Source organism: Bos grunniens, chromosome 9 (assembly GCF_055505025.1).
Source record: "Bos grunniens cultivar Pamir isolate PY7600 chromosome 9, Bosgru_T2T1.0, whole genome shotgun sequence".
Taxonomy (NCBI): domain Eukaryota; kingdom Metazoa; phylum Chordata; class Mammalia; order Artiodactyla; family Bovidae; genus Bos; species Bos grunniens.
Window position 1 is genome coordinate 39,098,199 of NC_141173.1, and position 228,333 is coordinate 39,326,531.

At 40.2% G+C, this 228,333-nt stretch overlaps 4 protein-coding genes across 46 annotated transcripts; 2 read left to right on the plus strand and 2 right to left on the minus strand.

Annotated features, from left to right (window-relative positions):
- Window positions 1-2,202: 2,202 nt before the first annotated feature.
- On the plus strand, window positions 2,203-150,474 carry LAMA4 (laminin subunit alpha 4). Of its 6 annotated transcripts, none has more exons than XM_086317224.1 (39): window positions 2,203-2,527; window positions 2,825-3,171; window positions 44,359-44,460; window positions 54,119-54,243; window positions 58,773-58,853; window positions 69,891-70,105; window positions 72,051-72,146; window positions 74,333-74,484; window positions 76,293-76,403; window positions 83,349-83,460; window positions 86,315-86,482; window positions 89,051-89,244; window positions 94,108-94,224; window positions 97,716-97,864; window positions 101,684-101,825; window positions 102,521-102,617; window positions 110,571-110,687; window positions 112,253-112,432; window positions 114,184-114,323; window positions 116,531-116,707; window positions 117,401-117,546; window positions 117,991-118,153; window positions 119,031-119,164; window positions 119,630-119,801; window positions 122,736-122,867; window positions 123,941-124,083; window positions 126,097-126,235; window positions 126,689-126,826; window positions 128,973-129,106; window positions 130,146-130,310; window positions 133,154-133,307; window positions 136,696-136,883; window positions 139,361-139,550; window positions 140,408-140,563; window positions 142,151-142,310; window positions 144,017-144,147; window positions 145,174-145,267; window positions 145,740-145,859; window positions 150,037-150,474. In XM_086317224.1, exons 2-39 carry the CDS (start codon window positions 2,977-2,979, stop codon window positions 150,180-150,182), a joined length of 5,475 nt encoding a protein of 1,824 aa, XP_086173350.1. In that variant the 5' UTR covers window positions 2,203-2,527; window positions 2,825-2,976; the 3' UTR covers window positions 150,183-150,474. The 6 variants fall into 6 exon arrangements, with proteins under 6 accessions (XP_086173350.1, XP_086173353.1, XP_086173348.1 ...); XM_086317227.1 differs by having other exon boundaries at window positions 72,051-72,125; XM_086317226.1 differs by lacking the exon at window positions 2,203-2,527 and adding an exon at window positions 2,539-2,724 and having other exon boundaries at window positions 72,051-72,125.
- A 4,930-nt stretch (window positions 150,475-155,404) lies between these two features.
- Window positions 155,405-164,652, minus strand: FAM229B (family with sequence similarity 229 member B). Of its 13 annotated transcripts, none has more exons than XM_086317249.1 (5): window positions 164,564-164,652; window positions 164,316-164,384; window positions 159,314-159,413; window positions 157,007-157,145; window positions 155,405-155,627 (listed from the first exon to the last, which is right to left on the minus strand). In XM_086317249.1, exons 4-5 carry the CDS (start codon window positions 157,129-157,131, stop codon window positions 155,510-155,512), a joined length of 243 nt encoding a protein of 80 aa, XP_086173375.1. In that variant the 5' UTR covers window positions 157,132-157,145; window positions 159,314-159,413; window positions 164,316-164,384; window positions 164,564-164,652; the 3' UTR covers window positions 155,405-155,509. The 13 variants fall into 13 exon arrangements, with proteins under 13 accessions (XP_086173375.1, XP_086173368.1, XP_086173374.1 ...); XM_086317242.1 differs by having other exon boundaries at window positions 159,257-159,413; XM_086317248.1 differs by having other exon boundaries at window positions 159,314-159,416.
- TUBE1 (tubulin epsilon 1) lies at window positions 164,605-185,815 on the plus strand. Of its 21 annotated transcripts, none has more exons than XR_015132812.1 (12): window positions 164,605-164,881; window positions 164,977-165,050; window positions 166,123-166,175; window positions 169,303-169,360; window positions 174,157-174,272; window positions 175,366-175,487; window positions 178,599-178,786; window positions 178,999-179,174; window positions 179,954-180,094; window positions 183,634-183,855; window positions 184,489-184,663; window positions 185,034-185,815. XR_015132812.1 is itself a non-coding variant. In XM_086317228.1 (12 exons), exons 1-12 carry the CDS (start codon window positions 164,605-164,607, stop codon window positions 185,190-185,192), a joined length of 1,680 nt encoding a protein of 559 aa, XP_086173354.1. In that variant the 3' UTR covers window positions 185,193-185,815. The 21 variants fall into 21 exon arrangements, 6 of the variants coding, with proteins under 6 accessions (XP_086173354.1, XP_086173356.1, XP_086173355.1 ...); XR_015132813.1 differs by having other exon boundaries at window positions 184,508-184,663; XR_015132811.1 differs by having other exon boundaries at window positions 183,715-183,855; window positions 184,508-184,663.
- On the minus strand, window positions 185,449-202,641 carry CCN6 (cellular communication network factor 6). Of its 6 annotated transcripts, none has more exons than XR_015132829.1 (6): window positions 202,458-202,641; window positions 196,018-196,315; window positions 191,619-191,861; window positions 189,153-189,214; window positions 187,998-188,191; window positions 185,449-186,886 (listed from the first exon to the last, which is right to left on the minus strand). XR_015132829.1 is itself a non-coding variant. In XM_086317234.1 (5 exons), the coding sequence occupies exons 1-5, from the start codon at window positions 202,503-202,505 to the stop codon at window positions 186,605-186,607; spliced, it is 1,065 nt and encodes a 354-aa protein (XP_086173360.1). In that variant the 5' UTR covers window positions 202,506-202,641; the 3' UTR covers window positions 185,449-186,604. The 6 variants fall into 6 exon arrangements, 3 of the variants coding, with proteins under 3 accessions (XP_086173360.1, XP_086173361.1, XP_086173362.1); XR_015132830.1 differs by having other exon boundaries at window positions 196,041-196,315; window positions 202,458-202,554; XM_086317234.1 differs by lacking the exon at window positions 189,153-189,214.
- Window positions 202,642-228,333: the final 25,692 nt, after the last annotated feature.

The following is a 228,333-nucleotide window of genomic DNA, read 5'->3' on the forward strand; positions in this document are numbered from 1 at the left end:
CATATATATGGAATTTAGAAAGATGGTAACAATAACCCGGTGTACGAGACAGCAAAAGAGACACTGATGTATAGAACAGTCTTATGGACTCTGTGGGAGAGGGAGAGAGTGGGAAGATTTGGGAGAATGGCAATGAAACATGTAAAATATCATGTAGGAAACGAGTTGCCAGTCCAGGTTCGATGCACGATGCTGGATGCTTGGGGCTGGTGCACTGGGACGGCCCAGAGGGTTGGTATGGGGAGGGAGGAGGGAGGAGGGTTCGGGATGGGGAACACATGTATACCTGTGGCGGATTCATTTTGATATTTGGCAAAACTAATACAATTATGTAAAGTTTAAAAATAAAATAAAATTAGAAAAAAAAAAAAGAAAAAATATGATATTCACCACAAAAAAAAAAAAAATAATAGTAGTATCTGTAGAAAGAAGATGAGGAGGAAGAGTTAGAAGTACACATTTAACAAAAAATTAAAAGCTCGTATGTCTTGAATAAGTGTATTTCTACCCCCACTGCTCAGGGCTCTCAGAGAATCTGAACACTACCTGGCAAGCAGGAAAAAGAGACTCTGAATGAAACAAAAAGTGTGCAGTTAATTGACATTAAACGAAGGACAGGACATAATCCTTCAGGAAACAAATGTGAACAGCTTCTGTGTACTGATGAGGTCTATGTCTGAAGTCAGAATATTATATGTACATAAATAATAGTAACAATAATAAAAATTACTATATTGAAAGTTTTTTTTTTTTTAACTGAGAGTGGGCCAGGATATTTGAACATCAAGCTTTTCCCCTTTAGAGTCTGGTCATCTTGTCTCCCAAAATAAGTTTCTTGAAGAACCAACCAAACCAAATATATATGCTTAAGTTCTTTTACTTAATTTAGCAAGTTAACCAGCTTATGTGGAAGAAGATGATCGTAAATTAGCTTAATGGTTCATTACAATACTATTTTTATATCTTAAAATGAGAACATTACAGATACTTTGGGATATAGGAAAGCTTTTTGCTTCTTCCAGCTTTGGTACTTTTGCACTATACCATTTTGTTCTTGAAAAATCAATGACTTTAGCATCAGATTTACCTGTTCTAGTAGTACTTTTACCACATACCTATTACCAAATGTATATAACAATACTTACCTCATTATAGTCAAAATGGAAATAAATTACATAATGCAAACTTTTGACACCTAGAAGGTACTCCAAAAAAACGGACATGTCATCTCTTCTGTCTCTGAATTTGTGGCCTTTATTTCGCAAGTTTCAGTGTGGTATAAATGTGAAAGATAGTTTTGGAATCAGTGAGAACTGAGTCCAGCTTTCTACCAGCTGTGTGATGGGCAAATGTCCTAGTCTTTCAGAACCTCCCTTTTTAATTCTATAAAAAAGAAATAATAGTCCTATTTTGCAAAAATGCTGTGAGGCTTACAAATAACACATGCAAAGTATCTGGCATATGATAGGTGCAAAATAAATGGCTGCTTTGTATATCCTTAGATAAAATGATTTTTGTCCTATAAATAGAGCTAACAGGTTTATTGAAATGTTTTATTGCACGACAATTGTGAGTGATTTCAAACACCTCAGAACTTAAGTGTCTTAGATAAAATGATTTTTGTCCTATAAATAGAGCTAACAGGTTTATTGAAATGTTTTATTGCATGACAATTGTGAGTGATTTCAAACACCTCAGAACTTAAGTGTCATTGTATGAGTGTCTCATCTAATCTTTTAAAGACATGTTTGGGTCTCATGGAAATGTTTAAAGCTCCTTATAAAGCCCATGAATGCAAAGGTATCTTAGCTGTAGGGGCCACCGACCCATCCACATGGGTACCCCAACATAACTGTAGCTCAACTTCACCCCAAAGTCTTGGAAAGGTTACATGACAGACAGATGTAGTAGGCATGAGATTACAGGCCAAGAGGAAGAGGTCGGGCTATAGGCAGTATATTTGACAGGCTCATACACTGCAAGCCTTGTTTCGGGCCCCTTACAAAGCACCGCTTTAGGAGGAAAACAAGATGTTCTTTGTAAATAAAAGTTCATGCATTTGAGTAATGAAGTCATTTTCCAGCGCTGGAGTGAAAGATATTCTTTTCCCAAGCCCTCTGGGTGAGGACTATTGGGAGGAAGAGGGTGGCCAGCCAGTCTCCAGGGAAGATATGAGCACAAAGACCGCAGCAGCCTATCCCTAGAAAAGGAGAAAGCTGCCCAAGGAAGTGGGTGCCCTCTTCCCTGCCATCTGGGAGCATCCACCTCTGGCTCCAGCCCGAATCCCTTTCCCACCCACTTTCCTGCAAACCAGCGGGGCCACATAAAAGATCTGCATAAATATAGATAAGACATCCGGCACCTTAGCTAAATAAATAAGAGAAGTGAGGAAGCAATTACAAAAGCTGAATATTCATCTGGGGCACTTGGAGGGGCTCCAAACTGAGAGGGGAGGGGAGGACGCCAGGAAAGGCCCAGCCAGAGTGCCTGAAAGACCAGCTTGGAGGGGGAGGTCCTGGAAGAGAAGGTAAAAAGGGAGTGGTAAGAATGGGTGTGGGAAGGAAGCCAGGGCAGCGCAACCCTTAGTCCCCACCCGACCGCCGGGGACAGGAGGTGGCCTCCGCTCCCGGGCTCGTCCCAAACCCATCCGCCGCTCCATGCTGAGCTTTAGCTTCATCCATCTGTACATTCTTTAGCCAGTGTCTCTGGGGAGAGAGAGAGAAAGCGAGAGAGGGAAACAGAGGGGAGAGAGAAAGAAGAGAGAGGGAGGCAGGGAGGGAGGCCGGCTCTAGCTTACTCTCTCACTCTCCCTTTTTCTACTAAGTTGCTCCCGGGGCTGCCCTGAGTTCCCACATCTGGATACCGCAGACGCAGAGAAGGTACCATAAGCGAGGCACCACCGCATCACAGCGGGGACTGGCAAGGACTAAGAGTGGCCGAGCCCCTGGACGAGCCCTGTCGGATGTCAGCGGAGAGATGGCTTTGAGCTCAGCCTGGTGCGCAGTCCTGCCCCTGTGGCTCCTCTGCGGCGCCGCCTGCTCCCGCGCCGCGTCTGGGGACGGCAGCGCCTTCCCTTTTGACATCGAAGGGAGCTCAGCGTTCGGCCGACTAGACCCGCCTGAGACCAGCGAGCCCCGCGTGGCTCCCGGAAGCCTGCCGCCTGCTCCCAAGGTACAGTGCCCCTGCCGTTGTCACCCGACTGGGGCACCTGCGCCCCGTGCTGCGTGTGCCACACTCGTTGTTCCCCTCCCCCGCCTTCCCTTTTCCACCCGCCTTGAGAGTTTCACCTGGACGAGGTCAGTTCAGAAACTTGAAATAAAGAGTTTTACTTTGGATTTGGACTTTGTGAGTTGAGAGCGGAGACTTTGGAACACGTCCTTGTTCGAGCTGGCAAAAGGGCATGTGTCCTGAATACTCTGAGTCAGTAGGCTAGACTCTCACCTAGGGCCACAGTGGCACTTCTGTGACTTTCTGCCGTTTGTATGTTCCAGTAGAGGCATTTTTGTCAAATCACACCTCATAATGTGCGTGCCCTGCCACTGGCTTCCTGCTCCTCCTCTCCGTGATATTAGGACAGTAGGAACAGCAGTGCGCAGCCAATCTTTCGGTCACAAATTAATCAGAAGGTCCTCAGCAACAGGGGAGGGTGAGGGGTGGGTGAGGGCACCAAAGAAGCTGTTAGGAAACTGCAGAGCAAATACCTTAAATAGACAGGGGCCATTATATTCCAGAAACAAGAGGTCATGATGAAAGTCAAGCCCCAAACCAAATGTAAAAATGATGAATATATGCTATTGATGATAGTCAAAGAGCTGTTGTTTGAATTCCTTGCAATAGCATTTACATTGAAAACATAACCAAAGTGTAGAAATTGGGTAAAGGAAGATGGATCCAGAGTAAGTGATTTAAAAGCTCCTTTAGCCAAGACAGACAATAGCATGTCCAGTGCGTGGGGGATGCTAAGTAGGAGGAAAATGAAGTCACCTAAGTTCATGGGAAAAGAAAGAGCAGTTGACCTAAGAAGACACACATACACACACCCTATAGCTATGGTTACAGCAACTGTAGAACCAAAGCTATTATGTGGATTGATGCCATTTCTAACAGCACTGAAGTCTGGATTATTGCTACTAGTCCTACTAATTGTTAGTATAACTGTAGCTTTATTAATTACTACTGATAAGATATGCTGCGTGAAGATGGTCCTTCTCCAGGAGTGAGCTCTACCCATGCCCTAAAATGAGGGGAGGATGGGTAGGGCCAGAGCATACTAACCCCTATTGTGATGTGAAATGTAATCCCCATGAGAAAGAGAGGCATGCCTTCTAGTCAACTTTGTACTCAGATTCGGAGAGAAGCCAGATCGGGAGACACTCCACACAGTGGGAAGGCTTCACTTCTCTACAGGCTTGGAATCAACCCCTCAGGAAGCATTATCTCCACCTGTTGCTTTGAGTGTGGAAAGTTCCAGGATGAAATGCTTGACTTAAGAGTAGGAATGCCAGACAGAATACAGGACACCCAATTAAATTTGAATTTCAGAAAAACAACAAATAGATTTTTAGTTATATCTCAAATATTTCATGAGATGTATTTATGCTAAAAAGATTTTTCATTGTTGATCTGAAATTCAGTTTATCTGGGCATTCTGTATTTTTACCTGCTAATTCTAAAAAGACAGGCGCACATAACTTTTTGTAATTCTCCTCTCACAAAAAGTAAGAAAATCATTATTTTATTCTTAGGGAAACTTAAATTTATTGCTGAAACCCCAAACAATTTCTTATGCCCTCACATACCCAGTGAAATAATATGAAGTCAGCACATCAGAGTTTTAGATTGCAGGCTTTGCAGTCTGATGATCCCAAGCTCAAATTTTAGCTTCTGTGCTCCTTACCTTGAGCAAACTACAGATGCCCAACTTGCAGATAAAGAAACTGAGGCTTAGAGAAGTTACTGATGTCTACATTATACTTCATATACTAACTGTGATGAAATTAGATAAAATACATAGAGGGCTTAACACAGTGACTGACTGGAAATGCTTTATACATCCCAAGTGTTGTCTTTATTATTATTATGAGCAATACATGGATTATTGGACTGAAAGAGACCCTTATTTGGGAATATTTCTCAGAAGTTTATTTTTATGCTGCTATTTTACTTAATATTGCTTGTCTGTACCTTTTCAATCAAAAAGAATGTCCTGTAGTGAGTTAAATTTGTAACACTGTCAGAGACTAATAGGTTCAGAATGCCCATTGAGGTTTTTGGTTTAGGGAAACAGAAAGAAGCTATTAGTCATTCAAAGTATATGATGTAGAAAGGGTGGGACTGGGGTAATTATGTTCCCACTGCATAGTTTCACATAATGCCTCCAGTCAGCCTGTGGTCCCACAGCGATCCCAGTGCCCCACCAGTCGGGTTTCCCATGCTCTTTATAGCCAGGAAGGAGACCTGAAATCAAATACATTCTGGAGATTTAATAACATGGTACAGCCACTCTGATGAATTGGTTCAGGAGGCTGTATTTTCATCTATAGAAAGAGAACATGGGTTCATACAGAACATTATTCGTGGGAGGTTCAAGAAGTGGATGGAAGGATAGTCTAAAAATATTCATTTTATTTGAATTGGATATATACATGTGTGTATATATGTGTGTATATAAATGGTTATTCCTCAATTTGCCTTCAAAGGGAAGGAAGAAAAATATTAACGCAAGCATGGAGCAGTGGAAGGTGCTAGGCTGGTGGTCTTTCTAAGGTTCCCCCATGCTCCTCCATAGCAGGACTGACATCCTCTCCACCCCTGAGCCCTCCACCCTCAGCACAGAGGTAGGCACACTGGTGCACAGTGTGAGTTGGAGAACATACGCACTGAATGTACATTGAGGAAAAGGATGGGATGTGCTGGCTGACCAAGAAGGAAGGCCCCTCCCTACCTTCTAAAATAAGCACAAGCTTCCCTCAGGATGCAGAGAATGTGAAAAGAGGAGCACCCATGGGTAACTCTGTGCTAGTTGGCAGGATTTCCTCACTATCTAGGTGAGGAAAACACTAGCTTTGTTTTTTTATATAAGCAGATAATTTACTGAGTCCATTATTCCTGAGTATATGGTGACAACAATGATTTTCAGTAGGTAGGGGTGGGGAAAGGGGAAACTAGGTAGTGTCATAAAGTAGATTTAGTATCCTAATATTCCACATTTAAGAAAACAAAGTCTTAATTTTATTATACAAGTGAATAATAGGCACAATTGAAACTAGGCACAAATCTTCGTGGCCAATATGGAGACGCAGAAGAACAGGCGGGGATGCAGGGACAGAGAGAGTAACATCCCCAGAGGAGGGTATCCAAGTGTCCTTGGAAAGAGTGACATTCTTGTCTATCAGAAAGAAGCAGGAGTTAAACAAGGTCACAAACTCTAGGTTAGAGGTTGATTAAAAGAAACCATTAGTTGGGCATATTTCTCAGGACTTTATGGTGCTGTTTTACTTAATATCACCATTTGTCTATATTCTTTGTGGCTGGAAAGAAGCCACCCAGAGACTCAGAAGGAGAATGGGGACTCTGCTGGAGGGGCAAAGTGTGAAGTGGTGGAGTGCCACAGCACTGTTACTGCCTTTGGTAGGTTATTGAGAAAATAAGGGAAATAACTGACAATATTGAGCAAACTTCTCTGACAGGGGAAAACAGGAGTTTATCTCCTAATAAACCTAGTTTATCTCCTGGGTTTTGCTGCTGCTGCTGTTAGCTTCCCTCCAAGAAAATTGTGCCCCATGAACTGCATGTACAAGTATACCCTGCATAAGACAAACCTGCTTGCTAAAGACAAGCACTATGAAGGAGACTCATTCTGATGTACTTTTCTTCTAGACTCCCTTCATGGTCTATTTGTGATCCTGTACTCCAACACATAGTTAGGTGCCTGGCCACTAAAGGACTGCAGTATGTTTATTAAAAGACAGCTTAGATCTCTTTCACTATCTGCTTTCCTTTTCCTTATCTTGCTCCCAGACTTTGAAAGAGGCTCTGTAGAATTCACACTAAGACTTCCAGTCACTGGCCTGGGCCATCATTCTGTACGTTCTTCAACAGTGTGGTTGGTAATTTGACACCCTCACATCCACCCTGACACACAGTGTGTGTGTGCTTATGTGTGTGTGTGCTCTGTCGGTCTGACTCTGTCTGACTCTCTGTGACCCCATGGACTGTAGCCCACCAGGCTCCTCTGTCCGTGGAATTTCCCAGGCAAGAATATTGGAATGGGTTGCTGTTTCCTACTCCAGAGGATCTTCCCATCCCAGGGATCAAACCTGCGTCTCTTGCATCTCCTGCATTTGGCAGGCAGATTCACTATCACTGTGCCACCTGGGAAGCCTATTTCATTCAATATCCTCCAAAGAGGAGGTTTTGAGTTCTGCCATGTAAACAGCAATAAAGCAAGGGCCAGGAGGAACACAAAAAAAAGCAGTCACATTCCAACCCTCAAGGAGTAAGCAATCTAGGATAGAAAGATATATATATAGCCACTATATAAAGCAGAATGAATTCATGTTCTGTAAGAATGACTATCACTAATGCCATGGGGGTAATATAGAAAAAGTACTACTCCTGGGGTAGGAGAGCAGAGCACAGCCACTCATCAAACACTGAAGAAGGCTCATAGGAAACATTGTTTTAGAAGAACTGGCATATAGTAACAACAACAACAACAATAATAATGGTAATACCGTGGCCTATAGATGACATTCATTGAGTATTTACCATGTGTTGGACACTGGCCTAAGCACTTGCCATGAGTTACTTCCTTTAACCCTCATAACAGTTCAATAGACTGGCATAGTCATCATCTCATTTTACAAACATGGAAACTGAGGCACAGAGCATTTGCCCAGGCATCCTACCTGGTAAGTGGCACAGCTAGGAAGGAGTTTATGAAAGTAATTCAACTTGCAAGAGTATCTGGGAAAGTGTGGCTAGGTAAATAGAACTATATGTGGAAATAATTTTTGTCAAAGTTTGGGAATAAAATGAAGGTATATAAAATACCATTCAAAGACCATTTATGCAGGGCTTCCCTGGTGGCTCTCAGATGGTAAAGAATCTGCTTGCAATACAGGAGACCTGGGTTCAATCCCTGGGTGGGAAAGATCCCCTGGAGAAGGAAATGGCAACCCACTCCAGTATTCTTGCCTGGAGAATTCCATGGACAGAGGAGTCTGGCGGGATACAGTCCATGGGGTCGCAAAGAGTCGGACATGACTGAGCAACTGACACCTGACCTGCTAGATGAATAGCACAAATTACATGGCCTATATTACAGAATTTATTATAAGATTGCTGAAAAACAGAGAATTCCATTTGCTGTGATCCTAAAGTTCTCAGATGTAACCAGAAGAAAAAATTTTAATTGTGGTAAAATATACACAAAATTTACTATTTTAACCATTTGTAAATGACATCAGGTACATTCACCATTCATCATCATCCATTGCCATCCATCATCATCACCACCATCCATCTCAAAGCTTTTTCATCTTCCCAACTGAAACTCAATACTGTATACATTAAACAATAATTCCCATTAGCCTTTTCCCCAGGCCCTGGCAGCCACCATTCTACTCTAGGTATCTCATATAAGTGGAATCTACTTGTCTTTTCTTATCTGCCTTACTGCACTCACTATAACGTGTTCAGGCTTCATCCATTTTGTAGCATGTGTCCAAATTTCATTCCTTTTTAAGGCTGAATGATATTCTATTCTATGTGTATATCGCATTTTGTTTATCCATTTACCTGTTGGTGGACATTGAGTTGTTTCTACCTTTTGGCTGCTATGAAAAGTTTTGCTATGAACATTGGTCTACAATTATCCATTTGAGTTTCTTCTTTCAGTTCTTTTGGGTATATACCTAGAAACAGAATTGCTGATCCTATGGGACAGAGAAAGTTTTGAAGCTCAGATTTTTATAGAGGCCAAGCAAAAAACAACTGGGCAGTGAAAGGAACATGTCCTATGAGTGATGGGGCCCAAGAAACAGCAGAGGAAGCGTGCCTCTCCTGGGGGCACCCACCTCTGTGTTTAACGAGAAGATAGAATCTGGATTCTTCAGTGAAATTGCTGACTCAATTTTTTTAATGCCCTGAGGGAAGCACAGCTGATGGTCCAGTTCAGCCTGAAGACTGTTTATTTGCAGTCCTCTGCTTTACATTTGAAATTCACCTTTCATCAAAGGCGTAATGTGCGCATCTGGCCGGACAGATGTGGTAGGAATCTAGCTCCCCTGCTTTCTAGCTGTTTGACTTTTAGGCAGATTAGCTCAGAGGCTTGGTTTGTTTGGTTTAAAATGAGTACAAATGTATTTGCCTTATTTGTGAAATTTAAGTGAAATTATGTATAGAAGCTGCCTAATGCAACGTTTGCCCTCATTCTCTCTTCTCTCCTTCCCTCCTCACCCTCTTCCTTCCACTATCTGTTTTTATCTACCTGCAAATTTATGTTTGTAGTATTTGCTTATTTTCATCTAAATTTTTATTTATTCTGTAAATTTGATTACTCTCAACTTTGGCTTACAAATTTGTTGATTATTCAACATTGGAGAAGGAAACTAGCTTAATTATTATAATCATTGTATCCCTAATGGTTCTTTAAACATAACCTTTCCCCAGGAATCTGAGTAGTTAAGAAAAATGAATGAGTTTTTCAAAATCTCGAAAAAGTTAAACAAAAAGAAAAAACGCAATAAATTTGATATGACAAGGACTATAACTTTTTTCCCCCATTAATAATTAAATTCTCAAATCTGACTTGTTATAATTTCCTTAAACATATAATGCCACAATACTCCTCTCCTTTAGGAATGGAGTTTTTCCTTGCTCAAAGTAACCAAATAATGATGGCCAGACATAATTCTGAGACATTTGATTGATCAGAAACCATTAAAATCAGATCATCAGCACATGCTCTGAGTTCCAAAACTTAGCATTTCCAAACAATCACGTGTTTTCTAAAGCAGGTAATCTGCTACTTGACTGAGATATAGTCATCACATAGAAGAATATTTAAGTATCTACTCCAGCATTTGCCAAAGAGCAGCATTCTTTTTTCAGCTGTTTTTTCTTTTTGCTCCTCGTGTGGTACAGTTAAATTCTGGGAAATGGTTTACTAAAGGGAAGTTTAACCACAGATGTTTGTAATTCCAACTTAAGTTTCCCATCAAAGTCTTAATGAAATTCAGCTGCCAGCAGTGCAGCTCTGAATCTGAGTCTTTTTATCCTGAGAAACTTGGGGAAAACAGCATTCCGAAGATGAATGGTAGTGGGAAAATGTCCATATTAAAGCCCAAATCCTGTACGTAAAGGAAAAAAAAATACACAAAGAAATAAATTCTTAAAAAAAAAAAAGAGAGGAGTGGTCATATTGAGTAACATGCAATATGGCCCTCTTTTCACTTCCAGGAATTTCTTAGTTTGTGTGTTGTGTTTTCTTGGAAGCTAGAGATTCTAGTGTTTACCTAAATGGAGTCAAGTATCAACGTTTATGACTCCATGGGAACCAATGAGTTGGAGAAATCCCATAACACTAAAAGCTGCATTAGCCCAAGTCTCTTGGAGACTAGAGCAGTGATCCGTGCTGCATTCTACAGCTAACAGGACTCTCGAGCACAGTGCAGACTCTGTATATTAATATTTATTTTGAAATTATGCCCTCCATTACAGGGAGTGGCATGGTTGCTTTAAAGGAGATCGGGACGTCTAGAGATCAAAGACGTCCTCACTTAAATTCACCGTGGGCGTGACTGCTACGTGCTATGCTGTTGTCTATTTACAAAGTGAACTACCGCATGGCACCCTGCACTGAGCAGCTCTAAAAAGCTAAATGTGGGACCAAAGGATGCATTTTATAGACACCAGCAGAAGGCAAGACAACTGTCTAGCAAAGCTTTGAATTATGGGATGCCAGGGCTGTAGAACCATTTAGAATCACAAGAGCCAGAGCAAAATCAGGGTTTAAAATCATGGCTGGCTTCTTCTTCCATAGCAGAATTATTCTATAGTGCCTTTCAAGATTCACAGTCCCAGTGTGTATGCTACCCTTTGATAAACAGGGCTATAATCTGACAAGCTAAGTGTGCCCTAAGTGTAACCTCTCTTCCTGTTGGTATGCTATTAGTCTGGGAACAGCAGAGCGGTTCTGTCATCTGTGATTCTGTCAATCCTCAGGTCACAGGTGAGGTGCTAAGTGCCTGTTATTTGGAGGCTGAACTGAGTCTGAAAGCCTGGAGACCGGCCAGTGTTTCTTTGTGGTGCATGAATGATTGCCTCATTCTGTATTGTTCCCTTGGAATTATTGTCTGTTGTGATTAATGCCAGCAGACACCTTGAAATGCGACTTAAACCAGAGACAAGCCCTGAAGCCTCTACTGCAGCACAGAGTTCAGCATAGAGGAGACCTGTTTGAATGCCAGCCAGTGGGTGGTTATCACTGGATGTGTAACTCTATTGGACCTTGCAGTGGGAACTGTAAAATCAAAGGGATCACAGGATATTAGATCCGGAAGGGGAGTTTAGGGATTCAAACCCTCTCATTTTATAGGTAAGGAAGTTGAGTCTTAGAGGGGTTGAGGTGCTTCACTCAAGGACACAAAGCTCACAAGCAGCAGTGCCAGGAATCATGTCTTCTGACTTCCAGCCTTATTTTCTTTCAAATTGTTTCAAGGGACTTAATCATCTTTAGCTTTAGAACTGGGAATCATTAAGTGTTTTACATATGTGTGCTGTGCTTAGTTGCTCAGTCATGTCTGACTCTTTGCAACTCCATGGACTATAGCCCACCAAGTTCCTCTATGGGGATTTTCCAGTCAAGAATACTGGAGTGGGTTGCCATGCCCTCCTCCAAGGGATTTTCTCGACCCAGGGATCGAACCCAGGTCTCCCACTTTGCAGGTGGATTCTTTACCATTGAGCCCTGGTGGTAAAGAATCTGCCTGCCAATGCAGGAGACACAGGTTTGATCCCTGGGTCAGGAAGCCCCTGGAGAAGGAAATGGCGATCCCATATTCTTGTCTGGGAAATCCCATGAATAGAGGAGCCTGGAGGGCTATAGTCCATGGGGTCCCCAAAGAGTCAGATATGATTTAGTGACTAAACATCAACAGTAATATATATATGACTGCAGCCTTGAAATTAAAAGACCCTTACTCCTTGGAAGGAAAGTTATGACCAACCTAGATAGCATATTCAAAAGCAGAGACATTACTTTGCCAACAAAAGTCCGTCTAGTCAAGGCTATGATTTTTCCTGTGGTTATGTATGGACATGAGAGTTGGACTGTGAAGAAGGCTGAGTGCCGAAGAATTGATGCTTTTGAACTGTGGTGTTGGAGAAGACTCTTGAGAGTCCCTTGGACTGCAAGGAGATCCAACCAGTCCATTGTGAAGGAGATCAGCCCTGGGATTTCTTTGGAAGGAATGATGCTAAAGCTGAAACTCCAGTACTTGGGCCACCTCATGCAAAGAGTTGACTCATTGGAAAAGACCATGATGCTGGGAGGGATTGGGGGCAGGACAAGAAGGGGACGACAGAGGATGAGATGGCTGAATGGCATCACTGACTCGATGGACGTGAGTCTGAGTGAATTCTGGGAGTTGGTGATGGACAGGGAGGCCTGGCGTGCTGCGATTCATGGGGTCGCAAAGAGTCGGACACGACTGAGCGACTGAACTGAACTGAACTGATACATAGATAGATAGATAGATAGATATAGATATCTTTAAGAAAAAAAAAAAAAACTTATTACTTCTAATATACTATCCCTAGAGGAGGAAATGGCAACCCACTCCAGTATTTTTGCCTGAAGAATCCCATGGACAGAAGAGCCTAGCGGGCTATAGTCCATAGGGTTGCAAAGAATCAGTCATGACTAAGCAGGCATGCATGCAATATACTATCACTTCACTCTTTACTGTTTCTAGTTAACCTTAAGTTGAATTATCAATAGGAAAGTCTCCCAGAATTGAGTAGAGTGGGAAAAAGCACTGAACTGTGAGTCTGGAACTAACTATTCTGGTTCTTGGCCATGCCACTGACAATCATATCACCCTTATCAGTTAAAGGAACCTGAACAAGTCCCTTCACCTCCCAGGGTGACTCGAAAAGAATAAAACAACAAAATTAACAAAGTCAAGGTTAATGCAACCAACAAAGTTCTATAATTGTCTAATAAATAGATCAAATTATAAACTGTTAAAAAGAAGCCAACTTAAGGAACAGAATCACTCAGAGTCCAGCTTCTGTCCTAGTTAGAACCCAAAGATGTAGAGGGAAACATGGGGTCCTGATCTGGTGAAGAGGGTGGATGGGAATGGTTTAACAGAGTCCTTGTTCCTGCTTCCTCAGAACCCCAGGGGCAGGACTGAGGATGGAATGCAGAACAGAGCACTGGCCCAGCCATGGACATGAGCCTTTCCAAGGTGACTCACTCAGGAGGTTCCCAGGCAGTATCCAGGACAGAGACCTAAGTGTACCCAATGAACATTTACAGTCTCCCACATCAGGGTTCCTGGATACTGCTGTCTGCCCCTCCAGACACTTCAGGGTGACTCTAAGCATTAAGCTCCACATGGAAAAACAGGAAGTATGACAATAGACAAGATGAGGGACATGGGGACTCATGTCCATGTGTCTTCTAACACTTAAGTGACCTGTGACCGAGGGTCCAGAGAGGAGACTGTCTTTTCACTCTGCAAAAGGAAGGAAGAGCCAGTGAGAGATTACTGACTCATCATAAACATCAACTGAAATCACTGTATTATAATAGACACAGTATCGCTGCTCCCAACTGAGCCTTTATGATAAGGTAAAGAGGAAGCCTAATTTGATAGCCTTTTCCAGCCTGGCAGAAATCAGAACTCAACATTTGAAAGCAAATATTTTTTGAAAGGACCTTTCTGGAAATCAGAATCGTCAGTGTATCAGAATTGCCCAGGAGCGTGAATGACTATGGGGAGGAGGAGTTGACGTCATGGAGACACCAAGCATGGCCCAAGGGCAGCAGCGCCAGCAGCACATGGGCTGGTGTTGGGCATGCAGACTCCCAGGTCCCACTCAAGAATCAGAATCTGCATTTTCTACCAGATGCCCAGGTTGTTCACAGGCACATTAAAGGATGAGAACCACTAGCCTCAAAAGTGCAGCTGGGCTTAGACTTTAATGGACTTCAGGAAATTGAGAATCCAGAAAAGGAAGTGTTTTTGACGTAATTACAAAGAGGCCTAAAATATAAAACTAAATCATGGCTGCAAGAGGCTAGTGAGAGAGCTTACAGGTTCACCCCAGTACTAGTGCCTGACCTGGAAAGGTACACTTCAGAATAAAATTCAAACTTCAAAGAAAACCGCTGCTTCGAACATCACTTCCTGAAAGCCTGGCGAGCACATAGTAGGTGTTCCAGATGGGGATGTCAAGAAAGACATGAAATGAGAGGGAAGGTTTCTACTCTCTCCTACACTACTCTCCTCCCAGCACATGCAGCCTAGGAACAGGACCACTGGAGACTCTGTGTCCTTCAGAGGAAGGGAGTGGAGATGGGGAGAATTTACTCATGGAGTCTTCTTGAAAACAGGGTATTTCCAGACTCAAAATAGTGGGATTATAATGTTTCTTTTGCTAATAAGGGAGGCTTTCTATAGGGAGGATGATGTGACTTTGGGGAGGGAGGAGTATGGTCTCTGATATAAACTAGAAAGATACTGACAAGAGATTTGGAAGAGCTAGTTCCCCAAAATGAAAATTGCCAAGGCTAGTCCTCAAGCTAGTGCTTTTCTAGACGGGGCTGAGACTTGCAGGAAAGTGCTCCTGAGACAGAGCCTCTGTCTCTTCCTGCATCAGTGGAGTAGTCCCCACCCTCCTGGATGATTCCAGGTCTCTCTGATGCAGCCTCAGCCCTGAGAGGGCCCCTTGTTATTTTATAACAACCTTACAGGACAGCTGTCATTCTTTTAATGCCTAAGCACCTGCTTAGCACTTGCTGTGTCCTAGGCATTGTTTGAGACACTCTATTATTAGTTTTGCTCGTAACATAATGAGGAAGGTACTACTATTAGCACTATTAGTCTATAGATGAGGAAACTGAGTCATATAGAAGTTGAATAAAAAATTGAGTTACTCATTCAAGGTCACAACGCAGGGAATCTGACTCCAAGCTTTTAATCTGTCTTGTAAATATCCTCTAACATCTGTTTCTAAATCTCAGAGTGTCTTACAGTTGCTCAGCTAACAAGGGTCCCCGGTATCATCCAGGAATGCCAGAGTGGTCTTAGTAGCTGATGAGTTTATTTAAAGAACACTGAATTAGTGGTATGTTTATACTTTGACTTGTTTTTCAAGTTCCAGAGTAAACTCACTCTATCATCTCAGTAACAATGGGAGGTTCTTCTTTGGGCAGAAAAGCCTTAAAGATTGACATAATATCTGAATGTGTATGTATTTATTTATCTCCACCTAAGCTAAACATTAGTCGCTTCAGTGGCATCCTGAGTTTACATTAGGAACCTATAACTTGAAAGACCTTGATAGAAAGCTAAAGAAAGAACTTGAACTGTAGTAAAGGCAGAGACTCAGGGGAAGTGATTAGACAAAGTATGTCCACTATAAGAAAACTGAGTGAAGGCTTAGAAACTGTTTATCTTTCAATTTTTTTTCTCTATAAATGACAGTATGGAAAGAAAGGGAGCTTAGAAACTGCAGGTTTCAAGTCAGACCTAAAAGACATATAGGCTGTTAACTTCTTTCCTAGGAATTTTCAAGCACTATATATTAATAAAATAACATGTCTGAAATAAGTGAGTTACTCACTCAGCTCAAAGTGGCTAAGAGCTGAGAGGAACCAGGCAAGGCATCAGTGATTCCATCTGGAACAAACCCAGGTAGCCTCTGCCCTCCTGAACTAGGACAGCTCTGCTAGCAGTCACTTGTGGGGTCTGTTGTTAACCTTGGAGAAAGGAAGGTGTTAGAGCAGTGCTTCCCCAGATCGTCAGGCCCAAGAATCTCTACTGCTTCTCCTGTTCCTCTAGTCTCTGGTTTGGAACTGTTTTGCTTACTGTAGTAGTTTGCTTGGGCTGCCATGATGTTATAGCACAGACTGGGAGATTTAAACGATAGAAATTTATTTTCTCACCTTTCTGGAGCCTAGCAGTCTGGAATCAAGTTGTCAGGATTGGTTTCTGGTGAGAGGTCTCTTCCTGACTTGTAAATGACCATCCTCTCTTTGAGTCCTCACATGGCCTTTATTCTGTGCACATGTAGAGAGAGAGAAAGAGAGAGAGTGAGATCATCCTCTTTCATAAAAACATCAGTTCTATCAGATTAAGGACTTACCCTTATGATCTCACTAAACCTTTATTACCTCTTTATATGCACTACATCCAAATACACTGATATCATGCACAGAACTTTAACATATGAATTGGATGGGGGTAGGGCAGGGAGCGGTACACATAATTGAGTCAATAACACCTACCAAGGGAAGTATGTTATGCAGTATCTCAGTTTTTAATGAGGCAAAGTAATTTATAACAGCAAAAGAGAGCTTCTGATAAAATAATGTGTTATCACTCTGTATTAACTTCAGCCAAAAGCAAAACAAACACAAAAATTTAGCATTTCAGTTCAGTTGTATGTTTCTATGAGCATGTCACAATTAATTTTATTAGATATTTTGAAATATGAATAAAAGTATATTCAGTCTTATATTGCCACTTTGTATTCCTTAGGTGTCCAGAGACACTTGATTGATCAGCATCAATGTTTTTGTTTTCTTATTTCCAAAGGGTACCTACTACCTCAGCAACTTGCTTTGTATGCTACAAGGATGCATAGAACACAGTCAAAGAGATAAAATAAGTAACTAATAGTGTACGACAACTAAATTGGTATGTTATCAAAACTCTTATTTAGGAGGGTTTAGAAGGAATATTCACTTCTAGTGGGAAGTTCATAGGTGACTTCATGGAATAGGTGACATTTAAGTTGAATCTTTAAGACTGAGGAAAATTCAAGCTGAGGGGATCAGATAAATAAAGATCAAAGACACAAGGTTCTTCTGAAAAGGGAGATAGTCCAAATTGGTGGGACTGGACAACAATGAGTCACTGAAAACTTCAAAGCATAAAGAAGCTCAATGAGAATTCATCAACACTGATCTGGAAAGGGGCTATTGGACGGATAAGGCAGTAGGCAACAGGGAGCCTGGAACCAGAGTAACATGTATTGGTAATTGTCCAGGAGAAAGTAAGAAGGGTCTGGATTTAGATGGTGGCCATGGTCTACAACAGAGAAAACAGATGCTGATGTCATTGCAGAGATTTTATTAGATCACTTGCCATGTTTTGGAGAGCAAGGATGACAGAGGAGTCAGAGGTGCTACTGTAGAATTGTACTATATTATTGCAATACAATTGTAGAACTGTAAATACGTCATAGGGAAAAATCTCTTTAGAGACCTTTTAACACAAGACCTACTAAATCAGTAGCTTTCAAACTGAGGCTTCATGAAAATGCCCTGCCTCAGGTACAACTTAGGGTGTGGGAGTGTGAGCAGCAAGAAGCAGGGACTCTGCTTCCTTTAACCAGTGTATCTTTTTAATCAGTTTCATAGGTGAATTCTATTTGAGATTTCCCTCATGTAGAAAGAGAAAAAGGGAATTCTTTGCTCTACAGTGTTTGAGAATCATGATACTGGGCGCTTCCAAGCTGATATTCTAAATCATGACGGATCTCCAAAATGTTGCCCAAAGTCTCATTCAAATTAGTGCTTCCTAGGCATTGTCTCTGTGTTACACACACCTCCCTCAGAGTCACTGTGAACTGCTGATTGCAGAGCTTCCGGTGCTCCAAGCACCTCTGCTGCAGCCCCAAACACAAGCTAGAAATCTCTAAACAATTGGTGCTCTCCTGAGAGATATTTTTATGCTTCCTGTTCCTGTCAGAAGATATTTCTGGCCCTTTCCTAGGAAATTAGGAAATTCCACTTTTGTCTCAGTTATTACCTGGGAATGCTGAGCAAAACAGCAAATGAGTTTTGTAAAGTTTTGGAGAGTGGTATTGGGCAGAGCAGATGATGGTATCTTTCAGCCCTCATAGGAACAGTCAGATGTTTGCATGGTTCTTACTTTTCTAAACCAATTATTTCATCATTATTAACATCATCTTAACTTAAAATCTAACCACCCTTTATCACCTGCACTCTGACCTAAAAAGATAACTCTTGGTCTTACTTTCCCCTCCCTCAACACAGGATTACAACCATCTGTAGTCCTTCATCTCCAAAGGCCAAAATGCTTCCACTATGAATGCTATGTCTACTAAAAGGGAGAAAATAAATACTTTAAACTTTATCTTTTTTTATTTGAATAAAAAAGTGACACCTTAAGCTTTTCACAGTGTCATTAAAGCAAGCTGCCAGATATTTTATTTTGCCTTATGACATATGTTCAGAATACTGAGACAGAACTGATCTTCTGATAAATTAGGAAAGCTCCCTATATATCTCAACCCAAGTTTAAAGAGCACAACTTTCAAAAAGCTGCTGATATTGGACAAATGTTATTTATAAATGAAAAATAATGGAATTTCCAATGACTAACTTAATCAAAAAACAATGTTAATACTTAAAAGCTTCCATGATTTACAAGATATATTCATATATATTTCCACCTTTATTCCTTGCAAACCAGGCAGGCTAGCTGTTATCAGTCTAATTTATATAAATATGTTAGTGTTAGGCTTCCCTGGTGGCTCAGACAAAAAAGAATCTGCCTGCAATGCCAGAGACTGGGGTTCCATCCCTCGGTCAGGAGGATCTGAAGAAGGGAAGGGCTACCCACTCCAGTATTCTTGCCTGGGAAATCCCATGGACAGAAGCTACAGTCCATGGGTTACAAAGAGTTGGACATGACTGAGCTACTAACATGTTCACTTTCCAAAATGTGGACATGTTAAATAATTTGCTCAAAGTTTCATAGCATGGAACAAATATGAAACAGCAGGAAGGTTTACAGAATTCTAGATCATTAGGATGGGAAAAGCCTAAAAAGCATCATGCCACAAATACCATTGAAAGAGGAGGAAATTGGAGCCTGAAGCTAAGTCACTTCCTCAAGGTCCCACAGCAGGTTTCCAGAACTAGAACCACCTCAAGTTTCCTGACTTTTAGAGCAATCCTTTTGTCCTACTGAATCACAGCATGGGCACCATGCTGCTGCTGCTGCTGCTGCTAAGTCGCTCAGTCGTGTCCGATTCTAGCGACCCCATGGACTGCAGCCTACCAGGCTCCTCCGTCCATGGGATTTTCTAGGCAAAAGTACTGGGGTGGGGTGCCACCATAACCAAGGCAAATAATAGGGGTGAGAAACATCTGGTGATCTGTGTGTTGGGATATTAAACAAGTTGGATCAGACAAGAGTGTATCCATGTTCACTTTCTTGTTGTGACATATCACCATTGATGCCTTATTCCTAAATAATTTAACTACTAAGATATCAGAAATTCTCTTGGCTTTTGATCAGTATATTTATCCAAATTTTTAATTTAATTTATAACCACACTACTCGTAGCTTCTTTCCTTTCAATAATTTTTGCTTAGGCCCCATATGGCTACTGATCTCTTCAATTATGCTTTCAGCACCTATACTTAAAAAGAAAGCTTTCAAGTGCAGTAAGATTTCAGAATTTCCAGCTAGAGTTTTTCTGATGGTCATATAAAAATAAACAACACATCCTGGATCTCAAAAGGAGGAAAGAAAAAAGATCTACTTCAAAAATGAACAATCACCCTTTTGTTTTAAAACAATTGAAGAACTAAGTTTAAAAATTCCCAGACCACATTATGTCTGCCTTTCCTGCTGCACACAGTCATCATTCAGGTTTCCACATGACTTTAAGAAATTTCCCTCTCATCATGCAAAACAATTACAAGTTGAGGAATTAATGCAGAAAATTAAATGTGGTCTCTTCTGGCAGTTGTACCCCACTGTGACTGTCCCAAACCGCTCTGTAACAGTTCTGAGTTTCAGCATCTCCATTTTTATCTGTGGAGCTTTTTCACTGCTGATCTCAAAGCCAAGTCACCCTACTCTTCTAACAGAAAGTTTCTCAAAGACAATCTACCAATTCCCAACAGAACTATAGTTAGTAAAATCCAGGGACTGCCCCTGAAATCCAGCCTGCTAGGCTCCTCTGTCCATGGGATTTCCCAGGCAAGAATACTGGAGTCGGTATTTCCTTCTCCAGTGGATTTTCCCGACACAGGGATTAAACCTTCATCTCCTGCACTGGCAGGCGGATTCTTTACCACTGAACCACCAGAGACGTACCCCCCACCTCCACACACAAAATCCAGGGATTGCCCCAGAAATAGCACTGCTTAGATGTGCCCCGAGTCTAATAGGGAATGAGAAATAAGAAAGACTTCAGGGGGTTAGGGCAGCCCCCACGTAGTCAGCAAAATAAAAAGGTCTCTGGGAGGCAGAACAGCTCTAACCTGCTGCGCACTCAACGGTTCACTTTCCAAACAGTGGGCACCATCATCCCTTGTTATCCTCCCGATCTTTGTTGTGGGGAAGATCCTCAGTATGGTGAAAGTAATACTGTATCTAGGAAAATATAAATATATTTGTAAGATCAAGTAATTATCTTTATGGGGGAATGATAATACTCTTTGTAAGGTGCTTAAAATCTCTGGGCTTTATTAAAGGGCTGGGCTCTTCCTACTCTCAAAGACTATCTGTGATTATTTTGGCAGGTGAAGTACATTTTTCCTGTGACCTGTGTTTTTGGACCTGCAATATATCAAAATGTTCAGTGGAAATAAGCCTTTTGTTGTTTTCTTTTTGCAGAACATCTTTTTGTCTGCTCTCCCATTCAGTTGTTTTGAAAGCTAACAAGTGTTGTACCCTTGTTTAGATTTTAAGACATTGTATCTTCATCTCTGATTATCTAAACTGTTTTGATTTTCCTTTGATTACAGTCTCTCTTTTTTAAATCTGCTAACATAAATTCATCTAGAAAATGTGCTCTCTCCTCAAAGTCATGAGTCAGCATGGATTTCCTTGGAACTTAGCTCACATCATCTAAGAAATTTACAAACTTTTTAAAAGGAGAAAAAACTGAAATAGCAGTCAAAGCTTTAAATGAGGATAGAGTTTTGCTCTGTTTCAACTGTTCAGTGACTGGGCTATTGACAGTAGAGTAAAAAAACCCAAGTGCACAAGGTTCTTGCTTTAATTATTAATAGATTCTCAATCAATTAAATCAATCTTATAGCTACTGAGAGGGCCATACAACCAGGTATTTCTATTATCATGCTTTGGCTCATCTCACTTTTGCTTAAAATGCATTAGATAGCAGAATGAAAGAGGATAATATGAAAATATTCTCTTCTTATAGTTGAATGGCATTATCCCTATGCACAAATTTTGACTTGGAAATTATTGTCAGTTCCAAACTCCTAACTCCTAGCTACATAACAGTTCTTCATGGGATCCCGGTGACGACAAGGAATTAATGAGGCTTCTAGGCATACCTAACACTTAGTTCGGGGTTTAGGGCATGCCTCCCGTGTTATCTATGAAAACAGAAGGTGGTGTAGACAGAAAGTGGTATCTCCGTGTGGGTATACTGTAAGCCAGAAGGTTGCTGAAGATGTCACATGAGTTTAATTGCTAATATTAAACTAATCCTTCCAAAGAAAATCCCAGAAAGTAAAAAAAAAAAAGTCATTCCATCTGGTGGCTTTTATTGAAGGTTACTGGGGGCTGGGAGGAAGGGAGCAGGGAGGATGCCTACTTGAAGCAATAAAACAATGAGAGGAATATGAGTACCAGCCTCTCTGCCTTATGGGAAGTGATTAAAAACCGTCTTGTGTTTTCCAGCCTTTTGGCTTCAGTGTTCTCTTTCAAGAAAATGCTGCACAGATGCTGCCTCCTCTGAAGGATCATTCTTGATCCACTACCCACCTCCAGGTTAAAAGTAAATTTCCCTTCCTCTTCACGCTCTCAGCATTTCTCTGTACTTCTCCTATATTATGACTCTTAGCACTTTCTACTGTATATTATAGTAAGTTACATATATACCTTAAATGCCCCAACTAACCTCCTGCAGGCCAGAAGTATCCATAATTCATCTTCTGGTTCCCCAAATTGCCTGGCCAAGTGCCTTCAGGATAATAGCTGCTCCAGAAAATAGTTCATGCTTTCCTTATTTGTGGAATACCTGCTTTGTGCCACACACTAAACTGGGCCCTGGGTAAACAGTGCTACATCAAAGAGAGACGCAGAGCGAGTAAATGACCATACCAAACACTGAAGCCAAAACGGTGCTGAGTTTTCTATTTGTGGCACATGTGCTTTCTGACATAATCCTGTCATATACTTCTGATGAACAAATCAGCATTCAGTGAACCATGGTGTCCTAGGCTGTTCATTCCAGGAGCTCTGTGCCACGGGCAAGAATGCCTTTTAAGCTAAAAGCTTTGTCTTTCCCACTGTATATGGAAAAATTGACTATGCACTTTCATGGAGAAGGTCTAGCTAAGAAATGTTTATATTGGAACAAGCCCCATCTCTAAATCTGGGCTTGTTGTTGAATGGTATTTTGTTTCCTTGGATCAGGGAAGGGGTCTGGAAACATCTGTAACTAAACGATCGCTTTAAAATCAGTACAATTTTCCCCGCCTTATATGACAGATAACAAAATTACTTTAAATCAAATACTCTCAGCCTTCCTCATCCATTTCCTTTCATAAATGTGTATTATTTTGCTGTCATTAAAACAGCAGTGCAGAGAACAGATCTACGGCACTTGAGGAATTGTCATCTCTACAGTCATTTTCTTTTCACTTTGTGTACTTTACCATCACTTTTATAAACATGCTTTAACAGAATAACTATCTGGATCAAAACAGTAATTTGGGAACAAAATTTAAAAGCTACAAACAGATGATACCAGATTGTAAAGTGATTCTGAAACTACCCTTCAGAATTTTTACTAAAAATAAAATGTGCAGGTTATTTATGGTATTTATCAATGTAAAATGGAATGAAATAAAGATTTAAACTAAATAGTATTTTACCAAAATCATAAAATAAAATTTTAGAGGAGGGAAGTTAAGGAGAAAAACTGTGGGAAATAATCCCAAATAAGATGAAAAGAATGGAAATTCTATACCAACTTTGAATATCATTCATGTTCTAAAAATAATAGAACTTATGAACAGTTCATGATATTGTAGTTAACATTTTGTGAGTATAGATTTACAACTTGTTGGAAAAGTTTTTCTCTTGTTTTGTTTTTTAATTAGCTCCCCAAATTGAGGAGCTAAATGTTCAGGATGGTAACTCATTTGCCTTGCCTTCTGTAAGCAGTTAGTATTTGATATATTTGTTTATTTATGAGCTGTTTGAAAACAGCCCTGTCATCAGAGTCTCTGATAGACCACCACTCTGAAATACTTCATTTGTGGCCTAAAAGATTCCATCTCCTGAGCCTTCTAAGTGCTTGACACGTAGAGATGTAAAATGTTAGCTTAATGAATTCTACTGCTCCCATTCTGCAAATAAGAACCCTTGGGGTTAGATCACATTGTCATTTGCCTCATAAAATTTGTCTTGTAAAATACAACAAAGGCAGCACGTAGGTTCAACTTACAATCCTAAGCTTTGAGCCACTCACAAACCCTCTGTGTGGGATCTAACCTCCTTCAGTGTTGAAGGACGAAGGTGTTGGTTTCATGGCCCAGTCAAAATGGGAGTGATGGTATTTTATTAGTACAATTTACAGGTCATAGTTTTCCTGCTAGGTGGGGCCAGATGTGTGTCAAGCTGTCATACATTCTGCCTAACGAGACATCTGCTTCTGACTCATAAGGGGAAACACCTGCATATGTTACATGAAGGGGGCATCCTTTCCCAAGGCCCATTGTCAGATCCCTCAAATGAAGCAAGGGAGGTGTCAGGCATGCAGCTGGATGTCACATAACCAGCTTCTAACAAGAGTTGACTTCTTTAGTGAGTAATTACATTATTTGCTTCACAGTCTATTTCTATCTGCGCGGAATAGAAACTGTTAAAAATTGAAACACACCAGCTATAAATTATTATATTTCAATTACAAATAATTGCCATATGCCACATCTAGTAATGCAGAGGGCTGAGGGACAGTGTTTCCTATCTGAACTGAGCCACACACTCACCGCAAACCTGAGCGAGGTTTACAGTGTTCTCCTCCCTCACCTGCCCAACTGCTCCATCCCGTCTCACCCCACTCCCTCACCTGCACTCCTGGGGACCAGTATTCAGACCCTTTGATGATTGATAGCACTCAGTTCTGAAATTTAGGAGATGGTACTAATGGAATAACTTTAATGAGATTCTTCATAAATCTAATAACCATGAGCAAAGTTGATTCTTATCCCAGATATGCCTGGGAAAGGCAGAGATAGACCATGTGGGCCAGTTTGCAGCCGCAGATGAGGTATGAGCTTCAGCACAACCTTCGCTTTTTTTTTTTTCCCTTTGGCCATATCATGTGGCATGTGGGATCTTAGTTCTCCAACCAGTGACCTGGGCACTGGAAGGCACTGGACTGCCAGGAAGTCCCACAACCACTGGACTGCCAGGGAAGTCCCACAACCCTGCACAATTCTTAACATCACTTTCCTCATCATCATCAAAAAGAAGTGTGGTTTAGTGGAAGGCACACTAAAGGTGGCATTAACTTGCTCTATGTAACTGACTTTAGAGAAGTCCCTTATTTTTCTAGGTTGCAATTTTCCCAACTTTAAATGAGAGGTTAGATGAGGGAACCACTAACATCCTTGGCAGCTCTGGAATCCTGTGATTCTGTAATGCCAAGATACATTCACTACATATTCATTAAGCACCTGCTATGCAAGGCACTGAGGATACACTGAGAAAAATCCAGATTCTGTTCTCAGGGAGTTAAGTCTTCTGAGGAAGAAAGCCAGTGAACCAGGTGTCACTGCTGAGCTATGTCCCATAAAGACAGACTTAGAGCTTAATGAAGAGCTATCAGTTAAAACAGACAACGCTGGCACAGACACATCCAAAAGGAAGGCAGAAAACTAATAGCTATTGAACCCCTTCCATTGGACTTTAAATGCACAATATTAGTCGATCCTCACAACCACTCTGGGAGATAAAATGGTGATCATTTCCTTTTTTTTTTTTTTCCAGAAAAAAAAAAAAAAACAAAACCCTGAGACTTCATGTTAAATAAGCCAGGCAAGGTTAGTAAAACTGGAATTGGAATCAGATCTCATGCTTTCCACTGCTCCAGTTTGTCTCCAGGGGATTTAACTACAGTGAATTATGGCTTCTCTAAGGAACAGATTGTAGTACACCACATCGATACACATAGGAGATAAAACGGTGAGGTCTAGAATCTGGGGGTATCCTCAATGCAAACATATTTGGAGGAGAGATTCATTCAACAAATATTTACTGAGCTGAATCACTGCCAGATGCATGGTTGACAAATGGGGACTTGAACATGGATATACATGTGTGCACTTCTTAAAATGCCAAAGAGTAGATTTTCAACATATTCTGACAACTTGGGGTGCAAATTCTAAAGAAAAATTACCTACAGATATATGTTACAGGGGGAGTGGAGGATCTATTAGCTGTTGGAAGAATAAGGAGAAAAAAGAGAGAGAGAGAGCACATTTGAAAAGAAAATTGCCCTACCTACGAAATGCTCTGAATTTAACAACTAACTGACTGCAATTCATTGAGAAATCTATCAAAATTGATACTTGAAAGGGATCCTTCCTTTGAATACAATCTCTTATCTATGTGGATTCCTTGAAAATATGCTTTATAAACTGAACAGGGGAAATCTGTCACTTCTCCCAGATTGTTATAAATTATCAAAGAAGGGTCCAAATATGTGAAGTACAATCCATCTTTAGATGGTGCAGTTTCAGTCTCCAGATGGATAGAAGTCAATTCGCTACTTCTTTTCAGTCTATAACTGGCTATTCCAAAAATATGCTTTGTTAGAGACACTCATATCCATATACTTTTCTGACTGTGGTCCCTAATAGAACCACTTAAAAATCTGTTGTCACCCCAAATTAATATTTAGGATGATTACCACTTAAAAAAGACCTTTGCACTTCAACAAAGAATAGTTATTTTCCAAGAATGGATGAAATGTACATGAAATGTAAAACTGGGTTCAGGATGTTGGAGGAGATCACAGGTGTGGTTATGGTTTTGCCTGCTTTCAGAGGTAAGTCCCAACTAGAATAAATAGGCACCCTTAAAGTCCTCCATATTGCACAGGTAGCCTAGGACACATAGCTTTACTGACAGAATAAATTAATAAGTGTAAATCAAATTGTCATTTAAACATTTTAGAAGAATCTAAAAGTTGATGTATGTTTTAACTTAGACAGACATACAGACATGTGAAAGGCTTCCACATAAGATGAGGTAGTTATTAGCTGTATGGTAGAAAACAAAGGAAGAACAAATTAAGTAAGGAATGTTCTTCTGCTTATTTTTTTAACTGTGTGTGATAATGGTACATAAGATGAATAACAAGGAAGTTAATATACAGAGGCAGCTGAATCTATTGTCATGACCACATTAGTCACTTCCTAGAGATGATATTTTAGAGACCTCACCAGGTCTAGACATGGAAATCCAATAGCCAGCCAATCTAAGTGGGACGTTTCATTTTTCTTCCTTCCTTTTGTTCTTTCTCTTCCTTTCTTTCTTTTTCATGAGCATTTGTATCCCCTACATGTATCTTAAGAAATAAAATATTGCCCATATATCTTCAATCTCACTCCTCTCCTTTACTCTTAAATTGCCTGATTTGGTAGGTTTCAATTTATTTCTTTTTTTTTTTTCCAATTTATTTCTTATACTTTTCTTTATATGCATGCATCCCTACACATTACATAACATAAAATTATTTTTCATGTTTTAAAATACAATATAAATATTATACTGTTTCTATTCTATGACTTGCCTTTTTCTTTAATATTTTTTAAAGACTCATTCATGACTGGAGGTTTTAATTTCTCAGATTTGTCAAATTGCTCTTCAAAGTTTTTAAATGACTTTTCCCTCTCTTCGTTCTTTCTTTACAAGTTCAAGTCCACTTTTTCAACTAACATATTTTCAGCATCTACTGGCTATTTGTTAATTACTCTAATATTAATAGATAATAAGGATACAAAGCTGAATAAGACACTATCCCTGTTCTCAAGGAGCTCATGGTGATTTCAGGGGGGCGGGGGTGGAGCATAAATTAAAACTTGCAATTGGGACTGCACTGGCAGTTCAGTGGTTAAGACTTTGTTGTCTTCCAATGCAGGGGGTACAGGTTTGACCCCTGGTCAGGGAGCTAAGATTCCACGTGCCTCATGGCCAAAAAACAGAAGCAATGTTGTAACAAATTCAATAAAGACTTTAAAAAAATTTGTAATAGCATGTTCCATGTGCTCTAATGAGGTGTGTACAGAGTGCCATGTGAACACAGAGGAGGAGCAACTGAGTCTGAAACTGAGGAAAGGATTCATAGGTGATAGAGATAAAAAAGGCACCCCAAGACCCTGTAACACAGTACATGCAAAGTCAAGGTGGTCAAGAGAATAGTATGCCGTGGGGTGGAAGAAATAAATAGTTAAATTAGAGCAGAGGGAGCTGAGGTTGAACGTGAAGAGATCATTAGAAATTGTATTGTGAAATAGAAGCCTTGTATGTCATGCTAAGGAATTTTACTTACTCATGTATGCAATGAATAAAGAGCCACTGGGGAGGTCTGAGGTGGAAAAGTAGTATGGTGAAGTTATTAAAAATTACCTCTGGTAGTAAAGAATGGACCAGAAGGCAGAAAAACTGATGATCAAGAGAAGAGTGAAGGTAATTATGATAATCCACGAGAGAAATGCCAAGATTCTGAGCTAAACATTGGTATTAGGAACAAGGAGGAAGAGTTATTTTGCTAAATATTTCAAAGGAAGAGTGCAAACTCTATGAAATAATAGTATGCAAAGGGTGACAGGAGGTGGGATTAGTCTTACCCAAGTGGAGGCAATAAGGGGCGCATTGTGTACAGAGAATTTTAAAACAGTAATAAAACTTACTAAACCACAATCTGCTTTTTATTAGCACTGTGTGCCAGCAATTCTAAATAATGTCCATGACAAAATTCTCTTCCCTAAAAAATCTTCTGTTGTCTAAGTTCTAACCAGTCACTGTGGTAACTGTTAAGTTTTAACAATATAACAGATACGTAAGTTTCAAATTAGCAGATTCCAGTTAACTTAACCTTGATAAACATTGTATCCTACACAGAAATTAATTTGGAGAACATCCAGTCCTACTGTCCAAACAGATAGAGATATTCATTTAAAGAGTAAATTTATAACAATTCAGAATTGTGTAAAGTAGTTTCTAACTTGAGACTCTAAACTCTGTGATACTTCATTTACCTCCATTTAAACCATATATTTGAAATAAACAAAGATAGCATAGTGCTTGTAAAAAAGAAATAAAATGTGAGTACTTAAACTTTGTCATTCTATATGCAAACCATTCCCTGATTCTTGTAGAGTTCACTCTTTTGGAAACATTTCCAAATAGTACATTAATGCAAAATACATTCATGTGATTTAAAAGCATTAATTCATTACTTTTTCCTTTTATGTTCCATAATCTTTATCATTAACCGAGATATAAGAAGAAAAATAGATTAGGGAGAAAATATAATAAGGTCACCGTGGGATACATTTAAGTCCATGTGCTTACAGACCTGGAAAAGGACTTGTCTAACAAGCACTTAGAAACAAAAGCATGGCATAGAAGAGTGAGATCGGTGTTATGTAGCGAGTTTTGGGGAGAGGTTGACCTCACCAAACAAAAGTATGTAGATAGAAAACAAGGATACAAAGGTTATCTTGGGGAACACCAACCAAGTAGGAGCAGCAGAGGAAGAGGAACAACCTACCTTCTTTCCCCTCAAATGCTCCCTGACCCCAAATACTGAAAAAGACAGGCAGGAGCAAAACCCAAAGAGGGAGCTTTCCTGCAGAGAGAGGAGAGAATTTCAAGGCAAGGGGGTGGGGAGAGGCGGAAATCTCAAAAATATTAAGTGCTGGATAAGAACAAGTAACATTGGAAAAGCAAAGCCACAAAGACATCACCTGACAGCTCTGTCAGGGCAGTTTCAGCAGCACAATGGAGACAGAGGCTGAGATCGGCATAGAAGGAAGCAGAGCCAGTGTGACTGAGTTCTCACTCACCAAGCTTGGCTGGGCAAGAATGGAGGAAAATGAAGAAGGGGCAGAGCTGAGGGAAGGTGTTCTTACAATTTGAACCTGAGGGAAGAAGTCAGGGCTCATCCAATACAGGACCTGGCACCTAACTGTACTCTGCTTCTCCTCATCCCTACGGGTGCAAAGAGACGGGTGGCACGTTAGAGAGGGAGGCTAGGTGTTGGAAAAGAGCCTGCTGGCCACAGATGTGCGAGCCCCAGAGCATGGATAGGGGGTGAGTCTTTCCTAAGAGGAACACGACGTCCTCTGAGGTGGGCAGAGGACATTAGGACGAATCACGATAAAGATGAGTTTTGAGAAAGAGAAGAGAGGTAGTATGAGATTTTGCACCCAATGACCTCCATCTTCTCATTAAAAGAGGAATGGTTATCTCCTGAGATTAAAAGGATAGAGTAGAGATTTGGCATGCATTTCTCCTTTCCTACTAATTCACCACAGTATTTCTTCTGTGATGCATAAACCCATGAGGAAGAGCATAAAGAATGACAGGTACTGTCAGTCACATTCTGCTTTGCATCCTGAGTGGTCCAGTGTGAAGGCAGCAATGAACTATACCGGGTACCTCAAGACAGAAACAGGTACATCTACTAGCAATGGAAATTGATGAAATACCTCAAACAGAGGGCTCATCAGAGGAAGCACTGCTGCCTTCCCAGGGCACACTAAACAGGAGCCATTGTCAGTCTATAGACAATTAAACTTCTCAATTTCTTGTAAAAAGTAATGGTAATTTAGACAGACATTTGCAATCCTGTGGGTAATGATCAAATTGGAATATCTATGGGGTCGCACAGAGTCGGACACGACTGAAGTGACTTAGCAGCAGCAGCATAAAGAGCACTTAGCTCAGTGCCTGGAGTCTGTCAACAAACATTAGCTGTTATATTATTCACAAAAAGCAGTTGAAGAGGACAGAGATGTCTTCATCTTACAACACTGATTCCCACTAAGTGGTTAAGGAGTCATATCAAAATCCCCTAAACCTTGTAACTCTGAAGTTATTTCTCTCTCCCTGCTCTTAAGGCTAGCCCTTGTGGTTCGCATCTCTTCCTTTCTTGGAAATGTGTCCATGGCATTTGCCCCAGTAAATTAAATAAAACTGAGTCAGTTTTCAGATATTAAAAAAAAAAAATTTGGCAGAGGCTATGTTGTGTAACCATAACTTGGAAGGCAAGGAGTGAAACGCACAAGCCAGCAACATGAGGCAATGTGAGGAGGGAGGACCTGGAGCAGAAAGGCAGATGCTAGCAGATTTCTTTTCTTTCTTTCTTTTTTTTTTTTTTTTAAGAAAAATCAAAGGGAAAAAAGGCATTGCTAAAGCCCCATTATAAGTGGTAATCACTACTATAAATGAGCAACTTAAAAAGTGTTTTAAGTAACTTTTCAAGGAGGAAATTAAAGAAATTTTCATCAGCATTAATGAACATAATCATGCTCCAATCCAACTCTTCAAAAGAAAATTTTTTAGGGCTCTGGGGCTCTAAACTTTTCTTGTTGATCCTCTTGGTTTTACAACTAAGGAGAGCTATTTATTAGCACGCACAGTAAGTATTTCATCACAGCCTGAGTCTGGTGTTATCTACAAGTCCAAATAAGCATTTGATCAAGTACGGGGTTTGAGAACAGTTATTTGAGATCTTTGAGTGGAGTACTGGTTTCCACGCCCAAGAGAATACCAAGAAGACCTACAAAGTGTGCTGAGGAATAGCCACAGAAATACAAAGTAAATGCCACGATAAATCTCTCCGCTCTACAAAATTAAACGAGCTGACTTAACTGTGGACAAGATAGTGGTGTTGTGTTCCTCAGAATTCCTCAAGACCTAAATCAGTGTCTCTAGTTCATTTGATTATTAAATTGAGGACTGGAGAGCTTTATAAGCTTGCCAAGGAATGGCAGATAGAGCTCCTAAGCAATAAGCACAAAGGTAGTTCTAAGAGCCAACTAGGAGAAACCAGCACCATGGTTTGTGTTCAGCTGATACCCTAGCTTTATGATGCCAATCCTAAGAAGAAATATCTTGGAATTGGATAAACCCCTGAGGAATGTTGAAACCACTTTCCTAATCAAGCTATGGTGAAATCACTGTCAAAATTTAAAAATTAACTTTGCCTATTGAAATGTAGGGAATTTCAATTACGCAAACAAGAGCTTAAAGAGACCCAAGGGAGGATACATGGGTAATTCTCTCCATATTCAAGTAGAGTCAATCAAAAAGGCAATTTCTTGCTAACTGTAACCCATTGCATAATGCATTTAACTTATTTTGGCACTTCCATTACAGTTTTGTATATGAACAATCAGAACATGTTAAGTCCTATCAAAAAAAAAAAAAAATAGGCAAAGTTATCAATAGCTTAATTAAGGACTGCTTTCCATGACAGATATTTTATCTTTTGTTTTTATAGATATAGAAAAAATAGCCTGTGAGATGCCTGCATGCATGCATGCTAAGTCACTTCAGTCGTGTCTGACTCTTTGTGATCCTATGGACAATATGCAGCCTGCCAGACTCCCCTATCCATGGAGATTCTCCAGGCAAGAATACTGGAGTGGGTTGCCATGCCCTCCTCGAGGGGATCTTCCCAACCCAGGGATCAAACCCATATCTCTTATGTCTCCTGCATTGGCAAGTAGGTTCTTTACCACTAGTGCCACCTGGGAAACTCGTGAGATGCCTACCCATGTAATAAATTATTATGTTCTTAGAAGTCACTCTTCCCCAGCAAAGGCTAAATTGATTGATTTTTATTTTTTAATATTTATTTTTATCTATGTATCTGGTTGTACTGGGTCTCAGTGGCAGCACGTGGGATCTTCGATCTTCGTTGCACATGGGGGATCTTTTAATTGCAGCATATGAGATATTTATTTAAGGCACGCAGGATCTCTTTTAGTTGCAGCACGTGGGATCTAGTTCCCTGACCAGGGATCGAACCCAGGCCCCTTGCACTGACAGCCCGGAGCCTTAGCCACTGGACCACCAAGGAAGTCCCTAAATTGACATTTTTAAATAGATTAAACTACTGGTTGCTATTAGGTCCCTAGATACTATCTGATTTTAATTCTGCTCAAGTTTTAAACAGATGGACGTCAGCATTGTGTAAGATCCAGAGACCCTTGAGTAAAGGCATAAAGCTTTAGATCCTAAATTAGCATAACATTCTATCTTAAGGTGACTAAATTTTAAGGTGACTCACACATTAAAAATGAAAAAAATAGGTCAAATCCTATTAAAATAGGCACAGGGCTGTGGAGTATACTCTCAGTAATGGAATTTTATTATCATTAATTCATTATTTGTTGGAACTGGAGATGAGAGTCTGTTTCTCTCTGGGACATCAAGAACCTACTCAGAGATCTCAAGATATGTCTCACTCTCTCAGATGACAACTTCAGGCTCCTCCTAAGTCTGGTCAATTTTGCCATTGTTAGTTTTTTAATGGGTGATTGGAGACCTCAGATTCCTAAAGAATGCTATTAGACCATTTAAGCTTTTTAGTCAACTGGGCTTTTCAATAGTAATTTTGAAAGTCCTCAGTTCAGTTCAGTCCCTCAGTCATGTCTGACTCTGTGACCCTAAGAACCTCAGCACGCCAGGCTTCCCTGTCCATCACCAACCCCTGGAGCTTGCTCAAACTCTTGTCCGTCAAGTCAGTGATGCTATCTGATGGTCCTAGAGATTCAGTATCTATATGAAAGCAGTGGCTTGTAGCCAATTCCAATTAATTGGCTCCTCTGTGATAATATTTGGAAAACACAGTGAGATTTTTGTGAGTTTTTAACTTGAAACAGTATTACTTTGCTTGGTACTCACTTTATTTGATAACTCCAAGAGATTTTTAGGGATTTGTCACAACCAAAGGATGCAGACTGAACTGTACTTTAAAAGACTACAATTTAAGAACTTTTAAGAAAATTCAAAACATATGATGACAGTATTGTTGGTTTAAGTCTAGTGTTTTCAAGGGGATTTTTTTCAATGAGGACAAAAATGATCAGCTGTTTTTCAATTTGTTAATGTGGTGTATTACATTGATTGATTTGCAGATATTGAAGAATCTTTGCATCCCTGGGATAAAGCCCACTTGGTCATGGTGTATGATCTTTTTAATGTGTTGTTGGATTCTGATTGCTAGAATTTTGTTAAGGATTTTTGCATCTATGTTCATCAGTGATAGTGGCCTGTAGTTTTGTTTTTTTGTGGGATCTTTGTCAGATTTTGGTATTAGGGTGATGGTGGCCTCATAGAATGAGTTTGGAAGTTTACCTTCCTCTGCAATTTTCTGGAAGAGTTTGAGCAGGATAGGTGTTAGCTCTTCTCTAAATTTTTGGTAGAATTCAGCTGTGAAGCCGTCTGGACCTGGGCTTTTGTTTGCTGGAAGATTTTTGATTACAGTTTCAATTTCCGTGCTTGTGATGGGTCTGTTAAGATTTTCTATTTCTTCCTGGTCCAGTTTTGGAAAGTTGTACTTTTCTAAGAATTTATCCATTTCTTCCACGTTGTCCATTTTATTGGCATATAATTGTCGATAGTAGTCTCTTATGATCCTTTGTATTTCTGTGTTGTCTGTTGTGATCTCTCCATTTTCATTTCTAATTTTATTGATTTGATTTTTTTCCCTTTGTTTCTTGATGAGTTTGGCTAATGGTTTGTCAATTTTATTTATCCTTTCAAAGAACCAGCTTTTGGCTTTGTTGATTTTTGCTATGGTCTCTTTTGTTTCTTTTGCATTTATTTCTGCCCTAATTTTTAAGATTTCTTTCCTTCTACTAACCCTGGGGTTCTTCATTTCTTCCTTTTCTAGTTGATTTAGGTGTAGGGTTAGGTTATTTATTTGACTTTTTTCTTGTTTCTTGAGGTATGCCTGTATTGCTATGAACTTTCCCCTTAGGACTGCTTTTAAAGTGTCCCACAGGTTTTGGGTTGTTGTGTTTTCATTTTCATTAGTTTCTATGCAAATTTTGATTTCTTTTTTGATTTCTTCTGTGATTTGTTGGTTATTCAGCAGCGTGTTGTTCAGCCTCCATATGTTGGAATTTTTAATAGTTTTTCCCCTGTAATTGAGATCTAATCTTACTGCATTGTGGTCAGAAAAGATGCTTGGAATGATTTCTATTTTTTTGAATTTACCAAGGCTAGATTTATGGCCCAGGATGTGATCTGTCCTGGAGAAGGTTCCATGTGTGCTTGAGAAAAAGGTGAAATTCATTGTTTTGGGATGAACTGTCCTATAGATATCAATTAGGTCTAACTGGTCTATTGTATCGTTTAACGTTTGTGTTTCCTTGTTAATTTTCTGTTTAGTTGATCTATCCATAGGTGTGAGTGGGGTATTAAAGTCTCCCACTATTCTCCAGAAAGCAGGAATAGAAGGAACATACCTCAACATAATAAAAGCTATATATGACAAACCCACAGCAAACATTATCCTCAATGGTGAAAAATTGAAAGCATTTCCTCTAAAGTCAGGAACAAGACAAGGGTGCCCACTTTCACCATTACTATTCAACATAGTTTTGGAAGTTTTGGCCACAGCAATCAGAGCAGATAAAGAAATAAAAGGAATCCAAATTGGAAAAGAAGAAGTAAAACTCTCACTATTTGCAGATGACATGATCCTCTACATAGAAAACCCTAAAGACTCCACCAGAAAATTACTAGAACTAATCAATGATTATAGTAAAGTTGCAGGATATAAAATCAACACACAGAAATCCCTTGCATTCCTATACACTAATAATGAGAAAACTGAAAGAGAAATTAAGGAAACAATTCCATTCACCACTGCAACAGAAAGAATAAAATACTTAGGAATATATCTACCTAAAGAAACTAAAGACCTATATATAGAAAACTATAAAACACTGGTGAAAGAAATCAAAGAGGACGCTAATAGATGGAGAAATATACCATGTTCGTGGATTGGAAGAATCAATAGAGTGAAAATGAGTATACTACCCAAAGCAATTTATAGATTCAATGCAATCCCTATCAAGCTACCAACGGTATTCTTCACAGAGCTAGAACAAATAATTTCACAATTTGTATGGAAATACAAAAAACCTCGAATAGCCAAAGCTATCTTGAGAAAGAAGAATGGAACTGGAGGAATCAACCTACCTGACTTCAGGATCTATTACAAAGCCACAGTTATCAAGACAGTATGGTACTGGCACAAAGACAGAAATATTGATCAATGGAACAAAATAGAAAGCCCAGAGATAAATCCACGCACATATGGACACCTTATCTTTGACAAAGGAAGCAAGACTATACAATGGATTAAAGACAATTTCTTTAACAAGTGGTGCTGGGAAAACTGGTCAACCACTTGTAAAAGAATGAAACTAGAACACTTTCTAACACCATACACAAAAATAAACTCAAAATGGATTAAAGATCTCAATGTAAGACCAGAAACTATAAAACTCCTAGAGGAGAACATAGGCAAAACACTCTCCGACCTACATCACAGCAGGATCCTCTATGACCCACCTCCCAGAATATTGGAAATAAAGGCAAAAATAAACAAATGGGACCTAATTAAACTTAAAAGCTTCTGCACAACAAAGGAAACTATTAGCAAGGTGAAAAGGCAGCCTTCAGAATGGGAGAAAATAATAGCAAATGAAGCAACTGACAAACAACTAATCTCAAAAATATACAAGCAACTCCTACAGCTCAACTCCAGAAAAATAAATGACCCAATCAAAAAATGGGCCAAAGAACTAAATAGACATTTCTCCAAAGAAGACATACAGATGGCTAACAAACACATGAAAAGATGCTCAACATCACTCATTATCAGAGAAATGCAAATCAAAACCACTATGAGGTACCATTTCACGCCAGTCAGAATGGCTGCGATCCAAAAGTCTACAAGCAATAAATGCTGGAGAGGGTGTGGAGAAAAGGGAACTCTCTTACACTGTTGGTGGGAATGCAAACTAGTACAGCCACTATGGAGAACAGTGTGGAGATTCCTTAAAAAACTGGAAATAGAACTGCCTTACAATCCAGCAATCCCACTGCTAGGCATACACACTGAGGAAACCAGAAGGGAAAGAGACACGTGTACCCCAATGTTCATCGCAGCACTGTTTATAATAGCCAGGACATGGAAGCAACCTAGATGCCCATCAGCAGATGAATAGATAAGAAAGCTGTGGTACATATACACAATGGAGTATTACTCAGCCATTAAAAAGAATATATTTGAATCAGTTCTAATGAGATGGATGAAACTGGAACCTATTATACAGAGTGAAGTAAGCCAGAAAGAAAAACACCAATACAGTATACTAACGCATATATATGGAATTTAGAAAGATGGTAACAATAACCCTGTGTACAAGACAGCAAAAGAGACACTGGTGTATAGATCAGTCTTATGGACTCTGTGGGAGAGGGAGAAGGTGGGGAGATTTGGGAGAATGGCATTGAAACATGTATAATATCATGAATGAAACGAGTCACCAGTCCAGGTTCGATGCACGATACTGGATGCTTGGGGCTGGTGCACTGGGACGACCCAGAGAGAGGGTATGGGGAGGGAGGAGGGAGGAGGGTTCAGGATGGGGAACACAGGTATACCTGTGGTGGATTCATTTTGATATTTGGCAAAACTAATACAATATTGTAAAGTTTAAAAATAAAATAAAATTAAAAAAAAATAAAGTACATTTGCAAGATTACTAAAGGATATCATTTACCAATATCAGTATTAAAATATTTATATACACATTAAAATGGCACTTTGACATACGTTTTTACTTTTTATCAGACACTGAGTTTACTATATAATGTAAAGGAAGAGAAAGTTTGTAACTTAGACCAATATTTGTCCAAGTTATCTTATAATCTATATGAATATTAAATTACTTGTCAAAAAAAATGATCAGCTGTATAAATGTTTGATCAGCTGTATAAATGTTATCCTCTTTGTTAAGAAACAATCTTAATTATAACTATATATAGTGAAATAATTAACATTGTAATTATGTGATGAACCTCTGGATATCTGCAGGGATATCAACATATATATACTGTCATTTTGAGTTCTTTTAAATATAAGTGGCACATGGATATACCACACTAATTTCCTCCTAAGGATCATCTAGTTCTAATTTCTATAAATATAAAATTAGTCAAGTACACATACATTGACTTTTACTCCAAGTCAGACATCACACTAATCATAACAAAGTAAGCAAATGGCAATTTTAACTCTTATTCTTCAAAGGCAGAAGTAAACGTTATTGATCAATCCAATCTCAGTGTCAGAGCAGGAGGCAAGCTGTGTATTAAGAGTGGCTTAACAGTGGAGAGCTGTAAAAGGTCTACAAGTGATTTAGTGGAAAGTAATTGGTCAAAACAACAATGTGGCTGAAGTAACTTGTTTAGAAAGTAAATATTCTCATTCAGTGGCTTTTATATATTAATAATTGGCTATATTTTTAAGCATGTACCTATTTTTTTTTAATTTTCTGGGCCTTAAATGAGAGAGTTTACATTTTTATTCATTTTAGCCTGCTTTGAATTTGCTGTTTATAATAGTAAAACATTGGAAATAACCTGAATGCCCAACAAAAAGGGTTTGATTAGCATATATTAATGGTACACCAGATGGTTAACAGCTCAAATTGATAGTCAGACAATGGATCTAATTTCTGGGTCCACCATTTCTTATCTGTGTTTTTTGATCTGGGTAACAATTACTGTAAGCCACACAGACCTGATCAGCAAAATGCAGGTAACAGAAGCTACCTCACAGGGCTATGGTGGGGTAAAAACAAAAGACCTATGCAACATGACCAAAGCAGTGACTTAAGCATGGCAGACATTTATGCTCAAGTAATTTAAAATGTGAATTAAATACATTTTAAAAATTTACTTATTTACGAGGGGCATCATGGTATAGTAGAGAAACAAGATTCGGGTCAGTCTGAACCTCTTACAAATCTCTGTGATACTGGATACATTGCTAATCTTCTCTCACTCTCAGTTTGTTCACTGCTAAAATCCAAGTGCTGTGCTCCGCTGTGCTGTGCTTAGTCGTTCGGTTGTGTCAGACTCTTTGCAACCCCATGGATTGTAGCCCACCGTACTCTTGCCTGGAAAATCCCATGGACGGAGAAGCCTGGTGGGCTGCAGTCCATGGGGTCGCAAAGAGTAGGACATGACTGAGTGACTTCACTTTCACTTTTCACTTTCATGCACTGGAGAAGGAAATGGCAACCCACTCCAGTGTTCTTGCCTGGAGAATCCCAGGGACGGAGGAGTCTGGTGGGCTGCCGTCTATGGGGTCCCACAGAGTCGGACACGACTGACGTGACTTAGCAGCAGCAGCAGCAGTAGGCTCCTCTGTCCATGGGGAGTGGGTTGCCATGCTTTCCTGCAGGGGATCTTCCCAACCCAGGAACTGAACCAGGGTCTCCTGCATTGCAGGCGGATTCTTCACTAGCTGAGCTACCTGGGAAGCCCAAAATGCAGATATTTACGTCTAATTCACAGAGTTGCTGTGAAAAGTAAATACTATAACATGGATAAAGTACTTATCACAATACTTGGTACATAGACTTTCAGTAAATAGTAATTATATTATGATTATCATCATTATTACAATCATCATCCTTGTTATTATCATCAATTTTTTAAAGGTTGTGGCACCATGCCAGAAGGTACATATCCCCCAAGTGCTCTCTAAATCACCCATCCACGTGTTATACAGTTGTCTGCTGTAGGTCAGTCTTAGAAAGGTAAGAGGATTCAGGGTGGCATTGAAAAATTGATTGTAAGACTTCTTCTCTTGCTTACACACACATGTATATACACAAACACATCTTTGTTTAGTAAATTCTGGAGAATACTTTCAAGGAAAGCAGACAGGAATATTTTCTTTGTGAGAAGACTATTTGGCTCAGTTCAGTTCAGTTCAGTTCAGTTGCTCAGTCGTGTCCGACTCTTTGCAACCCCATGAACCGCAGCATGCCAGGCCTCCCTGTCCATCACCAACTCCCAGAGTCCACTCAAACCCATGTCCATTGAGTCGTTGATGCCATCCAACCATCTCATCCTCTGTCATCCCCTTCTCCTCCTGCCCTCAATCTTTCCCAGCATCAGGGTCTTTTCAAATGAGTCAGCTCTTTGCATCAGGTGGCCAAAGTTTTGGAGTTTCAGCTTCAACATCAGTCCTACCAATGAGCACCCAGGACTGATCTCCTTTAGGATGGACTGGTTGGATCTCCTTGCAGTCCAAGAAACTCTCAACAGTCTTCACAGGCCTCTAAACATCACAGGTCTTGGATTACTTAAAAGCTTGTTAAGCAGGAACAAAACTAAAAAAATAGCCACATTTTCATTCTTAAAGATATCACAAAGGTCAATTTTATCAGTTTCTATAGAATTTCAAGAAGAGATTTAGTAAATATTAACAGAACTTTCTGGGGGGAAAATGATGAAATATTTTTACATGAAAGAATCAGCCTTAAACACTCTTCCTAAGGATACTCAAGCTTCTCTCGAACCACTTAACAATCTACCATTCCAAGAAATCCTCCAAAGTTCTACAATACAAGGTCTAAGGCATCAAGTGTATGGGGTCTAGTAATGGCATCAGAAGCTCCCCGTATCCAGGATTTTTATTATCTGATAGTGGTACCTTCGCGTGAATTTTAAAATGATGCCTCCCTTCTGGATAGGTGAGTTAGAAAATACAATCCTTCCAGGTGTACAAAACCCAGCAACAAAGGAGCTGGCCAGGCTTCCAACTTTTGGTGTCCTCTCAGCAGGGGGCCAAATGACGGTTCCACACAGCCTTGTCCCTGCCTCCCTTGTCTTCCATCTCTCACAGTATGAGACCTGAGCCAAGACATCTTTCACATAAGGTCAGAGCCTTTGCCTAGTGAGTCAGTAAGTGGATAATGACAGAGTGAAGTCACCTCCTAAACTTAGCATAAAGTAAAGATTTCATCTAGTACACAGTCTATGTAGTGGGTGCCTGGACTGTGATGAGAAAGACTGCAGACCCAATGCAGCCCCAATAGAGAGCAGTGAGTGGGTTAGCACAATTAACCACTGGTTTCCAAGAGCATGTATGCCTCAGACGTCCTATCCTAGTCCAAACCATTCAAATCACAAGCGTTCATTGAGCAACGACCGTGTACAAATCACTGTGAGTGCCTCTTTGAAATAATCTTTTCAAACTTGGTCTCACAAAGAAATTTCATGGGGTCTTTTAAAAATACATATCCCTCAAATTTTTTCAGTAAACCTAAAATTATTCTAAAATACAAAATCCTCCCCTTTTTTGTTGCTTTTTGGGTTTTTTCTTATGTTGTGATAATTTTAGTTTTTAAAAAAATGAGTTTCTTAATTTAGCTAGGGCCTCAGGGATATAAGAGATTAGTCACTGTCATATTTAAAATGATGCATTCATTCAGGGCAAATCTTAATTTTCTTTGTCTACTTCAGAAGAAAGAGCTGCAAGAATGCCTAAAAGACTTGAGCTAGTATAAATTTAAAACACCCTTACAGAAATTTGATTCCTTGGGCCAGAGGAAGGTCTTTACTATAGTTGATGGTACAAGTGGAGCTTTTCATGTACTGCTTCCAGGCATCATGTACTGCTTTTCATGTACTGCTTCCAGACTCTCTGCCACCAGCAGTGTGTTTTTCTGTTTCAAATACACCTCCGGTCTCTGCCCCACTCCTTGGAAGGCATAGAAACAGAGGCCAGAATGGTGGTTACAGGGGCTGGGATGGGAGACAGGCAAACTGAGAGAGGCTGGTCAGAGTATAACTTCCAGTTAAAAAGCTAAACAATTCTGGTTATCTAATGTACAGTTAGTAATACTGTATTATACATTTTAGAGTTGCTAAGACAGCAAATCTTACATGTTTTCACCACAAAGAAGAAATGGTAATTATGTGACAAGATGGAGCTGTTAGCTAATGCTATGGTGGTAATCATTTTGCAATCCATACTATCAAATCAGCATGTTGTATATCTTAAACTTATACAATGTTAGATGTCAGTTATATCTCAGTAAGGCTAGAGGAAAGAGTTAAACAATTTTTTTTTTTTTTTGCCTCGCTGCCTTTCTTTTTTTTTTTTTAATTTTATTTTATTTTTAAACTTTATAATATTGTATTAGTTTTGCCAAATATCGAAATGAATCCGCCACAGGTATACCTGTGTTCCCCATCCTGAACCCTCCTCCCTCCTCTCTCCCCATACCCTCCCTCTGGGTCGTCCCAGTGCACCAGCCCCAAGCATCCAGTATCGTGCATCGAACCTGGACTGGCGACTCGTTTCATACATGATATTATACATGTTTCAATGCCATTCTCCCAAATCTCCCCACCCTCTCCCTCTCCAACAGAGTCCATAAGACTGATCTATACACCAGTGCCTCTTTTGCTGTCTCGTACACAGGGTTATTGTTACCGTCTTTCTAAATTTCATATATATGCGTTAGTATACTGTATTGGTGTTTTTCTTTCTGGCTTACTTCACTCTGTATGATAGGTTCCAGTTTCATCCATCTCATTAGAACTGATTCAAATATATTCTTTTTAATGGCTGAGTAATACTCCATTGTGTATATGTACCACAGCTTTCTTATCTATTCATCTGCTGATGGGCATCTAGGTTGCTTCCATGTCCTGGCTATTATAAACAGTGCTGCGATGAACATTGGGGTGCACGTGTCTCTTTCCCTTCTGGTTTCCTCAGTGTGTATGCCCAGCAGTGGGATTGCTGGATCATAAGGCAGTTCTATTTCCAGTTTTTTAAGGAATCTCCACACTGTTCTCCATAGTGGCTGTACTTGTTTGCATTCCCACCAACAGTGTAAGAGAGTTCCCTTCCATGACCAAGTGGGCTTTATCCCAGGGATGCAAGGATTCTTCAATATCCGCAAATCAATCAATGTAATACACCACATTAACAAATTGAAAAACAAAAACCATATGATTATCTCAATAGATGCAGAGAAAGCCTTTGACAAAATTCAACATCCATTTATGATAAGAACTCTCCAGAAAGCAGGAATAGAAGGAACATACCTCAACATAATAAAAGCTATATATGACAAACCCACAGCAAACATTATCCTCAATGGTGAAAATTTGAAAGCATTTCCTCTAAAGTCAGGAACAAGACAAGGGTGCCCACTTTCACCACTACTATTCAACATAGTTTTGGAAGTTTTGGCCACAGCAATCAGAGCAGAAAAAGAAATAAAAGGAATCCAAATTGGAAAAGAAGAAGTAAAACTCTCACTATTTGCAGATGACATGATCCTCTACATAGAAAACAATTTTTAAAATACAATATTTATTTTATTAAAAAATATAGATTCTTTTGCTTCACCATCAGACCTACTGAATCAGAAACTCCCCAAATCAAATGTCCTTAACTTGGGCAGTTAGAAAACTCAGAAACCACTGGTTTGGAGGCTCCTGAGATAACTAATACTTAGCCCTTCACTACTGTTATCCATTCCCCTTTTAATTAAAAATTTCACCATATGTGAAATTAGGTGGTCTGACTTTAAAGCTTCTGGTTATCTAATAACCTTTTCCTCTCTTTTGTTCCCTAGTGGAAACTGAAAAAAGGCTTACCATCAACTATAAAGTCTCCATTATAAATTGGTCCCCTCTCAGCCTTTTCACTTAGAAAAACAGAATTTCTTTACCTTTTCTTTATTAAAAAAATGTCATTGTGCTCTATTAAACTTCTTTCAAACGGAATATATTAAATTTTAGTTTTAGGACTACAGTGTTTTTATACTGTGAATGGTATCTAGTGAGTCTCTAGAGAGAAACAAGCAAGAGGAAATGGCTTTGTGTAACAGTCAGGGACCTCAGCCAGATACAATGAAAAGTTTCCTGGTCAAAGGACAGTATAAGCTACACTGAGTCAATGGGGGGTGTGATGGGAACCCTCTTATTTTGTAAGTTTGTGGAAACAACCCAGATTCTTATCTGTCTGGAATTCTTTAGATGTAAATCTGTCTGATAGGCAAGGACTGAACTTCCAGACCTGTGACGGCATGGCATTTCTGTCTTGCAGTGCTGAAACATTCCAAAGAAATGCAAAACACATATCTGTGAGCCAGGAACCATGGCATAAAGGATGAACAATCTCACAGTTTCTCAACCTGACTCCTAGTGACATTTGGGGAGGGCCATTCAGCAAATGCAAGGTAGGCTACCATCACAACCCACAGCATCTCCGGGCTTAATTATCTCACCACCAGAGGGAAGGAAAACAATGTATATCTCACAGTCACGCGGATAAACAAAATACAGGGATGGCACCTACACACAACCCACGACATGTGTAAAGATTCATTAACTTCCTGACCCCTCCGTTCAAAACTTTAGGATCTGAAAAGAGGATTTTTTTAAGGGTACAACTTTATGAGGCACATCTTTTAGGTCGTTCTGCCACAGCCAATAATTTCTGAACCCGTTAGGTCTTTATTCACAGGGACCACGATGTAGTTCTTCACCCTAACGTGGTTTTGTTTTGTCTTGTTTTGGAATGAAAGAAAACATTAGAAAATTTCTCCTTCATTGTTACCTAAAATCTTCTCATTCTTCCTAACAATGTTCGACGGTGTTAAAGGTGTTCCTGTTATCCTCAGAAAGTGACAGGAGTTCGCGCAGTGCAGACGAGGTCACGGTGCGGGCAAGCAGCTGCTCATCGCGAGAATCGGGCACCATTTGTTCTCGCGGTGTCCAGACTGCGTCAGGAGCCCTCCCCCGCAGCCCCCCAAAATCGCAAAGAGTGGGAAAAAAGGAAAGATATATGACAAAGACAATTGAATGGTAGCATAAATAGTTCATTTCAGTATGTGTGCTGTAAAGAAATATGTAGATCGTTTACTAATCATCTCTTACTCCTCCCAGAAAATGTTGCCCAAAATTGACCTTTTCAATCACGAAGATGCTTTTGTTGTGTCTGTTTCAGAAATGTGACGCTGGATTCTTCTTTGCCTACTCGGAAGAATGTCTGCCCTGTGACTGTAATGGTAATTCCAACGAGTGCTTGGACGGCTCAGGACTCTGTGTGGTAGGTCAGGGGCATATGTCACTTTTCATATATTTCACTGAGCCTTTGCATCTCTGGTGGAGATGAAATATTCTTCCTGGACATTTGAGCTACGGAGGAGCAAACTGCTCATCATGCTTTCTCTTTACCCTTCAGCTTTTCCTGTAAAACACCTCATATAAACTGCTTATGATTGTAAGTGGCCACCAAGGTGTATCTGTGAATGTGCCCCTGGCCCTGGTGGTAACTGCCCCACCACTTTCGGCAGCTGATTTCCAGCTATCAGCCACTGGGGATGGACCTGAAAAATAATACACAGAGGAGGAAACCATCCATCCAAATTCCTCTGTAATAGTATAGTTTGCCATATGTTTGGCTTCACTCCACATAAACCCGGAGAATAAAACAGTTGTTTCATAGCCTATTTTATAACTTAAGATAGTCAGGTCTATAGATCAAAATTTCATTAAAAAAAAAAAAATTGAACCAAATAGCTAATAAAAATGAAAACTTTGGCATTGTGGTCTTTGTAACTCTGTAATCAAGCCCCCCTCCAGAGACTTTTTCCCCCTTAACTGAAATGAATTTTCTAGTAGACAGTGAAACATGATAGAGATTTATGAAGGAGACTGAGAAACCTTTTAGCAAAAGTGCTTGCTATGTATTTCCCATTTTCACGGAATGGATTGAAAACCTAGTGAAAATGGGGATTGAAATATTTACCAGAAGTGACTTCAGTAGAAGTCGTAGGAGGCATTTTTAAAGACTTACACTCTAAGATCATGTTTTCCTTCATGAGCTATATACTACATAGCAGAAGTGGATTCTTCTAGTTCCCAGGAGGCAAAAGAAGCTTTTCAAAATGCAAGAATATTTTTGCATAAACTGGAAACTGCAAGAATACTTAAATACACCTATCTACCTCAAAATTAGCATAATTGATGGCATTAGGCAGATGGTTTTGATTATAAGTGATCTTCATGGTGTGTACATGAAGGTGTTGTTTTACCCGCACATTCCATTAAGATGCAAATTAGAACATTTCCATTTATTTTAAAACTAACAATTCACATTTTTCTAGGGACAGAAGTAAGTGGCAAACACTAAAGGTTGCTAATGCATTGTAGTGTTTGTTTAGTCCTGCTGTTTCTATTTTCCCCTTCCCCCATCTTCTTAAATAACCATTACCTCCAGGATGTCCTCTGTAGCAGTGTAGGCACATGCAGCTGCCAAATCGACCCCTTTCTAATGCTTCCATCTCCGGTTTCCTGTTATTTTAATCCCAGTGACATTTGAAAAGAGAATCCCATGAATGCACTTGAACTAATAATGTACATCTCTGATAATTTGACCAATTAAGGGCTCTTCCTTATCTGGTTTATTTAAGTGTAAGACAATGGGGACTGGCCAGCCCATCAGCTGCTTTTAGGCAGTCAGTAAGATGGAAGACTGAAATAAAGGGGGAAAAAATCTCCTGTTATGCCTGTGGAGAGCTATGATAAAACTACTCTTCCTTACAATGACCTTGTCAAGAAAGGAGCTATCATGGTTTTATCTTCGACCTGGACTTGAACTTCCAAAGGGGGCGGTCATCATGTGATTCCTTCATCGTTCCTGGGGCATACAAGGTTCTGATAAACGTTTGGGGATGGACTTGGGTATAAACGTTTATAAACACACTCAGGTCAGTTGCCAATCCTCCTGAAATTACTTTGTTCCAAGATGGAACATAAAAAAAAAAGCCATCTTACTTATCCTAAAACTGGTCCCTCCACCTCACTCTACCTAGAGGGAAGTGTCTTTTCCCCGATTAATATATGCTCAAAGGAAAAAAAAAAAACACACAGGTATATACTATACATGGAATTCAGAGTGAAAAATCACCCACAATCTTATCTCCAAGAACTAAACGTGTCTATATTCCTGTAAATTTAATTTAGGTAAGTAAGACTAGATGATGGGCTTCCCAGGTGACTGAGATTGTAAAGAACCTGCCCGCAATGCAGGAGACCGGGTTCAATCCCTGGGTCAGGAAGATCCCCTGGAGAAGGAAGTGGCGACCCACTCTAGTATTCTTGCCTGGAGAATTTCATGAACAGGAGCCTGGCAGGCTGCAGACCGTGGGGTTGCAAAGAGCTGGACACGACTGAGTGACTAACACTAAATGTAAGTGAGGAAGCAGAAGAGGCTTGCCAATATAAAAAGAATATGTTGTTACCTAGTTGGCAAATACATTGTCTGTGGTGGCACATTGGAATCAAACTCATATTTTTCTGTTTCCTTTGTCATCCTTGTTCCAGTTTGCTGGTCAAGCAGGGCCAGCTTCTCAGCTCCTGCCCCGTTGGAGCTGTAACCCCAGCTCATTCTCAGCTCCACCTAACACCTGGCAGCTCACTCTGGGCACCAGAGTTTCAGTCAGTTCTTACAGTTTGCCTGACCCACCTTTCATAAGCAACCAAAAATAAACGGCTTTTTTTGTTTCATTTTATTTTGAAGGCTTATAATGCCTGTCTTGTCTTCCCCTATTTGTTTTTAATTCTCCCTCCATTCCCATGTTCAGTTTCAATTTAACCTTGTATTTTACAAACTGATTTTAAGAGACTAAGCCATTTGACAATAAAATACAGAGAGTAGACAAAGTTATGCTACCGTTTAGACATACCAAAAAACTTAAGAGATTTCTTTACAAAAGGATTGGCAATTCTTCAAATGCAGAAAGGTGGCCAAATGAAAAGTGGCTTAACTAACGAAATCCAATATGTATTGATGGTCTTTCAAAGGGCACCCTGCATCTTATCAGAATTTTGGTGCATTGGGGTTTCAGCAGAATCAGCTAGGCAGAGCCCCAGAGGCCAGGCAGCTCCAGTGGGCATGGCAAATTCTCTAGGAAAGCACCTGAGAGAGGCATGAGAAAGGAATTAAGGTGTAGAAATAAAGCAGACAGATGGCTAGTGATGGGAATGCCTGGTCACTGATAACCCATACTTTATCCCAGTTCTAGAGGCTAGGTACAGAGAACCAGGAAGAGGTCATGACTAAGGCCAGTTACCACCTAAAGAACCGGTGCTTCATCATTAGCAGAAAGCATGGAGCCCACTGACCAGAACTAGGGTGGAGAAAATCTGACTTGAAATTCACTACTTGCATGGGGTTCCTTAGATTCTTTTGACTAGAATTGATCTGTTGATTTCATTTATCCACTTAACAAATAAGCATTTTTTGAGTACCACTTATCTGCCTGATACTATTCTAGGATCTGGGTTAAGTGGCCTCCACTGTGTGGACTGAAGGGCTGTAGGGCAGAACACTAGTTGAAAATGCCTGTGGATGTGACCAATGTAATGAAATTCAAAGTAAGAGGACCATGGGAGCTTCAGAAATATATGCAGAAACCCCCACTTGCTCAGTAACAATTAAAAAAAAAAAGATAAGGAAATTTCAAGGTCTGTGCCAGAATTTCAGGGGAAAAAAAAAAGCTAAATTTGAATGAAAATAGATTTGAAACCACTCAACCACAAAAACATAATTGAAACCTAGAGAGAAAACCATCAAGCTGTTAAGTGTTCATATCTGGCTGGTGGAAATGTGAATGGATTTTTATTTTCTTCTTTTCCCTTTATAGTATACCTGCCCAAGTGTTCTACAACTGTCTGTAATAATTTTATAATGAAAAAGATTGATGTTCAGATTAACTTCTACCTCACCCTAAGCACAATGGAGAAAGGGAAGTAATTCAACATATTTAAGGCTAATGAATTTTTTATTACTCCCAAAGCCTAATTAAAACCTAATTCAGGAAAGCAAAAATTTTACATCTCTAATTTCTGTAGCATCTTTCAAACTCTCCTTTATGTGTGTAAAGCCAAAATCAACCAATCTAAGTCCCTTTAAGACTATACATTTGTAATCGGTAAACCAACACCCTCATTAGGTATCAAAGAGAAAGAAGAAACTGAGTAATAGGGAACTTTTTTTTTTACCCGACTCCAGTACTCTTGCCTGGAAAGTCCCATGGACGGAGGAGCCTGGTAGGCTGCAGTCCATGGGGTCTCGAAGAGTCGGACACGACTGAGCGACTTCGCTTTCACTTTTCACTTTCATGCATTGGAGAAGGAAATGGCAACCCACTCCAGTGTTCTTGCCTGGAGAATCCCAGGGACGGGGAAGCCTGGTGGGCTGCTGTCTATGGGGTCACACAGAGTTGGACACGACTGAAGCGACTTGGACTTAGCATAAAATCAGTATCTAAATCGAGAGCATAATTCTTACATTAAAATCTTGACAATTTTCCAATCTGTTGCAAGCTTGGAAAAGCCCACATTTTGCAAATAGTGATTTATTTCCTTGCTAGCTAAAGTTTTGAAATAAAGTCATAAAATTACATGTGCAAAGGATTCTAAGGATGGCTAGCTCAGTGGAGTCCCCTGGTGCTTTGTGCCTCTAGCATAATAATATGATGAGAACCAAGACAGGTAATAAGTTCTCTATATGTTGTTTTTCCTTCTTCCAACCCTGAACATGCCTCTCTTTTCGTATTCCCCACCTCAGTTAATGACAGCACCATTCTGCCAATCCTCCATACTTAGATGTCCTTTGTGCTTCATCAACTTCCTTTTTCTCTTCACCGACGTTTAGCTGAACACCAAATCCTACTAGTTCAACCTAGGAGAGAGCCTCCTCTGTTCTGTACCCTCCTACTGTGTTAATTCATGCCTGCAGCATCCCTCCCTGACGACCAGTACACCTTCCCAACTACTCATGATGCCCTGCTCCAGACTCTCCTTCCGTAATCTGTCTTCCTCACTAGCAATGGAGATATTTTTTATAAACAACTTAATCAAGGCATCCCCCTTTTCTAAAATCCTTCAAGGATTTCTATTCCAGCCTCAGTGAGCTTCTCACTGCCATCTCCCTGGACATATTTTGAGAACCACAAGTCTAGACAGACTACAGTGACTCATGAAGCATCTGACCAGCCACTAACCTGATCCTTTTAGGCTTTCTTTTCACCTTATATTGGTGCTGTGGCCCAGGTGTCTAGAGACTCCATTTCTCACATGAAGGAGACACAGCTGGTGCCCAGATGTCATTCCTGACACCTAATCTGCGATTGATTTCCAGACATAGCTTTCTTAACCATTGGCCAAAGATTCAGAATGCTTTTTTCATTTTTAAGTGAGGTCAGTTTCATTAAAAAATTAAATTTTTAAAAATTTTCCCAACAACAATATACTATTTATTATTGTAATTTTTTAATGATGCTAAAGCTGAAACTCCAGTACTTTGGCCACCTCATGCAAAGAGTTGACTCATTGGAAAAGACTCTGATGCTGGGAGGGATCGGGGGCAGGAGGAGAAGGGGACGACAGAGAATGAGATGGCTGGATGGCATCACTGACTCGATGGACATGAGTCTGAGTGAACTCCAGGAGTTGGTGATGGACAGGGAGGCCTGGCGTGCTGCGATTCATGGGGTCGCAAAGAGTCAGACACAACTGAGCGACTGAACTGAACTGATTGCCATTTTTTTCCTTTCTGGTTTTTCTTTTTTTTTTTTCCTCCTTTCTGGTTTGTAAATGGCAGAACAATGAAGGTAAAGGATATTTGCAGTCTCGGAGTAAAAGATTTAAGAAACATTGTATACTGTCTCGGCTAGATGTTTGTTTTACAGACAGAGAATAGAGACCTAGAAAAGTCAACTGAGTTGTTCAAGTTCAGTCATCTAGAACCGGAAGAGCTAGGGAATTCTCCCTGCTGCCGGCCCTGTCCCTGCCAATATCACAGAATGTACTTCATTTACCTTTTAGGAAATTTCATAGTTAGCTCTTCAAAAGAAGGCAGATGTCTAAAGTCAGTGTTTGCACTCTGAGCACTCAGAGGTCATAGTGATTTGGAGGCTTTTCCCTTGAGGGTAGTTGCTCCCTGTGGCTGCCATGGCAGAAATAGGGCCCTGACAAGGAAGCCAAAGCGCCCATGGAGTCGCAAAGAATGGTCTGACATCTTACAACAGTCCTGTTTTCTTCTGCACAGATGGCTTTCATCTGTCCAACAAGGACTCGGACTAGTTTGAGCCCACTCTAGAGTAGCCCTGCCAGATTGCTTATGGCTTGTGCTGCATGCTAGGTCACTTCAGTCATGCCCAGTTCTTTGTGATCCCGTGGACTACAGCCTGCCAGGCTCCTCTGTCCTTGAGATTGTCCCAGCAAGAATACTGGAATGTGTTGCCATGGCCCCCTCCAGAGGGATCTTCCCGACCCAGGGATCGAACCCACGTCTCTTACATTTCCTGCATTGGCAGGCAGGTTCTTTACCACTAGTGCCACCTAGGAAGCCCTGCTTATGACTTAAATTCTGGGTAGTTGGACAGGGCTCATTGGTTTTCCCTGGGATAAGAGACTGCCACCAATTTTGAGCTGGCTCTGGGTGTGGGTTAATTTCCTTTACTTGCTCCAGATACTAATTCACCCTTTCCCAGTTTGGCCTTCCTCTTTCTTTTCAACAAATATTTGCTGAAGATTCACTCAGCATGTGATGCAGTGTTAAGAACAGTGAGGAAAATGTGTTAACATCTTGTTGTCTGCACATCACACTCTATTTTTTCAGTTTCTCATCTGTCAGGTGTCCTGAACTAGCCTCTTAATCCTATTCTGTTAACATAATTCTAATCTGCCGGGGTCCAGCCCCCGTGGATCCAGGGAATTCAAAGCGGGGACGGCGTCGGCGAGGATCAGGAAACAACTGCTTAATTAAACGTTAATTAAGGACATAAAGAGTAATAGAATAAGGATAGCTCAGCAAGAAAATTCAGTGAAGAAAAGAGGCTGAAATAAGGATAGCTCAGTGAGGAAATTCAGTGGAGAAAAGAGGCTGAATAATTCAGCCAGAAGGTGAGAGAAAGAACTACATGGGGAGACCAAGTTTCGGTGAACAAGGCGCGCACTTTATTTTCCAAAGTAGTTTTTATACCTTAAATTATGCATAGAGGATAATGGGGGAAGGGGTAGAGTCATGCAGTAAGCCAGGCTTTCTTGCTGCAGACTTATCATATGCAAAAGTTTAGGTGATTTGCATCATCTTCTGGCCCGGAGGCCTGTTAACATTTTAAGACCCTTTCTTCAGAAAACTTATTTTTCTCTAAAGGTGATAAGTCAAGTGCTACCCTCCAAAAGCATTAGATAAAGTTGCATTCCTACAGAGCAAAGGTGTGGTGGGCTATAACAAGAAAAAGAATTACCTCAAGGGTCCCAGGCTACAAACATTAAAGCTACTATTTACACCAATTATATTAATCAATACACTGCCAGGGACACAGCAGGTAAGGGATATGGAGACTTAGCAGCAAACATTGGCCCAACAAGTGAAAAACCCTTCACCAATACAATTTCTAATCAATCTTTTAACTGCTCAAAGGAATCTGTATTTAGACAGTTTAGAACATCTCATGCCTCTCACAGTTGGGAGGCTCTGAGCAATCATTATGTGGCCTGAAAAACCTATTCAGGCAGGCTAGAGGATTTCCAAAGGAGTTTGCAGATTGAAACACTGTCACACCCAGGAATTATTAACTGGAGCTGTAAGCTAACTCTTGTTTCAGAGAGAGGTAGTGGGGGACAGCCCCCCATAAAGTCAGAGGTGTAGGTGAAAGCACAAAGCAGAAAGTAGGCAGACTCTGGTTTTGGGGGTAGATGCTCGAGAATTTCCAGGGAGACTCCTGAGGCTTGATCCCACCTTTGCGTATGCCAAGCCTCCTTCATGACCTTTGCCATGGGCGGAGCTCACTCCCCAAACTAATCAACAGTCAAAGGTGGCTAATGGCCATGTCTAATGGCTGATCAATTGGCTAAAGACCATTCAACCATGATAGCTGTGGCCCACTGTCTAGTGTGTGGCGCTTGAAGTCCAAACTGTTAGCGAAACAGTATGACTCTTTCCAGTGCAGTCATTTTATGACTCTTTTGGGAAAGGAACCTTTTCTCCAACACACTGGAGAAGCAGTATAATACGGGAATTTCCAGCCTAACTTCTAGAGCCAGATTGCCTGAGCTGAAATCTCACTTTTGAGACACACCTACCATCTGTGTAACACTGGGCAATTTGCTTAACCTCCTTGTATCTCTATTCATTTTGTAAAGTGTGAAAAAAAATAGAATTATTTTTAGAATTATTATTAAATTATTATTATGAAATTATTCATATTATTATTATGAAATTATTATTATGAAAACTAAATTAGTTAATTCACATAAAATGTTTAGAGCAGGACTTCACTATTATTTTATTTTGAACCTCAACATAGAATGTAGAGACAAAATAAAGAGCTCAAAGTTAAGTTCTCAGTCCCTCCATCTTGCCTTCCCCAAGATTCCTCCACAGAGCCCTGTTTGAAAAAAGTTAACTGTTAAAGTTCTGGTGCATAGGTGTTACCAGGGGAATTGCTCAAACAGTAGGGTGTCTCTTCAGTGGTGTTCTAATTCTAGTAATACAGTTTTTCACTGAAAAGCCTATTCAAACTTTATACACTCTGGTGAATATAAAGATGAAAACATCATCATGCTACTGGCGTTGCCCTGTGTGATCTAGTCTAGTCCAGTTGGAGAAAATACCAGTAGACCTGCATCACTGCCTCTTACAGAGGACTAGTGAGAAATTAATCCACCAGTTCAACAAACAGCTGCTGAGTACCGCTCCATTGAAGCTGATGGCAGTGCAACGCTGAGAGACATGTAGGGGAAGCACTGCTGAGGCTGGGTGTCCCTGCCTGCTCAGTTGCGTCCAACTCTTTGCAGCCCTATGCACTGTAGCCCTTCAGGCTCCTTTGCCCATGGGATTTCCCAGGCAAGAATACTGGAGCAGGTTGCTGTTTCTTACTCCAGGGGATCGTTCCGACCCAGTAATTGAACCCGCGTCTCCTGTGTCTCTTGTATTGGCGGTGGGTTCTTTACCACTTTGCCACCCGAGGCTCGGAGCTGATGATAATGTGTGTAGAGAAGGAGGGAAGGATCAAGGAGGGGTCATCAGGAAGGAATCCTGAAGCTCTCAAAGGCCTGGTGCAGATCTTGAATGATAAACAGGCATTCTAGGCAGAAGAATCAACTGTTGTGAGCTTTTCCTCCAATTATCCCCACCATAAATGGAAGAATCACACAATAAACCAGCTTACTATTTCTCATATATCATTACGCAGATACCAGCCCATTAGCTGAATATTCTTTATCTACCTTCTAGTCCATTTATACTTTACTTGAACACATTTTATTCTTCTGAGCTCATAAATTCTTAAAATGTTCCCCCAGTGTTTATCAGGAGGGGATTTTTTTTTTCATTTCATATTTATCCCTAGTCAGTAAACTGATGCTTCTAGGATATTCAGGGCTTGATCATTCTGATCATCATTCTGAATTGAAATGAATGGCTAATAATCTGCTCTTCACACCAACTCTGAAGAGCGCCCCCAGGCTGCCAGCGCACGCGCAGAAGTGTTCCCCATGGTTCACACACTTTGTAGCATCCACTGGGCCCAGCATAGCTCCTCTGTGCTGACCGGTAAGTATCATTATACACCATCTGTTCTGTCAGGCCCGATATCCCTTTTGCTTGAAATACTGCTTGATTCCCACATTTGCTGTGTATAAAATTTCTTGTGTGCCCTTGTCAATTTTCTTATCTTTTTGTCTCATAGCACTGCCAGCGGAACACAACAGGCGAGCACTGTGAGAAATGTCTAGATGGTTATATTGGAGATGCCATCAGGGGGCCCCCCCGGTTCTGCCAGCCATGCCCCTGCCCCCTGCCTCATGTTGCCAAGTAAGTCTTAAAGGAAATAGCCTTTTCTACTGCTTATCCCCTTTGTTTTTCTTTTCTTTCTTCTCCCTATATAGAGTTCTAGGGTTTTTGTACAATCAAAATTGAGTATCTCCTGTTGTCATGAGATTGGAAAAAGTACAGGAAAGTTTTCTAGCCCGAATCCACTTTCAGGAAAACTTAAACACTTGCAGTATAGGTGATGACTCTGTGCCCTAAATACTGGGGGTGGGTTGCAGGACACATCACAGACACAGTGAAGTTTCCCAAGCTTTATAAGCAAGGCTAGTCTCATTTTTTCTCTGCTATCCCTTAACCTAGAGAGATTGCAAATGGTGATACCAACACAATTATAATTCAGTGTTTTCAGCAGTAGTAGTTTCTTCCAACTCACAGAGCAGACCTTTTCTACATGTGGCAGCTAAGTGGATTTTCAGTTAGAAATAGAGCATAGATAAACAGAATGCTTTAGACCAGTCAGCACATAGAAGATTTCTGAGAAGATGAATTTTCACTTCTGGCTGTGTTTCCTGAATGAGAAGTTAAAGACAATATGCATACATCTTAGTGGAAATAATGGAATTCTTTTCAGGCACATATATGTATAAATCCAGTAGTCAAGTCAGGACTGGCTATTTTATTGGCTTAAAAATGTAGAATGTAATGTAGAATTAAAATGATGTAATGGTATTTAGTTTTCCAACATTTTGCATACTCTGTATCAGGTGCTCTTCTGATTATTTGGATGTAATATTTCCTTGATAGTTGTTGTAAAGATTAAATAATGCATATAAAGTAACTAGAAAAAGTCCTGAATGCCTTACATACACACACACTCTCTCTGTCTCTCTCTGTCTCACACACACACACACACACACACACACACACTCTCTCTCTCTCTGTCTCTTGTTTTCTTTTTTATTATGGCTTAAGACAGGATATTGAAGATAGTTCCCTGTGCTATTTAATAGGATCTTGGTGTTTATCCACCCTGTATATAATAGTTCGCATCAGCTAACCCCAGACTCCCAACCCGTCCCTCTCCCACCCCTCTCCAGCCACCTGACGACCGCCAGTCTGTCCCTATGTCTGTGAATCAGTTTCTGTCCCATAGCTAAGTTCATTTGTGTCATTTGTTCCATTCCACACATAAGTAATATCATCCCACACACTTTCTTATAAAGAGAAAAGAGATGACAGCCAAGTTTCCCCCTGTTTTCCCCTTTATTGAACACCAGTGTCACCTAACATTTCACCTCATAGCTTGTGATTTGTTCAGAGCCTCTGATGAGTCTGGCAGGCAGTGAAGAAGTCAAAAGCTTTACAGTCCCATCTTTCTTTAGAAACCATTAAACTGCCTTAGCCCTTGCTTTGTAACTTTTCCTGTTCAGTGGTATTAATAACATATACAGAATGGATGGTTCTGAGAGTGGGAGTGGAAAACTCAAACACTGTTCTGTTATTTTTATTCAAGCATGTCCTGATTTATGAGCTCCCTTTGCTTCATCAAGATATATTATTTAATTGTTCATTAATATTCTGCTCTCAAGCATGAGTCTTAACCATATCTGATGGTGTGTTCAATGTGCCGTTCCCTTACCGTGGTGTAGTTATTTTGTTTAATATATTTACCTCCAACTTTCTAATAAGTTTCACTCAGTCTCCTACATGAACAAAGTTGTTATATAGCATCATCTGCTCAAAGCAGGTTTATAAGATTAGAGCTGCAGTTTCTTTAGAAATTAACAGATGAATTAGAAAGGTAATCCCAAATTCTTCATTGTGTTGTCTGACTTTTGTACTTTTTTGCACCATACATACAACAGTTACTTATCTAAATTATGTGACATTAATGCTTTGAGATATGAGGCTTCTGGAACCTCATTGGCTGAGAAGTCTTATCTACGTAAAATCAATATTAATCAGGCACTTATTTTGTGCCAATCACGTACTGGTTGTTGGTCACAGTTGTGAATAGAATGGTCAAAAACTCCTGCCTTCCTTAAAATAGATCAGATTACAACAGTATTTTGACGCTTCTAAAGCATATGACCTCTTTATCTATGAGACAGATTATCCAGTGTCTTAGTTCCTCAAGAAGCTCTTTTGAAGATTGTTAATGCTTTTAAATAAAATAAGCAGAAACTTGCCAGTCGGGTAATGAGCTTCATGTCTTAAAAGAGAAAACAGAGGTAGTTCCATAGGCACCAAGAAATACCATTTCCACCCATGTTCTTTCTCTGCTTGTGTGTGTAGATCTGAGTTCAAAAGAGCAATTGAGGGACTTAGGGAATGGATTGTACAGTTAGGTACATATTCACAGATATTCATAGATACAAAAGCTGAAGTTTCTAGAGGACAGATTCGAGATGAAAAAACCTGTTGAAAATTAACACAAAAGCAAAAATATACAAGCTGTAAGTAAAGAACATATGTGAGAGTATGGAGGAATGGGGAAGGGTAGGAGAGATCTGCTTTCTCTGTAGTGGCAACAGTTCTATTTCCTGAATCCCTTCGGGGAGAAAACTGGCTCCAAAAAGCTGGGAGTAGTCTGCAGTCATAGAATAGGACAAATTGGCCTGGATCCTATAAAGTGCTAGTCTTTGATCTGGCCTTATTATTGACTGAGTTAACTAATCTCAAATACTAATCAAATATCGTATAAAATCAGACTCCCCACTGCCTCTTTCAGCTTTTCTTAAAATTCATATTGCTGCTTTCTATAAAAATTAAAGTGCCAGGACTTTTATTTGAGCTTTCAGAAAGGCACCATGTGTGGAATCTCAGTTCTGTTGGAAAGATACACTAGTTGAGCCTACAGACCCAGGATTTGGATCCCCAGTTACAAGAGCCACATCTGAAAGCAAGAAAGTGATGCTTGAGGGAGTTTTGCAAACAAACAGTGCTGAGTCTGTTTTCCTTTAAGTTCCCTGAGGGTTTTTCAAAAGCACGACTCCCTTCCACTTGGAAAGAACACCATGGTTGTTAGTGTGGCCTGAGAAAGGCGCAGTGATTTCATTTCCCTAGCGCCAAACAGACTTTAGCCTAAGCAAAATGTAAACAGTTAATGCTGATGAAAAACCAAAAAAGGAGCTCTCGATGGCCCTACTGCCCCTGCGTCTCCCTCCACCAAGACCAGTGGTCACATAGCTGTTCCCAGGGTGCATTTACACAGAGCTCAGTTATTTATTTGGGGTTTGGCCAAACATCCTCCATGTCTACTAATTGCTCCAAGTAAGGAAAATGTCATCTGTTCGTAACAGTAGGACGTTAGCTCAAAGAAGATAACTCCAGGCAGATATTTCATTCCTTCAGGCCATGGGTGGGCCACTGGGTGGAACATCTTCAAAGAAATATGCATGTTCTGGACGCTTAACTGATGGTGTTTCTTTAAAGAGGCTGAGGAATAAGAACAAGAAAAATAAAGGATAAATGCCAAAGAAATGTAATTCATTGGAGTGTTTTTAACCAAACTGCTAGAGAAAATAAATTGTGTGTACTGCCTTTTACTGAGAAGCACATGTTGTTTTCTGATTGATTTTATAAATGTATTCACACAAAGCAAACATATCCATTTGCTTTCCTCCGAAGACCATTAGGTCTTTGCTGATACATGCAGAAATGTGAGAACAGCAGGTCACGCTCCATGGATTGTACACTACCTAAGCCAAAACTAATTTAAAAGTCTTTAAAATTTTGTATACCATCCTCATAGGGATAGATTCCTGTCAACGTAGAATTTTCAAAATGTATAGAGTAATACTCCATTTCCCTGCCTTGATAATTCAAATATTTATTCTGCTGAAACAATGTTTGTTTGTTTTCTGTTCTGTGTCCTCTACTTTTTATTATCAAAAAAAGAAGAAGAATCAAGAGAGAGGGTTTCATGGACTAGAATCCTTTTACTGTGGGTCCTATTTTTCACTTGAGTACTTGCTTTGTGACTTTGGTCAGTTGAGCCAGTCCCTGCACCCTTTATTCCCAACCTTAAGGTACACATGAAAGAAATTAAAGTTCTGTGGAGATTATAAAGCATAGTTTAGAACTGGCTCATGACGTTGAAGAGTGAAAGAGAGCTAATGCAGGAAAAAAGAGGAAAACTTTTAACGTCACAGAAAGTGACGGAAAAAAGAGAAAGTTATCATATGAATCTAAAATCACAGGTAAAATTTGCTTATTTTATATCCAGCTTTGGAATATGTGGTTTAGACTTGCATTAAATACACACACACACACACACAGATATACGTGATGTTCTACAAATTCCCACTGTTTCAAGTCAAAATAATGAAGTGCCTCTATGGAAAAATAAATGAGGTAGACAGAAATGGTGTCACCAGTGCTGTGTCACTTTCTGTCTGAGCCTGATACTCGAAGCTTTCCTAAAAGGAGGGAGATTTAATTTAAATGAAGCAAGTGATCACACCCATTTGACCTTGAGGGGGACCAACGTAGAGATGATCTAATCAGAATTAAGACAGCCTCTTCAGTGATGTATGGAATTGACTTCTAATATTCTCTTTCAATTCTAGTTTTGCAGAGTCCTGCTATAGGAAAAACGGAGCTGTTCGGTGTATTTGTAAAGAAAACTATGCTGGGCCTAATTGTGAAAGGTAGGCTCCTGAATACCCCTATGCTCTGTGATGGTAAAAGGAAACTTCCTGTTTCCTACATTCCTCAGTTCTGCCGTGCTCTCATTCAATAGGTCTTAAGAAGCAATGACGGATAGCATTTCAGAACCCTTTAGGGGAACTTTCCCAAACCCCATGCCGTAGATACAACTAGAAGAATGCTCCCTAGGGACTTCCCTGGTGGTCCAGTGGATACGAATCTGCCTGCCAACGCAGGGGACCACGGGTTCAGTCCCTGGATGGGGAAGATCCCACGTGCCCCAGAGCAACTAAATCCGTGTGCCACAACTACTGAAACCTGTGCTGTCTAGAGCCTGTGCTCCACAACAGAAGCCACTGCAGTGAGACGCCTGTGCACCACAGCTAGAGAGTAGCCCGAGCAGCAGCAAAGACTCGGTGGAGTCAAAAGTAAGTTAATTAGTTTAAAAAAAAAAAAGAATGCTCCCTAGGCGTCCATGGCTACATCGCAGGATAAATGGGTAAGGAAAGAGGAAAATGCATGTCTGTATTTTGAAGAGATGGTTTTGGCAACGGTCCTTTCTCTCTCTCTCTCACTGAGAACTAGTAGTACAGTAATTAATGTCCAAAAGAGAGGGAGAAAGAGAGAAAGACTTCTTCAGGCATTCCTTTATTAACTGGTCAGTTAACAGTGATACATTGAAAAAGGCACAAACCTATTATTTAACCTATTTTTTATACCATTTCCTCTCCTGAAAAGTAATTCCATGAATTTGGATTTTCTGAATGCCTTTTTTGGTATTTATACCTAACACTTTTTTAAGTTGCTTTGGGCTTTGCTCAAACAGGAAAGGACTTGGCAAACTAGAGTGCACGGCTTCCCACCAAATGATTTCTGGCAAGATATTTCCCATCCTCCCTCAGCTGCTCACAGGTTTCTAATTTAAAAGGGTTTTCACTAAAAGAGTCTCACAGAGAGGTCTTCTTATTTTTAACACAAATGCCATTAACGTCGGCCTTCCCATGTGTTTAGGCAGCAAAATGAGGCGTGGTGTCCTCAGGACAAGGAAGGAAGGGCCAGAAAGGACCGGTCAGATGTCTAGTTCCATATCCCCACGGCCGTGGGGCGCTCACTTCACACAGCACACTGCCTACTGCCCTGGGTGGGGCTCACAGACTCAGCCTAGGGTTCAAAAGGTAAACCTTAATTACTGTTTCACATCCAAAGAAAACACCCTCCATGTCTCAAAGTGTAGCTCTGGAACTCTTTTGAAAAAGCCAGTGTCTATGGAACGTAGAAAATCTCTATTTTGAGTAGATTGTTATTGTAATTGTTAAATATGCAAAATATGGGTAATTCTTTTGCTAAAGAGTTGTGGGATTTTTCCCCCTTTTTACTGTAAGGGAAGAGGAACATGAAAGCTAAGAGACCATGTGAATGTCATCCTTTAGGGGAACCGCTAGAGATGATCAGACGACCTTCGGCTGATGACTATTGGTGACTTGCTTATTCTGTATTTCTTTATGTGGGGGCCCAGGAACGTGAACCATCCAATTTACTCATTATCTGGCTCCTCAGGGATGTGAGAGGTTGTTCATCAGCCAGGGATGGAGTTTCTCATCAGTGTCTGAGGTTAAACTCAGTTTAGTCTGATAAGGATTGAGCAATATTCCTGGCTAATGGGTGCTGGATGGCTCCTAAGAGGGGAATTAATAGTCTTAGAGTCCTGCTGACCGAACACACATTCCCCCAGAAGTGAAGTAATCTGGTCCCCAAGGGCTCAGTTCTACAGAATCACACAGGGGTGTGGATAGGGTTCTGTCGGCGACAGTGGGGGGCCTGGCACAAGACAGCAAGTACCCTCAGACGTGGAGCTGTGGGTAATAAATCCCCCGGCACACGTTGGAGGCTCCTGGAACCTGGCATTAATCAGCACGGCTCAGTGAGATCTGCTGCTTAGCTAGACCTGGATTGATAGGATGGAGGGGAGAGCACTAGTTTGGGAGGTGGAAGTAAAGTGCTGAGATGTAGTGTCAGCCTGGCTGAGTCCATCTCTCAGCTTTGGATTCCTTTGTGATCCCTTTGTGATTCTCCTGGTAAGTTATTTGATCTCTATGTGGCAATTTCCACATCTCTAGAAAGGAAAAAAATGAAAAATACCCACCTCATAAGACTGGTGTGAGGAATACTGTGAAGTTCTTAGTATGGGACTTAATCTATGGGACTTAATAAATGCTCGATAATAATTACTAGTGACAGTGTGAGTCATTGTGCCTGTTGTCCTGTTTCCACCACTGGCATAATGTGTGCTTGGGACCAGTTGGCTTGTTTCCCTAAATCTCAGTTTCCTTAACTAGAAACGGTGCCTTTACTATGATTGTCTCTTATGTCCTCCCTCAGCCTCATAACTACCCCTAGAGGTGCTCATATTTTATCATTTTGCAGGTGAACCAGGATTTGGAAAGTTTGGGCTAAACATTTGTATTCTTCTCCCATTCTGCCTTTCCCAAATGTCTTCCTAAGAGTCTCCTATTTTAAACGTTGATGATTAATGAGCTAGATGAACTTCTGATATGGAGGAGAAAAATGGTTAATCTGTTGACTAGATGCTCTTTGACAGGAGGCTACATCTAAAGGGGTGCTGGAAGTAAGCGTCTCTTCCAAGACCTTTCATCTGCTTTAGGGGAGGATCAGTTAGAGCAAATTTCTTCATATTTCCTGTCCATCCTTCCTTACACCCTGCTCTTTTAAAGAGAATGTACTGAGGTCTTTTACATTAAAAATTGACCTGATAATCCAGGGAACTCTTCCTCAAAATAGAAATGACCACGGAAACAGATTGTGGTGGAGTGGAGGTAAGATATGGTCTCTTGTCCTCAATGAAGTCAAAGCTAGGGGAGAAGACAAACCTCAAAAGCATTGATTGCCAGACAGAGAAAAGGAAACGCCAAAGAGAAGGCTAGCAGAGGCTCTTCACAACTGTAGTGGAAGGAAAGATTTCCTTCCCATGGAGGGGCTGGGTCATCTCACAGGAGGTGGCCTCAGCTGCTTGTGATTTCTTTGACTCTGGAACTGAGGGGAGGGGGGTCTCTGTTTTGAGTTTAATCATCAGATTGTTAAGTTTTTCCAGTTAAACGTCATCTAATATGTTTTCAGTTAATTTGTAAACTCAAATCCGCCCACAAGATCTTTTCAAAATATGTAGCTGGTTTGTATGGCTATCTCGTTCGTCCAAACAAGAATGCACTGGGTGTTTCTGCACTTAGAGATCTTTTAATCAAAGGTGGTTTTCAAGTCTGACTTTGTGTATGTATCTCCTGGAAACCTTTGGATTCCTGGGCCCTGCCTAAACCCCCCCGTGCCCCACTGAAAAGAGACCTCTCAGGTGAGGCTGGGGACCCATATTTTGACTCCCCGTTGGGTTCTCACAGCAGTCGTCTCACTGGCTTGTGAACTACTGCTCTGTTTCAACCTTTGATACCACACCCACAAACTATAAAATAGTGCTTCCCAAACTGGGACCCAAGAGCCACAGGTGTCCTCAGAAATATTTGTGGAGGTTCATGGGTTCTCAGCGAGTTTTTTCTTAATTTTGTGTTTTATTTCAGTGATAATCCTGAGGGGAAAAAAGTTCACTGAAACATGTTCTATACATTCTGTAGTACCATGTTATAATAGAGGAGGATCTATCTGCCTCAGAGCTCATGGCTGATGGTGTGTCAGTGAGACATTACAGACAGCTGGAGGTCCAAAGACATGACATTGAGGCAAACTGAGTCATCATACAGCAGAAGATAATAAGAAGAGGTGCCAAGAATACCAAAAGAAGTATACAGAAAAATCTTAATGACCCAGATAACCATGATGGAGTGATCAGTCACCTAGAGCCAGACATCCTGGAATGCAAAGTCAAATGGGCTTTACAAAACATCACTACGAACAAAGCTAGTGGAAGTAATGGAATTCCAATTGAGCTATTTCAAGTCCTAAAAAAAGATGCTCTTAAAGTGCTGCACTCAGTATGCCAGCAAATTTGGAAAACTTAGCAGTGGCCACAGGACTGGAAAAGATCAGTTTTCATTGCAGTCCCAAAAGAAAGGCATGCCAAAGAATGCTCAAACTACCGCACAATTGCACTTATCTCACACGCTAGCAAAGTAATGCTTAAAATTCTCCAAACCAGGCTTCAACAGTATGTGAACCATGAACTTCCACGTGTTCAAGCTGGATTTAGAAAAGGCAGAGGAACCAGAAATCAAATTGCCAACATCCATTGGATCATAGAAAAAGCAAAAGAGTTCCAGAAAACATCTACTTCTTTATTGACTATGCCAAAACCTTTGACTGTGTGGATCACAACAAATTGTGGAAAATTCTTCAAGAGATGGGAATACCAGACCACCTTACCTGCCCCCTGAGAACTCTGTATGCAGGTCAAGAAGCAACAGTTAGAACTGGACATAGGACAGTAGACTGGTTCCAAATCAGGAAAGGAATACATCAAGGCTATATATATTGTCACCATGTTTATTTAACTTATATGCAGACTACATCAGGCAAAATGCCAGGCTGGATGAAGTACAAGCTGGAATCAGATTGCTGGGAGAAATATCAATAACCTCAGATACACAGATGACATGACCCTGATGGCAGAAAGCAAAGAACTAAAGAGCGTCTTGATGAAAGTAGAAGAGGAGAGTGAAAAAGTTGGCTTAAAACTCAACATTCAGAAAACTAAGATCATGGCATCCAGTCCCATCACTTCATGGCAAATAGATGGGGAGACAATGAAAACAGTGACAGACTTTATTTTGGGGGGCTCCAAAACCACTGCAGATGGTGACTGCTGCCATTTAATTAAAAGACGCTTGCTCCTTGGAAGAAAAGGTATGACCAGCCTGCTGCTGCTGCTGTCACTTCAGTCATGTCCGACTCTGTGCGACCCCATAGACGGCAGCCCACCAGGCTCCCCTGTCCCCGGGATTCTCCAGGCAAGAACACTGGAGTGGGTTGCCATTTCCTTGTCCAATGCATGAAAGTGAAAAGTGAAAGTGAAGTCGCTCAGCCGTGTCTGACTCTTAGCGACCCCATGGACTGCAGCCTACTAGGCTCCTCCGTCCATGGGATTTTCCAGGCAAGAGTACTGGAGTGGGGTGCCAGACAGTGTATTAAAAAGCAGAGACATTACTTTGCCAAAAGAGTTCCATATAGTCAAAACTATGGTTTTTCCAGTAGTCATGTATGGATGTGAGAGTTGGACCATAAAGAAGGCTGAGCGCCAAAGAATTGATGCTTTTGAACTGTGGTGTTGGAGAAGACCCTTGAGAGTCCCTTGGACTGCAGGGAGATCAAACCAGTCAATCCTAAAGGAAATCAGTCCTGAATATTCATTGGAAGGACTGATGCTGAAGCTGAAACTCAAATACTTTGGCCACCTGATGCGAAGAACTGACTTATTGGAAAAGACCCTGATGCTGGGAAAGATTGAAGGCGGGAGGAGAAGGGGACGACAGAGAATGAGATAGTTGGATGGCATCACCGACTCGATGGACATGAGTTTGAGCAAGCTTCAGGAGTTGGTGATGGACAGGGAAGCCTGGAAAACTGCAGTCCATGGGGTCACAAAGAGTTGGACACGACTGGGCAACTGAGCTGAACTGAACTGAGTCCTCACACAGCACAGGGCAGATCATGCATGCTGCAGTCCAACAGTCCTCTACCATCTCACATTGCAAATGGTCATTCAGTTGCAACAACATCATCTGTTGCCTGAATTATGCTGCTAATTTTAATTTGATTCATTTTATAGTTTTGTTGTGTTTTATTTGGAAAATTTATTCTGGTTTTTCAAGATATATAAGAGTCATAGACATAAAGAGTTACACTTAGTTTTCTTTTTGAAGTATTTAAGGATGGTTTAAGCAAACACTGGAAGAGATAGTCTGTATAAATGTTTTCCTTTTCACAAGGATGCATACAACATACATGTTTGTGCAACACTGGTCTAAAATAGGAAAGACATGAGCCTCTTTAGTACTGTGCAAAATAGCTCAAACATGCTGGTCTTCCCAGTAAGGTCCGAGTTATTTAGCCTACTCTGGGCCCTGCCTATCTCTTCCCAAAGCCCTTTCTCACCTGATAATTTAAACTCCCCATACTGGACCTGCTGCTCTTAACACCAGCTATAGAGCTGGTGCAACCACATATTGTTGCATTTAGATGATGATCATGGTGATAATGGTAAAAATAATCAGTAATATTTACTAGTGCTTATTGTATGCCAGGTACTGTTGTCAGCACTTTCTTTGCAGGCAATGATACATTTAAACCTCAAAGAAAAATCCTATGAGATACCATTTTCATCCTTATTTACAGAAAAAGAAAGTGAGACACAGAGAGGTTAAGCCATTTGTTCAAAGTCAAACAATTTTTAAAAATCTCTTTGAACTGTGAGCTTCTCAACAGTAGTATCTTATTTATGTCTCTCTTCATTCTTCCCCCATTACAGTATCTAGAATATTGTAGGCACTGAGTTACATTTGTTTCAGTAATGCTTCTTTAAAACTTTTTTTTACTAAAAATCCCAGAACTTTTATTATTCCTTTAAAAAGACTCCATGCAGTGACAAGAGTCAGACATTTCTTGCACCATTTGATACCCTACTTCTCATCCCATGCCTGGAAAATCAAAGACCCAGAATTGAATAGAGGTTGCAGATGTAAGTTATCTTCTGATGCAAATAATTATAAAATGAACAGTCATATGGACAGGAGTTTTGAATCTCATTCTCCTTCAGAGTGACCTTCCCTCTGCTCCTAAGTAGTACATTTTATTTAAAGATGGAGGGGCCTGAGACTCAGATCCTTGAAGAGAGTTAATCTAAGGTCACACAATTGACCCTCATTGTTCAATGAAGAGTTTTCAGTTACTCAACATATATGATATCCATGTCTAAGTAGTCCATATTGTCTCTTGTGGCAGCTTTAACGGTGTACCCTCATCCATTCAGCTCTTTGGGGGATTGAGAGACATGCTGAAACCATATGAGGATTTATTAGGTGGCTCTTATTGCTTAAGGATCAGGAAAGAAAAATGGGGCAAATTAAAGTAAATTTAAGGGAATCTGAAAATCTAACAGGAAAGACTAAACATAATATCATCAGAGACCATAATGATGACGGTGACAATGATTTTGATAATGACCTTGAACTTAGAAAAAAATAATGAAAAGGACGAGGAAGCTAACATTTATTGAGGATTATATTATGATTCAGGCTTCCGAGATGGCGCAGTGGTGAAGAGTCTGCCTGCCAGGGCAGGAGACTCAGGTTCAATCCGTGGGTTGGGAAGATCCCCTAGGGTAGGAAATGTATTCTTGCTGGGAATATCCCAGGGACAGAGGAGCCTGGAGGGCTACAACCCATGGGCTCGCAAAGAGTCAGACGCGCCTGAACACACACCATATTATGATTTGGTGAATTAGTCTGATTCTTTATGCAGGCATCATGTTTTTCATGATGTTCTGACATAAGCTGTCAGACCTGTTATCTGTACAAAATTCTTCTCATAAGCCCTACTCTTGGCTGCTCCATTTCTCGATTCTTGCCCTGTGACCTGGAATGGGTTACTTATATTTCCCTAGCTTTAGTTCCCAGTCTTTCGTAGGGAAGTGGAGAGCATTTATCTGGTACCTACTGTGTAACAGATACTTTTTTTCTTTGTTTAATTTAACCCAAATGACTATAGAGCCATGTCCTCCTCAGAAAAGCTTCTGTGCCACCTGGTCTGGGAATTTTGGCACCTTTGATAAAGGCATTCAATGAGGGCTAGAATGTAGCCCTGGGAAGAGAAGCAAAGGAGAAAGAGCAGAGCACAGGGAAAACACTACAAAAACTCCCCAAATAATAGTTTTTCATCAAAAAAAATTTTTTTGACCAAAATGTTTTTTCCAAAAAGCATATCTTTTTTCCCCCCATCTTGCCAAATGATATGATCACTGACTGAAATGACAAAGTTCATATGTCACTGTTTTTTCATTTGCATTGTATATTTATCAGCTCTATTTTCTCTGAGTGAATTAAGTCATTAGTATAACTAGAAATGAAATTACAGAAGCAAATAAAAGTGCATCAGTCCTGGGTACCTGGACTCCAGTGCTGACTCTGAATCCAATTCCTGGTCCTTCTGTATCCTTTGTAATTTACTCTTAGAGGGCAGGAATTAGGCATATTAACAGATAGCATTTAATTACTCACCTGTTATATCATTAATGGGTTAATTAGTTGACTCATTAATGCCATACTTGTGGAGTGAAAAGAGTATAAACTTGGGAGTCCCACTCGATGCTTGAGCCATGTAGTGGTGAACCAGTCATCCAGCTTCTTCATCATCTGGTTTCCTCATCTATAAACTTGGAGTCAGAAGGGGCTTAGTACAAAACCTTTATGTTCTCATGCTATAACATCTGTAGGGTAGAAGTTGGGACTGTGACTTCAGAGTTGCCTCTGAGACTGCCACCAAAAGATGTTCTTGAAATTCAAAGTAACTCAAAGTAGGTCTCTACTGTGGTTGAGATTCTGACTTAGAGAAGAGAGAGTTTGGTTTTTCTCTTGTAGAAAACCAGGAGACTGCCTATGGAGATCAAAAACAGTGGAATCAAACAGAGAAAAGAAAGTAACTGGCATCTGGCTTCTGTGAGCTTGGACAAATCCGTTCACTCCCAGACCTCAGGCTCCCAAGTTGCACACTGAGGTGGCAGATCCACATCCCATTTTAGTGAGCCTAAGAATCCTAATATTCTGTTTGGTGGACTGCAGCCCAGGATAGTAATTCAATCCAGCCGTGAGTTCCACAGAGGAATGATGTATGCTGACTTGGGGACGAGAGGGCCTGTAAACTAGAGGTACAGAGACATGAGTATGAATAACAAAATGTATCAAGCATTTCCTCTTTGTGGGTTGTGTGGCACTTAACATTCATTCTTATCTTCTTCATGGTCCTCAGTATCTAGAGTTTGTATAATTATGCCTAATTCCTTTCCTGTTCTTTCAGTGCATAGGCTGTGTGTTTTTCCTCTTCTGTCTCTCCATGCCTTACACTAAATAGACATGAATTGTCCTTCTGTTGGTTGAATTCACTCATTCATGTAAAGCAGCAGCAGTGTGATCCAGGGTGGAGTGAAGAAAAGAACATCAGGGTCAGAGGGTCTGGGTCATATGCTGTCACTTCCTGGCTGTGCGAGACTGGGAAATCAAACTAGCCTCTCAACCTCAGGATGCCAGGCCTGGGTGCCCTCCCTCCTGGGTGTCTGTGGTAACTAAATAAACTTAACTAGTTGAAGCCATGAGATGCAATGCAAGTGACTGAACATACACCATCATTACGATTACATCAAAAAACCGAGACAGGAATAAAGCCTGGGAAAACATACACAAAATGTTGAACAGTGATTTTGTTAAGGTCTTGGGATTACAGGTGTGATTTTTTTTTTTTAATTTCTCTGTTTTTCAAATGTTCTGAATCATAATTCTTTTGCTTTAAATGGAGGCCTTTAAAAATGTGGTGTCTTATTATTACTGGCTGGGTCTTATTGGTTTCCTTGGAAAGTCTTGCTTTCCACTCCCAAGGCCAAGGTTCCACCCGAGGCCCTCCCCACCCAACCCCGGTCTCCGATTCCAGCCCGCAGTCCATCCTGAACTCTGATGCCAACACTGGCTTCACTCACCATTACTTTTATCACACATGAAAACCTTCACTGGCTCTCTTCCTTTTTCTCTCTCTTCAAAACTAACTCCTCTGCCCAACCTTCAGTCCCATGATGGTGCAACTGCACGTTCTTTCCAGCCACTCCCAAAGCTGCTTCAGCCCACCTTAGCCAGTCTTCAACACCAATTTAGGGTCCACAGCAAAACAGGGACAACAGCCAGCCAGAAAATGTGTATGTTGGCTCAAACCGTATTCTTACAAAGTTTGAAGCAACCTTTAAAAACCGAGATTTCACATACAAATCCAAACTTCAACATTTCCTTTAAAAACAGTAAGATTTACAGGACAGATCATTCCCTCACAGGTATCCTTTGGAAACAGTTGATAGGAGCTGAGAAGCACCTGCCCCCTCAGATGAGGCCTGTGGTCCCATCACGCTCAGCAGGGCTTCTGCTGGCCTACAGGTTACCTTTTGGAAACAGTAAAGAAAGGCATTTTTCCTCTGGGCAGAGGCAGCCCCACCCAGAGTGTGCAACTTGGCAAAGCCAGCAAAGGCTGGGAAAGTATCAGTCTCTGCTCTCCAACTGGGCTGGATTCTCTTCATTAAGGGCCAGCTGGCATGACCATAGGCATCAGCTCTGCCCCCACAACAAACGCAGCTAGGTATCTGGCCTCTGTAGGCTTATACATCTAAAACCTACAAAGTAATGGCCATCTGGCTCCAACTCCACTTATCTGTGGGACTCCCTCAGCTCTGCCCTCTGCTTCATCTCCACACTGTCTTCTTTCAGTCACAGGGTGGCTGCCAGAGCCGGTCGTGCTGCCTGCCTCTTTATTCACCTGCGGATGGAGAGAATGCCTTCACAAAGCCCTCAAACAAGAGCCCGAGCTCCACTCCAACTGAATCAGTCTTGTGCCAAACCATTTTGACTGGGACAGTGCCAGGCACTGATTGGCTCAGGTTTAGTTTATCAGAACAATCACTCTGGCAAGGTGGAATATATACCAGTGATTCTCAGTAAAGGTATTATTAAAATTTTGTCCAGAACAATTCTTAGCTGTGCCCTAGTGGCAAATCTCATGGCCACTTTTAGCATATCTAGTACCACCATCCTATGGCAGCAGTGCATCCCAGTCATTGGGGTGTGACCACAAATGCCCACAAACTGGTTATAGCCAGACACTCCTGCGCCTGAAGGTCTTGCTGAACTGAACAGGCTGGAACACAATGGAGAGGGGGGATTAATTCTGGGAGAACAGTCCAGAAATTCATTATACTTTCTTCTAAGTAGGAAAGAAGACAAAAAGGAAGAAAACTGTGGATGCTCAATTTTTAACGTGTGATTCCCCTTCAGATGTGCTCCTGGTTACTATGGAAACCCCTTGCTGATCGGAAGCACTTGTAAGAAATGTGACTGCAGTGGGAATTCAGATCCTAATCTGATCTTTGAAGATTGTGATGAGGTCACTGGCCAGTGTAGGAATTGCTTACGCAACACCACTGGATTCAAGTGTGAACGGTGCGCGCCTGGGTACTATGGAGATGCGAGGAGAGCCAAGAACTGTGCAGGTACAGTGCTGTGCACACGACTGCAGCCACCCAACGGGCGCACGCGTGACAGGAGCAGGCTCTCTGTCAGTGCCAGGTTCAGGTGGATTTCTCTTGGGGACATACTGCAGTTACCCCCTTGACACTTTCCCAGGGTAGTATGGAGTCTCAGGGTGTGCATCCCATATTCATAGGGGTAGATATTTTTGTCACGAGTAGTGTAACTTAGCTCATGGGTAGAATGAACCATGAGACACTTAACACCAGTGACCTTTTGTCTTACCATCTTCATGTCCTTCCAGTTTTGACCAAAGAAGTAAATCAGACTTCTGCAGATAACCTATCATTGACCAGAGGACTGAATGAAAGCTTGTGTGGTTCACATCAATTTTCTTATTCTGCAAACTATGTCTTTCTTTTTAGTTATATTTGGTAAAAGTTAGCATTTCAGTGAAATAGGTTAGCAAATCCAGGAGTAGTTTCATCCCCCTATTTCTTCAAATTATCAGAGAAAATATTTCAGGGATAGTATCTTCCTGGATAGACTTCAGTTAGACTGAAAAGTACCAATTTTATTTGGGATTTCTCCAATCCATTTACCTCAGAGAGTGAAGCTCTTCAGAAGTAAAGTTAAATTGCCTTCCTGCAGGATTAAAGGAAGGCTGAGACTGAGTATTCCTTCCTTCCGCCTTTGAGATGAAGAAGACTGAGGAAGAGGTATTGTGCTCTTGTGGCTTGCTTCAGTTAGAGATACTCTCACTGAAACAGGTTTCCACTTAAAGAGATTTTTAAGAAGTGAAGAGTTTGAAATTGAGAAGAAAACAAATATGATCTGCAGAAGTCACAGAAAAGTAACCATGCCTCCAGGAAAGCTGTGTGCACAGAAACATAGCCCCGAGAATAACAGAGGGAGGAGAGGAGCACTGTCCAGTCAGACTAGAGAGAAGTGGGCATAGAAAGAGGGTTGGCAAAGCCAAAGACTTAAACATTGGCATCCTGATTCTCAAAATATTGACTAAACTCATGTTTAAATGGCATGGATGCAGATCACTCTTAGAAAAGAAGCTAATGTTGGAAGCAATAATGCATGACCTTGCTGAATTGTTTCATAAATCTGAATTTTGTGGAACATTTTAACAGCCAAAATGTAATAAATGTATGTTATCCTTGAAGCCAATATTTTATGATTATTCTGTAAAGACAGTTAAGAGGTGGGAGGAAATTCACAATTCTATTCCAGCTTACTGCTAGCCTACATAACTGAAGAAATCCTTTATAAATATTAAAAATTAATCTCCACCCCAAAAAGCATTCTTGAAAATCATCAATAGATTAATAATGGGCTCTCAAGTCTTCTAAATTCATGTAAATATGGTCCTAATTCTTTTCACAATATTGTTCCCAGCTGTCCCACTGGTAGCTATCATTGGGAGGTTTGGAGTCAGTCTTGCCAAGGGTCAAGCCCTGTAGGAGCCAAGAATCGCTCTTGGGTCCCCTCACTCGCTCCTAGTGGGCGGCTCCTCCCTCACACCTGGCAGTAATCAAACCTAGACTTGAATTAAACTAGAGAATCTGACTGCGATAAAAGGATGACTTGGATTCCAGCTGAATAATGGACTCTGTGATCATTTTGTACCTTGTGAAACTGACCTGGATCTCTTTGGACTGAAGCAGTTGCAGAGTCATGTCAGAATCTCGAAAAGTTGGGAAAGGAACCCTAAAACATTGAGATTTATCTACTTTTGGCCCAGGGTCATCTTTGAAAGTCTCACCAAGCTGGGGCTTAATTGGGTAAGAGGAGTAATCCCTAAATCATGTATTCCTCATGATCTTAAGAAAGAATATAAATTAATCCCCACTGAAGAATTATATACTGATAGCAAGTATTTCTGCAAACCACAAAACATTGTGATACTTTAGGCATTAAGAAAATGAATCCCTAATCTCTTGTTTTTGTTTCCCACAGCGTGCAATTGTGGGGGAGGCCCATGTGACAGCATAACCGGAGAGTGCTTGGAAGAAGGTTTTGAGTCCCCTACAGGCACGGACTGCCCAACCATAAGTAAAAATAACAGTACATGATTGACTAACCCCACTTTCTCTAATATGCTGCAGGTGTAGGATTAAGAAGATCTATGCAATCCCACCCTCTCTAGAAACTGAGTCCCACGGTTGGCTTTAACCCTGTCTGTGCCTCAACCAAATGGACCCTAAGCAAAAGACATTCAGTCCACTTGATTCCAATTGGCAAATAGCAGGTTGCATTTAAACAGCTCTATTTTAGAAAAATTATTTTTTTCAAGTCTTTAAGTTCAACATCTTACTTAGTAGGTAAAGTTGGAAATACGGTTCCCAATGACTGAGTTCATTTTAGGTCCTTTTTCTATATTATATCTTCAGATCCTCAGATAATGTAATCCATAGACAATGCTTTACAACATTTGGTAAACTCATATACCAAGAGATTTAACTTTTCCCCAGATCACTCCAAATCTGAAGTGGCACCAGTAATATAATATTCAGTCCTTATGAAAAGGAGCTGCCTTCTCTCTTTCCTGTCTTTCCTGTCATTCAAATCATGAAAGTGAAAGTGAATGTTGCTCAGTTGTGTCCAACTCTTTGGGATCCCATGGATTATACTGTCCATGGAATTCTCCAGACCAGAATACTGGAGTGGGTAGTCTTTCCCTTCTCCAGGGGATCTTCCCAGCCCAGGGATTGAACCCAGGTCTCCCACATTGCAGGTGGATTCTTTACCACCTGAGCCACAAGGGAAGCCAAGAATACTGGAGAGGGTAGCCTATCCCTTCTCCAGTGGATCTTCGCAACCCAGGAATCGAACCAGGGTCTCCTGCATTGCAGGTGGATTCTTTACCAACTGAGCTATCAGGGAAGCCCACTTCAAATCATGAGTAGTCCTAATGGTCCAAGAACCTGCTGAAGCATTTCAAAACAAATGCCCAGAGCCAGTCTTAATGACTTCTCAAGCATCCTTTAAGCCAGTAGCCTAGAAAAGTCCATGATTGATTTTTAGAAGGATTTAAGGAAAGTTTTGCCTTAGAAAGCCTTCTATCAAGAAAGTAACTAATATTTGGCTTTAAGTAGAGTGTTTTAAAGACTACTTTAATATTAGATATCTCTTCCCCCAAACAAAATCATCTTGGCCTCTCAGTCCCTCTGGGCACAAGAGATTAATATCATGATGAATCCCATATTAGAAGGTGACATAGGATGGAAGGCACAGGCTGGGCAAAGTTTGCATACTGACAGCATAGGTGATCCTCTATGCACAGTCACTTTAAAGACATCAAGGTGCCTGCTTGGCCTCTCTGTGTCTCCTCCACCAGCCTGATGTTCTGGCTGGGGAGTCATTACTTAGAGAGAGCATATGAGGAAGACCTCATTAAACTTCAAGTAACAAATTAACATATTAACAACCATTAACCCTTTAGTCTCCATTTATCAGTTCTCTAGACGAGAGTATGTCTGGTGGAAAGAGGTTGGAAACAGAAAAATTTCAAAGGGTGTCCTTAGTGAGTGTGTCCTAGGAGGGCATTGGTTTGTGGGGGTGATGACAGTGGTCAGAGGAACTCGAACGTGAAATGCAGGAAGCAGTGAGAAACCGCCACCCTCCTCACCACATGTGCAGGGTCGTCAGCTGTCAGAGAGTAATATTAGCAAACAGTGAGGTCCTGCCGACCTATTCAGACAGGAGGTCAGGCCACGGAGAGGCACCGGGCCATCCGTGCAGTGAGGAGAAAGCACTGGAACCTGAACAGTCAGTAAGGAAAGCTGCTGGGAAAGGAGGAATGGCAGGCGAGTTCCATCTTCACTGGCCGGCACCAAGCGGAAACCCACAGCCTGACGTGGAGGGCGTCCTCCCAGACGGCTTTCCCCTGACCAGAGAAAAGTGGGGAGAAGGTTCTTTTCAGCCACCCGCCGTCTCTCAGATGCCTTGCCCTTTGTGCTTCCTTTCCTCCTCAGCTCAGCCATTAGCGTTCATGGTAACCTGCTTTTCAGTTGCATGTTTGTTTTTTGTGTTCTAAGCAGGGATAGTGCCCAACATACACTTTGGTCATCTGAGGCTCTCTGAGTATAAGGACTAGTTCCGTGGTCCAGAATATCTCCTCAGGAAACAAAAATACGAACAGTATTAACCAAGCAAGGGCATATAATGACCAACTTAGAGCAGAATGCTTCCCAGCTGACCTTTGATTTTGAGGAAATGACATGCCATTGTACCACCAGGCTGCGATAAATGCATCTGGGATCTGACTGATGACCTTCGGTTAGCAGCGCTCTCAATTGAAGAAAGCAAATCCGGCCTGCTGAGTGTGTCATCTGGTGCCGCAGCTCATAGGCACGTGAACGAAATCAACTCCACCATCTACCTCCTCAAAGTATGCAGGAATGGTTTACTTTCTGTGTATTTTCACTCTGGTTTCACAGGGTCACTCCTAGTACCTCCTACCCTTTTGTTATCTGAGCCCAGTAGTTATATTACAGATTGCTAGACCTCGGAAATTATGAAAAGTTGATTAGAGTCATGCGCTCCATCCTAAACCAGGAGCTGTCATCTATGAAAAAGGTTAACGGAAAATGAAATGACTGAAAAACTAGTATCTATGTACAAAGCTATTGATAGAGGAGAAACACTTATTTTCTTAAGCTGTACATTGGTTACTTAAGTCAACATAGCAAACATACTATTACCTTAACTTCAGTTTGCTATGTTTTCATGGGTTTCTCTGAAAACTCATACACTCTTGTTCTCCATTTTTCCTTTCTTTCCTCCCTCTTTCTTCTGCCCTTACCATTCCATCTCACTGACAAACATTTTTTCTCATTTTTCCATACTCACACACACACTCAAATACACAAGCATGCTCACGTGCACTGTTTCTCTTCCTTGGTCTAGTGGTTAAATCTGATAAGCAAGTTAAAGGCAGACAGTAGTCAAAAACTGTAACAGTGCTTTTAAGAGATGTTTTTTCCCTCTCTAAATAATAGGCTTCTATCACAACCAACAGATACTTTTTAAAACAATGATAATCAGCTGAAAGGTTAATAGAACTAATTCCAGCATACTTTTTTATTTTGTTAGTCAAATTAGCGTAGTGGTTAAGAGCATAAATTTTGACACCAGAATGCCTAGATTCAACTCCCAGCTCTGACACTTACTAGCTTTGTGACCTTGAGTAAATTATTTAACCTCTTTAGTTTTCATTCCCCTCATCTGAAATTGAGGATAATTATTACACCTATCTCATGGGTTGTTGAGAGAATACAGTGAGTTGTTATATAGAGAGCAGTCAGAATAGTATCTAACATAGAAAGTGCTCAATTCTCTGCTTTTAGGAGGTACAAATAATATCCACAGCAATTGCCCAAATCGGCAAAGTGTAGAACAAAACAAAAATCACAAAGTTTTAAAGCTGGATGAAGTCTTAGTAAGCACTCTATTCCCAGTTTAGGAATTGTTTTTTGTCCAAACTCATCTATTTGGACACATGAAGGCAGTATTCTCAGAGGAGTCACCCAGACTCAGTCCTCTTGATACTGCTTGAATCCTCTTTCCCCAAAAGGACAGCTTCAAGGTAGAAATAGTTATTATATCAGATATAATAATATTGTAGCTGATAGGAAGTCAGTGCCCAGATTGAAGGACTTACTCCAAAGTAATTGAAGGAAAGCTACACCTGGTGCAAACTCCTCAAAAATGGAAATGAAAAGGGCAAATTGTCTGAAATAAAAATAATTGTTCTCCTTACACTAGAAAGAGGAAACTGAATTTCTAGAACTCCATTTTCATTGATCAAGGTGGGTTATCATTTCCTCAAAGACCTGCCAGAATTGAAATTTTAAAGCTCAGACACGCAAAGCCACCGCCCGATTATATTGAGCCTTTTTGCAAATTTGCAAAAGGTACCCTTTCCCCAGAACCAGCACAGCCCACACCAGATTCTCCAGCCTACTGAGGGGAGCTCACAGAATTTCTGTCCCCAGAGCTCTCAGTCCCCTCATGCAGACCTCAAATTTCATACCAGCTTGCAGTAGCCTGTGGACCCCGCTATTTTGAGAATAAAGGCTGACTCTCTACTGTAGTCCTCTTACACTGAAAGGGTTTTCTGTGTATTTTTATAAACCTGGTGTGCACATCTACTGACTATGGAAAAATACGTATTTGGTTTTTTTTTTTAATCCACAGACAAAATTGTCAGAAAGAGAAAACCAGTATGTCCTAAGAAAGATACAAATCAACAATGCTGAAAACACAATGAAAAGCCTTCAGTCTGACATGGAGGAATTAGCTGAAAGGGTATGTATTTGGTTTCTGAGACTAACTTCAGTGAGGGATTTAGCTAGTGTAAGACTGGCTAGTCACAAATGATTGAGGCTTAACACAGCCCAGAAAAATGCAGGGACCCAGGTGCCTTAAGATACATCAAGGCAAAACCTGAGGATAAAGTTAATATGTTTGGTCTCTACTGTATCTTCCCATTTTGATTGGTTTCCTTGAAAAACCATGTTTATGGGGAACTTTCGTTGTGTTTGCTGCTGGTAAATATCGTTGATATGTATTTCACTTGGATATTCGTTCAAATGTTTGCCTTAACATTTTATGGCTAAGAGCAATAGAGCATCTAGAAGTAAACTTTATTATATAGCATATAAACTTTAAATGCTTGCTACAGGATGCATTAAATAATGAAAGAGGAGAAATTGTGTTGAGAAAGCAATTTTGCAGTTTGGCAGGGGAAAAAGAACACTTTGGACCCTCATTTTTTACCATATACTATTAATAAAATGAACTTCGAACAGATTAAAGACTTTAGTTTAAATCTAAAATTTTCAAGAAAATAGAACTAGATAATTATTAAATCTTGAAAGGAAATAAAAATGCAATTAAATACAGTATGAAGAATTATAGTAAAAAGAAGAATAGATTTGACAAGGTAAAATTGCAAATACTCAGTAAAACAACTAAATAAATGAAAAAAAGTCAGTGAGACTAAGAAAAATGTTGAGGGAAATGTGGCTTCTAAAAGCTCTCACAGATTAACAAAAACATTAAAATATGAGCAAAGTCGTTCCCCAAGGGTCTAATGGAAAAATTTCCATCTAATAAAAAAATAGAAAATGCAACTAAGCTCCAAGGCACCATGTTTAATATACTAAAATCTTTAACACATTTTTTCCCCTGATTATGTTCCACCAGTTCTGCCCAGAGTACCCTGGAATTTCTGCTTTCAGATACTAATATTTGACATAAACTGTTGTTCTTTTCAGAAACAATTCTCATTTTCTGCAAAAATAGTGGTTAAAATGATTCTGATAATCTCTTTTGACCTTGGACCTCTTAAACTAAGAGATTATGCTTCTAAAAATATGAATTACTTTAATTGAATCCTTGGAAGATTCAACTGCTTTTAAATGCATATAAAAATTGAGTCCCCCTTTCTCCATGCAACCATCAACATTTGAGGAGCAGTGAGATCTCTTAAAGTTCAAAGGAAAATACCATGATCTTTGTGAAAACTCATTGTCATTTCATTTCTATGTCATGGCTGGAACTTGCTGGAAGTGTCTCAAATTCTTGAGGAAATGTTTTCACCAAGATTAGTTCCTCCCATAGCTTAGACACAGAGTTACTGATTGTTTTCTTATACAGTTTTCCTATTTCCAATATTAATTAAATTCAGGTTTTCATGGGGAGGAAATAATGTAAGCTTCAAAGGAATATCACAGTAGAAAAGGCTCCTGAGCAACAAGAACAGACCACCAAAGCAGGAAGTTGATGATGAAGCTACTAGAACATTCACCCAGTTGTTTCCATTGATTCTTACTGAAAATAACATCCTTCTTGTTGTGACATCAACAGTCCTGATGGTACAAGAACCTGCTGAAACATTTTGAAACAAACACCCAGAGCTAGTCTTAATGACTTCTCAAGCATCCTTCAAGCCGTTGGTCTAGAAAAGTTCATAATTGATTCCTAGAAGGATGTAATAAAAGCTTTGTCTTAGAAAGCCTTCTATCAAGAAAAGTTCACAATATTTAGCTTTAACTAGAATGAAGAATTTCACTGTAGATTCCCACAGTGTGATAAAAATCACAGTAATGTTGCCTCTTAAAATTGAAAATGTGGTTGATCCTTGAACAACATGGGTTTGAACTTCGAGGGTTCACTTACACATAGGTGTTTTTTGATACTATGGTGCAATGGTATTACATGATCCACAGTTGGTTGAGTCCAAGGGTATAGAACCTCAGATATGGAGGGCCAACTGTGAAGTTATACGTGGATTTTCAATTGTATCAGTGCCCCAAACCCCTGCATTGTTCAAGGGACAACTGTATCCTCTGTATGCAAAGTATCTGTTACATGAATCTAATGTAACCCAAATCTCACAGTTTACATTAACTTAAAGTTACTGGGTTTTTGCCCCAACTTCCATATCTAAGTCCTCTAGCCCTCTTTTGATAAATCCTACTGCCTCTTCCCACCCCGTACTTAGGGAAATTTACCTGCCTCCTGAGAAACCTATATGCAGGTCAAGAAGCAACAGTTAAAACTGGACATGGAACAATAGATTGGTTCCAAATTGGGAAAGGAATACATCAAGGCTGTATATTGTCACCCTGCTTATTTAACTTATATAAAGAGTACATCATGCAAAATGCCAGGCTGGATGAAGCACAAGATGGAATCAAGATTGCCAGGAGAAATATCAATAACCTCCGATATGCAGATGACACCACCCTTATGGCAGAAAGCAAAGAGAAACTAAAGAGTCTTTTGATGAAGGTGAAAGAGGAGAGTGAAAAAGCTGACTTAAAACTCAACATTAAAAAAATGAAGATCATGGCATACAGTCCCATCACTTCATGGCAAATAGATGTGGAAACAGTGAGAGACTTTATTTTCTTGGGCTCCAAAATCACTGCAGATGGTGACTACAGCCATGAAATTAAAAGACTCTTGCTCCTTGGAAGAAAAGCTATGACAAACCTAGACAGCATATTAAAAAACAGAGACATTACTTTGCCAACAGAGGACCATATAGTCAAAGCTATGATTTTTCCAGTAGTCATATATGGATGTGAGATTTGGACCATAAAGAAGGCTGAGCACTGAAGAATTGATGCTTTTGAACTATAGTGTTGGAGAAGACTCTTGAGAGCCCCTTGGACTGCAAGGAGAGCAAACCAGGCAATCCTAAAGGAAATCAGTCCTGAATATTCATTGGAAGGACTGATGCTGAAGCTGAAGTGCCAGTCCTTTGGCCACCAGATACGAAAAACTGAGTCATTAGAAAAGACCCTGATGCTGGGAAAGATTCAAGGTGGGAGAAGAAACAGACAACAGAGGATGAGATAGTTGGATGGCATCATCGACTTGATGGACATGAGTTTGAGCAAGCTTTAGGAGATGGTGAAGGACAGGGAAGCCTGGCATGGTGCAATCCATGGGGTTGTAAAGAGTCAGACATGACTGAGTGACAACAACAGCAACTTCTGGGAAGCCCCTAAAGGATGCCCATGCATTTGTGTTCCCAAAGAGCTGCTGCTCAAAAAAGTCTCGATTTTGCCACTGCTGATCATGTCTGTAATGAAATACCAAAGCCTCTGTCAAGATTCCACTCTCCTGTGTTCCCAAAGGCAGCATGCTCAGAACCAGAGTGGACTAGGCTACAAGCAGAAGTGAAGATAGTGACCCTCTCCCAGTCTCAGTGCTGCCCTTTGCCATCTGGATCTAGAGCCCAGTCTCCCAAGAGCTGGGTCAGGAGGATGCCACACTGTTCCCTACACTTCTCCATCTCCTCCATCTCATCCGTACTCCTTCAGCTACAGCAGCATGTATGAAGACCTTTAGGATTGGAAGGAAAGTAGGTCACTTCCATACATCAAAAGCCTCATCTCCAATCCTGATAAAAAGACAGGACAAAAAGTCAAAATATATTTCAATTACAGTTGACCAGAAGACTGTACCCACTCCAGTGCTCTTGCCTGGAGAATCTCAAGGATGGAGGAGCCTGATGGGCTTCCATCTATGGGGTTGCACAGAGTCGGACATGACTTAAGTGACTTAGCAGCAGCAGAAGACTGTAGAACTTCAGCCTTGGCATTGCAGAAGATTAATTTAAAAAGCAAGGAACAGCAGACAATGCTGAAGAGGTTCTCAGAGGCCAAATCGTGAAGAACCTTGCCCACCATACTCATCCTATGGACTTTGGAAGATATTGGAGCATTTACCTACAACAATGAGCTGATTAGGTGCGAAGTTTCAGAAACATTGCTCCGCAGTGGGGATGATAAATTGGTGAGTTTAAGACTGAAGACAGGGACACCAGTTAGTAGACTGTCACAGTAATCCAAACAAGAGCAGTCCGTTGCTACCTTATGTTCATTGGAAAGGAAATTGCAGTGAACTGGGATAAACTGAAACTAGTGGTGGGCAACAAGAAGAGAGGCCAGAAGGACGAGTGAAATAAAAGTGATTCAGTGACCAGTTGAATATGAAGAGTTGCAAAGATGTAAGCTATTAGACTTGGAAAGATAAATGGCCAAGACTGATAATTCAGAATGGATTCTCTGGACCTCGTCAGGTGAAGTACCTGTGGATGCCACAGATTTGAGTCTGTAGCTCAAGAGAAGAGATCAAGGCTGGAAAAGTATTTCAATGTTTAGGAGATAGTTAAACCCACACAAGTAGACATCACCATACAGATAGTGAAATGGCACACCAGTATTCCTACTGCCGTTTTGTCCGGCACTGCCTCTGTTTATGCTTATCTTAGAGTTATTATTAGAAGATCCCCTTTCACTCTCAAAAGAGTCCAGACCATGCTAGATAATGATTAGCATCCTCACTCAATAGAATAGTATTCTAGGTACACTATACTTTATGCCCTGTATAGTACATGAAATTCTTGCCACCTTTATGTCAAATGTGTGTCAGAATTCACTGCTGAGGTGAGTAAGTGATTAATCCATTTGTAATGCTAAACATCAACCAGCTTACAGTTGTGAGCTAATTTTTTATAGTTTTCCTTAGGGCAGGATGCACCTGTTTTACCATGTGCCCATATCATTATTTTCCTTCCATAATCAAAGTTAAAGAAAGCCGTAGAACTTTCAAATAAGGCATCACTGTATATTATATCAGTAATTTTGCAGTTTAAAGTAGCAGATGTTCCTTTTTGCTGCTGTCTTTTTTTAAATATATGTATCTAAGCGCCCTCTGGTGTTGGTCAAAAGAGCTTGTCTTTGAGTTATCTTCTACCTGTCTCATTACTTCGGTGAATTCAGTTTCCATATCAAGAAATAAATGAACACAGTAATAACAATAAACCTTTTCCCTTGAAGGATGAAGCCAAAGTCAAAAATATGCATGTTGTATTTTGTAAATATAACTGAATTTAAACTGGACCAAAAATCAACTTTAAACATTTTTTAATGTTTTATAGGTCTGTGTCCCTATTTTTTAAAAGTAGGGAGGGATGACATCAAGAATAAGATTCATTTTATTTTCTACATCATCTAATTTTAAAGTGACCACAAAGCTTGTGTTTCCAGAAAGCATTAGAACAGGGCAAGAGGGAGATTGAAATTGTGGGAAAAGAACATGTGACTCAGATTGCTGTGTCCATTCAGAGAGCATGCATTTCAGCGACGGAGCTGCAGTATTGCTGCACAGGGAGCTTTGTTTGGAGGGATTTTGGATACAGTGCCAATGAAAAGCTCCTGGGGCATGTGTTTGCTGGGATACCATCTCCGCATTCTCCTCCTTAAAGGGCCAGTGGCTTGGGTTATGCTGTGTGATGGTTGTTCAGTCACTCAGTCGCGTCCAACTCTTTGTGACCCCAATGCCTGTAGTGCTGGGCTCCTCTGTCCCTGGGATTTTGCAGACGAGACTACTGGAGTGGGTTGCATAAAAACATTCCAGGTAAAAGCATGGCCTAATCCTCCCACTGCAACAAGAGATAAAAGGAGAGAGATTTGAAACAGCCACTCTCCTGTTCTGGGGGCCTACCAGCCAGCACTCTGTGTAGCAGGTCACCTGGCAATCCAGGCAGGTACAGCTTCTTTGTCACAGAGCTGAACCAGAAAGACACTGGGCAAGGCAAGTGGGCGCTTGATCAAATGCCAGACTGAGGAAGTGTCCCACCTCTTAAATATAACCCATGAATCCATCTTTCTGATGCCAGAGTATGTACCCAGCTCCATGCTGTGCATCCAGGCCAGTGTCTTGGCCTTGAACCATTTTTTTAAGACATGCTTCCCTTGTGGCTCAGACAGTAAAGAATCTGGCTGCAATGCATGAGACCTAGGTTCAATCGCTGGGTCAGGAAGATCCCTTGGAGAAGGAAATGGCCTTCCATTCCAGTATTCTTGCCTAGAGAATTCCAGTATACTTGCCTAGAGAATTCCATGGACAGAAATGCCTGGCGGGCTATAGTCCGTGGGATCGCAAAGAGTTGGACACAACCAAGTGACTACACTTTCACTGTACTTTCTCTTCTGTCTTTATACACACAGAGATAAATATGCATGTACACATGCACACCCACACATCCTTTCTTCAGGAGCCACATTTGAGTTGGGGGTTCATCTTGACAGATCCTACATGTGAGTTCTGAAACAGAGTTGAAAGAATGAAATCAGCTTCTCAGAGAAGAACTTCATTCACTCCGAGCCAAAACTGCTTGAGTAATTATTTGTACACAAGTGCCTTCAGTGTTGATGGGAATTTGGAAGGCAGCACTGAAAATAGCCTTTAGCCTAGTGAGCATAATCCTTTCAATCTCTGTGGTAATTTAGTTGCAGCAGTGGCTGGACCACCCAGAAGCCACTGGATGCATGGAACATTTTGAGATCGGCCTGCTTTCTCAACATGTTTCCCTTTGAACCCTTAAGCATTTCAGTCAGCACAATGTCAAACTGATCAGCAGACATGGATAATTCCCTAGTCTGGCATCTTGAGACACAGTAAAAATTCAAAGGGTAGATTACTTACGAAAGATGGGTGGTTTGGATTGAACTGTGACTGATGGCTTAGGAATAGAAATAGCATCTGTAATTCTAAAGCTAGTCATCACATCCATCTTCATGCATGAGTCCATTTTATATGTTACGGAACTTTCGCATGTCAGGGAAATTTATGTTTACAGAATACATTATGCTCACCCACCCCCACATGCATATACACAGCCTTTCCTTCTCGTAAAATTAATCTGTTGTTTATACGGATTATTTATAGGAAAGCCAAGCTTCAAGAAAGGTCCAGTTGGCTCAGAAGGAAAGCATGGATACCATTAACCACGCAACTCAGCTTGCAGAGCAAGCCCACAATATGAGGGATAAAATCCAAGGTAAATATACTCTCTAGTGGTTCAGCTCCATGTCAAGCAATCACTCATGTTATTAACAGCAATAAAAGTAATGGCTACCGTTAGTGTTTATTGTGTGCCAGGACCTGTGGTTAGAGTGTTACCGTTTCAAACTCATGTAAGATCTTCTTTCACATTTGTTTGTCTGGGACTTCTGAGTACTCATCTCCACTAACTGTCTATTTTCAATAATAAATGTGGAGAGTAGAGGAAATTTCTTGACAGTCCAGTGGTTAGGACTCAGGCAGCGCAGCCAAAAGGAAAAAAAAAAAAACAAGAATGTATGTAAAAAATCATTCCCTTTCCACGCGTTTCACAGAAGTGAAATGCCGGTATACCTTTCCAGTAGAGGAAATTACATTCTGTGTTGTCTCTAAAATGCAAGAGTTGAGTAGGAGTCACATTTTTCTCAGTTATTTGCAGTGAAAACCCTGCCTTTAGAATGACAGCAAACTGTCCACTAATCCAAGTTATCCTGCGCTGTCTCTCTCATGCTGTCCTAAGAACCAGGCAGGTGCATGCTCTGGTCTCCAGTCCAGAAGAAACGCCAAGAGTGGGTGTGGAAGAGTTCTTTGCCTTAAAGCATAAAACTGGCAGATTTACCTTTCTTCTTGAGGGTTTACTTACCTGTATTCCAGCTTCTCATAAACGCAGGCTGCATTTTGAAGACTATCTTAATAGCATGCTGAAAGCAAGCCTTCAGTTTACCAACAGAAAACAGGCGATTGCTTTGGTTCTAAGATAAAGAAAATTTACTTGGGTTACAGTCTGCTAAGATACAGTATTTGTGTGTTTCCATAGTTTTTATTATCCTATATATTAAGAGCTGGATGACAACTACAAGTACATCTCAAGGGCACAATGACAGTAAAGGGACCCACAATGGAAGATTCATATCTTTATACTGAGGTAGAGGGAGCATATTCCAGGACAAGGGATGTATTGAGCCAAGATTAATCATTCGCTGTATTTCCTTCGGTGCCCATAATACATAATAAAAACAAATGGTATGCATTTCAAACATCCCCTGCTCCCATCCTTACTATTTCATGCTTTTGCATCTACCAATAAAATGTTCTTTCCATATAATATTTTATAGTTAAAATTGATTTATTCAAAAAGTAAGATTAAACCTAGATTAGCTGATCTCATCTAATTAAGAAATAAATGTCCCTCTCGGCAGCAGAAAAAGCTAGCATCTTAGATCTTAGCCATTCAGGGGGAAAAAAAAAAAAAACAGTTCACCTTTGCTGTCTAACTCAAATTGTGATTCTAGGGTATTTCATTTGGAAGGAATCTAAGCCTTCTTATTTGACCCTTATTTGACCCTAGGACATAGAATAAGAAGGAAAAAATACAAAAGAAATGTAAATAGAAAACAGTAATTTCCATCAGTTTCTACCTTTCGAAAGTAATGTATGAACAGCCTTCAAAGACCAAAAGCATAAATGTTATTCTCTGTATTTCCTTTTTCTAATCTAGAGCAGACATGGCTAAAATAAAATAAGCCAGATTGTAAATATAATATCTGCATCAAAATGCCAAGAAATTCAGCATTGCCAATGCTAGATCTAAGGAAAATATATATGTTTAGTTTAGTTCAAGGGTTAATATTTTAGACTTTACTTGAGAAATGAGTATTTAATTCCTTCTTGAGTTTTGTTTAAGTATATTTTAGTTTCTAAAGCTTTTATCAGTAATATTTACAGCACTGAAAACCTCTTCCCCTATTTATCTCCCTTGCTTCAGAATTCAGGGATGCTGCACACCAGGAGTGTGTCATTCCTTATTCCCAGCCATCTCTAAAGTAACTACTGGTGACCTTCAAGCTATTATCCATATGAAATACAAGCCCTTATCCTGGTATGATTTATGTGAGACCAGTGTTGTTTACCCATCTTGTCTGGCCAACCACATAGATCATAGTAAACCACAGACAGACAATTTCATTTATGCCAGGAAGATAAAATGCTTCCTCCTGGAGCTACCATAGGACAAGGTGGCAATTACATAGCTTTCATCTGATCATATATAGTAGGAAGAGGGAACCAGAGGCCTGCTCAGCTCTGCCAGTATTCAGACAACCCATCTATTGCCTCTGAGTCTCAGCCGTCCCTCTGGTTCTGAAATGGATACTACTTATGGATGTAGGCTGAGAATGACCCAGAGTCAGAATTGAACAGTCTTGCCAGGCAGTCATACCACAGAAGGCAAACAGCAGTTGCAAAAAAAAAATATGTATATATTAATGATCAAAAGCTCACATCCTGCTGTAAGAAACCTGTGTGTTATATCTAGTCTGTACAACAATCTGAAAGACTAACTGAACAGCCATCAGTGTACACTCATTTTGGCTTAGAGCTTAGGTAACATCCTTGGTTAAATTACAATTAATATCTCCAATGCTTCCTATGTGTGACAGGTGATACATCAGAACATTTTCTCCAAATTATATATTTTATTATATAAAAGACTGATCAAAGACCCTAGATTTGTGTTTCTTAAATATTAACATTTTTTACTCATACGAAAATCAGACTCAACTGAAATCAGAGCAAACTTGGTATTAATTCCATTCCTGTTCTGAAGTTGCCAAATGAAAAGCAAAGAGTGACTTCCTTTGGTTTAACCTCTCCCTGGAATATATGATGAACTCCAGGGCCGACACCAGTATTCACAGCATGACCACCACCACGCTGTCTTTGCATCAGGTCTCTGTCTCCGTTTTAGGATCAGCCCTGCCCATTGCCCTCTTGTTCGTGTTTTCAGTGACGTCACTGTCAGACTCCCCAGCACTTCCCCCTCCTGCCTTCTCTCACTGTGCCCTTCCTTTCAGAGATCAGCAGCAAGATGCTGTATTATGGGGAAGAGCAGGAACTTAGCTCTGAGGAAATCTCCGAGAAGCTGGTGTTGGCACAGAAGATGCTTGAGGAGATCCGACGCCGTCAGCCGTTCCTCACCCAACGGGAACTTGTGGACGAGGAGGCAGACGAAGCCCATGAATGTAGGTATATTTAGCTTCTAGAGGCCAGCACATATCTGCTTCCTTTGTGGGTCCAGGAGAGGACACCCAGTCACAGGGCAGCGTTTGGTCAAAGCAACCAATTCCCGATATTCAGAGTCACTGAGCATTTAAAGTGGCCTCAGGGAGTTCTTCAGGACAACTTGACTCTATATATATAGACCAGGAATTTTAAATCCAGACCCAACCTTCAGCTTTTGATAAACTGCTGAGATTCCACAAGGAATCTACAAGATTTTACTCCTGAGGAGAAAAAAATAGGAATGTAGCAGCTGGTGAAAAAACAGGGGAAGGAAAGCTAAGGGAAGCAATTCCCAAAACTTCAATAAGAGAAGTCTCATTGAGAAGGCAGTAAAGATGTAACAAAACAAAGCCCAGCAACATTGATGTTCTGATGTCCGTGAGTGACTTTTAATGACTTTGAAACCTCACTGGAAATTTAACATTTCCTTTAATGATTAATGTAAATAACAAACCACAGTAGTATTAGTGAATCTATGACTTGGTCATTATATCAGTTATCAATTACTGTCTCACAATCTACCCCAGACATTAAAACAGTAAGCATTTATTTGTTCATGATTTCATAGGTTGGCAGTTTGGGTTGGACTCAACCTAGACAGATCATCTCTGCTCCATGTGGTGAAGTTCACTCACATGTCTGGACTCCTAGCTGGGATGGCTGGGCATCTCCCTCCACGTGGGGTTTTATTCTCTGGGAAGCTCACTGAGCTTGTTCATATGGCAGAAGCCTTCCAGGAGGGCAAGAATGGAAAGTACAAGGTCTCTCAAGGCCTGGCCTTGGAACTCAGCAATGTCATATTCATTCCATTGGTCAAAGTGAAAGTGAAAGTTGATCGATCATGTCCAACTCTTTGCAAGTCCATGGACTATACAGTCCATGGAATTCTTCACACCAGAATACTGGAGTGGGTAGCCTATCCCTTCTCCAGGGGATCTTCCCAACCTGGGGATCAAACCCAGATCTCCCACATTGCAGGCGAATTCTTTACCAACTGAGCCACAAGGGAAACCCAAGAATACTGGAGTGGGTAGCCTATCCCTTCTCCAAGGGATCTTCCCAACCCAGGAATCAAACCGGGCTCTCCTGCTTTGCAGATGGATTCTTTACCAACTGAGGTATGAGGGAAGCCCTCTGTTGGTCAAAACCAGCCCAGATTCAAGGGTGAGGAAAAAGACTTGACTCTTGATAGAAGAGTTATAAAAAATTGTGTCCATTTTAATCTACACAGTCAACAAAAAGAGGCTACAGGTTTGTGTATCATATTTCAGTTGTCACTGTTATTTCACAATGCTAAATTCATCAATAATTCAAGAATTTTAGTAGTTACTGGTTTCACCCCTAAATCTTATTCGTTAACACACTGATAAGGAAGCACATGTATTATTATATTACCAATTTTTATACATCTTTTTAGTGCTACATATTTTATCTTGTACATTTAAAAACATATAAGAAGGGATCTGAATGAAGGCTTTGCCAGGTTGTAAAGGGGCCCATGATACAGAAAGGGTTAAGAACACCTACATTAGATCATTTTCCTACAATTGTCACTGTCAACTTCTGTTAAAACTTGTTGTGAATATTTTAATAGAGGAGTAATTTTGGCATAAAGGTATATTGTGATAGCAGACTTACAAGGTCTTAGAAACAGTAAGAAATAAGGCAGAATCTCAGGCCCGTTTCTGAGTGCAGATTAGGCCAGCAGTCAGGAAGGCTGGAACTCTCATATCACAGCCAGATGCTTTGCCTGTTTGGGGATTTAACAAGACGACTATGGGGAAGTGGAACCAAATACATCTCCCACTTAGCAGCCTTCCACCGAGTAAAGGCATTTTTTCAGCCACTTTCTCTACTCAACCGTGAACTTGTATCTTCTGTTCATGATGATGAAAGTAAATACAAAACCTCAATAAGACAGACTGATAGTCCCTGGAGAAAAAATAGAATCAAGGTACAGAAGCAATGCATGTAACTTTGATTAGAGAATTAAGACATAGGCAAAGTTTAAGAATATTTCATTGCCATTTAATCTTTCAGAATAATGATTCTGGAATAATGATTCCAGAATAATGATTAAGTTTGACCTAAATAAAGGAGCTAACTAAAAATAGCTGCCTGGAGAGAATACAGAAGATGAATGGTTGTACATTTGCCAATAATAGACAAAATAATTGGAGATATCTCTAATAGTAAAACTGTAGTATATCCAAGTTTCGTTTGTATGGTAAAGCTATTAATAATCTGTGTAATAATAAACCTAGTTGAATGACATCATTTCCACATAAAGCACCATCTTGACAGGAAAACTAATCAACTCCCTTTTTAGCTGATGGTGGTCTAGGATGGTCCAAATCCTACAAAATAGTATTTAAAATTTCAAATAATGGGGCCATTTTTGTGACCAACAGCTTTAATCACTATTGCTAAAGACGTCACCTGCCAAATTTGCATCTTTGCTTCTGTGGGCTGGGATGGGAAGAGAAGGGAGGAGCCCAGACTGAGTTTCTGTGTGCCTTTCTCCCCAGTGCTGAGCCAGGCTGAGAGCTGGCAGAGGCAGTACAATGACACTCGCTCTCTGTTTCCTGTGGTCCTGGAGCAGCTGGACGACTATAACGCCAAGCTGTCAGACCTCCAGGAATCACTCGACCAGGCCCTTAACCATGTCAGGGATGCTGAAGACATGAACAGAGCCACAGCAGCCAGGCAGCGGGACCATGAGGTACGGTGGACACTAAATGTAAATGCATTTGGGGCATATATTAATACAACACGACGTTATCCTAAGAAGAGACAGTTGGTAAACAGTTTTTAAAATATTGGTACATTTAAATCTTTATTTTTAAAATTATCTGCACATTTTTTGCCACTGTCATTTGCTGATATAAGTGTGCACAACTAAAATCAAGTTGAAACTGTTGCAGTTGTTTAGCTTGTGCGTTAAGAAGAATGCAGTTGTTCTTCGTGCTTCTGTCCGCCTGTGTTGGATGTATTTCTCTTGTTTGCAACTGAGAAAACAAGGCATAATTCCTGTGTATAACTTCTTTTATACCGAGAGTACTAAAAATCTCAAAGCAACCCAGAACCGTGTTTCCTGTAAGGATATGTGTGATTTTGGAAGGGCCTGATTAGCAAATCTCACAGCCTGACTGATCAGCAGCTGCAGAGGTAGGGAGTCTAATTCAAGCTAAGGTCTTACAAAGAGGTGAAAAAATTTCCCAGGCTTGGCCAGAGCTTGCCAAAGCGGTCACCTTACGGGGCCAGGATTTGTGCATGCCCACACCTCCAGATTTAGAACTGGTGGTGCTCACACTTCTACCCTGAGCAATACATGCACTCACACCATCACTGTGAATGGTCATTTTCTGATAGGAAGACATGTGCCTCTAAAAGCAGTGTCAGAAATAGGAAGCAGCTATGAGGAAGCTCATTACTTCAATTATGTTATCAGCAAACCCAACTTAAATTAGGTTCTCCAAACTGATTTTCAGTCATCGCTACCTTTCAGTAAGTCATCATCAAATTTCCTAAATAAAAGTGAATTGTACTTATTATTGCCATTTTGCACCACTGAAGCAATCTCTTAGCCAATATGTTTTAGTATAATAATGGTCAGGATAGCATTTTTGTTTAAAAACAAAAACATGATTATCTGGCACAACAAAATTATGAGTGTAACACAAAATAAATTCTTTAAGCAGAATTTAAGAAAGTTACTGGGACTCATCCTTATCCTTGAATTTTTCCCACCTTCACGTCTCGTCAACCACAGGATCTGGCCCATTTTACCTTTGGAGTATTTTTAACTATCTTCCATCTTTTCCCTTCCCCTACGACTTCTCCAGTGTGGGCCTTTGTTATTTCTCAACTAAAATAGCCTCCTCCACTCCCCTCCATTCTTGGTTCTGTATTGTGATCATCTGCTAGTGGATGTCTCCCCCATTCACCATAAGTGTTTTACTATCACATTTCACTGTAAGAACTACAGTATGGCTTAAAAAAAAATAACACCAAAATTGCAATCCTTATACAAAACCAAAAATAACCACAAAGTTTGATCATTTTGTTGTGTGCAAATAATAGCCACACAACTAGTGATTACATTATTTATTTTGTCTTCCTACTCCCAATGTGAAAGGATAACAGAATAATAAAAATCTGTATCAGATGAATATGAGATTCTGTCTATTTAGGGACTCTGATAACCAAAGTTCCACCTTCCTAAGACTTTCTCTGTCTCTTTTTTAAGTATGAGGAGACTTTTATTTTTTGCATATGTGAAGTGGATACTGAAGCATGCTGAAAAATGCTAATTATGTCATTTTTCACTAATTATTAGTTTCTAAATTTTCTTCTGTTCAAATTGTCCATCTCTCTGTGAGAATACCTTTGTTTCAAAGCTAATTTTATTCATTTCTGTCTAATTCTATGTCTGGCGAGTGACAGAAACCCTTTAACTTGAAGCACATCATTTCCAGCTACTACCCATGAGCTCACCAGGCAGTGCTGTTTGCACATGGTTTTGAAGCTTGGTTGTTACTTCAGGGTGTTAGCTGTGTTCCCACAAGGCAGCTCAGATAGACGAGCTTCCAGAAGGGATCATATCTCAGATTCTGTAACAGGAAAACTGCTCTGAGAGATCTAGATAATACCAATCTTTTTCACCCTTCTTCCTTACATACTTTAAAATATTGCTTTTGTGCAGAGCTATATAACTACCTGTCCTTGTGAAGACAAGAATGGTTAACCCCAGATAGTCATACTGAATTAAGCTTGATGGATTTTGAAGGGATATTGATTTTTTTTTAAGTTCTTACTTTAAGAGGATGTTCAAATGAGATGCTTTTCTGTCGCTAGACCTATGTCTTCCCCTGTAGCAAGGTATGTGGAGAAAATGGGTTTCATTCTTCTTTTCCACTAAATTAGAAAAGAGAGTCCAGGGAGTGAGACAGGACATTAAAATGAACTTTAAAAGTTTTAAAATATGTCATTCAAGTGTAGGCTTTTGTAATGAATTCTGTGATATCATACCATAACAAAAATTTCAATTCCAATTTAAATTACCATTTCTAAAGTAACTTCAGCTCACTTTTTACTCAGATTACAAAATGAGGCTTTTACTTTTTCCCCTCCTAAAGTTTCACTCTGTGTTCCTTTCAATCTCTGAAGTGCCACAGTGTCTCTTCAGAATCACAGCACCCCTGACTGTAAAACTCCAGAGTGGCAAGTGTAAATGAAAGTGTTCATCAGAAAACATATCCACACTTGGAACAGCCCAATGGAAAAATGGAAATTTCTCCAAAGAAGAAATACAGAAGGCCAAGAGGCACATGAAAAAGATACTCTACACCACTAATTAGTAGAGAAATGCAAATAAAAACTGCGATAAGCTGTCAGTTCACAATAGTCAGAATGGACATTATTTAAAAGTTTACAAATAACAAATGCTGGAGAAGGTGTGGAGAAAAGGGAACCCTCCCACAGTGTTGGTGGAAATAAAAAGTAGTGCAGCCACTATGGAAAGCAATATGAAGATGCCTTAAAAAACTAGCAGTAGAACTACTATATGACTCAGCAATCCCACTCCTTGGCATATACCTGGAGAAAATCACAATTCAAAAAGATGCGTGCACCCCAGTATTTGTAGCAACACTATTCACAATAGGGAAAATATGGAAAAAAACAAAATGTCATTGACAGATGAATGGATGAAGAAGATGTGGAATATACATACAGTGGATTACTGTGTGTGTGCTCAGTAGTGTCTGACTCTGTGACACCATGGACTGTAGCCTACCAGGCTCCTCCATCCATGGAATTTTCCAGGCAAAATTACTGGAGTGGGTTGCTGTTTCTTTCTGCAATAGAATACTATTCAGCCATAAAACGGAGAAGGCAATGGCACCCCACTCCAGTACTCTTGCCTGGAAAATCCCATGGATGGAGGAGCCTGGTAGGCTGCAGTCCATGGGGTCGCTAAGAGTCGGATATGACTGAGCGAATTCACTTTCACTTTTCACTTTCATGCATTGGACAAGGAAATGGCAACCCACTCCAGTGTTCTTGCCTGGAAAATCCCGAGGACGGGGGAGCCTGGTAGGCTGCAGTCCATGGGGTTGTGAAGAGTTGGACATGACTGAAGTGACTTAGCAGTAGCAGTAGCAGCCATAAAAAAAGAACCAAATAATGCCATTTGCAGCAACATGAATGCAACTAGAAATTATCACACCAAGTGAAGTAAGTCAGAAAGAGAAAGACAAATCCCATCTGATATCACTTATATGTGGAATCGAAATATGGCCCAAATGAACCTATCTCCAAAACAGCAACAAACGTGTAGACAGGGAGAAGAGACTTCTGGTTGCCAAGGAGGGGTGTGGCAAGGGAGAGGGATGAACTGAGAGTTTGGGGTTGGTAGATACAAACTATTATGTTTAGAATGGATAGACAACAAGTTCTAATGTATAGCATGGGGAACTATATTCAATATCCTATGATAAAACATAATGGAAAAAGAACATTAAAAAGCAATGCATATGTGTGTGTAACTGAGTCACTTTGCTGTACAGCAGAGGTAGCACAGCATTGTAAATCAACTATACTTCAATTTTAAAAATTTTGAAAAGGAAAAAAAGGAAGAAAGAGCTCCCCTCGTAGCTCAGTGGTAAAGAATCTGTCAATGCAAGAGATACGGGTTCTATCCCTGGTCCAGGAAGATCCCACATGCTGCAGAGCAGCTAAGCCTGTGTGCTACAGCTACTGAGCCTGTGCTCTAGAGCCCAAGAGCTGCAACTACTGAGCCCATGTGCCACAACCACTGAAGCCCGTGTGCTCCACAAGAGAAGACCCCTCAATGAGAAGCCTGTGCGCCACACTAGAGAGTTGACCCCACTTGCTGCAACTAGAGAAAAGCCCGCGCAGCAATGAAGACCTAGCACCACCAAAAATAAATAAATAAAATTTTTAAATATTTTTTTAAAAAGAGGGACAAACTATATCCACACTTGGGCAATTTACCTCTTCAAAACACCTGAACATCTAACATAAAGAGTAGAAAGAAGCGAGATCAGAATTTTATGCTTTGATATTAGGGTCACTTTAAATTTCTGAAAGGACTTTAAGATTCTTTTGTATATATTTTATTCCTGTCCAGATGAGGTATTTGTGCCTGGCCCAAAGTTAGCACATGATAAATGCTTTCTGGAATTAGGTCACTTTTCAGTGACTGCAAATACAGAGCCTGTGTTCAGTCCCGTAACCTTGGCCCCACTTCACATTTATGGAGAAAGAAGCAGGGGCCCTCTTTGGAGTGTCAGTTCTCTTTGATGTGGTGGCACTGTAAGTAATAATCATAACTAAGTTCTTCAAGGCTCCTGAGGAGCTTACTTTCATTGTCTCCATTTTATAAATGAGAAAGCTGAGCCTGGGCTGGGTGGAATTCCCCAGCGTGGCACAGCGACTCATTGGTGGGTCTGAGATAGGATCTGTCTGAGTGCAGTGACAGCAGGCTGACAGCACTCTCCCTAATGCCTTCCTTATCTAAAGTGACCGTCTATTTCTCTCTCCCTTGCTTTTCCTCCTGCAGAAACAGCATGAGAGAGTAAGGGAACAGACGGAAGGGGTGAACGCGTCTCTGAGGACGTCTTCCAACTCACTGATGATGCCACGACTGACCCTGTCAGAACTTGATAGCATAATAAAGGTAAGGACACATGTGACTTTTTCAGGTTAATATTCATAGTAGGTTAGAACGTTAGCTCAGTGTCACAGAGGAGCAATCGACTCCATTCTATCAAGTTAGGTGGCATTGTTAAACTAAGATCAGGTGACTGCATTTTTCAGTTTCTTTCATTGTTCAGTTGCCACTAGCCACATATGGCTACTTAAATTTTAAATTACTCAAAACAAAATAAAATTTAGGACTTCCCTGGTGGTCCAGTGATTAAGAATCCGCCTGCTAATGCAGAGGACAGAGGTTCAATCCCTAATCCAGGAAGATTCCACGTGCCGCAGAGCAACTTAGCCCAAGCGCCACGATTGCTCTGAGCCTTCATGCCGCAACTACTGCTGTAAGCCTGCTCACCCTAGAGCCTGTGCTCTGCAACCGAAGAAGCCACCCCCGGGAGAAGTGCCCGCCTTGCAACCAGAGAAATCCCTCTTGCAGCAAGGAAGCCAAAAGTAAATACTTTTTAAAAATTCCTGTCACGTTAGCCACGTTTCATGTGCTCAGTAGCCCCACATGTGGTTGGTGGCTGCCATTTTGGGCAGCACAGCCAGTCACAGAAAGTTCTGTTGAAAGTGCAAATGTAGATGCATCCTACCCACTCTTTATGCATAAGTTGTATGTTTAATAAAGCTGGGATTCAAAATCAATGAAAGCCACATTTTTTTAAAGTAGAAATTTTACAATAAATGCAGTGAACCAAACTATCACTGAAGTACTCTCGGCTTATTTTTATTATCTTTAAAAGGATATTATCTTAAAGTCATCTGATCCATCCTATTCTTTGACAGTTTTAGCTTCCTTTCTGTCCCTACTCCCATCTAGTTCCCCAGTGACATCAAAACCCACATGAATGAGTCTACCAGCTCTCAGACCTCCGGTTCCTTCAACTTCTCCTGTCTGACAAGCTCTTCCTCCCCCATCCACCTCTGTAATCCCTCATATGACCAGACCCAGGTCTTATCATCAATAAGAGTACCTCTTCCAAATCCCAGTATCAAGCACCTCTCTCCCTAAGCTTGGAGAAGGAAATGGCAACCCATTCCACTATTCTTGCCTGGAAAATTCCATAGACAGGGGAGCCTGGCAGACTGCAGTTCATTGGGGTTGCAAAGAGTCAGACACAACTGAGCACCCTAAGCACCATCTGTTATCGCCCTTACTGTAGAGTGTACACCCCAGAAACTCTCTAGCGACTCCAAAACCTCCTCCATCTCACTCGTGCTACTCCTTTCATAGTCTTCCTTCCTTCAGTTCAGTCGCTCAATTGTGTCCGTCTCTTTGTGACCCTGTGAACTTCAGCACGAGCAGCTCAAATTATCAGTATAATCATTCTTTGCAAACACCTTTTACTTCCATACATACTTCTTTCTCTATTATACTCACCTGAGAATTCTAATCTCATAAACCAGTAAACCCAAGTACCCTCAGCATTGTGGCCACTCCAGAGAAGCCAGTATGACTGGTGGGAAACCTACCTCCAGTCTATCAGTCTGGCTGGTGAACTTGCTTCATGCTTCATTAAAAATGGGAACAATGAGAAGAGAACTCCCTTCATTTTCGCTCCCCAAATCTACCAGTCTGCTTGCATGTGTATCCTACTTCTCCCTTCCTTTCTGTTCTAATTAGTGAAGAGTCCCTTTTCCTGTCAGAGTTCAGCCCCCCAACCTGTGTTCTAAGTCCCACACTTCCACTGCTCAACAGTAGGGTTGCTGGGTTTCAGTCCATCAACTTGTGGCCTCTCTTTTCTGTTTTGCCCAGTTCTTACTCTACTGAATCACTACTGCCAACATAGAAACGTAGAAACATCTAGTATCTGATATCTTTTAAAATTAAAAAAAACTTTCACATCCTCTCTGATCCCTGCATCATTACTCTGCTTCACAACGAAACATCTCAAGAGTTCTATATAGTTGCCATTTCCACCTTCCAGCCCCCCACTGTCTACTGTACTCAACCCATTTGGAGAAATTACTGGTTGTTGTCAGTGTGGGAGTCTCTGAGGAGAACTATCAGTAAATGCTACCCACCTTCAGGACCTAAGTTCTAAAAAAGTTGAAAAATAGTAAATATGAAGATCAAGAATATCCCCTTTATTTCAGCTAATTGAGGTGTGGCTTTTTAAAAGATCTCTTAGCCAAGTGGGGTGGCTGATACTCAGTACCAGCATTAGCAGGTCTGCCCACTGAAATTGCCAACACCACAAGGTTCATGGTGGTGCCCCGGGCAGCTTGCACTGTATGGAGGAGCACAGGAAAACTCAGCTTTTTGCTGGCAGCTTGCTCCCTGGAGGCAGCAGTCTGGAGTTGAGCAGAGTCTATATAGTTATACCCCCAAATTTACCAATTAAGTAAACCACTTCTCCTCTCAGAGCAAAATAAGGAAAAGGTGCAAAGGTCACTAACTGAGCTCCCTTCATAGAGATGTAACATCACATCAGGAGCTCGAAAAAAGTGCTCCTCACTAACAGCTGGCTTATGTCTTCTAGATAAAAAAGAAAATTAAGTGACCTGCTGAGAATCAGATAGAGGTGAGGGCAGGAATTCATATTGGCTTTGGAACAGTGACAGTGTTTAGAATCACTGTGTTCAATGACCAGGAGAGCAAATTTCTTTTCAGCGTTGAGGGCCCAGCCAAGGCTGGAAGTAATAGGTTTATAGCAGCATCCCATGTGTGAACTTTAGCCAAAATCATAGGTCCACAGTTGAACTGAAAATTAAGAGAGGTCACATGTCAAGGTGAGTGTCAGTCAGAGTAGTCAGCACAGGAAGTGCAGGTGAGAGGTCAAATAAGATGAGAACTGAATGATAACCATGAGACTTAGTAGCTCAGAAATCATTAAGTAAATTTCTGTGTTGGTGGAGCAGTGGGGTAAAAACCAGACTGGAATAAGTCAAAAGTGTGAATTTTAAACTGATGAAATAGAGATAGCATGTATAAACACTTTATTTGCAGAGGGGTTCTATTTTGCTATGAAAGGATTAAAATTAGGGAGAAGTGAGGACAGTGGGGCGTTTCTATTTAGTTTTCTTTTTAGACGAGAGATGGCAGAGCATGTCTGAATCAGTAGAGGAGTTGAAGATGCAAATAGGTAAATATCTATGTATATAGTCTTTTAGACTTCCTGGTGGCTAAGCTGTAAAGAATCCACCTGCAGTGCACACGACGCAGGTTTGATCCTTGGGTGAGGAAGATACCCTGAAGGAGGGCATGGCAACCCACTCCAGTATTCTTGCCTGGAGACTCCCATGCACAGAGGAGCCTCGTGGACTACAGTCCATAGGGTCACAAAGAGTTGGACACAATTAAATCGACTAAACATGCACACATAGCCTTTTAGACTCTTCTGGATCTGGCCTGAAGCTTACTGAACTTCACAGCAAGGAGGAATAGAGATTATCTTTGGTGCTCCCTAGGAAAAATATTTTAAGTCCCTCTAAATTCAATTTTTTTTTCAATATTTTCTTTAGAATGCATCAGGGATTTATGCCGAAATAGATGGAGCCAAAAATGAACTTCAAAGAAAACTATCCAACCTGAGCAACCTCAGTCATGATTTAGTTCAGGAAGCTGTTGACCATGCACGGAACCTTCAGCAAGAGGCTGATGAGTTGAGCAGGTAACACCCTGGTTGTAAGAATGCAGATATCTCCAGACTGAGTAACTTATTTTTGTTCACTTTCACATGACAGGGTTGCTGGGATACAGTGTTAATAGTTTGTTTTTAGGGTTGGGTTTGTGTGTTTGTTTGTCTGTTTGTTGGTTGGCCAGTTTGAGAACCAGTTGTTTTTTCTGAAATTGCTCTGGGGAGACAGTTTTTCAGTTTTAAAAAATCTGTCAGATTAGAGATCTGTGTTGTAGCAGGGTAGCTCTGTTCCACAAGTAATAGGATAACCTAACACGTTTTAGTTAGGGATATAACTGCTCCACAAAATATTATCAGGTAAATCAGATCCCTCTGCAAGGTCTAATTCTGCCGTCATTTCAGAGACAGCATGAGCTTTTCATACCCAGATGTCTTAAGTAAAGCTGGTAGGAAGTCAATAATATAAGGGACTTGTGTCAAATCCTCTAGCTTTTCCACAGTGCCTAGCCGGAACTATTTTATTTCAACACCTGTTAAGAGAGCATTGGTTGATGGTTTTCCTCAAAGTATCTAGAAGAGAGTCATAAGCACTCATTTAATGTTAATTTAAATGTACTAAAAGATTGGAGTTTAATTCATGATCCTGAAAAAAATAGGTAAATAACGAGATCATTGAAAAGAAAGATTGCAAATCTGGCAATTAGAAACAAGGATTGGTAAAGGTCATGAATTAAATAAGAACCAGTGTTCACTTCTGTTCAAAACTAAATCAGCTTTTTTTCTGATTGCCAAAATTTTCAAATATCCTTCCAAGTCTCCCAAGAAGAGAGGGCAGGTTTGGAGTGGGGATGGATAGATCATGGGTAAAATCTTGGTGTGTGAGATGGTGTTGTATACAGCTCAGTGTCATGTTCCCAGGAAATGGGTTTTTTATCAAGCCAGTCAAATAGAACTTGGAGAAAATGCTATCTTTGGTAATAACTGTATTGGTAGGTTATTGTTTTTGAAATTAATTTTATGGCTGTCTTCGTCGTTCTTTTGTCATTTAGTAACTACAGCTGTTTGGGAGTTCCCCGGTGGCTCAAATGGTAAAGAATCTGCCAGCAATGCAGGAGACCTGGATTCAATCCCTGGGTTGGGAAGAACCCCTGAAGAAGGGACAGGCAACCCAGTCCAGTATTCTTGCCTGGGAAAGTCCATGGACAGAGAAGCCTGGCAGGCCATAGTTCATGGGGTTACAAAGAGTCAGACACCACTGAGCCACTAACATCTCATTGAATGGGATACCAACACAAACCTCTAAATGTCACCCAGCAGCAAACAGAGTTCTAGCTAGAACTTCTAAGGAAGTAACCCCAAGCTGTACATGAAACATAATCAGAAATATCAATCACCTTAAGTCTCCTTTTTATGTTTAGCATATTTCTACATATATTCAGGAAAACATCCAAATTGATAGATGTCTTCCCTTCAAAATGTGAATATTCTTCGACATCTATCTGGTATGCCCAGTAGATTTGCATATTTTGTCTCAAATAGAAATACATACAATTCATCAAGAAGCTTCCATTTCAAAAGAACATTTTTTATTTTGTATATCAATATAGTACCCTTTTGTACCTAGTAATGAAAACAAAGAAAGGCTTTTTGTTTCAAATTCTTAGGTATATCTGCTCACCAACTCTAGCCAGCACAATTTTTAAGTATTTAAAATATTGGTAACATTTTATACCTTTTATCCATTTCTTTTAAAACCTTCTCAGATTTTACTCTCTTTTCCATTTCTGAACAGGGAGTTATAGGGAGATATAAGTAGCAAACATTTGGATCAGAATTACCTTTGCAGAGCAGGGCTGCATTATAATTTTCATGGGCTGTAAAAAAAAAATTTAATTATATGTCATAACTACCTTGATATAAAAGCTAATGTAAGAATTACTGTTATCCTCACTTTTCTTCTTCTGATTAAAAAAAAAAAATTAACGTGAAAGCATCTTTGTGGGCCCTTAGTGTGCCTAATAGATATCAGCCCTATTGTAGAGGAGCCAGAGTGATGGTGAACTTGGACAAAAGAGAATAGAGTTGCCAAGGAAATACAGAGGAAGTCTCTCTGAGCCTAAGCCAGTGCGCAGAGACTGAAACTGCATGAAGGAGGCTGAGAAACGATTAGCTGAGCTCAGTAGGTCCAGGTGGTGTGAAGAGAGGAGCCAGTGTAGGATCTGTAGTGTCGTGTAGATCCCATCACAGTGACTCTTCTGAGAAGTTACTGATGAATAAAGTGATACTAGTCATCAGTATCCAGAGTTGGGGGGGAAAGGATGGAACTGGTGGGTTTAACACTGAATAAACTTAAGACAGAGGGTTTAGGATGGGCTGCGGAAGTGAGGGTGGAGTTCATAGTATAGAGGAAGAAGAAGAGTTTGTCAGTAATATGAATTACTATGTGGATACCCATACAGTTTGAAATTTCCATTTAGGAAATAGTTTAAGTGTAATAATAAGCCCTGAGATTCGCTAGATGCCAGGCACGGTACCAAGCACTAAACATATTTTATCCCTGTTGGACCTCACTTCAATCCTTTGAGGCGCATATTGTTATCAGCCTCTGCATGAGGGTGTCTAGTTCATGATGTGCTGTGCTGTGCTTAGTCGCTCAGTCCTGTCCTACTCTTATGACCCCATGGACTGTAGCCCTCCAGGCTCCTCTGTCCATGAGGATTCTCCAGGCAAGAATACTGCAGTGGGTTGCCAAGTCCTCCTCCAGGAGATCTTCCCAACCCAAGAATTGAGCCCAGGTCTCCCTCTTTGCAGGTAAATTCTTTACCATCTGAGCCACCAGGGAAGCCCAGGAATACTGGAGTGGGTAGCCTATCCCTTCTCCAAGGGAACTTCCTGACCCAGGAATTGAACCAGGGTCTCCTGCATTGTAGGCAGATTCTTTACCAGCTGAAGCCCCCCAGTGCATGATGGGTACCAGTAAATATTAGCGGAACCTTACAGGAGTCAGAGGAGACAAAGGCAGAGAAAGTGGTGTAAGGATCAGGGTGATTGTGAGGTGGGGCTGTGCACTTAAGGGGAGCAGCTAGGCCTCAGGAATGAGACAGACCTTAACCATGTTTGCCTTGGGCAAGTTGTGCACCCTTCCTCAGAGCCTCAGCAACTTTTATGGGAAAGGAATAACAATGTCAACTTCACAGGTGTGGGAAGATGTAGAGATATAGTACATGGAATGGGGCTGACCCAGTATCTGCATGTGATGCTCAATACTTATTATAACCCTTCTTCAAGAAATATGTGATCTGTTATATAAAAGAAAGAGATAAGATTGAATAAATAGAGTGAAACCAGCTAATATTTATTAATAACACCATGCTGAGGTTATGCACCCTCTCTGAGAGCCTTACTTTCTTTGACAGGGAGGGAATAACAGTGCTGATTCGGGTAAGCAGCAGGTGGGGATGAATGTAGGTTCATTCCTCTGCCTGACGCCACCACATAAACAAGCTCTTGCTTGAAGAGGTGCAGATGCTGTTTTAAAATCAGCATTTCCTTTCCCTGAGGCTGCTGCCAGGCAGGCAGTTGCCAAGGAGCCAAAACAAGGTGAAGTCTTGAAAGAACTAAAAGCAGAGGAATGGGAAGACGATGTGCCCCTAGGAAAGGCCAGGAGGTGGGAGGGGGGCAGTGGAGGGATGAGGAGGGGGCGTGTGGGTGAGCACTGCCCAGCCAGGTAACTTTAAAAAAGCAAAAAGGAAGTGCCTGTAGTCCTGGAAGTATTCTAATCAGACTCTAAAAATGGCCCTATTTCCCAAGGAGGTAAAAAGAGGCAATAATGCCAGGTTTGTTCATTAACAGGAATTTGCACAGTTCAGATATGAATGGACTGGTACAGAAGGCTTTGGATGCTTCAAATGTCTATGAGAATATTGCCAATTACGTTAGTGAAGCCAATGAAACAGCAGAACAGGCTTTGAACATCACTGATCGAATTTATGATGTGAGTATTCCCTTATTTTAACATTCATTTTTATATCAATATGTTGCCTTTTCCTGGCTTATGACTTTGTTTCCTAATGTCATCTCTTGAGCTTCCAATGTCATTCAGATGGCAGAAAGAGCAGCAGAACTGAGAAAAGACCATTTTATTTATGTTATGAATGCTTCAGTAGTACAGGTTCTTCGAGATGTGTCATACTCCAGTCAGTGAATGCCAGTTCCTTTAACATAAGCTTTTTTAAACCTAAGTCCCTGAATAGAAAATATCGAAGACTAGTTCCTGCTGATACAGAAGATTGTTGTTGTTCAGTTGCTCAGTCGTGTCCGACTCTGTGACGCTGTGGACTGCAGCACGGCACTAGAGAAGATACTTTATGCATATATTCAGATTTCCTCAACTCAAAAACATTGTTTATTTAACAGCTTCTTCGTGACAAGCACTTTCTTCGGTGGGGCCTTGGCCAGGCACTGTTCTGAGTTCACTGAATTTTCTTCAAAAACCATTTATCTTGTAAATATCAAAGATATTATTTTTTCATGTTTACATTTGACCTTAATTTCGAACTATGAAAATGAAGCTGTATGAGTTTTGTTTGCTGTTTAGCAGATAAAGTGTAAACCATTTAAATCCTAGAATGATGAAAACTTGATTTCTTTTGCTGTCATTCCTACTTTCTCTCTCCGATTCCTTTGTAGGCTGTGAGTGGGATTGATACACAGATCATTTACCATAAAGATGAGAGCGAGAACCTCCTCAATCAAGCCAGAGAGCTGCAAGCAAGGGCAGATTCTAGTAAATATCTTCACTTTCCTGTCTGCCTTCTGATTTGTAGCTGCTTCCCTCCTTCCACACAGTGTTTCTGCGTGTAAACAGAGGTTACAAAATTCTAGAAATAGAAGAAATTCTGTTTCATTTGAATATTGCCTTAATAGTTCCTGCTCATAGTCAAGGTATTAAAAAAGCAGCTGTTAGATATTTTAAAATAAATTGTGGTTTTAAAAAATTTCCATGTAGTAAAATTACATGGAAACATATAGTGGATATTTTTGCTAATCAAAAAGATTAATTAGTAGAAACTTGCTATAAATACCAATTTTCAGGGAGTTATTACCATAAAATACGCTTCACCCTAAAATTATATCACACATAATGTAACCTTTCTTGAAGAATTCAGAAGCCCTTTAAAACTTTACCATGAAGGTCTTCTCTGGTGGTCCAGTGGCTAAGATTCTGACCCCAGTGCTGGGGGAAGGGAGGCGGGTTTGATCCCTGGTCTGGGAACTAGATCCCACATGCCACAACTAAAAGATCCTGAATGCTGCAACAAAGACCTGGTGCTGCCAAATAAGGAAATGAAAATAAATATTCAAAGTTTACCATGAAGAGATGGGTCAGCACTGAGTCAGGAGGACAGGGTACCGCAGAGCCCTCTGGTTTTTTTGCACTTTTTTGTAGTTTGTATTCTACCCAGTTGCTGCATTGAGGACAACCCTAATGACCACATGGAAAGAAGCACTTCCAAAGGCTGAGGCCTGCATCTGCTAAATCAAACAGGTTGAACATTGGGAGAGGGAAGGAAAAACAAAAGTGAAATGATTCTGGTTAGCTTTGAATCTTGTTGCTGCTGCTGCTACTGCTAAGTCGCTTCAGTTGTGTCAGACTCTGCACGACCCCATAGACAGAAACCCACGAGGCTCCCCCGTCCCTGGGATTCTCCAGGCAAGAACACCGGAGTGGGTTGCCATTTCCTTCTCCAGTGCATGAAAGTGAAAAGTGAAAGTGAAGTCTCTCAGTCGTGTCCAACTCTTAGCAGCCCCATGGACTGCAGCCTACCAGGCTCCTCCATCCATGGGATTTTCCAGGCAAGAGTACTGGAGTGGGTTGCCATTGCCTTCTAGAGTTACAGTATTACAATCATTGATCATATATCAAGCTATGCATTTGATCAACTGCTTCAAGTCTAGTCATCATTTCCGTTGAAAGCTCAGTCATATACTTGGTAATACAAGAAATAATAATCTTGTGAAACAAGCAAAATACAAATGGTATAGTTAATAACATTAGTGGAATTAAAAGTAAATATTTTAGCCATGAGCCTCCCACACCAGTTTTTTTTAAAGATTGTCAAGACTAGGGAATGGGTCACTTAGAGCAGAAATCTTGAATCTTGTTATTTACTCTTAAAAACAAACTGAAAATTTTTACTAAAACTTACTTATCTCTGGGGCAATGAGCTCATTCCCAAGGATATTCGAGCATTGACTAATGAGGTCAGAAATCCATTATCTAGCTAACTTCTGCCACCTAAAAACAAAGACCAAGTTTGAAACTGAAGATTTCATGTGATTTCATCAAAGTAATTAATCCCAAGTCTAAATGTTCATTTTCTCTTTTTTTTTCCAAAGAAAATAAATGCACTTGTTTTTATATGCAGACTCTTTAACTATTTAATTACATAAAACAACTATTTTCTGGGTGAACAAAGGCATTAAAAATGCTGTTTCTTCATTCTAATTAATTTATTATACAAGTCTAGTCTTACACATGCTCTTTAGAAAAGAATTAGAATATTAACAGTAAAGAATTAGAATATCAATAGTAAAATATTTTTGGATAAATGTCATATCTGTGTATTGCTTTTGTAGTGAAGACCAGAATATATGGGTCTTTGTGATGTAGTGACAAAGTATTTTAGTCTCCTTAATAATTTGCAACGTATTTTCTCAGTCTTGTCATTATTGAGTTGTTGAACCTTGTGAAGGCAGTTTTTCTACTCTAATAATGCTATCTCTTCAAAGTTGCATATTTTATGTGCAGATTAGTCTCTCTGGTTTGGTCTCTGAATATTTTGCAGATCTGGTTGCCTATTTCATGATCTTGTTTGGTTAAATCCCTTCATATGTTTATTTGCAAAAGAGACACCTATGGGGACTTAGGACTGTGTGGCTCAGAACTTGCTTTGCTTTAGAAAATATGAGTGTTTGTAATATAAATTCACATTTTCAGATTGAATCATATTCATCTCTTGAGTTATACTGTAATTTCAGATTACTATTATTCATTTCCAAATGAGTTCCAATGATCAGTAATCTTTATTCACCAGGTTTCCTTTTCTTCATTATCTATGTCAAATAGTTAGCAATCTGTAATAAACTCAGGAAGCTACTATTTTAAAAAATCTTCTACTGAATTCATTTGTAAAATGGAAAATGTTTATGTAAGACAGTAAGTTCCAAATAGGACAGACATTTTATGAAGCATTTCTTCTTTTAAACATCCAGCCCCAAATAGATTTTCTTTCTTCTATTTTTATCAGACTCCAAATATAGTTAAATATATTTAGCCTCAATGTATCAACCAGTGTTTTTTGCAGTAACAGACCCAAAAGAAAGAGTGAATAGACTGCTGTATCACAATATGAAAAAGTTGAAACTAAACAGAGAGAAGGCACAAAGCAATTACAAAAGATGTTTAAGACCCTCCTTGAATTCTGGGGAGTTATTGACACTAACCAGAGGAAACAAGAAAGAAGCGCTTGTACTTTAGTTATGTTGTATTTGGTACAAAGTACATTGACAGAATCAACTAAGCACCACCTATATACACCCGTTATACACATGTATGGGAAAAAATAACTGTACAATAAAACCAAGCACACCAATACTGTATAATTGAAAAGAGACAGTATACCATGGGAGAGTATATATCTGTAAGCCCATTAGAGAGAAGGAAAAGAAGAATGGGAAGTGAAAAAATTACTTATCTGTCAAGAAACATACATTTCTTGATGCTTTGAAAGTAAACAAAGCATGAACCGATTCTTGGGAAGTTGATCCTTCAGTTTAGGTGACGAGATTTTACATCGTGACTTGTTTAGATTTGTGCCAAGAGAGCCCCAATTAAGGTCTATGCTACAAGAACATTTTCAAGAACAATTTTTCAAGAAAAGACTTATAATCAAAACAGGTACTAGAATGAATGGAAAATCTGATGTATGTAATCTGGAGAACTGTATGTATGTGCATATGTATAATAAATCTAATCAGCAATTAAGCCCTCCCATAAGAAAATCTCAAGGCTCAAATGGCTCCACTAGTGAATTCTCCAAAACACTTGAAGAAATAACTCCATTAGTATATAAATTCTTCCAGAAAATAGAAAAATTGGAAATCCTCTGTTTTTCCATGAAGTCAACAAAATTTAGACATCAAATCCTAAGGACATTATAAACAAGGAAAAATATATGCCAAATTCTCTCAGGAACAAAGATGTGAAAATCCTATCAAAAAATTGGCCAATCAAATCTAGCATACATAAAATTGGTAATACATGATCAAGTTAGGTTTATTGCAGAATTTCAATATTTTAACATTTAAAACATTAGTAGCAATTCACCACATTTACCAGACATAGGAGACCACTCATATGCTTATCTCACTACTTTCAGGAAGATCATTTAACAAAATTCAGTACCCACTCATGTTTTAAAAAAACTCATAGCAAACTAGGAATAGAAGGAAACTTCCATAATCTAACAAGGAAGAATAAAATAATATTCAGCAACTATATATTCATACGGAAATATTGAAAGCTTCCCCATTAGGATTGGAAATAAGACAAGGACGACCCACATTATCAATTCATTGTGTAAGTACCTAGTTTAATTCTGGGTAAAACAATTAGAAATTAACTTTTAAAATAACACTGTTTGCCATAACAAAATACCTAGGAATAAATCTGATGAAAGATGCTAAGATCTTTACACATCAAACTATGGTACACTACTGAAGAAATTAAAAGATGAAATAAATAAATAGAGATCAAAAGGAGAATTTAGATCTAAGGAAGAATAAATAAAAACTGTATTATATTTATATATATTTAATATATATAAATACATATACATTTTTATATAATAAAAACTTCCATTAAATGAAAGTTTTTATTATATTAAAAACTCTATAAACTGTATTATTTATATATGTTTTTGTTCAGTTGCTCAGTTATGTCTGACTCTTTGCAACCCCATGGACTGCAGCAGGCCATGTTTCCCTGTTGTTCATCATCTCCCAGAGTTTGCTCAAACTCATGTCCTTTGAGTCGGTAAGGACATACAACCATTTTGTCCTCTGTCGTCTCCTTCTCCTTCTGCCTTCAATCTTTCCCAGCATCAGGGTTTTTTCCAATGAGTCAGCTCTTCGAAACAGGTGCCCAGAGTATTGGCGCTTCAGCTTCAGCATCTGTCCTTCTAATGAATATTCAGGGTTGATTTCCCTTAGACTAACACAAGCTGGAATCAAGATTGCCAAGAGAAATATCAATAACCTCAGATATGCAGATGACACCACCCTTATGGCAGAAAGTGAAGAGGAACTAAAAAGCCTCTTGATGAAAGTGAAAGTGGAGAGTGAAAAAGTTGGTTTAAAGCTCAACATTCAGAAAACAAAGATCATGGCATCCGGTCCCACCACTTCATGGGAAATAGATGGGGAAACAGTGGAAACAGTGTCAGACTTTATTTTTCTGGGCTCCAAAATCACTGCAGATGGTGACTGCAGCCATGAAATTAAAAGACGCTTACTCCTTGGAAGGAAAGTTATGACCAACCTAGATAGCATATTCAAAAGCAGAGACATTACTTCACCAACAAAGGTTCGTCTAGTCAAGGCTATAGTTTTTCCTGTGGTCATGTATGGATGTGAGAGTTGGACTGTGAAGAAGGCTGAGCGCCGAAGAATTGATGCTTTTGAACTGTGGTGTTGGAGAAGACTCTTGAGAGTCCCTTGGACTGCAAGGGGATCCAACCAGTCCATTCTGAAGGAGATCAGCCCTGGGATTTCTTTGGAAGGAATGATGCTTAAGCTGAAAGTCCAGTACTTTGGCCACCTCATGCAAAGAGTTGACTCATTGGAAAAGACTCTGATGCTGGGAGGGATTGGGGGCAGGAGGAGAAGGGGATGACAGAGGATGAGATGGCTGGATGGCATCACTGACTCGATGGACGTGAGTCTGAGTGAACTCCGGGAGTTGGTGATGGACAGGGAGGCCTGGCGTGCTGCGATTCATGGGGTTGTAAAGAGTCAGACATGACTAAGCGACTGAACTGATCTGATCTCATCTGAGTGGTTTGAGCTCCTTGCAATCCAAGGGACTCTCAAGAGTCTTCTCCAATATCACAGTTCGAAAGCATCAATTCTTCAGCACTCAGCCTTCTTTATGGTCCAACTCTGACATCCATAATGACTACCGCAACAATCATAGTTTTGACTATACGGACCTTTGTCAGCAAACTGTCTCTCTTTTTTAATACGTTGTCTAGGTTTGTCATAGCTTTTCTTCCGAGGAGCAAACATCTTTTAATTTGATGGCTGCAGTCACCATCCACAGTGATTTTGAAGCCCAAGAAAATAGTCTGTCACTGTTTCCACTGTTTCCCCATCTATTTGCCATGAAGCGATGGGAGTGGATGCCATGATCTTAGTTTTTTGACTGTTGAGTTTTAAGCCAGCTTTTTCACTCTCCTCTTTTGCCTTCATCAAGTGGCTCTCTAGTTTCTCTTGGCTTTCTGCCATAAGGATGGTGTCATCTGCACATCTGAGGTTATTAATATTTCTTCCAGCAATCTTGATTCCAGCTTGTACTTCATTCAGCCCAACGTTTCTCATGAGGTACTCTGCATATAAGTTAAATAAGCAGGATGACAGTATACAGCCTGACGTACTCCTATTCCAATTTTGAACCAGTCCATTGTTCCTTGTCTGGTTCTAACTGTTGCTTCTTGGCCTGCATACAGGTTAGGTGGCAGGTAAGGTGGTCTGGTATTCCCATCTCTTGAAGAATTTTCCACAGTTTGTTGTGATCCACATAGTCAGAGGCTTTAGCATAGTCAATGAAGCAGAAGTAGATGTTTTTCTGGAACTCTCTTGCTTTCTCTGTGATCCAGTGGATGTTGGCAATTTGATCTCTGGTTCCTCTGTCTTTTCTAAATCCGGCTTGTACATATAGAAGTTCTTGGTTCATGTACTGTTGAAGCCTAGCTTGAAGGATTTTGAGCATTACCTTGCTAGCATGTGAAAGGAGTGCAATTGTTTATTTATGAGTGTAATGTATTTTATATATATATATATATGTAGTTTTTATATAATAACTTACATTAAGTGTGGGCTTCCCTAGTGGCTCAGACGGTAAAGTGTCTGTCTGCAATGCAGGAGACCTGGGTTCGATCCCTGGGTTGGGAAGATCCCCTGGAGAAGGAAATGGCAGCCCACTCCAGTATTCTTGCCTGGAAAATTCCATGGACCGTGGAGCCTGGTAGGTTACGGTCCATGGGGTCGCAAAGAGTCAGACACGACTGAGCGACTTCACTTTTACTTTACATTAAGTGGAAGATTTGAATTTGTAAAAATAAGAGTTACTGCCAGAATATATCTGTAGATTCAATATAATTGCAATTAAAGTACCAGAACTGTATATACACATATGGGATGTTTCTAGAATTTCTTTGGAAATGAGCGTGGATAGGGTAGGCAAGAATAGCCAGCACAGTCTTAAAGAACAAAAAAACAGTTGGAAGATTTAAACTACTCAAGACTTTTAACTGTACAGAAATTAAGACAGTGATACAAAAGATATAAAAAATTATAATATTCTGTCAGATCAGCCCTGGGATTTCTTTGGAAGGAATGATGCTAAAGCTGAAACTCCAGTACTTTGGCCACCTCATGCAAAGAGTTGACTCATTGGAAAAGACTCTGATGCTGGGAGAGATTGGGGGCAGGAGGAGAAGGGGACGACAGAGGATGAGATGGCTGGATGGCATCACTGACTCGATGGATGTGAGTCTGAGTGAACTCCGGGAGTTGGTGATGGACAGGGAGGCCTGGCGTGCTGCGATTCATGGGGTCGCAAAGAGTCAGACACGACTGAGCAACTGATCTGATCTGATTATTTCTTTTGAATAAAGCTTAAAAATAGACACAGCTAAGGAACAGAGGTAGGACTACGTTCGGGTAAGCATGGAGGTCCCAGGAAACCTTAAAGGGCTAACCATGCTCTTTTTGTTGCCCTGGGTATTGGTTATATTTGGCGTTCAGTTTGGGAAAATTCATCAAGCCATGTGTACCGTTTTCTAGATGCATGTTGTGTATCAATTAAAATTTTATTAAAACAAGTAAGAAAAAAGAACTATTCTTATCTAACCAGTCTGCTCTTAATCAGTTGTGCATCTAGGTGTTATTAGTCATAGCAGTACTATATTTTTCAATCAAAAAATTAGCCATTATCTCTATACCTTTATGAGTTACTTTATGACATCCTATATCACTCCCAAGCAGTGTTACAGGTTTTCTGCAGTCCTTTACCTCTTAACTGAAGTACCACTTCCCAGAATTGGCGTTCTATGTTTATATCATATTCAGAATATTGCAGATGACTGCATTGTACAAGGGGCCTCCCTGATAGCTCAGTTGGTAAAGAATCCCCCTGCAATGCAGGAGACCCTAGTTCGATTCCTGGGCCAGGAAGATCTGCTGGAGAAGGGTTAGGCAACCCACTCCAGTATCCTAGCCTGGAGAATTCCATGGACTATATAGTGCATGGAGTCACAAAGAGTCGGACATGACAACGACTTTCACTTCACTTCATTTCCATGGTACAAACCAGAATTTTTTTCGCTGAAACAGAGATTTCACCACCCCACCCCCCAGTCTTTGCCCTGCTTGTACTCTTTTGGCTTCTCCTCCACAGGCAGTGATGAGGCAGTGGTGGATACCAGCAGGCGCGTGGGAGGAGCCCTAGCAAGGAAGAGTGCTCTCAGAGACAGATTAAATGATGCCATGAAAAGACTGCAGGCCGCAGAGAGAGGTGAGGGTCCCAACCAAAACGTAAGCTCTTCTGTTTGTTCACTAATATTAAGGGAAACCTCTGAGGAAAGAGTAAGTGATTCCCTGCTTATTAATCTTTTTATAAATAGTATTGCTTTCTGATGACAAAAGAAACTTCGTTTATCTCTCTCTCTCTCACACACACACACACAAGTCCTGAAAGATAATAAAAGCTGTAGCTACATCACCTAGGGATGACAGTTAAATTTAAAAGCATTTTCCTCCAGTCTTGTGTGTGTGTGGGTGTGTGTGGGTGTGTGTGTGTGTGAATGAGATCAGGATGTTTATACTGTTGGGTAACCTACTTGTGAACATTCTTTTTCATTAACAAATAAGCCCCAATTTGGTTATTGGGTTTCTCTGACCCCAGCAATAAACAGCTGCTCTCTGTTACATGGCATGTCTTTCTTATAATGCAAGCAGAGAGACCACCTAGCCAGAGAGGGAAACAAGAGCACTCATGTTGCCTAATCTGAAACTACGGGGGTATCTCAGAAAGATGTGATGGGAAGCAGATGTGCCTTTCCCGGCATAGTGAAAGTCAGCACATTACTGCTGGATGTGGGGTTTCACTACACAGAGCAAATCCGGCAGCAGTACCACCGGACACCAAAGCCCTGGCCAGATGGGTCCATCTCATCAGCGTCATCAGATCTACTACATGCTAAGCCCTGGGCTGCATTTTACAAACATCATCTCATGTGGGAAAGTATTGCTTTTAGGCTGATGTGAACCCCAAGGCTTGTCAAGTCTGGGGAGCTTGCTCTGAAAGGTACAGCAACACAAAGACGATGACCCAGGATTCAAAGCCACAACCGTCACGAGTTCAGAGCGTGAGAGGTTGAGTTAAATGTTTCTCTGGTTAAAAAAAAAAAAAAAGAAGAAGCTAAACCTCACCTGAGAGATTTTTAATTGTTTTTATTTACAGAAATAATGCATGCCCATTGTAGAAAATATGGATAACAAAAGAGAAAAAACAAGGGAAATCTGTTAATAATTCCATTATCTAGGAAACAAACATTTTGTTGTAAACTTGTTTTTATTTTAAATATATAACTTAAAAATTGCACTATAGATCTCTTTTGAAACTTACTTTTCTTATTCAAAAATACCTTTCCTTACCAATTTATGTCTGTACTAGAGCATCATTTTTATGGCAGAAGGAAAGTGATATTTACAGTGGATTTCAGGCAAACATTTTATGAGTTAGTATCTCATACACATTTTGTATAGTTTTCTCACCAGGTCTCTAACTTGAACTAATATTACTCTTTAAAAAAAAATTGCCTCTAATTTGGAAATGTTTTAAATGAACTACATTATTTTATTGAGACTTTAGAGTCTTTCGATCTCATTTGTCAATACTGTTTACAGTATTCTTATGCACCTAACTTACACCATGATTAACATGCATATAAAGGTCTCAGTTTGACTGAAAAGCCTGAATTTGAGGTCTGTTTCATCCCAGTGATTAAATGAGTATTCATGATCCCATCAAAGGCCCTACTTCTTTGCAAAATAAATGTCCTTGTGCTCTGTGTGAAGGTGATGCTCAGCAGCGCCTGGGTCAGTCCCAGCTGATCACCGCGGAAGCTAATAAGACCACAATGGAAGTCCAGGAGGCAACCGCCCCGATGGCTAGCAACCTAACCAACTGGTCACAGAATCTTCAAAGTTTTGACTCTTCTGCTTACAACACTGCCGTGGACTCTGCCAGAGATGCAGGTATCACCTAGCAACTTCACAACTTGCATCCAGTTGAGGGACTGGTCATTAAACCCTGCATATCTTTCGTTAAGAAGCAGTTTTTTTTTCATTTGAGTTTTAGATTAGAATGTTGTAGAAGTTAACTTGTGTGCTTAGTCGCTCAGTCACATCTGACTCTTTGCGACCCCATGGACTATGGCCCACCAGGCTCCTCTGTCCAGGCAAGAATACTGGAGTGGGTTGCCATACAAAACAAGTAAATAAAAAGGCATATTGTAATATGAGAGTTCATAAAGACTCTAAAGTGGCTCCATTTCTCTGAGAGAATTGAGGGGAGAGAAACCCTGTTTTGTACACATTTTCATAACCAACATTTAATGCAATGCTTTAAATGTACTCTACTGCCTTTAATGTTAAAGACTGTTATACTATATAATAATAGTCATTTTATAGTATGGCTCTTGTGGTTAGTGATCCAAATAACATACACTTACCTCTGTATTAATAAACACACTAAACTGATAGTAGCTAATTATTTACCTAATTTCTTTCCTTTTGTTGGAGAAGCAGTTTGTTTCCTAAGTACAGAAAAGAGATGTTTCCTAGGTCCTCACTGAAATAGTCTCCTGAAGCATGAAAATGAAAGTAGCTCAGTTGTGTCTGACTCTTTACAACCCCATGGACTGTACAGTCCATGGAATTCTCCAGGCCAGAATTCTGGAGTGGGTAACCTTTCCCTTCTCCAGGGGATCTTCCCAACTCAGAGATCACACCCAGGTCTCCCACATTACAGGTGGATTCTTTACCAGCTGAGGCTCCAAGGAAGCCCTGTTCTCCTGAATCTGAGTTTAATTTGGCTCCAGGAAGAGGCTTGCTTTTGCTCAGCTGCTCATGCTCAGTGACCATGCCCTGCCCTTAGCTAGGAGTTTGCCCAAAGGTATTTGTTTCCAGTGGTTCTCAAACACGAGTGTGCATCAGAACCACCTGGACCCCATCCCCATATTGCTGGTCTGGGGACCAAACATTGAGAACCACTGCTTCAGTCCATGAAACTTTTAAGAAAGCTATGCTATTCTCTGTTTTGGATTTTTTTTTTTCCATCAAATTGTATCCTCATGATTTGTGCTCTTTTCTCTGTGTAAATTATATATCCCCTTCTCCCGCCTCCCCCCCACACGAAAAGAAAATAACCTTAAAAATCAGTATGGTCTGCTCATACTACCACCTTTGTCTAGGATCATAGATCATGACTCCCCAGCCCCCAACCTTGGCACCACTGCCACTTTTCCGGGCATGCTCCCTTATTTCTTCCATCCAGCTCTGCTGCTGCTGGGACCACTGCAGTGGCATTGTGATGTGTGAACAGGCATCTTAGGAAAAAACCTTCCCACCCACCCCACCTTGCCCAACATTTCTTTTGACCTGTTATATCAGTTAGAAATGTAAGCAGAGCTTGTGCTCTTTAGTGAAACATCTGTGTACTTGTCATGGGTCCCACCCTTTAGAAATGTACATTGTATATCAGCTTGCTCTGCATATAATTTATAGATCAATATGTATTGTAAACATTGCAGGATAGAAACTGATTATGCTTTGGACTTAACTATTAATTTTTTAGAATTAAATATAGTTTCATTATTTTCTTATAAAATTAGTTTCTAATAGTTCTACCAGAAATAACCATGCATTTGTTATCTCTTCACCTGATTGCTGAAATAGACTTAACTACTGAGATATCTACTCAAATGATTCATTTTTATTAACCACAGTTGGAAACCTGACAGAGGTTGTCCCTCAGCTCCTGGATCAGCTTCGTACGGTAGAACAGAAGCGGCCTGCAAGCAATGTTTCCGCCAGCATCCAAAGGATCCGAGAGCTCATTGCTCAGACCAGAAGTGTTGCCAGCAAGGTAACCAGTGAAAAGAGTCATTATCAGTCACTCGGTGATAAGGACAGCGTGAGGCTGAGCTTAGATCCTTGGGCAGCTTCCAGAGCTGGGAACTTTCTACTGTATTATCCAGCTTGATAGTTCTCAGCTCCATCTGTTCATTAGACTCAGCGAGGAGATTTGAAAACCAAACCAATTCCTGGTCCCAACCATAAAGCAATAATCGGGCTCTCTAGATGAGGGCTCAAAACCTGTGTGTTTTTTTGTGTGTTTTTTTTTTTTTTTTTTTTTTTTGAAGCTCCTCAGTGATTCTTAATGGGTAGCCAAGATTCAGAGGTATACATTTAGCCTAGTCAACATAGCTCATAGAGCAAAAGGAACCAAAGAAGGCCAACCCCAATTAAAGACTCAATTTTACTATTGCTATTCATTATCCTAACAGCTATATTTATGTAATTACTAAATGCAATATTCTTGCCCATCTGCCTTTTCAAAGAATTCTCTGGCACAGCACAGATGATACGAAACTTTTACTGACCTCTCCACAGGTGTAACACATAGCAGCTAAACTGAACAATTTCAACAAAGCTCCCATTCTGACACGCTACACAGAAGCAATACAACACCGTAACTAGTGCCAGCAGTGATAGGAAATATCCTAACACAACAATCAACATTTTCACTGTGGCACAACAGGGCTTGTTCTTGGCCCCTTTCTAATTTGTTTTTTATTCATTTATAGACCACCATGATTTTTTTAACAACCAAATTGTATGGTTTTATTTTCTCAATTGCGAGTCAACCTGAACAGACTATTGGCCCTAATTATGGACAGAATTAAGAACTGGAAATCAACTGTTTTGTAATGAAGGAAATTATTACTGCTAAATATACCCAACTTTTAAATAATATATGGTAATTAGCCCTACGCCACAAATCACCTTTTAGATACCTTGGAGAACATTTCAAAAAAGATTTATTGTCAGTAAATGGCATTTCCAAAGCTAGGTTTCTGTGAATGCCTTCTGGTACTTTTATTTCTATGGAGTAGAATTTAGGAGCCTTAATCACCTAAAACCATTTTCTGAAGAAAGTCCTGGCAATGCCTTGGGGAACCCACACAGCTCCCCAAAGGGAGATGCTTTCTAATACAGATAGATATCTTTTCAAACTCTCAATTTTTACAGACTTTAACCCCATATACTACTTGATTATTTACTAAGATGTATTGTATTCTTCTCAACTGGCCACATAGGACAGCTGCACTTTAGGCACTTGGAAATATAATTGTGAACTCACTGGCCATCAATATTAACTAAATTAATATTAGTCAATTGATGTAATATATCTAATTATTCATAAATATTTGCATAATTGCATGAATATACACAGTCCTTACACTTCTGAATATTCTGAAAATCACCTTGAATCAGACCAGGTCGGCATGTCATATTGGGCCTCTTAGAAATGCATTTTCTGAATTGTGCTTCATTGTGATGCCTTTCTAAGGATTATTATAAGGAATGTCTTAATGAAGTCATCATTACAGTTATTATGATAGAGCCAGACACTGGAAAACACTTTATAGTTACCTTGTTTCATCCTCTTAACAAATCTTTTGTCCTCATTTAACGATGAGGAAACTGCAGGTTTAAGTGATTTGCTCATGGTTCCACAGCTAGTAAGTGGTAGAGCCAGATTTCAAGACCTCATATAAGACTTAGAAGCTGAGTCTAGACCCCTCCCAACTGTCTAAACATGGTCTAGGATACTGCTCACAGCCTCACCAGCGCTCCTCTTTTGAAGACCCTAGGGAGAAGGTCCTAGCTGTATTAGAACCCAAGATTAGTTATTATTCTCCTGATCAGTTAGTTGTTAAATTTATGGGCCTTGTGAATTGTATAACAAAGTATCCTTTCAAGCTGTTTAGTTCACTTTAACCAAATAGGTAGTTCATTGTGGAATTCATATTTACCCTCATTCTTAGACCTACTTTGTTGCCTTTTTGTTTTGCCTTTTTCTTTCACCTAGCTTTAAATTTAAGCTGTATTATCTTCTTTATATCCTTTCTCCAACAAGATAAGGACATAAGTAAACAAAGGCTTGGAGGTCATGAGTAAAGCTCAGAGACCGCCTAAGAAATGAGGGAAGCCCACTGAGAACCATGGGAAAGCACTATGCCCATTTCTGTACTGCTGCGCTTTAATGAAATAATTTTCTAACTTCAGATCCAAGTCTCCATGATGTTTGATGGCCAGTCAGCAGTCGAGGTGCACCCCAGAGCCAGCATGGATGACTTAAAGACCTTTACATCTCTGAGCCTGTACATGAAGCCTCCTCCTGTGAAGCAGTCAGAACTGGCTGTGACTGCAGATCAGTTCATCCTGTACCTCGGAAGCAAAAACGTAAGAGCAAGTGGTTTTACAAGATGGAATTACATTAAAAGGAAAGATAAGTGCTTTTCTCTTGCCTCAAAAAAAAAAAACTACCTGTGCAAACAAACAAAATTCCCATTCTAGCACCTCAGAAGGTGTAGATCAGAAGGCCAAGACTAAAGTAGCAATTCCTTCTTTGTGTGGGACAGGTAATTCTTCCTCTGTGGGGGATATTTCTGTGGTTTCCTCATATCACCCTCACACTGCAAACTCAGGAGTCTGAATGCTGCATTTCAAAGACATCCAGAGTACAGAGACTTACTATATTTAATGCTGAACCCTGCTTGAAGGTATACAGCAGTCGGTATTGGCAGGCGGCATTATATTTCCAGATTAATGAAACAAGGTTAGCACCTTCCGGGCAGCCATCAAATGTCCACAAGCCCAGAGTTGCTTGCCTTCCTGTCCAGGGTATACTTAGACAGGCACAGAGGGGTGTGGTGGGGGTGGGTAGCGGGCAGGGGCTTCACACTGATGCAGCCATAGGGAGGCTGGAAAGAAGGAGGCGCTGCCCAGTCTAACAGGCACTCTGGTAATAATTCAAGCCAGATATGCCTTATAGACAGCCAAACATTTAGATTGCTAATTGTCCTTTAAAGAAATGAGAACAAAAATGATATTCATTCATATAAATTTTATTTACAAGACTTCTTAACATTTCAGGCCAAAAAAGAGTACATGGGTCTTGCAATCAAAAATGACAACCTGGTGTACGTTTATAATTTGGGAACTAAGGATGTAGAGATTCCCTTGGACTCGAAGCCTGTCAGTACCTGGCCTGCTTACTTCAGCATTGTCAAGATTGAAAGGTAAAGTGAATCCATGATGCAGGGCTGATCTGCACATTTCGTAAGAAATCTGTTGAATGCACTCACGCACACACAGATACATACACACAGTCTTTCTGTGGATGTTGTTCCTCTTTCTTCCATTATTTATGTATTTCTTCACAAGTACCTTGGTAGAAAACAAAAAATTAGAAAAAATAGTCATCACTTCTAAATAGAAATCTGATTATTGTTTTTTTTTTAATCTGGCCAATCTACAAATCCAGTTCCAAGGTGGACTGTGGTTTTTCCCCTTCCCATTGATTGTTGACATTATGTAAATGCTTACAAAAATGACAAAATCAAGTCACCAAGCCTGTGATGAAGGGATTTTCACATTTTGACATTTAAAAAAAAAAAAAAAAAAACATGTATTTTATACAAATTATCTGGATACTAAGGAGTGAAAATTCTTTATCTGAACAGGGTAGGAAAACATGGAAAGGTGTTTTTAACAGTCCCAAGTCTAAGTAGCACTGCAGAGGAAAAGTTTATTAAAAAGGGAGAATTTGCTGGAGATGACTCCTTGTTGGATCTGGATCCCGAAGATACTGTGTTTTATGTTGGGGGCGTGCCATCAAACTTCAAGGTGAGCTATCCAGCCATATTTTTACTTAATTGCAAATCTACAATGATTGTTTTTAGAAGTCCATAACACCTACAGTGACTCGGGGTTGATTGGAAACCTTGATACATTAAAAACAGAGTTTAGGTCAGTGGGTGGTAGAATTCTGAATCAGGGTCTGTAAATATGCTGTGTAAATCTGATCTCTGCTACATATATTTTCATAGTGTCAAATACTTTCATGCTATAGCTAAAACTTGAATATCAAATGTGTTTCATCCTGATACCTGCATTTATAATTAATATTACCCGACCTACTGCAAGAATGCCTGTACCTCGTAGGTTTATAGCTAGTCTTCAGGTGTACAGATGACAGTTTCAAAAACTCAGTTATTTCAGCTGATACACAAGCAGGAAATGAAATACCTGGGATGTGGGAGGGGGTAGGATCTAGGGAGACAGATGAGACCTGATGAAGGGCAGATTCAGGGAGGGCCCAAGAAGATAAGGAGTTGATCTACAATTTCAGGTGCAGAACTATTACTCACTAGTTAGAGGCACAATATTGAACTTTTCTGAGAATTACTTTCTCTCTATCTGAGGACAGGAATACCTACCTCATGGAGCTAGTGTGAGGATGGACTTTGGTCATGAATCCATTGTCAGGCGAGTGACTGGTACATAGTATATGCTCAGTAAACCCACACCCTCTCTGCTAAGATAGGAACAACTGAACAATCATTCTATATCTGAATGGTTTAGCATAGAATAGACACAAACTCAGGTCTAGAATGATATTTCTGTCAATGGGAAGGTCCCCTTGACCTTTGTCTCCCAGCCTGATCTGTGTGGACTGGATGAAATGTAGTCATGGGAGAATTCACTTCACTTTGTTTCACAGCTCCCTGCTAGCTTAAACCTGCCTGGCTTTGTTGGCTGCCTGGAATTGGCCACTTTGAATAATGATGTGATCAGCTTGTACAACTTTAAGCACATCTATAATATGGATCCCTCCAAATCAGTGCCCTGTGCCAGGTAAGAGCATGCTAAGAGCACTGAAAATTTGATGGCTATGCAAGAGCTGCAAATAGGACAAGTGTGGGTCAATACTCAGGTTTTCAGTCTTTTCTTGGGGAAAACGAATTTTGAAACTGCTTAATAGTCATGCATGTAAACAACTTTTCAGTTCTTCTCTATCATAACGAGCATGCACAATTATTAAAAAGTTAAACTCCTAAATTGCAGCTTTGGTTTTGGATAACAGAAACTAGGGTCTCACTAGAACCTTCTGTTATCTTAGCACACAGGGTGCTAAGAAAAAAAATCCATCACAGACAGTTTTTTTTAAATGCTTCTTTATGTCTCACATGCAGACATCAGGACTTCATTTAAATGCTGTAAGACCCATGGGAAATGTCATGAGAATGGGTTGAAAAGAACCTCATTTGAAAACATAACAGATACTGTCATGTTTATATGATCCTCGCATTTTTATTTCAGAGACAAACTGGCCTTTACGCAGAGTCGGGCTGCCAGCTATTTCTTCGATGGCTCTAGTTATGCCATAGTGAGGGATATCACAAGGAGAGGGAAGTTTGGTCAGGTGACTCGCTTTGACATCGAAGTTAGAACACCAGCTGACAATGGCCTCGTGCTCCTCATGGTCAACGGAGTGAGTAGAAAGTCCTACATCTTCTCCCTTACTGCCTTTACTTTCCACCATTTGTGTTTCTAGGAACCTTCCCAAGTTGAGTGTGTCATGCAATAAAGCTGAAGGTTTAGTTTATAGAGCAAAATTGGTTTTCTTTTCCTGCAGGGACATGATGTCAGCAGTAAGTAAAAGCAGCCATGAAATGGCATTTCCCTGCACTATATTTTTAGATGTATATTAAATATAATACATTCAATAAACTAAGAGAACTTTGATGAAAATCAGCACCAAGATCTAAATGAGCATCAGTTCAGTCACTCAGTGGTGTCCAACTCTTTGTATATGTCTACAGAAATTTAGCACTTACTTTTTAAATCATATGCCCTAATCAGTTAAAAAAGAGTTTGAATGCTTAACATATGTGTGTGTATATATATATATGCATTTCTTTATTAATGATATACACATACTATATATGAATATAATATTCAAAACTAGGAGAAATATAATTTATATAAATATAAAATGTTGAAATAAACGCAAATGTAAAATGGTGGTAGTGGTTTAGCCACTAAGTCGTGTCCAATTCTTGTGACCCCATGGATAGTAGCCCTCCAGGCTCCTCTGTTCATGAGATTCTCCAGGCAAGAATACAAAGAAGTTTAAAAAATTATTTTTATTTTGCTAGTGACACAAAAATTATTAATGGTAGTGTTAGTGAGAACAATGTAATTAAATATGTTAAAGTATTTTTAAAGTCACATTAAATTCTTTGTGATACTAAAGTCTTATCATGAGTCTAGTTTATTCTAGTACTAGGTTTTATTGGCTATCATAACTAGACAAGAAAACTCATATAAAAAAAATGTAGGAAGTATATCATTGGCTATGCTTAGTAAATCATGATATCATTATTATTTCATTCACTGATTGGCAGAAGTTGTCTTTGAAAATGGCTGGCACATTTTCATCTTCCCTGATGTCAGTTCTTAGAAGCTAATCAGATAGTATATCATTTTGTAAACTTCAACAGAAGAATTCAAGACCATTAAAAATCTTCATTTGAAAAACTTTTAAACTTTAAAAAAAAAAAAAAACTTTTTTTTTTCCAGAAAAGTTGTAGTAGAGTAGATATGAGAGTTTTTATGGTAGTACATAAAAACATGAAAAATTACATTGCTTTCATCAGCAAATTTACTTAACAGTAGAAAATTTTTCAGATTTTTTTTTTAAAAACCATCTCTCCAGAGTACAACTTTCTTCCCCACCAAAATAGTTTCTCCTTCATTGTTATAATGTCCCTACCTTGAAGCAACAGATCAAGTATATTTTTTAAGTAGCTAGGGGGGTTCATACTACTAAAAGACATTTGTCATCACAAGTAAAAGTCAATAAGTTTAGAATAATTCATTTTATAAAGCAAATGTGTAATGCTCTCAAAATTTGACCACATTTTTAGTAATTTATAGGAATTAACCTGAAAATATCTATGTGTCTCAGAATATTTTCACATCACAATATTTCAGTAGAAAATCATTATAAATATTCTATTATTAAGTGGCCTTATTCATAAATCCATGTAACCAGGTACCCATAACTGCAGTAATTGTAATAGGCTGCTGCTGCTGCGTCACTATAGTCGTGTCCAACTCTGTGTGACCCCAGAGACGGCAGCCCACCAGGCTCCTCTGTCCCTGGGATTCTCCAGGCAAGAACACCAGAGTGGGTCGCCATTTCCTTCTCCAATGCATGAAAGTGAAAAGTGAAAGTGAAGTCGCTCAGTCGTGTCCAACTCTTAGCAACCCCATGGACTGCAGCCTACCAGGCTCCGCCATCCATGGGATTTTCCAGGCAAGAGCACTGGAGTGGGGTGCCACTGCCTTCTCCGTGTAATAGGCTAAACACAAAGAAATCAGTGCAGAGTGGGCCGTGGCCCACCTTCAAGTGTGGAACTTCGTTCTCAAAGTGTGAATCTGAATCCTTTGAAAACCCACTCAAAGGAAAAAATGAAGGCCCACAGTAAATCTATGTATTAAATATTAAAAGTTGGCTTCTCTATTTTAGAGTTTTAAAATGAGTATAAATAGAAGTTGAAATGTTTTCTTTCTATCCCCCAGTGGATTGTGTACCACATTCTTAGGAGTATATAAACTCTGTCCAAGAGATCACTTTCAGTGAAATTGGGACTTTACCATCACCACCTCAATGAACATAAACGTGAACAGACTCCAGGAGATAGTTAGGGTTGGGGAGTCGGACACGACTTAGCAACTGAACAACAACCATAATACTTTATTCTTCGTATCCACTGAATTCTTGTGTCTATGAACTATCTTCTAAAACAAGCAAGCCTGACCAGTAAATTACTTGAGTGTTATAGAATTACTTTGGTTGTTGAATATCATGTGATCTAAGTGCATAATAATTCCATGTTTATTTATGTAAATCCAGTGTTACAGAAGTGGGCCTTCTTTTCCTTTTACCTGTATTTACTGATACTTTTCCAAGATTCTTTTCAGTATACCTTGGAATTATTTTTCAGTGGTATCAATTTTGCCCTTAAAAATGAAATGTAGTCACATCTGTTGGCCTGTTACAACTTTCAAACATTGCCTTAAAATAGGGCTGTTGAATACATATGGCCTATAGTACTCTGTTTTCAAGATTGTTAAAAATCAATAAGGTAAATTTAAATTTTCATTAATTCACAAGTAAAAACAGTAGAAGATAATTGTTTTAAATTGTGTGTGAATATTAAAACTTTGGTATATTAGATGTAACTGCTGATCTGAATGTAGTTGTGATTTTTATTTCATAGTAAGAATTTAATGAGACTTCTGTAGTCTTCAGACAGTTTCAATAATAGAGAGTGTACTGTTATTTCTCAAATTCAGCTAAACCTGCTCTTTCATAATAGCAGACTCTCATGTCTACAGCTTTTTTTCTTCTCCACAGAGTATGTTTTTCAGCTTGGAAATGCGCAGTGGTTACCTACATGTGTTCTATGACTTTGGATTTAGCAACGGCCCTGTGCATCTTGAAGACACATTAAAGAAAGCTCAAATTAATGATGCAAAATACCATGAGGTACTGATCATTGCAGTTTGAATGTGTTGTTTTATTTGTATTTGGATCTATTGATCTAATCGCATGGTCAAATGAGATAGGTGAGAAAGTAATTAAAATGAACACTTTCACATATAAAAACCAATGAAAGGCCCTCATATACTCAACTCCAGGATAACATTTGCTTCAAAAGAGTGGACATTTTTATCATATTGGAGTTTCCAGTAAAAGAGTCAGTGAAGATACATTTTAATTGCTTCATTGATCAAAAGACTCCTTTGTTGAAAATGAGAATGTAGATATAAAGCCATTTTGTTTTTGCTTTTTCCTTGAGTCCCATTAAATATCAAAAGAGTAGATATAAGTGAAGAATTTCCTTTTTAAACCTTTTCCCTGAAACTTAGAAAATAGTAACACAGGTTTTCTTATAAATGAGAACCCACAGAGAATGCTCATCTGTCGTGATATAGATGTGCAGTATACTGATATTTCATCTGTTTTTACTAACAACTACTTTAAATCTATACTTTAATAAAATATGTAGAAGTAACAGTATTGTCTAAGTTGAACTAAAATGCAGAGTAGAGGCTATATTTCTCTTTTCAGTTCAAAGTCCATAGCCTTCATGAGGGTGGTTTACAACAGAAGAATATTTTAACTATTTCTCTGACTAGAATTTTCCCACATTCATTAAAGCTTATCATGTCACAAAAAAATGACATCTGGCAACAGAAGTCACCTGTTTACACTTTTTTCCTGAATCCCCTCAAAGGAGCAAAATATTAATTAAAAAGTTGATCTCATAACAGAATTTTTCTTGGGCTAGCTGTGAATCCATATGGAATCCTTCTCCAGCAAATGGGAACTTCTGGTAATATGACTAAGAGTTTTCATGTCTGTGAGGAAGGAAGGAAGAGCTATTGCCCATTTTGTAAACAAATAAGCATAAGATCATGGAAGCCCAGCTGTTACAACATAATTAAATAATTATGAATAATAATTAAATTATTATTAAATAATTAAAATACATAGCAGTCTTCAAAAATCTGATTGTTAAGCAATGATCAGGACTTATTATGTATTATTTCTCCCAGATCTCAATCATTTACCACAATGATAAGAAAATGATTTTGGTAGTTGACAGACGACATGTCAAGAGCATGGATAATGAAAAGATGAAGATACCTTTTACAGACATATACATAGGAGGAGCTCCCCCAGAAATCTTACAATCAAGGTAAGCTTTTTTGTCCTTGTTAAGCTGTTTGTTCCTAACGCACTGGGCTGAGGACTCCACATCCAGAAGTGTAGTAAGTGTTTGAGCCTTCCCATCTACTACTTCTGTGCACATGTGCAAGGGCACACACACAGTCATATACCTGTGTGCCCTGTGCAGCCAGTCCTTGTGACCCCCTTAAATTAGCATCGGGTAAATGTGATCTACAAAAGGCTTTATGTATTACTCTTAGAACATGGTCTAATGCAGTATTTCTCATCCACAAGAAGAAAGGTGGAGCATATGTGAAAGCAAAGAAGCATTGTGTCCATTTACTTTTGTTTTAGTATTAATTTAGAGTTATTTGAACTCTCAAATAGTATCTGAGAGTAAACCAAAATTTTAAGCCTGTTCCAGAAGTTGTGAATATGTTGTTGTTGTTTAGTTAATGAGTTGTGTCCGACTCTTTTGTGACTCCGTGGTTTGTAGCCTGCCAGGCTTTTCTGTCTATCAGATTTCCCAGGCAAGAATATTGGAGTGAGTTGCCATTTCCTCCAAAAGGGGATCTTCTCTACCCAGAAATCAAACTTACATCTCCTGCATTTGCAGGCAGATTCTTTACTGCTGAGCCACCAGGGAAGTATATGTGCATGTTAAGTCTCTTCAGTCGTATCAACTCTTTGCAACCCTATGGACAGTAGCTCACCAGGTTCCTCTGTCCATGGGATTCTCCACGCATGAATACTGGAGTGAGCTGTCCTGCCCTCCTCAAGGGAATCTTCCCAATCCAGGGATCGAACCTATGTCTCCTGCCTTGGCAGGCAGGTTCTTTACCACTAGCGCTGCCTGGGAAACCCAAATTAAGTGTAATGAAATATTATTCTGATATATTAAAAAATTCAACTGTCTCTTATTACACTCAATTCATAGCATGAGAGATCCTAAACTGAGAGAAGCATTAAGATATTCTGATATTCCAGTCCAGTCACTCTCAACCCTGGTTCTCATTAGAATGACCTAGAGAATGTTTATAAACATCACTACCCACAGTCATTCTCCAGAAATTCTAATTTTTCTGGGATAAGACCCTAACTTTAAGCTTCCTTTCCAAACTAAATATCCTCATTCCTTCAGCCATGGCACTTGGGATCTTTAACCATTGTGGTCGCTACATGTGCAACTTAATCTATCAATTAGCATGTCATCCAGACATGATCTTGTGAGAGCAGAATACAGTGGGACTGTTACCCCTTAGTTTGGTCAGTGTTCATCTAAAATACATTGAAGTCATTGCAACTTACTGAGAATTAACTTCGTATTCATTCAGTATCCAATACTATGTTCTCGGGCACTTCCTATCTATTAGGCATAGTGATGGGTACTGTTTTGAGCAAAATGCCATCTTTGATCTTAAAGGTAAAGGATTTCTCACTTTCCTATTGCCCCAAAGTCCCAACGTTCATTGAAAACTTCTCTAGCCTTGGTTGAGTAGTGTGTTGCAAGTAAGACAAGTAATTGAGGTCATGACTCAAGTAGGATTAGTGGACAACTGAAGACCTGGGTTCAAATCCTAACTTTCTACTTGTGACATAGGGAAAAAAAAGACTTAATATTTCATTTTATAGGTAAAACATGTGAAACTGCCAAGAGTTCACAGTTTTTGATCTATACATATGTCAATTCATTATGGTTGAACCTATTAATCATCTGTAAAAGAGAAAGAATAGCATCACCATCTAGCTCTCTGAATTGTTATAAAGATAAAATGAGCTGATGTAAGTTAAAGGATCTTGAAAACTATAAAGAAGTAAACAAATTGTCTCCATGCAGAATAAAGCTGTTCTGTATGCAAAGATTAGAAATTACTGTGTACTTATGAAAGAAAGCACGAAAATGTGAATAATTACAAAGGTATTAAAAATAACTATAGATAAAATCAAATTTTACATCCTGCATATGTTGGGTGACATCATCATCACCTCTATCACCATCATCATCACAGCTGTATCAGTAAAGACTGATTTTCTTTTCCAGGACCTTAAGAGCACATCTTCCCCTAGATATCAACTTCAGAGGATGCATGAAGGGCTTCCAGTTCCAAAAGAAAGATTTCAATTTATTAGAACAGACAGAAACCCTGGGAGTTGGCTATGGATGCCCAGAAGACTCTCTTGTAAGTACACAATTGAAAAGTTTTTAATAAATAGACAAGAACCTTACCTTTCTTAAAAGCTGACAAAACTCTTTTCTCTGTGATCCTGTGTACACCTTGGGTTCCTTTCTGCCATCAGCAGACAGAAGGATCATTAAGCTAAAAAGGCTTATGGGAATCCTCTGGACTTGTCCAGTTGCTTCACCCTTCAGTGGCTGGAATGCCAAAGCCCAGAGAGGCTACGTGAGCATCTTCACTCACTCATAGTAGAGGAAGTAGGCAAGCTGAAACCCCATCTGTTAGCAGCATACAGAAGGAAGGCTAACAGGCCTGAATTCTAGCATAAACCAGAAATTAAAACATAACTATTAATATAGGAGCTAGCAGATAAGGCCTTTGGTATGTAGGAAATGGACATTTTAGGCATTTGATAATTATCACAAACTCTATATTCGTACTTTCTTTGGCACACAGATATCTCGCAGAGCATATTTCAATGGACAGAGTTACATTGCTTCAAGTCAGAAAATATCTTTTTTTGATGGCTTTGAAGGAGGTTTTAATTTCCGAACATTACAGCCAAATGGATTACTGTTCTATTATGCATCAGGGGTAAGTATTTGTTTTTTGTGGTGGAAACTTCTTTGTGGTAATTGTTTTGTCTATTAAAAATACTTCTAAGCACATTAAAAGTAATTTACAATTCAGATTAATTTTGACTCCTATACACACATGGAATGTCTCATTTCAAACAGTTTGTAAAATATTATAAATATATCATATGTGAGTTTTTAACCTGGGCTTCATAAACCTCCCTAAGGAGTTCATGAAGAGAATTCAGTGGGTCTGTGAACTAGGTGAGAAAAAATTAAATCTTTATTTTCTCTAACTAAAATTTAGCATTTTCTTGAATTGTGAAAGTCAGCAACAAACCACAGTAATATTAGCAGTATCTATGATTTTGTCTTTAGTAGAAATTAAAGGTATTTTTCATTCCATGTTATAGTTGTCATATATATCTCAAAATACCATTTTTGTTTATTGCTACTTGTTTTTTTTTTCACTTTCACTTTTTTTTAAAATTTTATTTCATTTTTTAACTTTACAATATTGTATTGGTTTTGCCATATATCGAAATGAATCCACCACAGGTATACATGTGTTCCCCATCCTGAACCCTCCTCCCTCCTACCTCCCCATACCATATTAGATCTGCTACTAGATTTTATTATTTAGTGCCTTAATGTAGAAGTACATATATATCACATATTTATCATTTTGGTATTTTGAAACTGTATTTCAATATAATTGGTTTCCTTTGTATTCCTACATATTTTATTGAGTGATTTTAAAATATTTTATGAAGGAGCCCATATGTGTTACCAAACTATTGAAAGAGTCATAGCACAAAATATGTTAAGAACCTCAGTGTATATATACAGTATGTGTGACTCAATTTATGAAATAGTTTTTAATTTGCTGTAGAACTTTAGCTACAGTCCATGGGTAGCAGTCCTTGGGATCACAAAGAGTTGGACACAACTGAGCAACTGAACTGAACTGAACAAAGATATACTATGTCAAGAATAAAATAACTTTTATAAAAGTTTGGTGACCTTAAAGTATTTATGTTGAGAGCTAACTGTAGAGATTGAGGCCCATATCGGGGAAGAAAAGGAAGATTATCATTTTGCCAATATTTTAAGGAATATTGCCAAACAATAAAGAAATTCAGAAAAATAGATGTTAACTTCTGCTATTTTTTAATTTTTCTGCCTCTGTAGATGGAAAGTGAAACATTTTTTTTTCTTTTTTTTTTCTGTTCTTTTTTTTTTTTTTTTTTTGGAGGCTAATTACTTTACAATATTGTGGTGGTTTTTGCCGTTCATTCACATGAATCAGCCATGGGTGTAATGTGTTCCCCATCCTGAACCCCCCACCCACCTCCCTCCCCATCCCATCCCTCAGGGTCATCCCAGTGCACCAGCCCTAAGCACCCTGTCTCATGCATCGAACCTGGACTGGTGATCTATTTCACATATGATAATACACATGTTTCAATGCTATTCTCTCAAATCATTCCACCCTCGCCTTCTCCCACAGAGTCCAAAAGTCTGTTCTTTACATCTGTCTCTCTTTTGCTGTCTCGCACATGGGGTCATTATTACCATCTTTCTAAATTCCATATATATGCATTAATATACTGTATTGGTGTTTTTCTTTCTGATTTACTTTGTATAATAGGCTCCAGGTTCATCCACATCATTGGAACTGATTCAAATGCATTCTTTTTAATAGCTGAGTAATATTCCATTGTGTATATGTACCACAGCTGGAAAATGAAACATTTTTAAAAGCCACAATAGCAAAATAACTCTTGCCTAGTCGTCTCACTACATCCCCAAGGAAGTTAAAATACTGGTTTTTCAAAAGTGAGGCTGATGACAGAAGAGAATTGCTTGAGTAAAGAAAGTAACTGACGCTGGGATAACAGCTACTTAGCATGACAAAATCACCTGAAATTTTCAGTTTAAACACAAGAAATTCTTCTTTCCATTGAAATGTGTCTAATTTTATAAGCAGCATACCAGTCCAGGCAATAGAGTATTTCCTTGTTGCTGTTCATAGAAATTATTTTTCAAGCAAACCTCTCACATGTGTGTGTTCCTTTAAGCAGTTCTATAAGTAAATGCTGAAAACATGTCCACCTTTTGGATCTCTGGCTTCCATTGTTAAAAAACCTGTGCTTGCGTTTCAGTCAGACATGTTCTCCATCTCACTGAATAATGGCACCGTAATCATGGATGTAAAGGGAATCAAGGTGCAGTCGGCAGATAAGCAGTACAATGATGGGCTGTCCCACTTCATCATCACCTCCGTCTCCCCAGCAAGGTATAGCTCCTCACTTTATACTCTTTCCACCAGGTGGCTCTACCTGTAGGACATGAATGCGTCCAAGGACCACTACTAACAGTAGACTATCTCTTATTACCTTTCTAGTGTTTAAAAAAAATGGTAGAGGAACAACTTACTTTTTTTTTAATTGCTGTTAATTTTTAAAACATGCCAAATAAGTCACTATAAAATTAATTAACAGGTATGTAAAAATTTTCCCAGTGAAACCATAAGCTATAATATCCTTGAAGGAAGTACCTGTACATACCACTTAAACTAAATGGAGTGCAGTGTTTTGTACATAGAAAAAGTTAGCAAACAACAGGTTTCATTAGGTTTTAATTAAACAATTGAGAAAGTTACATTTATGGTCACATTTTAAAAAGTCTTTGGAGAAGGAAATGGCAACCCACTTGCCTGGAGAATTCCATGGACAGAGGAGCCTGGTGGCTACAGTCTGTGGGGTCACAAAGAGTCAGACACAACTGAGTGACTAACACTTTAACTTCACTTTAAAAAGTCTTAACTTTATCTTTAAAGTATGTAATACTGTATTTCTCTTTCATAAAAGGAAAATTCTTTCTGCAAAAGCAATATATTTTCTGTTGCCACTATTCTGTGTCCATTCCTGGGGAGCCTTCCCATTAAAAGAAAATGTTAATAGTTCTTTTCAAGACGTCATTTCCAATCACTGTCAATGTGCTTTAGAATGAAAATAGCTTCCCACAAATGTGATTAAATGATCACCATGATTTATGTTCTGATTTTTCCACACCAAAAAAAAAAAGTTACTGATGACTAGTCATTTGAACCTGCTTCTGTGGATTTAAATTCCGGTCATGATTTGGAGAGTCTTTTCTGCATATAGAAATATTCATCCGTTTTATTCTGAGCCTCACAAAGAGTCTGGCAACTTGTTATCTTATCATTAACCAAATGTTTCATTTCTCAATTCCATGAGAAAACATACAACCTAGAATGGAACTCAAGTAATACGTTAGCTGTGTAGTGCTTAAAAAAGCTTTTTCCCTTACAGGTATGAATTGATAGTAGATAAAAGCAGACTTGGGAGTAAGAACCCTACCAAAGGGAAAGTGGAGCAGACCCAAGCAGATGAAAAGAAGTTCTACTTCGGCGGCTCACCCATCACTCCCCAGTATGCTAATTTCACCGGATGTATAAGTAATGCCTACTTTACCAGGTACAGTATTTTTAGTATTCATAAATCTGCATGATCAGTAAAGACGTTCAAGTTGATAATTAAAATATTTACCTTACTAAAACTAAGAACTATGAAATATTGGGGGCACAGGAGGGTAGTAATTAAATGCTTGCATGTGCTTGAAAAACTGACACACTTGGGTTTGTGTGTAAGTTTTTTGCCTTTTAATTTTTGTATGGCATCGGCTAAGTAAGCCTTTGTTTCTTCAGCTGCAAAATGCAGATAATAATAGGGCCTGCTTGGTAAACTTGTTACGAGGATTAATTGAAATAATGTGCATAAAGCACGTGGCATACAGCAGACTGTGAATGTTAAATGTGGTTACTTCTGTACTTACTGTCAGTGGTACAATACAGAGCAACATACTCAAATCATCCTCAGAGGTTTAAGAAAGTTTTTTATATTAATTTAATGCATGATTATTTTTTCATTAATTTTCTCTTGTTGAAATTTGGTTGATGTACAATATTATGTTAGTTTCAGGTATACTACATAGTGATTTGACATCTGATTGTTGTTCAGTCTCTAAGTCAGGTCTGACTGTTTTCAACCCCATGGACTGCAGCACACCAGGCTCCTCTGTCCTCTGTTATCTCCTTGAGTTTGCTCATACTCACGTCCTTTGAGTTGGTGATGCCATCCAACCATCTCATCCTCTGCCACCACCTTCTCCTTTTGCCTTCAATCTTTCCCAGTATCAGGGTCTTTTCTAATGAGTCGGCTCTTCACATCAGGTGGCCAAAGTATTGGAGCTTCAGCTGCAGCATCAGTCCTTCCAATGAATATTCAAGGTTGATTTCCTTTAGGATCTACTGGTTTGATCTCCTTGCAATCAAAGGGACTCTCAAGAGTCTTCTCCAGCTCCACAATTCAAAAGCATCAATTCTTCCGTGCTCAGCCTTCTTTATGTGTTCAACTCTCACATCCATACATGACTACTGAAAAAACCATAGCTTTGACTAGACAGACCTTTGTCAGCAAAATGATGTCTCTGCTTTTTCAGATGTTGTCTAGGTTTGTCATAGCTTTTCTTCCAAAGAGAAAGCGTCTTTTAATTTCATGGCTGCCATCACTGTCCACAGTGATTTTGGAGCCCAAGAAAATAAAATCTGTCACTGCTTCCACTTTTTCCCCATCTATTTGCCATAAAGTGATGGGACTGGATGCCATGATCTTAGTTTTCTGACTGTTAAGTTTTAAGCCAGCTTTTTCGCTCTTCTCTTTTGCCCTCATCAAGAAGTTCTCTAGTTACTTTTTACTTTCTGCCATTAGAGTGGTATCATCTGCATATCTGAAGTTGTTTCTATTTCTCCCAGCAATCTTGATTCCAGTTTGTGATTCATCTAGCCTGGCATTCATTTCTTATGATATACTCTGCATATAAGTTAAATAAGCAGGGTGACATTATACAGCCTTGACGTACTCCTTCCCCAATTTGGAACCAGTCCATTGTTCCATATCCAGTTATAACTGTTGCTTCTTGACCTGCATACAGATTTCTCAGGAGACAGTTGCGTATATGAAGTACTCACCAAGATGAGTCTACTAACCATCTTTCTCCATACTGTTATTATAATGTTATCGACAATATTCCTTATGTTGTTTATTAGATGCTCATGGCTTATTTATAAGTGGAGGTTTTTACCTCTTAATCCTTTTCACCAATTTTGGACTCACACCTCCCCTTCTGCATCCACCCATTTGCTCTCTGTATCTGTGACCCTGTTCTGTTGTTTGTTTTTTAGATTCCACTTTTAAGTGAAATCATATAGTAGTCTCTCTCCATCTGACTTATTTCATTTAACCTCTAGATCCATCCATGTCACAAATGGCAAGATTTCATTTTTCGTGGCTAAATAATATTTCATATACATATACATAGCCCATCTTTATCCATTCATCTTCATCTATCAGTCAGCACGTAAGTTGCTTCCATATTGTGGCTGTTGTAAATAATGCTGCAGTGAAACCAGGGGTGCATGTATCTTTTCAAATTAGTCTTTTTGTTTTCTTCTGGTAAATACCCAGCAATGGAATTGCTGGATCATATGGTAGTCCTATTTTTAATGTTTTGAGAAGCCTATTTTCCATAGTGGCTGCACTAAGTTACATTCCTACCAACAAAACGTGAGGGTTCCCTTTTCTCTGCATCCTCACTAACACTTAATTGTATCTTGTCTTTTTTATGATAGGCATCATGACAGGTGAGTGGTATCTCTTCGTGGTTTTGATTTACATTTTCCTGATGATTAGTGATGTTAAGCATCTTTTCATGTGTCTATTTTCTGTCTTTATGTCTTCTTTGGAGAAATGTCTGTTTAGGTCCTATGCCCCCTTTTTCAATCAAGTTGTTTGGTTTTTATGTTGAATTGTATGAGTTCTTTGTGTATTTTTTATATTAACCCCTTATCAGATATATTATTTGCAAATATCTTCTCCAATTCGGTAGACCGCCATGTTGTTTTATCCTTAACAAAGATGATGAGAACCCCCTGAGTTCAAAAATATGCAAGGGAGGAATTTAATACAGATTAAGTAACACAGATGAGGTCCTCATCATCCAGGACATGGTGAGGGAAGACATGTTCATCTGTCAGAGTGTGCTGGTGCCAGGCACAGAGTTATTGGTTAATTGGTTAAATGATCAATTAAAGGGTTCTAATTAAGATAGTGGTTGGTGGATAAAGACCCATCACATACACACACACACACACACACACACACACATACATTAATTGCTAAAGTTCTTTGACTTCCATAGTTTCATCATATAATTCTGAACAACATTCTTAAGATTTTTCTTTCCTCTGTTACAAACACAGGTTGGATAGAGATGTAGAGGTCGAAGATTTCCAGCGGTATTCTGAAAAGGTCCACACTTCTCTTTATGAGTGTCCCATTGAGTCTTCACCATTGTTTCTCCTTCACAAAAAAGGAAGAAATTCCTCAAAGCCTAAAACAAATCAGAATAAAAAGGTAAAAGATAATGCTGCGCCAACTTCTAGATTGCCCTTTTACTCCACACATACAATTCTAGTCACTGGTGCTTTATTGAATTTACTCATTTGCAACTGTGTTTGTATGAAAGATATGATTTCTGTAGTATCTGATATTACAGTTTACCAGATTTGTTGTATCAGTTCTTATTCCCAAAGAAACAGTTTGAGTAAGCTTTTGCTCTTACTTCCAACTGCTTTTCATTACAGTGGTTAAAATTGCTCTGTATTTTATATAAAAATATATACTATATACTGTGATCATTCTCTAGTATCATTTGTTGTTGCATAACAGCCTCTAGTTTCTGTCACAGTCCTAGAAATCATTGGTTTCTGATCTTACCTTGTTTTCCCTCCTTCCTTGGCCTTCCTTTTAACCACTCACATCCACAGTTGATCTGTGGCATCAACTAGAGTGACTTTGCATTCAAAATCTTGAGTCTTAAATTGCGGTCACTGATGACTGTTCTCTCATTCGTTTTACACCTAGCATGTACATTATTTGCCTTCATTACAAATGAAGGTCCAATTCCTTCTCATTCTTTCAGTCTGACCCTCCCTACTCCTTCCTGGCAATGTAAACAATGCAGTCAAGTGCCAGTGCTGCCATCCTGGTCCAAGCCATTGTCGTCTCTCATCTGAATCTCTGTAATAGCCTCCCAACAGGCCTCCCTGTTTTACCTTGCTCCCCAGTAGTATATTCTCAGCACAACAACCAGATCCTTTTAAACATGCCTTATCATGTTACTTCTGTGTTCAAAATGATCCTCCCACTGCACTCAGATTAAACGCTGAAGTTCCTACAGTGTCATAGAGACCCTTGTTCTCACTTGCTCGTCTCCTCCTAGTGATCTACCAGCTGTTTCTAGAACAAGCCAGGTACACTCCTGCCTTAAGATCCTCCCTTGAGCTTTCCTCTTACCTAGACCGTGCTTCCCCCAAATATCTGCATTGACAGCTTCTCAAGGATTGCCCAACTCTCATCTGATCCGTGAGGCCAGCCTTAACCCCTATTTTATTTTATTTGTTTTTTTAATTGAAGTATAGTTATACAATGTTACATAAGTTACAGGTATACAGTATATAGTGATTCACGATTTTTAAAGGTTGTACTCCGTTTGTAGTTAATACAAAATATTGGCCGTACTCCGCATGCTGTACAATATATCCTTGTAGCTTATTTTATACCTAATAGTTTGTACCTCTTATTCTCCACCCTTGTCCTGCCCCTGCCCACTTTCCTCTCCCCGCTGCTGACCACTAGTTTGTTCTCTCTCTGAGTCTGCTGCTTTTTGTTATATTCACTAGTTTGTTGTCTTTTTTAGATTCCACATATAAATGATATCCCACAGTATTTGTCTTTCTCTGACGTATTCACCTAACATTATGCTCTACAAGTCCATCTATGTTGCTGCAAACGGCAAAATTCTGTTCTTTTTATGACTGAGTAGGTCCACTGTGTGTATGTGTATATGGGTGTATCTTCTTTATTCATCTTTTGATGGTCTTTTAGGTTGTTTCCATATCTTGGCAATTGTAAACAATGCTGCTGTGAACATTGGGTATATGTATCTCTTCAAATTAGAGTTTTGGGGTTAGTTTTGGATATATACCCAGGAGTGGAATTGCTGGGTCATATGGTAGTTCTGTTATATTTTTAGTTTTTTGAGATACCATCATACTGTTTTCCACAGTGGCTGCACCAGTCTGCATTCCCACCAACAGTGTAAGAGGATACCTTTCCCACATCCTCACCAGTTTGTATTCTTTTTGATGATAGCCATTCTGACAAGTGAGAGGTGATAGCTCACTGTGGGTTTGATTTACATTTCCTTGATTTCTTGGATTTGCCCAGAACACAGACTTTTTTGGAGGTCTTATCTTTTTCCCATATGAGATTAAGAGTTTTGGGCTTCCCTTGTGGTCTAGTGGTTAAGAATCCACCTGCTAATACAGGGGATGTGCGTTCAATCCCTGGTCTAGGAAAATTCTACATGCCCTCCACTTGCCACAATTAGAGAAAGCCTGTGCACAGCAACGAAGACCCAGCACAACCTATATATATATATATAGTCGATCTGTTCCAGTCTGTATTACAATATTGTTTTATGGAAATTCCACACTGCTTTGTTTGACTAGTAGAAATCCTCCTCTACTTCCAGGACTATGGTGGATTTATTTTTATGTGTATAGTTCTTCTGACATTTTGATGGGAATTAGGGAGGGGGAAAGCTATGTGCATTCATTCAGCAATCCTGAACCAGAAATTGTCCTCTCCCCTCTGATCCTGTGTCTCAACCTGACTCTTGCTGTGTTCTCGAGCTCCCTAGCTCCAAACATTTCCTCTCTCTTCTTACTTTGTTGCAAGATTTCTTCCCAAGTGGATCAGATTAGGCCACTCCCTGCTTTTCAAACCTGTGGTGCTTCTCATCACCTAAAAAACAAAACCCCATCCTTTACCAAGTCATCTAAGGTCCTTTCTATCCAGCTACAACCTGTCTTCCAATTTGTTGTTTAAAAGCCAAATCAATTTTCAGTCCTTAAAAAACAGGAACCATGTCTCACTCACCTTTCTGTTCCCCACCACACACTGCCCACTGAAGGCACACAGAAACATTGATTTTTTTTTTCTTCTTCTTCACTCCTACCTATTAGGTACTCAATAAACATTTGCTTGAATAAATGAGTAAATGACTGAATGCTCAGATTTACTTGCATTTACTTTTGCTTCAGAAATTGACTAAATAACCATTAAATATTAGTCTTTAGTTTCAGAACTGTAAATTTTAAAATCAATAGTGCAATTCTAAGAGCACAAAATAATTTTTAAAAATTGTTCTATATCCTGTCACATAAGTTTGCTACATATCTTATCACCCAAAACATTTAAAAAATATTTTGAAGATGTTACTAAGTATTTAACTTTGTATGCAGGTTATATAAATAATAATATGTGTATTCAAGTGGTATTGTTGCATATGATATGAGGATTTTATTTATCAAGTCTCTCAGTGGTCTTTATTGCCAATGTTTTCATTTTCCACCATTGATTAAAATGTACATTTAATTTAAATCACAGAGCACTCGTCTCTATAGCTTCACTATACAAATTGTTTTCTGACTGTAAATGGGAATTTTGGGTTTGTTAACATACTCTGTTGTTGTTTGTTACTGCTGCAGCTGCTGCTGGCATTTGCTTAAGGCAGTAGAGGAATGGAGAGGTCTAATACTTTACAAGTAGAATATGTACAAAGAATATACACTTTAATTATTTAATCATCATTGTTAATGATAAAAAATTAAAAGTGAATTTTTGCTACTAGTATGTCAGTTTTATCCCTTAAATGAGTCATTTCCTACTCTTACAGGGAGAGAAAAGTAAAGATGCTCCTTCGTGGGATCCTGTTGGCCTGAAATTCCTAGAGAGAAATATTCCAAGAGACTCACACTGCCAGCTTTCCAACAGCCCTAGAGCGATAGAGCATGCCTATCAGTATGGAGGGACAGCCAACAGTCGTCAAGAGTTTGAACACCTAAAAAGAGATTTTGGTGAAAAGTAAAGTAACACACTATCTGTTTAGAAACTTGATGCCATGGCTGGGCTTCATCCTTACTTGCCATATGTTATTTTTCCTATAATTTTTTTGTGCTACTTTAATCTTATTCTTTTTTTCATCAAAACAATTACTAAATAGTACATAATTCATACTGTCCAATAAATAACATTCTCTGTGACTTTCTTCCCAAAAGTAAGAGGCATATGATAGCATTGTCCTAGGAGTTTGCTGTACTTAATGAAAAAGAAAATACAATCAAAGAAAGGAAGATGGGGGAAATTTTAAATGACTCATCATGTAACCTTACTGTCACCTTCCCTTTCCGACACAAATTGCTTTCAGACTGTAAGTGGGAATACGTCTGAAGACACTAAAAATACAAATGCACTGTGTCTCTGTTGACCCTCAAGCTATCTCTAAAGTTCATCACTTCTTCCTGGTGTTTCACAACTCTCCAAGTTATTTAGGATTATTTAAGATTTCTTTTAAAGTATTAGCACCCAGATATTCATATATACAGAGAAGGCAATGGCACCCCACTCCAGTACTCTTGCCTGGAAAATCCCATAGGCAGAGGAGCCTGGTAGGCTGCAGTCCATGGGGTCACTAAGAGTCGGACATGACTGAGCAGCTTCACTTTCACTTTTCACTTTCATGCATTGGAGAAGGAAATGGCAACCCACTCCAGTGTTCTTCCCTGGAGAATCCCAGGGACGGGGGAGCCTGGTGGGCTGCCGTCTCTGGGGTCACACAGAGTCTGACACGACTGAAGCGACTTAGCAGCAGCAGCACTCTCATATAGCTCTTTCAAACATTCATACCGTCAGTGGATTCAATAAGAAACTCCTAATTTCCTATTTGCCTAATAGGCAGAATCAGTATTTTGTATTCTTCAGGAAAAACACAGAGTTAATCAAACTGGAAATTAGCTTAATAAATGTACCTTATCTATGGCCTAAAGCTGAATTTCTAGAAATTTTATTTGATTTCTACACATTTTGGTAGCTGTTTTTAGCATGTGATATCCATTGATTAATTTTTATGGGGAGAAAACTGAATCTGTATTTTAGATAGTACATAAGTCATATTGTTTCTATGCAAATTTTTATATGCATATTAATTGCTCTCTATTATTTTGTCTACATGAAGCTTCCTTAGCATAAAGATTTTTACTAAATTAAGTGCAATCAGTTTTTCAAAGCAAGACATGATATTATCCTTTACTGAAACACTTTTTAAAAAAAATTTTTAATTGGAGGATAATTGCTTTACAATGTTGTGTCAGTTTCTGCCATACAATGTGAATCAGCCATAATTATGCATATATCCTCTCCTTCTTGAACCTCCCTCCCACCCCCCACCCCATCGCAACCCTCTAGGCATCTCTGGTTTGAGCTCCCTGTGTTACGTGGCAGCTTCCCACTAACTGTCTATTTTACATATGGTAATGTATACGTTTCCATGGTACTCTCTCAGGTGGTCCTGCCCTCTCCTTCCCTCACTGTGTCCACAAGTCTGTCCTCTGGTCTGCGTCTCTATTCCTGCCCTGCAGATAGGTTCATCAGTACCATTTTTCTAGATTCCATATGTATGTGTTATTTTATGAAACTTGTTTTTCTCTGATTTACTTCATTCTGTAGTAACAGGCTCGAGGTTCGTCCACCTCACTAGAACTGATTCAAACTCTTTTCATGACTGAGGACTACTCCATCGTACATATGTCCACAGCTTCTTTATTCATCTGTCATTGGACAGCTAGGTTGCTTCCATGTCCTGGCTATTGTAAATAGTGCTGCGATAAACATTGGGGTACTGGTGTCTTTTTCAGTTATGATTTTCTCAGGGCATATGCCCAGCAGTGAAATTGCTGGGTCTTATGGTAGTTTGGGGCTTCTGAGGTGGTGCTAGTGATAAAGAACCCACCTGCCAGTGCAGGAGATGTAAGAGATGTGGGTTTGATCCCTCGGTCAGGAAGATCCCCTGGAGGAGGACACGGCAATGCACTCCAGTAATCTTGCCTGGAGAATCCCATGAACAGAGGAGCCTCGTGGGGTATAGTCCATAGGGTCGCAAAGAGTCAGACACAACTGAAACAACTTAGCACGCGTGCATATGGTAGTTTTATTCCCAGTTTTTTAAGAAATCACCACACTGTTCTCCATAGTGGCTGTATCAATTTACATTCCCACCAACAGTCCAGAGGGTTCCCTTTTCTCCACATTTTCTCCAGCATTTATTGAAACAACACTTTCTTAAATGTGGGATTTATCCTTGTTGTATGAGGAAATGGAGGATTTACATTTTTGAATTAGCAGTGCTTACCCGATATTCACAATAATAATAAGATGTAATTAGAAGTAATGTTTCTTGGGATTAGATCAGATGGCTTTATTCTTCCTTACGCTGTATTGTCTTGGGAAGTTAGAGATCACAGTCTTCTTTGACAAGTGGTAAGCTTTTCCTTCTCATTTACCAGATCCCAGTTTTCCATTCGTCTGAAAACACGTTCCTCCCATGGGATGATTTTCTATGTCTCAGATCAAGAAGAGAATAACTTCATGACTCTGTTCCTAGCCCATGGCCGCTTGGTTTTCATGTTTAATGTTGGCCACAAGAAACTGAAGATTAGAAGCCAGGAGAAATACAATGATGGACTGTGGCATGATGTAAGTTGAAGGCAGAGAATATTATTATCAGCAAACGTCCACCATTCTGATACCCCACTAGTGGTTTCTCTAGAAACATCCATTTACAAATTTTATTGCTATATGTTCAGAGTTCAGTTTCAGAAACTTTCGTTAATTTATTACAAAAATCTTGAAGCTTATTATTTTAAAAGAAATATAATCTGAGTATAATTTTTTTGACAGATCAGCTATTTTTAGTGCAGTTATTTTAAACAAAAGATCAGTGGTCAGCATAAGCTGAAGTTTGGTTTCTATAAGGATTTTTCACTTGACTGGGTTTTATTCCACTGCCTATAATATTCTAAATTTTCTATGATTGCTGAGTGTCTCATAGACTAAGCTATGGAAGGTACAAAATAGAGTAAATCTGTTAGGAAGAAAGGATACAACAGGTAGAATAAGCTAAATATCAAAGCAATTCAGTGTGTGTATAGTGGGAAAAATAAGCAATGTCAGCTGTATTACTGGGAAGAAAGGATATAACAGGTAGAACAACCTAAATATCAAAGCAATTCTCTGTGTGTGTATAGTGGGAAAGTAAGCAATGTCAGCTGCATTACAATTAATTATAATTAAATTTAGAAGTGAGAGCATGTAGGCTGCCAGCTGGGACAGAGAACTCTGCTAAACATAAGCTGTATTCAGAGATTAAGCCTGTAACTTTAAATCAGGCTTCAAAAGAAGAGACAAACTCCTGACCTTTGGTGAAAGGACCACTGTTTAAAGAATTTCCGCAGCACTGCAAATGATAGCACAGTTGGGAGGAGAAGCAGCACAGCCTTTCCACTAATCTTTGGATGTACTAAAGATACGCTGTTGTCCTTCTCTCCATCAAGGTGATATTTATTCGGGAAAAGAGCAGCGGCCGAATGATAATTGATGGGCTTCGAGTCTTAGAAGAAAGTCTTCCCCCTACAGGAGCTGACTGGAAAATCAGGGGTCCTATTTATTTGGGAGGTGTGGCTCCTGGAAGGGCTGTGAAAAATGTCCAGGTAAGCCAGGTGTGATCAGGTAGAGCCATCCACCTTTAGAGTTGAAAGATTGTTTAATGTAGCCCTCGCTTCACGATTAGAAAACTGGCAAAAGTAAAACTGTACTTTGGCTGGAGACGGGATACATAAGTGGGTATTGTTTTATGGTTGTCTGTCCACCCTGTGACATCACAAAGCCTGGAGTAACCTTTTGATTCTAAGGTAGAGGTGAGATGAAAAATGTTTCAGAGGTATAAACTGTCATGAAAAGTTATGTCTCAAGGGCATGCTTATTTGTTCAGCAAGTACTCATGCTTTTAGTCTTAAAGAACACCCAAAAGAGAATTCCCTGGTGCTCCAATGGTTAGGACTCAGTGCTTTCACCGCCCAGGCCTGGGTTCAATCCCTGGTCAGGGAACTAAGATCCTGCAGGCTGCATGGCACAGCCCCCCCCAAAAAAAATTACCCAAAAAAGAAAGCAAGTCATTATATTATGTATTATTGGGTTAAAAAGAAAAACTTTCAGGCCATTATGTAAACTATGATCTCATCTTCATTTCTTACACACACACACACATACACACAATTTGTAATTGTACAAGGAAATGTGGCTACCCCTTGGGGGACATGAGGATATGGTAGAAGAAAACAACATTATTTTTGTAATGTAAAAGTTTAAAATATTGGACCTTCAAAAATATTTAGCAAAAAAAGGAACGCATCAAAGGACTAAGCTTATTTTTAATATAAATACAGGTTTGACTTTAACACAAAGAATACACTTCTAAGATCCATTAAATGGCTTCCCTGGTGGCTCACTGTAAAGAATCTGCCTGCCAATGCAGGAGATTCAGGTTTGATCCCTGGGTCAGAAAGATCCCCTGGAGAAGGAAATGGCAACCCACTCCAGTATTCTTGCCTGGAAAATCCCATGGACAGAGGAGTCTAGCAGGCTACAGACCACAGGGTCGCAAAAAAGTCAGACACAATTTAGTGACTAAACAGCAACAACAAAGATCTATTAATATGTGTGTATAAAGCAAAAATGGGGGGAAATGTTCATATTTAATTTGATTTTAGATGAGTAGCCCCAATTCCATGACAGCTTCTTTAAAAGAAAGATTTCTAAAACTGTGAAATCGGTTATCTAAAGTGGCCCGTGTTTCATGTCCTGTGGTATGATAAATGTTCAGACACAAGCCAATAAAGCAAATTCTCTGCTGCTTATTTAACCATGGTAGATTTAACAGTTTAGTTCTTTGCTAGCCCTTATCAGCATTAGGTGATCTAGGGCACAGCTGTCTTTCTTGAAGAAAACAAATGAGAATATTTCTAATTCAGTTTGAAAACCACAACTGCAATTTACCTTGTTGTGAAAAATGTTGAAATTTTTGTACCTTAATTACAGTAGGCTATTATTACCTAATACAAAATTCTAGCTTCAAAGATCTAGTTAAAAAGCAACAATCTGGAAAATGATCGATTATTCAGATAGCGAAAACAAATAGGGCAAGAAATTACTAGGTTCCTCTCAGGACACAAATCCCTTCATTGGTGCGTCTGTGAGTGTTGAGAAAATGGATTTTAAGAAATGCCTTCTCCTCTCAGATAAACTCGGTCTACAGCTTCAGTGGCTGCCTCAGCAATCTTCAGCTCAATGGGGCCTCCATCACCTCTGCTTCTCAGACATTTAGTGTGACTCCTTGTTTCGAAGGTCCAATGGAAACAGGAACATACTTCTCAACAGAAGGAGGTTACGTGGTCCTAGGTAACAATGACTTATGTTAAAATGTGAATCATGAAATACTTCTTTCCTGGAGATGGCTAACAGGGATATTGGGCCCAAAGTTAAAAACGAGAATAGCAAACTCAACCCTTGAAAATAGTCACTTTTCATAAGGACCACCTTTCTCCTCTGCTGCCGTCCAAATAGACACATGGACCATGCCAATCCCTGTTTGCTTTCCCCAGCCAGTGCTTCTCCACAGCTGCCAAACCTCTAGGGATAGACCATCTTGGCTCCTTTAGACTTTCTGTGCTGCACCGTGGTCTAACCTGTGTGGGCTTTTGGCTACCTCACACACTGAGGTTTTGTTTTCTCTGTTCCTTCTAAGCAGCACCCATTGTTCCTGCTAAGGAAAGTTCCACTTCCTCCCGTCTCCAGCAACTCCAGCAGACAAAGCTATCCTTAAAAAATTTTCTTTCTGGATTTTTATTCTCAACTCTTACTCTCACTCAACAAAGTTTTCATTGTGTGCCTCTGGTATGACAGTCCCTGTGCCAAGTGATGGAACATAATGGTTCTAAAAATAAGGAAATAAAATCCTAAACAGACTACACACAATCACCATCCAGTCCATTCCGACAGCATTCTGTAGAGCAACCATTAGGTGTGAGGAGGGCACCAGAACAGGTGCTGAGAAAGAAGACAGGAGAATGTTCCTGCCTTCAACATGCCCTGAATAAAGACCTGACAGAGCAGCAGTTATCCCTTCTTAACCCATCCCCACGTCCGACAGGATAACTGGAGGCAATGTTTCCTCTCTGTGTCTAGTTCACGATTTTACTTTCCTTTCTCCTTCTTTATCTCTACTAAAACACCAACAGGCACATTCCTCTGCCTTTCATTGAATTTCAGTGAAATGAACTCAAAGGTTTAGACAGCCTGAAAAGCATAGCAACCTGCACAATTTATGTTCTCAATAAACATTAATAGCAGGAAAACTTTAAAAACTGATCTATAAGAAGCCACGTGAAGTGAACACTATTAAGATGCCCAGCTTTTCGGTGAGTCTCTTGGAGTGAACACGGCTGTTCTTAAGAAGAATTCATTTTCTTGCATCACTGCAAAAACAGCTCCTAACCGCTTTTGCTGTTCTTACTTTCTCTTTCCTCCCAAATGCTCTGCAGCACTGGCTCCAGTGATCTCTTTTAAGAATTATTTTAAATACAGATCTGATCAAGTCAGCTCCCATGGTCAATGTCTGCAGTATAAAGTCTGTCTTCCCTACTGGAGCCCTGGAGCCCTTCCCCGTGTGGCTCCTGCTGGCCTTCCCTACTCACCCCGCTCCACCCTCACTCACAGGGCAAGGACAGTCCAGCCACACTGGCCTCTCCAGGTGCTCTCCAGACGTCCCAGACTCTGCACTTGTGTTCAGACCAGTTCTTCCTAGTTAGCTCTTTCCTGCTTCTCACTTTTGAAATAATAAATGGTCCTGCTGGTTGGAATCAATTTTTCCTCACCTGAGCTCCCATAGCCATGATGTATTTTCAGCATGCTGTTTCCACCCCGCACTCCAGACCTGCTCAGAGCTTCCAGTGTGTTTGACATGGAAAATGACACTTTCTACTTACCTACTGAAAAATGTATCAAACTTTCCAAAAGAGATACAAAAATATGCAATTACAAAATCATGCCATGGTTACAAAATTTAGGTTTCTGTTCTTGAGAACTAATAGTATTTCTCTCCACAGATGAGTCTTTCAATATTGGATTGAAGTTTGAGATTGCATTTGAAGTCCGTCCCAGAAGCAGTTCCGGAACCCTTGTTCACGGCCACAGTGTCAATGGAGAATACCTAAATGTTCACATGAAAAATGGGCAGGTAGCGTGTTAAGAATTGTTCTAAGTCTATCTTCTCTGACCTTGGATTCTAGATCTGAAGCAGTTTTATTTCACAGAATTATTTCATCGATCTTTCCTAACTGAGGGGAAAAACAAACAACAGGAAAGCTAAAACATAAAATTTAAATGCAGGTAATTTTTGGATTCAGATTCATATGTTGAGAATTGATTTGATTAGAGCAAAGAGCCATGAAATTGTGGCAAAGCCAAAAAAATCAATAATTAAAAAGTTTTAATAAAAGAATCAGAAGAGGAATTTTTTACAACAAATGGAAGCAGCAAATGTTCATCTGTCTATAATATGTATGCATACCATACATACATTCTTCTCAGCTGCTAAAAATAAAAAAAATTGTTATAATTAAACACCACTTTCATCCCCAAATAATATTACTAAAGAACATTCATGAGAGTATTCAAATAAATATGAAGCATATTTTCATCAATGCCCCTAACTTAATATAATTGATTTTCATTTGAGTTCCAGTATATTCTATGAAACCATATAACAATGAGAACAAATCCTTATATGGTTCTTAGTGTGGGTCAGATGCTATTCTAAATGCCTTATATGGATTAACTCCTTTAATCCCAATAACTCTGTGAAGTGAGTACTACAGTTATCACCCTTATTTTGCAAATAAGAAACGTGGCACAGTGAGGGAAGTAGGAGCGCTCGAGTATGAGCCCAGGCAGCTGGCCCTAGAGGCCAGCTCTTCCTCAGTACCTTTACCTGCCTTGTACAGCACATTCCATCTTTAAAGGAATTCATTGTGCTATCTTACTGTTCCTCTGCCCCCTCTTCTCTCCGGTGTCTTTATTTTGTTCTCTTTCTGAGGAACACATTTCCTCTAGTCTACTGAACAGTGACCCCTTGTGTTCAAATTGCAAAGCTACTGTCTGGATGTTCAAAGTTTTGCTTACCTGTGGTAAATCTAAGAAATCTCATCTTATCCCAAAGAGGAGAAATGAAATGAAATTCCACAATGTGCGCTGTTTTTTACAGGTCATAGTGAAAGTCAACAATGGCATCAGAGACTTTTCCACCTCAGTGACACCCAAGCAGAGTCTCTGTGATGGCAGATGGCACAGAATTACAGGTGAGGAAAGCTGTGTGTCCTGGGTTTCCCTGATAAAGTGAGCCTATACACCCACCTCTGACATGATGACTTGAAAGAACTTTGTATAACTTATACGACAGAATAGGTAATAACTGACAGTCTAAAAGTAGTCAAGAAAAGAGAATAAGTGCTAATGTACTAAAATTTGTATATTGAATCCACATGTGATTTGAAAATATTAATGCTGCCAGAATAGTCTTATGGAGTTGTTTAAATAATGCATTATTTACGAAGCAAAGAAAAAGTATCAGAAAGAGTATTCTAAATAGTCTCCCTTTCAAAGGAAAATTTTACAGTGATTGGTTAGACATTGATGTTTTCAGTGATTAGAGGGAAGTGTATGGTTTATTCTGGAATAAATAAAACCTATTGCTATAATAAATTATTCCCTTTCATGTGAAAATTAATCACCTCAATATCACTTATGACCACTCTTTTCCCTGTATTTCAGTTATTAGAGATTCAAATGTGGTTCAGTTGGATGTAGACTCTGAAGTGAACCACGTGGTTGGACCCCTAAATCCAAAACCAGTTGATCACAGGGAGCCTGTGTTTGTTGGAGGTGTTCCAGGTAAGAGTTATTTAAAGTGATGAGTTTCCAAATCCAAAAAAACACTTAAGTTCTCATAACTGTTATTACAGTATTAAGAGCTATGTATTTTTATAATTCACCTAGTAACTCCAAGAATTTTATATACAATGTCATTTCATAGGGGACTTTCTCAGGAGGCGGAGTGGTAAATAACCTGCCTGCCGATTCAGGAGACACAAGAGATGTGGGTTCAATCCCTAGGTCAGGGCGATCCCCTGGAGTAGGAAATGGCAACCCGTTCCAGTATTCTTGCCTGGAAAATTCCATGGACAGAGGAGCCTGGAAGATACAGTCACTGGGGTCACAAAGAGTCGGACATGATGAGCGACTGAGCACACACACATCCTTTCATAGGAAAATGTATACTGACAATTACGAAGCACACAGCACATCCAAGGATCAAAACAAAGTAACAGATAAGAACCACACGCAGCATGCTAAACAGTAGATACTACTCTCCCTCTGCTGTGTCTACTGAATTTTTTCTCTTCTCTTTACACATACCTCTCACATACACACAGCGAAACACACTGTTTTCTCTCTTACACAAAGAAAACTCATTTGCTATTGCTGCTGTAGGATCTGAGAACCTTAGAAGACTAAAAGTTTGGTGACAATTACTCCTCTTCCACACTAAGAGAATACACAGTTCTTCCCGTCCAGGACTAGTGTGAAACGTGGAAACAGCTGCAGACCATAAGTTCTGTTGTTCCTACATAGTGACATTCCCTGCGAGAGGTTCCCAGCTGCAGTTCTGTAAACATCATCAGTAACATCAATGCTGTCATCTGCCAAGAATGGTGGATAGTCCCAGATGGTGATGGGGCACTTATGGACCCCCCACAATTACTTTAAGCCTCTAAAGCAGGGACCATGACCTTTTGTTGAAAGTGTTTATTTCACACACTTCATTCACTAGAGAAACCTGAATGATAAAGGTAGCATGAGGGAAAAACCAAGCTTTTACAACTGGCATTTGGTGAGGATTTAAAGGAAAAACTTAACATAGTTTTTCCTTGCATCCTAACTATACTATTTTAGACTGACCCATGTAAAGGCAAATAATGCTTTAACCAACAGAGTGAGAAAGATTAAGCATCCAGTCTTGGGTACTCACAAAATAGTAGCAACTAAGCAGTCCTCTGCTTTGTAATGTGGATTTTTCAAAATGCCAGTATAGACAGTAACAACTCACTGATGCAATAGGAGACCCTCAGAAAGCAGTCTTTCTGCTTTACTTCTATTATCCACTCCTGTCTCCATTCCTTAATCCTCTCCTCCTGCTCCAGGCTTCAGTTCTGAAATACTGGCAAAGACCACATTGCACTTCATGCAGGTACAGTGAGGAAGATGGGTGCTGTCAGTCCTTCCATTTCTGCACGTTGCTTTCTTCCTGGAGATCACAACATAGTTTACAATATTGCAGGTTCCCAGAGGCCTACAGGATCAAAGTCAGCCTAGCATGCAAGGTCCTGATTCTCTCTCCCCACTTTGCCCCCTTGCGCTAGGGCCTCCCCCTACCTCCTGGGGCTTGCAGTTCTCTGAATGTTCAGTAGTGAACTTTGCTCCAGGCCTTCACACAAGAGCAAAAGGCCTCAATTTCTAGAAAATGTTCTTCTTTCTTGCTTCTCCCACTTCTCCACCAACTTAACTCCTATTGACCTTGAGGATCCATCTCACACTTCTTACACACATGCCCCGCCCCACCCCACCCTGAATATCACTTTTATGGCACTCACTGCAGAATATTGTTGAAGCTAAATAGCATACTTCTTGCTTCCAGAGAGCATGACTTCCTCACACAACAAACGTACATGCTTTCGCTTCAGTCATATCCGACTCTTTGCGACCCAATAGACTATAGCCCGCCAGGGTCCTCTGTCCGTGGGGATTCTCCAGACAAGAATACTGGAGTGAGTTACCATTCCCTTCTCCAGAAGATCTTCCTGACCCAGGGATCAAACCTGCATCTCTTATGTCTTCTGCATTGGCAGGCAGGTTCTTTACCACTCGCACCGCCTGGGATACTGAGTGTCTATTAAGCACTGTGCTAGGCTCCAGGAGATGGACCAAACAAGCATGGCCCTCCCTCACAGAAGTTACAGTATTTGTTCTTCACTTTGCACCTGAAGTGCTTACTGCATCATTCAGACACATATTTCTCTCTCTGATTTCTGGTTTTTTGAGTCTCATTCCAGCATGACACACTACCATGATCTCTCACTACAAGACTTGATCCACAGGCTGGCTGGGCAGGATCCACCTGAAGCCAAATTCTGCCTACCTGAGACATATTATGAATAGCAAATTTGAGCTAATGAGCCAGCACACAGGAATTAGCAAGGCCAGTGAGGTCTACCCACTAGCCTGCACCACTGCAGCTTTTAATTCCATCTACAGATCATGCAGCAAGTCTAGGACAAAAAGTATAATTTAAGCTGAACATCATTAATTACATAATTTTTGAGCTGTTCAAGATTAACTCCACTAAAATCACATCAGAAACTGGGGCATGAAAAAGAATAACTTAAGGAAATTAGGCATAAACAAAACCACTGTGTATACTGAAATCTTAGAATCCCAACCAGTGCTCTTATACCAGGCAGAGCTCTGGTAACACACTATTTCTATCAACAAAGAGTTAATGCATTGAAATTCATGAAGTTTGTATCAGAAAATTCAACTTTATTGTATGATCGTTTAAAAATCAAAATTAGATGTTAAGTTTTTGAGTTAACAACTATGTATTCCTCTGCTGAAAATCTTGCATTATTCTGTATATAGTCAAGCTTTCAACCTGAGAAATGTTTGCTCTTAAAATCATGTGTTGATTTTATTAATCAATTACTTAGGGTTCTGGGGCACTTTGCCACCACTGTAATAAATTGTATAGTGAATTATGCAAACCATAATTTCTATATGAACTGTTTCCTCTAGAATTTGTCCCCCATGAACCAAACAGTGGTAAGCCTGGGCAGAGTCAAAATCCATGTTCTAAAACTAGTATCTAAAATGAACAGAAGAAAGAGATGTTTTACCCCTTATATTCTTTCCTGTTCACTCTTTATTCTGATGATATACATACACTGCCCAGTCTTGAAGAATGACAAAAGTATGACAAAAAGTCATACTAATCTAGAGACAAGGGGAATTGACCTCTTAGGCCCCTTCCAAATCTAGAACTTGATGCTTATCATTCTAAATATGAAATACTATTTCAGTGATTTTCAATAAACAAAGCTTCTGCATATTCTTAATCTACATTGCTTAGAAAACTTACTACAGCTGCCTGATGGTATTTAACTTGCTGTCCTTTTTTATGTTCTTTCCCAAGTTACTGATTTCTGAGTGTTTTCCATCTTTTTATCTGCCACTGTTCACATAGCTGTTTTGTACCTAATAATAAACTTTGACTAAATGGATTTTAATTTCATGATATTCCTAAGCTCCCTAAATTGCTTTAAATTATATTGCTTATATCATTTCAACACATTTAATTGTGTCTGTACAATTAATAAGCACAAGGCTTCTTCCAGATCTCTAATTAAGATAAGGGGAGAAAGTTTCTCTGGCATACCCCAGGGCACCTGTACCCACACAAAGACTAGGCTAGTTATCTTTATCCTATTTATAGTTCTTAAACCCTGAGAGCTCAGGAAAATTAAAATTTAGTTTATTTGAATTCATTATTTTCTCATTATATTTTATGAGCTTGGCAAAAATGTGGAGGATTAAGGATGAAGGGTAAATGATACAAATTAAACAGAAACATCAACCAGTTCCAAGAAGAGTCTGGAAGCTGAATTTTCTTTCCTGTCTCAGTAAACCATACAAAATAAGTGAGGCCCAGGTGAAATTAACTGTAAAAAGCATAAGCAAATCCTGAAAACTCACTGCTGAGATTTTACTTGTAAGTGGTAAATTTCAGTGGTAAATACACAGCTGAATTATACTCAAAACTCTAAAATTACCACATGTTCATATTACTTCAAAAGCAGATAATGTTCCTAAAAAAATAAGTAAATTACTATATTCCATCTTTGACATGTAAATCATCTTGATAATGTAAGTGGTTATGACATGTATTTTTGCCACAAAGTAGTATTTGGGCTTGGGATGCCTCGATTGCGAACTGGGTGTTCATTTCTTTTTCCAGAGTCTCTACTGACACCACGCTTGGCCCCCGGCAGACCCTTCACAGGCTGCATCCGTCACTTTGTGATTGACGGGCGCCCGGTGAGCTTCAGTAAAGCAGCCCTGGTCAGCGGCGCCGTGAGCATCAACTCCTGTCCAGCAGCCTGACACAGCAGAGCCATCCAAGCACAAAGTTCTTTAGAGCACTGAAAGAAACACAAGGCCAGCCAGGAGGAGTGGCAGTGCTTCCTCTCGGTAGAAGCTTTCATCTAGTTGAGCAGGACTTAAATGAGTCATCAGGGACTGGATGTTTATTTCTTACTTGGATTCTTACCTTGGATCCAAGATGTCTGCCATGGATAACAATCAAAGGAGCATTAAACTTACCTGTATTTTATAACTTCCTGCTGGTGAAATTCCTGTTCCTGTTTCTAATAAAATAGAAGGGATTCTAAATAAACACTGGCACATATTTTTAAAGTGTGGCTAGATCCTCAGATTCCTCTTTCATTTAGAGATGGTAACATTAAACTTAAACCAAACTGTCTTTAGTATACTTCCTTTATCCTGAAAAGATTTACTGATTTACATAAAACCTAAATTAGATGATCAGATTTGCTTTTACCACTTTGGTCTATCAGGATAGCAAGAATATTTTAGGCTTATCAAGGTTTAATAAATTTCTAACAAATTATCAGAATGGTAATTTGTTTCCAGATAAGAAAAAAAAAAAGGATGCCTCAATCAAATAAATGCTTACTTTTTTTCCCTTTACTTCCTTAAAAGAAAAATAAAATTGTGTGAGGAGAGGCTCTTGTAGGATATTGTTACAGTGCATTTTGTAGGAATCATGAAGGACATTATATAGCAAAGAGTAAGACAAAATCACGCATCCACTTAAAGTATAAAAGTCCTTTTATTAAAAGTTTTTCCCCACATACCTGCAACACAAATAGTCTTATTTATAAAATGTTATAATCATATTAAGGTATATATAGTAATAAAATCTAGAAAAGGAAAAATTGGTTTTACTAGCTGATAGGATATTAAAATATAGAAACTGAAATAAAAGAATTATATATGAAAAGAAAATCAGCATTGAAGACAAAATGAGAAAATAGGCCCTCATATCAACAGGACTGAAGGTATGTAAGAGGAGTAACGGGGGTATGGGGAGGAAGTATAAAATGTTTTGAGGAATTACTAAGGGAATAAACTAATCTCTTACATATATATATGTAATTATTTACATTCCCCTACTACCCTCATGTCTCTGATACATTAATAATGATGATGATGACCAGTGAAAATAGCTAATATCTACTCACAGAGGACTTACTAAGTGCCAGCCTCACAATAAGGTAAATTGAAGTAGGTTTCACTTGATAATCACACATCCTACAAGGCAGCATTTACAGGTGAGAAACCTGAGATATAGAACTGTTAAATAACGTGCCAGCTGTCATTCAGCTAGACTGAGGAGCCAGAATTGGTAACAGGACCGCTGCCTACCTCCAGAGCCAGCGTGAGTGTCCCCTTCCTTCTTGCCTCCAGGGGACTGTCTGCCATCCAGCTGAGGCCAACCCTCAGCTGGTCTCCAAAGCTGGAGTCACAAACTCAACCACCTACCAAGCCAGAAAGGTATCATAAGAGTGAAGCTGGTTGGGTCTGACAGAAAATCAAAAGGGCACTTGCCAAGGCTCATCTAGAAGGGCAGCAGGTACTCGGCCAATTATTACTATAGAAGAACACAAGTCTTAAAGGACCAAAGTTTCCAAAAGAAGATGGAAATGTGAAATTTGAGGGGTTGAAATGGCCTGATTTTTCAGTTAGTAACTAATTAAAAACAACAGCAATTAAAATGACAAAAAACACTGGGCAGACCAAACAAAACCTTCTGAGAGCTAAGGGGCTCTGGGCTAATGTGGTTTCTGGGCTAAAGACTGAATCCAGTAGGGCCTTAACTAGTATAGGTTGAACCAATGCTTCAAACACACTAAGCCCTCACAGTATTTCCTACACTAGATCAAAGCAGGAGGCAGTAGCTCTGAAACACCCTGCCATTTTCTTTTTCCAAAATTTTCCTGAGACATCCTAGAGGGCCCTTCTGTCCCTTCATTCTCAGCAGTGGCCCAAAGTCAACTCCACCAGCCAAGCTGAAGACTGGCTGGACCTCCAGTAGCTCCAGCTGGTGTGTACACAGACTCACATGTATGCAGACTAGAACCACAAAAATTCTTCTTTTTAATATCTTCTCTACAATTACAATGACATTCAGAAACTTTTGAGTTTACCATTTATAAAAGCTTGATTCAGTTCTTAGATGGGACCCCATCTTCTCTCAACTTCTGTCTAGGGAGCAGTTGTCCTTTCTTTTAATCATAGTATATTGGAACTTCATATAAAGAAACATGGATGGATGTTCGGAGTAATTTTGACTGGTTGTCGCTCATGACCCCTGCCTGTTCAAAGCACCTTCAAAATGAGGCCTTCCATAGCCCCGGTTTGAAGGAGCAGCCCTATTCGGGCCTGTACCCTACCATCCTTATCTCATGGCCATAGCTGATTGGGAGAGGGTACCCTCCAACAGCTTCACAGTGAAGCAACATTTCATTATGGAGTGGTATGAAAAGATGAGTTCCAACAACTGAACATTTTCTCATGAAACTGTGACTTGCAAAACACAAAGTATCGAGCACATAGCAATAAAAGCTGAAGCACAAATGATCTCATCTAGAAGTATGGTTTTAAGTGTTTACCATACACGTTTATAGACACACACTGCTCATTCTATAAACATACAACAATATATATCCACCTACAGTCCAAAGGGTCGCAAAGAGCCAGACATGACTGAAGCAACTTAGCCCACACACACCTTCTGTCCACTAAGAACCGCCTCATTTCTGGGCTCACAGTTTGTAAGGGGATATCTCAGAAGACATGGAGCTATTTCTGTTCCCTGGGCCCTATTTCCTTGTATGTAACATGGCAGTACAGGGTGTTAAGTAGGGTCTTTGCTTACCTTAATTGGTGAATACAGACTTCAACCAAGACCATAAAGCAGTAAATACACAGTTCAGGTTCATCACATTGAGGCGTGAAGCCAATCCCTTCTCTTTAGGACTGGCTCAGAGAGGTCATTTCAGTATAAGCAGTAAAACCACAATGCCCCCAACGTACCACATACCACACACACACACACAGTCTGTGTAAAGAAAGGCAACAATAGAGGTACTGTCCTACGTGTCAGGTTTCATGAATTTTGTCTATTATCCACTGATGTGTTGTAAAAACCTAGAACTGTACCTGACATGTAGGTATGTGCTCAATAAATATTCTTTGAATAAATTTCAGGAAAGTAAGGTTTCCATAAAAGTTACCCTCTCATCTTGCCTCCCAAGGCAATCACTTATAAAGTACTTGGCAATCTTCAAAAAGGAAAAAGTGATACTGACTCCCAACTTGGGTGCCCCTGAGCCCTACGGATCTCTGATTTACCTGAATTTATGCAGACAATCCCTGGAGGAGGCCATGGCAACCCACTCCAGCATTCCTGACTGGAGAATCCTGTGGACAGTGGAAACTGACAGGCTACAAAGGGTTGCAAAGAGTCACACATGACTGAAGCGACTTAGCATAGAGAGAATTCCAAGGAAAAAATGGCATATCATATCAGAGAGACAAGCGTTCCCTCAAGTCTTTAGTAACCTTTCAAGTCTTGAAAAGTAGACGAAAATGTTGGCTACCATGGATAAGGTCACTCAATTTATTAACTTCATAGCACCAGAAGACACCATTCCCAGAGGATACTACTGGGGGCAGGATGGTGTGGGTAGAGTTGTAGATGAGTTTTATAGGTGAAAGCCTGGTAATCTGCCAAATCATGGGATGGGCAGGTTATTTCCCCTCCTTGGATGCAGTTTAGTTACTTGGAATCAGTTTAAGCTTTGTTACGGCAGATGCAGAGCAGCCTTCAGTCCAGAGCTATCCTCCACTCTAGACCCACCCCCACTGAGGCAGTATCTAACTGATATATCATTAAATGATCTTTCCACTATGGTTGAAACACAAATTATTCCCAGCCTTGTATGAGCTCGGAGGAATTTTTCATGACTCCTTTCTCCATTCCCATCACGCTTTCCCCAGCCTTGGGCAATTTCCTTTAATGGATTTTGTTCTCTTCCTTTACAGCATCTTAACTTTTTGTTTGGCAGATAATTAAGTTACTCATGAGTCACCTTGATTCTCTCAAGTCTTATTTTTAAGCTTTGTTAATGTTCATGTATGTTAGTTTTTAGTCTACTGCTAGTTTAGACCTCCTACTAAGATTTATGACCTTTCTGAGGTCTCTATTCAATGCCACACATGTTCACAAAGTCTCTCCAATCTGGCTGGTTGGAATTCAGACACCTCTCACCACTATGTGAGCTCTCAGAGTTTCTCCATTTATAAATCCCTGATGAAAAGTTTTTATTTTCACCTCATGTAGCACACATGCATCTATGTCCATGTAACTATAGCTAATAAACCTTTCATTTAAAAGGCTTATGGATAAGCCTTATGTAATGTAGGAAAGCAGACAAGAACCTGGGGAAACTATCTGACACTAAAGTCAGTCTTCTGGAGAAAAAAAAATTTTATAGAATGAAGGGTGGCAACCATCAAGAGGAAAAGAAAGCAAGCTGAGTTTCTTGGAACCGTTACAAGAAGAAAAAGAAAACAGAAAACGCTGGCCTAGACCTCAAAACTGAACCTTAAGTCTAATCAAATAAAATGATCCATCTGAAGTTTCTCAATACTAACTATAGACAATTTCAAGATGACTGGCTGGGACTTGAGGTAGAGTGTGATGAGGAGACATCATTATTCCTTGGGGTTAGAATCATAGCCTTGACCTCATTATAATAAGTTAACCAATCACCTGAGCTCCCTTATGATAGCAGTGCATATGCTTTGCAGATTAACCACGGACTAAGAATCTCCTTTGGTCTTGGGTATTATTCCAAAATACATAACCCACAGGGTTCCATTTCTCACCCAGTATAATCATTCCTACGCAGAACATTATCAAAAGACAGAAACTGGCTTGGGGTATTCAAGTGAACGGGTTCAGCTAAGTAGCAATTCAAATATAAGCAAAGGAAACCAGCCCAAAACACATTAAGCATTGAGGATGAGCCCCACCTGATAATCAAGGTGACTTAAGCTTCACCATAAATTATTGATATTAATGATCCACTGTGAGCAAGATGACCTCGAAGGTGCTTTCTAACTGTGAAATATTAGTCTGTCTTATCTATCAAACATAACTGATGACTTATCACTGCACACGTTTTACAGACGACACTTCTGTCTTTCCCAACTAAAAGTAAATATTTCAACTCTTGTCATCATCCAAAGGTGCCACCACTTTTATTTGTTTACCAGATCATAAGATGATCCCGGCCCGTTACCCTTGACCTAGTCAGACCTCCACAGAAGACTTAATGGTGCTACTTGGGATGCATTTCCTTGCTGCTTTGTGCAGGCGGCTTTCGCATTGCTGCATAGACAGTGATGGGAACGTCGGTTATTGTCAGGCAATGACTTCCAGGGCATCTTCGGAGTTGCCTAAATAAAACAACAAATGACATGTAGTGCGATATAAAAAAGGAAATTTTTTTCAGAGCACCAAAGTTTGAATGCATATTCAGCTAAGTCATTTTGAAATCTCTCAATGTCAGAAAATAATTTTAACACAGTGGCACTAACAGAGCACATTTTAGACTTACATTGCAAAGAAAATGTGGCTAAATGGTGTGCCATACACTTAATCAAAGGAAATTTATAAAGATAACCTTCCATATGTTCATTCTGAAAGGTATGCAGTGATTACTTAATAGCCAAGAAAAGTGGAGGGGGAAGTGCATAGTTGTAAACCTAAGTGATAATACTATGGCAATTCATATGTATATGCATCTTAAAATCACTCCAGTTGAGTGATTTAAAAACTATTTGTGGAAAAAATATAAAACTGAACATATGACTCCATGTACTATTCAAATGTCAATAGGATCTCAAGTTTAAAAGAGCCTTAAATGACATTGTCTAAAAATACACCGAGTGCTTGAATTTCCTTTCCAACATCCCCACCAAACAATAACCCAACCTTAAACATTTCTAAAGACTAGTGATAACTATTTCTCAAAGTCATCTGTTTTATACCTGAACAACTCTGATGTTTAAAGTACCTCCCTTATTAAGTTTAAATTCATGTTCTGAAAATTTCCAAGCCGTGAGAAATCAATGTACTATTTGCTATGGTAAACAGAAGAAAAAATCCTATTATAGTTTTCTTCAATTTTGCAAAAATGATTTTGTTTCATAGAATCTTCACCTCTATATCACTTACCTTCTGCCAAATGTCAAGTAAAAGCCAAAGTGACACTAAATCTGAGGTCTGAGTTTTTTCATATTTTATAGCCTTATGCCTAGAACAGTGCCCTGCACATAAAAAACACTGAGGTTTGCTTATTTGATGGACTGTTATATAATCTTGAAACTATAAACAAAAAAACGAAGATAAATATTTACCCCCAAAAAATGGTCTACCATTCAGACTTACAGAGGTATAATACACAGACTCTATGCTAAGAAAACCTAGGCTCTGTTAAGATTAATTTAATGGGACTTCCCTGGCCGTCCGGTGGTTAACACTTCACCTTTCAAGGCAGGGGGTGTGGGTTCAATCCCTGGTCAGGGACCTAAGACCCCACCTGCCCTGCAGTCAAAAATGGAAACATAAAACAGAAGGAGTATTGTAACAAATTCAATAAAGACTTTTAAAAAAATGGTCGACATCAAAAAAAAAAAAAGCCTTTATAAAAAATACCAATTTAATAACAGCAATATTCCGGGGCCTCTTTCTTATTAACTGAATGTTAACTAAAGCTCGTATTGATGATAGCCATATATGTCTCCTCAGTTATTAGGGTAGGAAGACTTTTTACCTGGTTGGTGACATCTCTTTCCCATTACAGGTAGCACTGGAGCTCAGTCCAGGCTCCAGCCCAATTGAAGAATCTCCCCCTTCCACCGGAAACCTCCTGGGCTGAGTCCCAAACCAAAAAGGCATAATTCACTGAAAACCTAGGTTAGAAAGTTAAAATAAGGGAGATGAGAGGTGAGCTGTTTTCAAAAAGCTCTTTGGAATTCTTAACATTAATTCTGCTACAGGCACATAGAAACATTCTGAAAAATGACATTTTTAAAGATCTATAAAAGTGCATGCATACTCTATACAACTCTCTCTTACATACAATTTTAAGTCTTGAGCAAATATAAAATGGCCACTAGATAAAATTAAACTGTGTCCTATGGTTAACATAACTGAAATCCATTTCTGCTATATGAAAAATAACTATCTGACTTTGGTTATGGCAACAACAGGCTTGACCTCCCTGCCTCTCTGCCTATTTACGCACTTCTCCTCCTTTGATACACAGCCGTTTCACATCTATGTGATATCTACAGCTATTCCTTCTGTCCCTGGTGATCATTCGGTAACCCCTGCTCCTCCACACTTACGGTGCGTTAGTTAAGAAAGTGCCATGGGAGACTTGGATTGATCTGGATTCAAATCCTGGTTCTGGCACTTCCCAACTATGTAATCTTAGGAAAGATACTTAACCAAGTATGCTTCCAAAAATAAACTGAGCTTAGTAATGGTATCCACCTCCAGGGTAATAATGAGGATTAAATGAAGTAATACATGAAAAATGCAGTGCCTAAGACATAGTACATGCTCAATAGCTGTTAACTACTATTACTCAGCAGTTGCTGAGCATCATTATATCTACATATATAATGCAATGTATACATGAGATGTGTATGATACACACACAGCTACACAAAATAAGCTCCTTACTGCCCACTGTTGCCTCTACTTGGAATTCTTCCCCACCCCACTGCTCCCACTCTTTACTTGTTAGGACCAAATCATTCATTAAGTCTGAATTTAAATTTCACTTTCTCAGAGGCGCCCTTTATAACCCTCCATTATAAGTTTTCTTAGCACTCTATTACTACTTTGTTACAGTTATCATCACTCTGATTCAGGATTTCTCAACTGCAACACTACTGACATTTAGGATCATGTAATTTTTTGTTGAGGAGGGAGGAGGCTGTCCTGCACCTTGTGGGAAGTTCTGTAGCATCCAAGGCCTCCACTTACTTACACACCAATAGCACCCTACCCCCAAAGGTGTGACAGTCAAAAATGTCTTCAGACATTGCCAAATGTCTCTTGGTAGAAAAGGGGAGAAAAATGTCCACCTGTTAAGAACCAGTGCTCTAAAATTCTGTAAATGTTTTTCCTTAATCATTGTCCCCCCCACCCCGACTCTCATTCTATGTCTTTGCCACCATGGATTTAATCCTTAATACCTAAAACAGTGCCTGGGAAAGTGAAAGTGAAAATGCTAGTCTCCGACACACTGCGACCCCATGGACTGTAGCCTCCCAGGCTCCGCTGTTCATGGAATTTTCTGGGCAATAGTACTAGAGTGGGTTGCTATTCCCTTCTCCAGAGGATATTCCCGACAGAAGGATGGAACCGGCATCTCCTGTATTACAGGCAGACCCTTTACCGTCTGAGCATAGTAGCTCTACTGCTGCTGCTGCTAAGTCGCTTCAGTCGTGTCCGACTCTGTGCGACCCCATAGACGGCAGCCCACGAGGCTCCACCGTCCCTGGGATTCTCCAGGCAAGAACACTGGAGTGGGTTGCCATTTCCTTCTCCAATGCATGAAAGTGAAAAGTGAAAGTGAAGTCGCTGAGTCTTGTCTGACTCTTAGCGACCCCATGGACTTCAGCCCACCAGGCTCCTCTGTCCATGAGGTTTTCCAGGCAAGAGTACTGGAGTGGGGTGCCATTGCCTTCTCCAATAGTAGCTCTATCTTGTATAAATTCACATGTCTTCAGCAAAAGACAGGAAAAGTGAAAAATATCTCATAACTGTTTCTTATGCCTAGTGCAGTATTCTATGCCTAATAAGTACTTACGATGGTAATAATAAAACTAAATTATTAAAGCTTTGGAGTTTGGATATTATAGTACTTTTTATAGACTGTGTATCAATTATTGAGGGGAAAAAAATGTCACATTCATCGACAAGTTAGTAAAACCATAGTAAAAATCTATGGCTTAGTTTAACTATTGTATGTAAGTATTAAGTTTCAGCTAATTTGATACATACTTACCAAAATAGGCCCAGTCTGATTCCTGTAGAGGTGAATAAATCAATTGCTTCTACTGACCTTCCAGGGAAGGCTGGAACTGCCAAAGGAATGATGATCTAATGTTCCAGTGACACCCAGAAACTGTGACATCAGAAGATTCTTTCACATAGTTTCCTGCCTGCTAACAAATAAAATATCACAATTCACAGCTCCAGCACAAGCTAAAACTGTGCTAAAAATTGTCTCTAAAGTATATATGAGGGTTTTATTCTTGCTGTCATGGCCTTGTTTTCTAGTAATATTAAATATTTTAATCTATGAATGCTGCATCTCTATTCTACATCAACCATCTAATCAATCTGCACAAAATCACGAGATTCTTCTCACTTCATATACTATTTTTCTCATTATCTTTGTCTCCCAGGCTTTCCCTTAATTAATTACCCAGATTAATTCAATCTACCTATTCCTCATCCCACTGAAAAGGCCTCAAACTGCACTTTTACAAATTTCTCTCTAGTTCTTCCTGTGCAGGACTTTCTACAACCTCTTTTTAATGCCTGGACTACCTCTTATTTCTTGTTTTCTCAAAAGAGCCTTGAAATTCCTAAATGACAGGAATAATGACAACTGAGAAAGGGAGAACACATCTCATACGGTCCTCTCTCTTCTGTTCCCTGAACTCTGAGACTCTCCTCTGTTCATACCATCTTCGCCAAATGAATGACGATCAAAGAGCCCAGTGACACCCAGAAATTATGACATCAGAGATTCTTTCATATAGTTTCCTACCTGCTAGAGAATAAAATGTCTCAATTTGTCATTCCAGCAACAAGCTGAAACTTATCTTCTGGACCAAACTCTCTCTCCCAATCTCTGTATCAACAACAGTTTACCGTACTGAGTGTAATACTTAAGTTTAACGCTTAAGCCAGAAAATTCATTTTCAGCTAATCATTTTTTTCAGTTTCCATAGCGATGACTTAACTATTAAATGCTAGTGAGCATTTTTCACATTTAATGAAAGTCTTTTTTACTACCTACATTTTATGCTAAGTTCCCACTGTTCTGCTTTCATATGCTTTATATAGGAGGAAAATAGCATTTTACATAATTAAGTTGATATTAGACAAAACCTTAATTCTACCTTCTCTTTCTTACTAGGGTGCTATTTGTGAAGAGTTTATCACAATTTTAGCTCAGAGAAACCATTTAACTGTCATGGTCAGATAAACTGAAATAATTACTAGCCATTATTAGCTGATATATCTCTGGGACCAAACATTTGGTCCTTAGGATGGCAGAATGTTTTTTAACAGTTTGAATTATTTATGGAGGTGGCAGTGTGGAACTCATGGCTTTTGGCATCAGAATTGGGTTTAAATTTGAACACCATGTTAGCTCTGAGACTTTGAGCAAATCACTAAGCTTGTAAAATGGTACTAATTCCTACATTACGGAGTTGTTTTGAGGAATAAAAAGCTAATGCCTGGGATACAAAAATTCAATCAGCACAAGTTCTCTTATCTTTTTTGCATAACTCTTAAAATCAGAGTGTTGAGGCACTGATTTCACTTTTCAATCACTGACATATTGACACTACCTTTAAACTGCAAAATAAGGTATTTGCAAGTGAAATGGTCTTAAATTCCCCCAATTTATCATTTTAAACTAGTTTATTTGGCACAAGTTGTGCCAAGTTTCTTCTTTAATATGGATGATACAACAAAACAAACCAAAAAGTAGTCTTAATGATGAAACTATCCAGTATGAGTATATACATCAGAGTATCTTCACAGAGAAATGGATGAATAAGCAAATTATCAACAGTGAAAAAATGGCGAAACCTCCAAATACTTTCTCTCAATTCTCATAAGCCCAAGAATCAGTGATCTTTCACTCTTCAGGATATTGACTCATGAGATACAGAAAAAGAGTAATGTTTGAACTGGTCACATCCTAAGAAAACAGATCCATTAGCAGAATTACCTCGTTCATACAAAAAATATGTATTTGCTGATAATCCACCATAAGCCAGGCATGTGTTAAGTACTAAAGATAAAACAGCAAATCAAATACAGTGGCTGTCCTAGTGGAGTTTCCAAGTTAGGGGAGAGGGCATTAGACCAGGACAAAACCTAGAGGATGAGTAGGCATTAACTAGGTGGAAATGAGTGGGAAGCAAAGACACTGAAGCATCTGGGAAGGGGGCAAACAGACGAAACAGCATGTACAAAGGTCAGGTGCCAACAGAAGGGAAAACAGAAGATCTAAAAAACAGAAAAAAGAAACCAGGTCAGAAAGAGTAAGTAGTGGTTAAATCAAGCAGGAACATGAACCCAGTTAAAGAGTTTAGACTTTATCTTATGAGCAAGGGAGTCCACAAAAGAATTTTAATCTCCTGGAAAATATATTTAGGTTTCAGTGATTTTTCTCTATTAAATTTTCTGCTTTCTATTTATTTGATTTCAACTCCAATCTTTGGCACTTCCTTTTTACTGTTCACTTTGGATTTGTTTTGGTTTGTCTAGTTTCTTAAAGTAGAAGTGTAGATCATTGATTTGATACCTATTTTATTAACATAAGCATTTAATTCTATAAATCTCAGTCAAAGCACTGCCTTAGCTTCATTACACAAATTTTGAAATTTTGTATTTTCAATTCCTTCAGTTAAACTTTTTCTTTCTGGTTTCTTCTTTCACCTATGGGTTATTTGTTAGTGTTAGTCACTTAGTCTTGTCCGACTCCTTGTGACCCCATGAAGCATAGTGCACCAGCCTTCTCTGTCTATAGGATTCTCCAGGCAAGAATATTGGAGTGGGTTGCCATTTCCTTCTCCAGGGGATCTTCCCTGAGATCTTCTCAACCCAGGGATCAAACTTGGGTCTCCCGCATTGCAGGCAGATTCTTTACTATCTGAAGTACCAGAAAAGCCCTTTAGAACAGTGATATTTTGTTTTCAAATATCTGGGAATATTCTAGTTATTAATATCTGTTACTGATTTCTTGATTCCATTGTTATCAGAGAACATTCTTTGTATTATTTTAATTCCTTTAAATTTACTGAGACCTGTTTATGGCCAGAATATGGACTATCTGGCAAATGTTCCACGTACACTTAAAAAGAATGTGTATCCTGCTGCTGTTGGGCAACGTGTTCTATACATGTAATTAGATGACTGACAGTTTTTCAAGTCTTCTACGTTATTTTCTGTATACTAGTTTATCAATTATTGAAATAAGGATATTGAAATATCCAACTATAATTATGAATATGTTTCTCTTTTCTATTCTGCCAGTTTTTGCTTCACATACTTTCAAACTCTTATTAGGCTCACAAATTTTTAGCAGTATTATGTACTCTGGATAAATTTTTATTATCTTTCTTTATCCCTAGTAATATTCTCTGCTCTGAAGTCTACTCTAAAATTTACATAGCTACTTTCTACTCATTAGTATTAGCGTAATGTATCTTTTCCTACAGTTTTAGTTTTAATATCCCTTGCTCTAAAATCTACTCTAAAATTTACATAGCTACTTTCTTCTCATTAGTATAATTTATCTTTTCCTATAGTTTTAGTTTTAACCTTTATATCCAATGTAGCTGTCTTATAACCAGTATACAGTTAAGTCTTGCTTTTAAAAATCCACCCTGATGATCTCTGACTTTTAAATTAAAGTGTTTTGATTATTTATATGTAATATGATCTTGGAGTAGGAAATGGCAACCCACTCCAGTATTCCTGCCTAGAAGGTTACATGGATGAAGGAGCCTGGTGGGCTACAGTCCATGGGGTTGCAGAGTCAGACAGGCTGCGACTGAGCATGCATGTATATGTAATGTGATAGATATGACTGAACATAAATCTGCCTTCTTGCTATTTATATTCTATTTGTGCCATTTATTTTTTGTTCCCCCTTTGTTCTTATTCTGTACTTTTGAAACAAACAACTGAATATATTTTATGAATCTATTTTATCTCCTTTATTGGTTTATTGCTATATAACCTTGAATGTTGCTTTGGATTACTTTAAGGCTTAAGGTATACATCTTAACATTTCAGTATGCCTTCAATAACATTATACTACTTTTAATGTGAGAAAATTACAGGGGTATATTCTATTTCCCCTCTCACATCCTGCATTACTTTGTTGTTATATATACTTCTACATATACCACAAACCCCACAACACATCATTTCTTCTTTAAGCAATCATCTCTTTCAGAAAATTTTCAAGAGAAGTATTTTGTATCTACCCACATATATATCATTTTCAGCGTTCTTTATCCCTTGGAGTAGGTCTACATTTCCATTCAAAGTCATTTCCCTTTTTTTTTCCCCTGCCTGCCACAGATACTGTGTTTTGGTGTCATGTTTGCAAGTGCTTGTGGTGTACTTCCAAACGTTGTTCATCAAGTATTTCTGGCTTTGTTTTCCAAAAATTGTAATCCCTGCCCTCCTTATGATTACTTGGAGCCCATGTGACTAGTTTTATCCTGACTTATACAGACTTAGGTCCTGCCATAATAAAAACATAAAATGTAAGTCACTAGCATAGCAGTCAAGCAGCAAGTATCGAGAAAATTATTCCTGGAAACTTTAAGGATAATGATAGTTATCTAAGTTGTTCAGTGGCAAACCTATTTATTGGAAAAAATCTTTGGAAAACTGTGATAACCTAGATAGCAGATGATTTGCTAATGAACTTGAATGCTAGGTGAAGAGTTTGAAAGACAGAATGTAAGTAAGTGGAGGCCGTGGATGCTAATCCTAGCCAAACCCAGGAGAAGCAAGTTGAGATCAACTGAACAGCACCTCTCCACCTTCTGTTTACTTGTTTATATCCTCACCCACTGAATCCTATTACACTTATACTCAGCGCTACACAACATGGTCACACTATTTTTGAGTATTTCGTGTGTATCTTCTATTAGACTGCAAGCTTCTTGGAGCTGGATCTATGTCTTAATTTCCTTTGAATCCTCCAAAAGGTCTAGAAGTTAATGTTGGGAGCATGCGGCTTCACCATACACAGCTTAGGTCTCTGAAGCGCCATTTTAGTCAGAGGGTATAATCACCTAGTTTCGGCTGTACCCTGACACGTCTGTCCGTCTGGGGTTTCTTTGTGCTCATCCACAGTCTGTTTTCTATCAGAACAAAGGGCTTGTTGAATAGATAAAGTAACTCAGCCTCTCAAGTAATCGGAATAAACGGAATTTGACCCACTGACTCGAGCATTAAGATTGTGAACGAAGACTAAACCTCTGACAGATCAAGACAGCTTTAAAGACACGTGTTTTAAAATCCCACTCCAAAGCCTAGTTACCCGCCAGTTACCACGGCCTCCGGAGCTGCCGACGCTCAAAGATGTTGACAAGGCAGCGAGGATTAGCGGTCCGGAGGCCCAGTCGCTATGGTAACGGTGAGACGCAAGTACACCTGCGCGGCCTTCTGACGGAAAATCTTAATCTGAACCTAGAGAGGAGTGGAGCGACGGCGGCGACTTGCGGCAGCGGAGTGACTTACGGCCGCCCCGCCCCCTTGGAGAGCGCCCGTTGGTGGGCGCGGAATACGGAGGCTGGCGCGGTCTCGGGTCCTGTGGGCTGGCCGTGCCGAAGCATGACCCAGTCGGTGGTCGTACAGGGTAAGCCTCCTTGGGAGGATGGGGACCCAGTCGCCGCCGAGGCGAGTGGCCCTTTTTTCCGCCTAATGTCTGTTCTCTTTCCTTCCTGGGCACAGTGGGCCAGTGCGGAAACCAGATCGGCTGCTGCTTCTGGGACCTGGCGCTAAGGGAGCACGCCGCCGTCAACAAGGTACAGCTAACCGTAACTCCCCACCCGCACCCCAGATCTGTCACTGAGGCTCTTCCAAAAAATAAGCAAGAATCACTCTCTGTAAGCTCTTGTCTGGCCAATATTTTTATATGAGATCTTCTTGGTAGAGGGCAAACTGGGTTTTGTTTTTAAATTTTATTGAAGTACAGTTGATTTAGGGGCTTCCTTGGTGGCTCAGCGGTAAAGAATCCGCCTGCCAATGCAGGAGACGGGGGTTTGATCCCTGGGTCAGGAAGATTACTTGGAGTAGGAAACGGCAACACACTCCAGTATTGTTGGTGGTTCCCAGGTGGCGCTAGTGGAACCCACCTGCCAGTGCAGATGTAAGAGACCCTTAGGAATCCCGTGGACAGGGGAGCCTGGCGGGTGACAGTCTATGAGGTCGCAAAAGAGTGGGACACGACTTAGCAACTGAAACAACAACAACATGGTTGATTTACAATGTTGTGGTTATTTCTTCTGCACAGCAAAGTGACTCAAACTTACGGACAAACGTTAAGGACAAATTTAAGTTGGCGTTAGACACACAACAGTCTTAAGGAACACTGGCCAGAGACCTTAGTCTTAATGCTCAGAGTTGCATCTTTGTCAGGGTTCTTGGGAGGAGCAATGATACAGCATATGTGAAAGTAGTCGTTCAGTCGCTAAGTCATGTCCTACTTTGTGACCCCGTGGACTGCTGCAGGCCACTCTGCATTAATAGGTAACATGTGTGGTATTGTAATCCTTAATTTAACCAGTTAGCTTTTTAAATGATTGCCAAGACGCTAAAGAAAGCTTTCATTTGATGCACCTGTTCTACAATTCTGTGAAGACATCATTCTTCAATACCGTCAGCTGAATTTAATCCAAAGATCTCACGATATTTCCTCTAGATTGGAAGAATGAATCTAAGCATTTTATGATTATTTGCTTTTTTTAATTGTAGCTGTATGCCAGCCTTTAAAGTATTGTGGGATAATTAAATTAATAATCCTTAAATTAAAAGGACTTAATTTGGAAAAGAGGCTAAATGTAATCAAACTCCAATACATATATTTTTTCTTTTTAGAAAGGGATTTATGATGAGGCAATAAGCAGCTTCTTTAGAAATGTGGATACCAGGTAAGATGGGGTTAAAGTTTATCACATAGCATAATGATTATTTTTATGTCAGCAGTTTGGGATACAATTTTTCAAAGGACAATAACAGTTGATAGCTGTAAAGAAGTTGTCCATCTTTTTGTTTGTTTTTCTCATTATTGAAAGCATATTCTCTTGTCATTAATATTCTCATATCATTCAGCAGAGCAGGACTACGTTTCCTTTATATCCAGAAATAAAAAGAACCTTTAATGTGCGTTCTTTTACTTGACCTTGAAATAAAGTTTCACTAAAAGGAATGCTGAAAATTTTCCTGAGACTGTCTTGTTAATGCATTCAATAATTGCTGACTTTTGAAAGAAAACTGTACTGTTTACATTCCTGTGATATTACTTGTGGTCAGGAGTATTTGCTCTACAAATAGAATGTGCTCAAAAGAAACAAAGCAGATGTTGTCAGATTAGTTTTGTTAATTTAATAGAGAGTATATGTAAATATAGAGCTTCCCAGGTGGCTCAGTGGTAAAGAACTCAATGCAGGAGACGCTGGTTGTTTTCCTGAGTCAGGAAGATTCCCTGGAAATGGCAACCCACTCCAGTATTCTTATCTGGGAAATCCCATGGACAGAGGAGCCTGGTGGGCTACAGTCCATGGGATTGCAAAAGAGTTGGACACGACTTAGCGACTAAACAACAACCACAAATACGTAAGTACTCTTTTACCTGAAAGAGTAATATGATGTTCAGGGTATTTTTTCTAAGCTTTTAATGTTAAGTCATGAAGTTCATGCATTCTCAAAATGCTTAATAAAACTAAACCTGCTGGGCTTGAACTGAAAAATAAATGGTTTATATGAGTTTTAATCTAATAAAAATTTCAGTTCTACTTTGAATTAGTTGGTTGGATATCTGAGGCAGTTATCTCCCAGGGAAGGCTAGTTAGGCCCCACTTTTTGGTGAATTTCAGATTTTGATCCTCAGGCTTGCAAACTCAGAAACTTCATTGACACCTGAGAATGGGTCCAGTGCTCTCCAGTACAGGCAGAAAACCAAACTAAAATGAGAGATTAAAAAGCATCAAGTCAATGTAGTCATGGACAACAGGAACTATAACTCAAGACTAGATACTTATTATCTTTCACAGGCACATTCTGTTCTGTAAGAAATGTATCAGGAAATCTAAGTAATAGAAGGTTGCTTAGTGACCATGGAATCAGACCAAAGTAAGTTAGCTATATTACCTAACTTGATGACTGGTGTTATTTATCTTTATTAATATGGAGACATCTGTCATATAGACTAGGTTTCCTCTTATTTGTACACTGTAATATCTTCTCCCTGAAATACTATTAAGAGATTCAAATTTGCCTTTGCATTACTTCCTTGTAGGTAGTATTCTAACTAAATTCGTACTCCCATTCCCTCTGTAATATTCCTTTTATTGTTACGTAGTTGAGACTCAGCCTGGAAGACATTCTCTCTTAATAAGGTGATTTTACATAACTATATTGTCATCTCCTTGGTTTGTTTTATAGTTTAACCTGAGAGCATTCTTATTTCCCTAGTATCAAGTTTGAAGAGAGAGCCTTGGCATCTTGCTCTTCTTTCCATGTGCTATGAATACATGCAGCATCTATTCCACAAAGTAGTACAAAAATTCTTTTTCAAGAACAGGACCACATCTTTTTATATACTTCTTTATCTATTTGAGGAAATTATCATACCTTTTTAATAGCATGATAGGAATTTACCTGTATCAAGAGTTGGCAAGCCTTTCCTATAAAGGACCAGATGGTAAATATTTTAGGTTTTGCAGACCATAAAGTCCACGTGCCACATCTCATTTAGTCTGCTCTGATAGCATGAATGCAGGTGCTGCTGCTGCTGCTGCTAAGTCGCTTCAGTCGTGTCCGACTCTGTGCGACCCCATAGACAGCAGCCCACCAGGCTCCCCAATCCCTGGGATTCTCCAGGCAAGAACACTGGAGTGGGTTACCATTTCCTTCTCCAGTGTATGTAAGTGAAAAGTGAAAGTGAAGTCGCTCAGTCGTGTCCGATTCTTCACGACCCCATGGACTGCAGCCTACCAGGCTCCCCGGTCCCTGGGATTCTCCAGGCAAGAACACTGGAGTGGGTTGCCATTTCCTTCTCCAGTGTATGGAAGTGAAAAGTGAAAGTGAAGTCGCTCAGTCGTGTCCGATTCTTCACAACCCCATGGACTGCAGCCTACCAGGCTCCTCTGTCCATGGGATTTTCCAGGCAAGAGCACTGGAGTGGGGTGCCATTGCCTTCTCCGGAATGCAGGTATAGATAGTACATAAACAAACGATGTGACTTTGTTCCAGTAAAACTTGTTTTCACCAGTAGCTGGTCAGAGCTGGCCTGAGGATTATATTTTATCAACTCCTGACCCATGGCATCATCTATATTCAATGCAGCTTTCCTTCGTATATTCTGTCTTGTAAACTATACTATATTGACCTGTACACTATTTGTGGTCACAGATTTAGTTACTTTGGTAACTTATCTTCAACATGAAATTCTAGAAACAGCCTTAGATACTCAACAGTATATAACTGGTAGTTAGTTGATGTGTGTTCGGCTACAACAGGAAGCCTCACTAATGGTGCTTAAACAGTAGATGTATCCAGTTATGTCACATTCAAAGAAAACTGGAAATCGGATGGTCTCTGGAGAAGTGCCCTAAAGACCAAGATACTGTCATATTGTTTCATGTGTTGGTTTTTTGACCTCATGTTTTTTTACTTGTAACTATAAAATGACAGCCTCCACTGCCAGGAATCCCATCCATGTTCATATTCAAGATAGGAAAAAGGACCAGCTGCATCTGGTCATTTTTATCAGAAAGCTTCCCAGACTAGCTCCTTTTTATCTCACTACCCAGAACTAGATTTAATGGCCAGCCCAAACTGCAAACAAAGGCAGGGAAATAAGTACCTCACTTTTTCAGCCTGATGGGAGATGGGTAAGGGGGATGGAGGTTAAGAATGGCCCCTTGGTTGCCTTTTGTGTCTGCCTCTCTTGGCTTATAAGTAGCTTTACTCTACAAATAGAAGTTAACCTTATTATCTAATAGCATCATTACCCATGGGCTATCTTATGACTTTCTCTCATGTTTTACCTTTCAGAGTGGTTGGTGATGGTGGCACTATTTCCAAAGGGAAAATTTGTTCTTTAAAAGCACGTGTAAGTTGTATACACTTGGATTCTTATATTGCATGTGTTTTTAAAATAACTGTACTTCTGTAACTATCATTAGAATAAAATTTTACTTTAACTTCTTAACTTTTAAAAAACTATTTGCTAAGCCACATTTAATATAAATATGATTAAGCAGACATTTATATCTCCATGAAACTTCAGGGGAAAAATTTTGTGCTTAAAAATGCTGCATATTTAGCATTTTTTGTCTAAATGTTTTAGGGGAAATATATGTCTAGATAAATAATAAAAGCCATCTTAACTCTAAGCCTAAAATACGTTCTCAGTCCAGTTGCTCAGTCATGTCTGACTCTTTGCGACCCCTTGGACTGCAGCACACCAGGCTTCCCTGTCCATCACTGACTCCTGGAGCTTGCTCAAACTCAGGTCCATCAAGTTGGTGATGCCATCCAACCATCTCATCCTCTGTCATTCCCTTCTCCTGCCTTCAGTCTTTCCCAGTAGCAGGATCTTTTCCAGTGAGTCACTTCTTCGCATCAGGTGGCTAAAGTATTGGAGCTTCAGCTTCAGCATCAGTCCTTCAGTGAATATTCAGGACTGATTTCCTTTACAATTGACTGGTTTGAGCTTGCAGTCCAAGGGGCTTTCAAGAGTATTCTCCAACACCACAGTTCAAAACCATCAATTCTTCAGCAATCAGCTTTCTTTATGGTCCAACTCTCATATCCATACATGACTACTGGAAAAACCACAGCTTTGACTAGATGGACTTTTGTTGGCAAAGTAATGTCTCTGCTTTTTAATATGCTGTCTAGGTTTGTCATAGTTTTTCTTCCAAGGGAGCAAGTGTCTTAATTTCATGGCTGCATTCACCATCTGCAGTGATTTTTGAGCCCAAGAAAATAAAGCCTGTCACTGTTTCCATTGTTTCCCCATCTATTTGCCATGAAGTGATGGGACCTGATGCCATGATCTTCATTTTTTGAATGATGAGTTTTAAGCTAGCTTTTTAACTCTGCTCTTTCAACTTCATCAACAGGTTCTTCAGTTCCTCTTTGCTTTCTGTCATAGGGTGGTGTCATCTGCGTATCTGAGGTTACTGATATTTCTCCCGGCAGTCTTGATTCCAGCTTGTGCTTCATCCAGCCTGGCATTTTGCAGGATGTACTCTGCATATAAATTAAATAAGCAGGGTGACAATATACACCCTTAACATACCCCTTTCATGATTTGGAACCACTCCATTGTTCCATGTCCAGTTCTAACTGTTGCCTCTTGACCTGCATACAGGTTTTTCAGGAGGCAGGTCAGGTGGTCTGGTATTCCCATCTCTTGAAGAATTTTCCAGTTTATTGTGATCCACACAGTCAAAGGCTTTAGCATAGTCAATTAAGCAGAAATAAATGTTTTTCTGGAATTCTCTTGCTTTTTCGATGATCCAGCAAATGTTGGCAATTTGATCTCTGGTTCCTCTGCCTTTTCTGAATCCAGCTTGAACATCTGAAAGTTCACGGTTCATGTACTGTTGAAGCCTGGCTTGGAGAATTTTGAACATTACTTTGCTAGCATGTGAGATGAGTGCAGTTGTTCAGTAACTTGAACATTCTTTGGCATTGCCTTTCTTTGGGATTGGAATGAAAACTGACCTTTTCCAGTCCTGTGGCCACTGCTGAGTTTTCCAAATTTGCTGGCATATTGAGTGCAGCACTTTCACAGCATCATCTTTCAGGATTTGAAATAGCTCAACTGGAATTCCATCACCTCCACTAGCTTTGTTGGTAGTGATGTTTCCTAGGGCCCACTTGACTTCACATTCCAGGATGTCTGGCTCTGGCCCTAGGTGAGTGATCACACCGTTGTGGTTATCTGGGTTATTAGGATCTTTTTTGTACAGTTCTTTTGTGTATTCTTGCCACCTCTTCTAAATATCTTCTGCTTCTGTTAGGTCCATACCATTTCTGTCCTTTATTGTGTGCATCTTTGCATGAAATGTTCCCTTGGTATGTCTAATTTTCTTGAAGAGCTCTCTAGTCTTTCCCAATCTATTGTTTTCCTCTATTTCTTTGCATTGATTACTGAGGAAGGCTTTCTTATCTCTCCTTGCTATTCTTTTGAACATTGCATTCAAATGGATATATCTTTCATTTTCTCCCTTGCCTTTCACTTCTTTTCTCAGCTATTTGTAAGGCCTCCCCAGACAACCATTTTGCATTTTTGCATTTCTTTTTCTTAGGGATGATTTTGATCACCACCTCCTGTGCAGTGTTACAAACCTCCATCCATAGTTCTTCAGGCAGTCTGTCTGTCAGATCTAATCCCTTGAATCTATTTGTCACTTCCACTGTATAATTGTAAGGGATTTTATTTAGGTCATACCTGAATGGTCTAGTGATTTTCCCTACTTTTCAGGTTAAGTCTGAAGTTTGTAATAAGGAGTTCATGATCTGGCCACAGTCAGCTCCCAGTCTTGATTTTACTGACTGTATAGAGCTTCTCCATCTTTGGCTGCAAAGAATATAATCAATCTGCTTTTGGTATTGACCATCTGGTGATGTCCACGTGTAGAGTCATCTCTTACATTTTGGTAGAGGGTGTTTACTATGACTGTGTTCTCTTGGCAAAACTGTTAGCCTTTGCCCTGCTTCATTTTGTACTCCAAGGCCAAACTTGCCTGTTACTCCAAGTATATCTCTTGACTTCCTGCTTTTGCTTTCCAGCCCCCTGCGTGACTTCCATCACCAGACGCAGCCACTACTGGGCGTTGTTTTCGCTTTGGCTCAGCCTCTTCATTCTCTCTACCGCTGTTCCTCCACTCTTCTCCAGTAGTCTGTTGGGCACCTACCGACCTGGAGAGTTCATCTTTCAGTGTTGTATCTTTTTGCCTTTTCATACTCTTCATGGGGTTCTCAAGACAAGAATACTGAAGTGGTTTGCCATTCCCTTTTCCAAAATACATTCTCATGGAGGTTAATTTTCATTTGAATATGGTGAAAAATTTCTTTTCATCATAGTTATTGCTCCCAATACAAAGCATGCATTCAGCCATATTGTAGTGAATACATATCATAACCATGTAAAAACTCCTGAACAAAAACACTTCTAGTCAGTAGCTTGTGTTTAGTCTCAAGCTAATTCTAACAACACTTCTGTTCTGTGATTGTGTCTCTGCAACAAACTGCTTTTTCCAACTGTTGATCAGTAATATTTGATTATGACAAAAATAAAGGTAGTTTAGATGCTATGGAAATAATTGAGATGATAAGAATCAGACCTGGAGGAGTGGCTGAAAGAATAGAGAACAGTAGTGTTGTGGTACCTGGGTACCATCTCCTTGTGTTTTAGGAGACCATGTGCTTATTAGGATAATTGATTAACCTAATTAGAATAATTGATTAACCTTTGGTATAGTTCATGCCTTAGGGAGTATGTTAGTCCCTACCAGATCTTACTCAGCGATAAAGAAATGTTGACTTTTCCTAGTCCACTCCCAGTTTGAGCTCTTTCTCACCACCATACCAGTGAGCAAGGTGGGAAATGGAGGAAACACTGTTGGGAAAGGGTAAATCAGCATGTTTCTGTAGCCTTTGACTTTTTTCCTAGAAAGTTTTCTTGCATTTCTCCTTAGTAGTCTTGGTATCATATGGTTACTATCACTGAAGAGTCTAAACTTTAAATGATAACTTGGTAGTTGGGTTCCTCCCCTGTGTCCAATATCTTAGGTTAACAGGCAAACACTCAGAATTTGGTGAATCCTGTATTACAAGTAGGGAAGGCTGAAAGGCCTGATAGCTATCACCAGGCAGCTCTGGAATAAAATAATAAACATCAAATCTTAGAAGCTGTGACTCCAGACCTAGGCTGGCTAAGTGAGGAGAATAATTCCTTCCAATTGCCATTAACTTCCAAGGGAGAAACAGTGGTCTGATATGACAAAGGAAAGATCGAAAGAGTTATAAACTGTCAGGGTTTAGTGCTAAGTGACTATGAAAATGGTGATTCTCTCAAAATTGACTTCAGGAGGTTCTCATCTTCTTTTTAGTAATAGATGTTGTCTCCCATGCCAGTAAAGCTTGTGGCATTTATGAGTTTGTGAATTTTTATTGCGAGTTTACTGGTGGGGAGGGACACCATCGTCATCTTTGACATCTGTCCAGTACCTTGGCTTTGCACATATAAGTAGTTTACTGATTTGAACTGGACAGTTTTCAGCTGTGATTTCATAAAGAATAGCATGGTTGTACCTAGTGAGCAAATACATTAATGCACCCTACATTCATTGAGAATTTTTTCTGGTTAAGGTTACCGTCTAGACTTCTGAGACCTTGTTCTCAAGAAATTTATAGTCACATTGGCACATAAATCAGACATGGCTGAGTGACTTTTATTATAGCTATCCGTACTTTCCCCTGGAGAAGGAAATGGCAACCCACTCCAGTATTCTGGCCTGGAAAATTTTATGGAAGAGGAGCCTGATGGGCTACAGTCCATGGGGTCACAAAGAGTCGAACACGACTAAGCAGCTAACACTAGGCATATGCATAAAAGAATTGTTAGAAAACCAGAGAGAATCATTCAGTTCCCTTTTTTCCTTCTTATTCTTTGGATAAAGGTTCAGAATCCATCTTTTCATTGTATTCCACTTTTGGAGCAGAGTGAAATTAATTTTTTAATTTTTGTAACAAATTCTATATAAAAGCCTCAAAGATTTGATTGGGTTTAAATTATAAAAAGAAAAATGCATCTATAAGCTCAAAAATGATTTTTATTTATAGAGTGACTAAAGAAAAATATGCTGATTACATTTTATTTCTCTTTCTCAGGCTGTTTTGATTGACATGGAGGAAGGGGTAGTAAATGAAATTCTTCAGGGACCATTGAGAGATGTATTTGATAGTAAGCAGCTCATCACTGATATTTCTGGCTCGGGGAATAATTGGTGAGATTATGACGAATGTAAAAATCAAATGTCATCTGAAAAACATGAGGAATCTTAGTTTCATTCTGTTAGGTCCTACTGACATGAAAGCAAGATGTAATTTGCCATGCCTCACACTAGGCCTTTCAGCCCATCATCTTTTCCTTCATAGATGATGGTGTTTCACAATGCTTGGAGGCTATCTGCATCCTAGTTGTTTCTCTGTCTCTCTGTTTTTTTTTTTTTTTAAAGAAAAAGATGAATCATGAAAAATTTATTTACTAAAATTTCTCCTTGTAATTTGATTCTTCATAAATGCTAGGTAGTGACAAAAACTGCAAGTATAAACTGTTATCTTACCTATTACTATAGGTAATAGTAAAGATACTATTAAAGTTTTCCTGTCAATCAGATTTAATAGAAAATGATCATACAAATACCGAGATGCAAACCAGCATGTATAACTTATTCTGTAACTTTTGAGTTACACCTGACCACATGTTGTGTGGAAGTCATTCTTATATTTCAGTTCACCATAATAATACTTGCAAATCTGGGCAACCAAAAAGGCTTGCAGAGCCTCATGAATATTAGTACCAGATGAAGTGTGTGGCATTTCATCTAGTACTACCATGATGTGACCGATGTTTTTCTCATATTTTAAGCCTAAGGTCCATTTAGAATTTTTTATTTTTCATGTCTTTCTAGTTGACCACAATCTGCTTTTTAATACATAACATACACCATAGTCAGAGATTAAGTGAAGATGAGGAAAAAAGTCTATGTAACTAAAACTCATTTTGTTGTATTTATACCTTAAGATAAATTTTAAAAACTGTAGTTTAATATCCATTGATAGTGAACTATCTTACCAGGTTATTTTTGGATTATAGTTTTAAATATATATATGTGTGTGTGTGTGTTTATTTGCTCAATTTTCTACCAAATATCTTTGAGATTATATAATATGATTTATTGATATTAAACAGGAATAGAATTTACTTAAAATGGTAAAAATACCTTTTCAAGTTTATAGTCTTTTAAGTCAGAAATAATAAAATCTTGAAATAATAAATGCAAGATTTTTTTTTTTAATCTGTATTCTTTTTTCTAGGGCTGTGGGTCACAAAGTCTTTGGCAGTCTTTATCAGGAAAAGATTTTAGAGAAGCTCAGAAAGTCAGCAGAGCACTGTGATTGTTTGCAGTGTTTTTTTATAATACATTCCATGGGAGGAGGTAAAATTATTCAATCATTTGTCTATTACAGTGTGAAAATGCAAGTGGGTATTCATTTTGCCAACATTCCAGGCCTTTACTTTAAAAAGATAGAACCATTAAGAATTAAGAGTATGTTTATGAGTGCATGTACATAACAGCTTTTTATCTTAAATTTTTGTCAAATTGTGCCACTCTGACCATTTTTTACAAACTTAAAAGCATTTAAAGAGCCAATAGAACTGAATCTGAAAAAGCTTTTCTTCTGTCTTTAGTGGAAAGTAGATTTCAGTATGAGCTTTTTGAGAATGCTGCCTTTCTGCTAAGAGTTTCCTTATGTGAGTCTGCATCCTAACTAGAGCTAATTATTTGTGCATATTCGTAGATGTGCTTGCAGAAGAGTATCAGTACCCTTTCTTTAACCACCTTCAGCCCTTTCTTGTGTTCAATAAGAGAAATAAGTAAAATAAATCCTCTTAGCTCCTTTAAATCATTCCTTACCTGGTAATTAACCACCTTAACCTAGAATAAATGATCTGCATTGCTTTCTTTCTCAGGGAAGCCTGTACCTTGCAAGTGAAGTATTTTGCTCCTCTGTTCCATGAAGTAGAAACTGATCATAATTTGTTAATTTCAAAAGAGAATTAGCCTATTTTAAAAGAAAAATTTGCCACACTTTTTTCCTCCAAGCTGAGATTAAGATTTTTATATTCAGCAGGTTATGTACAATTGACTTTCATTATTATTCAGTATGATAGTATTTGAAAATTAAAATTGCAGTGTAACCATGCTGTTAGAAGGCCATTATAATAATTAAATTAAGAAACTAGTTTTCTTTCTACTGACATAATTAACCTGCAGATTTTGAGTAAGTTTTCCAAAAAATATCAGTTTGATTTATAGTTCTTTATGGTACCTTTTTATATCCCTTTATTACTCAGAATCTCAGTAGATTGTACTTTATTCATAGTTCACTGAAAATGGCAAATATACTTGAAACAATATTGAAGATTAAAAATGAAGTCTTTTCCCACATCTAATCCCTAATCTCTCTCCTCACAGATAGTCAAGTTTGCCAGTGTCTCTCCTTCCAGATATTTTCTGTGCACATTTTGTGTGTTTTTACATAAACAAGATCATGCAATACGTATTACTCTACCATATTTTCACCTTAAATTGTTTCTGAACATTTTTCAATATCAGCCCTGTCCGATTGTGTAAATATATAATTTTTGAAGCCAGTTCCTCATTAATGGATGTCAAATTGTCCATGGTTTTTAGTTACGACATAAAGTTCCCCAGCGAACATTTGGTATCTGCATCTTTGTTCGTTTGTGCCACAATAGCTGTAAACAATATTCCAAGATAGGAAAGTGGAACCAAGGTTTGTTGGTACATTTTAAGTTTTGATTGATATTACTAAATTATCTTGCCACAATACTGCACCAATCTGTATTATTAGCAGCAATTTATAAGACCTTATTTCCCCACACTGTCACCAGCACTGCATATTATAAGACATTAATATATTCAAAATTATATTGTGTTAATTTGCATTTTTAATTAGATGAAATATTGAGTATCTTTATTTGCAATTTAGTTTATTATTTGGTTTATTTTATTGTAATAATTATTATAATTTCTATCCTTCGCTCATTTTTCCATTGCATTATTCATGTTTTTTACTGTTGATTTGTAACTCTCTTTATTAAAGAAATTTAGTCCTCCATCATATGTTTTGAAGATTTTTTTCTTGGTTTGCCTTTTTTTTCCATATATATGGAAAGAGGAATTTTATTTTTAATGGAATCAAAACTGTCTTTCTCTGTAATGGCTTTGGTTTTTATAATGCTTAGAAAGTCCTTATTAAGGATTAACCCCCAAAAATCTCTTTTTAACCCAAAAAATCTCCATCACTTTCATCTAATATTTTTAACATCATAACTTTTTAATATTTATTCACATGGGGTTAGAGCATTGGCTTTTAAACTTTTCTTTCATCAGAATAGCAAGAAGTACATTTTATATCACAGCCCAGCACACACACACAAACATGTACAAACTAAAACAGATTATTTACCCACACTATATGTGACTTACTAATATTTCTTTTGTTTCATTTAAGAAAAGAGAATACTAGTCGTGGTCTTATAAATTAGGTTTATAACCCACCAACGGTTCACAAGCCATACTTTGAAAACCACCAGGATAAAGGATTCCAGTTCTCTCTCTTTAAGTTTTAAGTTCTTAAAAATATCTGAATTTGTGTAAATAGAACTCTGTGTGTCAGAAAGTTACCTGAATGGAATTCTTAGAGTTTCTGCTTTTAGACAGATAGTAAAAAAGTTTCCTGTTTTAAAATTATGTAAATTATAGTTGGTCATGCTTAGCTTTAAACCATTTTAACTCCGTGTTTTAAGTTGCTTCATGTCATGATACCATTCATCATTAAGATTACGTAGGTGCTACACTAAAGATGTCAAGATAGTTTGGTTTTTTTAAGTTGCTTAACATCAAGTGTAGACTGAACACTGTCTCAGGTGAATTTTTTACTCTTCGATCAGTTCTCTTGGCATCGTATGCTGCTAAGTCACTTCAGTCGTGTCTGACTCTGTGCGACCCCATAGACGGCAGCCTACCAGGCTCCCCCGTCCCTGGGATTCTCCAGGCAAGAACACTGGAGTGGGTTGCCATTGCCTTCTCCAGTGCATGAAAGTGAAAAGGGAAAGTGAAGTCGCTCAGTCGTGTCCAACTCTTCGCGACCCCATGGACTGCAGCCTACCAGGCTCCTCCGTCCATGGGATTTTCCAGGCAAGAGTACTGGAGTGGGGTGCCATTGCCTTCTCCGTATAGATATAATTTAAATGTAAAAAAGTGTGAAGTGTAGAAAGGTCTCTTATCATCATAGCCAGACCCTGAGATTGAATTCATGACTTTAAGTCTCACTACCTATATTGTCTTCATTTCTTTATCTGAAATTAATTAGTTAATATATATATATAATCACAGGTATGAGTTGAAAATTGTATTTAATAAATATTTTTACCAAAAATACCCCACAGAAATTCAGGTTCTTTACAATTACATTCTGAACCATTTATGCTGTTTTCTTTTTGAAATCTTAATCCTCAGGAACAGGATCTGGACTTGGCACATTTCTTTTAAAGGTGCTCGAGGATGAATTCCCAGAAGTATACAGATTCGTGACTTCAATTTATCCTTCTGGTGAGGATGATGTCATAACCTCACCTTACAATAGCATCTTGGCAATGAAGGAACTTAATGAGCATGCAGACTGTGTTTTGCCCATTGACAACCAAGTAAGAAATGGCATTGTAATTTACGGACATATTGTGTATACATTCAGGCTGTGTCATGCTTGTGTGTTTATGTGAAACAATCTCCACTTTTCAGGCTTTCCATCTAAGAGAAAAAATAAGTTTAAATTGATTTTTTTTGTCTTCCTGGAAGAATTGTCATCTATGTCTTCCCTTCTTAATTAGCTTCTTTCCCAATATTTTTCCCTTAAAAGTCTTTATTTGACATCATTAGCAAAATTGACCTCATGGTGAATTCTGGAAAGTTGGGTGCAGCTATAAAGCCAAAGAGTCTGGTTACTTCAAGTACTGGAGTTTTTAAAAAGCGGCAGGAGAAACCTTTCGATGCAATGAACAACATCGTGGCAAATTTGCTGCTCAATTTAACAAGGTAATTCTATTCACAGTGTACCGAAGGGCAGTTTAAAACTTCACTGTGCTTTTGATGATGTTTTACAGTAGCATTTTTTAGTTAGTCTAAGTTATAGAAACTTCTTTAAAAATTTTATTTAAAAAATTTTAGTTTGTCTAGTATTTTCAGATCTTTGAATGATAGATCAGAATTTTATTTTCACTGACTCCAGAGCAGCATTTTCCCCAAGTACATTCCATGAAATAGTAATAGGTGTTAAATGATAATAGGTTTTGTGGGAGATGTACTTGAGAAACACTTTGGTTAGACAAAAGCAAACTTTTTTCTTTTCCTTTCTGTAAATTAACCTTTTAAACCAGCTGATATATAACTTTATTAGCTGGTCCAAAATATTTGTTTGACTTTGATCTAAAAGACTACTTTGGCATTATTGCAAATTATAGCACATATAAGCAAACCCTGGGGGAATTTATTAATAGTAAGATTTATAGAATTAACTATTGAACTATATGTATTTGATTCAATCTGAAATCTGTTTTAAGTAAAAATTTATGTATATAATTAACAACTGTGGTCATGTGTCTGGTTATACTTTAGATAATCCAGAAATAAGAATTGCTGTAGATGTTGTGTTATATTTTAATTATCTTTATACATTATGTTCATGATACTAAATTTCAGTAATACAGAAAAAGCATTTATTCTCTACTAAAGTACAGTGTAAGAAAGTAAGAAAGTGCCTGCTGACTAAATCAAGCTACATTAATATTTTTCATGTTTTAATGTTAATTTTTTAGCTCTGCCAGGTTTGAAGGATCCCTTAATATGGACCTGAATGAAATCAGCATGAATTTAGTTCCTTTTCCTCAACTGCATTATCTTGTTTCAAGCCTAACACCTCTGTATACACTGGCAGATGTTAACATTCCTCCTCGAAGGTAAGATGTAGTAACTGTATTTCAATTACTTGAGGATTCAGATTACTTTAAAAATAAACACATTTTTAAGAGATAAGTATATAATAACTCTAGCTGTTTCTACATATCATCTTCTTTGTGAGAAGTATATAAAATAGTTGATGACAGCCTTTTTCTATTCAGTGAATGCTGCTTCAGAAGTCAGTTTAAAATAAAAATTTTAAAAATAGTCTTTTTAAAAATCTGAATATTAAGTTGTTTGAAATTAAATCTAATAACTGAATTTTAAAGATATGATTTTTATTGAAATAGATTTAACAGCTTTGAAGTCTGACATACTTAAGCATGAATGCTAACTCTGTCACTCATTACAGGACCTTGGGCAGGAGACGAACTTTTAGTTTTCTCATCTTTAAAAATGAGAGTCAAAGTACCTACCTCATATGTGTTTTGGGTGTATTAAATATGAGTATCTTTTAAAGCTCTTACCACAGTCTAGCACCGTAGAAGGCCTACAGATATTGCTCTATTCAGTTGAGTTTAGTCGCTCAGTTGTGTCCGACTCTGTGCGATCCCATGGACTTCAGCACGCCAGGCCTCCCTGTTCATCACCAACTTCCAGAGTTGACTCATACTCATGTCCATTGAGTCAGTGATGCCATCCAACCATCTCATCCTCTGTCATCCCCTTCTCCTCCTGCCTTCAATCTTTGCCAGCATCAGGGTCTTTTCAAAAGAGTCAGTTCTTTGCATCAGGTGGCCAAAGGATTGGAGTTTCAGCTTCAGCATCAGTCCTTCCAGTCAATATTCAGGACTGATTCCCTTTAGAATGGACTGGTTGGATCTCCTTGCAGTCCAAGGGACTCTCAAGAGTCTTCTCCAACACCACAGTTCAAAAGCATCAATTCTTCAACACTCAGCTTTCTTTATAGTCCAATTCTCACATCCATACATGACTACTGGAAAAACCATAGCTTTGAATGTTTGGACCTTTGTTGGCAAAGTAATGTCTCTGTTTTTTAATATGCTGTCTAAAGTCTCTCACTGTTTGCATTGTCTCCCCATCTATTTGCCATGAAGTGATGGGACCAGATGCCATGATTTTAGTTTTCTGAATGTTGAGTTTTAAGCCAACTTTTTCACTCTCCTCTTTGACTTTCATCAAGAGGCTCTTTATTTCCTCTCTGCTTTCTTCCATAAGGGTGGTGTTACCTGCACATCTGAGGTTATTGATATTTCTCCCAGCAATCTTGATTCTAGCTCATGCTTCATCCAGTCCAGCATTTCTCATGATGTAGTTTGCATATAAATTAAACAAGCAGGGTGCCAATATACAGCCTTGACGTACTCCTTTCCTGATTTTCTCTGTTACAGTTGTTATATATCATTTCCAGAATACCTTGTTTTGTAATTTAAGTATAAAAGTTATATCAATTTACTTAACAAAAAATGTAGTTGAATAATACATAGTATATACAGTGATGATGAACTTGATAAGGTCACACTGACATTCACAGTTGACTGAGGAAAAAGGTCTTGTCAGACTCTGTTAGAGGAAAATCGGAATTCCCTGGCAGTCCAGTGGTTAGGGCTCCAAGCTTCCACTGCAGGCAGCCTGGGTTCCATCCCTATTGGGAGAACTAAGATCCCTCATGCTTCACTGTACAGCCCAAAAAATAAAATAAACTCTTTTAGAGGGAAGTATGTAAGTGATAAAGTGAAAACTAGATTACAGATCTTTTTTTAAGAGTTTAAATTTAAATTTTGTCAAGCTAATTCTATATTGTGGAATGTCACAGTGATATTGATTAAATTTTATTTGAGCAAATAGCCAACTATGCCAACTAGTAGGCACAGTCTCTTTTTCTGTGTGAGATGCTAATGAGCTTAAGCAACTTGCACAGTTTATTGAACATGGGAGTCAACCATAAACGTTTGCTTTTATTATCAGCCCAGCATATTAAAAATGAGTATATTGGTGAAAGATACACCTTCACTGTGGACATACAGAAGGTAAAGTGGTGCAAACTCTATATTGTACAGTAATGATTATCCAGACATTTAAAGTTAATCCTTAAAAGCTAAAGACATGTAATTTCTAATTAAGTTCAGCATAATCCTCCTTGGTATATTTTGATAAAAATACCATGTCAACATTTAAAATGTTTGTTTATATAATTATAACTTGTTAAAGGTTTATTTTTAATTAAAACATGTTAGGAAAATCTGTAGAGAACTTTAAAAATGTTAGACTCTTAAGAAACTAATCACAATGCTCTTTCTAGCTTTGTGTTCGTCTCCTTTTTGCCTCTGCTATACTAGAGGTATTTCAAAGGCCACCATATCTACATACAAACATATTTATCCTTAAGCAAATGATAAATTGTTTTAAAATTACACTGTTAAAAGGCATAGTTTTAAAACTTTAATGTATTAGTAGTCTCCAATAACTAAGAATGATTTTTGGTTGTGCTTTGTATTAATAAATGTCATCTAGTCCGTTTTTATCAATGAAAATAGAAAAACACATATTGGAATGTGTATATGCTCCTTTAGATTCCTTATTTCTAGTGTAAATATAAATACGCCAAGAACTATAAATAGCTCCTTGCTAATTGTTAAGTTTTTTGACAAATAGTAAATCAAGAATGAGTTTGCCTGCTTATTGTATAGTGGTTCTTAACCTTTTCTGGATTAAATGTCCAAAAGCACATACCAAAATTTTGAACACAGTAGAGGAATCATAAGTCCTCCAAAGCTCACCATCCACTGAGAGAGTCCTCTATCCTTCTTACTAGAGAAGAATGAGAATAGAATATAGCCTCCAGTAGAGTAGGGAATTGTTGTTGTTCACTGCTGGGTCTGTTGCACCTAGAATGGTGTTTGGCATTTAGTAAATATCTACTGAATGAAATGGCAGCATAGTGCAATTTCTGTGGCTCTTCCTAGACAGTCTGCAGATTCAACACACAGAGTTCTGGCTAGAGTTATCAAAAGAACTTAATCATACTTGTATTGAGTTAAGTAGGATTTAAGAATCAGACTTGGGCCATATTAAAGGCCTGGGAGCCTGTATTATTATATAAACTTCATCAGTCACTTTTATCTTCCTCTCTTTAAAGAATAAAAGAAGTTAAAAGACTTCATTCACTTAAAAGTATCCGTTTTCAGGAATAATAGTAGAAAGTTGTGTCTCTTTTAGAGAACTTAGTATGGTCCTTTGATAGTTTCCTCTTAATTATTCCTAACTAATTTGTGATATATTTTATAGACAGTAGCCTTAATAGGTTTTTAACTAGTTTTGATAGTTCTGATATTATGAAGTAGATAAGCATATTGAACTAAGTGATAGTGATGTAAGTTTTAGACATTAGTACTACAGAGTTAACTGATGATTTAGTCAACATTTTGTAGCTATCTGAAATCACCAGTATATTGCAGAAGCTTTATCAGCCCCCTCACAATTGCTTGATTTCCTCTCCTCGTATTTACCCAGATTGCTTTGAGAAAATGATAGCTGAGATTCAGAATATAATTGTGTGTGGTTTATTTACCTACAGATGACCGTCTTTTCATCTTATAGTCACAGATAGAAGAGTGATACAGTATTTGTAGCAACAGTGACTCTTCCATTGTTCTAGGCTGGATCAGATGTTTTCAGATGCCTTTAGTAAAGATCACCAGCTAATCCGAGCTGACCCCAGACATAGTCTCTACCTCGCCTGTGCCCTCATGGTTAGAGGAAATGTACAAATTTCTGATCTTCGCAGAAACATCGAAAGGTTCGATTTTATACTTCTCAAGATAACGTGTTATGTGTGCTGTTTGCAGCTGTGGAGCATGTAGTTAAGTAGCGTTGTGAACTTCAACTGAAGTGTGACCTTGACAAGCTACTTAGCCATCCTGAGCCTTATTTTTCCTCAAATTTAGAAAAAAATAATAGTCCAAAGTTGTTAATTATGTTATGCACATTAAATGATGAGATGTTATCTTCTCATCATTTAATGTGTAAGTGTTCAGGAAGTTTAACTATTGTTGTGTTTATTATCACCACCACTACTACACTGCTTCTTAGTTTCTTTTACTATTTATTGACAGTCTTTTAGTGAAGTTGCTTTATTGAATTTCAAAGCAAGGAAAATTATAATACCTTTTTTTCTTTTCATCCCCAGATTTCTAATGTTAAAGAATGTTTCTAGCTTCTTGAATCACCATTACAGCCAATTTAACATCCCTTAGTTCACTGTCAGACTATACTTTGATACTGCTAGTATTAAAAATTAGATAACCTACATTATAATCTAAGCACTTAGAATGGTACCATTAGTAACATCCTAGTTTAACTAATGTGGGCGGCCATAATATGGCAGACATTTTAGCACTTTAATTCTTACCTTTGAGTTTTTCCATCTCAGATTAAAACCTTCTCTACAGTTTGTCTCCTGGAATCAAGAAGGCTGGAAGACCAGCTTGTGTTCAGTACCTCCCGTGGGCCATTCCCATTCATTATTAGCATTAGCAAACAACACGTGCGTGAAGCCTACCTTCATAGAACTGAGAGAGAGATTCTTAAGGCTCTACAAGAAGAAGGTAACCATCAGTACACCTTTCAACTGTGTGTTTATTTTGGCTGTTTACAGTCCATGGAGTCGCAAAGAGTCATACACGACTGAGCGACTAAGCACACGCAAGGAGTATTCTCAAGAATTACAGGCGTGCAATACAGAACTAATATAAATCAGGCGTGATCCTGTTTGCTGTATCAATGTATTGATTTTAACTGAAGAGGAGAGGCTTACTCACACTCTAAATGAGAAATCTCATGGGTTTGTAGGATTTGGGTTCTCATTTCCCTTGTAAAGCTGAGTGAACTATCATTTTAATAAGAATATTTACATTATAGGATAGTTGTCTGTATTAAATTCCTAAAACTGGTCAGCATTGGTTTTTTTATTTATAGGCTCATCTTCATCACTATCTACAAATCGAAGGGATGGAGGAAAGCTGTTTCACAGAAGCCGTGTCATCTTTATCAGCACTTATACAGGAATATAACCAACTGGATGCCACAAAAAGCATGCCTGTGGAAGATTTACCTAGACTAAACGTAGCTATGTGAAAAAGAAACCCCAAAGATAAAACTTTTTTTTTTTAATTGCACATTTTTTACCCCTTTACCTTTCTGTTTCAGAATTTTTGTGATTCAGAAAGCCTAATGTGTTTTTCATATTGGGAAGACTGTCTTTAGAATGGTTTCCATTTAATTACAATTTGTTGGCTGATTTCACACAATGGTATCATCAAGTACTAGTGCCCTAACGTCAAACATTTGTCTTCCAAAACAGTCTTGTTTTCTAAAATTAAGAGAACAGAGCTCAACATTTTACTTTATTTATAGTCTCATATTTAGTCATTTATACAGAGATAATCATGTCTGTAATAAAAAAAATCTTGTACAGATATTTTTATATTTATAATTTGTTTTCATAGTCTGTTTAAATTCTGACTCTTTAAAAGTAAATACAGGAGTAGAACATAATATAAATATTTCTTTTGTAACAGCCACTAACTTCAGGAATAGATTTTATTACAATTTAAGGAGGTTTTATTTCTTCTTTGGGTAACCACTTGTTTGCACTCAAAAGAATCACAGTTTACAATTGTATTTGTATTAAGTTATTATAAAATGTTTTTTTAATCAAACCAGTTGATTTTGTAATAATAAATGTTCACATTTTAAAACTTCCTTGTTATCAGTTTTGATTGTCACTATTTATATAGCAAACAGAATATTATTAAGCTTGATACTTTCTTTGAAACTTTGCAGTAAATTTAATAGTCTAGTGAAAGTGTTCCAATTACTATAAATCTCCAGTTTTAGTCTTCAGCATTAATTTATTATATATTTCAAATTCACTGATGGACTTACCATTTAAGGAAGTAATTTTGAGAAAATTTATTTTCAAGCCAAAAAAAAATCTTGTGTGCTTTCTTTAGTGTTCTTTTTTTAATTTATTTCCTTTTCAAAGTAAGTGTACTGCTCTTGGTTCTTACCTTGGAAATCAAATTTTTTACAGTTTGGTATAAAAATTTAGATAACTGTCAACAGTGGTCAAAGAAGTTCCATTTTTTCCTTCCAAAAGAAATCTTAATTGATATTCAGGATAGGGCAATGGAAATAATAAATATATTTACAGCTTAATCTTACTCCTGTTTAAGATTTAATCTAGAAAATCTTATAGGATAAAATGTTCTCTTGTAAATTGTATAATTTTTCATTTCATGGAATATGCAGACAGAACCATTACATAACTATACATTTTAAGAGCTCAATTTTAAGGTTTTCATATTTTACATATATTTTTAGGAGAACCTTTTTTTAAGCTAATGCTTTAAATACAGTTATCTGAGAACATCCAGGCATTCTTACTGTTTTAAACTAATAAGGCAAATTTGCTACCCTCTTAATACCATTTTAAATTTTGATGTAATAACATGATTAACCTTAACTTTTCCTCCTTGTGCTTCATTTTATAGAATCTTGAGCTCAGAAAATATATCCTCTGGATCTCTGCAGTTTCTCTGACACACACAAGATGTAATCCACAGCATCTTCCATTTAAATGACCCTTCATTTGGGCAATCAAATTGAACAGTAATCATTTTAGACTTATTAGGCACACAGCATCTCTTATCCAAGCATATGCCACAGAAAGTGGGTCTGTAACTCTGAGTGCTTGCGCATCCAGAAAAGACAAATTTTTCAGCTTTGACAGGTTGGAAAGTAGGTTGGCACGTTTTTCCTTTGGGAATCTGAAAAGATATATAACATTAAGTGGTCACTCTTTAAACTTGATAACATTAAGCAGTCACTCTTTAAACTTGATTATAATAGTTCAGAAAAGTGATACTTCATAGAATAGAGACTATTATACATACACACAGAAAGTAGTTGCATTTAGGGCATTAATAGTTGCATTTTATTAATATTAATATTTATTAATATTAATAGGGTGTTAATAGTTGCATTCAGTCATGTCCAGCCCTTTTTGACCTTAAAATTCCCTCCCACAAGAGGACTTTGAAAGTCCTCCCTGTGCATCCTCCATCCACGCCCCAGTGTTTTTTTCTTATCTGCCTTTCACTTAGTTCCACAATAAATGAAAATCTTTGTTTTGTTTAATGTCAAGGGCCAAGACTTAGAGAATTAGCTACCACAGTTTAAGTAAATGGATAGATGAATAAACATCTTAATCCCTTTGAAACTGTCAACTTTCTGATAGGGAATAACTTGGGGTAAGACTGGTTTTGTAGCATTTCTAAAAATTAGTCTCAAGACGGTCATCTTGCTTAGTTCCAGAAACAGGACCAGCTCTAGTTACACCAAGCAACCTTAGAGTGTGTATTATGACATTACAGTCCTTTGGGAAGCAGTAACTAAGCAAAGCATTCTGGAAATGGTATGGTTCCCTCTCCAAGCTGGTGATATATAACTTAAGATCAGAACTGCTCTGCTGTTCATATGTTTGTTTTCATAATTACAGTGTAGCAACCAAAATCTTTTATTGATGGTTCTGATTCCACTACATAAAATTAATATAGGAAAAAGAATCTGAAAAAGATCTTCTCCTAAACAGTATACATGGTGGGGTACCACAACAAATCAGACTGATCGAGACCCAACTATTACGTTGTTAGAATATTCTAGAATCCACAGGTTAACATTTTCTCCCTGCTCGATGAAAATTTTTCCCACAAAGTGCAGCTAGTTAATATTTGCTTTCCTTCAAGATGGTTTGACTCTAGGAGTTTCATGAAGTGGTTTTATTAACAAATACCTCCAGAACACACACATACACATACTCACACTTTTCAAGAGTCTCAATATTGAATTATAATGCAGTTAAATATAATTAAACTTTACCTTTACTGTCTTTGATATATTACTGTCACAAGGCCGAATGTAACACAGTCTTTTCTCTTTTCTCATTTCACAGTTGCTGTTTTCATTGGTCACCCTGTTAGATATTCCCATCCCACATGTTCTGGAGCAAGGGGTCCACTTTGTTGCTTGCACAAGACATTTTCTTTTCCAAATCAGTGGGAGATTCCTATATGCTAAAATAGAGGAAGGGGAGTACATGTACTTAAATATGTATGTACTCATGCAGATAATTTTTAATCCTGACTTTTAAGCTAATAGTTTACAGATCTGAACTTTATATAATGTAACTCTGAATAAATTAAGCTGATGGTCTAATTAATTATTCTATTTTCCCTACTCCCCAAATTATCTTTTGACCAAATATTATAGTCCAGTAGCTTAGGAATAAAAATGCATTATCTTTGAGAAACTGGGTAAAATATCCATTTACTTCTTGCTGCTTAGCCCACCCCCTGAGTACTAAACAAGCGTATACTTTGATGGACAGCCACCTTTTCTCTGCTTCTTGGCTTATGCTTGATGATATTTTCAACAGATGTTGAAACAGACATGAGTCAGATTAGGGAATTCAGGATATTAATCAGACAATGTGGTCTTATTAAATTTCATGGTTATATTAAAATCTAAAATACAAAAGTTAAATCTGAGAATTCAACTGTCAATGAGACCAGTTATTTTTTTCACCACTTAAAAATCTAGTCTTTAGAAGATTCTCTACACTAAATAATCATATACTAAGTCATGAAAAATGTGCCATCTATTTTATTCAGTTTAATTGTTAAATTCCCTGTGGTATTAGGCCTAACCTTTCCATTGTCTAGACATTGCCTGCCACTTCAGAATGAATGGAAAGCATTTCCTTCAGGTTAATATACATCCTAAAGTGGGTGCTTCCGAAGTAAGGTAGAGATTTGAGTCTGCAATTGAACACAGCAAAATGCTGGCTACGTTACTTTAAAATGTCAATTTAAAAAGGACTGCTCCCCATGCCTTCTTGATAGGAAATATCAGTCACTTGGAAGTATATGCTGTCTTTGAATACAATGATACTTTGATACTTTGTCAGTTTTATTACAGTAGCATCTTGCAACTGCACACACAACTGAGGGAGAGGAAGCAGAAAAATGGAGATACCTGGAAGGCAGGCAGCAGTTTAAAGGCATCAGCGCAGGAAGCAGGGTAAAAGCCTGGCGCATCTGCAATAAATAAAGGCAGCTTAGATTGTCGTGTTACCAGTAATCCCCCTCAGAGTTAAGCCAAGAGCTGCAGTTCAGGAAATGTGCTTAGCATCCATTTAAGGGCAAGAAAACTGGAAGAAATTGTAAAAGTTTAGTGTCTAATGAGCAGTGAGTAAAGCATAGAGGCATCAAGTCATTGCATGCTTCCTGCTGTCCAAGTAAAAGCTAGATTCCAACCGTGGACTCTGGAATTAACTAAGTTACTAGACAAATACATCTTAAAGTATGTGTGTGTCCTTGTGCTTCACTTTAAAAGCCAAGCTTGTTTGGGCCCGTAAGTACAGTTTTAAAGGTAAGCAAGAGATATTAAACTGAACGTATACTTCCTCTGAAACAAATTTAGGTCTTTATTATTAATAATATATATATTAATTATATATATATATTAATAAACAGCACTTGGGAGAGTCTAATTTTTTGTAGCAAAGCACTAACCACTAAGAATGACCATCTGATGTGTCCTCCACCAGGTTCCAAGTGAATCCACTGAAGCCACTCTAACTTTACAAATGAGACCAATTTGACTTTGATCCAAAGGCCTTTCAGTTCAGTTCAGTCGCTCAGTCGTGTCCGACTCTGCGACCCCATGAATCGCAGCACGCCAGGCCTCCCTGTCCATCACCAACTCCCGGAGTTCACTCAAACTCACGTCCATCGAGTTGGTGATGTCATCCAGCTATCTCATCCTCTGTCGTCCCCTTCTTCTGCCCCCAATCCCTCCCAGCATTAGAGTCTTTTCCAATGACCTGGGGACAACTGCTGCTCTAAGTTGGTCTCATCAGGGAGGTTCACAAATGGGTCCTAAAAACTTGTCACACAGATTCAATGCAGAAAATCAACTGATTTTGTCTATTTGGAAAAAAGAATTTGTCTTATAATTTTAAAAAGTTTTACAGCATTAGTAGTATCAGGCTGTTAGCTGAAAAGCCACATATGGTAAATGCCTATTTGCCATAGCCTGTTAAATTTTTTTTGAATTAACAGTCATAATTGGAATCCCAGAGGATGTTCCCCCTTTAAATATTAGGTTTTAAAGATCTAAAACCTATTTCTCTGATTGTGGTTGCTTTTATTAACTATTCCCATAACACAAGTGAATTTAGGAGTCTTTAGCATATATAAATACTCCATATTTCCATGGCACCTTTCATTTACTAAGCTTTAAGTTTCAAGAAAAAGCCAGTCTTGATTTCTGGATGAAAACACGGATGTGAATAATAACAGGCATGAGTTTTGCCCCCTTTTGAGTCCTTCACCTGTGCTTCAGCTGCTGGCAATTTTGAAAACTCTGTCCCCCCAAAAACCCCAGCACCTAAATAAGGTGCTAACTCAGAGCAGACCAAATACAAGGGTCACGAATACAGTGACACCAACTATAAATGGCCAGGTGCTCCAGCTGAGTAATGCAAAATCTCACTATAAGTTTCTGACTCCTCACATACCTGGGCAACCTACTTAAGGATGCCTGTATGCACATTTATTTAGAGGCTGGTGATTATTAAGCTTCACTTTCAGAGTGAAGGAAAGGGTAATTTTATCTATTTTTAGAAATATTTACAAATTCAACACATACCCTCTAATATTTTTAATCAGTAGCCTTTCATTTCTGCTTTTACCATACAGAAGAGTTGTATTGGAACTGGATAGTTCATACTTCTTGCCCATAATAATACAAATGAAAGTTTTTCCAGGCTAGGGTACATGTCAACAATATTCGGTCAGTTTTCCTATGCATGAGCATGCTAAGTCACTTCAGTTGTGTCCAATTCTTTGCAACCCTATGGACTATAGTCTGCCAGGCTCCTCTGTCTGTGGGATTCTCCAGGGAAGAATACTGGAGTGAGTTGCCATGCCCTCCACCAGGGGATCTTCCTGATCCAGGGATTGAACCCACATCTCTTAACATCTCCTGTACTGGCAGGCGAGTTCTTTACCACTAGCACCATCTGGGAAGCCCTGAGAGGTTAAATGGAAATAAGTAGAGGTAGTAATTTAGAAGAATTTCCTGACCTAGTAGAAAACTGGAATAGTTTGGGAGTTCTCTAGTGGTTAAGATTCAGTACTCTCACTGCCATGGCCTGGGTTCAATTCCTGGTTGGGGAACTGAGATCCTTCCTGCAAAGCCACCTGACCAAAACAAAAAAAAAAAAAAGGAAAAAAATCTAAAACTCTATAAAATTCCCTTTCCAGATACTTAAAGCATACCTGCCTGAGGCAAAGACCAAGTACAATGGCACACTCAAACTAAATCTCACACTGACCACCCATCAGTAAGTGCATACTGAGTCCCTTGGTACATAAAAGGAACACGAAAGAAAACCAGGCAAGTCGGACGTGAGAACTAGTTCTACATAACCAGCACCTGGCATTGTTTTGTAGCTTGTTGAGAGCTGTTTCTGTGACGACCCCAGGCCACATTTTGACTGATCAGTCTTCTCTCCACCTTTAGCCCCAGAGCAGTGCCTCTTGGCCAGCTTTGGTATGAACAGAGGTGTGCATCCGATGGCCCCGCTGACACACAGGCAGCTGAACAGGGGACTGGGCTGAAACACCTGGCCATTCTGATAATGCACCCCGTTGAACTCACATCCCACAGCGATGAGATCTGAAAGGAGAAAAGAACAAAACCACCAAAGAACTGTAACTGCTTGTCTAGACCTCCAGCTGAAAACCCTAGAGCAAACTGCTCTCTCCTTTATGTAGTTCTCAATTTCCTTGGTCCCATCTGGAACCTCCTTCACAGAACATCTGTAAAAAGTGAACATGAGACATTTTCATTAGATTTGGAGATAATCCGCCCCAAGTGATCACCTTCAAAATTCAGACCCTGTTCTGCAGTAAAAAACAAACAAACAAAAAAACACCACTATGAATACAGCACTGTGTGCGTGCTGCGTGCTAAGTCACTTCAGTCAGGTCCGATTCTGCAACCCCACGGACTGTAGCCCACCAGGTTCCTCTGTCCATGGGATTTCCCAGGCAAGAATACTGGAATGGGTTGCCGTTTCCTTTTCCAGGGGATCTTCCCAAACCAGGATCAAACATGCATCTCTTACATCTCCTGCATTGGCAGGCCAGTTGTTTACCACCAGTGCCATCTGGAAACCCCCATAATACAGCACTGGGATGAATACAGCACTGGGATGACTGTAAACCTCAGAGCTGAGCTGACGGCTGGTGAGACACATATCCCCAGATGTTCACTAATAGGCTGGGATATTGTCCTAGAAAGTTGGGGTAAGTGAATGGATGAAGAAATCATAATCTGTTTACAATACTGCACAGTAACTGATTTTGTTTTTAAGAGAACTGGAAGAAAATGTTCACTTCCTCTGAGGGGTATCTTGACGTGGATCAGCAGTTCTCACAAAGTGTGGTCCATCTGAAAGGGCAGTACCTGAGGCCCTTTCACAGAACTGGAAGGTCAAAACTTTTTCAGAGTACCAGACGTGACCAACTTTGTTCACTCAGTTGATATTTGCACCGAACGTGCAAAAGGAGTGGTGGCTCAAATGGCTGCTGGCACCTTAGAATGAGTCAGGCTGTACATGTTAGCCACTGTATTTTTCCTTGCTATGCATTTGTACATAAGTATACTTTTTTTAAAAAAGAGTTCTTAGTTTTACTAAGAATGTCTTTAACAACACAAATTTTATTAAATCTTAATGATCAAAACATCGTTTTAATATTCCATGTGAAAAAACAGGAAGTATGCATAGGGCTTTCCTGTGAATACTGTACCAAAGTACGATAGTTATCTGGAGGAGAAGCACCTAGGTTACCGTTTCAGTTGTGGGCCTAACTAGCCACATTTTTAGTGGTAATTTCCCCGGAAGAAGTGACTGAGCGACACATCATGGTTATTCAGACTTGGGTATTTGGCAGATATTTTCTTAAAAATCAACAAGGTGAGCCTATAACTTCAAGGAAAACAACTGACAGTACTTATCGCCAATGACAGAATTTAAGGCTGTCGAGCAAAAATCAGAATTCTGGAAAACTTATGTCCAACACTGAGATCTTCATAGCTACCCAAGATGTAGGCTTTTCTGATGAGTTTGGCACTAAATAATGTGATTTAAAAAAGAAAAAAAATCATTGTTCCAAACTGATATTTTCCAAATAACTAGTATATGCTATTGTTATAAAATTATGCATGAGGAAAAGCCCTGTTCCAAGTGGGTCTTTGACTAAACCAATGTATTTTAATGTCACAGAGTCTGATAAGTTCATCAACGTGGTTTCAGAGTCCACATGATTAGCAGTGATGCAGCTAATTTTTCAAAACTCCAGTTATAATATGAGAAAAATATAATTATTTGAAAAGTTAAAACATTCCTTCCTTTTCCAGCAATATATCTGTGTGAGGCTGGAATCCCTTCATATATTCCAATCTAAAACAACATATAGCAATATACTGAATGCAGAAGCAGATGTAAGACATTAGAGAGATTTGCAAAAATGTCAAACAATTCCACTTTCACTCGTCTCTAAATTTTTCTTTGTTTTTAAGGTAAGTTCTTTCACAAATAATATTATTTCTATTAATTTGCAATGGGCAGGTTATTTCATTTCAAATGAATTAGTAAATAGTTTTACATTTCTAACCCATTAAATGCCAAGAAATAATTGATAAACAGAACCTCTTTGGGTCCTTATTAATTTATAAGACTAAAGGGATCCTCAGACCAAGAAAAAGGTTGAAAACCATTGTTCTGTATGATGAATCAGCACATTCTCTGTAAAGTTATATGGCCTTTATAGACTATTTGGTCTCTGTCGCAACTACTAGATGCTGCTACTATAAAGCAGCCACAGACGATATGTAACTGAACTGGCATGGTGCTTCTCTGATGAGACGTCATTTACAGAAACAGACTGTGGGCCAGATTTGGTCCCAGAGTCACAGTTTGTGACCCCAGTTATAGATCATCCCCACCCCCATTCTCATGGCTGTGCTCTGTAATGATACTCATCATACTGTACATGAAGTTACATTTTTGAGAATTTACTACATACCAGATATTGTGATACCAGATATTTGGGGTTTTGTGTCATCATTTCATTTGACCTTCCTAAGAACTCTATAAGATAGAAAGTACATACGATATAACTGAGCCACAGAGAGGTTAGGCAACTTGTCCAAGGTCACTCCACAGACAGAGTTCAGAATCTGAACCCAGAGATAATCAATATAATAAACCATAAAATTAAAAGATGCTTACTCCTTGGAAGGAAAGTTATGACCAACCTAGACAGCATATTCAAAAGCAGAGACATTACTTTGCCAACAAAGGTCCATCTAGTCAAGTCTATGGTTTTTCCAGTGCTCATGTATGGATGTGAGAGTTGGACTATAAAGAAAGCTGAGTGCTAAAGATTGGTGCTTTTGAACTGTCGTGTTGGAGAAGACTCTTGAGAGTCCCTTGGACGGCGAGGAGATCCAACCAGTCCATCCTAAAGGAGATCAGTTCTGGGTGTTGATTGGAAGGACTGATGCTGAAGCTGAAACTCCAATACTTTGGCCACTTCATGTGAAGAGCTGACTCACTGGAAAAGACCCTGATGCTGGGAAAGACTGAGGGCAGGAGAAGAATGGGGATGACAGAGTACAAGATGGTTGGATGGCATCATCGACTCCATGGACATGGGTCTGGGTGGACTCCAGGAGTTGCTGATGGACAGGGAGGCCTGGCATGCTGCGGTTCATGGGGTCGCAAAGAGTCAGACACGCTGAGTGACTGAACTGAACTGACAGAGGTGTCAGGCTCCTGAACTTGAATGATTCCACACATTCACCCCAGCTCCAGAGACGTGCCCTCACCCAACACTCACAACCTAACTTCTGCTAGTAATTAATCTTCCCACTTAGACTGCTCTACAGAGTAACCTAACAACTCAGTTGACATGAATATTTCCCCTTCCCTTAGAAATTTTACTTTTTATTCCTAAATAAATCAGCATCCTCGATTATTGTCAAGGCATAGATTTAGATGGTCTTGAGCAGTCTCCCCAGGTGGCATTAGTGGTTAAGAAACCGCCTGCCAATGCAGGGGACATAAGAAACACGGGTTTGATCCCTGCGTCCGGAAGGTCCTCTGGAGGACAGCATGACAACCCACTCCAGTATTCTTGCCTGGAGAATCCCAGTGGACAGAGGAGCCTGGCGAGCTACAGTCTAGAAGGTCGCAGAGAGTCAGACATGACTGAAGCAACTGAGCGCACTCCAGTCTCCAGAGCTACGCCCCTCCCTTCATAAAGCTGAGGGCCCAATTGAGATTTGGGGTGCCCCGCCCTCTTTCTTACAAATCTGCCTCAGTAAAAAGTACAGTAACTTGATGGTTAGTTCGGAAGGCTGAGATTAAAGCAGTATATCAATACTAGAGATATATCCTTACATATTAAGAAAGAATATTTTTCAAGTACACAAAAGGCTGAATTCAGATTGCATTTGATAGTATAACAAAAACTGTCCTTTTTGCCATTTTAATAAGTCAGACTGTTTATATAATTTCTCCTATTTTTATCACTAAAAGAACTTCAAGATCATTTCAATGCAATAAAACGGGTTTCTGAACGTGTGTGTAACATCTGCTCAGTTCAGATGTGTTCAATATGACAAGGCCAGTCTCACTGGTGCATGAGAACTAAGCCCCCCTTAGATTTAGTCAAATGAAGATGATTATTCCAATGTAAAAACTGCAGAAATAAGTCCTGTCTAGACTCAACATCTTCCAGCCGGTCCAGAAGGAAACACTTACATGCACACACTCCGGTCTCGTACCTAGGCCTGTCTGCTGAGTAGTCACAGTACAGCCCTTTGTGGGGGTCACAGAGGTCAGCTTCATTGCAGGTGTCCCCTGGCTGCCTGGCACAGATTTTACAGCATCCACAGCCATCTCTCACCAGGCTCACTCCAGGAGGGCAGCTGGGCTTCCGACGGGGGCACTGACAGGGCCAGTGACAAAACTGCTTTCGATGGTGCCCTTCTGCCCCCTCTGCAGGACTTCCTTCAACTGCTGTGTCCGACAGCCCAGCATCCTGGGCCCTGCAGCAGAACTTCATTGGACAATAAAGGTGGTGTTAGAAATGGTTCCTCAAACCAATTTCAGAGGTTTTCTAGAAATAGATTTCACCCAAATTATTAATACTAGAATACAGCGTGGTAAGTTGTAATAATATGTATCAGTATTTGACATGATCGTGCATGCATGCTCAGTCACGTCAGACTCTTTGTGACCCCATGAACTGTGGCCCACCAGGCTCCCCAGTCCATGGGTCCATGCAATTTCCCAGGCAAGACTACTGGAGCAGGTTGCCATTTCCTTCTCCAGGGGATCTTCCCAACCCAGCAATCGAATCCGCATCGCCTGCTTTGATAGCAGCTTTCTTTGTCACTGAGCCACCGGAGAACTCCGATTGACATGATCAGTCTCTCCTTAAACTTTTCTGCCCTCAGCTTCCAACACATGACTCTTTCTTACTCCTCCTTTCTCATCAATGGCTCCTTCTTAGTCTCTTCTTCTGGTTTTTTCTCATCTCTGAGCACTGGAGCTTCCTGTGGGTAAGTTCTCTAAAGCAGCATTCCTCATTGTATCTCATACCTCCACCCAGGCTTCTCTTCTGAGCGCAGGCTCAAACTGCCTACTTAAAAGATCTCCACTTAGACATGCAATAAGCATAGCAAACTTCACAAGATCAGACACATCCTCCCAATTCTTCCCTCCAATCTGCTCTCCCTTATAAGGGAAAGAGAGAGGCAGATGCGTCAGAGATGTGATGCTAGAACCAGAGAGAACATGAGGCCGCTGCTGAAGGGAGGTCACGGGCCAAGGAATGCATGCAGCTTATGAAAGCTAGAAAAGGCAAAGGACAGATTCCCTCTAGATGCCCCAGATGAAACACAGCCCTGCTTTGATTTTAGCTCTGATTTTAGACTACAGAGGCCAGAACTGCAAAAGAATAAATCTGCACTCTTTGAGCCTCTAAGATTGTAGTCATTTGTTTCAATAGCAACAGGAAATTATGCACTCTATAGAAAACTTATGACCAAGCTAGATAGCATATTCAAAAGCAGAGACATTACTTTGCCAACAAAGGTTCGTCTAGTCAAGGCTATGGTTTTTCCTGTGGTCATGTATGGATGTGAGAGTTGGACTGTGAAGAAGGCTGAGCGCCGAAGAATTGATGCTTTTGAACTGTGGTGTTGGAGAAGACTCTTGAGAGTGCCTTGGACTGCAAGGAGATCCAACCAGTCCATTCTGAAGGAGATCAGCCCTGGGATTTCTTTGGAAGGAATGATACTAAAGCTGAAACTCCAGTACTTTGGCCACCTCATGTGAAGAGTTGACTCATTGGAAAAGACTCTGATGCTGGGAGGGATTGGGGGCAAGAGGAGAAGGGGACGACAGAGGATGAGATGGCTGGATGGCATCACTGACTCGATGGACGTGAGTCTGAGTGAACTCCGGGAGTTGGTGATGGACAGGGAGGCCTGGTGTGCTGCGATTCATGGGGTCGCAGAGTCAGACACGACTGAGTGACTGATCTGATCTGATGTAACAAAGGAAGAATATGGGGCTCAGACTGCTTAAGATACTCCAGGTCACACATCAAGTAAATAGAAGAAAAGGTACTTAAACCAGGAGCTTCCAGAACCTTTCTACCTCCCTTCCCTAGGCCGGGTCTTGCCACAAATCAGATTAGATATTGAACAGATCACTGAATCTCTGCATCTGGTTCTCCTCTCCAGCCCAGACTCTCCCCATGGGCTCACAACTAGCTCAATCCTTTCTGCAGGATTTCTCCCACTTTGATGTCCCACAAGGACCTCACTTTCTCTCCCCAAGAAACTGCTTTCAGCTGGTCCCCATTTTAGTGAATGGTGTGACACCATCCACTGAGTTTCCCAGCCTTGCCTGCTCCATCTCCTTCCTCCCTCACACCTGAAGGTCACAGACCTACAGGGAGGTCCAAGCTCCTGAGCACAGCATCCAGGGCCCTCCTTGTCTCTTGAGTTCTTTACATCCCTTAGCTTCCAGCAAATGAAAATGCCTGTGGTTCCCTGCATATCTGAGGCTGTTCAATCTTCCCACAAACTTTTTCAGCCCCTCACACTCCCTCACTGAGTTACCACCTTTTCCAGAAGACTTTCTGTAACTTCTCCATGCTCCCTTTTACCTGTGTACTCAAACTGTGAATAAGTGCCTGTCTTTACCACTTGCCATAAAGCTACGCAACCACAGGAACCTGAGGTTCACTTGCTGGTGTATTACTGGCACTTAGCACAGAGCCTGGCAAGTAATTTCTGTAATTCTCAACTTTTATTTGATGGAACTGAAAGCAGTTAGATTGATCCAGAGATCTAAACCTCTTTCCAACTCAAAAACCCTACACTTTAAAGTATCTGTTTGAAATTCTACCATTAAATCTTCAGCCATTTTTTTTCCTTACCACTGATGAAATATGTATTCCCCAGAGTAACACTTTCAGCTACTATTTGAGTTGAATGTACAATGTGAGAATAGACTTTGAGGATACATGCTGGGCTTCTGGAGGATGAGGAGGGGCAATGGAAATTCAAAATGTGAAAGGAGTAGAAATAGCAAGGGTAGAAACAGTGAGTGCCTGCTCCTCATTCTTGTCCAGGTTCGGCCATGGTTACCAGGGACCCCTCGCCAGGCTCAGTGGCCTCTCAGCGGGGCTCATGCTCCTGAACTCTCTGTCCCCACGTGACCCCCCCCCCCTTTCTAAGGCACAGGACTCTCAATTCTCCACTCTCCCTTGACTTGCATGACACCAGCTCCTCCCTGTCACCCCAACCCAATTCTATCCCTACCTCTGGACATATTTTGTCAATCTCCTTTGCAGGCTCCTGTAACCCTAAATTTGACTTAGATTAGGCTCCTGGGTGCTTCATGACCTTAATGGATTGCTGATCTCACTGTGCCCCACTCTCACTCACCCTCTTGCCTTCGTTTTTAACCCTATGCAGCTTCAAATATAAATTTCCATCCAGGAGGACTCCACTGAGCTCAGACCCACATAGCTGACTGCCTACTGGACATCTCCACTAGCATCTCCTACAGGAACACTCACATAACACACTCACCATTGGCCCACCCACCTGAGACAATGTTTCCATACTCTGGAGGTAGGAAGTTGGGAGGCATCCAGGTCATCTTCCTCTCCCGCACCTCCTACAGTCATTTAGCAACTAATCCTTCTTACCATCCTCATATCCCTAAAACTAGACCTTCTTCTCTCATTTTCACTGCTACTGAGTACTACTGCAGTAAGTTCCTAACTGGTCTCCCTCTCTCAAGAAGCACTTCAATGAATCTCCCACTTTTAAGGATCTCTTTAAAAAATATCTGTTGGTCCCCAGCATCTCCACCAACAAACAAACAAAAACGTATTTGATTTTACTTCTCATCTTAAAACCCATCAGTGGCTCCCTACTGGCAAGAGTATACAGGCCAAACTTCTGAGCAGGGTATCTAAACCCTATGTGCGCTGATTCCCGCCTTCCTCTCTAGTTGCACTGCCCAATGCGCTCTTCTCCCATGCCATGCACTTGACAAGAGGGACCAGGCTGGCTTCTCCTCATGCTGCTTCCTCTAATGAAGTGCCCACTCCCCAAACTTCCCACTTGGGGGCACATGTTTATCTTTCTAGTTCTTGAAGCATTTCTATATAATCTCCAAGGTGACAAGGTAACACTGTTGAAAACCAAGGATAGAGAGAAAATCCTGGAATCAGTCTAAGAAAGGGAGAGCATTACATACAAGAGAAAAAACAATAAATGTGTGATCTGACGTCTCATTAAAAGAAGGAAACCAAGATGTCCTTCAGTAGGTAACTGGATAAACTGTGGCACATCCAGACAATGGAGTAATATTTCAGTGCTAAAGGAAATGAGCCATCAAGCCTTGAAAAGACAGGCATATTACTAAGTGAAAGAAATCAACTGGAAAATTCTACATAGTGTATGATTCCAACTACATGACATTCTGGAAAGGGCAAAACAATGAAGACAGTAAAAAGATCAGTGGTTGTCAGGGGTTGAGGGAAGGGATAAACAGGGAGAACACAAAGGGTTTTTTGGAAAGTGAAAATGCTCTGTATGATACTATAGTAGTGGATACATATTATCATGCATTTGCCCAAACTCACAGAAGGCACACCACCAAGAGTGAAAGCTAATGTAAGCAATGACAATGAATGGTTATGATGTGTCAATGTAGGTTCACTAGGTTCATGTAGAACTCCTATTACAATGTAGTTCATTAGTTGTAGCAAAGGTACCACTGTTGCGGGAGACACTGATAATCAGGGAGTGGAGGGGGCAGGCTATGCATGTGCAGCAGCAGGCAGTACACAGGAAATCTCTGAAACCTTCTTCTCAAATTTGCTGTGACCCTAAAACACCACCAGAATATTATGGCTTTAAAAAGGGAGAAGGAAAACAAGAACAAGACACACCCTGAGACAATGCCAAGAGGTGGCGGTGGGGGCGGCGGGGGGGTTGGGGGGGGACTGTCAACCTGGGATTCTATCTCCAGTGGAACTATCTTTCAAAAATGAAGGTGAAATTAAAGACATTTCCAGGTAAACAAAACCTGAGAGCAACTGTTGCTAGCATGCCTGCCTCACAAGTAGTAGTAAAGGAAGCTCTTCCACCTGAAGGGAAGATTGCAACAGTATGCTAGAAATATACGAAGAAATCAAGGGTGCTGGAAATGGCAAATATGTGGGTAAATAGAAAGAATTACATATGATTTTCTCTTTTCTTCAGCTATTTTTATTGTTTTCAAAATCAAAATATTAAGACAAGAAAAGAATCATCAGAATAATACAACAGAAAGAAGGCTTTGACCACAGAGCTATGCTTATCTTAGATAACATTCATTTATTTGATCTTTGAGCTTCAATCCTCCTCTGTAAAAAAGGATCAATAATATCAACTTTGCAAGGTTATTTTGAGTTATTATCTTAATCACTAAAGTGTGAAGCACAGTTCTTGGCACATATTAGATTTTCTATACATGGTAGGTACTATCAAACCCTTCAAAAATTCAGACCCTTAACTTTGCCATTAAGCATAATATTTGCTTGTTGCTGTATCTATAACCTCTTTTTGTTTTTGTTTTTGTTTTTTATTTTGGGCACCTCTCTCTCTGTTGCAACACTTGCTGCTTAGGGATATGCTGTAGTTCTCAATCCATAAAAGTGGCAGGCGTTTTCCTCAAGAGCAGTGGACCAGGTGATAGACAGCCCCATCTCCCTCCTACTGGGGAAAAGCACCTCTCCATCCGTCCACATAATGGTACCACTGACATTCTTGTTATGACCCTTTTAAGATCTTAAATCTCTCCATACATAACAATTTTCAACCCCCCGTTTTCTAAAATACATCTGCTGCTTAACTACCTCAATCAAATTAACTCACACACACACATCCCTGTATTCTAAAATACCAGGTTTCAAAAGCTCTGTCCTCTGAACTAGCAAAAACCTCCGCCATGTAGATAAATCCATAAAATAAGCCACCCCATTTCAATCGTCTTGATTAAAAAAAAATGCTAAAGCAAAGAATCACTCATATTGAATTAAACTTCCGTTTGGTCTGCTGCTCAAAATATTTAAAAATCCTGTAGACTGATTCTGTCTCATGAAAAGAGAAAAACACATGGGTTAAGAAAAGACAAAAAAAAATAGAATGTTTTAAAAATATTAAGTGTTTGCTCCGAAGTGTTCTCAAACAACCACAGGCTTAGCTGAAGAGAGACGTCAGGGTCACTTTTTCCAGCAGCTCTATGCAGTCTGCCCGCCTGGCGCCAGCAGAGGGGCACCGCCACCCACCCCGCCCGCAGGGCAGCCAGCTCTAGGCAGACTCCAGTTAAAAAAAGAAAAAAATAAATTTTATGAAAACCTGGGGGCTGTTCAAACATATCAGAAGCAGGATTAAGTGCCCTACCCCAAAAGGGAGCAACGTTTTCCACTCTTCCCGGAAGCTAATAAACTAAAACAGGACTTGATTAGAAGAAGAACATGGCTCCCTACTCGTCTGGAGCTATTTCCACAAGGAACGCACCCCTCCACTTCCCCCATCTTCTCTTCCTTTTTGATTTCTGACCTGAGGAAATGAGGGCCACCGCAGCCCCCGAGGGGACGGAGCGGCGGGAGAGCCAGGACGTACCTGCAACAGCGCGGCCAGGAGAAGCGTGGAGAGCAGCGGCCCCCGCATGGCCCCAGGCTGGCCTCGCGCAGCCGGAGATGCTGCGAGGCCAGCGCACAAAGCTCTCCTCTGTCTCCTGGAGGAAGGACCCACGCCTCCACCTCCCAGCTCCCGACTTTGTGCTCCAGCTCTCAGGCTCTGCTTTCGCTTTCCCAGATCCCTTTTAATACCCTGTTTACTTTCAGGCGACTCTTCTCATATTTACCTTCGCGGTGGCCTGGAGCGCGCTTCTCCCGGGACTGAGAGGGGGCAGGCCAAGGGTGACATCTGTTTGAAGGAACTGTTGTTCTTCCCGCTCCAGGAGATCAGAGCCGGCCTTGAGCAAAATGGTGATGTTAGACGCAGCTACCCGCCTTAACCCTCAGCCTCTCCTCTGGGTTTGCCGCCCCAGGCCCTCTCTTTGCTGCTTGCTTGTTCTCCCGGGGCCCTCAAAACACAGGGGCAAGTCTGGCCTCTGACCACCCCATCACAGCCTGGCCCTGCCCAATTCTCCCACCACATTGTAACAGGTCCGCCCCACCTTCCCGCACTCAGCAGCTTCTTATCGCAGTGCCGGGTGCTTACCTCGGCTACAGCACCTTCTCCTACCAGGTGGATTAGGTTTGGAAATACTGTAGATGGAACTCAGGTGGCCGCCTACAGTCTGGGGCCTGAGAGAAGCCGCTTTCTGCGGCCACAGCCCCATGACAGACCAAAGTTAACCCCAGTCTTTTAGGGCTAAGACAAAACAGTTACACTAGCGGTAACCACTCATTTAACAAATCAAGATTTTTTAAAAGCCCCTTCCCTTCTAATTCTCACCTCCCCAGCATGTGTGGTCACCAGCCCATCTCCTCCTGTGCCCAGTGGTTTGTGGCTTTGTTACCCAGCTTTCAACTATGGTCTTTATCTGTGTATCTTGGGGCACCTCCGATGGGGTTTTGTCTTCTGTGGATCCAGTGGCCCATCTTCCTGCCCCCATTCTAGGGCCAATTTCTATTCCCTGTGATCTGTCCCCTGTCTTCGATTTACCTGTTACCTCTCCTGGGCTCACTGCTCACCTCTCTTTCTGTGTATAAAGACACAGTGACTGAAGGCCCAAGACCTGGAGAAAAACTGGGCTTCCTGCCAACAACAAGGACTCTGGGATCCTCAGAGAGCCAGGGACTCCATAAAATGTGCAAACATACCCCACATGGTTTACTAAGTAGTTAATTACACCATAATCACACACACACCAAACAACAAGGAATACCCAGTGTAGGTATGATGTCAACTCCTCATCTTCCTGCCTAAGAAATAGGATAAAACCCGTGTAACAGGGAAAAACCTTCGTATTCTATTACAAGTTAATCACTAAAGGGATGTTGCCTATAAGCTAAAATTAAACATCATGGCCCATCTCTGGACCCGGCCTCCCCGGTAATGAGAGTAAAGCTATACCAATAAAATACCTTTGTTTAGCTCACAGGAAACACCTGGACCAGACCCTCCTGTGAATAACTGCAGGAAGGAAGAAATTAACACATCCCCTCTGCAGGCTGACAGATCAGGAAATGTTTGACTTTCCTCCCTTCCCTTTTAGTATAAAATAAGCTTGAATTCTAACTCTGGGAAGATGGTTCTTCGGGGCATGGTTCCACCATCTTCTTGGCTTGCTGACTTTCCAAATAAAGTTATGTTCCTTGCCCAAAGAATTCGTCTCTAGATTTATTGGCCTGTCGTACAGGGAGCAGTATAAGCTTGGTCTCCCTAACACCCGAAAACAGCCTAATGAAGGAAGATGGGTCTGTGTTAGTCCAATCTGATCCATTATTTTTAAGTCTCTGGTTTAACACTATCTGATCTTATGGTTCCCATCCTCAGGGATTCATGCACCACAGTGGTCATGAGAAAGGATCATCTCTCATTTCCTCACTGGTTCATCGAAGGCAGAAGAATCTAAGCCCAGGATTAGCGTATTCATGAACGACATCCCTCCTGTTCTGAATGTGATACTGCACCTATCTGTTCAGTGTCTGAACTTAAGGAGACTCACGCCCCTTCCACGTGTTCTTTGTAAATGCTGGCAGCAGCAGCCATTCTTCTGGAAATGGCTTTCCCCCCTCTACAGTCTCTCTGCCACGGGGCAGGGGAAGGGGCCAAACTCCCATCCTTGGCTCTTGGTAGGAAAGGAACTTCTTAGTTGAGAATGAACTTGTGAGTCCTCTCCCCCAGCGTACAAGATGGAGGAGCTCTGGGCTACTCACTGCAGCTTCTGTTTAGACATCTCCAGCCATGGGAGTGCTCCTATTTAACAACTTCAAGCCCACTATGGATGGACTGAATGAATACGGCTTTTCTGCAATCTTCTACTTGGGACACCAAGAGCCATCCTGGCGTGTGTCTTGCTCTGAACACATTCCTCTGTTATCTCATTTAACAAAATGCTAATCTGCCTAGGTGTCCATTTCACAAGCGTTCAGTTTGTGATGTACATTCAAATAGACATGTACACTGAGCATAACTAATATTTGCATCATGTTTCATGATTTACAAGGAAGTTCACATGTCTTATCTTTTTTAATTTCACAGCTCAGTGAGGTAGGCAAAAGCAGTATTTAAAACCATCTTCATTTAGCAGATTAAAAAGCTGAGGTTAAGTGATTGTACTTGGTCCACAAAATACACTTAATTCCTGCCCCCTAGAGCTATATAATCTACTGAGAGAGAAGATGCTGAACAAATAAACATGCGAAGTATCCCTGAGGAAAAATTGAATAAAGGCTAAAGGCTAATAATAAAGAACAAAAAACTACAGGGGAGAACGACAGTTAGGAGCTAAGTTAAATCAACAGCAAGGGGAACTAAGAGTTGAGATGGGAAGCCAGAGGGAGAGTGGGGAAGAGTCCTGGTGCAGGGCTCTCTCCACTGGCAAACACACACAGGAACAGCATCACAGCGAGGACAGTCCCTTCTCCTGTATCACCTGGGCGGGCAGAGATCAGCACCCACAGCTCTGTCAGTGCCCCGAGCAGGGGGGGAGTCCCCTTTCCTCACCCCCTCAGCAGTCCCTCCCTCTCCTACTGGTGGTGGAGAGAGAAGCATTGTCTGTCCCAGAAAAGAGACCAACATTGCTGGTGCGATCGTGCCCTGAATGTGTGCATCGGGAAAACTAGAGCTTCCCCGTGGCTCAGAAGTAAAGAATCTGCCCGCCAATGCAGGAGACGCAGGAAATGCGGGTTTGATCGCTGGGTGGGGAAGATCCCCTGGAGAAGGAAATGACAACCCACTCCGGTATTCTTGCCTGGGAAATCCCTTGGACAGAGGAGCTTGGTGGTCTACAATCCAAGGGGTCGCAAACAGTCAGACACAGACACAACTTAGTGACTAAACAACAACAACAAACCATAATAATACCACAGCAAACAGTGATCAAGTGCTCAAGGTGCCCCATCCCTATTGTGCTGAGTGCTGCACGTGTGTGGACCCAGCTGCTTCTCCCAACATCACTGCCAGGAGGTACAGTTATTACCATCTGTGAGGAAACTGAGACAAGGCCATGTGAACAGCAGGAGGTAGGACTGAGATCCCAAACATTTAGCCCCCCGCTCTGCTGCCCTCTGCATGGCCTCTATATTACAGAACAACCTGCAGCAGGATGATTCCGTGAGACCGTTACTCTGTATTGCATTCTCTACGATTTTCTCCCCTCCTACTCCCGTCTCTAGTTTTAAGAAGGTAGTGAGGTCATTTAGAGTTCCGGACACAACTGAAGTGATGCAACAGCAGCAGCAGCTAAGCAGAAGGATTCCCTGGTGGCTCAGACAATAAAGAATCCACCCGCAATGCATGAGACCTGGGTTGGATCCCTGGGTTGGGAAGATCCCCTGGAGGAGGGCACGGCAACCCACTCCAGTATTCTTGCCTGGAGAATCCCACTGACAGAGGAGCCTGGCGGGCTACTCTTTGGGGCCCCAAAGAGTCGGACATGGCTGAAGCGACGAACCTTGCCCTTGTACTTGTCCAGGCAGAAAGGAGCTGCCACAATGCTTTGTCTCTTGGGGAAACTGGATCTCACGGAAGAGGTGGTGCTGGGAGAGGAAAGAGGAGGGAGTCTGGGGCAGCCAAGAGGATGAGGAAGCTCAGGAAGCCCCTGAGTTGGGGTTAAGGGGTGGAGAGGTGAAAACAGGACGCTTCAGCCATTCTGCACAATTCCCTGAGGACCTCTGTATCCTCGCAAGAGCCTTCACTGCCCATTCGGATGTGAACCATCAAGGTGTGGGCAGGAACCTCAGAAAGAGAAGTCCAATGGCCTGGCCTCTTCTCCAGGCACCAGCTAGGCCTCCGGCATTGTTGTTCAACCTGCCTTGATGGTGGTGGTAGACCTGGGAGGAGCCCACCGATGGTGGCTTAGAATAATAATACATTTATCTCCAGATGGAGATGGGGGAGGTTGGTTTGGAGCCAGCATTAATTTAAATTTTAACTTTAATCAAAATTAATTAATTGAATTGCATTAATTAAAACTTTAATTTGAGGAAAATGAAGAAACGGATATTCCTACACCCCTGGATCTGTGGCTTCACACTCATCCTTGCTACAAATACTGTAAGTCTCACAAAATCGCCATTCTCCTGCAGTGTGTACTCTCTCCTGAAAATTCACAGACCTTGAAACCAAAACCGGGGCTGGGAGCCTCCACAGCATCTCCTCCGGCTCTCTGTCAGCTCTGGCTGGGTCAGCAGCTAGGTCTCGAATCAGGGATTCTTCCAGTCCGGTTGCTACTGTGGACCCAATGGTGCTGAAGGGCATTCAAATGGCAGATGTCCAATGAAACCTTGTTGGTCATTTAAAAGGACTCATCAAAATCACCCTGAAGCTACTGAAGTAGTTATGCATGTCTCTAATCTTGCATAATTTATCCACTGTATCCTTCCATGCCCTTTTCTAACTAATAATCGCCAGTCTCTTGTACCTTTTTCCTATGTGTGTATCTTCTGTTAAATGCATCCCATTTTTTCCCCCACAAAACTCTGCCCCTAAGATTCTGACATGGATTTCACGATACATGCCTGGAAGGGCAGGTGTACACTCTCTTCTTCCTCCACTAACCGACAAGCCTAGTTCAGCAGCACCTGTGGGGCTGCTATGTGTGTGCTAAGGTGCTTCAATGCCGCCACCTTGGAGGGCAGGCTGGAAGGGTTGCCAGGCTCTGCTTGGCCTCCTGTCCAGCTTTTAGTGAACCAGGTCCAAGAAGGAGCAGCCACAAATCAGCGGCCCTGGCATCTGCGTGGGCCTCGAAGCAGAGTCTCCTTGAAAAGAGGCAGGTGCCCTCGTTCCCAGGGCATCCGAAAGTCAGGCTGTGGCCCAAGGAAAACAAGGCCAAGTGGCTCGGAGGATCTAATTCACTTTGTCACTTGGCTCTGCTAGACTGGTCTGCAAAAGGAGCCCTGTGTGGGGAAAAGGGCCGAGGCAATCAGACGCGGGCGCTGAGGGGCCTCCTGAAAAGTTGGAAGGGAGAGGAGAGGTAGTTCCCATATTTTGCAATGTGGGTGGAGCTCATCTTTCAGGAAGGAAAATATGCACAATGTGGTGTCATTCCTGAGCCTGAAAATGACCGCGTGTGTGAATCATAACCCAGTTAGACGGGCAGGCCCGTTGGCAGACTTGGAGCCAGTGGACTGCAGGTCACAATCCAAGTTCTGTTACGTACCAGCTCGCTGACCTTGGACAGTCTCCACCACAACTCCCCACCTCTGGGCTTCTTTACCTGCCAGACACTGCTGCAGATTTATCTTCCTTCAACACAGATTTGACCATGTCACCCTCCTACTCAATACCCTTCTTCTACTCCCTTTTTCAAATAGATGCCTTCAGATTGTGATGCTACAGAAGACTCCTGAGAGTCCCTTGCACTGCAAGGAGATCAAACTAGTCAATCCTAAAGGAAATCAACCCTGAAATTTCATTGGAAGGACTGTTGCTGAAGCTGAAGCTCCAATACTTTGACCACTTTATGCAAAGAACTGATTCACTGGAAAAGTCCCTGATGCTGGGAAAGATTAAAGGCAGGGAAAGATTGAAGGCAAAAGGAGAAGGAGGCGGCAGAGGATGAGATGGTTAGAGATCATTGCCGAGCCAATGGACATGAATTTGAGTAAATTCCAGGAGATAGTGGAGGATAGAAGAGCCTGATATGCTGCGGTTCATGGGCTGTCAAAGAGTCGGACATGACTTAGCGACTGAAAAACAACAACACCTCCCCTTTCACCAGGATAAAACCCTCCTCCTGGGTAGCACAGTGGGCGGCCATCTGTGATACAGCAACCTCCTCTTGGGCCTCTCCTGTCCTCACCCCTGCACTTAGGCAATACAGAACTGCACTATGCTACATGTTCCCCCAGCCTCCTGCCTTTGTGAGGTTCTACCCGGAGAACCCTCCTCGCTGTTCACTCGCTTGGTTATGTCTGAGAGCCTCCCCTGAGAAGCCTTCCCAACCAGCACCTCTGAGCTCCTCAGTCCCTTCGTGTACCACTGATGGCCTTGTAAAACCTGTATTGCAATTCATGTGTTTCCATGGAGGGTTGTGAGATTTAGCTAATAACAAGAATGGTAATAATAATGACAGGATGTCCAGTTAAAATTTTAATATATATGAAATACATTTATACTAAAAATTTATTCATTGTTAACGTGAACCTCAAATTTAGCTGAACATATGTTTATATGGATTTTCCCTACTGGACTGAGTCATGTGAGGGTGGAGACTGATAAGACTGTATTCATATGACAACCCACTCTAGTATTCTTGCCTGGAAAATCCCATGGACGGAGGAACCTGGTAGGCTACAGTCCATGGGGTCGAAAAGAATTAGACATGACTGAGAGACTTCACTTTCTTTTTTCTTTCTAGGTAAGCACAAAATGACTGGTTTAAAATCTTTATTTCCTTTACATGATTGGCACCTGGAGTTTCTAATATCAAGCTATTCATTTTACAAGCAAATGAATAAACACGACAGTCTTCTTTTTTTCTTTGCCTTTTCTTAACCTTTTGAAGGTTAAATGGTGGTGTCCCAAGCACAATTTAGACTGCAGTTTCTGATTTTCCAGATCCAACCTGCAGTGGACACTGATGGTCGCTAGATGGCGCAATGGACCAACGTACGGCCTCCGCCCCGCTGCGGGACCCGGTTAAGAAAGAAGGCGCGGCGCTGCCGCAGAGCCCTGCATTATTGATTGTAAGGCTGCCGCAGAGGTGGGAGGAGCCCGCCGCCATCTCGCCAGGTCTCCCGCAGCATCCGGGACGGCCCTTCAAGATGCTTTCCCCTCCCTGCCAAGTCCCTTGATGTGGGAGGAGAGAGCTCTGTGTTGCACAGTTTTCTCATTCATAGGAATACCGGATCTCTTCAATAGTCAGAATTATTTTTGTTTCACGTTGTCATTGTGAACAACGGCTCCTAAGAATAGCAACTGTACTTCTTGAAGGCCACCGCCTTTTAAGTTAACATCTGTTTTTAAATATTATCGAGTATAATTAAAAGGCATTAAATCATGTAGGGGTGGGACGAGGGTGTTCATCAGCCAATTATAAAAGATTTTTTTTATAAATGAAACGGATGAAAATAAATAGATGAAAATAGTTTGGATGTAAAATAATTTCATTATATTGTTATACTGATGCAAGTACGTTTTCTTCCCGCATTGTAACTGGAAATCTGCACATTCTAACTGAAAAGATGCTCTGAAACTAAACCGTGGGTGTGGCCGCCATGTGATCCATGGTTGGCAGCCCTCACTGATGACCAGTAGAGGGCGATAATCCATTCAGACAAAAAGGATCAAGGGCATAAATGTATGCAGCCAACCTTTTATTGTAAAAGGGAACTCAAAATGTATATTCACTCACTAGTCCTTTTATCTAGCCAATGGCTTTTCTTGAAATATGGATTACCGATTAGAGTGCCCTGTTATTTCCTTTCTTTGCAAACCACACACACACACACAAAGCCCATCCTCTGTGTTGCTTCACTGGGTTTCCTCAGTGAAGTGAGAATGTAAATGAGAGTGTAAAGACAGTACAAAGCATCTGGACTCGAGAATCCTTCTAGATACTGTAACTGATGATCATCAAACGTAATTCAACAATGCTTTTTATATCAACTTTCCTTCACTGTGTCTTTCCAAAGCATTAAGTTGAATTTTCACTGGCAACCCATCCCTTTCTTTGTGTACCAAGGTATCACTAGTTTTAATAGTATCTGGTCAAACTGTGTAATTATTGGAAAACAATCAATTGGAATTAACAGGTTAGGAAAGAAGCAAGCAATGCCCTGTGGACCCTAAGCAGTAGCCTCTGCTGTACCACCAGCCCTCAGTGAGCTGTGGGCATCAGTCAGCATCTTAGCTCACGCTACTGCAATAGAACACCGCAGACTGGGTGGCTTACCCATGACAGAAATCTATTTCTCATAGCTCGGGAGGCTGAAAGTCTGAGATCAGGACACGGTCGGATTCTGGTGCAGCCCCACTTCCTGGTTGAAAAACAGCAGTCTTCTCTCTATAGGCTGATGTGGGGAAAAGACAGGGAGAGAGTTCTCTGGGCTCCCTAATATCATCACAAAGGAGGCTGGATTTCAACATACGAATTTTGGAGGAAGACAAACATTCAATCATTACAGTCACTACATTTCACAAAGGAAATGGAGAGCTAGTTAATCTGGCCAATCCCTTACATGAAAGTCATTTAAAGAGCTTCTCCTTAAATTCAGACAAGGAATCATTGTTTTTCAAAAGACCAATGAAAAATATATCCTAATCTACCACTTACCAAATCCACTTGCAACGTAATTGAGTCAATTGCAAAATCACACGCTACCCTAACTTAAGATCCGGCAGAACAAAATGGGGCTCACTTTCACCCCCAACAGGGCTGTCAGTCAATGAGGCTCATCCACAAAGGCCTCCCCAAAGTGAGTCTCATGTCAAATTTTCAGTGTGGATAGCAGCTCTTCAGTTCTGGAGGCTGGAATGCCATCTGTGTCCCCTGCCAGTCACACAGACACTGTTCTTAACAGCCCCTCAGATTTTATGCCCAAACTTAGTATATCCAACTGCAGCAAGCAAGAATTTTAGTCCTGAAACTCAGACGCATGAAAAATATCCTATATTTTTAGGATCCCTTACATCAAGTTAAATGTGACTCCAAGTCCCCCTTCCACTAAGCTGAGGGGCAGTTGAATCATAACCATCAATGGACACCTGCTCGTCCTGATCTGTGTCAGGGTTGCAGGTTCCTGCAGCCCACAGGCCACGTTGTCCCAGTCCCTGCGATTCCTCGGGCTCTGAAGACCTGGCTGTTTCTGTGCCACTCTTGGGGCATGAGGAGCCCTGGTGAGCTGGAAGCTCCTGCATCTGGGGCCCAATCTCTTTGTCTAGGTACACTCTGGGAGTGTCCTGACCCCTTCTCAGCACACAGACAAGGTGTGGTGAGCAGCCCCCACTCTCACAAGGCCTCTGACCACTCGTAGGGGGAAATCTCTCCCTCAACACCCAGCTGCCTCCAAAGACACACCTCCAGGGCAGAATTTACTGTAAACAGGAGCAACTGGGACCCCCCGACACACACACACCACTCTTAGCATCAAAGGGTGGTAGAAACAGTTTGTGGATTGGCACTGCATGGAAATGAGTTCTTTTTTAATGAGGAAAAAAACAATTTTAATGATTCAAAGCAGCTTTCATCAAGAATACCTTGTCTTTCCTGAACAGTTAAAAAAGAGGAGGGATGGAAACTTTCCCACCATGGAGAACACAGGGCCCCTGCTGTTGGACTCTGGAAGCATCTCCATATGCAAACATTTCATCTTGTTAACCAGCAGCTCCAGCTCAGACATCACTTCCATCCCACCTCTAATTAAGCAAGTGCATTACATTTCAGTATCAGCAATAAATGTTCCTCCAGCCCAAGATAGTTCTACTATAGTTACACAGTGATTCTACTATAGAAAAGAAAAAAATAACTCGCGTTTATGTGATTCTAGTGTTGGCTTTGAGAAAACGAATATGGGAGCAAGTCAGAAAGGAATTGGCAGGAGGTATAGTGATGAGAAAGCATGCTAGAATTCACAGCCCCTGGGAACAGAAGGGTCGGTCTGGGTCAGTGAACCACTCTGTCAGGGACCACTTCCATTAAGGAACTCCATTAGGGAAACTTTTTGATGGAAAGATTCTGCAATATAGAGTTTGCTATGATTGTGTGCTTGCTACTAGGTACTTAAAATATGGCTTAATATAACTGAGAAACTGAATTTTAAATTTTACGTTAATCAAATTTAAATAGTCACACATGGCTTTGTTTTGTTGTTTGTTCCTGGACAGCACAATGCTGTGGTCTTTTTCGCTTTTAATCTATGACATGTACATCACCTACTTTCATAAAAGTTCCAAAAAGGATTACCAAAAAAAAAAAAAATCAAGTGTAGCATGAAATGGAAAAATTGAAAAAAAAATTAATAATAAAAGAAGAAAGCAATTCTGTGAGAGAGAGAAATAGATGTTCCCAGACACATGGAATGAGTTAGTCCTTGCCTTTGAAAATTAAATTTATTTCTAAATTGCTGGAAAGTGAGGCAAACACGAAGAGTCACCAGGAGGCACGGTGGAAATGTAGAGTTAACAAGTGTTTGTCTGCCAGCAACCCTTATTTTTTGGGAACGGTTGCCGTGCCTCTGAAGCTCCCAGCCCTCGCCCACGACATCTGCTTGGTTATGACACAGCGACTTGGGGTGATGCCCCCTCTGGCACCTAAACTGGCCAATCACAGTGGTCCACCCGAAAGACTGGACTTGGGACACAGGAGAGAGTGACGTCTCCCTGGGCCAGTGGACCCGAGCGTGAAACTCGGGGTCTGTGGAGCTGAGGTGGTCTGCACTGAGGAGGCAGGAGGACACGTGTGGTGAGGGTCGTGTGCACAGGTTCTAGGTTCACCAGCTCTCTTACCTACTAGCCGTGTGACACTGGCCACAAGCCCTGACTTCTCCAGGCTGCATCTTCGGTAAAATGGAAGTGATTTTAGTTCAAATTTCACAGAGCTGTTGTAAAAAATAATAATAATAAATGTAAGCACATAAGTACTTCACAAATATTATGATTAATTATAATAATATTTCAGTCAGGATCCTGACAGCATTCAAGTCACTGGACTGTGTCCTCGCCGCAGTCTTAACGATTACCAGCCCCTGGGCTCCAAGAAACACATGCCTCCTCGTACTCTTAAAATAATATTCTGTTTCAAGTCAGCGAATTCAGATTGGGTTTCTAGTGACTGTACCCAGCAGAGTTCTAACTTGTGTGCCATCTTTTGGACTGCCAGCTGGGTGGACCTAAGCTTCCTCAGATGCTTACCACAGGCAAGGTGTGCGGGACAGGAGAGCTCGGACAGACACAGCTTTAACGGTATGACCTCTGGTGGACCTGTGCCGTATTTTTGGCTGCCCAGTAACCACACCCGTTTATTTGGGAATAAGCCTTCCAGCATATGTGTCTTGCAGGGAGATAGGGTCCCGTTTCCTACTACAGGAGCTGGGAGTTGCCAAATGACACTCTTCTCCTCTCCCCTGGCAGATTCAGTGTGGACACATGACCTGGGCCGGGATCACTGAATGCTCAAAATCAGGACTCTGGAAGGAGTGGCACAGACGTGACTTGTGGCTGTCACGGTGACAATGGTGCTGACGTCCAGACTCCAATCTGGAGGGGCTGGTGCTGATGCTGATGGGCTGCCCTGATATTCCTGAGAAATGACCATCATGGGCTCCCCCTGCCCAGCCTCCCAATTTCCAAGCCTAGTTCTTCCTGTCCCTTCTGTGAGTTACCTAATATGTTGCCAATGAACTCTTCTGCCTTTGGTCTGTACCCAAGAACCTTGTTTTTCCCTTTCACCTCTTTGAGTAACTAAGTGACCAAAAATAAACACAACTTCCTCCCTGGGCTCTTGCTGGACCACCTTCAATCTACATTCCTGCTCCAGCCTCCAAGGTGGGCACATTTCTATCAGTTCAGTTCAGTTCAGTTCACTTCAGTCGCTCAGTCATGCCTGACTCTTTGTGACCCCATGAATCGCAGCATGCCAGGCCTTCCTGTCCATCACCAACTCCAAGAGTCCACCCAAACCCATGTCCATTGTGTCAGTGATGCCATCCAACCATCTCATCCTCTGTTATCCCCTTCTCCTCCTGCCCTCAATCTTTCCCAGCATCAGGGTCTTTTCAAATGAGTCAGCTCTCTGCACCAGGTGGCCAAAGTATTGGAGTTTCAACTTCAACATCAGTCCTTCCAATGGACACCCAAGACTGGTCTCCTTTAGGATGGACTGGTTGGATCTCCTCGCAGTCCAAGAGACTCTCAAGAGTCTTCTCCAACACCACAGTTCAAAAGCATCACTTCTTTGGCCCTCAGCTTTCTTCACAGTCCAACTCTCACATCCATACATGACCACTGGAAAAACCATAGCCTTGACTGGACGGACCTTTGTTGGCAAAGTAATGTCTCTGCTTTTTAATATGCTGTCTAGGTTGGTCCAAGGAGCAAGCATCTTTTAATTTCATGGCTGCAATCCCCATCCACAGTGATTTTGGAGCCCAGAAAAATAAAGTCAGCTAACTCGTGCACAATCCTGCAGTGGTCGGACTGCCACTGGGCCATGTTTGACCTGACTGTTGCACCACAGCCCAGCCTGTGATGGAAGAGGTCAGAGGACCGAGCAGGTACCAGACACACTGCTCTGCTTCCAAAGTTACCCATTCGGGGGCTAACGTCACATTCTGGAGAGAGGAAAAGAAGTTGTCTTCAGAATGAGTGAAAGAAGTGAAAGTCACTCAGTCGTGCCCAACTCATTGCCACCCCATGGACTGTAGCCCACCAGGTTCCTCTGTCCTTGGAATTCTCTAGTCAAGAATACTGGAGTGGGTTGCCATTCCCTTCTCCAGGGGATCTTCCCAACCCAGGGATCAAACCCACATCTCTGGCATTGGCAGGCAGTTTCTTTACTGGCTGAGCCACCAGGGAAGCCTAGAATGACTGAATGTATACACAAATCAAATGGTCATCTTTTATTTAAAGTGTATGTGCCAGAGCACCTCTAATAATGATCTTATCCTTTAGGTTAATAAATTAGTATTCTCTCTTGGTGGAGTAGAGTTTATAGTTTCACCTGACATACAGTTTTCACCTAACATCCCAGAAACTTCTCGTTCAACAGTCTGTCCACAGGTGTGCTTTCTCTGAGTTCTGGGTAGACATGAGCATATGTATTGCTCTTCACAATAAACACTAGATAATAAACCTTCGTTGTACAAATGAACAAGGGAGCTAATTCACAAGGGAAGGAGTAGAATGAGGAGCCTGCTATTTGTGTTGGCCCTGGAAGGACAGACCTTCCGTGAGCTTGGTAATGGAGAAGGAAGCAAACAGCTGATGATCCAGAACATCAACTCATTACAGAAGTATGAGGCTGTTTGGGTCTGTTTTGCATCGTGAGGAGAACTGATAATTAAATCCTTCTGTGAAGGTAGCAAGCACATAGAGCAGGAGACGTGGGCTCAGGCTGTGGGACAGTCACTCATGGGGCCACGAGTGGTTCGCCTCTGTCTCTGGGTGGGGGAGCAGTGTTCCACCAAGCTCCCCATCTTTGCCCACCCGGCTCAGCCCCATGAAGCTCCTGGGGCAACAGACTCTTCTTTCCTGACTCAGACCAATTTGGATGACTTGGCCGATCTCTTATGGCCTAGATTTCTGATTTCCCCCCATTCTTTATTTAACCCAAAGCTTAAAGAACCATTTTGGACACCCTTTGTCATCTCTGTAAATCTAACTACATTTCTGTTTTTTTTTGTTTTGTTTTTTTTTTTACCGCATCAGGGGAACACAACTAGACAATTTTCCACCAATTTAGGATTGGATAACTCAAAATACTGACTTTGAAAAATTTAATTTGGGGACCTTGGAGGCTCCTTTGAGAACCAGGCAGTCAGGCCTCCAGGGTAGCAGACCTGAGGTCTAGGAGGCTGGTGACTATGGACCAGGAGAGATGTGCCTTCCAACCCAAGATGAATGAAGAGCCCACAGGTGACCTCTCTGGATGACATTACGTTGAGTGGAGCTGCTGTGCTGGCTCAGTGCCTCTGGGCCAAATACAGATCTCACAGGGATCACCATTCAGGACCTGGAATTTTGCTACTCTGACTGGCCCCGATGTGGAGTCAGTGCTGGTGGTCCTCAGACCCCCACCTGAAGCAGGAGGCTCAGGTCTGCAGTGAGCAGCATGGCCATTATTTAAGCAGCAGAGGTTGACAGTCTCCAGAGCAGAGTGTGTACAGCAGACACACTCAAGAAAGGAACCCCAGCATGCAGAAGAACCGATCCTTTGCAACATTTCTATTCCCTTTCCCCTAAAGCAGTGGCTCTCAACTTGAGCTGCCACTGGGATGACTTGGGGAGCTTGAAACCTCCCAGTGCTTAGGACTCATCTCAGACCAGTGGCATCAACATCTCACAGGGTGAGACCCAGGCGTCTGGATGTTTCCAAGCTCCCCCGGGTGATGCCAGTTGGCAGCCAGAGCTGAGCCTGGCTGCCCAAAGCGAGCCCCTGTCCGGGAGTCGTTGGTGTGAACTGCAGCCCTGCCTCCTGCTGGTCCTTCTGCTATTGTCCCCCTGCCTGTGGAGCCTGTTCCCCATCTGAGCTTGGGAATAGCGCTCATTCGCCCATTTGCCGAGGTCTCTGCCTTCAGGCCTACCTGTGCTCTCGGCGCTGACACCCCCTCTGCCCTCTGCTGGGGTATGGCTCCCAGAGTGTGTTCTACACAAACTCCATGGGGGATACTAATAGATGCTATGGAAAAATGGAAAATGAATGTATTTTTTATATTACAGTAGTTTAGGTTAAAGTCAACCAGATTTGTTTACTCTAGGATTTCTCGGATCCTTTACTATTTGATAGGTCAGTGTGCCCATCTCCAGTAGGAAGACCCTAGAGGCAAAATTTTCCAAATGAAACTGACCACAAAAACTATCTTAAACAACAAATTCAAGAAGCGGGCTTTGGAACCCACTGCTTCAGGGTATGATTTAAAATTTAAACTTTCCTGGATGCATTTCCTAATATTTTCAATATTGATGTCATCATCCATGTCTTTTATTCAATTGACTAGTGTTTTATGCTACTGCTGTTGCTAAGTCGCTTCAGTCGTGTCCGACTCTGTGTGACCCCATAGACGGCAGCCCACCAGGCTCCCCTGTCCCTGAGATTCTCCAGGCAAGAACACTGGAGTGGGTTGCCATTTACTTCTCCAATGCATGAAAGTGAAAAGTAAAAGGGAAGTTGCTCAGTCGTGTCCGACTCTTCGAGACCCCATGGACTGCAGCCCACCAGGCTCCTCTGTCCATGGGATTCTCCAGGCAAGAATACTGGAGTGGGCTGCCATTTCCTGGGGTGGGGGGTGGGGAGTGCTGAGGGTATGCAAATAAAAACATTTGCTCATAAGGTAAAATCCAATTTCCCAATGAGATGAATTTTTTTAATCGGTAGCCAACCTGAACATATAGGCTTGTCAGACTACAGATGAACTAGTCAGTGTCTCCCTGTAATGTTTGTTAATGTGGTAATCTTACTGTCCCAGGGCAAGTTCTCTGCAAGCAGATGCTGAGAGGGAATTTGGGGTGCACAATGTTCAACAGAGATCAACACCCACGAAAGGACGAGGAGGGAAGGGACTTGAGTATCTATGGATTTTGTTATCCACAAGAGGTTCTGGAACCAACCCCTCATGGATACTGAGGGAAAACTGTATGTGACTGGTGTATTCTGAAGGAGTGGTTTTGTAACCGTTGTATAACTACAGACTCTGGTTGATAGCTCTCTGGAAGAGGTTTTAAGCCACAACAGGACACAGCGCCTACCTTCATGCCCTCCCACCTGTCCCAACAGTTTACTTTTAGTCAAAAACGAAAACCAAAGTTTTTCTCTCTGTTGTCACATTGACCGCTCCCTATGATGGAATCATGATTAGCCAAAGTTGCATCCTGACCTCCATGTTTGCAGGAACCACAGACTTACCAAATGCCTCCCACTTACTACTACCTCCCTGGACCTAGTTATTGTCCTTGATCCTGCTACCATTATGATGAAAGTTTTTACTTGGGAAACACGAGGACTGCACTTTTTTACTACTTTGATCTCTGTATTGGTTATCATGGTAAACATGGTGGATGTTCTATAAGAAATGTAGACATTGACTGACTGGTTAGTTGGTTGGTGTATAAAAATCAATAAAGAGAACCTGCAATTAAAACAGAGCCAAGAGGCCAAAAGGGGGAACTCTCACCCTCTCCCACCAGAGCAGAGCTCAAAAGGAGGAAGAAAGACCTCCTCTTCTTGCCTGGCAAGAGCTTAGCCAATGAGAGACTGTCACACTCAGCCAATGAAAAACCACTATACTTTGAACTCTCAGTTCCTCCAATGTCCAACCCCACCCTAGCTTCCTCTCCCCATCTTCAGAAGAGTTCTCCTCTCTTTGCTGTGATGGGACTAGCATAGAGTTCACCACAGTTGCAAAACCCCAATTGTAATTCCTTGCTGACCTTGGAATAAACCTAATTTTTGTTGGAGAAAAAACCGGCAGTCTATTTGTTTTAGGTCAGCAGTTGGTTGAGGCTCCACATATTAATCGAAATCTAGATTGCTTCTGGAAGGCAATGGCACCCCACTCCAGTACTCTTGCCTGGAAAATCCCACGGATGGAGGAGCCTGGTGGGCTACAGTCCATGGGGTCTCTAAGAGTCGGGCATGACTGAGCGACTTCACTTTGACTTTTCACGTTCATGCATTGGAGGAGGAAATGGCAACCCACTCTAGTGTTCTTGCCTGGAGAATCCCAGGGACAGGGGAGCCTGGTGGGCTGCCGTCTATGGGGTCACACAGAGTCGGACACGACTGAAGCGACTTAGCAGCAGCAGCAGACTGCCTCTGAGTTGCTCCTAGGTATCAACCCCAGTACTTCTCTAACTTCACTGTGCGCACAGATCACCTGAGCATCTTATTAAAATGCAGGCTCTGATCTGGTGGGGCTAAGATGGGCCCTGACAGTCTGCATTGCTAACGAGCTCCCATGCTGACCGCTTTTTGTAGAAGGCTCTTGGCCATGAAGGTGGCCCTGGGCCACTGCAGACTGACCTCTTCTGGGAACTTAGACACATACTATATAGATGGTGAGACAGCCACTGCGGATTGAGAAAAGCAGGGAAGCTCAACAAAACAAGCCTTCAGGACAGTTCAAAACGTCCCAAACCTCACCTGACAGGCCTCATGGCGAGTGGAGGATACTCTATCGACAGCAAGACTCTAGGACTTAGAGGAGCTGTGGAGCTTCTGTCAGTCACCCCCTTCTCAGAGGAGGCTGTGGAGGAGGGGGCACCAATTTCAGCAAGAATGAGGACTATTTTCTTACGAAGAACTCCCTAATTATGCAGTTAGAGAACTGTGTGAGGCACATTCCTGGGCCTACACCGCTCTAATAAGGATTTCACTGTTAATTTTAAGAAGAGAAACAGCAATGCAACTTTCTCAACTCCCACGCCATTCACACACTGACTTTGTGTGCCAACTCAAAGCATACCCACTGGAAGTGAAAACAGAGTTAAAGCCAGCCCTTGTATTGAAGCTTGTCAAGCTGCAGAGCTATACACGGGGGAGGACTTGGTTTTCTTTCTCTCATTTCAAAACAAAATTTTCCCTCTGCTGTTTCTTAAATTTACACCAGACTTAGATTTGTTAAATCAAAAATGTCAGAGTGCCAGTCGCCTAACACAGGCCGCTTCACATAGTAGGCGCTTGATCCACATTTGTTTATTGTCGGTCTGGTCTTTCCCGCACTTCACAATTGACCTAAGGACACAGCCTCTGATAAGAGCCCCTTGTGAACGAATCCACATACCCACACTCTGGATGCTGCCCAAGCAAGTCGGTCAGTGATGGACTCTCCCTCTGGAAATACGAGTGGGCAGCATGGATGGAGCTATTAGGCGACTGTGCAGCCATGAGACTGCAAATCCGGACCTGATCGCTGGCCGCTCCAGCCAGCTTAGTCCCGGTGGAGCAGCGATCTCTAGATGGCAAGGGCTTTCAGAGTCTCTTGACTGTGACTCTTAGTAAGAAAAATAGTTTATCACATCCCAACACACACACACACAATTGAAACAAGAGTTTTATAATATCATCATCACCCCTGTTTTTGAATGATGGTCTCTTCTAATGCATCATTCAGACAACTCCCTAAACCACATTCTTTTCATGAATTTTGTTGTTGTTGTTGTTGTTTTTGTTTGTTTTGCTGAATCGGCAGCATGTTCTTAGTTCTCCTTTACTGGTGCCCCCCTGCAATGGAAGCTGGGAGTCTTAACCACTGGACCACCAGGGGAGTCCCATGAATTTTTCTTTAACAACAGCAAAAAGCTAAAGGGCAGCCTTTTTCCTGATCTCACAGTTTCAAAGTACTATTTTAATAATTTCTTTTTCCTTCATCACCCCACTCAATGCATTGCTTCTATGGTTTTTCTTCCTCTCGGTGAATTTTATTCTCCTCTTTTAAAACCTGGGGGAGCAATAGGAGCATAGAGTCTGGAGCCAGACTAACCTCCACGACTGTGTGACCTGGGGGAAGTTACTTAACCTCTCTGTTTCTCATCTATAAAAGGAAGATACTAACAAGGCTACTTCATAAAGCTGTTCCACGGATTTAGTGTTGATACAGGAAAAGCACTTAGAGCTGCATGGAGCACAGATGAAGACCCCTGCTACCACGAAAGCTGTTACCCCTCACATCCTCTCTTCTGGGAAGGATGCCTGCTGTGACCAGCCTTGGCTTGCCCTTCTCAGCACTCACACGTGCAACCCAGACAGTGTCCTTCCGCATCTGGGGACACAGCCATGCTACACTTTCCCTGCGCTTTTCTGATTTTAAGCATGCAAATTTCTTTTCTTTCTGACGTTTCTAAAATGTTTTATTTAGCTTAAATGATTTCAGAAGGTACTAAACCTACTTGAGGCTTTGCCTGATTACAAATGGCCATCATTAAAAACATCCAATTATGACATGAGGGTAGATCACTGTGATGCCTCCTGGGCCTGTGACAAGTTTCCTTTAGCCAGATGTTCCCATCTTTCATTTGCTCCAAAATGTTTCTGTGAGGTTGGGAGCCTAGAGAAGTATGTTGTTCGAAGAACAAACAAAATTATGAAAACAAATCGGCTCTGTTTGAAGACCTCCTTAATGAGTAAAGGGCATGTGCTTTGGTGCATGTGTTCAGGGATATTTATTCTGGCTGACCTGGGGACATTGGTCTTCAACTATGTTCTAAATAGTTGCTGCTACCCAAAAAGGGCATCTCAGTTAGTGAGGTATCGTTAGACACTGTTCTCGTGATATTTCATGGGTGAGTGTAGCCTCTTCCCAACCTGATTCTGTGGTTCAGACTGTGGTTTTTATTTAATTAATTCATTCATTCTTTCTTTCTTTCAACCAAAACGTGCTAAAGTGCCAGGCTTTCCGCTTGGTGATGGAAAATAACAGCAAGCATGTACATGAGTTTTTATAGTTGTCAAAGTGCTTTGGGTAGATGCCTTCATTTATTCCCCTGAACAGCTCCATGAGATAAGTGATCTTATTCCCATTTTACAGGCAAAAAGAAAAGGAAATAATGCAAAGAAAAAGTAAAGGGAAACGAAAAGAAGTTATTTATTAACTGACCCAAGACCCTAAACATGGAAAGTCAATACAACCGAGCGGCATAGACCTCAGTCCCTGAACTTATCTGCTGCTTTGCCCAGCACAGCACTGCATGCAAAGAGTCACTGAAGACACATCTTATATGAAGACAATTTTGATGTTGGTAAGATTTAAGGTTATGTCTGGGTAAGTGGGAAAGGATGGTAATGAATTCCAGGAGCCTAAAAAAAGGAGGAGATTAACGATCCTGGTCCAACGTGTTGGGGGGGAGCGGGCAGGGGATGCTGGGAAGGACAGGCAAGTCCTTTAAAGGAAACTAAAGAGGGTGAGGTTGATTTCAGCCTGGGGGAGAGGACAACCTGGCTGAGGGGACGTGGGGCCCGATGAAGGCATTAGAGCACAGGGACTTATTATCCAAGGACTGTTTCCAGAATGTTACAAACTGACCTCAGGAAAAAGGAAACACTCTCCATGCCTTCACCAACAACTTGCAGCCAGCAAAGTGGTTCCAGATTTTTGGCAGCCTTTTAAATTAGCTTCAGTCCCAAATTCAAAGCAGAAGCTGCCCTAGATTCCATTGTTTCTCAAAATTGCCCTTTTCAGTTGTACCAGGCAACTCCATATACCCCTCACGGATGAGTTCAAAGACAGTGGCTTCACAGATGAACCAATGAGTCCAGTATTACTGGAGGCCAGCTGCGGGCTCCTCTCGGTGAAGCGTGCTGTGATGAGGAGGAGCAGTCTCACAGACGGCACGCTGGCCAGCAGCAGCGCTGCGCGCCGGCAGTGAGCTTGTGGTATACCCTTGAGGGTGTGTGTACTCAGCCAAAGAGGTTACAAATGAGTGGGAAGTAGGATCAGATAGGTGGCATGGGGCCATATCACAGGAAGCCTAAAGAGGGAGGAGGTTAAGTCAGAGGCTTTCATTAAAGTCTAGTGACACAGTAGGTAGGTGTCCAGATGTGCTGAATACACACAGGCATGCATGATTTATTTGTTTGCATGATTTAAATTGAGCATTTTGTCCCAGACCCAGGACACAGTCATTTCCTCTAAATTTAGGGGGTCCTGGGTGTCAAATTGTGTTAAAACACTTATATGATAGGCACAGCTTTGTAGAATTATTCTGAGATTAGGGAAGGATAGAGGGCTACACGTTCCCTGAAGACAGTAACTTTTTTTTAATATAAATTTATATATTTTAATTGGAGGCTAATTACTTTACAATATTGTATTGGTTTTGGCGTACATCAACATGAATCCGCCATGGGTGTACACGTGTTCCCCATCCTGAACTGCCCATCCACCTCCCTCCCATCCCATCCCTCTGGGTCATCCCAGTGTACCAGCCCCGAGCATCCTGTATCATGCATCGAGCCTGGTCTGGTGATTCATTTCACATATGATATTATACATGTTTCAATGCCATTCTCCCAAATCATCCCACCCTCGCCCTCTCCCACAGAGTCCAAAAGACTGTTCTATACATCTGGGTCTCTTTTGCTGTCTCGCAGACAGGGTTATTGTTACCATCTTTCTAAATTCCATATATATGCGTTAGTATACTGTATTGGTGTTTTTCCTTCTGGCTTACTTCACTCTGTATAGTAGGCTCCAGTTTCATCCACCTCATTCAAACTGATTCAAATGTATTTGAAGACAGTAACTTTTGACTCCCTGAATCTAATCCCTGGGAAACAGGGGAGAAGCTGAAAGAGAAGAATGCTTGCACATAATGCACCCTACAGATTGCTGAATAACAGAGAGACGACGCGTGGAAGAGAAAAGAAGCCACTGCTGTCACCACATTCTCCTCCTGCCCAAGTGTGGCCCCAGGAGAGCAGCCGCAGGGAACACAGAGAAGTAGGTTCACCATCGCCTCTGCTGCATTCCTGCTTAACAGCCATTTGTGCAATAGTTCACACCGTCCGACAACCAGGTCTTAAGTGCCATGACTCCTTGTGCCCTCCTGACTCCCGTCCTTCCTAATATATCTTGTTTATTGTGAGTGTCAAAGACAGAACGTGTAGAAATCTGCATAGTGAGGACTGACTTTAGGTGGTTTCTGCATCTCCAGCAGAAAGTCTTGCAGACGAAGACTGTACTGGCCCACAGAGGGTGCCTGCAGAAGCCAGTCAACGCATCTGATCTCATCAGAATCCTCCTGGGATAGAACTGCGGGCTCCTAGTTTTCTCTTGTCACTCCTCCTGCCTTCTGTCTGTACACAAATCACAGCACGTTCATCTGACCCTCAGACCAGTCTTAGGGCAACTGCCATACAGCTTTGTATTCTAGCCCAACCTTAATACGTTGAACATGAGAAAATCCATTAGGGCAAGTTCATTGTCTCAGTGTACAAGGAATCTGTGATGAGTACCAGCAGGGGGCCTCGTCCTAGAGGGAGTTGGTGAGTGGAGCCTATAGCATACAGGGGTAGAATGATTCCTGCCCTAGATTTCTTTCCTTTCAATTTGCCTGAATGGCTCTTAGAGCAATTAAGAACAGCGAGATATTTCTTCAACAGTCCTTTTCTTTCCCACAATGTGAGGCCAAAGCAAGAAGCTAGGCCTTTCCGTGAAGGTCCTCTGCTCTTGTGTTTTCTTTGTGCCACTTGACTGAACCATCATTTACCACTGGCGCAAGCCTAGGGTTTCTCTGGATGCCACACTTCTTAGCTGTATCAGTTGAATAGCATTTTGTTTGACCAATAAAAAGGAGGAAGTTAGCAACAGAGACTTTTAGGTATACACATTGAGTTCAAACCCAAAACCCATTACTCCGTCCAGGTTTCGCTCACTTTGCTACTCGGGTAGATATCCCAGAGGTCATCAACCTCATAAGCCCACACTTCTGTAAAGTGTGTTCCTAGGGCTGCATGGAATGGAGGAGGGAATGAGGAAGAAGAGGAAGAACAGAAGCCAGATTCCTCTGTCTTTACCTTTTGGAGGGTAATAATCACCCTACCACTTGGGAATTCACAACCCAGACACATGATGCTAAAAGCTCCTGCAAGGAGACTGGCTGCCCTCTGACCCTTTCACCAGGAATTAAACTCTACAGCTTAACTTGTAGCTGTGTCCTTCAACTGGGCATATTTACTCTGTGTATCAGATACCTTGCCTCACAAGATGAGAGATCCTGTTTAAAGATCAACTGGAATGCTGAGAGTTTTTTTCAATGGACCCTGCCCTCTTTGACATTCAGGAAAGATCATCTCAGCTCACATCTGATTGACAAACAGTAACGGCAGTGGGTCTACTTCTCTTGGAGGCAATTATCCAACGTCCCCATCAATAATCTTTTATCACTTTAGACTAGTAGAGTCAACTGCTTTGACAAGTGCTTGGGTGGCAGGTACCTGTGCACAACAGGATGTGGTTAGACAGTCAAAACTCACATGTCTTAGCAGCCCTATGGGGCTGGATGACACAGAGAGCCTGGAAACCCCAGCCCAAAATGTGTAGGGTTGACTGAAACTGTCACAACATGTAGTTTAGTTCAACATATGTTCATATATATATATATATATACACACATATACATATATATATATGTATATTTATTTAATGCCTGCCATATATAGTGCTTGGTGCTATGGGAAGTAAAAAATCAAGATACAGTCCCTGTTGTGTAATGAGGGTGTAAGGTACAACAGACTGAGATAAGCCGTGTTTAAGCTCCATTCTGGAAGGTGTATGATTTTCTAAGTTTTCCCCCTCTGGCCACTGAAAAGATTTGAGTACTCCATACAGACAACCCTCTAAAGTGACACCTGAGAGGGTTCTTGGGTCAAGGATTTTTTAGGACATGCTAGAGGCATTTACTGGGAGAAGCTGGACCCATACCCTGGACTGAGAGCTAGATGCATGTTACACAGAGCAAACTTAGACATCTCTGCACACACAACTTCAGATGATGGTGTGCATTGGGATCCAAGACATAATTCCACCTCTTTATCATTCGGGAACTAGTGAGAAGGAGTTTGCTGCCAATTGGCTTGAGTTCCGATGTATTCAGGCTCCTCTTCTCCTGGGCCGCCCCTCCTCTGTTGCTTGCTGCCTGACTTGGCCTCTCTCCAGGCTGTGTTGCAGCTCTGTGCCTCCCACACACTGGGCACCACACTGCCTGCCAGCTGAATCTTTCCCTGTCACTGGGGGACTGGCTCTCTTATACCCTCTCTCTGCCCCCTGGGCTGTCATGAGTGTGTTCTGTGCCCCGTGTTCTCTGAGCTTTTGAGTAAAATGGTAGAAGGGAAGCATGTGATGGAAAGAGTGATTTCCAGTGTTCAGAGAGAGATAAAAATGCATCCTGCCTGGAGCAGAAATAAGACTCCTGACTTTGTCTGTTGTTAGCTGTCCTGCGGCTGGTTTTCCAGCTTGGTCTTTGACACCAACAATCATGTGGGCTGGGTAGGGGTGGAAGTATGAAAGGCTTGACATAGAAAATCACAATCATGGGGTGCAGAAAACCAGCCACTTCAACTTTACCTCACTCCACCCTCTTTCCATCCGCCACATGGCTCAGTAATAGGAAAGCAATCTAAATGCTGTGCATGTGTATCCACGGTATTGCTTCCTTTAAGATATGGAAATATCCTCAGGATTTTTCATGAACTGTATTTGGTGTTCACTAATATGAAAAGCTTACCACCACCTTCCTTGCATGGTTTTTGATTTGTGGACCTGCACTTCCCCCCAAATCCCCAGCCTCTATCATAACTGCCCACCCTCTATGAGACTGCAGGCTCTGAGAGGGCAGGCTGAAGCCTGACACGGTCTCAGGTTACCCCCACGCCTAGCATGCTGCCCAGCACAATAGGAGGGCTCAATAATTATTTGCTGATTAAATAATGCAAAGATAAATCATTAGCTCTCAGTCTAGTCCCAGGGTAGGGGAATCATGTTTACTCACCCCCATCCTTACTCCATGATGTCTCGCTGTAACATCCTAAATCCCAGTGGAAAACTATTGAAGTTGTCAGAAAGGCAACAGAACAGTCAAAAATAGGCAAAAATTCATTATAAAACTTGTGAGACAATGGCCATGGTTCTATCTTTTTTTTTTTTTTCTACGGAAGTAGAAGATGAGGGCAAATGAACATCCTAAGCACCATACAATGATAATGACTCCAAGCACCACAGCCCCGGATCCGGTCCCCACCCTCTCGGCAGCACCACCATTTTCCCTGCACTCTGTCCAGGCACGGGTCATAGACCATCGTGGCGTCAACAGCAGACAACTGAGTTCAAGTCCTGGCTCTGCCGCTGGCTAACTGGTGGGTGACTGTGGTTACATGCTCCCAGAATTCATATGTTGAAGTCCTACTTCCCCGGGGACTTCAGAATGTGACCTTATTTGGAAACTGGGCTTTTGGCAGATGTGATCAGTTAAAATGAGATCGTGTTACAGAAGGGTGGGCCTCTAGTCCAATATGACTGGTGTCCTTATATTAATAAAAAGAAGAAATGTGGACCCAGAGACACACAGAGGGAGAGTGCTGTGTGAAGACACGCAGGGATAGCCACCAGCTAGGAGAGAGGCCTGGAGCAGAGGGGGCATGGCCCTGCCGGCACCTTGATTCAGACTTCTGGCTTCCAAAACCGTGAGAAATGATTTCTATTGCTTAAGCCACGCAGTCTGTAGTGCTTTGTTACGTATGGTAGCCATGGGAAAATTAATACAGTGACTTTGGCAAATTACTGTCTTTGTGCCGGAGTTTCATTGTTTTTTAAAGAAAAAATTAGTAATGGTCCCTATGTCTCAAGAAAATTCAGTCTGTGGTTGGTTGGATTCCAAGGCATGGAATCTGAGAATACAGAAGCCTGACTGTACTTTCATTCACCAGGCACTAACTTTGCACCTTCCCTGTGCTAGAGGAGAGCTAAGGATCTCACGTGTTCAGGTGTGACCTTCCAGGGAAGAATGTTTTATATTATTTTATTATTTCTGATACTGAAGCATTACAAGTAAAATGATCCTAGATTTTCATCAGTTTCTTCTGTACATTTCTAACTTTCTCCTAATTTACATAACCCCAGAAACTCAGCAGACTAGGAGAACTTTAAAAGACTATGAATGAAGGATTGAAATAGCT

Excerpts from the sequence above, each read along its gene's own strand:
- CCN6 (XM_086317234.1), bottom strand. The coding sequence starts at position 202,505 with ATGCGGGGGCCGCTGCTCTCCACGCTTCTCCTGGCCGCGCTGTTGCAG. Across the intron at positions 188,192-191,618 it reads AAGCTACAAAACAATGCCAG|CATATAGGAATCTCCCACTG; the intron begins GTGCTGGTTATG and ends CCTCTATTTTAG. Across the intron at positions 186,887-187,997 it reads ATATATCAAAGACAGTAAAG|ATTCCCAAAGGAAAAACGTG; the intron begins GTAAAGTTTAAT and ends ATATCTTTTCAG.
- TUBE1 (XM_086317228.1), top strand. The coding sequence starts at position 164,605 with ATGTTGACAAGGCAGCGAGGATTAGCGGTCCGGAGGCCCAGTCGCTAT. Across the intron at positions 165,051-166,122 it reads AGCACGCCGCCGTCAACAAG|AAAGGGATTTATGATGAGGC; the intron begins GTACAGCTAACC and ends TTTTCTTTTTAG. Across the intron at positions 183,856-184,488 it reads CTTCGCAGAAACATCGAAAG|ATTAAAACCTTCTCTACAGT; the intron begins GTTCGATTTTAT and ends TTTCCATCTCAG.
- FAM229B (XM_086317250.1), bottom strand. The coding sequence starts at position 157,131 with ATGCCTTTTTGGTTTGGGACTCAGCCCAGGAGGTTTCCGGTGGAAGGG. Across the intron at positions 155,628-157,006 it reads AAAGAGATGTCACCAACCAG|GCAACTCCGAAGATGCCCTG; the intron begins GTAAAAAGTCTT and ends TGTTTTATTTAG.
- LAMA4 (XM_086317224.1), top strand. The coding sequence starts at position 2,977 with ATGGCTTTGAGCTCAGCCTGGTGCGCAGTCCTGCCCCTGTGGCTCCTC. Across the intron at positions 119,165-119,629 it reads AAATCAGTGCCCTGTGCCAG|AGACAAACTGGCCTTTACGC; the intron begins GTAAGAGCATGC and ends TTTTTATTTCAG. Across the intron at positions 139,551-140,407 it reads ATGATGGACTGTGGCATGAT|GTGATATTTATTCGGGAAAA; the intron begins GTAAGTTGAAGG and ends CTCTCCATCAAG.